Below are 288,358 nucleotides of genomic sequence, written 5' to 3'. Positions count from 1 at the left end.
GGGAAGAATCCCAACTCTGTCAGAAAACACACAACACAACAGCACATGTGCATCTTCTGGAGGAGTAGTCCACATGGATGTGGAAATCACAACACACAAGAGGGATAGCACGTACAACACTCAACGGAGTAGTCCATGCGAGTGTGATGGTCGTTATAGCAATTTTATGGAAATGTTCTGTCTGATGTCTGGTGAGGCAGCCCACGTGGGCAAGACAGCGTTAACAACTTATACAACACATTTTCATAAGTATATGTATTAGAGCAACTGAAGTAGTTCAATTGTTTTAACATGGGTTAAAGCAACATGCATTACAAGTGTTCCAAGATTAGTCTTACAAACAATTACAATACATGTGAGAAAATATGTTGGCCTATTATCAGGCTTCTGAATTAAGTTAAAGTTCCAAGACACATCGTTACACCATACATCACTAACCCCATAAAAGGGGCGTTGGAGCCACTGCTCACTCCTCAAAGAAAAGATTATAGACTCTCAAGGCTACGTGAGGGGAGCCAAGGTGAAAAAGTACGTTGCATGTACAAATGAGGGCTATTTATAGCCAAGGGTAAAACCGACCCTTGTGATTGTTTGACTTCCCTCATGACTGTTTGAAGTCCATGACTCTTCAACTTTACATGGCTCTTCAGATTACAAGTGAGTCTCTTAGACTTCCACGTTACATTACATTGATTGACAACAGTATGGCCCACAGTAGTGATGTGGCCAACATGACTCATGATACGACTCGACACGACAGTGCTGGTATGTTTATGTTGCTACTAGTGTGCATGTCGAGATGCAGTGCTGTTGAGTGATGGATGTCCTCTGGGTGTATCACAACTTCATCTCTGAATGACAAAGTGTGTGGAGTCCTCGATGGTCATTGGGTTCGCTTGATGTTGCATGTGCATATTTATCCTTTCTTGTACTTTGGCATGCTTTACATGTCTGTCCATTCACGAAAATATCTCCTCGCATGTTCGTTCATTTGTCCGTCTAAGAACACATCTTCACATGTTCGTCTATTCGTTCATTCGCGAACACATCTTCGCATGGTTGTCCGTTCATGAAAACATCTCCTCGCATGCATCGTTTGTTCTTCTGTTTCTGAACACATCCTTTTGCATGTACTCTCCTTGTTCATCCCAACCATTGTAGCGTCATGTCTATTCATGTACCTATATCTGCAATCACTCATAACAAGATGACATCAAATCCATAAACCTACCAGTATACCATGATGCATGATTGTTCACTTTTGGATGCAAGTGACTCGGAGGGAGGACAAGGCCGTGAAATTGCAAGGGGAAAGTTTCAAGCTAGGATGTGAGCTTCGGGCACTGCTGGTGAAAATTACGTTGAAGTCACTAGGAGGCTAAGATGGGAAATCTGGATCGGAAATGACTATCCACGAGATCTTGCTCGATTGGAGGAAAAATCTGCGCAATTTCTGGAGGGAAGCAATGCGTGCTGCGGGAAGGCTTGGTAGACAAAACTGTGCAATTTCTAGAAGGAGCTGGCAACGGACTGCAGAATAGTTTGGCAGCAAAAACTGTGCAGTTGTTGGAGGGAGCTGGCAGCGGGTTGTGGGAGTTGTTGGAGAGAAAAACTATGCAGTTGTAGGGAGGTTGACCTCCTGATCACCTCTGCACAGTTTCTGAGTTTAGTGGGCTGCTGGGCTATAGAGGGATTGCTCATGAAATCTTCATAGTTTTCTGGGTGAGCAGTCGGTCGGCTGATTGGGTGGCTGGCTGGGAAAACTACACAATTTTCTAATGGAGAGAGGGATGGGCACTGTGTGTCTGATTGGCCTATCTGTGCAATTTCCTCAGTCAGTGGAGTGGGCAAGGTCTACAGCTTCTATGCAATTTATTATGGGAGTGAGTCCCAGGGTCACTGCCCAGTCAAACTCTCAGGTTAACCAGTAGAAGGGTTGATTGATCAAATTGCAAGCAGCACAGCTTGAAATGGCTTGTTGGACACTTCTACCATGTTCTGGGTGACAGTCGGTCAAGTCGAAATTGGGTGGAGGTCCGGCTGTTAAAGGGTGATTCGGTAGTCAGAACTTCAACAAAATGACTAAGTGTGTGAGAGAGTGAATTTGTGCATACGTGACCTTGCAAACACACACTCAACATGACTTGTCGAAAAGACACCTCAAACCATCAAGACGACATATGTTCAACATGACTAACTAAAGGTGTGAGCGACAAGCGTGAAACTTGTGATAGATCGTTGAATGACCGCGACGATGCTTGTGCGACAGTGCATACAACTTCATGTGTGAGCGCGAAGGATGTTCAAATAGCGGATACAACATGCACACACGAAGCACAGACCTTGCACACGACCAGAACATGGTTACAAGCATGACATTGTGACTAACATGAAAAAAAATTGTTTGTTGAACGGTCAAGAAAAAAGGGTGCAAAGACTCAACACGAGCCCACGGGGTGAGCTTGCGTGTTTGCAAACAAAAGGAAAAAACTCAAGGGAGGCTCTGAAATTGGATGGGGGCCAAAATTTTGGAGGGTGTTGCAGCCGCTACAATAGAAGCCAAGGAGGAATACCTCTATGGTATTGTGGATTTATGGAGAGACCACATTACAACAGACCAGTGACTGTGTTTGTGAGGCTTGGTTTTTGTGACAAGTGTGTTGGTCAGAACCATGACACGTTGGACAAGTGAGAACATTCTCATATTCAAGCTTGGACAATCACTTGAAGACTTGGATAAATAAGTAAATACCTCAAGCTAAGACCTGAGTTTATCTGTGACAAGGGTGGATTATTGAAGCTCAAATTAGGCAGGACAGCCACAAGTCTAGGACCTGGACTAAAATATCAGATTTGTTGTTCTAACATGGATCTGTGCAATAATAGTTGCAAAGAAGGATCAGACTTGTTGTAGTTGGAATCTAAACTTGAGAAAGTTGATGTGATTATACCCACAAACCTGTGAAAATATCTCGGACTATTGATGATGGAGCTTAGACTTAACTTTAGTCCTATACTTTGAATTTATTATAGAAGCATCAAAAATTGGACTTGGGAAATTCGTGTGTGTCTACTTGGAGTCTTGATAATAGTCACTTGTTAGAGCTTGAACTGTGATAAACTTCGGTCTAAACAAGGATGAAGGAGCATTGGTTTTTAGGATCTTGGAGCATCATTTATGAGCAGTCCTATAGCAGCATCCTGAAGTAGCATACTAGGCATAGTTTGGAGAAGTTTTTTTGAGACAATCTTTTGAGCATTCTATAGACATCTTGGAGCTGCCTCTTGAGTATTTTTTATCACACTTAACCATCTTTGAAGCAGACTTGAAGTGGAAAGATCTTGTTGTTGAGGACATCTTGTATACTTTTAGAAGTAGAACTTAAAGACCTTGATTATGATTGAACCCCTCATGATGTGACCTTGGAGAAAGTGTTTGGGTGACATGAAAAGCAGTGGTGACACCTTTTGAGAAGACAAGGTTTTCATTGATGAAGTGATTTGGATAAGGTATTGTTGAAGATATTGATAGGGCTCATTGAAGAAGATAATAGGATATGTGAATAATAATCAAACACATATTTATGAATTGAAATTGAGTGTTGGAGCCCTAGATCTTGGATCCTCATAGAGACAAGGTTGGTGCCTTGGAAGATAGGGTTGGAGCCCTAGAGGATAGGAGTCCTCAAGAGATCAGGTTGGAGCATGTGACAGAGAGAGGGTTGGAGCCCTAGAGGTTGGTGCCTCAAAGTGACAAGGTTGGAGAATTAGGAAGATAGGATTGGAGCCCTGGAGGTTGGAGCCTCGTGAAGTCCAAGTCGGTGCTTGGAAAATAGGTTGGAGCCTGATGGATTGGAAATTAGTTTCTTCATCTAGTATTGGAGCCCTAATTTTTATTGTACTTTATTCATATCAAAGAGGATTGGATTCCTCATCATTGATTAATAAACTTATTATTCTATCATTTTTATAAAAAAAATCTTACTATAAGTGATCTTAACCGGTAAAAATAAAAATTTAAAAGAAATACTAATCCCCCCGCCCAGTATTTCCAACAATTGGTATCAGAGTTAGTACCTTCACTCATAAGCCTAATAGCTTGAAGGTAGATCCTTAGAACACAAATGGAAAATCCAAGGAAGAAAGCCTCCAATCCTTCTAAAGATGTCTCTTCTTCAACCATGAAAGTAGAAGATAATCAAATTAGTGAAGCTCCATTGTTCAATGCAAATTTTGAAATATGGAAGGCACGAATGAAGAATTTCTTAATGGCTCAATATTTTGAGGTTTGGGATCCAGTTATTACTGAAATCACGATGGAAGGAGAATCCAGGGAATATAATGCAAGAGCGATGAATAAAATCTTGAGTGGGCTACCAAATTTTATAAAGACCAAAGTGGAGAAATATTCATTGGCAAAAGGAATGTGGAACAAACTTCAAGATCTTCACTCAAAAGGAGAATTGACCATGACTTATATTCATGAAGATGGTGGAAAGCAAGAAGGAAATATATAACCCATAAAGGATGATGAACACAAGAATGAAAACATCAAGACCAAGGAGGACCTAGAAGATGAATAAATTGAAGATGATCCCAAAGAAGATATCAAGACAAAACTTGTATCTGCCCTAGAAGAGATAAGTTGTTTGAAAAAGGAAAATGAGGAGTTCACCAAGCTTAAGGAGGATTTTCATCAAAACAAGAAAAATAATCATGAAGAAGTCATATCCATGACAAATCAATTAGATAAAGTAAATAAAAGGGAATACATTTTGTCAAGCCATCTCGAACAAAGACAAGAGGACTTGAACAAACTTGAAGTGAAAATTGGTCAATACAAGGAAGATGTATCATCCCTTAAATATCAACTAGAAGATGAAAAGAAACAAGAACAAGGAGTTGAAAAGGTGATGGAAGTTTTGACCCTCCTATAAGGACAAGTCAATGAAGCTGGAAAAAGAAAGAAATGACATGGCATGCCAACTAGAAGAAAAAGATGAAGACATAACCAAATTAAAATCAGAAATCATCTCACTTAAGGCCCAATCATGTCAAGAAACCAAGATGAAGGAATAAATGGAGAAAAAGCTATCAAATAAGGATGAATAATGCAATATGATGAAAGAAAAATTGATCTCCTAAAGAAAGAAGTTGATCATCTAAACAAGAGTCTTTGTTGAAACCAACTTCACAAAAAGATAGAAAAGATAGATGAACACCTTAGAATTCAGCCTCTTCGAGGGGGAAACCTCCTTTACATTACATAAATGAACAATTCTTGGATGATTCAAATGACAAAACCTCCTTTTTATATATAGGAGTCTAAGGAGTCACAATATAACCCAGCCGACCTAACAATAATAATATAAAGCCACAAAAATAACAATAGAGGGATTCTATGGGACACAGTAATAACAATATGGGGACAATAGGGGCACAACAATATTAATAAGGGATACAACTATAATAGTAATGGGGTAATCACTAGTATTATAGGGACCTAACATGCCCCTCTCCTTCAAAAAAGTGTTGTCCTCAATGCTTGAGTAGTTCTAGATGCTTCTGTATAAAAGTATCATCCTCCCATGTGGAATCTTCAGTGGATAAGTTCTTCCACTTGATGAGATACTCCGAAATTGATCGATTTCGTAGCTATCAAGTTCTTGTTTCTGTGACTGCTTCCAGTTCCAATATAATTTTTCCTTCCTTGTCAAGTTCTAGCAATATTGTTTGAACTGGGAGCTTGTCACCTATAACCTTCTTTAAACATGAAACATGGAAAACTAGGTGCACTCGAGAAGCTACAGGAAGCTCCAATTTGTATGCTATATTACCAATCTTTTACAACACCTTGTACGGACCATAATACTTTGGTGATAATTTATTATCCTTCTTAGCTTGCTTGAGGGACATTTGTTTATATGTTTGTAGCCGTAGGAATATCCAATCACCTACATCAAAACTTCTTTCGCTGCAATGTTGATCTGCCTGTTGTTTCATTCTATTCTATGCCAACACGAGGTTATCCTTTAAGAGTTGGAGGACTTGTTGTTGATGTTCGATGTGATGTTCCACTGCTTGAACCTTAAAATTTTCTCTTAAATATGATGTGATGGATGGTGGCTGATATCCATAAAGTGCCATAAATGGGGTCATTTTTGTTGTTGTATGGAAGGAAGTGTTATACCACCATTCAGCTAGAGGCAACCATTTGACCCATTGTGTTTGTTTATCAGATACAAAGCAACGAAGATATCCTTCCAAACATTTGTTTACTATCTCAGTTTGCCCATCAGATTGAGGATGATAAGATGAGCTATGAGCTAACTGAGTACCAAGACAATAAAATAACTATGTCCAAAAATTTCCAGTGAAAATGGGATCTCTGTCACTTACAATAATCTTTGGGTTTCCATGTAGCTTTTGAATTGTTTCCATAAATGCACTAGAAATTTTACTAGCTTTAAATGGATGTGATAATGCACAAAAGTGTGCATACTTGGTAAGTCTGTCAACTACCACCATGATGACACTCTTTCCCTCAGACTTGGGTAAACCTGTGATAAAATCCATTGAAACCTCCTCCCAACGTTGGCTTGGAATGGATAAAGGTTGTAATAGACCCGGGTCTTAATTGTTTCAAATTTATTTTGTTGGCAAACCAAACATTCCGCCACAAACTTTTGAATATCCGATTTAAGGCCATCCCAAAAAAATTCCTTCTTAACCCTGTGGTAATTTTTAAAAAATCCTGAGTGCCCTCCTAAGGGAGAAGTGTGCAATTCCATAAGAATCTTTTGTTTGAGTTGGGAATTCTTACAGAGGTATAAGCGATCTTTGTACCATAACGAATCATTTTGCCAGCTAAATGTATCAGATGTACTGGAATCTTGTTGTAACTTTCGAATAAGTGCCCACACTTCTTCATCATTCTTCCATTCCTCCCTTGCTTCATTTATCCAATCTGGTTGGATAATAGAAATGGCACACAACAATGCTTCCACATCCTCATCCTTTCTTGAGAGTGCATCTATTACCACATTTTGCTTCCCTTTTTTGTAGATGATTTCAAAGTCATAACCCAACATCTTTGTGACCCACTTTTGTTGCTCTTCAGAGGATAATCTTTGTTCTAAAAAGTATTTAAGGCTATCATGATCCGTTTTTACCTTGAAGTGTCTTCCCATTAGGTAGGGTCGCCATTTCTTAAGTGCATGGAGTATTGCCAACATTTCCTTCTCATAAATAGCTTTGTGTAAAAACTTTCCCTTGATTGGATGACTTTCAAAAGCAATGGGTCTTTCATCTTGCATTAAAACAACACCAATTCCATTTCCTGAAGCATCACATTCCACAATAAAGGTTTTTGTGAAGTCCGGTGTAGCTAAGACCGATGCTTGGCACATTGCCTCTTTAAGATGTTCGAAGGCCTTTGTTGCTTCTAGAGTCCATGAAAATGCATCTTTCTTCAATAATGTTGTTAGAGGCGTTGCTATTCTCCCATAATTCTTAACAAACTTGCGATAATACCCTGTCAACCCGAGAAATCCTCGCAAATGCTTTATGGATGTGGGGATTTTCCATTCTTAATGGCTTTAATTTTGCTAGGGTCTACCTTAACTCCTTCATGAGATACAATATGACCCAGATATTCCACCTCTTGTACTCCAAAGAAACATTTGGATCTTTTTGCATATAATTGTTTCTCCTCCAATAGTTGTAGCACCCTGTCAACATGTTCAACATGATCCTTCCAAGACTTGCTGTAGATTAGTATATCATCAAAAAATACTAACACAAATTTTCTAAGGGTTTGAAAATGGAATTCATCAAACCTTGAAATGTAGAAGGTGCATTGGTAAGGCCAAAAGGCATGACCAAAAATTCATAATGACCCTCATGAGTTCTAAATGTTGTTTTAGGAATGTCTTCAGTCTTCATTCTGATTTGATGATATCCTGAATGAAGATCCAACTTGGTGAAGTAAATTGATCCATGCAATTCATCCAGTAATTCATCAATGACAGGAATGGGAAACTTATCTTTAATAGTGAGCTTGTTGAGCTCCCTATAATCCGGACACATGCGCCATGATCCATCCTTCTTGTGCACCAATACTACTGGAGCAGAGAAAGAACTTTGACTAGGTTGAATTATACCAGCCTCTAGCATTTCTGCAACCATACGTTCAATTTCACTCTTTTGGGCATAGGGATATCTGTACAGCCTGATGTTTGGAGGAACACTTCCTGGAATCAGATGAATAGCATGATCATGATCACGAATAGGTGGGAGACCTTTGGGAGTCTCAAATACCTTGGAATGATTGTCCAACTTTTTGGAGATCTGGAGAAATAGATGATTCCGATGTGGAAACATCTAGCGAACATAATTGTGCAATTACACCTCTTTGTTCCTTTTTTAGAAGCTTTGTCATACTGTTAGAGCTGATTATCTTTCCCAGTTTCCCTGCAATACCCCTTAATTCAACTTCCTTTCCTTCCGTAGAAAATTTCATGAAAAGTTCTTGAAAATTAAAAGCTATTGTACCCAAGGATTGTAGCCATTGGACTCCTAGTACAACATCAGCACCTCCCATTGGAATGGAAAGCATTGGGCTAGTCAATACATATTCTCCCATGGATAGCTTGATATTATGGCACTTTCCAGAGCAATTTATTGTTCCTCCATTTGCAACCATCACTTGACACTCTGGTGCTAGATATAGGAAGCAATTCAATTCTTTTGCTACCTTACAATGAATAAAATTGTGGGTACTTCCTAATCAATCAACACTATTACCTTTTTCTTCTTGATTTGTCCTTCTATCTTGATGGTTTGAGGAGTGGTAATTCCAGCCAATGCATTACAAGATATGGTCGGATTCATTTCTTCTTTATCTAGGCTTTGTTCCTGGAGTATAACTCTTCTTTTGACCTTTCTTGCTCCTTTTCTTCTTCCTCTTCACAATCTATGTAGAATAATTTCTTCTCAGCACACTTATGACCTTTAGTGTATTTTCTATCACAACTGTAACAAAGCCCTTTTGCTCTTTTTTCTTCCAATTGTTGTGGTGTCAACCTTATAGGTTGTGGAAGACTAGGGGCAACAACACTTCCATCTTTATAGTTGTGAGTGGTATGCTTCCTGGTTGCCATAATTTTGCTTTCCATTTTTCTTGCTAACCTGAATGCCTTCTCTAATGAATCAGGTTCCCAAAGGTGAACATCATGTTGGATATTATCCTTTAAAGTCCCTATGAACACATCAATCCTATGCTGCTCTAGAATATTTTTTACCCTTATGTTCAATTTTTGGAACTCCTCAATGTGCTCCATTATTGAACCCTTTTGTTTGAGACTTATCAATTGGCTAAAAAAAGTGTTGCTTTTGTATCCTCATAATGTGCTATCATTTCTTCCGTAAAAATTGCCCAAGTGATAATTTGTTTACGAGAGCAAAGCCATTGATACCATACAAACTGATTTGGTTCCAAATATAAAGTTGTAATACGTACCTTTTGTGTTTTTTGCACATTATTGAGATCGAAAACTTGCTCCATCTATAATATCCATGTTGCGGGATCCTTGCCATCTAACTTCCTCATATCAATTTTTGGAGTATAGTGGGTCTTCGGTCCAACATTAGAGTCTATGAAATCATGATTAACATTTCTTTTGTTCTCATCATGAGTTTCCTTTACTACCCTTTCACCATTAGTAAGCATTTCTTGTAGAAACTTTGTCAAATATGTCTTCAAATCTTCCATGTATATCTTCAAATCTATCTTCAAATCGTCCATCTTAGCTACCACGTCATTCATCTTAGCTTCTATGCCTTTCTTTAAACAATCCATCTTAGCTTCTATGCCTTTCTTTAAACCATCCATCTTAGCTTCTACATCTTTCTTTAAGCCATTCATCGTAGATTCTGTTACTTTTTGTGCAAGTGACACCTATTGCATTTGGTCTCGTAATTTTGATATATCATGTTGCATTTCTTCCTCTTATTCATGACTCATGCTAGAGCTTTCAGGTTGCTTACTAGGTGTTTGCATTTTCTTTCCTCAGGGCATCAATTACCGATAATAATGCTTTACTATGCCCTTTGAATTCCTTCAAACTAATTTTTCAAACCAAGCTTATGAAAAAATTCAAAAAAAGTACACACCTTTTTTCACTTTGTAGGAGCTTGATATTGAATCTGATGTATCTCTGTAATTTCGGATCATCCAGTTCTAAAATTGTGACCTACAGTAGCCCTCTACGTCCTCTTTCCAATGCCAGCAGTCTAATCCAAATTGGATTCTCCAAGGAAGAGTTATGTCAAATCTCCCACAGTGACCTGATTATAGACTAGTTCAGTAGTGCGAACTTGTACGACATGCCACGAGTCACTGTTTCGACCTTTGGCTCTGAAAAATATATACAAGAAACTACACTCCATCCTCTTTTTGTGCCTTCTTACGAAATTTCAATCCGATGCTCAAAAAGAAAGTTATGACAATTTTCCCCAGGTCACCTGTTTGGAATGTAATTCAAGAGTCTGGAAAAATACCAACTTCCTCAAATCATAACTGTGCAAATATAGTGCGAAAAGCTCTGAAATTCGAACCCGAGGTTTAGTGTGAATTCATCTTAAACGGGTTTTGTTTTTAGCTTCTGAAACGTCGCAGAAAAAAAGTTATAGTGAAAATGCCATGATGACCTATTTGGAATAGCGAAACCCTAGAATCCAAAGCTCTGATACCAAATGTTATGAAACCAACTTCACAAAAAGATAGGAAAGATAGATCAACGCCTTAGAATTCAGCCTCTTTGAGGGGGAAACCCTTTACATTACATAAATGAACAATTCTTAGATGATTCAAATGACAAAACCTCCTTTCTATATATAGAAGTCCATGGAGTCACAATATAACCCAGCTGACCTAACAATAATAATATAAAGCCACAAAAATAACAATATAGGGATTCCATGGGGCACAGTAATAATAATATGGGGAGAATAGGGGCACAACAATATTAATCAGGGATACAACTACAATAGTAATGGTGTAATCACTAGTATTATAGGGACCTAACAGTCTTAAGAGCTCTGAAACCCTAGAGGACATCCTTAATCATCAAATATCTCCTCTTGATAAATCAGATCTTGTTTATGCAGGTGAACCCTCAAATATTAATGAAGCAAACCCTAATACTTCAAACAAAAAGGATGTGGAGAAGCTTGGAAGAAATATTGATGCCACCAATTCTAGCAAAGGCAAGGAGAAGAGTCAAGATGACATTGGAAGAAACCCTACTCCAGAAGATATGTAGATGGTGTCAATAATGGAAGAGGAAATAAATTTGATCAAAGGATCCCAAGACAGAATGTGTTTAGAAGTACATCAAGGAAATCTCCATCCTCCAGATACCAAATTATATTTTTTGGTTATTGTTATTCCTATACAAATTTTGCGTACATGGAAAAAGAATGTAGGGCATACCACAAGGACAAATATAATGGTCCACATCAACACCCTAGAAGCAACTTTGCAAGAAGAAGTCATGATTCCTCATTCATGAACAAGATGGAATGTTTAAAATGCCATAACATTGGACATATGGCTGATGATTTTAACTTGACTTGGGTCCCTAACCAAGATAAAAACATGACTACCAAGCAAGAAAATAAAGTCACACAAGTTTTGAGAAGAAAGCAAATTGGATCAAAAAATGTATTGAACACTCAAAGCATCAACCCGTGATGTTGATCCAATAAGTACATATTTGGTGTATATATTCCAAGTTTTGATGGTGAAATTCTGCCAAAAAGGAGACCATTCATATATTTAGGGGGATCTTGTGATTCTTGATCATTATTGTAGAATATATTCGTGAAAGGTACCTATGAAACCATTGATGAGTCACACATGGACAATCATCTTTTGATAGATAATCTCTCGAAAGAAACTCCATTAAAGAACATAATCCTTTACTCATCCGATGTACCATTGTTGAAGATGTCTTCCATTTGATCACAAGGCAACTAATATTTCTTGAGCTAGAGGAATTAATTCAGGCAAGGGGAGTTAGTTCATCACATGAAGAAATGCAAACACATCTATCATGGACCACATTACTAGAAGGAAAATCACCTTGACAGGGGGAGAAACATATCTGTCATGGAGAACTCATTAATGAACAAAATATGATGGGAGCAAGAATATCAAGAAGCATCTTGATAGGAGGAGTACTTGGGAACCCTGTTTTCCATTATTGTCAAATTGGGAGAGAATGTTGAAGGGAAATAATATTGCCATCAATGACAAAGGGGGAGATTGTTGGTCAAGGTTGTCATTGATATCAATATGGCATTATTAGAGATGGAAAACATTCTTGTGATACATGATCCTAATGAAAACCCTAGGTGTTAAAGATGCCCATAATTCCCTAAACATGAGAACTTATGTATAATCCCTAAGTGCCAATTAGGTGCCTAATATGCATTCCCTTTCCCTAATAATATGATGTCCTTTCTCTTTATGAATATATAGCCCTCATATATAAGATTACAATCCCTCCTTGATTGATGCTCATAGAAACCTAGCTTTTAATAAAACAAGGATGCCTAATTCTAATGAAGAAGCATGAAGCCCTGATCCTAATGAAGAAGCCCTTGCCCTAATGTCAATGAAAATCTTTAAATCATTGATGATGAAGCATTAAATGAAGATTCCCATGAAGAAATATTGAAAATGCACCCTAGTCTTGTTAATTCCCATGATACCTTAAAGAATCCCTAATCCTAATCAGCTTGATGGCCTAATTCTATAAAGAAGGAGCCCTAAACATTGAATGCCTAAAACTAAAATCCTAATGGCTTCCATAAACAAAATAATAATGGAAGTCTCACAAAAATAAGTTTATTGGTGGTAAAATGACCCTATTTAAGGATGGGATTGGCATAGGAGTGTAGAGGATTTTTTTCCTCTTTCTAACAAGCTATTACACACCTCCAAACTCCCTATCGTTGAAAAGAAAATGAATTTTAAAGTTAAAAAATAATATTTTTTAATGCAAGCCGACTCATGCAAGTTGGCCTCTCATTCAAGTGACATGTCTCCTCACCTTAACGCAAAACCAATATAAATATAAATCTATCTCCTCATTCTAGCCATCAGATTTCAGTGATCTCTTCTGAAATTGAGCACAGAATTCGGACAAGAATTACAGGAGAAAATAAGAGGTCGAGGAGGACATTGGAGTCTACTATTTGGGAAATTTTTTGAGGAAACCAAGGAGGAATACCTCTATGGTATTGTGTATCTATGGATAGACTGCATTACAGTTGTCCAGTGACTGTGTTTGTGAGGCTTGGTTTTCGTGACAAGCGTGTTGGTAAGAACTGTGATACGTTGGATAAGTGAGAACATTCTCATATTCAAGCTTGGATAGTCACTTGAAGACTCGATTAAAGAAGTAAATACATTAGGCTCGGATCTGAGTTTATCTGCGACAAGGGTGGATTGTTGAAGCTCGGATTAGGAAGGATAGCCACAAGTCTAGGACTCGGACTAACATCTCAAACTTATTGTTCCAACTCGGATTTGTGGAATAATAGTTGCAAAGAAAGCTTGAACTTGATGTAGTTAGAATCTAAACTTGAGAAAGGTGTTGTGATTATATCTAAAAACCTGTGACAGTATATCAGACTATTGATGATTGATCTTACACTTAACTTTAGTCCTATACATTGAAGTTATTATAGAAGCATCAAAAATTGGACTTGGGCAATTCATGTGTGGCTACTTGGAGTCTTGAGAACAGACACTTGTTAAAGCTTGAATAGTGATAAACTTCAGCCTAAAAAACGTTAAAGGAACATTTTTTTTTTAAGATCTTGGAGCATCATTTATGAGTAGTCCTATAGAAGCATCCTGAAGCACCATACTAGGCATAGTTTGGAGAAGTTGTTTTGAGACAATCTTTTGAGCATTCTATAGACATCTTGGAGCTGCCTCTTGAGTATTTTTTAGCACACTAAATCATCTTTGAAGCAGACTTGAAGTGGATAGATCTTGTTGTTGAGGACATCTTGAAGACTTTAAAAAGTAGTACTTGAAGACCTTGATCATGATTGAACCCCTCAGTATGTGACCTTGGAGAAAGTGTTTGGGTGACATGAAGAGTAGTGGTGACACCTTCTGAGAAGACAAGGTTTTCATTGATGAATTCATTTGGATAAGTCATTGTTGAAGATATTGACAAGGCTCATTGAAGAAGATATTGGGAGCTATGAAGAATAATCAAAGGCATCTTTATGAATTGAAGCTAACGGTTAGATCCCTAGAGGATGGAGCCTCATAGAGACAAGGTCGGTGCCTTGGAAGATAGGGTTGGAGCCCTAGAGGATAGGAGTCTTCAAGATACCATGTTGGAGCCTGTACTAGAGATAGGGGTGGAGCCCTAGAGGTTGGTGCCTCAAAGTTACAAGGTTGGAGCATATGGAAGATAGGGTGGGAGCCCTGGAGGTTGGAGCCTCGTGAGGTCCAAGTCGTTGCTTGGAAAATATGTTGGAGCCTGGTGGATTGGAGATTAGTGTCTTCATCTAGGGTTGGAGCCCTAATTATTATTGTACTTGATTCATTGTAAAGAGGATTAGAGTCCTTGTCATTGATTAATAAAATTATTATTCTATCATTTTTCATTTTGTGTTCTCATTATAAGTGATCTTAACTGGTAAAAATAACAATTGAAAAGAAATATTGATTCACCCCCCTCTCAGTATTTCCAACAAGTCATTGCATGTGTTTTCTTTAAGTGTTTTGGTCTCATTTGTGAGAAGCTCAAAGTGTCATCTTATAAGATGTTAAGTGTTGCACATTGTATACAAGCTAGTTTTGGTGTGTTTAAGGAGTATTTTTTGTGCAAATGAGTTATTTTTATCATGAAAACGTCTATAGCACTCATCTCTAAAGTTTCAACCACTGTCGCAGAAGGGTTGTCACGATCATCACAATGTGTATCTTTGGTGTCACTCTTGGTGTTAGCCGTCGCAATTTTTTTGCATTGAGGAAAGTATGTTATTCATGTGTCATGAGTGTTCCTCATTGTGCCATCAAGTAATCTAAGTGTTTGATCATGTTTAAGTCTTGATTTTGTTCAATCTCATCTCACTGATCAAACACTTAGTCAAAACTGGGAAAACTCCCTGATTGGGCTACTCAGCCTCATTTAGCCCTCCTAGACTATGCACTATGAAGTCTTAGTCCTCAAGTAGTAGCCTTGTCTCTTAGCACTGCACAATGCACAGTTTCTTCCTCCCAATACTGTGCAATATCAATGCTTAAGCCCAACCCCATAGCTCCCAAACTGTGCAATCTTTCCCTCCATCCAGGCCTGAACTTCACATTGCGTAGTCTCATTCCTCAAGCCTCGGTATTGAGCTTTTGAACTGCACAATTTGGAAATCACCTAGCCTCCTATCCTTCTAAAATTATGCAATAGGAAAGGTCAGTGCTCAAGCCCTCAACCCAGCTTCTTGAACCCTCAATTGTATAGTTGTCAATGTCAATCCATCTTGAACTAGGCATTGCACAGTCTCAAGGCTCAATATTGACCCTTGACTATCTAAGTTGCACAATTGCATAGTCCAATAGTCTCTCCCTTGGCCTGCCACCCAATTCCAGCCCAGTCAGTCGATTATCATGTAGCATCTTAGACTAATGTCATCTTGTCATGATTGAGTTGCAAGTACAGGAACTCTATCATGCTATGATAGGATGATGAAGAAGGAGATGGAGAAGGAGACCATGTGAGTATACACCTATGTAGCTACAAGTACAATTTGTTCAATCAAGAGGAAGCAAGGGGACATTAGATTGCGACGACAATTCAACATCTAATAACACTAAATACTCCTCATTTCTAATCCATATGGAGGTGGAAGAAGACATCATGTTCTATCTTCAAGAAGACATAAAGCAAGTAAGAGAAAAGAGTGGCTTGACATTTCCATGTCATCAATGTCATGTCATGCCATGTCATGAGTCATCATGTGCCACATTAGTTTGTGGATTATGTAAATTCTTATTCAAAAATGTAATGTAAAGTGGAAGTCCAAAGGACATGAACAAAATGTAAAGAGTCATGTAAGAGTCAAAAAGTCATAAGGAAGTAAAACAGTCGTGAGGGTAGTCTAAGAGTCACAAGGAAGGTGAAGGATCACCCCATTTGTTATATATACACCCTCATTATACAAGCAAATGACTTTTCACCTTGGCTTCTCCCATAAGGCATCATAGAGACAAAGTTAGTACTGTTGGGGAGCAAGTAGTGGCTCCAACGCTTCAATATTAGAAAAAGTGATGTTCGTTGTATTCATGCATCTTGGGACGTTTACTTAGTATTTTAAGCCTAATGGCCAACACATTTTTCATGCATGGATTATGAATATTTGTAAGACTCTTTATCAAATGTTTATGATTTATGTTTATTTTTTCCTATACTAAAGTAGTTGAACTATTTCGTGTATTTTAATGCTTATCATATTAAGAATGTGTTGTAGTGGTTGCAATGATCATCACATCCTTGTGGACTATTTTGTTGGATGTTAGATGAATATTTCATGTTGGTGTGTGTTTATGCTAGGGTGGTATTATTACCTCTCTCTAAGAGGCTCACTTCTTTTCCTCCTTCCGCAATAGAAGAACCTTGATGCACCTGCAACTGAACATTCACCATGAACACTTGCTTTTTGAAGGCACATATGTGATTCTATCTCTCACTGACAGCTAAAGCCAAGGAAAATATTTATTTAGACGACAGTCGTGCCATATTCCAGATGGGGCTCCTACACTAAACGGTGTGAGTTCTAGTTGGGACCACATATCAGGGAGACCACTTTGAATGTTGGTAGGTCCAACACTATCAACACTTGGAAAAAGGGAGATTATGGGATAGACTTAAAAAATAATAATAATAATAATAACTTAATTTAACTCAATTAAGTGTTTGTTTCATCTTAAAACACGTGGAAAGAATATTCTAAATTTATAAATAACGGTAATAAAAGGTTGACTTGATTCTAGCATTAAAAGGAGGTGGTGTGTTTGAAATAAAAGAAAACAAAAATTATGTTCATGAGAACTCTCCTTTTCAAAGAAGCATAGAATTTGAATCTTTAACTAAAAATTGAAAAAATAATAATAATAAAATAAGGAAGATATAGAAAAATAATAAAATAAGGGAAGTTAGAAAATAATAATAATAATAATAATATAAAGGAAGTTAAAAAAATGGGATAAATTTGGCATGAGAGTCAAATTACATTGTAAATCTCCCATAAAAGAAGACTAATCTATGAAAGTCTTATCTTATGAACTCTAATGTCGGAATTATTTTTTATGTGACTAAGTTGAGCCTTGTTGTTAGTTTTGTGTGGGGCGGGGGGGGTGGTTTATTTTTATTTGAATGGCAACCTATTGTGTTTGATAGCTCATATATACATTGATGGTGTATTCATCTCACTTACAACCCCCTTGCAAATCGGGGGGTCTAAGGGGAAGAATAGTACCCAAGGAGCAGGCACTGAGGTTACCGGTGAGTTGGTGGTATTAGGCAAGAATATGAGGAATCAAGGTTGGGTATCATTTAGTTGGCATTGGACTACATCAAAAAATTACCTAAAGTGATCTCTAAAATACTTGGAAGCAGGATCAAGTAGTGAATGGTATTTCGTTAGTTATTTTCATATGTATTTAATTATATAAAGAGATAACCATTAGATAAGCAACTGATGAAATTCGAATTGTAATACTAAAAACAAATATTTAATAATTGATGAAGGTTAGATTGTATATATAATATAATTTAGTTATGACATTCTAAAAATTATATTAATAGTGGGTAAATGTCAACTATAAGTGTTAATGAGATTAACCAATGGTAATTTCATGGTAGTGTGAATTATGGTTATAATTGCAATTGTTTATCAAAAATTAATATGTTCAATATTTTGTTGTTATATTGATTCTAGTAACTGATATTTGTACAGAGTTAATTTATTCTTAAATACACCTCATCCTAATTCCCATGTTGACATCCATGTGAGAAAGATGAATCACTCTATATCCTTAAATTGGGTTCATTATAGTAATTGTAATTCCTCCAATCGAAAATACCAGAATTAGTACCTTTATCCATATAGTTAAACTTAATATACACCCATTGCTTGGGTCCATGCAAAATAAGGCTACCAAGTGTGATTGATAAGTTCAAGAGGTTGTCTCCATCTCTTACCCAGTGAAAATTTATAAAAGAAAATAATAAATAATACCCTTCTGCCTAGGTTCTCTGTGAAATTTACCTCGTCTTAGAAGCCTTGATAATTTGGCATAATATGTATGAGTACAAGTAACCTTACTTTATGCATATAACCAGGTGTGTATGATATACATCCCTATAATCATAATCCACTTTGTGGCATGATAAAAGCTCTATGCAAATCCTTATGAGAATCCTACAATTAACTTGTATAATAAACTAGTGACAGTTCTAGACCTAACCACTTACGCTTGGTGACGGTTCCAAACTTCCTTTGTCCCTTTTCCCTTCCCTAGCAACGAAAGGTCACTCAGTCACTTAACTTTCCATTCTGCAACATGGAGAACTAACACTAAATATGTAAAACTAGCTAGAGGTTCGAACCTTTAGCACCCTATGTATACACCCTCAAGCACCCAAAACTAAGCATCATGTCTAAGCGCTACCCATATCAACATATAATCTAACTGGGGATTTCAATGATTAGCCCTTTCATATTGGGTCAATGTCAAAAATAGCATTTAATGGTTAGTTTCTAACGCTTGATAGCAACAACACTAAAGGGTCAACCCACCAAGGTATCAGTGGTCAACTGATATCAAGATATTGGTGTATTACCCTACACCCGAAATTTGGATATGAGATCATTTTGGTAGATAAAACATTACTTGATGACAAAGAATTTGTCACGATTTTATGATAGATAGCATTCGCGAGCTCAGCATATCAGGGCCTCGATCAAAAGGAATACAAAGGAAAACCTTGACATAACGTCAAGACCTAAGGTGGAACCTTATAGTGGAACCAAGTGAAGGATGATGCCATGATGACTCCAGATGATGACATGGAAACACCACATGTATGACACGTGTCATCTGGATTTAGTGAATTGGTATTCTAGGTAAGCATAGTTGAGTGAAACATGGTTCACATTATCGAAGGATGGCATTATGATGATGTTAATTGACAACATGGAAACACATGTATGACATGTGTCACCTAGATTTGTTGATTTGACATGATCAGTAGGCAAAGGTGAGTGACATGTGCCACGCGTTAGTAGCACCATGTGGTCAGGCACACTTCATCACTCACCACATTTTAAGTGGTGATTAGGGGAAGGAGAATGATGCGGTATGCCATGTTGGCCTATTGGCATATTGGCATATTAGGATTTTCTAAATTTTAAACCTTCAAAAATTCTTGATATTTCCATTACCAGTATACATATTAGCATTGCCACATGGGAAAGGACGTGTCAACATCATACACATGCTATAGGATGGTTGTAGGAAAAGTTATGAGGTGGTAAGTTGAGGTGGTCACTAGCCCACTCGTTTACAGGGAAATTAGAGTTTTCCAATTATTGGAATTTCTCAATATTTTGATACCCTAGTATGATATATTATCATATTCAAGAATAGTTTCCATGGTTGTTTGATATATTGGTGGTATGGAAGTATAGTCATATTGGTATATCTGGGTGAGTGCAAGGGTTACCGATATCAGCATAGTGCCATATCGATGTGTCAACATATTGGAGCCCAGAAAGTTGGGAGGGGCATGATGCTTGAAATTTTCTAATATAGTGGTAGTCAAATATTACAGCTAGGTAGTAGAAGTGGACAAATTTGGGGGTGACGTGTGGCCAAGGATAGCCATGTGTCAAGCCTAGTGGATTGTACAAATTAATGATATGGCTTTAAAAGGCATAAAACTTTGAAAGGGCATAACTTTGTGCTTAGATCTCGAAATTAAGTGAAATGTATATCACTAGAAAGCTCTTGATGACAAAAAGATGGTAACAATGTCAAAATTGGGATTCAATGTGAGGAAAGAAAGAGGAATTTTGATTACCCATTTGTAAATTGAACCTTAAGGGTTAGTCTAGTTGCACCCTACATCATTAATCAAGGTTAAAGGATTGGGTATGCTTAGTAAGCTAGAGGTTGAGTGGCTAGAAAAATATCATATTATGATTATGAGATCTTGTTCCCCTGATAAGTTACACCCTTAATTCAATATTGCATAACAGCACTAAGGTGATGATTAATAATAACCTAAGATTATAACAACACCTAAACTAATAATGAGACAAACTATTAATTTAACCTTAATGGCACCCTTATCCTAAAGGTAAAAACCCTATGGTGGTTATTCTACATATAGCTTTGGAACTTAGGATGATAATTTGCTCAATTTAACCATCCAAAAGGGAATTTCCAATCCTTACAGACTACCATAATAACACTTAGGTTAAGTGTATACAGATGAAAATAGACATGCAAAAACCATGCTCAAGATTTAATTAATTACATAAATAAGAGAGATTAGAATACCTTAAAGTTGGGAGCAATCAAATTGTATTCAGAACCCTATTCTTGAGTTGTTGGTTGTATGTTAATCTCTTGATAAAGCTAAGTATATGACTAACCTAGATCAAAGTTATATTACCTAGAAGCTATAAATTAATTCATTGCTTGAATAAATTAATGGTATAGACATGTCATCAGCTTAAAATTAACAAATAATTAACATTGCATCTCTATATACAAATAAATTATTACATTGGTGTAGTGTACAATTGTGTAACATCCTTATTATCAATAATAAATATCCAAAAACTTAAAACAAAATAATAATAATATAAATATAAATATAGTTAAATAAATAAATTGTAATATAATTTCATTAATAGATTTCTTTATTTTATTTTAAATAACTACCCCTATTTAAAATTAATAAATAAATATTATAATTATAAAAAAAATATCTATACCACTATTTATAATTATGTAATTGAATAAGTAGCCAACGCTCATCTCCATACATGTAATTAAATAGTTAAAAAATATTAAACTTCATAGCAACAATGACATTTATATAGTAAAATAATTTATCAAAAATTTTAGATAAGCTTGATTGCTTAACTAACCCTTTCTTAAAGCTATTAAAAAATAACATAATTACTCAACTTAACGTACAGGGGCTAATGTAAAAAGGCGAGTAAATGAGTTTGAGGAAGGAGAGCTTGCGTTAGCGCAATTGAAGTATGAATGGTTTTCAAATTATGCTTACAATAAGTTAAGTATGAATGGTTTTTAAATTATGCTTATAATAAATTAGAAATTAAAAGGATAATTTTTTTTAAGATTTTGAAAAAGATTTTAAATAATGTTTGTGTACTTGAAACACCCAAGGTTTTGGATATCTCACCAACTTCTAGTATCATTGATTTATAATATCTCACCAACTTCCAATACCATTGATTTATATAAGTTTCATAAAGACATGGAGGACGAGTACTAGCACATAATTTTCGATATCTCATCAAATTTTTCATAAAAACATAGGATGAGATAAATATATCAATTATTGGAAAGAGAAAATTTTAAAGAATAAAAGGAGGAGATTCTAGAAATTGAAGAAATTAAGGAATAATAATTAAAAAAATAAAATAAGAGATGATTTTGGAGGAAAAAACAAAAAAGTATTTTTTTAATTGTATTTTTGGCTTATCTTCTTATAGCCTACTCAAATTTTAAATGTAGACATTCATTGGATGCGGAATTAAATTCCACATCCTACAAGTACACATTATGCATGTTTTTGAGAAGACCCACATTGATAAAAATTGAAGATGTTGTTATCACTCCATAATTTCCCAAGGGTGTGAGAAAAACCCAGAGGTAACCACACAACCACTTTGGGCACTGGGATCTAGCCCTTCCATCTTCAGAGAGTGATCTTTCTATATGATTTGGATTTGTTGATTTAAAATATTAGGCTAGTTATGAGTTCTGAGTTTGGTTTTTTCAAAGATTTGGTTGAAACTGCAAGGACAGTTCATTGGGCAATGGAGCCATAAGTCTTAGGGTGATCAAATACAAAAATTTCATAACATATATAACAGGGAAAGGTAGGCAGGCTTTTGGATCTTTAGAGAATTTATGGAATGAATAGGATGAAAAGATTTATATTCAATTAAATATAGAGCATACTAGGATGAATTCTATATTTAATATCAGAGTGAAAACATAGATATTGTTTATAAGCCAGAGCATAGTGTATTCAAACAAATGCAACCCTTAATTTTCTTTAAACAATAAAGACAGGAAAACATATGGAAAAAAGGGGAAAATAACAATTTCACAAGAGAAAAAACATCACCAATTACCTAACACAGGAATCCTGGAACAACTTTCTGTATTAATGAAAATGATCACTCAGTACATGCACAGCTTTACATCAAGGATTTGCTTTCTTCATAAGAGTTCCAACCCTTTGTACTTCGAATTATGAAGTATTTATACAAATTCATCAAAATATCTTGATTTAAAATATCAAGATTTTCCTACAAAATATCCTAAAAATTGATTACAAAAATAGTACAGGAATATAGGAAAACTAGAATTGTTGAAGCTCTGGCACTGACTTCGATGATTGCTAGTGATGACTCAGCCTAAGAAAATTGTTTCTTTATTGTTGAACATGAATACCTATTTTACTCAAGAATTTGACAAAGTTTATCCCATCTGTCTTCATCTAGGGTGGAGAATTCAATTAACTTTTTGTAGGCTTCATCCACCTCAGTATATTTCTGGAAAGTAGGCTTGATTATAAATAGATTCTTTATTTCATGTTTGATCAATAAGTCAAATTTCACACCTTCCATGAAAGCTTTACTTGTAATGGTTCCGTTTATGATGAAAAATTTTGATTTATCTCTTGCTATGGAATATAACTTTTGTTGATAATCCTCTAACTGAACTAAATTATCTCCAATTCCCTTCAAACCTGGAAGGCCCTTTTGGTGAAGTATGTTGAACTTCTTATATAATTTCTAAATGCTAGACTCCAGATTGTGACATTTATTCTCTAACTGTAGCATTAAATTCCTTTTTGTAAGAATTCTTCTTACCTCAAGTATTGTTTCAGTTTTGTCAGTGATCTCATATTCCTCCATCTCTTCCTTGGTCTTTGAGTTCAGAATTCTTATTAAGGAAGTGGCTTCACCAGGTTTCTGACCCAATTTTTCCTTTATCTCTTCTATGACCTCTTTAGATCTCTATACCAATTCCTCCTGCTCGAAAATTATTTTGATGGAAGGCCAAATTTCAGTCATAGATTCATTGATTTCCACCCAAATGTTCTCCTTTGCATGTGCAATTGTCTGGGCCATGGAAAATTCATTCTCTAACTGTTCAATTTTCTGAGTTAACATGTGAGTCTTTTGAAGCTCTGCCACATACACATTGTCAATTTTTAATTTCTGCTCTTTGAGGTTTTTAAGCTGAGCTTTTAGATTTTCAATCTCTTGGCCTCATATAGACAAGTCTTCCATAGCTTTGATTAATTCTCCTGATTTATCTATAGACTGTATCTTTGTTGTAGTAACTGCTGAAGTAGAAGCCCCTGTGGTTGATGTACCTGCAACTTGGATTGCTATGAGAGGAATAACTATTAAGTTAGTTGATTGTTCTTTCTCTTTTAGCAACTTCTCAATTTCAGTCTCCATCAGTTTAATATGTCCATTCTATTCAATGATAATTTTAAACATGTCTTCTTTCTCCTTCTCTAGTTGGCCAACTTCCTTTGCCTAGGGATCTTCGGTGGATGGAAGTTTGAGCTGCTTCTTAAGGGCTTCAATGTCAGCATTTTTTCTTTTAACAATTTCGTTAACTGCATTTACATTACTGGGATCATATCCCAGTTTGATTGCTAAATCCTCTAAGGACTTTATCTTAGTGTGTTTAGCCAAGGAATATATTTTTTCTAATTTCAATTGAGACTGGATGATGTTGACTGGTGCCTAAAGTCTGGAGGTAGCCATTGTTGAGTTTGTCAATGTGGAATGCAACATCTCACATGTTTTCTTGTGCAAATCCATTTGATCAATGGGATGGATTTGATCAATGTTGAAAGAAAAAATGGACTTCTTGTATTCATCAGCAGTTTTAGGAAAAGGAACCTGAGCTTCTAAGCAAGATATATGCATTTTCCATTCCTCAATGTCAAAAATGGAGAGAAGTATGTGTTGAGATGAAGTTGTTTTCTTCCAGAAATGAGAATAGGTTGTTGCTTTCAAGAGTTCATTTTTCTTCTTTATCTCCTTATACCGAGCAAATATACTTTGTTTATCTTGACCATGAACCAATTCTCCTTATTGAGATGTTTCTAGCGGTTCCTGAGAAGCTGAAGATGATGGTGACCCAATGAAAATGTCTTCAATGTGAGGGAAAGTAGAAGTATAAGGGCCTGTCAAAACTATTGTAGATTGTACATTTTCTTCCTGTGAAAACTCTTCTACTGGATTGGTTTTCTGCCTCTTCTTATATATTTGAAATTATTTCCCTTGAATTTATGTGACTAAAGGGGAAACATCCTCCCTTGGCCTTTTATCCTTCTTTTCCTGGGGCACTAGTGTATGTGATTTCATTGTAGAGAGTACATGTTCTTATGCCTCCTGCAATGTGTTTTCCTACCATTGATCTTGATTCCTATATTACTTAATTTCAAGTCTGGGAGTATGAGTGTAGGGAGTAGTTTTATGCTCTACTCTCAACTTTGATATTATTCCCAAAGGATCATACGACCAAGTGAAACTAAATTTAAACTTCATTTGTTTGAGCAAAAGATCTACTTATTTTGTTTTTATCTTGGTATTGCAAATGAAAGGCCCAACTTGTGCTTTTATTATGAACTGAGATTTCCTCTTAGCTGTTACAAGGTGTAGATCATCCATATTGATCACTTTCCTAATATACTCTAATGAAAATATTATAATAGGAACAGATCTAGGCAACTTATATGGAGGTAATTCACATCCATACACCCTTATCTCAAGGTATTTTTGATACATGTACCATTCACTTGTATTTGTTTGATCACTGATATGTAAAATTATCTTTAACTTAGGTCCAATTCTAGGTTCAACATCATTGTTAAGTAGGTAGGAAATTGTATACAAAAACTAGTCTACATAATCACTGAAGGTGAATTCATTGCTCTGCTTCCTTACCAAGGACGTCCAATGAATCACAGATTGTGCATTTCCCCATTCATCCAGCTTTTGTAATGGAAATTGAAATTTGTTTGCCTGATGGAATAGGAACAAGTACACTAAAACTGAAGCATGTTTGAAGACTCCTTCTCTAGAAAACTTAAGGAACTGCTCATGGATGACATCTACTAAGAATTCACTGTAATTAAAAATGATTGACGCCTTTTCTTATGTTGAAAACACTGATAGGAAACCCATGATGGCTTCATCTACCCATTGATCTATTTTATAGCCTAGTAAACAAGAAACTATAGAGATAATTTGGCTTCTCATTTGAGGGAACATAGAGGATGGATAACGAGGGTTTGTCTTTGGCAATTGCACATCCTCGGGTAGAAATGTCTCTAATATTTTGGCTCTATGAGGGAAAGTGAGATTTGTATAGAGTTTCATGAGGGAATCTACTCAAAAAGGTTTCAGAAAGGTTGAATTCTAGATCTGTAGCATTTGGCAAATGGAGTCGGGGGTAATTGTAAAAATGATGTCATTGTTCTGGGCTATAATTGCTCTTTGGCTGGGTATGTACCGAAAATGGCACCATGAAACAAATTTAGGAAAATGATGGGTTTAAGGAAAGATGAATTAAGGGAGGAAGGAGTCCCACAAGCCCAATTCATCACTAATATCAACATCTTTTTGTTTTAGCCAATTGTGGAGTTCGAAGAGATCGAACTCACAATTGGTTTCAATGATTTTGTATTCTTAATCCACTAAAGGATGGTGGTCTAAGTCAATTACAGGGGGCGGCATGGGGTTTTTGACTATGGATTTGGATTTACCTTTTGGAGACATGTTAGAAAGGAAAAGGAATAAAATTGTGTGATTACCAGGGAATTTGGTCGGATGAGACTGGTGGCTTGATGATTGATTGCAGTAACAGGTTGGCTTGCTGACTGGTTGCAGTAACAGGTTTGCTGAATGGTTGCAGTAACAATAGCAGGTTCAGTCATTCAATGTCGTGGAATAGTAGAGGAAAGAGTAATTGAACAGGGTTATGCTTTATTTATGAGCGAGATCATTTACCGTTGGAGGTTGTCTGTTTAAAGGAGTGAATCCATTAATTAGGAAACGACTACATGTTAAACGGTTTCTTAACGATTGAATGATAGGTGGATAGGGATGTGCCACTTGGTAGGATCGGGCTAGAAGAGAAGTGACACTTTGTGGGAGTGGAGGGGGTGGGGTTAATAGATTTTTATTAGGCAGGAAGGAGAAAGTTGGATTTCAGGGGGGGCGGGGGTGGGTCGTGGTGTTGTAAGTGGTTTAGGGGGGTCCGAAGTTGATGAGGGGATGACACGTTACAAAAGAAGGATTGTGAGAACTCTCTTTTCGGACCCCCCCCCCCAATTAAACGTCGGAGGGGCAAGGGGGGTCTGAAACTATTAGGAGTCGTTGATCTAGGCGGGATAGATCGCGGCCCTTGATTGTAGCATGATTTTTATTGCATAACGACAAAAGCAGTCACGTCAAATAACTTTATTGAAAACTATGCTAATCGCGATTAAATTGTGTGATTAACCAATTAGACACATTTATTCAACCTTTAATGCGACATTTGGACTAGCAATCGCATATTTCATCTTTTTAAGGGTTTTTTCATCATTTTTTTTTTAATATTTATCTATTTTTTCTTTTAATTTTCAATACATATATCATTTTTTTATATCCCCTTTTGATTTTATTTTTTCTTTTATTTTCTTTTTCCTATATTTCTTTTTTTTCTATTTTTTTCTTTTGAAATAATTTGCAGAATAAAATATTATTTACAACCACTCATAACATGAAAATCAACATATAATCATCAGATGATCCTATAAATTATAGGACCCTAATATTAGCTCCAATGGGGATGGCATCCTCCTATGAGGTGCCAAGAACGTCGTAGATCACTAGACTTTGTCCATTGGGTATCATGTTCTTATTCTGCAACTGAAATGATTCCCTGTTTTTATTTTAAATACTGGTAGCAACTCACCATAAGCTTAGGGCCTTCTCTTCAGGCTTCAATTCCTGATGTTAGCCACCCTCTCTTGCAGTAAAATGATAAAATTATATTTACAATGACTTAAATGACAAACATATCTATTCTGGAAGAAAATAGTGCTTGATTAGTCTGTCATTGACAGGTCCTGCTAGCCGTCCTTCTCCAGTCAATTCTTTTAGAAAAAATTCATTGTTACCTCGTAAAGCTTCAATTTTATAGGGTCCTTTCCACAAGCTATCAAAATTATCATGCTTACATTTCTATTCATTTCTTGATTCCCATCTCAACACAAGATCATCTAGTTGGAAGTCATCTACTTTGGTTCTTTTGTCATGGATCTTTTTTATTTTGTCCTGAATTATCTGAGTTTTGTTGTAGACTTTCTCCCTAGTTTGCTACAACTATATTGTTTGATTTATCCTTCTCCATACATCATTTGGCTTGACTTGTGATTCCTATAATAATTTTAGCATGGGGATTCCTAGGGAAGTAGGAAAAATTGAATCTATTCCATATACTAAATTGAAAGAATACATTCCAATATACTTCTTAGTGCTAATTTTGTCAGCCCACAGAGCATTAACCAACTTCTTGTGTCAGGATTTTTTATTTTCCTATAACAGTTTCTTAATAATGTTAACTAAACTCTTATTAGAAGACTCAGATAACCCATTCCCTTGTGGGTAATAAGCAGTTGGGTGTCCTAACTTGATTTGATAATTGTGACAAAAATCAATCATTCTCTGACTTGAAAGCAGCAGCATTGTTTGTAATGATTTTATGTGGACATCCAAATCTAGCAAGAATATTACCTTCTAAAAACTGAATTATTATAGTGTTTGTAGCTTGTCTAATTGGAATGGCCTCAATCCACTTAGTGAAGTAGTCAGTGGCTGTCAAAATCCATTTATGTTGAGTTGAGGAGCTTGGATAGATTTCTCCAATGAAATCAAAACTCCATTGTTGGAAAGGAACCTCAACTGAAATGGGCTTTAAATGTAATGGAAAAAAATTTCTCTTGCCTTCAAATATTTGGCACTAATGGCATGTCAAAACTCTCTTATAAACATCTGCAAACAAGGTAGGCCAGTAGAAACCAACTCTTAGGATTTTGTTAGTTATGTTCTTCCAGTATAAATTTCCCCACAACCTCCTTGATGAAATTCTTCCATAGCCTTGTCTACTTCATCCTTCAATAAATAATTTAGCAAAATACCCCCAACATCTTTCCAATACACATTCTGATCTAAAATGTCGAATTTTATAGCTTTTAGCTTGAGAAATCTAGGTTTTGTTTTCGTTAAACCAGGAGGAGCTTGTAAATTTTGTAAAACAAACATAATATTTGCATACCAAGGAGAGGTAGCAAATGCTTCTAATACCTGTGGAGTCGCCATTTCTTCTTGTTCATCAAGTGTAGCTATAAAATGTATGTCTAGTGCATGGAAATTTGACTCAGCCATTAGCTTAATGAATCCATGACCTTTGATGAGGTTAGTAGGTCTTACTTAAATGTCATATTCTAGGATTACGACAATCCATTTGCCTTCTTCCCATCTGGATCAGTTTGAGTGAGGATATCTTTCACTACAGCACTTGGAACAAATGCAATTATATCAGAATGGAGAATGTACACCCTAAAGTATTTCAGTGCCTTTACTAGAGCAAAGGCTTGTTTTTCCATGATAATATACTTTAAGGAGACATCTCTTAAAGCTCTGTTGAAAAAGGATATAGGTTGTTCAATTCCTCCATTGTTTTTCTGCAAGAGCACTATTGCAATGGTGTGTTCAGATGCAAAAGAGAAAATCATGAAATCTTTAGTAAAATCAAGGCTAATCAAAATAGGAGCAATTGCCAAAACTACCTTTACTTAACTAAAATATTTCTTAGCTTCACTATTCCATTTTATTTCAGTATCTTGCTTCAGCATATTTTTTATTTCTCTTAAGATCTCGGCCAGGTTTAGAATGAATCTTATTAGGAAATTGATCCTACCGATAAAAGACTGAACTTATTTTTTGCTCCTGTGAGGATCAATCTTCATTATCGCTTCAACTTTGTTGGGGTCTATTATGATACCTTATTTTGAAATAATGTGGCCAAGTAGATTTCCTTCCTTTAAACCAGAAAGATATTTTTTGGGGTTTAAGGAAATACCATATTTCTTGCATTTTTCAAAAACCCTCCTCAAGTGTAGGACGTGATCTTCCTCTATTTTGGAAAATACAGTAATGTCATCTAGGTAAATTACAATGAACCTGACCTTATCATATGTGAATGCAATATCCGTGGCCCTCTGAAAAGTGGCCCCTTCATTCATAAGGCCAAAGGGAATTTTTACATACATAAAGTTTCCCCAAGGTGTAGTAAAAGTTGTTTTATGTTGATCATCAGGATATACCAAAATTTGGTTATATCCTGAGAAACCATCCAGAAAAGAAATTATGTTGGAACCAACTACTTTCTATAAGATATGATCCATTTAGGTAGGGGGTAGTTGTCCTTTAGAGAAACTTTGTTCAGATTCCTAAAATCAACACAAAGCCTTATTTCTCCTATCTTCTTTTTTGTTGGCACTATATTAGACACCCATTTTGAAAATCTTAAGGGTACAATGATTTTTACATCAAACTGTCTTTTAAATTCCTTTTCTATCAAAGGTAACATAACTTTATTTACCCTCCTTAATTTATGCTTAAAGGGTTTTTGGTCTTCTCTGATGGGAATTGTATGTTGTATGATACTGGTATCATATGATTTTAGATCTTCATAACTCCAAGCAAACACATCAGAAAATTCTTTTAATAGCTTAATGTATTCATGTTTTTCTTTAGGAGGCAAGGATTTGGACTTTCCTCGGTACCTATATTACAGTCCTCAACCTCATCTCCTACAGGTTCTGATTTTGGCTTTTTGGCTACATCGTTAAAATCAAATAGCTCTTCTAATGGAACCAATCCTTGTGGCAACACATCGTCTTTCAATTGCAGAACCTCTAGTGCCTCTAAATTTTCATTGGTTTCATTCAACATTATTTCATTCATATTCTCATCTACATCATTATTTGCATCAATATGTACACACTCAAATTCTTCTTTCAACTTAAAAAAAATAATAATAATAATAAAATAAAAATAAAATTAAAATTAAAATTAAAAATAAAAAAATTAAAATTAAAATTAAAAAATTAAAATAAAATTAAAATAAAATAAAATAAAATTCTACTTGCATATCACTATCAAAAACCTACCAATATCTCACATTAGCTAGAACAGTTGGCCTGTGTTTCACTTCCACCTCATATTTTCTATTGGGGTGGAATGGAATTTTATAAGTATTGGTTGAAGTAGCCAAAGCATCAGCTAAGATATTTTTCCCTCAAGGGATAATAGACAATTGATATTCAGGAAAACATTACAGAATGTTGAGAATGCAACAAGATGATGGAGCTTAGTGGAAAGAAGTCGCCTTCACTAAGTGGGCCCACAGGCTATTTTTGGCGCAAAGTCTATTTTTAGACATATGGATCATGGTCTATGAGTTGTAGGATGCTTTTTGTGGATGATTGGTCATGTTGGTAAAAATAGATGGACTTCTATTTTTAGACATATGGGCGGTTTCTATTTTTAGACTTCCAGGCTAAAAATAGAACAATCGAATATTATTAGCTCATAATAATATTTGGACTATAAACATTATCTTATCCTCTTGGAGCACTTCAGTTTGAGCTACAGATGTGGCACATGCAGCTGTCAGAAGGAAATACGCTTTTCTTATGGGTCAGTTGAGCTATTGCATGGTGGACTTCAGTTATAACTCATGTGGTTGAGTTTGGTGGAGTTGATGGAGTTGTGTTCAGTTTGATTTGGTTAAACTAGTTGTATTTAGTCTAACTGCAGAATACACTAGTGATGAGTGATGTGAATTAATTGTTAATTAATTCACTAATTATTAACTCATAAAGCAACTAAAGAATACATCAGTTAACTCAGTGTCTGGACAGTTCAGTGGAGACAAGTGTTAGAGGTTGAGATTGCTATCAGTTGTGACTATAGTTGTGCTTGAGATTTGCACATGCATTGATTGAGTATTGCCAATGAGGATTGTATGGTTTAGCCAAGAAAATACGAGTTTGGATCAGCCATACTCATCTATTCTCATTCAGGATTGCGCAGTGGAGGCAGGTAGACAGTGGAGGAGATTTGAACCTGTGATTGATTCAGATCTGAGCTATTTTTTTTGTGTAACAGGTGGAGATAGTACTGAGTACTTGTGGGGAGTATTGTACTATGTATTGTTACATGTTCTCAATCAATATAATATACAGATAGTGTGGGGTTTTCAGCTGTATGCATTCCCCGGGTTACATACTGTGTTAATGTGCACATGCAATTGATGTTTCATTGTTTTTAATTCCGCAAAATTGATGATCAACGTAGAGGAGGTTATGTATTATGCATGTATTCCGCAATAGTGTATAATCGGGATAATCTCTGTGAATAAGTGTCATATTATTCAAAATTTCTACATGGTATCAGAGCAGAAGTTGATCATCAGGTCTATTATTCAGAAAGTGATTACATTTTATTTCTTCAAGCAGAGTCTGTAATCGGGCTAGGTAGCCTCTGGATTCATCCTTCTTTTGGAAGGTGAGATATCCAGTAAAAGCCCATATAGTCAATATCTGTACGAGAAATAATTTGTTCTCACGAATTTTAGATCAGAAGCGGTTAAGTTTTGAGCTGGTGGAATTCGAATTTGCAGCAGTGTTTTCTTGGTGTCGAAGTTGAAATGTCTTTCAACGGATTGCGATTGGAGTATGTCCTTGAAGGCAGCTCGAATTATATTGCATGGAAGGACAGGATGGAGGCGGTGTTAGATGACAATGGGCTGAAGGAGTTCATAGAGGCTGAGGTCCCAAAGCCTACTGATGCTGCTCACATTGAGGTTTGGCAAAAGAAGACAGCAAAGTGTCGAAGGATTATGTTGGAGGGCATGAAGGATCACATTGTATCCAGCCTGCATGGAAAGGCTTCTCCATACTTGATGTGGAAAGCATTGATAGATCTATTCCAAAGCAAGAGCGACCAGAGGAATTTGGCGCTGAAGGATAAACTCAGAAACATTAAGTGTGAGAAAGGAGACAGCATGCCCAAGTATCTCATGAAGTTCACTCAGTGCAGGGATGAGCTGGGAAGTGTGGGGGTGACTATCGATGATGAGGACTTGGTGAGCTTAGCTCTCCTTGGTCTTCCAAAGAGTTGGCATTCCTATCAGGACTCTGTCAATGGTCGGGAGAAATTGCCAGGATGGGAGAGACTTTGGTCAGATCTTGTGCAGGAGGAGATCAAGCGGAATACCAGGGATGGATCTTCATCAAAGGCACCTGATGAAGAAAATTGCACTTTGGCTGCCAAAGCAAAGAAGGGGAAGAACAAGAAAGCTTCTTATTCTGGTGCGAAAGGTAAGAAGCAGGACATGTCCAAGGTGAAGTGCTTTCACTATCACCAGCACGGACATTATGCCACAAATTGTCCGCAGAAGAAGAAAAATAAGCAAGCTGCTGGATCTGCAACAGGAGAGGCCTTAGCCTCGCAGTTTGAGCTTGATTTTTCATTGATCGCATGCTTGGTATCAAGTGTGATGGGATCGGTATGGTTCTTGGATAGTGGTGCGTCTTTTCACATGATAGGAGATCGAGATTTGTTTTCTGATCTGGAGGAGAAAGATATTGGAGTGCACATCGAGATGGGCGATGATGGTAGATACAGTGCGACTGGTATTGGTACCATTTCCTTTGAGAGAGAGTCTGGTAAACCCTTCATATTGAAGGAAGTGATGCATGTTCCAGGATTGAAGAAGAATCTTATCTCTGTGGCGATGTTAGAAGACAAGGGATATGATGTTGCTTTTAGCGAGGGAAAGGATTTCCTGCGCAGTAAGACAACTAGAGAAACCGGGAAGATAGGGGTTCGAGTCAGGAACCTTTATCAGTTGCATGTAGATGGCTGCACAGCAATGGCATGCAAGGCAGAAGGATTGGTGAGCCAGGATGATGGTGAGTTGTGGCACAGGAGATTGGGCCACCTTCACCATGGAGCCTTGAAGATACTGCAGCAGATCACTACTGGGCTTCCTAAAGGCACTCTTGTGCAGTCAGATCAGTGCAAGGAGTGTACTTTGGGAAAATTTGTGAAAGCCACCTTTCACGAGAAGGATAGTCGCGCCACGACGATCCTTGAGAGAATTCACATAGACATGTGTGGACCTTTCTCAGTAGCTTCGACAGCAAAGCACGGGTACTATGTGATCTTTGTCGATGATTTCTCTTGAAAGTGCTGGATCTTCTTCATGCAGAAGAAGAGCAAGACATACTCAAAGTTCTGTGAGTTCAAAGCACTGGTCGAGAAGGAGTCGGGGAAGAAGGTGAAGGCTCTTAGGAGCGACAATGGTGGTGAATTCATCTCTAGTGAGTTCAAGGACTTCTGCAGTGTAGAAGGGATTCAAAGAGAGCTCATAGCTCCCCATAACCCACAGCAGAACGGGGTTGCTGAGCGGAAGAACAGAACGATCGTGGGTACTGCACGAGCGATGTTGCATGATCAGGGCCTACCCCTTCACTTGTGGGCGGAAGCATGCAATACTGCAGTATATGTGCAGAACGGTTGTTCTCACAAGATACTTGGCATGAGTACACCTGAGGAGGCTTATTCTAGTAAGAGACCTGATATTTCTCATTTTAGGATTTTTGGTTCTAACGTTTACATGCATGTGACAAAGGATGCCAGGAAGAAGCTGGAGCCGACCGCAGAGGTTGGGATATTTGTGGGGTACACTGATACGCCCCACAACTATCATGTGTATTTGTCAGACAATGCCAAGATTGTTGTGCGACGGGATATAAAATTTCAGGAGGAGAAAGCCATGAAGTGTTCGCTTGAGAGGGAGCCACACTTGCATGCAGATGAGGAGCTATTAGTTCCTAAGGATGAGCTTCAGGACGTGGATCAGCCACAGGACGAAGTTCATGGAGTGGAAGAGACCACTCATGCAGCGCCAACCATCAGAGGGCGAAAGCGCATTACAGAAGCTGAGCGACTGGCTCAAGATGCAGAGAAGGTTGTAGGACCACCTACAGCTCAACGTAGACAGAGACAGTCACCTGATTGGTACACTGGATACATGGCTCTTGTGAGCAAATGTGTTGTGACTGAGCCATCCTCTTTCGAGGAAGTTGTGGAGGATCCCACATGGGTAGATGCCATGGTGGAAGAGTATGATTCGATTGTCAAAAACAGTGCATGGGAGATTGTCCCGAGACCAGAAGGGAAATCAGTGGTGGGTTCGAGATGGATCTACAAAGTGAAGCAGGCAGCTGAAGGGAGTGTGGAGAAGTACAAGGCAAGATTTGTTGCCCGAGGCTTCTCACAGATAGAGGGGATCGATTATGAGGAGACCTTTGCACCTATCGCAAGGTATTCTTCCATATGGACGATTCTTGCTCTCTCAGCGCAGATGGGGTGGTACATTCATCAGATGGATGTGAAGACTACGTTCCTCAACGGAGTCATTGAGGAGGAGGTGTACATAGAGCAGCCCGAAGGTTTTGAGATCTTCAACAGCGAGTTGCATGTGTGCAGGCTCAAGAGAGCGTTGTATGGGTTGAAACAAGCACCACGTGCTTGGTACACACGGATAGACAGTTATTTCACAGGACTTGGATTCTCCAAGAGTGAGGCGGATCCTAACCTATACCGGATTGTGGTGGAGGGTAAGTTTCTTATCATTGTGCTTTATGTAGATGATTTGATTCTAACAGGTGATGAGCTGTTGATACTTTCATGCAAGGATGGTCTTGCTAAGGAGTTTGAGATGAAGGACTTGGGCCTCCTTCATTATTTCCTGGGATTGGAAATTTGGCAGCGCAGTGATGGACTATTTGTTTCTCAGGGTAAGTATGCTCGGGAGATACTGGAGAAGTTCAACATGCATGGCTGCAAGCTTGTTGATACTCCTCTTCCTGGAGGTTGGAGAAAGGAGGATGCTACTTCAGCAGAAGTAGTGGATGCCACTGTTTATCGACAGTTGGTGGGGTCGCTTATGTATCTGGTCAATACACGACCCGATATATGTTACGCTATTAACCAGCTTTCACAAGCTATGGTTAAGCCAACCAAGCTCTTCTGGAAGGCAGGCAAGCATGTATTGCATTATCTCAAAGGCACATCGGGATATGGATTGTGGTACAGACAGAGGATGAGGTGAAGCTATGTGGCTTCACGGATGCAGATTGGGCAGGGAGCCCAACGGATAGAAAGAGCACATCTGGAGGGATTTTCGTATCGGGTCGACAGCAGTTTCTTGGTACAGCAGGAAGTGGAGATCCGTGTCACTCAGTTCAGCAAAGACCGAGTATATGGCAGCAAGTTTGGCTGCATGTGAGGCTATATGGATGAGGAAGATCCTGGTCGGGTTGTTCGGTTCTCACTTGGAGCCTACAGTGATTTATTGTGATAACTAGAGTTGCATTAAACTCTCAGCTAATCCAGTATTTCATGATAGATCCAAGCACATCGACATCAGGTACCATCATATCAGAGATTGTGTGCAGTGGAGAATCATGTTACTTTCATACATTCCAACGGAGGATCAGGATGTTGATATCTTGACGAAGGCGCTCACCAGGAGCAAATTCGAATACCACCAAGGCAGGATAAGGGTTGCTGATAATCCATATCTTGTTGAGAGGGAGTGTTGATAATGCAACAAGATGATGGAGCTTAGTGGAAAGAAGTCGCCTTCACTAAGTGGGCCCGCATGTTATTTTTGGCGCAAAGTCTATTTTTAGGCTATGTCTATTTTTAGACATATGGATCATGGTCTATGAGTTGCAGGATGCTATTTGTGGATGATTGGTCATGTTGGTAAAAATAGATGGACTTCTATTTTTAGACATATGGGCGGTTTCTATTTTTAGACTTCCAGGCTAAAAATAGAACAGTCGAATATTATTATCTCATAATAATATGTGGACTATAAACATTATCTTATCCTCTTGGAGCTCTTCAGTTTGAGCTACAGATGTGGCACATGCAACTTTCAGAAGGAAATACGCTTTTCTTATGGGTCAGTTGAGCTATTGCATGGTGGACTTCAGTTAGAACTCATGTGGTTGAGTTTGGTGGAGTTGATTGAGGAGTTTATGGAGTTGTGTTCAGTTTGACTTGGTTAAACTAGTTGTATTTAGTCTAACTGCATAATACACTAGTGATGAGTGATTTTAATTAATTGTTAATTAATTCACTAATTATTAACTCATAAAGCAACTAAAGAATACATCGGTTAACTCAGTGCATGGACAGTTCAGTGGAGACAGGTGTTAGAGGTTGAGATTGCTATCAGTTGTGACTATAGTTGTGCATGAGATTTGCACATGCATTGATTGAGTATCGCCAATGAGGATTGTGTGGTTCAGCCAAGGAAATACGAGTTTAGATCAGCCATACTCATCTATTCTCATGCAGGATTGCACAGTGGAGGCAGGCAGACAGTGGAGGAGATTTGAACCTGTGATTGATTCAGATCTGAGCTAGTTTTGTGTGTAACAAGTGGAGATAGTACTGAGTACTTGTGAGGAATATTGTACTATGTATTGTTACATGTTCTCAATCAATATAATATATAGATAGTGTGGGGTTTTCAGCTGTATGCTTTCCCCGGGTTACATACTGTGTTAATGTGCACAAGCGATTGATGTTTCATTGTTTTTAATTCCGCAAAATTGATTATCAACGTAGAGGAGGTTATGTATTATGCATGTTGTTGGTATCATCCCAAGACCCTTTTTCCTTCCCAAAAACATATCATTTATCCATACATTTTCATCATATATCCCTCAAAATCCTTGAATATTGATTATTAATCGTTTTATAGTTATTAAATTGCATAGAAATTAATTTAGGGGTTTTATGTTCAAGAATTGGAAGTTTTTGATGACATGGTTACAGGAAGTACCCACATCCTGTAATGAGCTTATCGTTTGACATGTGGCGCAGCAGATGAGCTAGAACGAAAGGCATGGGCGAAAAGCAGAATGTCCAAGCATGGACAAACACCTATCTCCCAGCCAAATCGAACCTCCTATGTATGCGGTCAACTCAAGTCAAAGCAGGGCACTCTGGCAGATAAAAGCAGCAACAACATCGTTCCATTTTCATTTTATTTTTTGTTCTTTTTGAAACACTTAGCATGGAAACATTTTGAAAAGGCTTATGTAATAAAAGCGGCAACAGCCGAATGTACATTCATTGTATCGATGACATGGTTGTGCGTACGCATATGTAAATACAGTCAGGTTAATGTTTGAAGGGTTAATCGTTGAATCGTTTTCTCAGAACAGAGTTTTAAGTTAATACAAAGACCTATTCACAGTCACGACGTGTGTATACCTCTTGCATTGATTTGATAGCTGATCGGTTATAGCCAGTGTACCCTTAGGACGCGGACGGGCCCTGCGTTCTTCGATTGGTATACTGTTCATTTGTTTTGTTACATTTCGGTTATCACATGTTCGCACAGTGTTTATATTGGATTCGATTTATATAGCATATGGTTTGCATCACAGTTACGATTACATAGCTTTCGATTTACACAGCCTATGGTTTGCATAGCAGTCACATAGCTTTCGATTTCCATAGCCTTTGATTTTCATTGCATGTATATGGTGTGCGCTTATGAATGGTTTATGGTTATGTTGAATGGTCAGCACTAGGATCTGGAAGGGAGTCTTGTAAGGGATTCGATCCCTGTGTGACTTATAGAGACATTATCATAAACTCTGTTTTGTTTCACAGTTCATTTATGTTCTCTTTATATAGTTTGATAGTGTAAATATCTTTGCATGCTGTGTGTGTTTACCAAACAAGTGTTTTCTGGGTGATATCTCTGTAAGGAGGTTAAAATCATTGTTACAGTCATACACAGTACTTAGGTTCATGGTTTGATTTGATAGATGCATCTCATAACAAGCACTGTAATCAAGCATATCAGTAGGGTAATCTAGGTGTGTGAATGATAGGCTACATATTCCGATCTTCCGTAAAGAAGCCTTGTAACCTACATCATAATCACTTGGCCAGAGATTCTTTATGTCTATATATTTTAGACCACGCCTCTAAGCTTACGCACCTCGGTCGATATTAAATATAGAGTCTAGTCTAGTACCCTAGCTGGAACCACTACATTTTGGCGCCGTTGCCGGGGAGGCGTACGTAAAGGATTCAAACAAAAAGAAAAAAATTTCAATACACAAAAACAAACAAAAACACAGTTAGAAATCATGTTCATTTATGCCTAGACTTAGGGACAATCAAGGGAGATTTGTAAGAACCCCCCACCATCTCAAAACTAACCCATCATCATCAGGAGCAGACTCTCCAGGGAATACAACACCATCTGAGGAGGATATTCAAACATTGGCAGAAAGATTTTATTCAGGACAGCACATTACTCTTGCTGAGAGGGAAACTCTATTTGCACATAAATCACAGCAGCAACCCTTTCCTAAATCTTCTACACAAGGGAAAAGTAGTACCATTACCAAGCAATCTTCCTTTCTCTCTTTTCCACCAAGAGACACCAAGAGACCAATTAGAATGGCTGAGGAGGGATCTGGATCAGTTCCCCATCAAGAGGAGGAGGAATCAACTTTTAAATTCCCTATACAAGAACCACAGGAGGATGAGGAGATCAAAATGAAAAATATACCCCCATCCGTGCTACCCAATTTCTATGGTATGGCTTCAGAGGATCCGGACTCATTCTTATTTGAGTTTGACATTGTATGTCGAACTTATGGCTATACGGATGATGCTCATAGACTCAGATTGTTTCTAGCCACATTAAAGGAAGCAGCCTTGAAATGGTTTATGGGGCTAGGTGAGCATGCCATAGTAGATTGGGATGGCATGAGGAGAATATTTCTGAGGAAATATCAGCCTTATTGCAGATCCAAAGACTCTAAAGATGACATCTTTAGAATGAGTCAACAGGAGGATGAAACCTTAGAAGAATATCTAGAACGGTTTGTCTATAACTTGCAAAAATCTAAACACCGAACAATGCCTCCTGATCTAGTCCGCACAATATTCTTGAAAGGTATCCGGGAAGAATACATGGATGATCTCAACTTAATGGGCAAAGGTGACATCTCTGCCTTACCCTTTGAAGAAATAGCTGAACTATGTGAAAAATATTCAAGAAGTAAAGCCAAAATGGGAAAGAGAACCTTGTCATCTAGGGTCACAAAAACTGCCTCTGCTAGTGTCACCCGGGCTGCAATTGGTAATCTTTTAGAAGAGTTCAAAACAGATTTGTTGAGCACTCTAGGAAACCAAATTGATACCATAAAAGCCAAAAAGAAACAGGAGGAAGAAGACAATATCATGGCTATTTTCTACCCCAAGTGTCGCAAGAAACATGCATTAAAAGACTGCCCTCTAGAGAATATCCAAGTATGTGCTTTCTGTACTGAGCATCATGATATGTTTAACTGTCCTAAAGTTAAAATTTTGCAGAACTGTAACATGGCAGCCAGCACAGAGATGGAGAACGTGTACTACATGGGTGCAAAGCGACCATGGCAGCCAAGGCAAGCACCCCAAGGTATGTTTCCTAATCAAAATATGCAATTTCCTATGAATGATCAGATGTATGCACAAAACTCATGGAATATACCTATGCCATGGCAGCATGGAAACCAACAACAAAATCAATGGAGACCGTCTCAACAGTATTCCCAATCCTACCATCCATATCCTCAATCATACCCACCTTACTCACAGTCATATCAGCAGTACCAACAGCCATATCCATCACATTCACAGCCATATCAGCAGCACCCTCAGCAAGTTGTTTATCAGCCCCAACCTGCTCAACAAACACTGCCTGCTCCTCCACAAATAAATGTACCACAACTTCAATTTCCAACTAACCCACAACCTCCCAGACCCACACAAATACCTGCTCAAACTGTCCCAAATCCGAACAATAGAGCAGAGAGGCCAGCCTATAATGTAGAGGAAGGAACGTCCTACTCCACACTGCCTTTGCAAAACATTAATCTGAGGTCTGGTAGGGTGCTTCAAAAGGATTCTCCAATAACAGATCAGCAAGAAGAAAACTTAGAAAAAGAAAATGAAATGACAACTCAAACAAAACCAAGCAGTGAAACCAAGGACAAACAGATGCAATCACTGCACCCACCTTTTCCAGACCGTTTGGTCCAAGTAAAACCACCACTGCCTCCACCACAATTTGATGTCTTGGATGAACTTAAAAATGTCTACATAAAAATCCCTTTGCTGCAAGCTATAAAGGACATTCCTATCTACACCAAAGCCATCAAAGACATGTGTCTCAAGAAACCTGCTAGAAAGAGGATTGATCCTCAGACCATTCATGTTTTAGGAAATTTAGCAGGCCTTATGACCAATACCATCTCCATGGAGAAGTATGTTGATCCGGGCATTCCAAAAGTGACCACCATCATTAACAACATACGGATTCCAAACACCTTGATAGATCTAGGAGCCACAATCAATGTCATGACCCTTGAAACCATGAGAACACTCCAGCTTATGAATTTGCAACATACCACGATTGTTCTTGAACTAGCTGATAGGTCCAAAGTCATTCCTGAGGGGATTTTGGAAGATATCATTGTCTCACTGGACTCTTGGGAGTATCCAGTGGATTTCCTAGTCCTTCAACCCAAATCCAATCTAGGAGGACATCCTATCATTCTAGGTAGACCATGGTTAGCGACTGCTGATGCATTTATTGGATGCCGATCAGGTAACATGATTATCTCTAGAGGGACCGAAAGGAAACAACTCACCCTCTATCCATCGGCACAATCACCTGCAGTAACACATAACTTGTGGCTTGATGATAAATTTAATGACAAAGAGGAAGTACAATCTGTTTTTAGCATTGACCAGATCTATGATTTCCACGAAGACAATAATGATTTGGTAGAACTATTTCTTTCTCAACCTGATGTATCTGAAAATTTGAGAAATGAACAATATAATGCTGCAGATGTACTTCTGGCTCAAAAATTTCAAGAAACATGCACTATCCACTCCTTGCAATCTACATTTCATGACATCTTTCCAGTTCAATCCATCACCAATACACAGAGTCAAGTCATAGAGATCAGCCCAGGGAAAACTTTGAACATAGGCAACCACCTAGACTCATCTCAACAAGAGAAATTGATTAGACTCTTGACGAAGTACCAAAAAGCCTTCGCTTGGGATTACACTGACATGCATGGGATTCACCCCGACACATGCACTCACCACATCTACACAGATAGCACCATTAAACCGGTGAGGCAACCACAAAGAAGAATGAACCCCATGCTCCAAGACATTGTCAGAGAGGAGTTGCAAAAACTTTTGAGAGTCAACTTTATATATCCTATTTCTGACAGTCAGTGGGTATCCCCATTGGTTATTGTGCCCAAGAAAAATGGCAAGTGGCGCATCTGTGTTGATTACAGACAGCTGAACAAAGCAACGCTCAAAGACTACTTCCCACTGCCATTCATTGATCAAGTGTTAGACACCCTAGCCGGCAAATCATCATTTTCCTTTCTTGACGGTTTCAGTGGCTACAACCAGATCCGGATTGCCTCTGAAGACCAGGACAAAACCACCTTCACCTGTCCTTGGGGCACCTATGCCTACAATGTTTTGCCATTTGGACTTTGTAACGCTCCAGCTACATTTCAGCGAGCTGTGTTAGCTATTTTTGCTGATTTGATTCATGATTGTGTTGAAGTGTATATGGATGATTTTTCAGTATATGGCAATTCTTTTGAACATGCATTAGAAAATCTAGAGAGAGTTTTGAAAAGGTGTATTGAAGCTAACCTGTCCCTCAGCAACGAAAAGTGCTTCATGATGTTAAATGAAGGGATAGTGTTGGGCCATTATATCTCTTTTCAAGGCATCCAGGTTGACCCAGCCAAGATCCAGATTATTGCCGATTTGCCTATTCCACAGAATCAGAGAGAGGTAAGAAGTTTTCTTGGGTATGCTAGTTATTACCGCAGATTCATTGAACATTTTAGCAAGATAGCCTTACCTTTGTTTAAACTTCTAGCCAAAGATGTACTTTTCAATTGGACTGAGAACTGCCAACATGCATTTGAACAACTCAAAAAGAAACTATCTACCGCACCAGTCCTGAGAGGGCCTAATTGGAGTTTACCATTTCATATTTTTACCGATGCATCTGACACTGCAATAGGTGCATCCTTAGGCCAAAAAGAAGAATCTTGTACATATGCAATTTATTTCATTAGTAAAAATCTCACACCTGCCGAGCTAAACTATACAGTTACAGAAAAGGAAACACTTGCCATCATTTATGCTGTGAATAAATTCCGCCATTACATAACTAGTTATGAAGTCTTTGTACATACTGATCATTCTGCCATTCGACATCTCATGAATAAACCAATAACTAGTGGCAGAGTTACCAGATGGTTACTATTGTTACAGGAATTTAACATCACAGTGTTAGATAGACTAGGCAAAGAAAACCAGGTGGCAGATTTTCTGTCTAGACTGCAAAATCCAGGTGAGATTGTTCCTGTTGAGGATTCTCTTCCGGATGAGCACTTATTTGCAATTTCCATAGTAACTCCTTGGTTTGCTGATTTAGCTAATTACTTGTCTACAGGTAGAACACCTCCACATTTCACTGCAAAGGAAAGGAAAAGACTGATCAAACAAAGTGCTAGATATTCATGGCTTAATGGCGATCTCTTTTACACTGGTTTTGATATGATCATTAGGAGATGTGTACGAAATGATGAGGTAATTGACATTTTAAAATCTTGCCATGATGAACCATGTGGTGGGCATTTTGCAGCGAAGCGGACAGCCTTCAAAGTTCTTACTCTTGGATACTACTGGCCATCCATTTTCAAGGATGCCAAGAAGTATGTAAAGAGTTGTGACAGCTGCCAAAGAATGGGCAGACCAACAGCTACCGATCAGATGCCCCTTCAGCCCCAAGTTCACTTAGAACCATTTGATAAGTGGGCTCTGGACTTCATAGGACCTATCAACCCAGCCTCTAATGGTAAGAAGTACATCCTAGTATGTACTGATTACGTCACAAAGTGGGCAGAAGCAAAAGCACTGGTAAGAGCAACCGAACACACAGTAGTCAATTTCCTTTTTGAGGAGATCTTTGTGAGGTATGGAGTGCCAAGAGAAATTGTCACTGATCAAGGTACTCAATTCACCTCAAAGCTCATGAAGGACATCACAGACAAGTACCAAATAAAGCATAGGAAAAGTACCCCCTACCATCCACAGGCCAATGGGCAGGTGGAATCAACCAACAAGACTTTGGAGGGGATCATTACCAAAACTGTTGCAATGAACCGGAAAAACTGGGAAGAAAAGCTCAAAGAGGCACTCTGGGCTTACCGGATTACTTGGAAAGATACCACCGGATTTACACCATACCAATTGGTGTACGGTAAGGATGTCATGCTTCCTATTGAATTCCAAATTCACACTTTTAAATTAGCTGCAGATTTACTAATTGATTTGGATCAAGCACAAAAAGAGAGAATCCAGCAGTTGAACCAGCTGGATGAGATGAGGCAGCAAGCAGAACAAACCACCATCCTCATGCAAAAGCACAGGAAGCAATGGCATGATTCACACATTAAGAAGAAGCACTTCAAGGAAGGTGACTGGGCTCTGCTTTTTGATTCAAAATTCAAGGATCATAAAGCTAAGTTCACCACCCATTGGATGGGCCCCTATGAAATTGTTCAGGCTTATGACAATGGTTCAGTAAAGCTCCAAACTATTGATGGCGGAGGTCATTCCTTCACAGTCAATGGTCATCGCCTGAAGCTGTACAACAAGCCCATCAGCAAGCAAGATTTTCTCCATACACTATCTCAGCAAGAAGAGGTTGAGATACTGCAGCCCTCAGCTGCAGTATCACTGCCTTAGTTTCATTTCCTTTCAATTTCAAAATCAAGAAGAAAAATAAAAAGAAAAAAGAACCAAAATAAAAAAAATAAAAAAATAATAAATAAAACAAAAACTAAAAAAATAATAATGGGTTAGATGTGAAAACCAGTATCTGGCACAATCTAACCCCGAATTCCTACCTGAAAACCAATTTATTGGCGGGTATGAATTCTCTTTCTTTTGTTCATTGTTTCATTTCTCAGTTGAATCATGACTTGAGGACAAGTCAAACTTTAAGTCGGGGAGAGAGGCATCTGTTCTGTTACTTTTATCTCTCCCTTGTAAATTCTTCAGATTTCTTATTCTATATTTCACTGTAAATTTCCAACAGCAGCTTGTTACCAGCAGTAATTCCAGACTTTAACAAATAAGTTGTTCTGTCATGATTTTATTTCAGAGGGACCTGGTTATAAATATTTTGCAGGGGGACCTGTTCTGTTCAGACATCTATGCTACCAACACCAGTAGTCCAACACCAGCAGTCATGGGACCTGTTTAAGATTTTCAGAAGGGACCTGTTAAAGCAATTGACACCTGTTAAGACATTCCAACCAGCAGTAATGGGACCTGTTTAAAACATTCAGTTGGGACCTGTTAAAAAATTTTTTGACACCAAAGGCTACTTCAACAGACTTCCACCAAGCTTTTACAAGGATTTGGGCACCAACACTTCAGCAAATGGCAAGCTCAGTGAACCTATAACAATACAAAGAGCTGCATGAACATCTTCAGTTTTCTCAAAGGACCTGTTACATTCAGTCTTCTCAAGGGACCTGTACATTCAAATTTTCTTAAGGGACCTATTACATCTTCAGTTCTCTAAGGGACCTATACATTCAAATTTTTCAAAGGGACCTGTTACATCTTCAAAAAAATTTCTCAAAAGACCTGTGCATTCAATCTCCCTCAGAGGACCTGTCAAAAAGAACAGTCAAAAAGGATTAGCAACTCAGCATGTCAAATGATCAACAAAGGAGTAATGTATTTCTGTTCTTAAACATTTAATTTCCTAGATTGGTTTTTAATGTAACTTTGGTGACTATAAGCTGTTGTAATTGATTTCAAGGACACCTATATACATCAATCTATCACCCTTATCCCACCAATTCTCATCATTCCCCTACATTAACCTATTCATATCCCTAAAACCCATTACCAACACATCCACCTTGTCATATACCCTACAGGCATACCAACATTCTCTATATGACCGAATACTAATTGAAAAGGGCACGTGGTGAGCTGTGTATTTTTAAATACAAAGGATGAGATAGATGTGGAAGCGGCCTATATATATATTTCACTCCATACAGTCAAATCATAATAAGCGGCCTATATATATTTTACTCCACACACAGCCGAATCATAACTTCGCCACCCAGCATTATAGCCCAGCACTATGGGTACGCTCTCAGCGTTCTTGTGGTAACATGCATGCAAGTGTACAGCACTCTGTTTTTAAAAGAATGATTACATTGTGAAGTGAGTACAGGGTTATTTCACCATTCTTTCCACCCTCGATTCCCATAACTTCCAAGGTGAGAATCAGAAGCAAGGAGCGCGAGGGGATTAGCACCGTTTGGGGTCGGTTTACACAGTGAAACCAGTGAGCGCCGAAAAGGGAAAGCATCACCATTCTATTTCTAACTCCCATCACAGTCATATCGACCGGCCAAGTACCATATTGAAGACTGAAGGAAGCGATATATACCAGGTAACCAACTCGACATTTCTGTGTTTAAATTTTAAAGAGTATAGACAGAGAAGGGTTAGAGGCACAACCCTCTGCCATCACCATGACTAATAGGGTCGAACCCAGTATATTCGACAGCTCACAATACCATGAGGATTGCATTGAGATTCTTAGAGAAACACAGTGGTTACCTTTTCTGGAAAAATTCCATGGGAGTAATGAGGAAATCACCAAGCAATTTGCCTTCACCTTTAATGGAGAAAAGGCCCTAATAGGCAACTTCTCCTTCAGAATCTCAGAGGATACTATAGCTCAGGCAATTGGAATTAGTCCTGAAGGAGAGAAGTACTTTAAAACCAAACAATTTAAGGAGAAATCATGGACACAGTTCATGTCCAGATCTAGAGTTTCCTCAGTAAACTGGAAGAAGGGTGTTCCAAGAAGCTGGTTAGTTCATCCTTGGGATGAAATGGTTTACATTCTTCAAAAGTTCATAACCTGTGAAGGTAGGTATAGTATTGTTTATCTATACCACATCAAGCTACTCCTCCATTTAAAGAAACAATGTGTAATCAGTGTGCCATATTTTCTGCTGCAAAGTTTAACAAAGATGGCCAAAACTATCCAGAAGAAAAAGGGGAATGAAGACAAAAGCCTGTACCATTTTGGCCTAATTAAAATCCTCATTGAACATGAGTTGCAGAAGCGAGGGAAGCCATGGAAAGAATTCTTAGCTGTCAATCAAATCAGAGATGAGGAGGAAAAAGAGGAAGTGCAAGAAGATTCAGGGTTTATGAAGGACATTGATGAGGAAATTCCAGTGTCCAAAGCCAGCAGAGCACCTCTACCTGTGGGCAGCATAAGGACCAGGAACATGCAAAAAGAGGATGCCAAGAGGGCTGAGAAAGACAAAAATTTTACCACCTACTCACGAAGAACAAGGAGGACACCAAAAACTCAGTTGCAAGAAGACCAGTTTGAATCTCATGCACCTGCACAAATGGATGTTGAGAGTGGTGACCATTCACTACCAGCACCAGAAGTTGACATGGAGGTAGAGAGCCATAACAAACAGGAAAAATGTTCACCACCTCCCACCAAAAGACAGAAGAAATTAGAAAAACAAATTGAAGAATTGAAGGAAGAGCTCATGGAAGCTAACATGTTGGAAAAAGTTATTAAAAAGGAAAATGAAATGCTCAGGGCGCAAAGCAAAGAAACACAGAAAACAAATGAAAAGCTAAAGGAAAGAATCAGTGAGTTGGAGACTGAGCAAACTGAGATTTCCAACTGGGCCACTAAGTGGTACAATCAGAAGAAGGCTCTTAAAGAAAAATATAAAAATTTAAAGCAGGAGCTCAAGGGACAGAAAGATCACCAGGTGAAGAAGAATGTAGATACCTTGCTCAAGGCAGCAGAGATCCATGCAGGGACAGAGTTCAAGGGGAGTACTTCTAGGGTAGCATGAGGACATGCTAAGTCCTTAAGTCGGGGAGAGATGTTGGTATCATCCCAAGACCCTTTTTCCTTCCCAAAAACATATCATTTATCCATACATTTTCATCATATATCCCTCAAAATCCTTGAATATTGATTATTAATCGTTTTATAGTTATTAAATTGCATAGAAATTAATTTAGGGGTTTTATGTTCAAGAATTGGAAGTTTTTGATGACATGGTTACAGGAAGTACCCACATCCTGTAATGAGCTTATTGTTTGACATGTGGCGCAGCAGATGAGCTAGAACGAAAGGCATGGGCGAAAAGCAGAATGTCCAAGCATGGACAAACACCTATCTCCCAGCCAAATCGAACCTCCTATGTATGCGGTCAACTCAAGTCAAAGCACGGCACTCTGGCAGATAAAAGCAGCAACAGCATCGTTCCATTTTCATTTTAGTTTTTGTTCTTTTTGAAACACTTAGCATGGAAACATTTTGAAAAGGCTTATGTAATAAAAGCGGCAACAGCCGAATGTACATTCATTGTATCGATGACATGGTTGTGCGTACGCATATGTAAATACAGTCAGGTTAATGTTTGAAGGGTTAATCGTTGAATCGTTTTCTCATAACAGAGTTTTAAGTTAATACAAAGACCTATTCACAGTCACGACGTGTGTATACCTCTTGCATTGATTTGATAGCTGATCGGTTATAGCCAGTGTACCCTTAGGACGCGGACAGGCCCTGCGTTCTTCGATTGGTATACTGTTCATTTGTTTTGTTACATTTCGGTTATCACATGTTCGCACAGTGTTTATATTGGATTCGATTTATATAGCATATGGTTTGCATCACAGTTACGATTACATAGCTTTCGATTTACATAGCCTATGGTTTGCATAGCAGTCACATAGCTTTCGATTTCCATAGCCTTTGATTTTCATTGCATGTATATGGTGTGCGCTTATGAATGGTTTATGGTTATGTTGAATGGTCAGCACTAAGATCTGGAAGGGAGTCTTGTAAGGGATTCGATCCCTGTGTGACTTATAGAGACATTATCATAAACTCTGTTTTGTTTCACAGTTCATTTATGTTCTCTTTATATAGTTTGATAGTGTAAATATCTTTGCATGCTGTGTGTGTTTACCAAACAAGGGTTTTCTGGGTGATATCTCTGTAAGGAGGTTAAAATCATTGTTACAGTCATACACAGTACTTAGGTTCATGGTTTGATTTGATAGATGCATCTCATAACAAGCACTGTAATCAAGCATATCAGTAGGGTAATCTAGGTGTGTGAATGATAGGCTACATATTCTGGTCTTCCGTAAAGAAGCCTTGTAACCTACATCATAATCACTTGGCCAGAGATTCTTTATGTCTATATATTTTAGACCACGCCTCTAAGCTTACGCACCTCGGTCGATATTAAATATAGAGTCTAGTCTAGTACCCTAGCTGGAACCACTACACATGTATTCCGCAATAGTGTATAATCGGGATAATCTCTATGAATAAGTGTCATATTATTCAAAATTTCTACACAAAAAGTCTAATACTGTGTTTCTATAGGCCCTTAGTCTAGGGTGTTTAGCTGAGTACTCACCTTTAATTTGGTTAATGATGAGTTCAAAATCCCCATGTACAGAAATCCTTTTAGCTCCCAACTTCTTCAAAATTTGCAGTCCTAAAATCAGTGCTTCATATTCAACAATATTATTTGTACATTGGAAATTAAGCTTATAAGCATGTCCCTTTGCTATATTTGTTTGTGTGCTTGAGATGAAAACACCTACCCCTGATCTTTCCTTGCTCACAAGCCCATAAAAATCCATGTTCCAAAGGGTTTCTCCCTCTTCATCTTGTTTCTCAGTATCTAATTTGATATCCTATGTCTTACTCAATTCAGCTTCCAAGTGTGACACTTCCTCCTCTACACATTCATCATTATACAAAATAAAGGAGTCCATATCTGAATGCACAGAATACAAGGGGTAATTATTTGGCTTGTCTTGACTACTCACCATATATTTCATTAACGTTTCCCTATATAACCTTCTCTATTGACCAAAAACGGGAATGGTAGAATAGGTCATGTCCATCTGTAAAATACCCTGTAATTTTGCTAACCATGATCTTGGTAGCAACATTCCATACTTGGAAGGTATGTCTACCACTACAATATCCATTACCAAACTCTTTTCTCGTATTTGGACCAATGTAGCACATAAATATTTGATAAGACCTAAGCATCTTACTTTTCTGGAGTCAAAAGACTATAAATCTTTGTAGCATCTTGTTATGTCTAATCCTAGCTTCTCCATGATGGCTCTAGGCATAAGATTGTGGGAAGCACTAGAATCAAGCATAGAATTGTGCATAATTTTGTCATGAATGTTAAAACTGATATAGAAAGGTAGCACACTACCATACTGAGACTTCCCTTCAACTTCATACCCAAACAATAACTCAAGTTGGTCATCAGTTAAGTTGACTGTGTTTATCCATTCTTCTATATTCACTACCTTCATGACTTTAGAACTGTATGCATTTTTTTTAATTAATTTTGTCAGAGGAATAGAAATTTTTACTTTGTCCAATTCATTTCCAATACTGAAAGATGTCTTAGGTTTTTCTATTTCTTTAATATTTACATCCTGTTTTTTAGAAGTTTTCTTCTGAGAATCATCCTTTGGCTGGCTAGTAGAAGGGGTGTCACTCTGAATCTTCTTGGGAGGATTTTCAGCAGCCTTTTTACTCCTCAAATTGTATTGTCTATGCACCTCCATGATAGCATTTTGGTATCCTTGTTTATAATCATCTGACTCTAAAGGGAGGACTTTTGGTTGTGATAGCAAGAATAGATCTTGCTCCTCTTTAGTTAAGAAAATGTGGTCAATTTCACTTTCCTCAAATAAGTTTATTTGATTTTCTTCAGGATCCTCTAGTATCTCAGCTTCTTCATCTACATAATTCTCTTGGAAAGGAGGTCTAATTTGCTGCTAATCAGTTTGGCCTCTTTGTTCTCTCTGTTTGATTTCAGGTGGGTTTTTTCTAAAATTAGGATTTCTAATTGGAGGACTGCCTTGATTATCCCTTAGAGGACCCCTATTAGTTAAAATTATCATTTCCATCATTCTTTCCATGGTTTTAACTAAGGTATCCAATTTAACATTTGATGAAGAAGAAGCAGGTTCTTCTTTAATAGTGACTCTCCTCTCAGCCTTTAACCTAGCTCTCTTTGCCAACAAATTTTCTTCCACACTAACTACATTCCTCTTCATTTCCTTAAGGGTAACAGGATTCCTCTCCCTTAGTTGGTAAGACATGTCTGGATCAAAACCATCTAGAAATTTTATCAGAGCTAGTCTTGGTGGGGGTTGTATAGCAGCTGGGATAGAATTGTAAATGTTATTGAATCTAGTGCAATAGTCTTGGACTGTTTCACCAGGGGCTCTCTTTATACTCTCATATTCAGCCAAGATTTAGAGATTTACTTCCCATCTTCTAAGGAAAGTTTGGTGAAATTGTGCGAGGTCTGGGATAGAGGCAAATGGCAATGCTTTAAACCATTTCTTAACTTCTCCTATGAGACTTTGGGAAAATAGTCTCATCTTCACATCATCATCATCAATTTCTTGCAAATCTAAATAATAATTCATTTTCTATATGTTTTCGAGCAGTGATTGGCCTTGTGCCATCAAATTAAGGTATTCGACTCTGATAATATTGTGGCATGCCATTAAGTTGTCCATGTAGGACCAGGGGGGCATAATGAGCTACCATGATTGGTAATTGGGAATGAGAAGATGATGAAACTACAGTAGGTGTGGATATGGGAGGTATTAAAGAGGGTGGGATTGTACTTTTTTGAGTTGATGTAGTGGTGGAAGGGATAGTAGATGAAATGGGTACAATAGTAATAGGGGGAATTACTAGTGGGTCAGTAGTAATAGGGAGAATCACTGGTGGGGTTGGTGATGAGGCAGTAGAAGAAGAAGGTGAAGATTTAGATGATTGATGAATAAGAGCTTTCTGCACAACCTGATCTAATTCAGTCACCAAAACTTCAAGCTTATTAAATTGTTTTATAACATCTTCATCAGAGTCTGGATTAATAGGTTGATGCTTTGAGATATAAGGTTTCAAAATACTTTCATCAAAAATTGTCTCAGGTACAAAGTTGTTTGACTTAGTACGAAAAATGTTATGCTCAAAAGGTAAATCAAATTCAATATCCTCTACAGTTACAAAACTTTTAGGGAGAGAATTAAGTCTGGGCAGTGGATTATTACTTGCTTGGCTCTCAGTAAAATTCTTCTTTCTGACAAGTTTTTCAGGATTATCTACAATTTCTAGTGGTTTAGGATCTAGATTAGCTCTAGTGTATATCTTTCTAGGAGCCAGATCTACAATAAATTATTTACATATAGAAATATGTACAAAATTTAGGTGGAAAACACCCTTAATAACATCTATTTCATAGCCACGAACTTGAAATAGCCTTTAAGCTTTGAAAAAAAAATACCAGGGTAAAATTCAACTTTATATCAAATTTGTTTGAAGTCCCTAGTATGGTCACCAGAATGTTATCACTCTGTAATTTCCCAAGGGTGTGAGAGAAACCCAGAGGTAACCAAAAAACCACTTTGGAATCTGGGATCTAGCCCTTCCAGCTTCAGAGAGGGATCTCTCTATATGATTTAGATTTGTTGATTTAAAATATTAGGCTAGTTATGAGTTCTAAGTTTGGTTTTTTCAAAGATTTGGTTGAAACCGCAACGAAAACTCATTGGGTAATGGATTCATAATTCTTAGGGTGATCAAATACAAGAATTGCATAACAGATGTAACAGGGAAAGGTATGCAGGATTATGGATCTTTGGAGCATTTATGGAATGAATGGGATGAAAAGATTTAGATTCAATTAAACATAGAGCATACTAGGATGAATTCTATATTTAATATCAGAGTGAAAACCTAGATATTGTTTATAAGCCAGAGCAAAGTGTATTCAAACAAATGCAACCCTTAATTTTCTTTAAACAATAAAGACAGGAAAACATATGGAAAAATAGGGAAAATAACAATTTCACAAGAGAAGAAACATCACCAATTACCTGACACAGGAATCTTGGAACAACTTTCTGTATTAATGAAAATGATCACTCAATACATGCACATATTTACATCAAGGATTTTATTTCTTCATAAGAGTTCCAATCCTTTGTACTTCGAATTATGAAGTATTTATACAAATTCATCAAAATATATTGATTTAAAATATCGTGAAGCTTTAACTGTAATGGTTCCCTTTATGATGGAAAATTTTGATTTATCTCTTGCTATGGAATATAACTTTTGTTGATAATCCTCTAACTGAACTAACTTATCTCCAAGTCCCTTCAAACCTGGAATCCCATTCTGGTGAAGTATGTTGAACTTCTTATATAATTTATGAATGCTAGACTCCATATTGTGACACTTATTCTCTAACTGTAGCATTAAATATCTTTTTGTAAGAATTCTTCTTACCTCAAGTATTGTTTCAGTTCTGTCAGCGATCTCATCTTCCTCTATCTCTTCCTTGGTCTTTGAGTTCAGAATTCTTATTAAGGCAGTCGCTTCACCAGGTTTCTGACCCAAGTTTTCCTTTATCTTCTATGACCTCTTTAAATCTTTGTACCAATTCCTCCTACTCGAAAATTATTACGATGGAAGGCCAAATTTCAGTCATAGCTTCATTGGTTTCCACCCAAATGTTCTCCTTTACCTGTGCAATTGTCTGGGCCATGGCAGATTCATTCTCTAACTGTTCAATTTTCTGAGTTAACATATGATTCTTTGAAACTCTACCACACACACATTGTAAATTTTTAATTTTTTCTCTTGGAGGTTTTTAAGCTGATTTTTCAACTTTTCAATCTCTTGGCCTCTGATAGACAAGTCTTCCATAACTTTGATTAATTCTCCTGATGTATCTGTACATTGTATCTTTGTTGTAGTAACTAGTGAAGTAGAAGCCCCTGCGATTGATGTACCTACAACTAGGATTGTTGTGAGAGGAATGACTGCTAAGTTAGTTGATTGTTCTTTCTATTTTAGTAGCTTCTCAATTTCAGTCTCCATTTTTTTAATATGTCCATTTTGTTCAATGATAATTTTAAACATATATTCTTTCTCCTTCTCTAGTTGGCCAACTTCCTTTGCCTGGGGATACTCAGTGGATGGAAGTTTGAGATTCTTCTTCAGGGTTGAAATGTCAGCATTTTTTCTTTTAACAATTTCCTCAACTTCTTTTACATCACTGGGATCATATCCCAGTTTGATTACTATATCCTCTAAGGATTTCTCTTAGTGTCTTTAGCCAAGGAATATATTTTTTATAATTTCAATTGAGACTGAATGTTTTTGACTGATGCCTGAAGTCTGGAGGCATTCATTGTTGAGTTTGTCAAGGTGGAATACAACATCTCACCTGTTTTCTTAATCAATACGATGGATTTGATCAATGTTGAAAGAAAAAATGGACTTCTTGTATTCATCAATAGTTTTAGGAAAAGGAACTTGGGCTTCTAAGAAAGTTATTTTCATTTTCCCTTCCTTAGTTTCAAAATCAAACAGAAGTTTGTACTAAGATGAAGTTGTTTCCTTCCAAAAGTGAGAATAGGTGGTTGCTTTCAGGAGTTCATTTTTCTTCTTTATCTCCTTATACCTAGAAAATATAGTTGGTTCAGTTTAATCATGAACCAATTCTCCTGATTGAGATGTTTCCATAGGTTCCTAAGAAGCTGAAGATGGTGGTGATCCTATGAAAATTTCTTCAATGCGAGGGAAATTACAACTATAAGGGCCTGTCAAAACTATTGTAGGTTGTACATTTTCTTCCTATGAAAACACTTCCACTTGATTGGTTTTCTACCTCTTCTTATATATTTGAATCTTTCCCATGAATTCCTGTGACTGAAGGGGAAATATTCCTCCCTTGGCCTTTTATCTTGCTTTTCCTTGGGTATTGGTGTCTGTGATGTCGTTGTAGAGAGTATCGGTTCTTCTGCCTCCTGCAATGTGTTTTCCTACCATTGATCTTGATTCTTATATTGCTTAATTTCAGGTCTAGGAGTATGAGTGTAGGGAGAAGTTTTCTGCTCTACTCTCAACTTTGATATTATTCCCAAATGATCATATGACCAAGTGAAACTAAGTTTAAACTTCATCTGTTTGAGCAAAAGATCTGCTTCTTTTGTTGTTGTCCTGGTATTGCAAATGAAAGGCCCAACCTGTGCTTTTATTTTGAACTTAAATTTCCTCTTGGTTGTTACAAAGTGTAGATCATCCATATTGATCATTTTCCTAATATACTCCAATGTAAATATTCTAATAGGAACAAATTATGCAATTTATATGGAGACAATTCACATCCATACACCTTGATCTCAGTGTAGTTTTGATACAGGTACCAGTCACTTGTCTTTCTTTGATCACAGACATGCAAAATTCTCTTTATCTCTGGTCCAATTTGTTGGGTGTGAAGCCTGATTATCTTCTATATTCAAAGGTATCGCCACATAGGACCCCAGTTCGCAATGGGGGCGGCAACGCTGCCCGTAAAATATTCGCTGCAGGGGGGGTCCAGGGGGGGGCGGCTGTAAAATTGCCTTGTAAAAGTATAGTAATTTCTAGTCAATATGGGCCGTTCATTAGGCGGATGATCTGACGGTAGAACTTATGTTTAGTTTAGGGTTTTTTCCCTAGAAGGCAACCCCTCTCTTTGTATGAGGGTATTGTATTTGAGGCTGTGTGATAGATGTGTATTCCGTGAGCGAGAAACGGAGAGGTGAGACTGTGAGAGAAAACAGAGGATATTACAGTGGATTTGCTGTAGGTTGTGTCTCTTCATTTTGTTGGATAATAGAAAGGAAGGACTGGCTGTTCGGGGTGGACATAGCCCAAACTGGGTGAACAACGTATATTTGTGTCTCTCTTGTTTTGTGTGTTTTCTGTGTTTATATTTCTGCAATATTTTATGTGTTCCATTGCTCCGTAATATATAATTTTCTAACACAATTCTAGGTTCAGCATAACTATTAAACAGGAAAGAAACTGTATACGAAAATTGGTCTACATAATCACTGAAGGTGAATTCATTGTTTTTCTTCCTTACGAAAAAAGTCCAATGAATCACAGAATTTGCATTTCCTTGTTCATCCATCTTTTGTAATGGAAATTGAAATTTGTCTGCCTGATGGAATAGGAACAAGTACACTAAAACTAAAGCATGTCTGAAGACTCCTTCAGTAGAAAACTTAAGGAACTTCTCATGAATGAACTCTGCTAAGAATTCACTACAATTAAAAATGATTGAAAGCTTTTCTTTTGTTGAAAACACTAATAGGAAACCTATGATGGCTTCATCTACCATTGATCAGTTTGATAACCTAGTAAACAAGAAACTATAGAGATAATTTGTTTTGTCATTTCAAGGAACATGGAGGATGGATAAGGAGGGTTTGTCTTTGGCAATTGGACATCCTCAAGCATAAATGTCTCAAAGATTTTGGCTATGTGAGGGAAAGTGAGGTTTTTTGTAGATTTCCATGAGGGAAACTACTAAAAAAGGTTTCAGAGAGGTTGAATTCTGATCTGCAACATTTTCCAAATGGAGTCGGGAGTAATTTCAAACGGATGTCATTCTTCTAGGCTATAATTTCTCTTTGGTTGGGTATGTACCAGAAATGGCACCATGAAACAAATTCAGCAAAATGATGAATCTAAGGAAAGATGAATTGAGGGAGGAAGGAATCCCACAAGCCCAATTCATCACTTAGATCAACATATTTTCTTTTTAGCCAATTGTGGAGTTCGTAGAGATCGAACTCACAATTGTTTTCAATGATTTTGTATTGGTTATCCACTAAAGACTGGTGGTCTAAGTCAATTACAGGGGGAAGCATGGGGTTTTCGGCTGTGGATTTGGATTTACCTTTTGCAAACATGTTGGAAAGAAAAAGGAATAAAATTGTGTGATTACCTAGGAATTTGGTCGGATGAGACTAATGGCTTGATGACTAGTTGCAGTAATAGGTTGGCTTGTTGACTAGTTGCAGTAACACGTTGGCTTGCTGACTGGTTGCAGTAACAGGTTGCCTTGTTGACTGGTTGCGGTAACAGTAGCAAGTTCAGGTGTTCAATGTCATGGAATAGCAAAAGAAAGAGTAATTGAACGAGGTTATTCTTTATTTATGAGCGAGATCATTTACCGTTGGAGGTTTCCCATTTAATGGAGCGGATCCATTAATTAGGCAACAACTACATGTTAAACAATTTCTTACAGGTTGAATGATAGGTGGACAGGGATGTGCCACTTGGTAAGAGCAGGTTGGAAGGGTGACACTTGGCGGGAGCAGAGCGGAGTGGAGGGGGCAGGGTTAATAGTTTTCTATTAGGAAAGAAGGAGAAAGGTGGATTTCGGAGGGGAGGAGGGTTGTAAGTGGTTTAGGCGGGGGGGTCTGAAGTTGAAGAGGGGCTAACACATCGCAAAAGAGGGATTCTTAGAACCCGCTTTTTGGAAACCCCTCCTCCTTTGATTAAACTCGGAGGGGAAAGGGGGGTTTGAAATGATTAGGAATCGTCGATCTAGGTGGGATAGATCGTGGCCCTCGATTGTATCATGATTTTTATTGCATAGCGACAAAAGTGGTAGCGTCAAATAACTTTATTGAAAACTATGCTAATCGCATTTAAATTGTGGTATTAACCAATTAAACACATTTATTCAACCTTTAATGTGGCATTTAGACTAGCAATCGCATATTTCATTTTTCTAAGGGTTTTTTCATCATATTTTTTTATTTTTTGAATATTTATCTATTTTTCTTTTATTTTTTCATACATATATCATTTTTTATATCCCCTTTTCATTTTATTTTTTCTTTTCTTTTCTTTTTCTTTTTCCTATATTTCTTCTTTTCTATTTTTTTTCTTTGGAAATAATTTGCAGAATAAAATATTATTTACAACCACTCATAACATGAAAACAAACAAATAATCATCAGATGATCCTATAAATTATAGGGCCCTAATAGATGTATTAAAAAAACATGTTCAACACACTTTTTTAATGTATCTTCAAATTTTATCAATGCGGGTCTTCTCAAAAGTATGCATAATAGGTACTTGTTGATTGTGGAAATTAATTATGCATCCAACAAGTGTCTACACTTGAAATTTGAGTAAACTTATAAAGAGATAAACCAAAAATACAATTAGAAAAAAGAAATAGCTTTTTTATTTTCCCTCCAAAATATTTACATGTACCTCTTTTTAAATTTAAAGGATTTTGATTGATTTGCATATTATGACATGGAAATTTCATGGTACTTTTAGGTTGAAATTTCCTCTAAAGAGAAATGTTTATTTGAAGAACCAAGACTAAAGAGAAAAAGAATATTTGGTTCATTGGAAAATTAAAGGCTTAGAGGAAGCCATTTAGATCTCGAAAGAAATGTTGGAATGAACCACTCAACCTTTTCATGATTGTTCTATCAAACATGGAATCAAGAGCTCACTTACTTCTTTACTTGTGGAGCCTAATATAGAGACAACCAATTGAATGACTACAAAGATCTCAATGGTCAACCAAATCCCCATTAGGTAGCCCAAAATCTATTGAAATGATTGTTTTGTTTAGTTGTTTTATTTGGTTTCCATCCAACAACCTCAAAGCTATTGTTGTGGGTTCCTAAGCTTTTGGACAAAGGGATTCATAATGAATCATCGACCACTCTATCATTTCTCATGCAACAATGCACGTTTATTCCAAGTGTTTATATTCACATTTAATAGTTTATGGAACCCCGCGATAAAAAACACTTGATGTTTAACAACAAATTAAATGTGGATGAAACTATTTTTCCATTTTGTCCTTAACGAAATTTATTAGATGCTAGGTTGGACAAGGCACACCCAACATTTTCTTGTAGGCAATACTTCACTTCTTTTAAGATAAATCATTGAGATGTTTTAATATCGAATTTGTGAAGTTTAATGGAGATGGAACTTTAGATGTTTCCAAAGCTTCGGAGGGGGAAGGGGGACTTTTATTCTTCCTCACAATAGAGAAGAGGCAACTAGAATAAGAGGAGCAAAACAAAGGAAAAATAAATAAATGAGAAGCTTATATAACCAAGCAATACAAAGTGTGAGAAATAGGGCACTTTTTAGGGGGAAAATTTTCACCAATTGGTTATATATATACACCATTTCTACTTTAAATACTTGTTTGTTTTTATATTAAAACATATATATATTTAATTTTATTCCCAAAAAATAATGGTTCTTTAGCATCCTATACTTAGGTATAATATTGAGTCTTTAAAAGTATATCCTGGTGAGAAAGCCAAGTGTGATTAACCTTTATTTTAGAATCCTTTAGGGTATTACGAGTCTTGTTGATACTTAGACTAACAAGGCATCATGATTTAGTCATTTAAGGTTTTACGTTTTAAAAATTAGAAGCCTAATGAAACATACACTTGTAATTTCATATATCTAAAATTTACAGATATAAAATGTTGGTTTGGAAATTTTGAATTTTTGTCCTTTCTGGTTGAGACTTAGACTAGCAAGACATCCTTATTCAATTATTAAAGGGTATATCATTTTAAAAAAATACAAAGCATACACTCATAATTTCATAAATCAAAAGTTTATATATATAAAGTGTTCGCTTAGCAAGTTGAACTTTTTTCCATGTGTGTATTTGAGTCTTTAAATTTTGTACTTTCAATTGTTCATTATGTACTCTTCAAAATAGATTTGCAATCCTTTTTAATGCTTTTGGAAACTCCAATGTAAGTTGCATAAATCGTTTAATTTATGTAGAATTAAGTGCTCTGTATTTTTTAAAATTTAAGTAGTAAAATAAAATTTGTAAAACTAGATCCTCTTCTAACTAATTACCTTCATTATGGTATAACCAGCGTAAATACATCTTAAATATGAATCTAGCAAGCGCTAAGATGGACCAAATCTCTCAATATACAAACCTCATTTTGAATGTGAAACTTAAGAAAATGTTTACACCTCAACAGATTTGACTCCTCTAAGTGTCTAATAGATCTGAAGTTAAGATAGATCTATGATTGTTCTTAGTAATATATATATATATATATATATATATATATATATATTCTTATTTTTTATTTTATTAAAACCCCCCTACATATGTGTTTGACATTTTTCATTGACATGTTTTACGATTTTTTTAATTTAATCTTTGAAGGTGATATACATAGCATTGATTCTACATATAGAAAGAGAGCTTAAAAAAACGTTTATTATAAATATCAATTTTTTATATGTTTTTAATTAAATTTAAACATAAAGTTCTGAAACATAATAGTAAGGAACATAATTATAAATATTAATTTTTTATATGTTTTTAATTAAATTTAAACATAAAGTTCTGAAACATAATAGTAAGGAACATAAATCATTAGTTTAAATGTTATATGTGTGTGTGTGCGCGCTTTCTAATTAAATTTATTAAGTTTTTAAATGTTTATTAACTATATGTTCTAAAATATCATGGTTACTAATATGAAATATTAATATTTAAATTTATTTTAATGTAATATGCATATTATGATATATGTGTGTGTATTAATAAAAATAGAATTACAATGTTAATTGGGGTTATCATAAGTGGTTGGGAGGAAGGAATAGAATCTTTCCCACCAAAATTCAATTCCCATAAGTGACATGACAAATCTTAACAGTTTTAACATTATACATATTTTCTTCATATAAAATAAAAGACAAAAACAAAAAAGATAAAATACAATATTACAAATATTGACATTATACATGTGTTCTTCATATAGAATAAATACAAAAACAAAAAAGATAAGATACAATATTACAAATTGAATGGATCGATTTATTATTTATATTACTTTTTATTTTTTATTACTTTTTTAATTGAATCTACATTATATTTTATTATTATTAATTTTTTATCTAATGTTCTATTTTAAGAGTATTGTACAAAACATTTTTCTACCAATTACACAAATTTATTTTCATGTCTTTTTGCCTTCTTATTTGGTTGAAATTTCATCAAATAACATTTTTTAAATGACTCTCCCTACTTTAACTTGTTTAAAACATATAACCACTAGGTTTTAAAAATTTCATTCATAAGATTTTATGTATTTTAACTTGTTTACTGTTGAGAAATCTATGGCAGCTACATTAGGATGATTTCTCTTACTTTGATAATTGTTTGTGATGTTATTTTACTTCAACTTGTAGAATTTATAATTATCTTTTTCTTCCCTTGATTATTATTGTGTTCTTATCATCAAATAGCTACCAAAACATGAAGATCAAATAGTACAAGTGGACACAAAATGCAGGCCGCAAGCCAAGGCCAAAACCTTTCCAAGAGAGGAAAACCCACAAAATCATTCTCTTCCTATAGAATCTTCAATGATGAATTCCAAGACCTTTAGACCCAAGGCAAAGACCCCTCCAAGACCAAGTCTACCTTCCTTTAGATGAGTTCTTTTTTCACTAAAGTCAACACTAGTCAAACAGCTTCAAAACTTCAAATTTTGGCCTCTATTTCAGAATTTTGGCTACTTCTTCATGTCTGCAACTTTTCAGCCTCTACAACAATTCTGGTTTTCGCATGTGAGTGGTTTTAGGGCAGCATAAGGTCCTTTTGGTCCCTCGCTTGGATTGCTTCTTTCTCCTTAGTAATTCAGCGTCCTAACTTAATCCTTTGATACTAAGTTTTGGCTCCTTTATATGACTGCAATTTGGTCCATGCTACAACAAAGTTTTCCTTAATTTCTTTGCACATGTGGGATAATGTGGACCAAAATCAGACTTCAAATCTTTGATCTTTCTTCCTTTAGTTCTCCTCTTCTTCACTAGATTTTACGCTTCTTTTCCTATCTCCTTTTTTGAGCTTCATTGATGCTTCTCAAATGAGGTCAAGTATCTTGTATATATACACTTTATGTGAGTACGAATTGCCATTATAACGCTGACTTCATCCTTTTGTAGGCCGACTTGTTATCTTGCAGGCTGACTTGGTCTTGGAGGGACTTTTGACACAATTTGACTTAAATAAATTCTTTTGACTTGATACAAAATGCCCAATAGGGTCTATTACATGTAACAATGACTCTTTTCACTCCTAGACTCTATGACATAAATCTAGAATGCTCAATGGGCACTTTGATCTTAAACAAATTGACATAGAGCATGAAACCCATGCTTCAAATAACAATACTAAAATTTATTTCTCTTTTACAACAAATACATAAAATTAATAATACATGAGATATTATGAAAAATGGAACTAGTTACATATTTCAACACTCCTTAACTAAGGAGGTATTCATAGAAGGTACATGGACATTCTCATACTGAAGAATTTTCATAAGAAGAGAGAGATTGGCAAGCCATTACATAAGCTATTTTTTTAGCTTAAATCAGTGCATCTCATCACATCAGCTAGCATTGTCATATAGCAAGGCCTTGACTAACAGCTCTATCTCTCCACTAGATTAGAGCTCAATGCTAGGGAGACAATGATTTATAGACACCTCATCATTATCTCTCAAGGCACATACCCCATCTAGATGTTCGCATGGTACATCCTTTTAGGACCATTCCTCTCTTGGATTTACACATCCTCAAGGAATCTTCTCTTCGACTACTCTTACATATTGGATGCCCTACCTCATCCTCAAAGGGTATCAGCATTGGTCTCATATGCTTACCCAATCCTCCATTCTTTCTTCATGATATGAAAACAAGAATAATGTGCCTATCCCTCCCTCTCAACTAGGGAGGATCTGTTCATTCCTTCACATGAAAGGAACATACCCAAGCTCCCTCTTAACTAGGGACTTGTTTTCAACAACAACTATTTATTCTTTTGTGGAGATCATGGTACTATCAGCTGCTTGTAGGGCTCTCTTTTTGCATCATCAGGTCATGAACAAACTTCAACTTCTACATCATGGAGCCATCTTCTTTCATAACTTCTATGTAGGGCTTCAACCATCTTCTACACCACTTCCCTTCAACGAAATATAGTGTTGAACCAATTAATTCTAGTCATGTCATCTTTTCTTTTCATCGGAAAGTGATCTTTGTCATCATTTGGTTATCCTTCATACTACTACCTCTTCCAAGTCATGTTCCTTTTAGTATCATTCATTCAATTCTAATTGTAGGTGACTTTCAACAACCTTTTTGACAGGAGCCTTGTTCCAATCCAAACAGATGCTTTCTTTCAAAAAATCAAAAGTGAACATCAAAACATAATTACCTCTTTATGATGGCCCTTTGTCATGACATCTTCTTCTGCAACATCAACATCTTTTCTTTACAAATTTATCTCCAAAGCTTTCATTAATGAGGTTATTCTTCATCATACTTATCAGGGTCTTCATAAATTTTTCATGGAGATGTCATAGCCAATTCCTCTCAGATGTTGATTACCCAAACTATCTATGTAGTTGAAGACACATCTTCATGAACTCTCCACTAAACTTATTCACATATGCTTCCTCGAGATCTTTATACATAGCTTCTTTTGTATAGGAACAGTTGATGCCCATCACCTCACATTTTTCATGAGGTCATATGATATTGATTCTATCATGTCATAATGTAGTAGAGTTCAAGGCATATTGTTTTATACCTTCATGTATCATTCAAAAGGAAGAGTTCCCTCTTCTTCAATCATGCTCTTCCTTCATGTGGTCATCTAGTCTTCCTTTAGCAACTTCCTTTTTCCTTGCTTGAAGATGAAAATACTTCAACTAAATTTCCATGGTGCATTTCTCTGTCACCATACCTTCATCGTTCCAAACTGTGGATCCCTTGCTAGGTGGAATGTAGGCTATCTATGCAACACTTGCTTCTTCTAAGTAGATGTGAACCTTTCAAACAAAGATTCTAATGGAGGATCTTGATGATCCCTTTTCTGCAAATGCTCCATTCTAATGATGATGAGGTGTGATTGTCTCTTATCCACCTATCTTAGTAGATGACTTGCTTCAACCATGTAAATTGTTGATTCTGCTATCCTTTCATGCTTCTAGAATGATGTCATTTCAATTATTGCTACAATGCATCCTATCAAAATTGTAATGCTTCCTACCATAACTTGTTTTAAAATAAACTCAATGTATGAGAGACCTTTAATGGTAGAGGTATTTCACTCCCTTCTTCGATTTATTTTCTTCTAGTTTTTTCTACTTCTTCGATCACATGGGCTTCACTTCTTTCTTCCCTTTTCTTGTTGTCCTTCTTGAGTTTAGGACAATTTCTTTTGAAGTGTCCATATTCATTACATTCATTGCACTGAATCTTAGACAAGTCAATTTTATTTTGAAACTTCTTTCGAGGTTCAAATTTTCCAAACTTTCCTTTATTTCTTGTCATAACTGTAAATTCTTGTGTTTGCTCATTTGATCCAACGTCATTCTTTTCTTTTAATTTGGTTTCTGCATTCTTACATAATGCTCATAGATCACTGAATGGGGTAGCTTCCTTCTTTCCATAGATGCTTGATACAAATTTGCCCCATTCATCTGGTAGTGCATTGAAGTACACAAGTGGTCATCTTTGAATCTGATATTGTTTCTCCTAACTCTTGTAGTTGATCTCTAATTTGAGATACCTTCATGAGATATGAATTTATCCCTTCTTCTTTTGATACTTTCATCTTGTATAATTCATTTCTCACAGATATTATTTCCCCAATTGTACTTACAGATTACAACTCTACCAACTTGTCATAAATTTCTTGTGGTGTCTTCAATTTTATTACAAAGGGAATGATAGAATCCTTGATAGATTCAATGAGGATTCTTTAAGCCCTTATTTCTTCTTGCATATACTTTGGCAATGCTTGAAATTGTTCTTGAGGAGGCTTTGTGATGGAGCCCTTGACATACTCAAAAACTTCATTTTCTATGAGAATCAAATCTATTCTCTTCTTCCATGCAAGGTAGTTTGATGTACCAACAAGTTTATTGTTCTCCTTGCAGAAAGTAGTCATTTGATTTGTAGATTGAGACATAAATATAAAGTACTTACTTGATAAATGAAGATGCCTCCTGGAATATTATGTCTTCCACTAGATGCTTCCTTGATGATGATGTATTTTTTGTGAGCTTTATAAGGAGGGATGATCTCGTTCTTCAAAATGACAAAGCTTCTTCTTCTAAATGAGAAGAGATGTTCTCTTTCCTTGAAAAATGCTCGAGTTGTGCCTTGCAATATGAGGGAGATCACCTTGATTCCTTTGATGATGAAGTGTTCTTCTTCCTTCTTTTGGGTGATGATGTAGAATGTGTAAGCTTCCCAAAATACTTCAAATGTGTAGGGTCCATGAGGTCTTGTTTTCTTCTTCCAAAAGTTCTTCCTTCAAGATGATAGGGTCTTTGTGTATGATGACTAGATCTTCTTGATGCTCTTCCTCTTATATTTGGTCCTTATGTATCCGTTTCCCAATTGAGTGATCTTCAAGCCGCCTTTCCTTGTCACCGTAGCTCTAATACCATGTTGAGAAATCTAGGGCAGCTAGATTAGGGTGTTATATTTTAAGCTTATGTGGCTGTCTTTTGGAAAATTGTGATGCAGATTATCCACAGTATTGAGTGTATTTTGTTGACATTTTGAATCCCAAAGGGGATCTATCTTCAAGACATAAATTTGATGATAGATTGAAGGAGTTTACCAACCAGAATCAAATAAATACCAATGCATAAACAAAAAGCTGACTAATATTAATAAACCTAAGCCTACATGAAATAATTAATAAATTAAAATTTTTATAATTATATGTAGTTATTTAATTAATTATTAATAATAAATTTTATTATTATTAGTGAATTAATATTAATATACTAGTTTATTTATTTATAAGAAATTTTTAGAAATACATGACTATTAATATCTATGAAATCCTAACTAAAAGAATTAATTTAATAAATTATATTTTATTTTACTTTATTTTAGAATTGAAATATATAATTATTTAAATTTTGATTCGAATATTATTAATAAATTAATACTAATATCTATTAATAATAAGAAATCAATGTGTTAAAGACATTTTTAATAGAAATAATAATAAGAATCCTTATTTACTATAAATAAATATAATTTGTATTATTAATAATTATTTAGTTAATAATAAGTTATTTACTCTTAATGAATAAATAAAATATTATGAATAAATAATTTAATCAATTTAATGGATGTAAGTTAAAAATGTTATTTCATAAATCTTAAGATATAATTATTAATTAATAATTTAATCAATTTTTATTAATGTAGTTTCAAGGTTTCAAGGTAAGGAGAGAGGAATCATACCTAGAATACTATACCTCATAAGCCTTGGAAGCATTGATATGCCTAATCAAGGGGAGCCAATTTCCATTGATCTCATTCCCACCATCCCTATTGAGGTTATTCGAATATTTCCTAATCTCAAGCATTTCTCTTATTTCCCCTTTGGATAATGATCTTCCCTAGCGATAATTTTGGCTTTCTCCAAACAAACATATTGTTTGGTTTTTGAAGAGTGTTCTGCAAGAGTTGAGGTGCACGATCTCCCATTCTTGATATCTGCTATGTGTTCTTTAAGTCTTGTCTTTAAGGAACGTCCTGTCTCTCCAATGTAACTTCTGCCGCAAGAACAATCAATCTTGTAGACTTCAAGAAAGGATAACCCACAAGATTTCTTCTCTTCTTATAGAATCTTCAAATGATGAATTCCAAAACATTTAGACCCAACCAAGACAAATACCCCTCCAAGACCAAGTCTACCTTCCTTTAGATGAGCCCTTTTTTCACTATAGTCAACCCTAGTCAAATAACTTTAAAACTTCAGATTTCGACCTCTATTTTAGAATTTCGGCTATTGCTTTAGGTCTGCAACTTTTCAGCCTCTACTGTAGTTCTGGTTTTCACACATGTGCGTGCTTTTAAGGCAGAATAAGGTATTTTTGGTCCCTCACTTGGATTTCTTATTTCTCTATAGTAATTTTGGTTCCTAACTTAATCCTTTTGATACCAAACTTCGGCTGCTTTAGATGGTCTGTGTCTTCATCTGGTCCCGATGATGAACCACACTTGTTGGTTCGAAACGCGTTGGCCGAAAATTTCTCTTATGTGATTTCTACTGAAAGGCTTTGCTTAATTTGGTCCTTGTTGCGACAAAGATTGCCCTAATTTCTTCACACATGTATTGGGATAATGTGGCCCAAAATCGGACTTCAAAACTTCGATCTCTCTTCCTTTAGTTGTCCTCTTCTTCGCTAGCTTTTAGCCTTCTTTTATTATCTCATTTTATGAGTTTGATTGATGCTTCTCAAACGAGGTCGAGTATCTTGTGTATATACACTTTCTAGGAGTATGAATTGTCATTATGAGGCTGACATCATTCTTTGTAGGCCAACTTGGTCTTGGAGGGACTTTTGACACAATTTGACTTAAATAAATTCTTTTGGCTTGATACAAAATGCCCAATAGGGTCTATTACATGTAACAATGACTCTTTTGACTCCTAGACTCTATGACATAAACCTAGAAGCACTCAATGGATGTTTTGACCTAAGACAAATTGACCTAGAGTATGAAACCCATGCTATAAATAACAATAATAACTTTTCTTTCTACTTACATCAAACATGAGATATTGTGAAGACGGAACCTAGTTACATATTTCAACATTTACAGCAAATAATAGGTTTTACAAATTTCATTCATAACATTTTATCTACAATGATTTACAAAACAACATTGCAAATGTCTCTCCACATTTATTACAGTCACAAGATAAAGTCTTGAAAGAAAAAATTTTACTGGTCAGTAGACATACCTGGTTATAAGGTTGAATTTATGCTTATAAAGTTTGAAATTATAATTAATGGAAGGCTCATTTCTCTTCCAAAACTAGAAACACTTACACTTATCATCATTTCTTGAAATGTAGTTGATTGAATCACTGCTCCACTTAATATTAAATGTACATTTATGTTAGTTTTAATAACATGGTAAGTGAACAATATTTAACATAAATATCATGTTAGAGGTTACTGTTAGACCATCATAAAGGGTTCATACTATTATTAATCATTATAGTCATCATTATAGTCTAATGATGAGATGTTTCTATTTATTTTTTCTCAGTATTTGACAATATAATTTTTTATTTTACTGTAAATATTAATTGTTTAAAATGTATTTTTAATGTATAAATGGCTTACTCATCTCTGCAAGAGCAAAACAAACGGGGAAAAATGTAAAAAAAAAAAAAAAAAAAAAAGACAGACAAAAATGTCTGACAATTAGGCTACTGCTTAATAAATTATAATTTATCCAAACATGAGTAATCAACAGTGTGTGATTCGTGAGTCTGTATATAGGCAGCCTATGTTGAGGTAGCCTTCTTGTATAAATCCTGCACATTAATATAAAGTGTCATGCTCTCTCCGCGCTCTCCTGTATTAATGATGAATATGGGTGTACTCTAAAATTAACTCAATCAAAATTAGAAAATACCATCGATTGGAAAAGCGAATGAGGTAACCGCACTACCTAAAATTTTGTGTGCGCTCGATAGAGTGAAATACAACCCAAGAATGCAATATATCGAATAGTGCGCAAAATTACAATCACTAGAGACTATAAATTCGTGGCCGTGTGTATCAGAAACCTTTTCGTAGATAAGATGGCACTCAAAACTACAAGTCGTTATTTGCAGACTTTAAATGTCTTATGCAATAATAACGTCTTCAGGGTTAATTAAAGTGAATATTCTGCAATAAAACTTTGTAACAAATTGAATGCAGAAATTGTCTAACTAGCCATCCACACTGTTATGGCTAGTTCATCAACATTGAAATCACACGAAATTCTCTCTATGATACTTCCACTGGATCGACATGTTAAGAACGGATACTAGGCCTAAGCTTCCTTCTAAACTCTATATCTGGAGGAAAAACATCTCACTTAATCATGGGTTATTTACCAGTCAAAAAAAGCAGGGCCAGCCCTTTCTTTGAGCTCTTTTCCTGCATCTACACCCATGGAAACCATATCCTCATATGTATATGCACCTTTCCTCGAAGTCTCTAGCACTGCAAATTGAACAAAAAGCATGAAAGTTACACCTGAGTCCTTAACACCAGATATTTAAAAGAAAAAGTTTAAAAACAATAAAGATATTAAAAACAACCCTTGAAGTTAACCTACATTCTCAAAGATGTTTCAATTTTATCTACAAGAGAAATCAGTGACACAGCCATTTGTAGAAAATACAAGATATCATATAAGTGTAATAGGTTTTTCTGCTTAAAAGAGGTTTTTGCATCAATAGTGAGGTGCATCCACAGCCCAGATAGATGTGTCATCTATGTAACATTAATAACTTAATTTTAGAGGGGGAAAACAGAATTGGAGTAAAAATGGAAAATTAAAAATAGCTAAATTATTATAAAAACTAAATAAAAATAAAATTACAATAATTTATAAATCTACAAAATATAAACCAGCGTAGACCCATCTTAAGCTGGGATCTTTTAAGCATCAAGAGAATCATGTCTCTGTTTCTTTAGATCCCTTTTGGCACTTATGAATCATGTCTCTGTTTCTTTAGATCCCTTTTGGCACTTATGAGATCTGGAGTTAATATTGATCTATAACAGTGTATTACAATACAGAAAAATTATGAATTGCCTCTAATACATGTAAGAAGGAAATTCCAAAGCAGTAGGTATACAAAAATCCCACAAAATTGCTTCAGAGCTCAAAATCTACAGCATGTTAAGCTTTCCCGTAATTTAAACTTCCCTGCAGAAAACTAGGCATTGCAAAAATAAGAGAGATTCAAAGGAAATCAGTGTACCAAAAGGAAATCCAGGGTAACTGCAATTGTGGGTCTTGTCATCAACGCTGGAGATGAATAAAGTTTAAAATTTGAATGAACCTTAGGAAAGATCAACAATCAGGCAAAAGCACATGCCATTCTTAAAGGGATTGAATTGGCTCTTGAAAAGGGTGTTCACAATATCTAATGCATGGCAACTAAGCAATAATAATTATGTTTTTTGGAATAGAGATTACACCGACTCCGTAAATTTAAAATTTCAGTAGGTCATGTGCTATGTACGGGTCGAGGAGGGTTTTGATTCAATATTCTTTTCACATATTACAAGAAATTTACATTCAAAGGTACACAATCTAGACAATTCAACAGCTACAATGGACACCAGCACCCTACAAATATATCACTATTATCAACACATTCTCCTCTCCCGATAACTTTGCACTCCTGATATCACTGTTCCCCAAGCAACTTATTTTGTTGTTCTCTATTTTATGCATAACTTTCATTCGCATGCATGCACTATTAGCAGTATATATACAAATCCAAAAATCTAATAAAATTGTAATAGTGTAGAATTTCATAATTTTTATATAATATTATCAAATCTGTTGTGATGAACTGTCCAGTGGAATATCCACAAGAGTTTACAAATCAATCATATGTTTGAAGGTGGGCCATCCAATCCTAAAGGTATGATTTTTCATTATGTAATTGGGTGTTAATCCTTACTTTTCTTGGGCACACTTAGGCATGGAGTACTGAGGGGATTAGAAGCAAAGAAAGGGTTTGGGATGTACTCTTGTTTCCTTACCTCAACTTGAGCAGTTAATCCTGTACCCTAGTCCCGTGGGCTCTCCTTTATTCACTACTAGCTTTAAGAGTGACACTACATGGGAAACCCTGAATTTGGTTGCATGGTCCCGCTACCCAATACCATATATTTCACTCTCCTCCACTCATTACAAACCTTTTTCACATTCTCCCCATCTGGGTCCACATTTGTCCATTGGGTCTGCAAGGTGTTAGCCTCCCCCTCCCCTTGTCCACACTTTGGGTCGGGCCTAGAACGACGCCCCAGAGGTGGATGCAACTAAGAAGAATGATAAGCATAATATGCCCACATACAACAAGAAATCTACCACAAAATGCAAAAGATGCTCGAGACAATAAAATTTGGCACATGGCAAAAAGCCAAGCATGAGATCTACCCCCTATCCATATGGCCATCACCGTGGTTCCTAAGGCCCCTATGATTGGCCCTTGCATCATTAAGGAACCCATGTATGTCCCAACTCTTGGAGGGTGATGAACTACCCTAGCTTAAGGGGGTAATAACTGCTACATCTTACACATCATGTTGTCATCTCTTTCAACCCCAAGCAATAAAATGAAGAAAAATCAATAAAAGGCAAAAGGAAAATAAATAAGGGTGGAAAAACAAAGGTCGGGGTAACTCATGTACCACCATTGCTCCCTCTTTACATTTATTACACCCAAATTGTGGACCTCCTTCATCATAGCTACCCTTGTACCATGGCATGTGGCTTGGAGCCTTCCCTATGTTCATATTTCGTTCCATCATCATTTCACATGACACCTACCACTTGATGCGTGTACCTTGGACTTGTTATTCCCTTAGAGGTTGAAACCACCTAATAGGGTCCTTCATTAACCCCTCTCGCTAAGGAAGGTAATATCAATACACGCTCAAAGCCCAAATTTGGAAGGGAAAACCATTATGAAGTGTCCACTTTTGCGCTTGATTAGCAAGCTTATTTACCCAATTTCACTAATGAATCATTGTATTGGAAGGTGAGGAGACGCATTGGATCTTATACAGGATTGTAGGTGGGTTTTCATCTTGGACTTGGCCTTACTATACGAGATCCAAGCCCTCCAAAGGATCATAATGGCATTTGTAAGATGAGTGTTAAGAGCCATGGGCCTTCATCCATGTAGAGCATTGAGTGCCACATCATGGGTTTCTTTAGCACCAACATTTGCTTGCACATGCCCCAGTTATTTAGAGACAATGATACACTTCGACCACATTGCCCAATTGGCTACCCATTGCACTCGACACTTGGCAATTGATCCAGGGCCCAGAGGATGTTATGTCTTTCCTAGGGAGACATGGGAGGGCATGTGTCATCTAGCCCTCATTGATGGAGCATCGACTTGATCTTCAGCCAGTTGGAGACCCATGAGACCCATTTGGAGCCCACATAGACCAAATAGGGGTTTGGAGATGTTTTGTAGCATATGGAGGGCATCCCCCTCTTCCTCCTCATTTTTGAGGCCCTCACTCTCATCCTTAGCACATGAGGCCTCAACGCTACCCTTCTAGGCCTCCACGTCATTCTTGTGTGGGCTTAAGAGGGCTTATTTGATTTATTTCTTGAGCTATCATGGTTGGCTTGTAACCATGGGTGGGTTACTAGACATTTTAGACATTGGAGGTGCTTTGTCTTTTAATTTTTGAACTCTTAGCACATGTATAAATAGATGAGACCTAACCTCATTCTAGGATGATACTTTGGATTTTCAGCTAGCTCATTAGAGATTTTTCGCCTGCAATTTGTGGAGTGATTCAGAAATTTCCGCTATCTCTATTGGAGCTTCTCTTTGGCATTATGATGGATGGATATATTCCTCATTGTCTTGTAAGTGTTATTTAAATGCTATATTTTTTATTTTGATTAATGTCTAATGCATGGAATATTGTCTCATGGTTTTAATGTGCCCTAATTAATGAAATTATGTTTAAACATCGAATCTATTGGCAATTTTGCATGTGTTACTCATGAATGAATGGATGAATGAATGTTCCTAGGGGATTCACTGCATGTGCATCCTTGAAAGTCCATTAAGAATTGTCAACAAAGTGTAAATATCTAGAAGTCTGCCAACTTGGCCTTGAAGGGTAGTTTCACACTTTTAATGACAAAAATAATTTTCTTTACAAGTTACAATGTGCCTGATGGGGTCTTCGATTTATGACAATGACTCTTGACTTCTTGACCCAAGCCAAATCCTAAGAGCACTCAATGGGTGTTTGACCTCTAAAATAAATGACCTTGAGCATGAAACCCATACTCCAAAAATAATAATAATAATTTTTCTTTCATTTTACAATATACAAGAATCAAAAGTACATTTCATATTTATGAAGACCGAACCTAGTTACACATTTTTCAACAATTTGTCTAAAAACAACAGTGCCATATTTTTATGTGTGTGCGCATCATTCTCTCAGTTCTGCATGTTATATTCAGAAGCGTTTTTTATTTTTGAAGATTACAATAGTGATTTAATCGTTATTTGTCGAATTAATAACAGAGGAAACAAATAATCTCCAATAGATAGAAGATTAAATTATAGTTTATTGCAACGTGGAAATTTCACATTTTCTTGGCCTTGCATTTGAGTATCTACTTGATTTTTCCAAACTTGTAAATGATGACTTGCCGAATTTATTTTTTTGTTCAATTAATTTCATTGCAAGTCTAGCATCCTCAATCGTTTCAGGGTTCCATAGATTGATTCCACTACAGATTTAAATTGTAATCCTTCAACCCACAGATGTACATTTTAAGAAATTGTTCATCTGTGAACCATTTTTTCTTGTTGTAGAACTTCCCATTTGTGTGTGTAGTCATTTATGTTTCCTTTCTTTTTTAAATGTACAAATTTGTTGTACATGTCATCGTCTTCTTCGTCATGAAACCTTTTTAATAAGGCAATTGTGAAACTTCACCAATAAAAATAATGAACATCACATTTCATTTGTCCACCATAGCAATTGTTGCCGCAAAATCTAGCAAGCCTTGTGAGGGGTCCACGCGATGATGGCCAGACCTAGTAGCAACAATAAGGGAGATTACCATTGTCACCTCAGCAATCTTCCTCTTGTTGTTTAATGGAGTTTCAACTCAAGAAAGGCTTCCTTATAGTCACCTATAAAGATAATCTAGTTATAAGGCTCCAGATGATGCAAATAGGCTAGGTCAAGATACCTTATGTTGGACAAGGCTCAATTCTTCTTGATAAATGAGAGCAATGTATCATACACCTAAACAAGATAAAGACCTCTACACAGTAGGGTTTATTGAAAAGCAATGACAAAGGAATACCTCACACGTCGAAGTTATGAAAAGAGTTTACTTGAAGATTATATCAACAAAGCAATAATGTGAACCCTCAAATGGGCTTCAAGTTGAAGCTCGGGGCTGGGGTTTAAGGTTTCCAAAGCACAAAATTGATAAAGGAAGGATGCATCAGTCCCATTAAGGGAATTTTACCACAATTAAAGCTAGATTTTGCGTTTTAAAGGTATACGATAATAAGCCCTAGGTTCATATCCACAAACATGCATCCATAATAACCCTACAAGCAATTCGGCCCTAGAAAAAGCCTTAGCAGCTTGCCTTAAAAAGCCTAGGAGATATAAAAAGAGAAAATATTTTAGTTTTTGAAGATTTTTTATCAACACAAATTTACTAATGCCTAAACCTACTTGGGTTGATGACGTTCTAGGAAAAATTCTGGAGAAAAAAGACGATTGGAGTAGGGGGGAAACATATGTTTTTCCACTTGTGAAACCCTAACTATTTTTTTTGTGAGGGGAGAAATTAAATAGAAGATGCACACTAGGAGTTCTTCTATGGATTTCAAGAAAGAATATATTTAACATGCAAAATTTAACCAAGATTTCCAATAAATATAATGCTTTTAGTCATGGAACATAGAGAAACCCTAGCATTAATTCATTCACATGCAAAATAATGAAAAATCAGCAATAAACTTACAAATTCTTCCAAGAAAAGAACTTTCAATCCCAAAAAGACATCTCTAATACAATAGCCAATCTCCAATAGCAAATGCTCCATGAAATCACATCTCTACCAAGCACTCTTCTAAGAGTGCCTAAAATCTCAGATGTGATGATAAAAAAGAGTAAGTGAGGGATCCTCTACTTATATGAGGTCTATCCATATACTTTACAAAATAATATTACCCTACAAACTCTCAAACAAGTTTGACTTTAAGTGTTTGACAAGACAAAGGGTTAAAATCCAACCTCATAGCTCAAAACAACAAAGTAATGCCATAAAATCTCACACATGTGGATCGATATCCTCCAAAAGCATAAATTCATGCCTGCTTTGGGCTATTAATGATACAAAAATGCATCGAATGGGCTAGTGAGATGTCATGTCATCGTAATCAACTTCGAGTCTCGAGGGAAACCTCAAGAAATGCCTCCATGTATTAAAACCATGCTCTAGGTGCCCTACATCACCTTCTCAAGGGTTCGATGGGTGGTGTGGCATCATCTCTCTCCAACACTAGGTCTCCAAGTGTGAGTACAAGCCCTCCCTTATCATCCTAGGAATGACCATCATCATCTAGACTTCATATCAAGCAATGCTCACCACGTAAGGTGAAGGCCAGCTGGGGGTGTCTTGGGTCTGCTAGGTACAACATCAATAAAATCCAACACCAACCAAGAGGAGCTCGATGTTTCAACATCTAGCGGTGCCCTTAGGTGTCAATCATCATCTTGAATCATCAAAGTGGCCAAAACTATGCTCTGGAGGGGCATTGCTGCATCTGCAAGGTCAACATTGCTCTCTCATGTTAGAAAATGTAAAGTGGCAACTTATTAAACTTATTTTCTTCTTGTCAATCTTAGTTATCTTCTTTATGTTCCTTTAGCTAGATTTTTTCATCAAACAATTTCAAGAAGCAATAACAACAAAAGGGGGCGCAGATGTAGGCTCTCAAATAGGGGAAAACCCGAAGACTCTTCTCTTCTTAGAATCTTCTTCAAATGAGATACAAAGACCCAATCCCTAGATCAAGTCCTTCTCCCAGTACCAAGTCAGCCCTTCTTCAAGTCCTTGAATCTACACCAAACTACTACATATTGCAACTTCGACCTGCAAGCTACAACACTGCTACTTGACCCGCAACTTCGACCCTCCAGCTCGTGAAGAAACCTAATTTGACCTCCTTCTAGAACCTTCCAAGAGCAAGACGACTCTTCCTAAGGTTAGTGAGGTCTAGATATAGTTTCCTTCCAACTACTAGTTTCTGCACTTCATCCTACCGTAACTCGTCCCTACAACTTCGGCCTCTTCTTGTAACCCAGAAACCCTAGAATTTTGGACGTGGGAGAGAGAGATAGAGCCCAAAAACCAAGAAATTTCATCCTTCTTCCTTCTTCTTGACCTTCGCTCTCCTTCTTGCAGCTACCCAGCTATAGATCAAACTCTTTCTTGTAGATCGAACTTGTGAGTGAGTGTGTCTCCAAATGAAGTTGAACTACTCTTTATATAGCCTTCTCAAGGGGTCGAATTCCCTCCTTTAGGTTGACTTGAGGATCCCATGGCCGACTTGTACTCTTGGAGATTCCAGGACTTTCTAGACTCAAAAATAATTCTTTTTACAATTACAAATTGCTCGGAAGGGTCTTATAAACATGATGTTGACTCCTTTGACTCATGACAATAAATCCTAAGACCTAACAAACCCTAGAAGCACGAAGAACATGCTTTTACCTAAAAGATCATCAATAATGAGCATGAAACCCATGATTTAATAATAATAATTTTTCTTTTATTTTTCTTGTTTGTTACATAAGATACATATTGAAATGAGTACAACAATTATGAAGATCGAAACTAGTTACATTTCTCAACACTCCCTCTTAACTAGGGAGGTACTCATAATTGTACAACTAGTACAACATCATATCTCAAACAGAAGAGTTTTCAAGAAAAGTTGGATTGATAAACCATAATGTAAGCATCATCATCATGACCAGCACAGTCCCTGAGGCCTAATAGGACAAACTCTTCTTTATTCAAGAGCATTATGCTGGGAGGCTTTATGTGTGATACCGCACTACCTCTCTAAGGTACATAACCATCTGGATGTCCACAAGGTATGTCCTTTTAGGACTATTCTTATCTTGGATCTCCATACCTGAGTCCTCAAAGAATATCGGTCCTCTTCGACCACTCTTCTCTTGGATTCTTGTCCTATCCTCAAAGAGTGTCAATACCTTTCCTTTCTTGGATGTTATATCCTCAAGGAAACCACAGATGCTTATCCAATCCTCTGTTATTCTTTCTTCACCACCTGAAGAAGAGAATGCACATGTGATGTTCACCATCACTCCCTCTCAACCAGAGAGTACATCCCTATTCTCCCTTAATCTTGAGAATAGAATCTTGCTCCTTATTCACAGAGACTCCTTTTGCTTCCTCTCATAATAGAGGAGATTCCTTCCTTCCAATAATGTTGAAATTTGATGACTAAAAAGTTTCCTGCAATCCCAACCCAGTTTTAATTTCACCTTATCACTCCCATTCAGTGAAATGCCCTTTCCCATAAACATACATTCAACATATAGAATTCTAGAAATGAAATTTCCAGATTAAAACACATTGGACTGTCTGTTAAAAATAGCAACAAGAAATGATATAGAATCCAGTATATTCCAATTTTAATTTGTCCTTGAATTAAAATTGAGAATTCAAATTCAAATTTAATCTCACCAGCTGCTTGAAAAATAATTAATTAATTCATCTTGGGTTAATTAGTTGGAGAAATTCAAGCTAGAAGTCTTTGTGAAGTCATGCAACAGTTATCCCTTAAATTAAGGAGATTAACCCTTAATTAAGAAGATAAGATTGAGTTATATTTGAATTGTAATTAGTTAACTCAGTTTACTAAGTTAAGTCCAGTTAAATTAGTTCCAAACAGTGTGAGGAACTAATTGTGAGTTCAGTCAGTTAATGCATGCATGCATCAAATTAGTGTACTCCAGATAACTGAAGATTCTCTCATCATTAACTCATGCATGTCTATTCTAAGAAAGACCCAGTTGAGATTACAGATAGGGACATTGTACTATCAGTTGTATGAGTTTTCCTATAAAGGAAACTCATCCATGCAAAAGGAGAAGGTTCCTTGAGGATTACGCAGTTTTACAGGGTGTGAGATCAGTGCGAGTGATCAGTGTTACACTTTGTAACAATAGGATCACCCAGGGGAAACAGCGCAAGGAAAAAGGAGACTTGGAGGGCAGAGGAGAAGGTTTGTGAGAAGCCTTGTTTGTCTGTGAGCATCCAAGAGGATTGTACTGAGAGCTGGCTAGCTGTGAGAGCTAAGGCTTTGTGTAATCTTGATGTATTTCCACCTTGTATGATAATACAAATAATGGGGTTTTTAGCTGAGGCTTTCCCCTAAGTATTTTTTGTGTTTCATGTGTATTGATTCTTCTTCTTATGGTTATATGTGTTCGGCTCTGATTCTGCTCGATCTTTAAGCTTCCTCAAGTTTGATAGTAGAAGTAGATTATAGTATTTTGCTTTGGTATATTGCGTTATCGAGTTAATCTACAGTCAGATTTTCTACATAGATCTCAGAGGTAGATTTGTAGAGAATTTGCAGGGAATTCTACATGGTATCGAAGCCAAGTTTATCGGAGATGTGAACAGTATACAGAGAAGATAATTTCGAAGTTTTGAGTTTTGGGCCGAGAGTTTGCAGAGCAGATCTGACAATTTTTGTGCAAAATTTTTAGAAACAAATAGCATATTTGGATTCCTTGCAAAAAAATACCCAAATTAATAAAAAAAATAAAAAAAATATCGGCCGAATCGAAGTTTGGATGAGGGAGATATCGCTCATTTAAAATCAGCGCTTTTTCTAGAAAATTTCGTGACGGCAGGACAAATGAAACAGATTGGTGTGCTAGCCAAGAACCTGTATGCTCTTGAGGTTCAAGATGCATGCAAAGCCTTGAGGAGCAAGGCAAATGTTAGAGACTTGGTGGTTGAGAGGGAGAGTAAATTACCTCTCACCATGCAGCTCCAAAAGAAGTCTCAAACAATTGTGGAGGAGCCACAATTGGAGATGCTGAGAGGAGACCGAGTGGAGGCATCCATTCATGCAGAGACCTCCAGTAGGGGGAAATTTCGAGCCAAGTGAGCAAAGGGATCACATGCAACCATACCTCCAAGTGTGAGGTGGGGCAATGTGAAGTAATAGTCACAAGAAGGCTGAAATTGGGCAAGGTCCATTGAGAGGTTTTATCTCATGGATCGTACCTTGCTACGAGAGCCCAAAGTACATAGTAGCAGGAGGAATCAGTAGGATTGATCCAGTCAGAGATCAAAGTGACAAAGGCTAGAGTAGTCAGATACTGAAGAGCGCAGAGAAGGACTGACAACAGTGCAGAAAGACAGAGTCAGCAGAAACACAGAGTTTTCAGTTGATATAGGCAGTAGCAGTCAGAGACTTTGATGACAGATGTATCATACTGATTCAGGTTGGATGTTTTTTTTGTTTCTGGAGTTGCTAGAGCATCAACACTAAAGAGAAGTGTTGCATGAAGAACATTCCAAAGGTTCAGGATCGAGATAGAGTTGAATTCCTTTCTTGTTGAGAGGGAGTGTTAAAAATAGCAACAAGAAATGATAAAAATAGAATCCAGTATATTCCAATTTTAATTTGTCCTTGAATTAAAATTGAGAATTAAAATTCGAATTTAGTCTCACCCACTGCTTGAAAAACAATTAATTAATTCATCTTGGATTAATTAGTTGGAGAAATTCAAACTAGAAGTCTTTGTGAAGTCATGCAACAGTTATCCCTTAAATTAAGGAGATTATCCCTTAATTAAGGAGATAAGATTGAGTTATATTTGAGTTGTAATTAGTTAGCTCGATTTACTGAGTTAAGTCCAGTTAAATTGGTTCCAAACAGTTTGAGGAACTAATTGTGAGTTCAGTCAGTTAATCCATGCATGCATCAAACTAGTGTACTCCAGATAGTTGAAGATTCTCTCATCATTAACTCATGCATGTCTATTCTGAGAAAGACCTAGTTGAGATTAAAGATAGGGACATTGTACTATTAGTTGTATGAGTTTTCCTATATAGGAAACTCATCCATGCAAAAGGAAAAGGTTCCTTGAGGCTTGCACAGTTTTACAAGGTCTTAGATCAGTGTGAGTGATCAGTGTTACACTTGGTAACAGTAAGATCACCCAAGAGAAACAATGCAAGGAAATAGGAGGCTTGGAGGGCAGAAGAGAAGGCTTGTGAGAAGCCTTGTTTGCCTGTGAGCATCCAAGAGGATTGTACTGAGAGCTAGCTAGCTGTGAGAGCTAAGGCTTTGTGTAATCTTGATGTATTTCCACCTTGTATGATAATACAGATAGTGGGGTTTTTAGTTGAGGCTTTCCCCTGAGTATTTTCTGTGTTTCATGTGTATTGATTCTTCTTCTTATGGTTATATGTGTTCAGCTCTAATTCAGCTCAATCTTTAAGCTTCTGCAAGTTTTATAGTAGAAGTAACTTATAGTATTTTGCTTTGGTATATTGCATTATCGAGTTAATCTACAGTCAGATTTTCTACATAGATCTCAGAGGTAGATTTGTAGAGAATTTGCAGGAAATGCTACACTGTCAACACACGCTGAAAATAAATATGGACATAAACAAACCAGCGACACACATAAAAATACACACAGATTTTTGGTCAACTTAGACCCACGAAAACCCCTTCAATCTTCTCTGGGGAAAACCTGTTAGAAAACTCTTCAAATTTATTTATCTTTCAATTTCAGGAAAAATACATTTGCCGACAAAACAAAACAGCAAAATACAGCTTATCTCTTCAGCCCAAAACTCCTTGAAAATCATGCCCACTTTGCCTTGATTTTTGTGCCCACTTGAAGCTGAAAATATGTACTATACGGATACGGATTGTACTGTATGGATTTTTTTCCAAAAAAAATCAAAAACTTCTCTCGAACGGCATGCAGCTCACAACATTAAATGTTGTTCATACTATACCTTTTGTTGTCTTCTATGCCTTGATTTCCGTGCCCAGCTTTGCCCAGAAATCACTCCTTCAGCTTGCTGCAACAAATTTCTCCTTCAAAACTTTTCTCCAACTCTCAGCCTCCTTTCTCCAATCTGCTCACGAAAAATGAATGCAGTCTCTCTTTTCTTTTCCCCTTTTTGTTTCCCTAAATGACTTTTGGGCAACCCTAAGATCTAATGGCTCAAATTTATTTAGATCAAGGTATGAGAATAAATGTGAATTTAACTCTCACTTTCTATTTTTTAACTCACCCATTAAATAAAGTACCCACATTGTACTTTATGTTTAAAGTCACTTTTCACTTTATAATTTAACATTGACTTTACCACTTATAAAGTCACTTTCACTTTATAAAGTCACACTTAGGAAAAACATTATTTTGGACACTTTTCCGTAGGTAGGGACTAACCCATGGGAAACCACTTGTCTAAGGTACATTAAAAATCAACACTCCCTCTTACCGAGGAAAGTGTTTCTCACCACACCCATCTTGTCCCTGAAATGGACATGCTTGCCTCTTGGCAAGGACTTCATGAGAACATCGGCCACTTGCTCATCTATTGATATATACTCCAGCTTCCCTGCCCCCTTCTAAACATAGTCCCTGACGAAATGATATCTAATGTCAATGTGTTTTGACCTGTCATGAAACACTGGATTCTCCGTGAGTTTAATGCAACTCTGATTATCACAATGAATAACCATCGATCTCAACTCCTGATCAAATAGGCCATACACCAACTTGCGAAGCCAAATGGCCTCACAACTAGCTTGGCTAATAGCCATATACTCAGCCTCAGAAGAGCTCAAAGCAACTGACTTTTGCTTTCGACTGAACCACAACACAACTGTCAAACCCAATCCAAAGCAACACCCTGAAGAGTTTTTCCTGTCAGAAGCACACCCTGCCCAATCTGAATCTGAGTAACCTGCCAACCTCACTCCATCTCCCCACCTATAGTCCAGACCATAATCAACAATACCTTTCACATAGCGAAGAATGTGCTTTGCAGCAACCCAGTGCACCCCCCTGGGCTCAACCATGAACTGGCTAAGTGTGTTCACTGCAAAGCATATATCTGGCCTAGTGTTGACCAGATACATCAAGGACCCAATAAGTTGCTTATACAATGTGGGATCCACCAAACTAAAATCTGAAGCATGAAGCTTCTTCCAGTTCGTGATCATAGGTGTAGACATGGCTCTACAGTCTTCCATGTGAAATTTGCTCAACGCATCCACAGCATACTACCCCTACCCCAGAAAGATATGCCCCTCCTCCTGCCACACCTCAAGCCCCAAAAAGTAATGCATTAGCCTCAGATCTGCATCACTCTTCATGAAACTCATCTGATGCAAGTAAGTATCAATCCTCGAATACCGAGCTGTTGGAGCTTGCTTAATTCCGTAGAGTGCTCGCCTCAACCAGCATACATTGGTCTCCCGCCCAAGTACCTCAAAGCCTTGTGGTTGCTCAACATACACCTCCTCCTCTATAACTCCATTCAGAAATGCGGTCTTCACATCCATCTGATGGATCTGCCAACCCATTTCTGCAATAATAGAAATAAGGGACCGGATAGAAGTGTACTGAGCTACAAGAGCGAAGGTCGCATCATAGTCAACTCCCTTTATCTGTGAGAACCCTCTAGCCACAAACCTCGCCTGGAACTTCTCAATGTTGCGATCTGCAGCACGCTTAATCATGTAGAGCCACCTAGAAGTCACAACTAACTTTCCCTCAGGCCTAGGCACCACTTCCCAGACATTGTTCTTAATGATAGAGGCATACTCCACCATAGCCTCTCTCCATACCTCCTGGCTGGCAGCCTGCTCATATCTAGTAGGCTCAGAGTCAATAATACTGATAGCCTTGGCTACATAACTGCAAAACCTCTCAGGTGGCTCCCTCTCCATGTTCACCCTCTTCGGAAGGCCAACGGACTCCGCTTCCTTCAAGGTGTCTTGAAGCCACTTGGGCCTCCTCTTCCCCTAGTCTGGTGAACTTGAAAGTCTACCAACTGACCCTGGTGTGCCTGTACCAGCACCTATCTTTGAAGAACATGTACTGGCACCTGTGTCTGTGTCAGCTGAAGTGCCATGTGAACTTTGTACCAGTGGACTCCCTAAAGAAGTGCTTGGTGAACTCGCCACTAGTGCCCCAGATGTCACTGACACTGAAGTACCTCCTATACCAGTAGATCCAGAACCCTGAGGTCCAACTCCCTGTACCTGACCTCCCTGCTGAGGAGAAGTCTGTGACTCTCTCTCATCATACTCCCGTGATCTTCGATAGGCCCTCTCCTCCTCGAACTTCACATCCCTCCTAATCACCACGCTCTATTTAGAAGGAATGAAGATCCGATAGGCCTTCGAAGTCTCGTTATAACCCATAAAGATACCCTTCTCTGCCATGGGTTCCAGCTTCATCCTCTGCTCCATGGGGATATAAGAATATGTGAGACATCCAAAGATACGAAGATGTCCCACATGAGACTTCTCTCCAGTGAAAGCCTCTTCCGAAGTCATATTCACCAATACTCTATGACGACTCCTGTTCTGAAGATAAACAGCAATATTGCAGGCCTCAACCCACAAAAATAAAGACAACCCCTGATCATTAATCATCGCTCTAGCAACCCCAACAATAGATCTGTTCTTCCTTTCAGACACCCCATTTTGTTGGGGGTTGTAAGGAACCGTGAACTCTCTCCTAATGCCCTCTTGTGCACAAAAGTCAGACAACCCACCATCGGTGTACTCACCACCATTGTCTGACCTCAAGACCCAAATCTTCCTACTTGTCTTCTTTTCCACAAGAGCTTTGAACTCTTTAAAGCAATTGAAGACCTCACCCTTGGTCTTCAGGAAATATATCCAAGTCCTCTTAGAGTAGTCATCAATGAATATAACATAATATTCATAACCACCCAAAGATGCATGAGACATATGACCACTAACATTAGTATGAATCTGTTGACACCTAATCCGAAACGGATGAGGTGAAGCCGGACAGTCATCTAGAAGATGAACTGATCCGTTTTTGTATATGTATAAATAATAATAGTTGAATGAATAATATCACTCAGTTGTTTTGCGCTCATTAATTTCTGAGCTAACCTGGCCTAACATGGTATCAGAGCACAGGTCCCAGGTTCCAGAAATAGCGTAACTCCTCTGCTGCCTCATGAAACCTCTGCTCCCTGGCGCACCAGCGCTGCATACGCTCTCTGCTATTCTGAATAGCCTGACATCCCTTCTGACATCGCTGCATACGCCCTCCCTTTCCGCTGGTCTTTTTTTGAAACACTAATTGCTCATAACGCTGCATTGAGGTCCGTTCCCTATGCGTTTGAGATGGGCGTTAATTTCAGGCTTGTTTACTGACAGAGCAATTATTTGTGAACGCTGCGTTGAATGCTGAGACCGTGTTGAACCGTTGAATGTCATGAAGAGAACGAAGGTCTCCGCCCGGTTACCAATACTATCAAGGAAGAGAACGGTAAGATGACTGAGTTTTATTGTAAGATGACTGCCGTTTTTATTGAAGCTGCTTTAATGTATTGAAGACCTGCGTTTAACGTATTGAAGACCTGCCTTTTAATATTATGGTATTGAAGACCTGCGTTTAACGTATTGAAGACCTGCCTTTTAATATTATGGTATTGAAGACCTGCGTTTAACGTATTGAAGACCTGCCTTTTAATGTTATGGTATTGAAGCCTGCGTTTAAACGTATTGAAGACCTGCGTTTAACGGTGGTGAGAATCCTTTGCTAGTGCGTGATGCATTGGTGAATCCTGCATTGATATATCTGCTAGTGCGGTGTGAGCGTGGATGGTTTGTTCGTTGTCTCATGGTCGATGATTGTTCGTTGTATTGCTGCATCCGAAGTGTAAAATTCAAAGTGCCAAAGTTGAATGCCAAGAATGAGTCATGGGTGGATCAGTAGATAAAGGAGGCATTGAGTGACTGCGTTTTCCTTTATAGACTGCGTTGATGCATTGAGTAACTGCGTTTTCCTTTATTGAAAATGACTGCCTTACGTTGTATTGATATATATTGAGTTTAATGCAGAGATATATATTGAGACCTGCGTGTGCTATTGAGACCTGCGTTTAATGCAGTGATATATATTGAGACCTGCGTGTGCAAATATATATTGAGTTTAATGCAGTGATATATATTGAGACCTGCAGTGATATATATTGAGACCTTAATGCTATTGGTAACTGCATTTTTTAAACAGTAATATATATTGATATATGGAAAAGCAGTGAGCGCCCTCATTTTTTTTTTTTCGTTAAACAGTGATATAGTGATATATGTGAGCAGTATTTGAGCAGTGAACACTATTTGAGCGCCCTTTGATTTTTAAACAGTGGTGTATTTGAGCAGTGAACAGTGTATTGAGCGCTCTTTGATTTTTGAACAATGATATATATATGTGAACAGTGATATATATAATGCATAAGGCAATCATATAAGGATATTTTTACAGAAGTTTTTGGCAGAGATATTTTGTTACAGTATGCATTCAAGAGAAAGAAGAAGATACTTCAGAGGCAGGGGGGGCAGACACCCTCAAGAAGAAAAGGCAGACTTACATTGCATTCGCTGCAAACAAAAAGGATCTCATGATGCTTCTACATGCAAGCTACCATGGGAAAAGATTGAGCAGAGAAGAAATCAGCAGAAAGGTAAAACTGATGACTCAGACAAAGGTAAAGCACCTGAATCCGCTCACTATATTGAGGCACAATGTAACATTGGAGTAAATGAAGATCTGTTTAATGCTTCACTTACTTCTTCAAAAAATGACTGGTTGCTTGATTCAGGAGCAACCTGTCATATGACTCATAGGAAAGATTTTTTTGAAGATTTCACTGATAATGTTGATGGAGCAGTATACTTTGCAGATCAGTCAAAAATCAATCCATCAGGGCTTGGCACAGTCAGGCTTAAACTGCCTGGTCTTCCAGACTTTCTTCTGGATCATGTTCTATATCTCCCACAGCTCAAGAGAAACTTGTTGTCCCTGGTCCACATCCGCCAGCAAGGTCACTCCATTCATATGTTTGATGGAAAGCTTGAGGTAAGAAAGGCATCTGACCATTCACTTGTCATGAGGGGTATAGAAGAAGAAAGACTTCTTAAACTGCAAGGAACCTCTGCTCATGCACAGCATTTTTCATATATTTCTCATCATGATGAAGGTACACTTCCATCAGGTTTATTATGGCATGCTAGATTTGGACATTTAAACTATGATAGTATCTGCTTGTTGAAGAAAAATGGTGTTGCTGGTTTGCCTACAATTCCTAGAAAACATAAACAATGTGATGCTTGCATTCTAGGAAAGCATAGCAAACAGTCTTTTCATGATTCACATTCAAGAGCACATAGGAAGCTTGAACTTATTCATTCAGAGTTATGTGGTCCAATGCCTGTTCCTTCTGCAAATGGAAATAAGTATATCATGACATTTATTGATGATTACACCAGAATGTGTTGGGTTTATTTTTTGAAGAACAAATCTGATGCTTTTCAAACATTCAAGAATTTTCATAAGTGGATTGAAAATGATGCACAATCTCATATTGGGTCTATTCGCACTGATAATGGAAAAGAATATACATCAAATGAATTTGAACACTATCTTCGCCAACATGGGATTAAACATCAAACAACTGTGCCTTATAATCCTCAACAGAATGGTGTAGCTAAAAGAATGAACAGAACAATTTTGAATATGGTACGATCCATGCTTTTCTTCAAAAATGTAAAGACAATGTTTTGGGCTGATGTTGTTCTATGTGCTGCATATATAAAGAATAGATGTCCATCTAGTGCTATAAGAAACAAGACTCCTTATGAATTGTGGTATGGACATGTTCCTTCGGTAAAACATCTCAGGATATTTGGTTCCACCTGTTATGCTTTAATACCAAAGGTACATAGAAACAAACTTGGTGCTAGAAGTCGTAAGTGTATCTTCCTGGGGTATTCAAACACATCTAAAGCATACCGCCTTTATGATGAAGTAAATAAAAAGTTTGTTTTATCTAGAGATGTCATTTTTCTTGAATCATCCAAATCTGACAGTGTTGTTGAGCGGCAACTTGATCGCTTGGATAGATTCACAAAACCAAAATCATTTCAAGAGTTTGATAATCAGATTCCACATCTTGAAGGGGGGATTCCTATACTAGATCAACATGTGGAATCTTCTTCTGAAGAACAATCTCCCCTACATGACACTCCAACAACGGATGATGCTTTAAGTGATGTAATTGATAGAATTGGGAGACTCAATCTTGATTCAGACCCAACTCCATCAACAGAACAGCCTGGACCATCTCAGAAAGGTCCTCCAAAGTGGCTGACAAAGACACTTGAAAGTGTTCATCCTGATGAAATTGGAAAAACAGGAACCAGAAATTCAAACCGACAAGATGGAGGTGATGTAGATAACTCTAATTCACCTGTTGATATGGATGTTACTTATGATTGTGAATTGAACTTGTCTACAGATTTTGAACCAACTTCCTTCAAAGAAGCTGCTTCTCATGATGAATGGAAAGAAGTGATGCAGAAGGAGTATGATGCCCTCATAAAGAATGGCACTTGGAAGCTGGTTGATCCTCCATTTGGAACCAAACCAATTGGCTGCAAGTGGGTCTACAAGAACAAGTACAAAGCTGATGGCTCACTTGACAAGCACAAAGCTAGGCTTGTGGCAAAAGGTTTTGCACAGAAGGAAGGGGTCGATTATGAGGAAACTTTTGCTCCCACAGCAAAATGGGCCACCATCCGGACACTCTTTGCACTAGCTGCTCAGAACGGTTGGAAAGTCCATCAAATGGATGTAAAAACTGCATTCTTGAATGGAGATCTAAAAGAGAATGTTTTTATGTCCCAGCCTGAAGGATTTGCTGTGAAAGGACATGAACACAAAGTATGCAAACTTGTGAAGTCCTTGTATGGCCTCAAACAAGCACCACGAGCCTGGTATGAAAAACTAACTGAGCATCTTCTGAAACTCAACTTCAAACATTTTGATCTTGATGATGCAACTTTATTTGTCAAGAAAGTTGGCAAAACAGTTGTATATCTTGTGGTATATGTAGATGATCTTTTAATGACAGGGAACAATGAAAGCTATATTGCATCCATAAAGAAAGAATTAGGAAAATTTTTTGAAATGACTGATTTGGGCTATGTTCATTACTATCTTGGCATTGAAGTAACCCAACATCCAAAGTCCATATTTCTTTCTCAAAAGAAATACATTGGAGATTTGTTATACAGATTTGGCATGACAGAGTGCAATCCCCTTTCTACTCCAATGGAACAAAACTTGAAGCTCACATCTACTGAAGGAAAAGAATTTGAGGATGCAACAAAGTATAAACAGCTTGTAGGAAGTCTCATCTACCTCACTACTACCAGACCAGACATTTCATTTGCTGTTGGAATCCTCTCCAGGTTTATGCAAAAGCCTTGTGAGGGACATTGGTCTGCTGCAAAAAAAGTTCTAAGGTACTTGAAGGGAACTCAAGACCTTGGAATCAAGTATACACAGGTGGACGACTTCAACTTGATTGGATACTCTGATTCAGACTTCGATGGAGACAAAGAAACTGGGGTATCTACTTCAGGATATGCTATGAGTCTTGGATCAGGAGCTGTCTCCTGGAGATCACGCAAACAATCAGTACCAGCAGATTCCACAACAGAAGCAGAATACGTGGCAGCAGCTGAAGCAACGAAAGAAATTGTGTGGCTCAGGAAAATTCTTGAAGATTTGCAAGTAAAAAAAATACAATCTACTCCACTTATGATTGATAACACATCTGCAATAAAGTTGGCCAAGAATCCAAAGTTCCATGATCGTACTAAGCACATCAATACTAAATATCATCTGATCCGACATCATGTTGAGGCCAAAACAATCCATCTCCGTCATTGTTCCACAAACGAGCAAATTGCAGACATCTTCACCAAAGCGCTTGGAAGAGAAAAGCTTGAAAGATTCAGAAAGATGCTTGGACTCACCAACATCCCTTCAGATTAAGGGGGGGAATGTTGACACCTAATCCGAAACGGATGAGGTGAAGCCGGACAGTCATCTAGAAGATGAACTGATCCGTTTTTGTATATGTATAAATAATAATAATTGAATGAATAATATCACTCAGTTGTTTTGCGCTCATTAATTTCTGAGCTAACCTGGCCTGACAGAATCAAGTCTAGTTTACCTGCAGATCTGTTGTCACTCGTTGGGAATGGTAACTTGGTGTACTTGCCCAAAGCACACCTTCTGTAGACCTCATAATGCTTGACACAGAAATCAGGAACTCCAATAGTGATCTCCCTCAGTACTCTCAAAGCTCCATGATGCATATGCGCCATCCTCTGGTGCCATAACTCACACAAGTCTTTACTTTTGGTGGTACTAATGTGAGTGCTACCAAATGTGCTACTCACCAATGCTCCTACCTATCGAAAACTGAACCTATATAGTTTCCCAAAGCGGACTCCAATCACTATGGCCGAAGTGATGGAAGCTCCCCTAGGATGCATCAATACCATGTCCTCCTGAGAAAGTGACGTCAAACCCCTTCTCCTCCATAGCAGACACTGAAATCAAGTTCTTCTTCATCCCCAGAACATACAAAACATCCATGACCTCCAAAGGAGGCAAAGGCTCCCTCTCAAAGGTCACAGTCCCCACACCAACAGCTCTCACAATGCGGTCATCTCCTAGTAAAATCTCAATATCAAGTGCTCTCTCTGCAAGCTCTAAAAAGAACTCCCTTGCACCTATCATATGGCGGGAAACCCCACTGTCTATGTACCACACATTGGATGATGAACTCCTACTAGATGTAGAAGTAATAAATGCAAAGTCCTGGTCAAACTGTGAAGCAAACTGCTCCACCTCCTTTGAAGCTATAGTACCCTTCTTCCCCTTGCTCTTCCTCTCAACGCACGTAGCAGCATAGTGTCTCATCTTCTAACATGCCCAACATTTGACTTTGGACATATCTGTATCTTTCTTCTTCTTCTTCTCCTTTCCCTTAGCCCCGTCTAATCAGGCCCCTTTCTTGGCCTTCCCTTTGTTCTTCCCCCTGGCTGTCAAGGCTACATCCTCCTCATCTGCTATCTTCACCCCACCATTGCCAGTCTTCCGTATCTCAGGCTACACACAATCATCCCAGAATCTTTCCCAATTGGGATGATTCTCCCTAGAGATAACAGCGTCTCCAAATACCTCCCAAGACTTAGGAAGTCCTGCTACAGCGATCCTGACTAACTCTGTGGGTGCAACTGCCTCACCAATAGCAGTCAAATCATCACTTACCTATTTGACCCTGCCAAGATAATGAACTACACTTTCAGCGTTTGTCATCCCAATGTTCTTCAATTGTTCTTTGAGTACCATCTTCCTGCTCTCATTGGTACTCTGATAGAGAGTGCTTAGAGCTGTCTACATTGTTGAAATTTGGTACCAGAGAACAGGTGGTTCCCTAAGGCTTTGATCTTTGGCCTAGGGAAAAGTGTCCAGAAGAATTTAATTTTTCTCCTAAAAGTGACTTTATAATTTTTATAAAGTCAAATCTAATTTATAAGTGACTTTAAGTGATAAAGTTACTAAAGTCTAATTTTAAAATGACTTTAATAAAGTCAATGTAAAATTAGAAAGGAAAAGTGACTTTGGAAATAAATGACGAAGTGGGTCTTTATTAAAGTGGGGTGAATTAAAAAATAGAAAGTGAGATTTAAATGAGCATTTAATCTCAGCCCTAGATCTCAATCTATTTCAGCCATTGGATTTAGGGATCACCCAAAAGTCACTTAAGGTTAGATTAAGGGAGGAAAAGGAGGAAAAGGTCATTCATTCTTTCATGAGCAGATTGAGAGAAGGAGAGCAAGAGAGCAAGGGAGATTTCTGAACAGTCGGAGTTTCAGCAAGTCGGAGTTTCAACAAGTTCGTACAGCGGAGTTTCAGGCTCAGCAAGTCGAAGTTTCAGCAAGTCAGAGTTTCAGCAAGTCTGTACAGCGGAGTTTCAGCAAGGTGGAGTTTCAGCGAGTCAAGGGCAGAAATCCGTACAGTTGTACTGCTATTTTTTTCGAGGAGGCCGTACAGCATTTATTGCTGTTCTGTTTTGCTGTTTGCAAGTTTTCCCAGTTGGCTGTGAGGCACGGAAAACGAGATAAGTTGTAAAAGTTTGCTTGCTGATTTTTGCTGAATATTTCCCACTGTAAAAAGCATTTTCCAGAAATAAGAAAGAACTCTCGAACTGGTTTTCCCCAAGAGTTGTAGGGGGTTTTTCCAGGGTCACTTTGACCAAAAATAACTGTGTTTAAATGAGTTAAATGGCTGTTTGTATGTGCTGACTTTTATATTTTTACATTTTCCAGCATTCTGTAAAATTTCCAGAATTTGTGTTTTCAGCAAAATTCATTTTCCAGTTGTTGAATGTATGGATATGGGAAAAGGCATTTAACTATTTTGGAGAAATAAGGTGAAACTGAAAACCGGGGTGAGAAATGAGAAATTTTTACATGGTATCAGAGCTTGAGTGCTGAAGTGCAGTTTGGGACAGCAAGGAAGAAAATTATACCCTGCTGATTTTTCACTCAGAAAATTCCAGCAAGCTGATTTTTCACAAATAGCAATTTTATCTTTACTACAGCAGTGCTATTTTTCAGTTTTAGGACAGCAAGATGTCATTGGAATTGAGGGTGGAGGATAGGTTGGATGGGCATAGCAATTACAGCATTTGGAAGGAGAGAATGCAAAGTATCTTTGAGGAGGCAGAAGTCTGGGACATCATGGTGCATACCACACAGAACCCTGTTGTTGTGCCTACTGATGCTACTCAGTTGGCTGAATATAATAAAAAGAACAACAAGGGTAAGAGACTGATTCTAGATGGAGTCAAAGACCATTGCATTCCTCATGTGAGAGGAAAGAGAAATGCCCATGAGATGTGGACAGCATTGTCCAATCTCTACCAGAGTACCAATGAGAACCGGAAATTGGTCCTGAAGGAGAAGCTGAAGACTATTAAGATGGGTAATGATAGTGCAGCTGGATATCTCACCAAGATTACTAATTTGAGAGATGAGTTGGCAACAGTTGGAGAGGTCATTCCACCCACTGAGTTGGTGCAGATTGTAGTGAATGGCCTCCCCCATTCATGGATGAACTTTGCAGATGGGGTTTGTGCACGTGAGACCCTTCCCACATGGGAGAGGTTTTGGGATGATTGCATTCAGACAAAGATCAGGAAAAGTCAGCTTGGGGCAGCCAAGCCAGCTGAGCAGGATGAGGATGTAGCACTGGTGGCAGGAGGCAAGAAAGGCAAAGGGAAGAAGCAGGCTTCCACAAGCAATGGTGGGGGCAAAGGCAAAGGTAAAGGTAAACAGGATAACACACAGAAGGACTATTCCAAAGTGAAGTGTTGGAATTGTCAAAAGATGGGACACTATGCAGTTGTGTGTCCGAAGAAGAAGAAGAAGGAGGGGAAGAACCAGAGCATGGCAGCTTCAGCAGAGGTTGAGGACTTTGCAGATCGTTTTGACCGGGAGTTTGCGTTCACTACGTGTAAGTCCTCTAGTGCAGAATCACCTGCCACACAGGTTCAGAGGGAGCATGCTTTTCCCTTGATTGACGGAGCATCTTCGGGTATCTGGTATGTGGACAGTGGGGCTTCACGTCACATGACAGGAGGCCGTGAATACTTCTCAGAGCTTTCAGAGAGTGGCACTGATATAGAGGTAGTACTCAGTGATGACAGAATTGTTAGAGCAGTCGGTGTAGGGACACTGACATTTCAGAGGGAGTCCAAACCTCCCTTGAAGGTGTCAGATGTTCTTTATGTGCCAGGGATGAGGAAGAACCTCATATCCGTCTCAACTTTGGAGGACAGAGGATATGAGGTACTGTTCAGGGGAGGACAGGTATTGATGTATCCCAGGGGCACTCCAGCTGATTCAGCGAGAGTGATAGGTGTACACCATGCAAAGGTGTACAAGTTTGCATTCCAGCCCCTTTTGGCATTGAGCAGTAGTACCGACAGCAGAGCTAGCAGTTCTGAGCTGTGTGAGATTTGGCACCACAAGATGGGGCATATGTATCATGGAGCCTTGAGGACATTGCGGGAGATCACTACAGGTTTGCCAAATTTCAGTACTAATCACTTTGATACTTGCAGAGGATGTGCGATGGGCAAATTTGCCAAATCCCCTTTTCCCCGCAGTGACAGCAGAGCGACTGGGATACTTGATTTGATTCATTCCGATGTGAGCGGTCGGATGTCTCATGTTTCCTTGAGTGGATATGAGTACTATGTTTTATTCATTGATGATCACTCCAGGAGGACCTGGATTTATTTCTTGAAGACCAAGAGTGAAGTCTTCAAGCGGTTTCAGGAGTTTAGAGCTCTTGTGGAGACACAGACAAGTCGGAAGATCAAGTCCCTGAGGTCGGACAATGGGGGAGAGTACACCCTTGGAGAGTTTGTTGACTATTGTGCGGAGGCAGGCATTAGGAGGGAGTTCACTGTTCCTTACAACCCCCAGTAGAACGGGGTTGTGGAGAGGAAGAACAGATCCATCGTAGGGGCTGCCAAAGCCATGTTACATGATCAGGGGTTGCCATTGTTCTTGTGGGTAGAGACCTACAACACAGTTGTTTATTTGCAGAACAGGAGTCCGCATCGTGCCTTGGGGCACATGACTCCGGAGGAGACTTTTTCTGGGAAGAAGCCTAATATTGGCCATCTTCGTATCTTTGGGTGTATTACATACTCCTACATACCCAAGGAGAAGAGGACCAAACTAGAGCCCACCGCAGAGAAGGGTATCTTTGTGGGCTACAGTGAGACCTCAAAGGCCTTTCGGATTTACATTCCTACACAGAGGAAAGTTGTTGTCAGGCGGGATGTGATGTTCGAGGAGGACAGGGCCTTTAGGAGGTCATGGGAGTTAGAGTATCTGGATCAGCTAGACCCTCAGCAGCAGTTGAGTCAGTCGCAGGGATCCAGTGGGCAGGGATCAGGAGAAACCGGAGGTACATCTATGAGGATGTCAGATCCGTCCGTGAGCAGTGGCTCACCGAGCCAGAGGGGTGGTGCTCCGGGCAGCATGCAGAGCAGTTCACTAGGGAGTCCACTGATGGACAGTTCACACGGTACCTCAGCTTCTACAGGTTCAGGTGTAGGCAGGAGGACAGCAGACAGACAGTCAAGAGTTCAGGCTCCTGATGATGATGAGGAGGAGTTTCATTCTCCTATGGGAGAAGTGCGCTCAGGGAAGAGGAAGCCCAAGTGGCTTCAGGACACCTTGAGAGATGCCACATCTGTTGCTGAGCCTAAGAGGCCGGTCAGAGAGAGTAGACCACCTGAGAGGTTTTGTAGTTATATGGCAATGACTACCAGCATCCTTGACTCTGAGCCTTCTAGCTATGAGGAGGCAGCTAGCCAGCAGGTCTGGAGAGAGGCCATGCAGGAGGAGTATTCTTCTATCATGAAGAATGATGTTTGGGAGGTGGTGTCGAGGCCTGAGGGCAAATCCGTGGTTACTTCCAGATGGCTTTACAAGGTAAAGCATGCTGCAGATGGCAGCATTGAGAAATTCAAAGCGAGGTTTGTGGCTAGAGGGTTCTCCCAGGTAGACGGAGTTGATTATGAGGAGACCTTCGCTCCCGTGGCTCGATATACATCGATCTGCTCCATTATATCGACAACAGCAGAGATGGGTTGGAAGATCCACCAGATGGATGTGAAGACTGCATTTCTCAATGGCTTCATATAGGAGGAGGTGTACATTGAGCAGCCACAAGGCTTTGAAGTGCATGGGAAGGAATCCCATGTGTGCAGACTGAAGAAGGCCCTTCATGGCCTAAAGCAAGCTCCCAGAGCTTGGTACTCCAGGATAGATACATACTTGCAGGGGATGGGTTTCATAAAGAGTGAGGCAGATCCGAACCTTTACTTTATTGTGATAGGTGAGGAGCCTCTCATTCTGGTGTTGTATGTGGATGACTTGGTCATTACAGGTGCAAAGAGACTCATAGAGCACTGCAAGAGAGATCTTGCGGCGGAGTTTGAGATGAAGGACATTAGCTTGATGCATTACATTTTGGGTTTGGAGGTGTGGCAGGAGGAGGGGCATTTCTTCCTGGGGCAGAGGAAGTATATTGTGGACATCCTTGGCAGATTCCACATGGAGGATTGTAAACCCATGTCGACACCGATGACTACCAACTAGAAGAAGCTTCATGCTTTGGATTCCGAGTTGGTAGATCCCACATTGTACAGGCAACTGATTGGTTCCTTGATGTATTTGGTCAACACTAGACCAGATATTTGTTTTGCAGTCAACACGATGAGTCAGTTTATGTGTGAGCCTAGGAAGGTTCAATGGGTGGCTGCAAAACACATTTTGCATACTTGCAGGGGATAGTGGATTATGGTCTGGACTACAGGCAGGGGGATGGAGTGAGATTGGCAGGTTATACTGATTCTGATTGGGCAGGTTGTGCTTCTGATAGGAAGAGCACTTCAGGGTGCTGTTTTGGGTTGGGTTCGGCAGTAGTGTCATGGTTCAGCCCGAAGCAGCAGTCAGTAGCATTGAGTTCAGCAGAAGTAGAGTATATGGCAGCCAGTCTAGCTAGTTGTGAGGCCATCTGTCTTCGCAAGATGTTGTTTGGCTTATTTGGTCAGTCGTTGAGACCTTTAGTGATTTACTGTGATAATCAGAGTTGCATTAAACTCACGGAGAATCCAGTATTTCATGACAGGTCAAAGCATATCGGGATCAAATATCATTTCATCAGAAACTATGTTCAGAAGGGAGCTGTGAAGCTTGAGTATATTCCCACTGATGAGCAGGTTGCAGATATTCTTACCAAAGCCTTACCACGGGGCAAGCATGACTACTTCAGAGACAAGATGGGTGTGGTGAGGAACACCTTCCTCGATAAGAGGGAGTGTTGAAATTTGGTACCAGAGGACAAGTGGTTCCCTAAGGCTTTGATCTTTGGCTAGGAAAAAGTGTCCAAAAGAATTTAATTTTTCTCCTAAAAGTGACTTTATAATTTTTATAAAGTCAAATCTAATTTAAAAGTGACTTTAAGTGATAAAGTTACTAAAGTCTAATTTTAAAGTGACTTTAATAAAGTCAATGTAAAATTAGAAAGGGAAACTGACTTTGGAAATAAATGACTAAGTGGGTCTTTATTAAAGTGGGGTGAATTAAAAAATAGAAAGTGAGATTTAAATGAGCATTTAATCTCAGCCCTAGATCTCAATCTATTTCAGCCATTGGATTTAGGGATCACCCAAAAGTCACTTAGGGTTAGACTAAGGGAGGAAAAGGAGGAAAAGGTCATTCATTCTTTCATGAGCAGATTGAGAGACGGAGAGCAAGAGAGCAAGGGAGATTTCTGGACAGTCGGAGTTTTAGCAAGTCCGTGCAACGGAGTTTCAGCAAGTCGGAATTTCAACAAGTCCGTGCAGCGGAGTTTCAACAAGGCGGAGTTTCAGCAAGTCGGAGTTTCAACAAGTAAGAGTTTCAGCAAGTCCGTACAGCGGAGTTTCAGCAAGGTGGAGTTTCAACAAGGCAGAGTTTCAGCAAGTCGGAGTTTCAACAAGTCCGTACAGCGGAGTTTCAGCAAGGCGGAGTTTCAGCAAGTCGGAGTTTCAGCGAGTCGAAGTTTCAGCAAGTCCGTACAGCGGAGTTTCAGCAAGTCTGTACAGCTGAGTTTCAACAAGTCGAGGGCAGAAATCCGTACAGTTGTACTGCTATTTTTTCGAGGAGGCCGTACAGCATTTATTGTTGTTCTGTTTTGTTGTTTGCAAGCTTTCCCAGTTGGCTGTGAGGCACGGAAAACGAGATAAGTTGTAAAAGTTTGCTTGCTGATTTTTGTTGAATATTTCTCACTGTAAAAAGCATTTTCCAGAAATAAGAAAGAGCTCTCGAACTGGTTTTCCCCAAGAGTTGTAGGTGGTTTTTTCCAGGGTCACTTTGACCAAAAATCACTGTGTTTAAATGAGTTAAATGGTTGTTTGTATGTGCTGATTTTTATATTTCTGCATTTTCCAGCATTCTGTAAAATTTCCAGAATTTGTACAGCAAAATTTATTTTCCAGTTGTTGAATGTATGGATATGGGAAAGGGCATTTAACTATTTTGGAGAAATAAGGTGAAACTGAAAACCGAGGTGGGAAATGAGAAATTTTTACATACATTTGATATGCATATGTGTTTCCTCTCACCTGAGGAACCACATGATCCTTCAGATTGTCCATCAAAATCATTTTTTCCTTTGCATTATTTTTTTTGAATTCGGTGAGTTCATCTGCAGCAGTAGGAGGTACAACCACTTGCCGCACTATGTCCCAAATTGTTGCCTCCTCAAACACTGTCTAAATTCTGTCCTTCCAAATGGCATAGTTGGATATCCCATCCAGTCTGTCCTATATCCTTAAGAACATGGCCATGACTGCTATCCAAAATTTACAGAACCAAGTAAATGGAGAAATGAACTTTCCAGCACACCTTGTTGTCCCAAATGTTTAGTCTGTGTGAAATTTCACCTTGTTGTCCCCAAAATATCAGTTTGTTGTCAAAACTGAGTTTCTTGTCCAAACCACTGTTTTTTCCCCAAACTACTATATGTTGTTCAAATTGCAATTTTCAGTCTGTAGCTCTGATACCATGTTGAAATTTGATGACTAAAAAGTTTCCTGCAATCCCAACCCGATTTTAATTTCAACTTATCACTCCCATTAAATTAAGTGTCGTTTCCCATAAACAAACATTCAACATATAGAATTCTAAAAATATAATTTTCAGATTAAAACACATGGGACCGTCAAAACATGCTGAAAATAAATATGGACATAAACAGACCAGCAACACACATAAAAATACACAGATTTTTGGTCAACTTAGACCTAGGCAAAACCCCTTCAATCTTCTCCAGGAAACCTTGTAAGAGAGCTCTTCAAATTTATCTATCTTTCAAGTTCGGGAAAAATACATTTGCAGACAAAACAAAACATCAAAATACAACTTATCTCTTCAGCGCAAAACTCCTTGAAAACCGTGACCACTTTGCCTCGATTTGCATGCCCACTTGAAGCTGAAAATATGTACTATAGAGATACAGACTATACTGTATGGAATTATTTTTTTCAAAAACTTCTCTCGAATGGCGTGCAGCTCATAGCATTAAATGTTGTTCGTACAGTACCTTCTGTTGTCTTCTATGCCTTGATTTTCGTGCCCAGCTTTGCCCAGAAATCACTCTTTCAACTTGCTACAATAAATTTCTCCTTCAAAACTTTTCTCTAGCTCACAGCGTCCTTTCTCCAATCTGCTCATGAAGAATGAAAGCAATCTTTCTTTTCTTTTCCCCCTTTTGTTTCCCTAAATGACTTTTGGGCAACCTTAAGATCTAATGGCTCAGATTCATTTAGATCAAGGGATAAGAATAAATGTGCATTTAATTCTCACTTTCTATTTTTTAACTCACCCATTAAATAAAGCACCCATATTGTACTTTATGTCTAAAGTCATTTTTCGCTTTATAACTTAACATTGACTTTACCACTTATAAAATCACTTTCACTTTACAAAGTCACACTTAGGAAAAGAATTATTTTGGACACTTTTCCCTAGGTAGAGACTAACCCATGGGAAACCACTTGTCCAAGATACATTAAAAATCAACAAATCATGGAAGACAACGTCACAAGCCTCACTGCATGTCTTCGTGAGAGTATCAGCTACTTGATCTTCATAACTACATGGCTCCCTCTTTTCTTTTGCATCACTTGTTTTCTTTCGAGGTATCATGGAGCCATTTCCACTCTTGCGTTCTTGTGACAGGATCCAAGTCATCTTACTTGCTCGTCAGTTTCTTCTTCAATCATGAAGGCGTTGCATTGAACCTTCTCAATCTTCAATCTGATCATGACAGTGATCTTCCTAGACCTTCAGGTTATCTTCTTGTACAGCTACCCTTCCAATCCCAAGATGGACTCATCTTGACTTTACATTTGCCAGGTACTAGAGATATGAGTTCTCAACATTCTTCATCCATACAGTTGAACTTGTCCCAACTGTCATCACATATTCCTGCAATATTATTTTCCCGGTAGCAAAAAACAATATGTTAGCTAGATAACCAAACCATAAATGAAATAGACTTACCTCATCATGGTGACCTTCTCGTATCACCAACATCCTCAGTGACCATCTCCACTTGATACTTCCTTCATGCATCAGAGTGTCCATGGATCGAACTTGATTACCAAGTTACAACTTTTCTTCCCGAGATTATACTTGGATGTTTAATTATCATCTTACATATTCTAGAGAAAGTCCTAATCTTCTATACATTCATAAGTAAGTCAAATTATATTCTTTCCCAACATCATAAATACTTGAGCATGTCTTTTATAACCAACTTTATTCTACAAGATTCTTGTACATGAGAATCTTATCCAAAGTTTTATATTCAAAATACATTCCTATTCATCCAATCATCTAGATAGCCACATATTTCACAAAAAAATTGTATCCTGACCCATTGCAACCTATCATCCCTTTTTACTAGTATGTTTCCACATTACATAGAATAAATACTATACCTGTCATAATGCTCTTCCCAAGGACTTTTCAAGATGATGGTCCTTCACTGATCATAATGATCCATTTAAGCAAGATGATAATCTCTAACACAATGTTAGATAATATCTCGATGAACATTATGCAAAATGGTCTAACATTCTATCCTAGATCATCTCTACTAAGCAACTTAATCATGTAGATTTCAAACATGCCACTATCATATGCTTTTGTCCTATGATGCTTATGTATAATATGTCAACTAAAAGAAAAACATTCATAGAGAACCTAGAAGTTAGTGAACCTTCTTTCACTAGTAAAGATTCTTCACTTCTTCCTTCTTTTCCTTCTTCTCAGGTTCTCCCACTGCTTCAGCGACATGAGCTTCACTTCTATCCTTTCTCTTATTGTTCTATTGATTTGGACAATCCCTATTGTAATGTCCGAACTCATTGCACTGGAATCATTTCACCTTGGACATATCTTTCTTCTTGGACTTTCCAAACTTTCCTTTCTTCATCTTCTTGACTCGGGCTAAAAAGGCTTGAGATTGCTCATCTAATCCAATGTCATCCTTGACCTTGATCCTTGATTCTTCCAATATGCATTGTGCCCATAATTCATCAAAGGGAGTTGAATCCTCCTTGGAGTAGACACTTGTTGCAAAGTTGCTCCATTCTGGTGGCAATGCATTTAGAACAGATATTGTTATCTCATAATCAGTGATTGGTTCCCCAAGTCCTTGCAAATAGTCTCTTAGCTAAGAGACTCTCACGTGTTAGGATGCCATATCCTCATCCTTCAATTTCTTCATTCTATATGGATTGTTCCGTAATGATATCTTTTGATCTGTTGTACTTACAGAGTACAAATTCACTAGCTTGTCGTACATGGCCTTGGAAGTATTCAGATTTGCAACAAATGGAACAAGAGAATCCTTAATTGATTCAACTATGATCCTTTGAGCTCTTACTTCCCCTTTTTTGTACCTTGTTATTTCTTTTGCTTTATCATTCTGGGGCTCAGTAACTTCTCCAGTAACATATCCCATTACATCTTGCTCTGTGAGTATCAAGTCAATCCTTTTCTTCCATGCTAGATAATTTGAAGTCCCAATGAGCTTATTGCTCTCCTTCTAGAAAGAACCTACATGACTTGAAGATTCAACCATTATGAGATAGTGTGATACTTACTTGAATAATATTTCCAACCTTCTTAATGTCTTCAAGAGCCTTGAGGAGATTTTTCTTGAAGGATGTTTCCTAGAATAGCTTCCAAGATTGATGCTTTCCAAGTAGACTTCTTCTTTGCGAGATCAATGCCCTATTTGCGAGATTGATGTACTAGAAACCCTAGATTAATAGGTCTTCTATCAATGAGTTTTTAACGAAATCCTTTCAAGAGACAATCTTCTTCTTTCAGGCCTTGAGAGCTTCCTACCCCTTGATCAACAATTATTTCTAGTGTCCTTTCACCTTACCTCTAATAACATGTTAGAAAATGTAAAGTGGCAGCTTATTAAACTTATTTTCTTTGACCTTGATACTTGCTTGTGAATCTTAGTTATCTTCTTTATGTTCCTTTAGTTAGATTTTTTCATCAAACAATATCAAGAAGCAATAACAACAAAAGAGGACACAGATGTAGGCTCTCAGCTAGGAAAAAACCCTTCCAAGGGGAAACCCAAAAATTCTTCTCTTCTTAGAATCTGCTTCAAATGAGATACAAAGACCTAATCCCTAGACCAAGTCCTCCCAGTACAAAGACAGCGCTTCCTCAATTCCTTCTTGAATCTGCACCAAACTGCTACACACTGCAACTTCGACCCACCAGCTACAGCATTGCTACCCGATCTGCAACTTCAACCCTGTGGCTCTTGAAGAAACCCTAATTTGACCTCCTTCTGGGAACTTCCAAGAGCAAGACAGCTCTTCCTCAGGTCAGTGCAGTCTAGACAGAGTTTCCTTCCTTCCAACTACCTATTTCTGCACTTCGTTCCACTGCAACTTGGCCCTGCAACTTCGGCCTATTCCTGCAACCCAGAAACCCTAGAATTTCGCACGTGAGAGAGAAATAGAGCCCAAGAACGAAGATTTTGTCCTTCTTGACCTTCGCTCTCCTTCTTTTAGCTACCCAGCTATAGATCAAACACTTTCTTGTAGATCAAACTTGTGAGTGAGTGTGTCTCCAAATGAAGTCGAACTACCCTTTATATAGCCTTCTCAAGGGGGGAATTCCCTCCTTTAGGCCAGAACTTGAGGAACCCAAGACCGACTTGTACTCTTGGAGATTCCGGGACTTTCTAGACTCAAAAATAATTCCTTTTACAATTACAAATTGCCCGGAAGGGTCTTATAAACATGATGTTGACTCCTTTGACTCATGACAATAAATCCTAAGACCTAACAAACCCTAGAAGCTTGAAGAACATGCTTTTACCTAAAAGACCATCAATAATGACCATGAAACCCATGCTTTATTAATAATAATTTTCTTTTCTTTTTCTTGATTGTTACATAGGATACATATTGAAATGAGTACAACCATTATGAAGACCAAAACTAGTTACATTTCTCAACATCTGAAAGGAGCAAAATGGCCTAGGCAAGTTGTGTAGTGGAGAGATGTGGTGTGCCCTCAAAGGCCTCTGCTATTGTGTGAAGAACCACCTAACAAAACCATCTCAAGATCAAGTGAAAGCCACAAATCATTAGGGGCAACGACCATAGATGCATCATAGTGGACCATACTTAATTGTTAAAGGGCATAATGACACTTCAAACTGAGATCACCTTCAAATATCTAACTAGACCAAGTCCCGTGAAAGTGTTTCATTCCTGTGTTAAGGATGGCTAGATGCTCAAGCCTATTAGGTGCTTCCAGCCCCTAAGGGGAGGAGGCATGTCCTAGATCAACCCTTCAATCCATAGGTGCTTGTGATAATAGTTGCAATGGAGGGGAAGGACTTCAAAGCAGGGTGATAGAGGTCCATCATTCTAAGTGTAGAGATGTAAAGATGGAGCAATCGTGGAGGCATGAATTACCCCTTTACTTGGCCTACTTTTTCCACCCCTCTGGAGCATCTTTTACTTCCTTTTAATAATGCTTTGATTGGGAGCTTAGCTTAGGAGCCCAAGCTTGCTTTTAATGATTTAGCATTTATTAACCCCTTAATGATGAATCAATTTATCACTCATTAGGGTTGGGACATGCAAGAGCTCCTTTATTATGTGATGGAGCATCAAGTGCTCAAGGAACTGGGTGATGGCTAATGAGGGGGATAGAGCTCATGCTAGTCTTATGCCCACATGTTAATTAATGTCCCAACCATCTTTTGCGTTTTTACTTTTCTTTTTCTTTCATTGTAGCCATTTTATGTTTTTATTATTGTTTTAGCTATGTTGACTTCCGGGGCAAAGTTTCTAGCCCATACTCAAGGATGAGGATAAGAGGATGTCAATCCCAATGAACCCATGACCACAAGGCCGAAGAGTGGAGATGAAATCTGGGGGATGGTGAAAACTGGTATGGAAAAATCATGGACACACTACTTCAATCCAATTTTCCAAAGTAGTGCCCCTCCTTCAAGAGGAATTTCAGATGGTGAGAGGTGTCTGACCAATGCGAATGGTGGAGGATCATAACATGTGTACTGAGCAAATGTAGGGCTACAAGCAGGATGAATGTCCAAAAGAGGACAAAATTTTCTCCTATGGGATTATGTTAAATTTGACAACTAGGGCCAAACTCCACCTTGGACAACTCATATGATGCAGCTAATATTTTTATTGGATTCCTCTTTCCGAGACGTGTAGGATTGATCTAAAGCTCATCTCATTCTGACATGTACAAATGGAATTATGAATTTATTTCTTTTATGGACAAATTGTCAAGGTCAGCCAGCGAACTAATGTAGGCTCAAAAAGAAGCCCAAAAGTCATGTCTTTTCATCCTCACCATTGCATATAAATAGAAGGAGCATCTACCTCATTTGGATGCTCATCATCACTCACATATCTCTCTCTCTCTCCTCATCTAATTGGGTGTACAGATTTTTGGGCAGCTTCTCTCCTCCACACATGCGAAGGACAAGTGTGTGAATTTTTGTTTTATGCGTTGACCAAATTGCGGAAGGGCTAACCAACGTTGACTAGGCAACAGTTGACCTTGTTTGACTGCGATTTTTCTTGGAGAAATTTTGTTTGGGCAGGCAGCATTTTTGGGCACAGAAATCAAGGCATTCTGAGTTGTTTGACCAACGTTCACCACAGGGAAGTTGACCACAGGTTTGACTCTGCATTGACCGAGTTTGACTGATATTTTCAGGACTGTTTTGGGTTGATTCGGACTATCCTTGGAGGTTGAATTGACTAGGTTTGACCGAGTTGATTTGGGGGAAGATTTCTGCAAAGTTGACCAGCGTTGACTTTCGAGTTAGGGCATCTTGTTGACTACAATTTGACTGGACAAATTTGACTGTGTTTGGGCAAGTGAATTTTGTATATTGTACTCTCTCTGCTGAACTTTTGAAGAATAATAAGAAGGCTTGATCAAAGGGTTTCCCCACATTGGGGTTTTTCCCTGGCATTCGCCAACTATTGTGTCCTATTGTCTTGGCTTGTCTTCTGCTTTTTATTTATGTTTTATCTGCATTTACTGTCATGTTAATGTGACTGCTAATCTGGAAATTGATATTGGGCTAATAAGAAAAACTTGAAGTAAATTTCTCTTAAGCATAGAACATACCATTGTTATCTAAAATTAAAATGGAATCAAAGCTGAGGTGAAGACAAAACCCAAGCAAGAGTGAAAAGAGAAATCACTGAGACTTGTTGGACAAGAACAAGATTCAATGGCCTCCACATCTTACTTCAAACCTGATGACAATCTCAATGATAAGTCTGATTATCATGCATGGAAGATGTCTTTTGATTTGACTTTGGAAGAGCAATATGTTATGGACTATATGTAGGGAAAGATTATTGAACCTCCTTCAAGTGCACCGACTGCCGCTAAGACAAAGTACAAGAAAGGTGAAGTCAAAGCTAAGAAGATCATCAAAGATTCTATTAACAAGCATTTGGTTGCATACATCTCCGATTTGAACACATCTAAGGAGATGTATGACAGGTTGGTTGGCATGTTCAAAGTTAGCAATGCAAACCAAGTTCTCTTCCTCAAGAACAAGTTGAAGGACATAAAGAAGGGAAGAGGTGAAGATATCCAATCCTACTTCATGAGGATTACCGAGATCAAAATTGATCTTCTTTCAATTGGATAAGTTATTGTTGATAGGGAGCTCACTCTCATTGCCCTTGGAGGTCTCCCTCGTGAATGGCATGTGTTCAACACTACTATCCTCAACAATGATAAGATTCCAGGTTTTGATGAATTGTTGACTAGATGTACTCAAAAAGAAACAAGGATGATGAAGAGAGACATGCCTTCAAATACGAATGATCCTATTGCATTCTCCGCCCATGCTAAAAAGAAAAAAACAATGCAGGTTCAAAGACACAATGTCAAGTAAGACTGGGATTCAAAGATGGAAGGAAGGGAAGATGCTTTATTTGTAACAGGTTTGGCCACTATGCTAACGAGTGTCCTAATAGAAGGGGTACACCTCGGGATGATGACAACAAAAACCACAACAATTTCAGGGGCAACAACAATCAAAGGAATGGCAGATTCAACAACAAAGGAAAAAGGAATGCTCCCGCTACTCAACATGGAAATGGTAGACCTCCCAAAAGATCAAGAAACTCCAGGTATGATGAATCTAATGTTGTAGATAACAAGCAAATAGAATTTTATCTTATATCTGCCCTCTCTATTGCCTCTCCACCGGATACCTTGGGAAATTGGTTGATTGATAGTGGTGCCTAAAGGCACTTCACTAGGTATAACGAAGTTCTTTCAAATGTGATAGAAAAATATACAAATTTGGAAATCATTCTTGGAGACAATGCCACCTATCCCGTGAATGGAGTTGGGAATGTTACTCTTCAATTGAATCAAGGTAACACCATTCATCTACAAGAAGTACTATATGTACCTGATTTAAAGAAGAACCCGATATTTATCTCGGTGATGGAGGACAAAGGATTCAAGGTGACATTCATTGATGGAAAGGTACGTGTTTGGAAATGAAATTTCAAAGAAGCATTTACCTTGGATTCATGGTTGATAGCCTATATCAAGTTGGAGGAAGCCCATTAGGAGCTGTCTTGCAACACATCTCTTCAATCTGAATTATGGCACCGGAGGTTTGCTCATCTATATTATAAGGCTCTACCCGATGTGAGGAAGATGGTGACAAGTATGCCCAAATTTAAAGTAGAACATGAAGGTGTTTGTCGAGGATGTGCTGAAGGAAAACATACAAGGGGACCATTCCCCTCAAGTGATAGCAAGACTACCAACATTTTGCAGTTGGTTCATTCTGATCTATCTGGTATGATACCTGTGACATCTTTGGGAGGACATTTATATTGTGCTATCTTTGTGGATGATTTCTCTCGCAAAACTTGGATATATTTCTTGAAGAAGAAGGATGAAGTATTATCATGGTTCCGTTCTTGCAAAGCCTTGGTCGAAAATCAAACAGGGAAGAAGATCAAAATATTGAGGACCGATAATGGAACCGAATATGAATCAAATGAGTTCAATGACAATTGTAAAGAAGTTGGCATTAAGAGGGAGACTACTACCGCATATAGTCCTGAGCAAAATGGAGTTGCCGAAAGAAAGAATCGTTACATTATAGAAGCCACTCGCACCACGCTTCATGATCAAAGCCTTCCAAAGTTCTTATGGGCAGAAGCTGCCAACACTGTCGTGTATGTTCAAAGTAGATGCCCTCATCAAGCATTGGACTCCAAAACTCCCGAAGAAGTTTTCACCGGGAAGAAACCTGATGTTTCTCATTTTAGAATTTTGGGTAGCCCCGTATATTTTCATGTGCCGAAAGAAAAGAGAAGCAAATTGGATGCATCTAGGAAGAAAGGAACATTTGTGGGCTACAGTGAAACTTCTAAAGCATATAGAATCTTTGTGCCTAGTCAAAGAGAAGTGGAGACAAGTCATGATGTCACCTTCGATGAAGATGTTTCCCTTGGGAAGATTAGTAACCTTCCTATTCCAAGGAAGGACAAAGAAGCAGATACAGGAAAGCAGGGAGAATAGCAGGATGAGTCGATGCCCGATGTTGAAGGACCAATGGATCCCATTGATCCACCTCCTCATGAGCCCTCCTCCTCAAAAAGGAGACCCTCATGGCTTAGGAAAACTCTCGAAGATGTCGAGAATCATATTGCTCCAAGGGGAACTTTCGTGAAAGTAAGAAGCCGAATATGTACCAAGGGTACTTAGCTACCATGAACACTATTGTTCAATCTGAGCCTTGCACATTTGAAGAAGTTGTGAAGCACCAAGTTTGGAAGGATGCTATGAACGAAGAGTATGAGTCGATTATGAAGAATGATGTCTGGGATGTGGTCCCTAGACCCAAGACAAATCCATTGTCACCTCGAAATGGATCTACAAAATCAAGCATGGCGTTGATGGAAGTGTTGAAAAGTTCAAGGCCAAGTTTGTTGCTCAAGGCTTCTCTCAAAAGCAAGGTGTAGACTATGATGAGATATTTGCACCCGTTGCCAGATATACCACCATCCGTTCAATTATAGCCCTTACTGCCTCATAAGGATGGAACCTACACCAGATGGATGTCAAAATCGCTTTCTTGCATGGTTCAATTAAGGAGGAAGTCTATGTAGAACAACCCGAGGGGTAAGAAGTTCAAGATCGTCAGACACATGTATGCAGGTTGAAGAAAGCCCTCTATGGGTTGAAGCAAGTTCCCCGAGCTTGGTATGAGAGTATCAACAGTTATCTGATAAAGTTGGGATTTTCAAGAAGTGAAGTTGATCTGAACCTTTACTTTAAGGTTGAGAATGATAGACCTCTCATCTTGGTACTTTATGTGGACGATCTCTTTCTGATAGGTGCAAACCCTCTCATTCATCAATGCAAGAGGGAGTTGGCTTCTGAGTTTGAAATGAAGGAGTTGGCTTCCGAGATTTTCCTTTCTCAAGGAAAATACATTTTGAGGCTACTTGAAAGATTTGGGATGGTAGACTGCAAGTCCGTGACTACTTCGATGGAACTTAACTTCAAGAAGTTATGCAGAAGTGTTGTTGGGCCCGATTTGGGGAATCCTTCCGAGTATCGTCAACTCGTGGGAGCCCTAGTGTTCTTAGTGAACTCTCGTCCGGACATATGCTTTGCAGTTAAACAAATTGAGTCAGTTTATGGTCGAGCCTCATCACATACATTGGATTGCTACCAAGAATCCTTTGAGATATCTCTGGGGCACAATCACCTATGGAGTGAGATACACTGTCGAGAATGTGAGGCTCCATGGTTATTCTGATGCTAACTAGGCTGGTAGTTTGGTGGATCGTAAGAGCACATATGGATGTCGTTTCTCTCTAGGTTCCGCTTCGATATCTTGGATGAGCAAGAAGCAAAAATTAGTTGCTTTGAGCACCGTTGAGGCCGAATATATTGCTACTAGTATGGCCTCCTGTGAAGTTGTTTGGTTGAGGAAACTCTTTAGTGAGTTGTTTGGACATGTGCTAGGATACCACCATGATCTTCTGCGACAACCAAAGTGGGATTCGTCTTTCTGAGAATCTCGTGTTTCATGACCGCTCCAAGCATATTGATATCAAGTACCACTTTATCCGGGATATGGTACAACGGGAAGCAATAAGGCTCTGCCATATTGGGACTAATGATCAAGTCGCAGATATTCTTATAAAGCCCCTGGGGAAGGTCAAATTCTTAACCTTCCGTGAACAACTTGGAGTCGTGGAGAGACCCTCTTATAAGGGTCCTGTTTGAGTTGGATATTGAGCTCTGGGAGCTCTGAGGGGCTTGGGGTACTACTTCTTGGAGCAATGAGTGACCATAGGGTGAGTGGTTCACCTTCCCCTAGTGGTGCAAGATGTACAAGGTGAGTGGTTCACCTTCCCCTATGATACCCCATGATGGTTGATATATGCATAAGATGAGTGGTTCACCTTCTCCTATGGCATACGAGCAAGATGAGTGGTTCACCTTCTCCTATGGCATACGAGCAAGATGAGTGGTTCACCTTCTCCTATCAATACATCCTACCCATGTAGTCCGGGACTCATGGGAAGTACCTCCCATCTGGCCAATGAGTTGGGAAATGAGGATAGGGACCATAGTATTACCAATGGACACATCGTGTACTATCGTACTCCCTATGCTAGAATGTTTGATATTGATCTGGGATCAATGGAGACTGACTTTAGGTCAGTGGAGAGTGGCATGATACACTCTCGATCATTGGAGACTGACTTCGGGTCAATGGAGAGTGGTATGACACAATCTCGATCATTTCTTCTTCATTATATCTTCATAGTTTAGCAGGGCAGAGCAGGGATGTCAGAAATGGTATAGATTGACAGATGATTTGGCAAGTGGAGTTCTCCCTAGTTGAGAGGGAGTGTTAACTTTGGCAACTAGGGCCAAACTCCACCTTGGACAGCTCATATGATGCAGCTGATATTTTTATTGGATTCCTGTTTCCGAGAGGTGTAGGATTAATCTAAATATCATCTCATTCTAACATGTACAAATGGAATTATGAATTTATTTCTTTTATGGACAAATTGTCAAGGTCGGCCAGCGAGCTAATGTAGGCTCAGAAGCCCAAAAGTCATGTCTTTTCATCCTCAACGTTGCACATAAATAGGAGCATCTACCTCATTTGGACACTCATCATCACTCACAGATCTCTCTCTCTCCTCATTTCATTGGGTGTACGGATTTCTAGGCAACCTCTCTCCTCCACACATGCGAAGGACAAGTCTGTGATTTTTTATTTTATGCGTTGACCGAATTGCAGAAGGGTTGACCAGCTTTGACCGAGTAGCAATTGACCTTGTTTGACTGTGATTTTTCTTGAAGAAATTCTATTTGGGCAGGCCGCATTTCTAGGCATAAAAATCGAGGTATTCTAAGTTGTTTGACTAGCATTGACCACAGGTTTGACTCTGCGTTGACAGAGTTTGACTAATATTTCCGGCACTGTTTTGGGCTAATTTGGACTGTCCTTGGAGGCCAAATTATTGGGTTTGACCAAGCTGATTTGGAGGAAGATTTCTGCTAAATTGACCAGCATTGACTTTTTGGATGGGACATCCTATTGACTGCAATTTGACTGGACAGATTTGACTATGTTTGGGCAAGTGAACTTTGTATATTGTACTCTCTCTCCACTGAACTTTTGAAGAATAATAAGAAGACTTGATCATAGGGTTTCCCCACATTGGGTTTTTCCCTGGCATCCGCCAATATTGTGTCCTCTTGTCTTGGCTTGTCTTCTGCATTTTATTTATGTTCTATCTGCATTTACTATCATGTTAATGTGATTGCTAATCTGGAAATTGATATTGGGCTAATAATAAAAATTGAAGTAAATTTCTCTTAAGCATAGAACATACGATTGTTATCTAAAATTAACAGGTTAACCAATTTTTGGTGGGTAACAGGAACCAATTGTACGCTTCCTACTTAACTAATTAACTATATTTATTATGTTTACAACAGATGATATCTTAATATACAGTAAAGCATGGGAATCACACATAGAGCATGTTGATAAGTCCATAAAAAAATTGAGAAACAACCAATTATTCGTGAAGCACTCCAAATGTGCTTTTGGAGCTCTGGGGTGGAATATTTGGGTCGCATTGTAGGTCAAGAGGGAGTACAAGTTGATCCATGAAAGTGGCAACTATGCAATGTTGGCATTATGATGCATGTGTTGTACTTGATGGCAACCCACTTGTAGCAGAACAACTCACTTGTACATGGTAACTAGATGAATCTACAGAAGAGATATCAGATGTGACAGAATGCATGGCAGTAGTATTCATAGATGTGATGAAATGCAGGGAAACTTCAAGGAATCACTTCAGAAGGCAACTCACTCAGATGAAAGATCACAGTGTAGCAAGTAAACAGCAAAGAATTACAGATCAGTGTTCACAGAATGAAGAAATAGAGGTATACGTAGGTTCACCATTGACCAAGCTGCATATACACGCAGATTCACTGTATACAAGTCGCGTATATGTACACACGCACTTTCACAGAAGGAAAAGTGCGTATACCTTGGAAAACTAAGTTTCTGGTCCGAAGTATTTGGTCCATGGTATTTTGATCCATGGTATTGGTCCATGGTATTTGGTCTAAGGTATTGACCCTAGGTATTTGATCCAAGGTATTGATCATAAATGGTTTTGGTCCATGGTATCGAGAAAAGCCTAAAACTATATAAGGAGGAGGAGATCATTAGGCCAACGGAGACATGCATCGAATATTTGATAAAGTGTGAGATCCAGTATGCAGGTTATGGGTTTATGATGCTCTACTTGATTTGAGCCAAGGAGGAACCTTAGCAGTTGATGGAGGACAAGATCTAATGATGGATCGGGATCTTAAGGCTTGGAATGAATTATCTTTATATGGTTTGATCATGTTTATTCTAGATCTGTATACTGATGCATGTGTCGTTCTGTAAATATTATGATCTGGGTATTACTGAAGTCTGGAATAGCTGCAAAATTATGAATGAATATTTACAGATGTATACGCTGGTTGACTTTGGTAAAAGCGCGTATACACACAGGTTCGACACATTGAAATAGCATATACCTTGTGAACTATGATGTTTGAAGTTACAATTGGTTCTAGTTGTTGATGCAGAGTTTTGGGTTTTGCTTTATGTTCTGGTGACTGCATTCTGGTAACAGTGTTCAGATTGAATGATTGTGATTTGCTTCAGTGATGATGGATGTGATCTAATAATGGATCAGGATCATAATGACTTATCATTATGTGATCTGATGGGCTAGATCTGGTTGCTAACACATGTATTATCCTTTATATGTGATGATCTAGGTATGTCTGAAGTCGGGAAGTGCAGCGAAGTTTTAAGTATTTGCAGATCTATACGCTGGTTCGCTTTGATGAAGTTGCGTATACACACTGGTTCGGTTGTTCCAAGTTGCGTATACACTCTGATGCATGTTTTTGAGGTCACAGCTGGTTCTGAATGATGATGCAGTATTCTGGGTTCAGATCTGTGTACTGGTTACAGTGATCTATCTATTCCAGTAGATTTGTTGAAGTTGATTAAGTATGAATGAATGGTTGATTCAGTTGTGTTAGAGGTTCAGAGGTTGTCAGTGATTGATTGAGTTTGGTTGATTCAAAAAGTAATGATTGAGTTTCAGTGATTGGTTGATGCAAATATAGTTGATGGTTGTATTGCAGTGGTGATTGATTTTGAGCTTCAATGTTGTTGATGGGTCCAGTATGAAAATTGGATGAAACGTGGCCTTCATATTATGGTGTTGTGTTCCAGGAGTATCCAGTCTGAAAATTTATGAAACGTGATCCCTGAAGAAAGAAGGAAGGTCGTAGTCTTCTGTAGGTCGGCACCTACGTACTAGTAAACATATCAGCTAGTACAAGAGCTAAGGGGTTGTAGCTCCCTTCCAGTAGAAGCTGGAGAACGAGAGAAGGTTGTAGCCATCTGCAGATAGAAGCCTGTGTACTGGTATAAGACTGCACCAGTACAAAAATTGTAAACAGATTTTCTTATTATTAAAAGAAGACAGAGACGACAGCAACAGGTGGTTTTCACCCACATTGGGTTTCCACCATAAATCTTGGTGTTCATATGTGTTGCTTATGTGTGATGGTTCACTCTGTTATTAACTACATATGGTTACTGTTTAATGTTTAATAAAGTACTGATGCACAGATTAAAGATCAACATATGATGAATTAACTGAATCATTAGTTTGCTGGATATACGCTTGTTTCCTTAAACACAGTTGCGTGTACACGCAAGTTACCCACATGGAAGTAGCGTATACAATTTTGAGTATGAAAAGAAAAAGATTATTGACTTGACTAATACTGATTCACCTCCCCCCCCCTCTCAGTATTATTTCCAACATGCAAGATTGACCCCATCCCAAAACGTTGAAAACCTTGAGGTCCAAGTTAAGGAAAATTCCAAGTCAAGAAAGAAAATGTCGGACCAAAGGAGGATTTCTTCAACATCAAATCACCTCAAGTCAAGCAAAGATCACTCAAAGCAAGTTAGATACCAATCTTCAAGCAAGTTTCAACCTCAAGTAAAGGAAGTCATCCACTCTACTAGCCATTGGGAAGATGTCAAGTGTCTAAAGGAAGAACGTTGGAGCATTTTTTGGAGAATGTTGGAACGGAGGGTTTCTAAAATTATTTCAAGCATACTTCAAGTGGAATGTTACCTCTAAAGGCCAAATCGGCCTCTTCTTTTGTAATTACGGCACCCTTTGTTGGGAGGTCTACATCCTAAGTGAGGCTTTCGAGCAATATAATCTCAACAACAATTTTTGACTTAGTCTCCAAATATTTTGTGGATGACAAGTCACCCTATTTTGTGGAGCTAAAGAAGGATGGATGTTGAGAACTTCATTTATAAATTTAAAACTCTCCCTCCTTAAGAAACCATGTTGTGAAAATGTGAGAGCATTGATACCAAAATAATACTTCATTTGGTGCAAACGTTTTTTTTACACTTCGTAGATTGGCTTTTCTATTCTTTCTCTTCTTGGCTCTTGTAAAGATTATTGTGCTTTCATAAGATATTTTGCGGGTTTTCTTCTAAATTACACAAAGTTATTAGGTCAATCCACTGAAGGGTTACATAATCATGGGGAGAAGGGTTAGGACACTAGGCCTCACCTTCTTGTTGAACTAGGATTATCAAAATCTAAGTTTTGAAAAAGCCCTTATCAGGGGTTCATCCTCAAAGGATTAGATCTCTCCTAGCTTCATAGTCAATCCATTGGCCGAAGGTATTCCAAAGGGAATCGCTTCTAGTTGAATTTGAGTGTCGGTTGAAGTCTTAGACAAGAGTGGGGGCGACTAGTGCAAGCACTCCAAACTCACTACTTGTCCAAATAACAAGGGGTCGATTTAGGAAGCATTGTGATTACAACCTGGCATTGGAAGAGGTAATTAGAAGGGCACAAGGTAAGTCCCATCTTCACCTCATCAATATTTCAAAATTCAAAATCGTTTTTCAAATTTCCTTTTATATTATTATTTGAAAATAAAAAATCAAAAGAGACAAAAGATAATAAATATTTTATTAACCTGTGCTTAAATTCTCATCTTTAAGCTAGTTTGGCACTTGGATTTTGCTTCAGAGACACAGCTAATTGGCCAAAGAAAGATATAGTGACTTGTGTGTAGAAAAGGCTGAAATTTATCAAAACAAGTTGTTGTCTGAGGGTTTTGCAAATCTATAACAACAAATTACAACCACCATTTCACGTGGTAAGTCAAGCCCTTTGGAAAGTGGTTGCATATAAAGGTATATCTCGTCAATCCTCTTTTTTTTCCACTTTAGATCTTATTTGAATATTATTTGAAGTAACTAATCCATCCCAAGCTTGGTGGCACAAAAATCTACATAAAATTAAAAATTTGGGTTTTGACCCTAGTGGGGATTCAACCCCAAAGTTGAATAGTAAATTCCAGAACTGAATATCTTTCTCAATACTCCATTTTTAAGTGCTAGTGGGATCATTTGATTCATAATTTAGTAAACTAACACTTACAACCCATAGCCATAGGTTTCTTGAGAATTTTTAGGCTTGTGGGAGGACCCAAAGTGGGCTATAGCTTGTTGGTTTCTGCATTTTGTTGCAGAATTGTTGGTTTGTATGTTCAGAACAGGAACCTAAATCGACATTTCCAACCTCATACCAAAGGTAAAATCGAGGTCATTCATATTAAGATTGATAAAGGTGAATAAACTCAATTTTGTGCTTTTTTCCAAGTCTTATTCACCATTTTATTGATTGTTTTGATTGTTGGTTTGTGTTTTTCTGCAGTAAGATATCAATTTCAAATTAGCAATTCTCTAAATTAACTCCTACACCCCATGTTAAATCTCCTAATACCAACCCAGATTTATTTTCTCATAACAATTATTTATTCCCATAAATTTATTTTTTACCCAAATAAATTCTGAATTGTTGAAAAAATAAAATCATTGGTATTTTAACTTCTGGAAACTTATATATACAAAGAAAATAAAATTGGAGAGAGATCAATCACACATTACAATAGATAAGCACCCACAACAATTCTCCTTCATTAATTAATCTCATGAAAAAACAGGGTTTCAACCCATACAAAAATTACAATGAAATATCAATTGACTGAAACCTGTAACTTGGCCCCACTGGAAGAATTTCAGCCCACTGGAAATTAACCTCCAAAATATTCGACCTAGAGATTTTCAACTCACCTCTCACCAACAACCCATCCTAGCATCTTCCTCTCAAACAGCCTCTGCACCTTAGCAAATTCAGCCCTAGCAAATTGGCCTCTCCAACAATTCAACCTCCTCCTCGCTTCAACAATTCAACCCTTGCAATCTCCAGCAATTCAACCACCTGGAAATGCTCTCGAATCCACCTACACTCTTCCTCCTTTGTGCTACAATCTAGCTAAGCCTCTCACTTTAGAGAAAACCAATTTCTCCACTTGTGTATCTTCACCTCTCCCTAAGCTCATTTTATAATTTCATCAAGCCCAAATCCCTATAACCCTAATCTCCCTTCTAGAAAAGCCAGGAGATCAATGGTTGAGATAATTTCTAATTCATTTAAATAATTTAATTATGTATCCTTATAAATTGACTTGATAGTCCAAAATAATTAATTGACTTTAATTATTGTACTAGAAGACATAAATTACTTACTCCACCAAGCAAGCACCTATGGAGGAAATAAATCATCTTCTACATGATAGGACACCAAGCCTATGCAAAAGACCTTCCAAAGCTACCACAAGCTTCAACACTCCCTCCTAGCAAGGAAGGAATTCTCCACTACCCCCAACTTGTCTTTGTACTTCACAAACTTCCCTTTCACTAGAGGCTTGGTGAAGATATCTGCCACCTGCTCCTTTGTGGAAATGTACCGCAATCTCATAGCATCTCTATGCAACTCTAATTGTCTTTGTGAATAATTGTTCGCCCCATCTCCAGACCAAATAATCCTACAAGCATCTTGCGAAGCCATACTGCCTCACAACTCACCATACTCGTTGCCATGTACTCTACCTCTACTGAACTAAGTGCCCTTGATTATTGCTTTCTATTGTACCACGAGATCATGATTGATCCCAAGCTGAAACAACATCCAAACGTGGATTTTCTGTCCACAACACTCCCAACCCAATCAGAATATGTGTACCCCTACAACTCTACTCCACCAACTCCAACATATTTGAGTCCAAAGTCCATTATACCTCATCGGTATCTCAACACAAAGACAAGAAAATATCGCCAACATAAAGTACCATGATGAGCAGCTCACCCTCAACAAGTACATACTGCAAGTTGGAGTCCACCTCACTCTTGGTGAATCCCAAACAAAAAAGATATCCATTGATCTTGGGGTGCCATGCACGCGGAGCCTGCTTCAACCCATAAAGGGCCTTCTTCAATCTGACTCTCTCCCATGCACCTCAAAGCCCTAAAGATGCTCAATATACCCATCCTCCTCAATCACCCTGTTCAAGAAAGCAGTCTTCGCATCCATCTGATGTATCCTCCACCCCATCTCTGAAGCAATGGACATGACTGCTCTAATGGATGCATATCTGGCGATAAGTGTGAATATATCCTCGTAGTCCACTCCCTCCTGCTGAGAGAACCCTCTCGTCGTGAACCTCACTTTGTACTTCTCAACATTGCCATCAGTTACGTGTTTGATCTTATAGATCCATCGAGAAGTGACCACAAACTTTCCCTCTGATCTTGGCACTATGTCCCACCTAAGTCACCTGACACGGGGATTCGGGACACGTAGGATTCGGGATTCGTGGTGTCGGATTTGGGACACGCTGACCCCCGGAACATGACACGTTATATATTATTTTATTAAAAAAAAAAAATATATATATATATATATATATAATATATTTAAAATATATATATATATATATTAAAAATTAGATATTAGCATATTTCTTACACAAATTTTAATTAATGATACAAATTTATTGATTTCAAACATAGATCTTGATTCTTCATCTATAGCTATTACTATTAGCATGCATAGTACATACAAAATTCAAATAAATGTCAGTGGTACTGGTCACATAAACATAAATGATAAACACACTAACAACTGTAGTTTTCTCATTAAGTCATCAAATCAAAATCTGTTACATAGGTAGTGTTGGTGCAATGCCAATGGCAAATAGAAATAGAAAATATAAAACAACTATAGGTATACAAGCCTCAAGGCATCAATCAGCATCAGAATCAGCATCACTGTCCCCATCATCATGGTCCCCACTGCTCTCCTCTGCATCCTCCTCCTCCCCTGTATCCATAGTCGCCTCTGCATCTGCTGGTATGGAGGTTGACCCCTCTAAGTCATCAAATCTAACAGGCCCAAGCACTGGATCACTGAGATCCATGTTGGCCAATGCCAACTCAACAGTGGTGTCCAGACCCATATCATCAGGAAAGACATCCCACATCTTTGTCTTTCCCCTCAACCACTCTTCCCTCTGCCTGTAAATAAGATGAAGGTTGGTGTGCACATACACCATTGTCTCTGCCCTGGACTGCTCAAGCCTGCTCTTCTTCACAGTATGCAAATTCCCATATGTGCTCCAATTCCTCTCGCAACAAGAGGATGAAGTCACCTGAGAGAGGAGCCTCATGGCTAACTACTGAAGAGGAGGGCTTGTTGCCCCATGATTTGCCCACCAAGAATAGGGCTTCTTAAGCCCCCTGTCTCTAATCACATCATAACCTCCAAATCGACCAGTGCCAGTGGAAAACTCTGCAAAGGCATCCTCCACCTCAGCAAGCAATGCACTATCCTGATAAATCCGCCTCAATGCCTCTTTCCTCCCCTGTGAGATTTCACCATCCATGTGAGGAGGGAATCTGCGGGAAGGTCCACCATTCAGCCACTCATGGCTGTAGTATTTGGGGTTCAATGAGTGAGCCAAACAATGTAAAGGTGTACAATTCTTGTCCCATCTGTGGACAAGAATATCATGTATGGTATCGCAGAAGGCCTCTGGTGATGTCTCATACTGGGGGCACTCACTCTGTAGAATAATGCTCCTCACAGACTCAATCATGGAATCCCATCCCTCATAAACCTCTCCTAGGATGGGTTTGTCTGTATCTGCAACTCGAAGCAAAGAGATGATAGGGTCCATGATCCGAATAATTAGATCTACCCTCTCCCACCAAGCATCATCTAGTACCGTGTCCTTCACTCTTTTAGAGGCTGCCTGATCTGTCTTTCTCCAAAAAGACCAAAACTCATAAATAACCATGGACCCAAGAGCAGTCTTGACCTCCCTCAACCTCTTCAACATCATGAATGAAGATGCAAACCGTGTATCAGCAATCTTCAACAATGATAGATTGTTGTACTCATTGTAGATAGTGAGGGCATTTGTATGATTTTGCACAAAGTTACGGATATGTCTTGCATCCTCAATAATGCTTCCAATCCAAAGCACATCAGAAGCAATGGATTTCAGTGCTAAGTTCAATGAATGGACAATGCAAGGTGTCCAAAACACTTGTGGATATTTAGCTTCCACAATCATGCCAGCCGCCTTGCAAACAGGTGCATTATCTGTAATGATTTGCACACAAGATTCAACACCTACCTCTTCAACAACTCTAATAAATAACTCACCCATAAATTGTGCATCCTTGTATTCGCCAATTGTATCCACTGCTTTCAGGAAAACTGGACCATTCAAGGAAAACACCATGAAATTGATGATTGGGTGTCGTGCTGGATCTGTCCATCCATCAGAAACAATGCTAACCCCAGATGTTGGCCATGATGCCATAATAGGCTCAAGCATTTTTTTCACCTCTTTTTTTTGCCTTCGTCAACAATGTGGTTCTCAGCTTCTCTGACCCAGGAGACACATACCCTGCTGGAGCCCCTTGAGTTAGAGCTCGGCACATCTCAACAAATAAAGGTGAACGTGCAACATTAAATGATATGAAGTTTTGATAGAAGAAGAAGGCAATGGTGAGATCAAGCTCTTCCCATCTCTCTTTTTGGAAAATCTTGTCCATTGGACCAAGTGATCTTCTTTTTAATGCTTGTCCCCCAGTAGAAGTAGAACTCTCAAATGGAAATTTGGTGGTGGCTTTCCTCAAAAATGGAAGGGGGTCTTCATTCTTGCCCTTGGGTGCTTTTGATTTTGAAGCCAGTGCCACATGTTCCATACCAACATTGGGCTCCTTTTCCAATTCTTTTCTCTTTTGTGAAGTAATAGTTTTACAAGATCCAATCCCACAACCAGGTATAGCCAACAAATGTGATTTCACACGGTAATATGTGCTTTTGAAAGAAATGTTACAAAAGTTGCATTTCCATTGCACATTGCCTCCTCCTTTTCCCTTGTTGTTTGGCCCATCCTCTCTTGTGACATATTTCCACAATGGATATTTATCATTGTCTTTAAGTCCTCTTCCCTCAACATTACTTGCAGCAGACTCTGATGATATTGGGGGAGGAAGGGCATCTCTACCCATGACATTCTTGCCCTTCCTTGCTGCCTTTGATTGAGCCATGTTACCTCAACCTGTAAAAAAAATGAACAAACTGCTGTAAAAATTTAAAAATGCAAAAGAAATGAACAAGAATCAACACTAATTTGAATTGTAATTTGTTACCATTACCAATTTATTGCATAGATGATGTGCAACTGAGGAAAGAGCGCCTACAGGCTACAGCAGTGTGTTTATAAGTTATTTTAATAGATTTTATAATTTTCAAGCAGGTGAACTTATGGCTTGTACAAACATCTGTCATTCAATAAAATTGCAATCTCATTGGAATTTTGTAGTTGGTGCTGTTCCTGCACGGCTACTTTTTCGTCATAGTGGTCAAGCCTTTCTCGAACTTGCCTTCTAGCTAGCAGGCTGCTCAGCATTTTTATTTTTGTGCAATGTGCAGTTATCAGTATCACTATAATGATACAGGGCCCAAGTAAACTCATAAACTTGCGATTTTGCTTCTCAAGTAAACTCAGAGATGACCACGGCACTAATATATATATCACTTATTAAGTTATTAAGTTATTAATTACACACACACATGTATATATACCGAGAGTCCGAGACCTGTTGTAACTTGTGATATCAGTGATACACTGATATACATATTAAATTATTAATATAGCAAGGAGGTAGATCCATATACTGCGAGATAAGCTCTATACACAGACAATGCTGAGATTGATATCACGGAAATAATGACTATGTCAAGAATCAATTTAACCCAGAATTCATATTAATACAGAAGTTATTATTAATGAGTGATAGCAAGTACGACAGATGTTTTTAGTAAAATTCTGGAGAATTAAATAGAGAGGGTTCTAAAGCTACATTACTGACAAGAGCCAACTATTTTTGCCATGCCAAAGCGTTTACGGTTTAGCATTTGTGAGGGGTTTGAGATTTTTTTTAACAGTAATGAGAATCTCTATTTCAGATTTCTCTATACTTGGCATAAGTTTCCTTTCATTTCTGGTACTCGGTCTCATAACGATGCCTGTGCTAAACAAGTTGTGGTATGCTTTTACTTCCACATATTCAATGACAATAACCTTTTGCTTCTCGGATGGACTTCATATGCTTTACGCTGGAGGAACTTCATATTTGGATTAACCGATTAAGATGAATCCCTTTATAAAACTTGGACTTTGGATTGTTAATTTGTTATCATAACCTTAGATCATAACCGGCATCGCTGATACAAAGAAATGCGTTATCTGGTGGACCGTGGACTACTTACCTCAGAACTTGAAGTTAAAACTGGTGGACTGTGGACGTTGGGTGGACTGTGGACGTTGGGCGGTCCTCTCCTCGCTGCAACAGAGCAATCCTGTGCCAACTGACTTGCAAAATGAGCCGTCAACTAAGCAGACACGCCCCCTTTAACCTAGCAGCAGTTCTGAGCCCTGGAAACGAGTCCGCAAACCAGGACACGTCATAAAAATCGAGACACGCTTGGAAATTCATGACATGTTACTAGACACGACGTGTCATGAAATCTGGACACGAATCCGCAGAGAATCGTGTCGGATTCGAGCGATTCGCGATTCGTCAAGGGTTTTGGACGAATCCGGTATCATAGTAAATTATTAATATAGCAAGGAGGTAGATCCATATACTGTGAGATAAGCTCTATACACAGACAATGCTGAGATTGATATCACGGAAATAATGACTATGTCAAGAATCAATTTAACCCAGAATTCATATTAATACAGAAGTTATTATTAATGAGTGATAGCAAGTACGACAGATGTTTTTAGTAAAATTCTGGAGAATTAGATAGAGAGGGTTCTAAAGCTACATTACTGACAAGAGCCAACTATTTTTGCCATGCCAAAGCGTTTACGGTTTAGCATTTGTGAGGGGTTTGAGATATTCTTTTAACAGTAATGAGAATCTCTATTTCAGATTTCTCTATACTTGGCATAAGTTTCCTTTCACTTCTGGTACTCGGTCTCATAACGATGCCTGTGCTAAACAAGTTGTGGTATGCTTTTACTTCCACATATTCAATGACAATAACCTTTTGCTTCTCGGATGGACTTCATATGCTTTACGCTGGAGGAACTTCATATTTGGATTAACCGATTAAGATGAATCCCTTTATAAAACTTGGACTTTGGATTGTTAATTTGTTATCATAACCTTAGATCATAACCGGCACCGCTGATACAAAGAAATGCGTTATTTGGTGGACCGTGGACTACTTACCTCAGAACTTGAAGTTAAAACTGGTGGACTGTGGACGTTGGGTGGACTGTGGACGTTGGGCGGTCCTCTCCTGGCTGCAACAGAGCAATCCTTTGCCAACTGACTTGCAGAATGAGCCGTCAACTAAGCAGACACGCCCCCTTTAACCTAGCAGCAGTTCCGAACCCTGGAAACGAGTCCGCAAACCAGAACACGTCATAAAAATCGAGACACGCTTGGAAATTCATGACACGTTACCAGACACGACGTGTCATAAAAGGACACGACGTGTCATGAAATCTGGACACGAATCCGCAGAGAATCGTGTCGGATTCGAGCGATTCGCGATTCGTCAAGGGTTTTGGACGAATCCGGTATCATAGTGTCCCACACATCATTCCTCATGATGGAGCTATACTTCTTCACCATTGCATCCCTCCAGACTTGCACATCTACAGCCTCCTCAAAAGTGGAAGGCTCAAACTCACTAATGTTGCCCGACAAGGCCAACTAACTAGACAATCTCCTTGGTGGTCTACTCTACCTAAAAGTGTTGCTAGGAGCCTACACATGCTCCTCTTCACCCCTCAAGATCTATTCAGCCCATCTCCAGACCAAATAATCCTACAAGCATCTTGTGAAGCCATACTTCCTCACAACTCGCCATACTCGCTGCCATATAATCTACCTCTACTGAACTAAGTTCCCTTGATTGTTGCTTTCTGTTGTACCACAAGATCATGATTGATCCCAAGCTGAAACAACATTCACACGTGGATTTTTTGTCCACAACACTCCCAACCCAATCAGAATATGTGTACCCCTTCAACTCTACTCCACCAACTCCAACATATTTGAGTCCAAAGTCCATTATACATCATCGGTATCTCAACAAAAAGACAAGAAAATATCGTCAACATAAATTACTACGATGAGAAACTCACCCTCAACAAGTGCATAGTGCAAGTTGGAGTCTACCTCAATCTTGGTGAATCCCAAACCAAAAAGATATCCATTGATCTTGGGGTCCCATGCACGTACAGCCTGCTTCAACCCATAAAGGGCCTTCTTCAATCTGACTCTCTCCCATGCACCTCAAAGCCATAAATATGCTCAATATACCCCTCCTCCTCAATCACCTTGTTCAAGAAAGCAGTCTTCACATCCATCTGATGTATCCTCCACCCCAACTCTGAAGCAATGGACATGACTTCTCTAATGGATGCATATTTGGCGATAAGTGTGAATATATCCTCGTAGTCCACTCCCTCTAGCTGAGAAAACCCTCTCGCCATTAATCTCGCTTTGTACTTCTCAACACTGCCATCAGCTACATGTTTGATCTTATAGATCCATCGAGAAGTGACCACAAACTTTCCCTCTAATCTTGACACTATGTCCCACACATCATTCCTCGTGATGGAGCTATACTCCTTCACCATTGCATACCTCCAGACTTGCACATCTACAACCTCCTCAAAAGTGGAAGGCTCAAACTCACTAATGTTGCTTGACAAGGCCAACTAACTAGACAATCTCCTTGGTGGTCTACTCTACCTAAAAGTGTTGCTAGGAGCCTACACATGCTCCTCTTCATCCCTCAAGATCTATTCAGCCCATCTCGGCCTCCTCTTGGTAGAGCTCGAAGGAACATCTAGCTCCTCCTCCAAATCTATAGGTTGTGTCCCTGTTGTTGATTCTACTGATCTGTGATCAACCTTAGGAGCCTCTTGCTCCTTATCCTCTACCCCTGCTAACTCTTTCTCATGAGACCTCTTAAAGTTCTAGCCCTCCTCAAATCTGACATCCCGACTAATGATAACTCTCCTCTGTCCTAGAATGTAGACTCAATAGGCCTTTGAGACCTCACTCTAGCCCACAAATATGCCCTATTCTAACAATGACTCTAGCTTAGTCCTTTTTTCTATAAGAGTGTGAACATAAACTGGACTACCAAAGATGTGCAAATGACTTACCTCTAGCTTCACTCCTGTGAACATCCCCTCAGGAGTCACATCCTCCACCACTCTGTGAGGACTCCTATTATCTAGATACACAATTGTATTGCAGGCTTCCACCTACAAACACATAGGAAATTCCTAATCATGCATCATTGCCCTTGCTACCTCCATTATGGTCATGTTTTTCTTCTCAACAACCCCATTATGTTGAGGGTTGTAAGGTACCATGAGTTCCTTCTTAATCCCTACTACAGTACAAAAATCCTAGAACTCATTGGAGGTGTGCTCACCCCCATTATTCAATATCAACACCTTAATCCTCTTCCCGGTCAGGTTCTCCACATGAGCTTTAAACTCTTAAAACTGACCAAAGACCTCACCTTTGGTCTTCAGGAATTAGACCCAAGTCTTCCTAGAAAAATCATTTATGAATGTCACAAAGTATAATGACCCTATATTGATTCCACTAACATAGGACCACAAATGTCTAAATGCACCAAGACCAACACTCCCTTGGACCCGGTCTCATTGTGAGGAAATGCAACCTTAGCCTAGTTGCCAAGTGCACACCCCTTGCACACTCCCTCTTGCTCCACCCTGATCTCTGAAAAACTTGTAACTGTAGGTTTTAACCCTGAACAGAAATTACATGTATACGAATTCTAAAAAAAAATAAACAATGGCGAGAGCATAACACATAAAACAAATATACACAGAGATTTTCCCCTGGATCCCAAAACCGAGACTACCAGATTGATTTTTCGTTATGTTCCTTTCAATGTTACAATACATATATATACATGTCGAAGCATCCATAAACCCCAATCCATTAACCCTGGATTAGAACATAACCGTAGTTCCCTTGACCGAATCTACAAAATACCATGGACGGAAAACCATCGTGCCCAAAACCATGTGCGAAATCCATGCACGAAACCATAGGTAGGTCCGCCCACCTAATATAGTGTCCAAAAACAAAAATCTTGGGGCTCTACCCCCGACCTCATAGAGGGGGGCTACCGCCCCCCTCTAACCCCCCGGCTTCCCTATTGGGGCTAGTCGTGGAAAGAATATAACACAACCCAACAGTAACCATCTTCCATAACATAAGAATTGCCCTATAGTAGAGGTGTCCCATCCTCATGTGCCAAAGCTCACTCTAGTTGTCACCCTCATGTACGAGAGCCTTCACTGGTTGTGTTCTCAACAAATAGAGATTCTTCTCCCTTCTCCCAATTACTCACCTCTTGTTGGGACCAGCCCAAGAGCACTTCAGCTCCCATGAAGTTGACTTCTAGTCCTCTATCTTCCATAGCCAAAATTGATAAGAGAGTCTTCTCCAAACCCGATACAAATAACACTTCATTCACCTCCATGATACCCGTAAGTGTGAAAATTTCATCTGCCACAGCAACTATAAATTATTTTTCTAATTGTTAATTTATTTAACAATTTATCTTTTGTCTGTTATGGCAAATATCAGATAACTCACACTGTAATTTTCACAAATAAATTGTGGAAGAAAATAGCACTCGAAACTGAGAAAATCTAGCACACACACACATAAAATTTACACAGTTATTTTTGGACAAATGTTCCTGGAAAAACCCAACTTGGGAAAACCAATGCAGCAGTTGAGGGTTTTATTATTATGCAGCAGTGAAATCTGAGTACAATCTATGGATGCCCAACTGGCAATCCAAACAGCAAGAAAATCTGGCCAAAATTATCTAAGGGAATTTCCCTTCCTCCACAACCAATCTTGGAATAACTTAGCTTCAGAAACTCGTCCTCCTAGACCCCTCACGTTGGCTTATGCGCAATGCTCGCACAGACCTTGGACATCTAGCCTGGAACTGCCTCTGATCAAGTCGTTTTGTCTGTCTTTGCTAAGAAAAATGATTCTCCGACCTTTTGGAAGACTTTCCAGGCCTCTAGAAGCTTAAACAATTTTTCCTCCAGCTAAATTGAATTGCCCTCTGAAGCTGACTCACAATCCTCTACGCTACCTCACTAGGAATAACTTAGCCTCTTGTTGCTGGCTATCTGGATCTGGGAAACTTCCTCTGGATCACTCTCCCTGCGCCTCACTGTGTCTACTACGATCTCTGGCTCTCCGGACCCCACTGCTCCTCTCTGGAAATTGATCTGCCAAGGAAAACGAATTGCTTAAGTGTTTCTCACAGGTGTCCATCAACTTCTTATAATCTTTTGTTGGGGCACCAATGGCCAAGATTAAAACTTAGTCAAGGGCCAAGATCATATCTGAGTCGATCCATGTGAGTTTCTAGAGAATTCTTACCTTGACTTAATTAATTCTTATTAATTAACCAATTTTCCTAAGTTTAGACTTAAGAAACATTAAAAAATAGGTTAATAATCTAATTAAGTCATCTTTAGGTGGAATTTCCATAAACAATTTATGGGTTATGGAGATCTCATGTATTCTAGCCCCTCCACCAAATTTTATGACTAGAACACATCCGATGCTACAAAAACTAACACTCCCTCTTAGCGAGGATTGTGTTCTAGTATTGGACACCTTGTCTCTATACCATCTTTTGTCACATTGTTGATGTTTGGTTGTTGTTGCCCACCAACCACTGCGCAACTCTGACGTTGCATCTGTGTTGCTGGTGACACTGCCATACTGCTACCAAATCTACATCTACACTGCAACTCCATCTCATATGTTGTTGTTGCAATTGCAACTAAGAATCATCTGAAACATTGAATCAAATGTTTTCAGTATGATGCATCTATCTCCCGAATCTTGACTGCTACTAGCTACTGCAATGTTAATTGAAGAATTTGCATTGTTGCTGACTCTGCCACTCTGCACTACTACTAGTCTGCAACTGTCACTCCAGAATTTGACTGCATCAACTGTCATTGATCCATCCTGCTATTGAATACTACGGGCCCACGTAGCTAGGTGATGATCCATGAGGTGGACTCCTTAGTGGACCCTGCCCAAATCTGTAGCTCTCTAAGGCTACAACACTAAATCACCTCACCTCATTCCTGGAGGTATATCTGCAAACATAGCAAACTCTTCCTCTAGCCTAGAGGAAAGCTTGTCTATTTCTGTGGATGCTGCCTATTGGTCCTGCTTCTCCTACTTGTCCTTCTTCCTGAGAGGACACTGCGTGCTGTAGTGACCGAACTCACCACACCTGAAGCACTTGACCTTTGACAGGTCCTTCTTCTTCTTCTTTTGTTCCCCCTGTCCCTAGCTAGGACCCTTAGATGCTAGGGCCACATTCTCCTCTTCCTTCTCACTCTTCACGGCCTTGTTGCTGCTACCACTGATGGTGCTCTTTACTAGAGCTCGCCTCAACTCCTCCTACTACAGATTGGCCCACATTTTGTCCCAACTGGGCAAAGTATCTCTGCCCAATATCGACAAACACTTTCTAGTCCTCTAAGACACTGTTTAGCGCCAATCGTATAAGCTCTGTGGGTTGGTGTGCCTCCCCAATGGCTCCTAGCTGATCTCGGACCTCCTGAATCCGAGTGAGGAAGGGATCTATGCCTTCACCCTTCTGCATCCTAATGGTTCTCAGTTTCTCCTGGAGAAACATCTTCCGCTGCTCTAGAGAACTTTGATACAGCGTAGAAAGAACTACCCACATTTCCTTGGCAGCAGCAAAAGAACTCTGATATAGTATGGAAAGAGCTACCAACATTTCCTTGGCAGTATTCTTGCCAGAAATATGTGAGACTATATGATCTCGAACTCCATCCAAGATCATTTACTTCACCTTCGGCATTTCCTTTCTGTACTCCTTCAGTTGCTCTTCATTCTGGGGTACTGCTACAATATTGTCCACATAGGCTTTCAGGCCATATTCATCTAGAAGGAAGGGCATCATAGCCTTCCAAATGACATAGTTGGAGGTTCCCTCCAACCTATCTTGATCTCTAAGCCCAGTTGTGACCATCTTTGAAACTGATCAAGAAACCCCCTCTTCCTCTACTCGGTTGTTGCTCTACTACTTGCACTCCCTCGTGGAATGCGCAGTTCTACTAATTACTACTACCACTTGCAAACTGGGAAAATCGGATTTCTTGGCTAGAAACCCTCTGAGAGAAATCTCCCTTTGTGTGTGCAATTTCTCTTCCACCCGACGTTGATTCTGCTATTACAAAACCCTTTACATCCAACAAGAAATCTGCTCAGCGAAAATCTGAGTTGCAGCTGCTTCCTCTAACTACTGGAATCATCGTCCTGGGCAAATCGAATTTTTCTGCCAACATGCACTGAAAAATCAAACTCCTACCCTGGTAATTCGTACTTCCCTGTTTGGATACTGCACAGCCTCTGAGAATTTTGGCCTACTGCTCCCTCTGAACAACGAAATTACCTTCTTCGCTTCTAAGCTTCCCGGTTCAAACTCCTACCCCGACAATTCGTACTTCCTGTTTGGGTACTGCACAGCGTCTGAGAATTCTGACCTACTGCTCCCTTTGAACAATGAAATTACCTTCTCCGCTTCTAAGCTTCCCGGCTGATCACTCACGCTTTGATACCATGTGAAAATCTCATCTATCACAACAACTCGAAATTATTTTTCTAATTGTTAATTTATTTAACAATTTATCTATTGTCTGCTACAACAAATATCAAATAACCTACACTTCGATTTTCATACATAAACTGCGGAAGAAAACAGCACTCGAAACTAAAAAAATCTAGCATGCACACACACACACACACATAAAATTTACAAAGCTATTTTTGGACAAATGTCCCCGAAAAACCCACCTTGGGAAAATCAGTGCAGCAGTCGAGGGTTTTATTATTGTGCAACAGCGAAATCTGAGTACAATCTATGGATGCCCAATTGGCAATCCAAACAACAAGAAAATCTAGCCAAAATTATCTAAGGGAATTTCCCTTCCTCCACAACCAATCCAGGCACAACTTAGCTTCTGAAACTCGTCCTCCTAGGCCCCTCACGTTGGCTTATGCATAGTGCTTGCGCAGACCCTTGGACATCTAGCCCAAAACTGCCTTTGATCAAGCCATTATGCCTGTCTCTACTGAGGAAATGATTCTCCGACCTTCTGGAAAACTTTCCAAGCCTCTGGAATCGTAATCGATATTTCCTCCAGCTAAATCGAATTGCCCTCTGAATTTGACTACATAGTGCTCTGTGTTGCCTCATTGGGAATAACTCGGCCTCTTGCTATTGCCTCTTTGGATCTAGAAAACTTCCTCCAGATCATTGTCCCCGCCCCTCACTGTCTCTGCTTCGATCTCTGGCTCTTCGGCAACTGTTGCTGCCCTCTAGAAATCGATCGACCAAGGAAATCGAACTGCTCAAGTGTTTCTCACAAGTGTCCATCGACTTATTCTTATAATCTTTTGTTGGAGCACAAACGGCCAAGATCATATCAGAGCTGATCCATGTGAGTTTCTAGAGAATTCTCACCTTGACTTAATTAATTCGGATTAATTAACCATTTTTCCTAAGTTTAGAGTTGGGAAACATTAAAAAATAGGTTAATAATCTAATTAAGTCATCTCTAGGTGAAATTTCCATAAACGATTTCTGGGTTATGGAGATCTATGTATTCTAGCCCCTCCTCCACGTTTCGTGACTAGAACACATCCGATGCTACAAAAAACTAACACTAAGTCCATCTGAAACTCAATGTTGCCAATGCCCTCTACTACATACTTGGTATTATCACTAAGCTCTACATGTATATCTCTAAGCTCCTTGGTCATGTTGGTGAAAATGTCTCAAGATCCATTGATGTGATGAGATGCTCCACTATCGACAAACGAAACACCTCTCTTGACGATTATAGAAAAGCTTAATACCAAGGTGAAGTTCCTCTCAAACTTCTCAACCAACTCGTCCATCTGTGTAGTGGCTATCGTGGTTGTTTTTCCCTTGCCCTTCTTCCTGTTTGGACACTTGCTAGCAATATGCCTGAACTTGTGACATGCAAAACACTTGACTTTGCTCATGTCCTTCTCCATTTACCCTGTGAAGATCCACCTCGACTCTGGTTTTGCTTCCCTTTGCTCTTTTTTGCTTGTGCAACAAGAGCAAGCTCCTCTTTCTCCTCACCACTCCTTCCCTGTCCTCCAAAAAATAAATTCTCCCAGATCTCCTTTTGGATGAAATCATCCCACAACCGGCCCTAATCATGAAGTTGTTGCCTAGCCAGGATCCCATCAACAAAGGTGGTCCAATGGTTGGTGCATCCTTTCAGAGCTACTTTCACAATCTACGAATCAATCACAGCCTCCCCAATAGTTTCTAGCTCATCACGAACCTGTTGGATCCTTGTGAGGTAAGATGTTAATGTCTCTGATTTGTTAATCCTAATGTTGCTTAATTTCTCTCGCAACACCTTTCAACTGTTGACAGAGGCAGCCACTAGTAAGTACGCTTGAGGGAGCCACTAGCAAGGTTGTCTAACTCAGCCACTAATGGAAACTACTAAAACTAAGTAACAAGACACGTCCTACCCAGGGTTGTGGGGGAGTGCCCCTCACCTGCTCCCAAAGCGCGCTCCAAACGGAAGCGCTTAGGGAGCAACCTAGGGAGCATGTTCCCGAATCGCTCCCATTTGGAGCGATTTTCAGGAGCGTGCTCCCACCAAAAAAAATTCACTCCCTCCCTAGTACTTTCACAAGTGGTTAAGATTCTCAACTCTAGCAATGTTGGTAATCAATGGTAATGTTAAATTCTTAAAGTAAAAGTGACATTTCCTTTATCTTTCATTTTCATCATTTTACTTAAATTTTTAACATTACCATGAAATGACTTAAGATGTTTGAGAGTGGTTTTGACCTCATTGGATTTCATATGGAGAAACTAGATTTTTAGATATCACTCAAAATCCAACAAACTTAATGGTTTTCAAGATTTCAAGATTTAGGGGATTGCAATGTTTCCAATTGATTTTGTCATGCATGACAGTATAAGGTTGGCAATTGATCAAGAGCATGAAGCCCTTTAAGTACCTTGATTTTGGTGTCATTGACTGTTGAACTTTGTTGATGTTGGTGGTATTGCTTGTTGAAATCCTCTACCATGGCCTTAACTACAATGTACCCTTCACTCAAAGTAAAATAATCGATTAGGCATGCTAAGTTTTTTCTGCCATATTATAAAGTTGAGGAGATGAACCCTTCACTCAAACCAAAATCATTGGTTAGGCATGTTAAACTTTTTCAATTTCTACCATATTATAAGGTTGAGCAATCCAAGTCTGAAGACTTTGAGCTAAATGATGTTTATGTAGCTCTTGTTGATGATCCCATTTCTAGTAGTGTTGAATCAATGATGAGTTTCATGAGTGATCATGTTGATCAGTGATTTGTAGTTTTGATGTCTAGTTTTGTTTCTACTACTACTACTACTACTACTGAGGTTGCAGAGGAGTCTGAGGAGTCCTTAGACTCTGAGCCAGATGATGTTTATGTAGCTCATGTTGATGATCCCATGTAGTGGGATCCCATGTTGATGATCCCATGTCTACTAGATGATTGATGTTATATGGTTTAATCCATGTTTTTATGCTTTTTAATACTAATTCATCATTCTACATGTTTTTGTTGACAATATGCATTAAAATATATAAAAATACATATTATATAAAATCCGCTCTCGATTCCTACCGCCCCCCCCCCCTTTGAGTCAGGTATTTCACATGTTGGACACGACAGGTGTTCAACACGAGTTTGACTCATATCATGTTTGAAGGACACGAGATTCACTGGCGTCGGACGCGAGCTCTACTAGTGTACCAAAATTTGGACACATGTCAAGTGAAAAAGCATCATCAAATTGAATTATTGCATCATCCTCATGCAATTTAGTCACAGGTTTGGAGCTCTCAAAGGTTTTGGAATGCAGCTAAGGGAAATTAAGCAATGTTAGAAGGGATTCCAAGTGTTGGCAAGTGGATTTGTCTATGCAATTAATCCTTTTACTTAAATTTTTAACATTACCATTAATTGACTCAGGATGTTTGAGAGTGTTTCCGACCTCATTGGATTTCATATGGAGAAAGTAAAATTTTAGATCCCACTCAAAATCCAGCAGACTTAACAATTTTTAAGATTTCAAGATTGGGGGGATTGCAACATTTCCATTGGAGTCTGTCATGTGTGAGGGTATGGAACTAGCATTTAATTAATAAGACCAAGCCCTCTATGTATCTTGATGTTGGTGGTATTGATTGTTGAACTCCTTTGTCATAACCCTAGTAAAAATGTACCCATCACTCAAACAAAATCTCGATTTGACATGTTAAGTTTTTTCTATGTTATTTAATGCTTAGATGGTGATATTGATGATGAGGATCCCAATATAGGCAATGATTTTGATGATATGTAGTACTAGTTATTTGTTGTAGCATGATTTTTTTTGGACTCTACAAGCCATTTAGGGCCTCTTTGTTGATGTATTTTTGGTTTAGAGATGGATTGCACTCAGTGCTATTTTGGTTATATGCATTAGTTTTATGATTGAATTGGTAACATCATGATGTAAATGTTTCATATATTTCATATGTTATGTGTAATTCACTAATTTGTTATATTTTCTAGTATATGATATACAACATGTCTTGCGTGTCATGTTCCAAAGGGTTGTCATGTCATGTGATGGATACTCGTATTTTCATGTGCTCCAAGTCCCATGTCCTCGTCCCATGTGACTTTAGTATTAAAATAATCACCGACAGGAACTACTAAACAATTATGTATTGGGAATGTGTAACAACCCATTAATAAAATTTTAGACTTTAAACTTTATAAATATATATATATATATGTATTAAATTTTATAAAGTATATGGTTAGACTTTATAATATGAATTTATAAAACATATCATTAAACTTATATAACATATATAAAGAAATGTTATAAAATATATTACTTAACTTTATATCATATATAATTTAAATGTTATAATATATATCACTTAAAACTTTATAGCATTTATAATGAAAACGTTATAAAATGTGTCATTTAAACTTTATAACATTATAATGTAAGTTATAAAAGATATCAGTTATAAAACTTTATAACGTATGCAGGAAATGTTTATAATCGTAAATATCAGCTGCCCTAAAAGAATCTATATATATACCAGTCCATTAATAAAGTCGGTCGAACCAGCTGAATACTTATTACAGAGCGCAGAGGACAGTGAGAAATATCTAAGAGCCTTCAATGCGTGGAAGGCGGTGGCTGCAAGTGGGAGGGCGGCCACCGCCAGGCCGGTAAATAAATAGCAGAGGCCTGAACCGAGGGAAGGGGGGAAAAATGGAGCAGTGAAACCAGAGGAGGTGGAGCAGAATTTAGCAGTGACAGAGATTTACTATTGGATGAGCTTTAATCCGACTGAGGTTCTGGGCACGGGGGACAGTGGGCTTCTGTGAGAAGCTTGCTGGATTGAGCAGCCAGCCTCTGCTCAATCAGGTTGGGTGGAATTGGTCTCCCCGGTTAATTGGAGCAAACGCAGCAGAACAAAACAGCAACAGTATCGACAGCTTCACAGGATCAGCTAGCAGTTCAGGTAAGTGCAAAAATTAAGTTTTAAGCTTCCTATTTTCCAGTTTATGAATATCTACATGTTTTCTGTTTTCCAATTTATGGGTACTACAAAATGATTGAAACAATTGTTGATGAGGCCTTCTGAAGTGGTTGTCTGGGGTTATGACATCATCAATCTCCACTTTGTCAATCATTGGATGTTGTCTTCATATCTTCATTTTCCAGTATTCATTCCTGTCTTGCCTGACATTCTGGTATTATCCTTTATTCCGGTTGTTTTTAATATTCATATGTCCTGGTATTTGATTGTCATCGCCGTTCCTTCCTCACATTCGATGTCTTTCACTGTCATTCAAGGCTATGAACTGTCAACACTGAACAGATAGCCATTTTATGCTTGAATGGAATTTTTGAATTTGATAGATGGATGACAATATTGGATAAATTTTACAATTTACTTGAAAAAAAATGATCCTGTTTCTAGAAATTGTTTCCTTGCATTTCCTACAGTTTCCTAACTAGTATACCCGGAAGTTTTCTATACTTATGGAATCTTGCCATACACATTCCAAACGTTTATTTTATATAATTATCCATTTCCGATTTCCCATACTTGGGGACACAAAAATAATGCCATCAATTGATGGTTTCTAGCAGAAGATTTTGAATGAAAACCCTACAACAATAAAGAAAGCAATTTAAAAAGTTCAATACCACTATTGTTAGTCACATCAAGTGTTTTGTCCTCTGATATGCTCTCTGCAAGATAGATAAAAGGTTCTACCATTGCTAAAGGAAGTTGACATAGGCTTCCAGTAATTTGGAGAGACTCCAGGTAAAAGATATCACTAAACACTTTAGGGCAAAAAGGGCAACGGCCATTATGCTCATTACACACAACCTGCTCTACAAGGAGTTCAAAATTCCCCTATTGAATTGCATATATGTCAAGGAAAAATGGAAAAGATAAAACAGATGGCACTACATCCGCTAGAGCCAAAACAAGATCCCAACTTAAATCTACATATCATTCAAGAATGGATCCATAAAGCTGACTCCGATCTAATTGACATTGTGCCTGCACTTACGATATGGGAAATACATATAGAGGGTACCAATGATATTATTAACTTCATTTCCCATATAGCATGTTTCGAATGGGAGGTGCCTCTGTAAATGTTTTAACATATAAATCAATTCAACAAGATATTTGTGGAATTCCTCGAGCAATTCCACGAGCGAGGAACTTTCTACTTCTCCCATAGCTTCGGACAAATTTGTCAGATACATTAAAAGGTATGCCTCCAATTTCACCTTCATGCAAGCATCACAATAAAGGTTGTGTGAAGTGTAGCCAGCGAAACTATTTGCATCAATATAATTATGAGGAAAACTGTGTTCCTTTTACTAATTGAAAACAATGAATTCTTTATTGCTCTGTTCACATAAAAGCAAGGTGAACTTTATGTTTAGTCACTTTAATCTGAATAGGCAATATTGTAGACTTTGGACTGTCATTGTTTTTTTAAGTTATTAGAAACGGGGATTAATGTAATAAAATCATACTGAAAACTGCTAATACATACCCCTAGTTCCATCTGGTGATGCAATTAAGCCTCTAAATGAACAGAAACCATCCTTGTCACGAAATGCATAGCCAGCAATTGGAGTTCTACAGGAACCATCCAGTGTCTCAAGAAATGCCCTTTCACATGACACTGCTAACCTTGTTTCCTCGTGATTAAGGGCAGCAAGATAGCCAGCCTGCATGGACATTCCAAAGAGTATCAATAGCCCACTGAATACATCTTTGGTGGTATTTTTGTAAAAATATTCCAATTTCTAAGGATTTTATATAATTTCTAGAATTTTTTGCAATTTTTAAAACAAAATATTTTTATCCTATAGAATTTGGGCAAATCATATTAAAAAAAAAATGGAAATTGGCAAATATTTTTTTGAAAAAAAATGGAAAATTAGCCCATGTGTGAAATTTAGCCCCAAAAATATTCCCCTGCTTAAAGTCAATATCAGCAGAAATTAAATGACACTATATTAATGTTCACAAATGACCAAAATAGGTCAACGGGACTAGAAAGAAAAAAAAATGACAACAGCAACAAGGAGTGCGTAGAGCATTTCCTGAGCAGAGATTTAATTTATGCTTAATATCTGGGATTCAGGATGATAAATGTTAGAAAAAATGTCTAGAATGAGACAGGCAATAGATTTTTACAGTTGATATGTCTTTGCTTTAAATATAAATTATGACAAATCATGAAGTTTCATAAGGTCATTATTGAATATGAGTAAATATATTTGCAGAAGTGCAAATTCCATATCATGATGATATGGTCAATGGTCAGAGATACAAAATCATTTACATGAGTTGAGAAAATTAAAAGCAATCCATAGACTCAAACTACAAAAGCCTCCATCAAGCATATGGGAAAAGACAGCCTTGCATCATAAAGCTGTCCAACTATACTTGACAAATATGATACAGAACAGTTATCCCTGTGGGCTAGCTTGAGTGATTGAGTGCTTTCAGCTTCAAGCAGGTCTTGGGATCAATTACCCATGCTGGCTGCCTCTCTTGTGTGCCTCACTCAATGCATCTACCAGACCAGGCACCTTAATCAGGGCTGACAGGTTTACAATGGGAGCCATCCATGAAATGCAGGGAAATACCCAAGGGTTTCCCAACAAGGTATTCCTTGGGAAAAAAAAAAAAAGAGAACAGGAAAACGAAGATTACAAACTGCAGAGCTCTAGTGATTAAGATCCTACTGATTAAATCCATGGCTAATGCATGGATAGATCAGTTTTTCAAGCCTCATCTGCCCCCAGCATTATATAACTATAATCGTCAAATACTATCCATCCTTTTTATTGAGATCTCGTCTGGTTTTAATTTTTGAAGACATTATCACCATACTGGGTGACAAGGAGGAAAAAAGATAAGATTGCGGTGTGTCAATTGGAGGTTCTAGTCACCTTTCAATGGTTCTCTCACTGAGAGTTATCAAAAAGGCTGATCCCCAAAAATGTGGTACACAGAGGGGACACATGGCATGACTGTACATGTGGAGTAGATAGACGAGACGGTTCAAAAGGCTTGAAGCCATCATGGCTTAGCCACTTTGCACAGACCTTGACTCCAGATATTTCCAACCCAGGACAAACCTTAAACATGGACATCATGACTTGCAAGGAAATTAGCACAGAAGTATTCATGGAGCTTTTTGAAGGGACAATGGACATTCAAGAGTGGAGGTATGAGTAGTCAAATGATAAATCCAGACTCCAGAGTAAGGACTATATGATATGAAGATTACGTTTTTTGATTAATCTGCTGGGCAAAGAGGGTGAAAGTCAGTCTCTGCCATGTTGGAACTTTAGTCTCATTCAGGCAATCTCTACGACCAGCCAGTCCCCTTTGAATCCAGGTCTCACTCTGCCTGTAAGCCAGGCTCAAGCTCAGCTTGTGCAGACCTGTGGATGATGGAATTTCTGCTTGGTTTGGAAGGAATCCGGGATGGAGAGAGATAGGGAATTAGGGCTTGTGGATTCTAGACCAGGGTTGTACCGGGGAAAGCCGAGAAGATGCAAGGCAGCTGCCAACCTGGGTTTGAAACTTTGAGGCACCCAAGGAATGAGGTAATGTCCTTGGTACTGACAGCGGCAGCAGAATACAACAGCAGATTCTCTACAGCAGTCAAACAAGAAGTGGAGGAAATAGAAATCAGGTTAGGGAGAAACATGGTAGGACATCCAGTGACAAGGTAGATGAGGATGCCATTGGTTCCAGACACAGATTCTTCAAGAACCAGAGATGCAAAATATCTCAAGCTGGTGGACATGTACTGGCATAAGAAGACTTTCACAGCCACAACTGTGGAACTAAGGGGCACTCAGGATAAGCAAATCCTTAACAAACTCGACCAATTGGACCAGAAATATGAGAGTTTACCAGTGCTCTCCGCAGGTATGAGGCAAAAAGTGAGAATCCAAAAGAGGATGATTGAATTGCTATGGCCAAGGAAGAGAAGCAGGGCAAGACAGGACTGGCAGGAGCCCTAAATGAGGAACCTGCAGGAGGAGGTACCCCCTCAACCTTCATCAACATTGCTTCAAGCTCAGATTCTGATGATTAGCCTACGCTATTTCAGGTTAATTGGACTATGTTCTCTTTTTGATACGTTAATATTACTAGTAAATCCTCTAGTTGGTCCTTGACTTGAACTTGATAGTCATGCTACTTTTGTTTGGGTCTATAAGTACTGTGTTAAAATCCCTATATGGGAGAAGACAGACCTGCGAACAGCTTCATTATTTTTTTAATCACTGTATCTCTGTTTCATTTGGAAGAATGTTACAGGATGGACTGCTTGCAACAACTCTTGTATATTTTTAATAGACACTTCAGCTGATTCGCAAAAGAAAAATCTGAACACATTATTATCTATATATATATATATTGGTAATTTTGATCAGACTTTGTCAATCTATTTGGCTGCCTTCATTCTAATTTAAATCATTGAACATTTTTAGCTAAACAGTTTTTCATGTTAAGATTTTGAATACACAGTGGTCATGTTCCTCGATGCAATGCAACAAGCAATATTGTATGATGCATTCAAATGTTTAAAAGTTCCATGCTATGTTACTATGCTTATTACAACCCTGAATATTTCAAAGCCTGTTAGATTATTCCAATACATACCATCTTATCATCATTGCTTCTGCAAGCTATTCCTATTGCCCCTTGAGCAATTGCAGGGAGCATTTCATCTGTTGACAGGAGACAAGTAACATGTTCAATCATGCCCAGGCGTTTGAGCCCTGCAAATGCCAGCAGTGTAGCATGAACCTCCCCTTCTTTGAGTTTTCTTAACCTTGTTTGAACATTGCCCCTGAAATTGATAACCTGCAATTTAAAATATTTAAAAATGCTGAATAAACATCATTCTCATGATTTAAATCAGTGTTGCAAACATCGGCATCAGTAAAAAAACATTAAGGGTCTTGACCTTAAGGCATTGGAAACATCAGCGGAAAGGACAGCAAACCATGGCAAGCATTAAAAAATACAAAAAAAAACATTTTTTTAAATATAAACTAACAATATCAACAAATAATCATATTTCCACATATATATTAAAAGAAGACCACATATTTTAGATGTACAAGATGTCAAATGATACATCAAACATTGATTGTCAATATTGATAGTTGTCTAGTCAAGACTCAAAACTGAATACACAATATAAAATTCCATAAACTATATAATAAATGTATCTCATCATCATGAATCATCTACAATGATCAATCTAGCAGCTACCTATATGTTCCCTCTGCCCCTCTTATGAGAAAAGGCAATAGCTCATCCTCTTGAATGAGGTCTTGTGGCTGGAGTTGTATGGTTACTCGTGGTGTCTTCATCTGTATAAAAGGTGGTGTCAAGGCTGGCACATCAGCAACCTCACTCTCAGCCTCTTCCCACCTTAACATCTCTATCCCATCCTCCCTTGCCCCCTACTCCTTTTACTCCTCCTTGTTAACCATAGTAATGCTTCATGCTACTGAAGGGTTAAGATCCAGCAAGACTCTATCGCACTGATCTCTTTTTAGATACTCCTAGGCATTATTATCAATTGAAGGTCTTCACATATTCAGTTTCTAGGAAACTACTATTTTGGGTACTTCCATTTTTTCTGAAATCTAGACATAAGGGCGGCGCACAACAAACTTGACTACAGTTTCTTGATCCTTGTGAAAAAGCAAGTCCACTATGACTATTTTCACTTGAATCCAAGATGGTACATTTTCCTCTGCTTTTCACTTTTTGTTTTCTGTAATTATGGGCCAATACTTCATTCGGCCAAAGTCTGTACTTTCATGCTTTTTGCTTTTTTGGAAAGTCTGTCTTTTAAGGCGCATCTATAATTAGTAACTTTAAGTATTTGGCATGTACAGATCCTAGTCGTGCTTCCGAATAAGCAATGAAGGCGCGGTTTGAGTTTCATCAGTTTGAAAAAGTGAAGGGTTAAAAAGCACTCTTGTGTACTTTGATTGAGTCTTGAAATGACAGCTGGCATGGATTAGAATCATGTCTCCGGGTAGATTCCTATGTATTTTGACCTATAAATCATAAGTTATGAGGTGGTTGATTTATTAAAGCCTTCATTTAATTTATTTAATCAGTAATAAGATATAAAGAAGGTCAAACTACTTTAACGTGAGCGGAAGCTTTGCTAGAAATTAACCATGAGTAAAGTTGGTGCAAAGCATGATGTTTCCATTAAGTGTATGAGAAAAGAAACGCATATTTTCTGTTGTTGCCAAACAACTGAGCTGCATAACTCATTCGACTTCATTCTTTCAGGATTTTCTCAATCTTTAGATGAAATAATTCTCATCAGTGAGTAGAGGAGAGGAGCACACAGCTGAAGAAGAAAATACAGCTCATCTAAACCATATTTCAGCCATGGGAAAGAGGACAGAAGCAAAGGAGAGTTATAATCTGTATTCTCTACAGAAATCAGCAAGTTAAGTATGAAAATGGTGGCTGCAAGTTAATAAAAATCAGAGCTGGGAGGTTTTGATGAGGTTTCTTAGACAAAAGAGACAAGAAGCTGCATTTAAAAAGAGGATAGTATTGCTGCCTGAAGGTTATACCTCTAGTATTGAGCTCCGGTTTGTGCCATGATTAAACAAGCAGCTTGACCCACTCTTATGACAGTCAACAGCAGCATATATAGGTCAGATCTGATTTCCATGATGGATAAGGGAGAAATGAACATATTAAATATTATTTTTATGTATAAGCACAACCTTCGTTCAGATGAATTTTATATCAAGGTCTGATCATTACAGGCATTGGGTTTCTTTTATATTGCTGCACCTGAATTCATGATTTAAAAGGACATTGGAAATATTTCAGAAGCCACCTTGTCTTCAAGTGCTGATACACACATTAAGATGCAAGCATTGTGCAACTTATATTACTATATTGTTGACACAAGAGGAGCAAATGAGGTTACATGATTCTAGTAACTGTGATCAATATAATAACCAGGCTGGTTATGCAGTAGCTGTTGCTGTTGAACTGGTAATACCAACATCTGCGGAGGAAATAATCCAGTTGCATTGGAATAACTTGAAGGAAAGTGAAGCAAAGTTTTTGATGCTGGTGTGGAGAAAGGACAAAATGAATTCGCTGACCTTTCCTTTTCTGTTCATCTCCCCCAACTCTGGAAAGCAAGAGGCCTCAAAAAACACAGAATTCAAGCTGCCAGAGATGGTGCTTCAGGTACAGTACAAAGGATGAATGTTACTTTGTTGCTGTTTCCAATTGAGAATGGCTGTTTTAGAGAACCATACATGCAGAATACAAAGCTATTTGCTGAGCACACTTTCAGCCTTTGACAATTGCTGAGTGGGTAGCCCTATCTAGGCATATATACACCTGTCCAAGCTAAGGAACAAAGGAGAAGGGGTCCAAATGGAAACCTGTGAAGCATAGAGTTATCATCTCAAGGAGAATAAGTCCAGGAGTTTGGGAGTGGACCCAGACTTTGAATTGGAGAAGGCTGTTACAGGCTTCCAAGAGAATCCAAATATTGGGCCTGTATTGCTGTTACAACGCAATGAAGATAGGCATCTTTATGTAAGAGAAAGAATAATCCAATCGGCTTGCTGAAATTATAAGTAAAGGTGTTCTGAATAATGTAATTTACAGAGATATTGTGCCCAAAACAATAAGCAGCAGCTACGGGGTAAAGTGATGACTTACCCAGCAATTTGCTCTCAAACAAACACAATTTCCAGCCTGTTCAAGTAAACCAAAAAAGGAGTAAGGAGAAGGGGATAATAAAGAGAATCTAGACAAGAGATAGCCTTGCTAATTCTGATAGAGCAAAAGGCTGATTGTGGGTTTTATAAAACAGTAGTGAAAGAGAAAAAAAAATAATGGAAAAAGATATATGACAGCAAATGCATCAATGAATCAAGCTCATAAGATAAGCAGCAGTGCTTGCAGGATGTGTCTTCTTAGAAGAATCAATCAAGAGGGAAAGGACAAATCAGCCAAAGGAGAATCAATCAGTATAGGAGGAGGATGGTCGACTTGTGGAAAAGGATGAAAAGCATTACTAAAGCAGAAAAAGGTGAAAGGCTTGTTACCCATCCAGATACATGGGTAACCCTAAGAGAAAATTTCCTCCTACATTGCAGCTTTCCAGCCAACAGCCCTACCATGATCCAAGGATAGCCAGCCTTGGATGTCTCCAATCCATGATCCAGTCAATATATTCACTGATCTAGCCTACTCATTCAATGAAGGTGGGTCATCTATTGTGAGGTACTTTAACCATTTTTGCATTCAAGTGCTTTCATTTAATGTTTAAGGCATTCTAGTATGGATCACAGGTTAAAATTGGATTATTGACCGCTATTGGCTGTGTACTCATTTCCTACTTCACCTTGGAGGCTATCATGTGAACCTAATCCACTATGACCATCCCTAGGGTCTTTTCTTTCACTGTCTTAGGAAGGGCAAAAATAGGAGGCTTTGATGATGGTAGTGCTCCATGTTATCCAAAGTTAACACTTGTCATCACTCCCATATGCCTGTTATCCCATTAATTGATTGGTTGCTCTCAGTGGCTCGTACTGGTTCACTGTTGGCTATGTCCTATGAGAAGAAGGGGTTGAATATACCAGAGGTTGATGCAGCTATAAGAAAAGAAAGAGCATGAGCCAAATGTTAAAATGCCAAAGAATTGCAAGGGATGAAAAGCAAGTAAAATCCAATTTTAGCTTGAGTTTTACCCCTCTTATATAATCACTCATCTCAAAGAGTATCCATGTATATCACGCCTATCAAAGTAAAAGGAACTCTTTGTAAACATCCCAACTTAGATGAAGCAATAAACTACCCATCATTAAAGGGGGATTTTATGATTACTATTGATAAATCCATAAAACTTGTTAGGCAAGTTGTGTCAAAGCAAGAAAGAGAAAAGAAAATATTGGGGGCCTGGAAAAACAAAAGCGAAGGAAGGCGACGCAAGCAACTAAGCACTCCCTCTACAAAGGCACTCGTGGACAATGGGTTTTGCATAACCTAGTATAAGACTATGACACCTTTCATAATGTAAACCCCAAGCCATAGCACCTATCAGTTACACTTATAATCTGAAAGGGTCAGTCGAGGAACTGTTTTTCCCCTTAGGCTTGGAAGCACTAATAAGGTCATATAATAACCCTTCCATACTTAAGTGAGATAACTTGTACACATTCATAAGCTAGTTGGGCATTTAAAGATGATGCTCGTGTGAAGTACTTTGATAGCTTTGGCATTGAGTGTGGTCCAGCTTCATGCTTTTATGGTTCTTCTATTAATTTCTTGAACCTAGCACCCCGCACTTTATTAACTTAGCAGACTACAAATCTACTAAATAATTGCACAACTAGATTCTTAACACATTTATTCAATGGAAGCAAAATATCAACAACCAATCTCAATCACATGTGACACATACAAATTCTGCCCAGTCAAAGTAGTTCTTTATTAAATCAAAACCTGCTTGGGCTCTCATCCTCGGATACGGCCCAACTGAGAAATATACAGTTACAACATACCCTAGATCTAATCTAGTTGATCAGGCCTAGATCCATCCTTGATCTCCTTAGTTGATCTAGATCTCCTATGCTACACTTTTGCACCTTCTTTGGACCCGGCACACTAGAATGGGAATCTTTCTCCACTTACCTCTGAGATGCCTCTCTCAATGTCTTATGTTGTTGTATGGTGTGTTGTTCTCCTCTCCTTAACCTTGCTTTTATAAGTTTATATTGAGTCAAATCCTTGTTACCCACCAAAATGTCGGTAACCCCATAGGAGAAAAAAATTCTCCTTCTTTGGACAGTCAGCCAGCAATGCTACATTGCTAAGTACATGATATTATGCCATGATCATCCAGCATTTGCACCAGTCAAACACATCTCACAATCCAGCATTACTCTTGAAGGAAGGTGCGTCATCATTCAAGAGGTATTTTAACCATTTTTGCAATACTATGCTTTTACTTAATGTTTTGGGCATTCTAACATGGATTAATGGGTAATCTAGATGATTGACTGATCTTGACTGTAAACCTATTCACTCACTTTACCAAGGAGGTTAGTTTTTTACCGCAGTCCGGTGGGGCCTCCTCTAAGGCCTTAGGGTTCTAGGAGAGGCACTACTTAGGGAGACTTGGAATGAAGAACCATGTCCATGATATTCCATACTTACCACCTCCCATCATTCCCCAAATTTCATCTCTATTCTTTAAGTTGTGGTCATTGGTTCATTGGGATTGGCACCCTCTTATCCTCATCCTTGAGTTTGGGCTGAAAACTATGCCCCAGAGGTCGATGCAGCTAAAAGAATGTTAAAAGCATAAAATGGCCACAATAAACAAAAAAAAAAAAAAATTATAATGCAAAAGATGGTCGAGACATTAATTAGCACATGGGAAAAAGCCTAGCATGAGCTCTACCCTCTTCATTAGCCATCACCCAATTCCTTGAGCACTTGATGCTCCATCACATAAAAAAAGGAACTCTTGTGTGTTCCAACCCCAACTAGCAAGAAACTGACTCATCATTAAGGGGTAAGGAAATGCTAAATCATTAAAAGCAAGCTCGGGCTCCTAAGTTATGCTCCCATCCAAAGCATTATCAAAAAAGAAGTAAAAAGCGCATTAGAGGGGTGGAAAAAGCAAGCCAAGGAAAGGGGTAACTCATGCCTCCACGATTGTTCCCTCCTTGCATCTATACACTCAAGATGATGGACCTCCATCAGCTAAGACCTATTAACCCCATAGGAGAAAAAATTTCTCCCTCTTTGAACCAGCCAAAACCCTTATATTGCTCAGTACATGATGATATGCCATATTCCTCTGCCATTTGCATTGGTCAGACACCTCTTACCATCCAACATTCCTCTTAAAGGACGATGTGTCATCATTTGGCAAGTACTTTAACCATATTGCAATCATGTGTTTTACTTAATGTTTTGGGCCATTCTAACATGGATTAAGGGGTGATCTGGATACTTGATCGATCTTCACTGTAAATCTATTTTCTCACTTTACCATGGAAATTAGTTTTTGACCCTGGTCCCGTCGGACCTCCTCTAAGGTCTTAGGGTTATAGGGGGCACTACTTGGGAAACTTGGATTGAAATAGTGTGTCAATGATGTTCCATACTTACCATTTTCCATGAATCCCTAAATTCCATCTCCATTCTTTGAGCTTGTTCTTCATTGGTTCATTGGGATTGGCACCCTCATATCCTCGTCTTTGAGTCGAGGCTCAAAACTTTGCCCTAGAGGTTGATGCAACTAAAAGAATGATAAAAGCATAGAATGGACACAATGGAACAAAAGGAAACATTAAAATACAAAAGATGGTTGAGACATTAATTAGTGCGTGGGAAAAATCCTAGCATGAGCTCTACACCCCTCATTAGCCATCCTTTGAATCCTAAGCACTTGATGCTTCAACACATGATAAAGGAACCCTTGCATGTCCCAACCGTGATGAGTGATAAACTAACTCATCATTAAGGGGTAAGTAAAGGCTACATCATTAAAAGCAAGCTTGGGCTCCTAAGCTATGCTCCCTATAAAAGCATTATCAAAAAGAAGTAAAAGGCACATCGAAGGGTCGAAAAAGCCATCGAGGAAACGGGTAACTCGTGCCCCCGCGATTGCTCCCTCCTTACATCTATACACTCAGGATGATGGACATCCATAAGTTGGTCCCATTACCCACCACCTATGGGTAGTATGCATAGGAGAAAAAAAATCTTCCAAATGGTCCTCAGTTGGAAGCCACCAAATAGCTCGATGTGCCATTATCTTCGCCACCTGAGTCGGCCATGTGGTCCCTCGCCCATCTGTTATGATCGTATGTTTGAAGGTGGGCCTCTCGACCCTGAAGGAATAGCTTTTCATTGGTATAGTTGAGTAATTTCCCTTACTTATCATGGACACTTTTGGGCATTGATTGGTGGGGGATTTTGGAGGAAATAGTGGGTTGGGTCTGTGCTCTTGTCTCCTCTACCTGATTCGGTGGTTACCCTTGTATCCTAGTCTCGTGGGATCACCTTTACTGGCCATTAGCTTTAGGGTTGGCACCAATGGGAAGTCCCGATTATGGTTGCGTGGTCCCGCTTCCAGACACCATATAAATCACTCCCCTTGGCTCATTTTAGCCCAATTCATTTCCTTTCCCATCCGGGTCCACATACGATTAGCCTCCCCCTCCCCTTGTCCACGCCTTGGGTCAGGCCTAGAACGATGCCCCAAAGGTTGATGCAGCTAAAAAAAAAAAAGAGCATATTTTGGCCACTCCCAACAAGAAATATACCACAAAATGCAAAAGATGGTCGGGACATACAAATTTAGCACGTGGGCAAAAGCTAAACATGAGCTCTACCCCTTATTTATGGTCATCACCCTGGTTCCTATGGGCCCTAGATGAGCCCCCTCCACATTAAGGAACCCATGATTGTCCCAACCCTTGGTGGGCAATGAAATGACCCACCTTAAAAGGGGGTATCCACTACTATATCCTACGCATCATGTTCTCATCCCCTAGAACCCCGAGCAGTTATGATGAAAAATCAATCAAAGGAAAAAGGCATATGAAAAGGGTGTAACAAAAAAAAAAGGTCAAGGTAACTCATGTACCATGATTTGCTCCCTCCTACACTAATATACCCAAGTGTGGGCTTCCCTCATCATAGCTACCCTTGTACCATGACATGTGGCTTGCAACATTCCCCTAATCCCCACTCTGTTGCATCACTATATCACATGCCACATACAACCTGATGAATGTACCATGGACATGTCACCCCCTTTAAATGCTGACACCACCTAAAAGCGTCCTTGGTTAACTCCCTTATTGAGCTTGGAGGCACTTGTACATGCCAAATCCCACTACGGAAGGCCGTGCCACTATGAAGTGCCCCATTGATTCCATGATTTGTAAGCTCTTTTACTTGATTATTCTAATGATTTGTTGTATTGGAGTGCAAGGGGATGCATTGGATCTTATGCAGGATTGCAGGTGGGCTCCATTTGGGGTTTGGTCTCCCTATATGGGCTCCAAGCCCTTCAGAGGGCCACATTGGCTGAGAGCCATGGGCCTCCACCATAGCAGAGAGTACTTCATGGATCCCCAACACCACTCAATGACGGATCGTGCTCCACCTTTTGGATGAGGATGATGCACCTGGTTCACCATGCCCAGTCGGCTCCACACTTGCACCATACACTTGGCAGATGTTCCAGGGTCCAGATGAGCATGTGTCTCACACCAGGAGACAAAGGGAAGGCTTATGTCATCATCCTAGCCCTTACAGATGGTTTGCAGACATGACCTATCCACTTAAAGACCCATGAGGATGTCCCTGTGCCCCCACACCCACTAGGAAGCACCACATGCGACTTACTTGGGAAACAAGGGGCCAACGCCTTGTCCAATATGTCTGGAGTCCATTCTCTAATCATGGCACACTTTGGACTTCATTAGACCTTCTCAATGGCCCAACGACTCATTATATTGATTATTCTTCCCTCTTGAGAGGCTATTCTTTGTATTATTGAGCTATCTTAGTGGGCTTGTCACCAAGTCATGTCATTATTATGTATTATTTTATTATTTGGGGCTAAATTAGGCCAATTAGGCAAATCAAATCACCTTTAGAGTTGTACAAATATGAGAGAGGCTCATTCTAAACTCTCATCATCACTTGGATTGGATTAGTATCTCTTGAGAGATTTCCGCACCTCTTGTGGGGATAACATTTGCAGCTTTCTTGATGCACTATGATGTTTGGATTTTCGCTATTGTTTTTGGAGCTTCTTTCTAACGTGAAATTGTTGAATGGATATGCTCTCTCTCTCTCTCATGTAAGTCAAAATTTTGATGTTATTCTTGTTATCTTGTCAAATGCTTGAATCTTGTTATCATTGCTCTTATATAGGTTGATGTAATGTGAAATTCTTTTGGGACCTTGAACAAGTGATTAAATGCATGTGTTGAGCTTTGAGGGATTGGGTGAATGTTCCTAGAGGCGCCTCTTAGGTTGAAGACCTTGAAACTTTGTCTCCTTCGCAAATTTGAAGTATAAATCCCTATTGACCTAGTTGTTGCCCTTGGAGAGGCTAGCAAAGATCAATTAGGGCTCCTTAGCTCACGAAAATTCTCAATCTATGTGTATCTTGACTCCATTTCGCCCAAGCAATAAGGCACTGATCCTCATATCCCTTTGGCGGTCAAATTTACCTCTTTTCTTCAGTTTGACAAATTCTAGGCCTAACCCTAGACGGTCACCTAGTGCATCCAACAAATTTTATTGTAGCCATTCAAACCCCTTGATTTTGGTCCACTACTGCACTAGGGTTTTGTCTAGGGGTCCTCCATGTTTGAAGAAAATCTAACAGTCAAATCCCAAGATATAGCAAGCCCTAGCCACAGCGCCAATTCTTTCCCTAGATTGATTTGGGTTAGTGTCCTTATTGGGATCATTGCATTCAAATCTAAAAAGAAAATTAGTCCTTTGATCTTATTTCTTACCCTAATTAGGTCAAGCCCCACATTAGTTGATCAACTCCATACCCTTGACCTAGTTTTGGGTCCACTTGGTTCTTCGTGGTCCCGCAACTTTGCAACTCCAATTCCACAAGGATTACATAGAAGCCTCTTATGCATAAGGATCCTTAGGTATAGGAAGTCCCTTGGTAAGACACATCCTCCAATCATAGGCTCAAAAATCCTCGTAGCCCTTCTTAGAGAGCCTATCACCTTGCTTTTGAAGCAAGCCAGCTATCTAATTGAGCCTCTCTTGTGAATAGGCCTTCGGAATCACTTTCTATGCATTCTTAGATCCATCATTCCTAGTGATTCCCCCTATACCAGGTCTCCTCCCATCGGTGAAAGTTCGTAAAGAGCAGGGACCCTTAAGTGAGGTGGCAGTGGACTATCACTCCATTGTTGCCCCTTGTCCTAGTAGTTTCTCTATAGAACCCCACCCTAGGACCCCTGCTAGTTTCAGCGGTAACATTTTGGCGTCGTTGTTGGGGACACGAAACGTGTGTCTTGTTTCCCATACGACATTATCAACATATTATTCTTGACGACTCCATTGGAAGAACAAAGACCTAGTTCTTCATTGAACTTCAAAGTTAATGCTTGTAGGGTGAAGCAAGCATCTATCGAGGCATTTTAATTCACCCTGGCAACTCCATTTTGGCATTATATGCAAAATCATGAAAAATGGTTGAAGAAAGTATACATGACATTAGCCCCAGAGAAGTCCAAGACTTGTCGAAAAGATTGGATTTGTAGGTGATCCAGATTTAAAGAGGAATGCAACAAATTACAGAGATAACCAGAAAGACAGAGATGCAGCAGAAATAATACTTCATTTCATTACTGTAAAACACTGAAATATTCTTACAAAGAGAAATGGAAATAAACCAACTAGGGCGATGGTAGCTTATCTCTGAGAAGAGATGTTGCGGCTACATTCCTCTAAACTGTGTTACAATGAGGCTCAAAGGCCTATTTATTGTTGAGAAACAATGGGGAACCCTAAACATCCAAAAACCTAACCCTAGAAGATGAAACGCCAAACTATGGGCCCCGTTTGGGTAAATTGGTACATCAACTTCCCGAGGTCGTAACTTTGGCATACGATCTTCATTTGACGCGCACAATATGTCGTTAGAAAGATCTATCCGAGAACTACAACTTTGGGAAGAGCAACATCGGTTCATGGACCCATGTTGCTCCCAGTTTTCCCAAAAAACGTCGTTTAGGGCCTCAAAACGGCTCCGAAAATTCAGGACCCGAAAGCTGCTAAAAATAGTAAAGTGTGCTACAATTAAGGAAACTGAAAAGCTGTAAGAAACAATGGTGGGGGTCCAAGTGGACTTGGCGGGTGGCCACCAATATCCACCTAGATCATTCCTCCCCCTTTAGGAAGCAATGGTCCCCATTGCGTTGAGTTCCTCCATGAGATGAGGAAAGTTCCGTTGAACTTGGTCCCTAGTGAGCCACTTGCCCTGGTGAAGGAGTTGGCCTGCTTTGACAATTCAATACAGTTGGATATTCTGCAGGTGAGTGTGCTCGATCTGTGTGTCCATGATCCGATCAGTTGCAGCTTGTTCCTTGCAATCTGGATTTAACTCTGTGGGTGTGAGTTGTTCTACAATGTCGGATGTGTCTAGTAATGGTGGAAACTATGGCCGAAGGCTGTCCACATTGAACACTGGGTGCAGGCCAAGGAATGGGGGAACGCTGAGCTCAAATGCATTGTCTCCCACAGCCTTGGTAATGGTGTAAGGACCATATCAGAGTGGTCTGAGTTTCTGATAGGTTCCGATAAGGCGTTCCTTTTGCAAATGCAACCACACTTTGTCGCCCACCTGAAACTTGTGTGGCACTCGATGTTGATCATGTCGCTGCTTGTACCTGGCATTTGATTTCTCCATAATATCGTGGACCTACTGGCGAATATGTTAGATGTGCTCAATGAAGTCATTTGCCTTATCTGTTTCGGACTGGACATGAGCCGAATCTGCATAAGTAGCTGCAATTGGCATGGCCACATCAATGGTACATAGTGGCTGGAATCCCAAGCCCACCTGAAAAGGGTTGCGGCCAATCGAGCTGTGGAGAGCCCAGTTGTAGCTGTGTTGAACATAGGGGAGGCTCTTGTCCCATGTGCGTGGATGCTTTGAGTTGTACATGCGCAGAATGTGTACGATCATCCTGTTCACAACCTCTGTCTGGCCATTAATTTGAGGATGGAAGGCTGTGGACTTAGTGAGTTTGGTGTCCAGCATCGACTAGAGACTGGACCAAAATGTGCTGAGGAACCTGTTGTCCCGATCTGAGATGATAGACTGTGGGATCCCAAAGTGTACCCACACTCGTTCAAAGAAGAGTTTAGCAGTGGCTTTTGTTGTGATATTCTTCTTGCAAGCCGCCATAATGGCCATCTTCGAGAACCTGTCGACGACCACAAAAACATAGTCGTTTCCATGCTTAGTAGAAGGAAGGCCCGACATGTAATCCATGGAGATGGATTCCCAAGGTCGACTAGGGGTAGGCAGCGGGGTATAGAGGCCTTGCTTCTTGATGGTCGGTTTGGCAATGGCGCAGGCAGTGCATGATCTGATGTACTTCCCAACATCCTATTGAAGATTCAGCCAATAGAAATACTTCTACAGTACTGCCACCATTTTCTCGACCCCGAAATGCCTAGCAGCCCGACTGTAGTGTGCTTCCCAAATCATCTTGGCACGCTCGCTTGAAGGAACACAAAGGTGACCCAGGTGGCATAACAGGGCATCCTGGAGGTGAAAATCTGGAACATGCTGACCCTCCAAGAGTGTCTGGTATGTGTGGCTGAATTCTGGGTCGCTTTTGTAGAGAAGTGGCCAATCAAAAGTCTCGTGCCCACAAGAGTTGAGCATGGTGGTTAACGCCATGATCGGTGGTCGACTGAGGAATCTGCAACATTATTGGTGATGCCCTTCTTATACTTGATATTCAAATGGAACTGTTGTAGGTATGTGGACCACTTCTGATGGCGATCATTCTGCAATTTCCCTTGGGTCTGTATGAACTGCACGGGTCGGTGATCTGTGTGGATGACTGTTTCCTTCCCCAAAATGTAATGCTTTCATTGTCAGTAGGCCTGTACAATGGAATACATCTCTTTGTCATAAGTGGGATACTTTCGGACTGTGTCTGAAAGTGTCTCACTGGGATATGCCACTGGATGCTCATGTTGAGTAAGGACTGCCCCAATAGCATAGTTAGAGGCATCTGCCCCGACTTCAAATGGTTGTTGGAAGTCTAGTAATATGAGCACTGGTGCCAAGCAGAGGCGATCTTTCAACTCTGTGAATGCCTTCTGTTGAGATTCAAACCAAAAGAATTTTGCTTTCGCTCCTCCCTTGGTGACTTGACTCAAGGGCCAAGTGATATGAGAAAATCCCAACACGAACCTGCGGTAGAAGTTGGCAAGACCTAGAAAGCTACGGAGCTCTGTCAGAGTGGTTAGAGATGGCCAATCCCAAATGACTTGGATTTTCGCTGGATCCACATGCACCCCCCATTCATCAATAATGTATCCCAGATACTAACTCTGGGTCATGCCAAAAGTGCATTTCTCCAAATTGGCACATAACTTGTGTTGTCGCAGTGTTTGGAGAACCTGCCGGATGTGGTGGAGGTGCTCTTTCCAACTCTGGCTGAAGATCAAGATGTCATCAAAGTATACCACTACAAATGAGTTGGTGAATGGCCGCAAGATGTCATCCATTAGCCTCATGAAGGTTGCAGGAGCATTCTTCAATCCGAAAGGCATAACCAACCATTCGAAAAGGCCCTCCTTGGCTTTGAAGGCAGTCTTCCACACATCGGAGGGTTCGATTGGTACCTGGTGATATCCTAACTTCAAATCGATCTTGCTGAAATATTTTGCCCCCTTTAATTGGTCCAGGAGGTCATCAATCTATAGGATCGGGCACCTATTACGGACAGTGATCTTGTTCAGCGCCCGATAGTCAATACAAAGTCTCCAAGTCCCGTCCTTCTTCTCTACCAACACGATCGGGCTCCCACAAGGCAATGAACTCGAACGGATGTGACCTTTCTAAACAGCTCCTGAATCTGCCTCTTGATTTCATCGTTCTCTAGCACAGAGCACCGATAGATTGATCCATTGGGAAGCGGCGCACCTAGGGTCAGATCGATGGAGTGCTTGACCTAACAGTGCAGAGGAACCCCTGCGGGGGAGGTGAATATGTCCTCGTACTCCTCCACGACCTTGTCCATCTGTAGTTGTCGTGTGGAGGGGCCCTGTCTGGAGGTTGTGCCCACCGTATTTTTCTTTCCTTGAGGGCGTATCATCAGGAAAACAAATTTCCCGGTTTTGGAAATGAGCTTACTGTATTGTTTTGAAGTAACCAAAGAAATGGCAGTAAGCAGTGCTACCTTCAGTATCCTATACAACTTATTTCTCAAAGTAACAATAACAACACAGGGCTTGATTCATACACAGCATGTCGCTTCCACAAGTATGGTTGTCCTAATAATACATCACAAACATCAAGGAGAGCAACGTCACACAATACCTCATCCGTGAAGGGTTTGATGTTGTAATTAAGGCGACACTGCTGGCTTACGCAAAGATCCCGTCCTTGGTGAAGCCACCCGATGGTGTACAATTGTGGATGTGTTGTGGTCGGTAAGCCCAGCCGCTTCACGACCTCTGCTGAAATGAGGTTCTTTTGGCTCCCGCTGTCGACAATGAACTGTAGCGAGGAGCCCTTTACCCACATCTGGGAGTGGAAGAGACGCTCCTCCTCCTCTGGATCTTCGGGGTCCTCCTTCTGGATCTTTGTGGTGGAAACGGTGGCGTTGGTCTCCGCATTGATAATCTGCTTCCCTTTGTCATTCCCCTTCTCGGGTTCTGACTCAAAGTCGGAACATGCATCTGATTCTGAAACCCTTAGCTCAGCCACCAGTGACTGCTTGGCCCAACACTCACTTGTGTTGTGAGTGGAGCTCTTATGGAACTCACACCACTTTCCCGTGTCCTTTTTCGACTTCGCGACGCTGTTCTTTTCTTGCAGCTTTGGCGGCTTGTCTTGGACCGCCCCACCTTGGCTTTGTCCTTTGTTCTACGATTTGGGGCACCTTTCCCTTGCTTCGAATTCGCAGATCCAAAGTCTCGCTTCTTCTGTTTAAACTTTTGCTCGATCTTGACGTCATATCGATATGTCGTGCCAAGCGAGGAGATGTTCAGGAATTCGATTTCTTCCTGGATGTACTTGTGCAAGCAGCCGCGGTATTTGAGTACCAAATGCTGCTCTGAATCCTTGATACCCAACTTTGTGCGAAGGGTATGGAAAATATTGGTAAACTCCGGCACGTCTTGGTCCCTTCCCTGTCGCAGCGTGGTCCACTTTATGTATTGATCCTCATAACTTCCGACAGGGTAGTACTGCTCCTTGATGGCAGTCCAGAATGAATCACAAGTGGGTGCAGCTGAAAACAGTCATTCCTTCTACTCACAGTAGGTTTCCCACCAGTCCTTGAAGTGGGGGGCGGCTTTGAGAAAAGCGAAAGTAATCTTTTCCCGGCCGAAAAAATTATGAACAGAAAAATACCCTTCTAGCATATTTAACCATTTATCTACGGCGTCTGCATCTATCCGACCCTCAAATATGGGAATGTCAAAGTTAACTTGTACCTTAAAGGGTGTGGCGCTTCCAAAGTAGCTGTTGGAAGTAGATGTGTCGCCCCTGGGTAGCTGCTGGAAGTAGATGTGTCGCCCCTGGGTAGCCGCTGAAGGATCTGGGCAAAGTTGTCCATCATCGCGTTCCTTTGTCGCTCGAGGGCCTCTTCAAGCAAGATTTTGATAGGATCCCCTGCCCCCTCGTCTTTCTTTTCATCCGCCATGGGAGACCGTCGAGATTTGCGAGGCTGGTCTTGCAAAGGTTCGACCTGTTCAAGTCCTAACTCCTTATATCCCGACTTCATTGGGGACATGCAAGGAAAGACAGAGAAAGAGCAAAGGCCTCTGATACCACTGATCCGGATTTAAACAAGGACGCAACAAATTACAGAGATACCCAGAAAGACAGAGATGCAACGGAAATAATACTTCATTTCATTACTGTAAAATACTGAAATATGCTTACAAACAAAAATGGAAATAAACCAGCTAGGGCGATGGTAGCTTATCTCTGAGAAGAGATGTTGCAGCTACATGCCTCTAAACTGTGTTACAATGAGACTCGAAGGCCTATTTATTGTTGAGAAATAATGGAGAACCCTAAACATCCAAAAACTTAACCCTAGAAGATGAAACGCCAAACTGTGGGCCCCGTTTGGGTAAATTGGTATATCAATTTCCCAGGTTTGTAACTTTGGCATACGATCTTCGTTTGACACGCACTATATCTCATTAGAAAGTTCTATCCGAGAACTACAACTTTGGGAAGAGCAACATCGGTTCATTGACCCATGTTGCTCCCAGTTTTCCCAAAAAACATCGTTTAGGGCCTCAAAATGGCTCCGGAAGTTCAGGACCCAAAAAACTGCTAAAAATAGTAAATTGTGCTACAATTAAGGAAACTGAAACGCTAAAAGAAACAATGGTGGGGGTCCAAGTGGACTTGGCAGGTGGCCACCAATATCCACCTGGATCAGTAGTCTAAGCTTTGTGATCATTCGATAGAGTATGAGAGCAAAGACTTCATACTCGATTTCTATAACAAGAGCAAGTTAGACCTCCACAACATAAGGCAGGAGTATGAAGAAAGCCCCACAGATTACCTCTTGTCTTAGCTTGCCTATTATACTGGTGCATTCAATTCCTTGTCTCACAAGATCAAAGAAAAATATGGCTCATTACCAGATGAGGATTTGGATGACCAAGATGATCAAGAAAGCAAGGATGATGAGCAAATATCAGTGGTAGAATTGGAGGCCAATAGCAATGAGGTGGGAAACATCTCTGACGATGACGAAGAGTTTGATCCTGAAAGCCACCAGATCCTACAAGAAAGAATGGACGAATATAGTAGGTCATGCAGGGGGCTAGTAAGGGAATATAATGCTAAGGAATTATTCTTCCATTTATATGAGCAAGAGGAGAAGCTCTATAAAATGAAATGTGAATATAACAAGAACCCTATTAATGCTCTCCTCCTAGAAGCATTATACCAAACTCATGTAACAAATACCTTAGCTATTGTTCTCCAAAAGAAAAGGAAAGAAGAGAAGTCCTGCTTTCCGGGTAATGAGGATGATTTTGAGGAAAATCAAGATAGCCAAGCAAGTGAAGAATTTTTTAGAAATCTTGATTTGGGAATTGGGTATGATTATAAAAGTGAAGGCCCCATAGCATCTTGAATCCATAAGAATGAGCCCTATTACCCACCAGCAAACCCTAACTCTGCCATAACAATACCAAGATTCTAAACATTATAATAATAGACTTTCTTTATTGGTTCTTTACTAACAACCCTACGAAGACTAGGGTTTCAACATTATGGTTAACATATCCTAAGCAAGGATTTCATTGTACAAACCCTAAGTAGATTAGGGTTTCATCAACATACCCTTAGGTTAGGGTTTTACAGTGAACCCTAAAGGTTAGGGTTTCATAAATGACGTGGATAATATTATGATGGTATCAATGAATAGATTAATCACCCAATAAGAATCCTTATGATTCAAAAACCTAGACATGAGAGAGTTAGCAATACCAGGGAAAAATGAAAAAGATTAGCTACAAATTTGTGGTTTTGAACATACCTAAAGTTGCTCCTTTTTACAAACCTTGTAGGGTTATTATTATTGAGGGGTTTCCTCTAAATTATGATAGCGTCTTCATGATTCATGAGTCATCTTGTGCCCAAGGATCCCACTTGATTTATCAAGTTACCAATCCTGCAATATTAATTTACAAACACAACCAAAATATACAAGTATAATAGCATAGAGACCATCCAGGGGTTTCATTTGTTTGAATGGATTTCAGGGGCTTTTGAGTACTAACCCTGACTAGTTCTAGGGGCAATCTCAAATCTATTTTTATAAATAATTTTCATACCCTAGATAACCTAAGTTAGAAACAAGAGTATTGGGGTAAGTGTTTCTATATATATTCAATCTTTATCTCAAAGAGAAACTTGCAAACCTTATAATCTTTTCATACTAGACAATGAACATGAAGGACATACCTTAGACTTTTGGTGTTCCATAGGGCTTGATGCTTTTCTTGGAGACAAAAAACATATTAGTAGATGACTAAAACACAAAATAACAATACTTACTTGATCTTCAAGGCTTCTTGTAATTAGATGGCTTCCTTCCTTGAGACGAGTTCTTCCCTTTTTCAATGATTTGTTATGCATTGGTCTTATAGTAGAGATTTTCTGATCGACTTTTCTGCCACTTATGTGTCACAGTCTTCATGTATATATATATATATATCACTTCAGTCCTTAAATATTTTGTTTATGAGGTTATGGAGTTAATACCGATAATTTATTTAATCACTGTGGATCTTGAGGAGACTGAAGTATTTGGTAAGTTTTTCTTAATGAGATTATGGTCAAGTAAATTCTTTGCGGGCTTCAAGAGCCATCTCCAAACTTCAAACATATAACTCGGTTACTCATAATTCTTGGACAGGCCTCTAAAATTTTGGATCTCACAGAAGGTTTGGATTTCTTAGAAGTAATTTCAGACCTTAACATTTGAGCACAGTACTTCGCTTTCTCCTTCAAAAGAGTCGGCCTTGAATGGACTATTTTCTTAGCCTCTCGGATTTCTGAAGCAGAGCTTTAATGCTCTTCAAAACCCCTCACTCTTTCTTGCTCAACCTTGTGACCTAGTTACTGTGGCAAGGGCTAATGTAGTGTGCCCAAAATCCGTTCTCCTTTCTCCTAGGAACTCAGTCTTAGAGATCTAGTGTTTCTTCTTTGTTTTGAAGCCTGTGTGATCTTCTTACTTCCCTTATGTCATCAAACCAAGCTCTGATACCATGTTGAGAAATCTAGGGCATCATGTATTTAACTTGATTTCTCTTCTATTATGACATTATCTTATGATGTTTCACTTGTTATATCTTCTTTCAATTTGTGATGTTCTTATCATTAAGACTAATAACAATCCATGAAGATCACAAAAAAAGGAACACAAGATATAGGCACACAGCCAAGGAAAAACCCCTAAGTAGGGGAAAACCATGTCAACAGCTCTTCCTTCAATGGATTCAAATCACAGTGAGACAACCAAGACTCTTGACACCTAGACCAAGAAACAACCTTCCATCCATCAAGTCAACCTAGCACACATCTGTTGGTCCATTTCTTCATATGTTAATGACATGTAGCTCATCTTGGCTTTCTTATACTTCGATCCTGCAATAGTAGTCTTCTTAATCTTATGGAACCTCAGTCTTGTAGTCATAGATATAAGTCTCAGTCAAATATTTTCGATCCTCAAGCTTTAGTCCTGTAGTCTTGTATAGTCTCGGTCCTTTAATTGGATAAGGTCTTGTTCCTGTAATTAGATAGAGTCTCGGTCCTCATGAAGGCACAGTTCTCATACTTCGTTTTGTAGTTACCTCTTGTAGCCTCGAACCTGTAGTCGTACTTTAGTCTTATAATGAAGTGATACCTCAGTCAATCCTTTTGTTGTCTATAGATGATCTAAAATATATTATTAGCCCAAACTTCGCTTGTTTGCAATGCTCTTTTCTTCGTTGTTCTGTAATCCTTTGAGTTACTTGACTTGTTCTCCATTTGGTCGAGTTCAATAGGCTATATATAGTTGTTTATGTCTATAGTTGAGGCTGACATGAATAATTTGAGGAGTCGACTTGCAGAGGATTAATTTTGAGGCCGACTTGCAAGGAGACCAAGGCTGACTTGATGGAGGAGAGGTAGGACTTTAATTTGACACTCAAATATTTTTTTATCATGTTCCCGAGAAGGGTTTCTTACATCAAACTTTGACTTTGACTCAACAAAAAATCCTAGAGGCCTACAATGGAGGCTTGACCTATGACCATTGACCCAAGCATGAAATCCATGCTTTAATAAGTCAAATTAATAATAATAATAAATTATTTTCACAAATATATTACATCTTGACTCAAGTACAATTATGAAGACCAACACTAGTTACATTTTTCAACACGTATTGTGTTAAAGGTTGTGATTATCTAGGATTGTAAAACCTAGATAGTATATATATGAAAACCTCATTCGTTTCTCATAATGTCTAGGGCTTGCAAGTAGTACAAGGTATGTGATAGTCTCTTGCAAAAATAGAATTAAATGATGTTTAGTTTTTGACACATTTCTTTTTAGTTTGGGTTTTTACTCAAAATTCCTTGGATATCATTCTTTAAAAGGTATTGGAAACCCTAGATAATCATTACACTATTGTACTTGTATATTTAGTTGTGCTTGTCAATAAACATTGCAAGTATATTCTAAAAGGAAAGATTGTAACAAATTCAGAGGGATCCCTTTAATAAGGAAACCCTACAAGGTCTATAAAAGAAGTAACTCGAGGTATGTCTAAAGACTAATAGCAAGTTCGATCATTTTATCTTTTAATACTCAATATTACTAACTCTTTCATGTCTAATGTTTGCTATAGAATCTTTAAAATTTTATGTTGTCAGGGTGATGAATCTCTAGATTGAATCTACCCTTATTATACTATCTTTTGTTTACTTTGGTAAAACCCTAACCTTTAGGGTTTACTACAAATAACCTTAGCCTTTGGATGCTTAGAATATGTTGTTGTTAATGATGAAACCCTAGATCTTCATTGTTTGATGAGATAGGGTTCATGACAAAACCCTTCTAATAGAAAAATCCTAGGAATGAAACCCTAGATGTATGTGCTTCTGCATGATTGAAATCCTAAATTGGTCAAAATTGTTGAGTATCTAAACCTTGAAGTTTTGATGTTTGTATCTAGGGTTTACGACAAAACAGCAGTAGAAATTGATATAAGGTTCTAGGACATAATTAATGAAACCCTACATATAAAATGTTTCCATTATAATTACTAATGTCTAAAGTTTAGTTTTGATGGTGGAGTCTAGGGTTTGTAACAAAACCCTAGCATAGATTGTTGTGAAAGTCTAGGGCATGTAAAATGTAACCCTTGTTGATTGTAAACTAGGTTTCGATTTTGATATCTAAAGCCTAATTTCTAATGCTCCCATTATGTCCACATGTTAACCCTATATTGATAAAGTTGACTTCATGCTCTATATTTGTGCTTGGTTGAACTTCTTTTTGAAGATTTGCAAGTACAGAGTCTTCAAGATGTTAAAGACGCTTACCTACCTCATACTTGTTGATGACTTGATGATGATATTAAGCATGATGGAAAGAGGGCATTGTAAAAATCTTGGTAACATTGAAGTATATATTGTTGATGACCTTGTTGCCAAGTAATGATAGAAGGAATGATGTTCCGAAAGGTTGAGGTTTTTCGATGAAATAATGATGTGAAAGAAAGAACTTGTGAAGAAGCTTGAATAAAGATGTATATCTCCCCAGTTCAGAGGATATGTTGTGAGTCGTGACAACTATAATGAAGACTATAAAGAAAGAATGAAGATCGAAGATAGGTTAAAGAACTACAGATGGTTGTCTGTGATTAATAAAGTTGTATTTGTGATTTATGAAGTTGTGAACAAGAATTAAATATTTTGAAAAGTGTTGAGGCTACATTTAGTGTACATAGAGAAGTTGAAGAAGAAAACTTCCGTGAAAATAAGTTTGGATATTGTGATGACATAAGCAGCATCAAAATAAGTTGAAGACCCCAAATATTGTGTTAGCACACAGAATCATATACTTCAAAAGAATACTAGTTGGGGTCGTGAAGCTACAATACGGTCCAATAGATGAACAGGTAATTGATGTGTTGATAAAATTTCTTCCCCACAAGAGGTTAGTTTTAGGAGCATGCTCGGGTTGGTGGATGTGTTGATCTCTTCCTAAAAGGTTGGTAAATGTTTCTTTTGACAATTTCTTTTATTTGATTTGATTGAGAGGGAGAGATGAAGTACCATAAAACTGCATGTATGATAATGGTACTTGGGAGGACATCATGGCCTGGTTAGTAATGAGATCTCAGTTGATGTCTAGATCCCAGAGGCGTATCGGTTAGAGCTCCGATCTAGTGTTGATAGCTATATCCCTGTAAGGGTTGGTGTTAGGGCATGGAGGCCTAGATAGTATCCTATTGGATGGATACCGGGGCTATAGCTTGATGGTACTTGTTGACCACTACGTGTCAACGACCCACAGCAGTACACCCCCTTTTTTCACAAAAGGAATAGCGCATAATCGATGTATTTGTGCCATCCAGCTATCATCATCAACCTGATTTCCAAAATATTCTGTAAACCCATTCTGCATGTATATGATGTAAATAATCTCAGCAGAACCGTGTCATGTATGTAACAACCTAAGTAAACTTATCTTTTTGGTGATGATCTCCATTCTGGGAGGTTTTTTGTTTCACCGGTCTATTCTCGGATGGACAGCAGAGTTTTCCCCCCCAGTCTTACCCCAAAGCTGGAATAGATTTTGTCGCTAGAATCTTAAGCGAGTCCTAGTGTTCTAGATCGAGTTTATGTAAAAGTGATTTGGGAATAATCCTAACTATTTGGTTAGGTTATTTTATTACAAATTGCTTGGTCTGTTGGATTATATTTGTGTCGCAAAAATGGGTAGTTTGTGAGGGTCTATTACAAACGGGTTTTCCCCCTCATGATGTAAAAAATATGAAAATCATGATGTAAAGTGACTTGAGGGTTGGAAAAATATTTTACCCCTCATAGGTTAATTAATTAAATTTTCTAACCCAAAATTAATTAAAATCCTAAGCCAGAAATTTAATTAATTCTAGGTCCTAGGTAAATTTAAATTCTCCATAAAGCAAAATTCGTCAGTCCTAAAAAATTAAATTTTAAAAAGTCCCAGGACTAAGGTAAATTATTTTGCTAAATTTTAAACCTTTGATCCCTAGGGGTTAAGTGAAAGTCAAATTTTTGGGGAAATTAACTCAAAAAAAATATTTTTGAGTTAATTAAAATGAATTTAATTAAAAATTTCGAATTTCCCCAAATATTTAAATATTTCGACGAATGAGATTAAAAGAAATTTTAATCTTGCAAACTATCGAGATTGCTTTGATGAGGATCAATCGAACTAGCCGTTGGAGGATTTATCTTTAAATGGGAGGTCATTTGTCAGTCGATTCATGCGATCTCTGAGTCGTGTGCTAAGCAAAAGCTCTTGTGTAATCTTTTTCTAGATAATAAAAAAAGACTTTGGGGTTAATTTTTGTTGGTGTTACTCTTCATGGGAATACTGTAAGATGTTTTATCTTCATGCATAATTTTTTCTAAAGTCATTGATGATAGCTTCTGAAGAGTGATTTGAGTACAGGTATAATGCTCAATTGTTGGGTTTTGAATAATAATTTAAATTTTAAACGTAATAGCAGATATCTCTATTTGTCAAAGTTTTATTATTATTTTATCGCTCTATTTTTAATGGTTGGATCGAGTTTTGAAGGGCAATCTTGAGTTAGATCATCGGGCGTTAGGGGAAGTTTCGAGTTGGACCAGCCAACTCCCGATCTGTGTTTCCTGAGGAGCCCAACGAAATAAGCTTCGGACTTATCACAAGATTTTCGTTTTTGTAGTGCAAAAGGGTTTTAAGCTAGTACCTCCATTCAAAATTTTAAAAAATCTAATTTATTTGCAGCATAATGACAAATCTTGCTACTTAGAGCCTTCGATTTGTAAATATTGTATACTTCTGACATGGGTTTTCTGGGGTTTTAATTTCATCATTGTATATATTGTTTGGGTGTTTTCTTGTTGTCATGCAACTGCAGATCTGAAAGAGAATTTTTATTTGAAGCCAGATCTAGGTTCTAGAGGGTAAGATCTGGCCTCAATACCATTTCGCATGGGCATTATTCCAAATTCTTTTCAGTTTGTGGATTTCAGAGTTTAGATCTAAGGTTTTTTTACAAGAGTTTCGACAACAAATTTTAAGCAGAAGAATATATCATTTTAATCAAAAAATTCTGGGAAATTTTCAAGGTTTTTGGCTACCATTTTTCTCCTGTTTGCTATCGTATTGAGCCTCTGTTTTCTGTTGCATTTTTCCCTCTGGAAGAATTTGAAACGTTTTCAGTTCCTCCTTCTACCACTGCTTAAATTTTCAATTTCTTTTCTTGCCTGCATTTTTGGGTTTATTCCTTTCTTTCTGCTGCGTTTTTTTCTTGTTGCCTGCGTGTTCCTTCATCTCCAGCAAACCCTCATCGTTTTTCCCTAGCTGCTGGACATCCCTGCCTACATTTTTTTTGTTGCTTGCAAATAACGTGCCCTATAGCATCTCCCTCATCCTGCCAATCATTGCTCTCCCTCTCATCCGCAACTCGCTCCTATCCGCGTCCCTTTCCCGTTGTTCTTCTCTCCATCGAGCTTGTCATTGCTCCTTCAAACTACATCGATCCAACTCTCTTCCCTGCGTCTCTCATTTCTTCTCCGCGTCCATTACTTGCCTCATTGCCCAAACTCCCTCGAGCTCTCTCCCTTACTGCTCACCACCTACGCGTGGATCCATCCCTCATCCTCTCTCAACTCTCCGCCATCGACTTGCAGCTCCTCGCTCCTTCGCCTTGCATTGCTGACATCGACCCAAACCTGCAAGCAAACTCAAAAAATCGATTTCCCTTTGTTATATTGTTTTTTGTTTTGCTTTGATTTTATTTAGGCTAGGATTTTTGTTTACATAGTTCAATTTATTTATTTTACATGAGTTTGCCTTTTCGTTTTTTTTATTTGTTTTGATTTTTATTTAAAGGTCTACAAAAAAAAATTACTTCTTTCAATTTTCGACTTTGATTTTTTTTTGTATTTTCAAATTTCATTTTAATTTGTTTTTCTTTTTTTATTTTGATTTTGATTTTTTTTTTGCTTAAAATAAAAAATAAAACCAAAACCCTAAAAAAAATCATTTTATGTGACTAGGAATTAAATCAAAAAAAGACTTTGCGCTTTTTCATTTTAAATTTTTATGTGGCCTTTGGCACATTAAAAATACTTTTTAAATCCTTTTGATTTGTTTTACTTTGGTCACATTAAAAAATCTTAATTAACCATTGGCCACATTAACTTGCTTCATAAAACTTAGCGCATCAAAGAAGTTTTCCTAAGGAATAATTAAATTTTAATCTAAATGTTCCTTCTTGGTGTCTTTTTGTGTTAAGGATAAAATCTAAGAGAAACTTTTGTGGTATTAAACATTTTAACTTCTCCATTGTCAAGCACACTTAATTTTTAATTGTATCTAAATATTGACTATAGGAAAGTGACAAATTTTCCTAGATTTGGGTCACTAAGGAAAAATCATTTTAATTCTAGGATTGTGAATTGTTTAGCATTTAAATTTCATGGCTCTTTAAAGTATTTAGATCTCTAGAAATTTAATTGCTAGAATATTTTGCATCTATTGAGATTGATAGTCAAATTAATTGCTTGAATTAATTGATGTTCATTGCATATTAAACATTTTCCGAATATTTCGAGTAATTATTAAAGTACTCTGTAGTGGAATTGTAATGAATTGCATATCTTTTGCTTCCTAAGCTGAGTATTTTTTGAGCATCTGTTGGCATTGATATTAAATTGTAAAGAAGTTTTTGTTCTCTTTAAGCTATAATTGTATCAAAAAGATTTGAAGTAAGCTTGTGGTTTAATTGTGATATTTTAAGGGGTTTAACTTTAAGTCTTTACCTGGTAAAGTAAACATTTCATTTTGGTGATTAAGGGCTTTTGCAACACAAACATTTCTAATCCTCAAATCTAACTTCATCTCATATCTCGTGCACTTGCATTTTAAGTTATGCCTGCATAACTAAAATTTACTTCCAAGCATAAGCTTGATCGATAGAGAGATAGGTATCCATCCATCTTTGCTTGAGAAGCCTACTTTTAATAGTACTTAAAACGGTGACCTTGTAGTCGTCAAAGCCACAACTCTTTGCAACGTCGGAAGTACCGAGTATGTTAGATTTTCAGGAGAGGTATCATTAATCACACCTTAGTGTGCTTCACCTTATCTTCTCTCTGCCAATTACCACGAAATCAGGCTCAGCACAGAAAGGATCGAAAGATTAAAAATCAGACAGGCATTTAACTAAAATTAACCAAGAGTCTTGCATCTCACATTAGTTGTAGGATTTGCGTTTCATATAAGATAGTCATTCATCTAAGCAGCATTTGCTAATCGATTACTTGGTCTTAATTTCCCTAGCAAGATCGTTGACTCCATAAGGCACTGGTATCAATCATTTAAATCAAGTCCTACAAGTCTTGTTAAATCTTAATCAAGTACTTGGTCGCTTCATTGTGTCTCCCGAACTGGTTTGTTCCCAACTAGTTCTCCTTCATTCCATTTCCATAGGGTCTACCCCCATTAGCCTGCTATAGGGAGACAGCTTAAACGGAGAGATTGGGGATCAGGGTGACAGCCCCCGATCTTAGCCATTGTCGTGGTGCCTAGACATTCTATGCCACAACATTTTTTGGCGCCGTTGTCGGGGACCAATTATTGAACTTTGGCTTTACGATATCCGACATTCATCTCATTTCATTCTTCTCATCCTTTCGTCTCTGGCCAGGATAAGTTCCTTGTCCTTTGTTCCTTTTATTAACTTTCTTCCTTGCATTCGGGTTATTTGAAGTTAGATTTTTGTCCGAGTGGCGACTCCACTTCCTTCATCTTCTACAAGAGTGTGTACTAGAAGACATCCAAGTAGCTTGGTTAATCCTACTCCTGATCCTGAAAGGGCTCTCAGAGTACGATTACACAAGCTCTCTTCTCGTACCCTTCTTGTTAATCTCGGACAAGAAGCTCTCTCTGATATCCATTTGCTTTTTCCTAACCTGATTGAGCACGACATCATGGACGTGTTCGCCCCTTGTAACTTTGCTAACATTCAAGGTTATCCCAATGATCTTCCAGACAATGGGATGGATAAATTGCCTTCTTTTCAGGGCAATAATGCAATTAGTGTTAATGCTCATCTGAAAGCTTTTGGTTCTTGGCTAGGTAAGTATGCGAGGGTTGCTGATTATAATCATGAAGATGTAAAAATGAGCCTTTTTGTTCTTACCTTGGAGGGAGATGCTTTGGTTTACAGAAAAGCCTGATAATTCATTTGATTCTTTGCAATCGATTATTAATGCCTTTAAGGAAAAGTATGGAGATAAGAGAGAAGAGAGGCATCTCGTAAAAGCTATCAGTGTCATTAAAAAGAAAGAAAATGAGACCGTAGAAGAATTTAATAAGAGGTTTAATGATATTATTAAGGAATTACCTCAAGATTATAAACCTCCTGATAAATCTCTTCGGGACTTCTATATTGATGCTTTTAACGCTGATACCTCTTATGAATTAAGACGTGCTAAACTTCCTAATTATAAGGATTGTCAAGCTTTAGCGGTAGAGCTTGAAAAAGATAAGAAGGCATCTGGGAAGTCTGAAATCCCAGGTTTTGATAGGGCTTCAACAAAATTGAAAGAACGTAAAGGAAAAGAGTTTAAAGAATCTGATGACGACCCTATTCAAAAATTACTGCAAAAAATTGAAAGCATGGAGCTTAACCAAGCCAAATTAATCTCTAACCATGCTAAGGAAATTACTACTTTGCAATCTACGTTGGTTCAAATGGAAAGAGCTCAAACACAGAATTTTCAACCTAGAAATAATAATAATAATTGAAATAATAATACTTGGCAGAAGAAAGGTCAATCTAGTGAGCAGAGACTGCCTAATCCGCTTGAATCTACAAATTTGGTCGATGAAGCTCTGCATTATTGTCGGGCTTGTGATGCTCTTCATGAGGAAGCTACTTGCCCCACAGTTAAAAGGATTTTGGATAGTGGAATGTTTGGGGCAAGTAATCAAATAAATGTAGTGGGTAAAGAGTTTTCTTTGTCTATGGAAGATTGGATGGAGGTTAAGGAAAACAATCAAGATGTTAGGCCTTCCACATCATCTTTTAGTATAAATAATTTTGATCATGAAAAGGATGTGATGGTTAAATTATTTGGTGAAAAGCCTTCTCCAGAGCAAGTCATGGAAATTGCTAAAGATAAGGGTTTAACTTATCAAAGAAGGGATAAGGATCAAAGTGGGAATCAAATTCCCCCTCGAAGTTTTAACCCGGGTTCAAACTCTGGATTAGATATCGATTTGGGAAGTTGGTTTAATAATGCAAAAATTTGGGTTCTTGTCACCGAGATTGCAAAGATTCCTTCCCAAAGAGCTAAGTTACTAAAAGCTATTGAAGCTCCTCAAGTGAATGTTTCTCAATAGAAGGCACTTGAAGCTGACTATCAAGATGCTCCTATATATTTGCAATGTTTGGATTCAGATAACAAGGATCATCAGCCATTCTTTATTACTTTTATGGTTAATGGATATAAATTGAATAATTGTATGTTGGATTCTAGTGCATCAACTTGTGTCATGACCTAGAGGATCATGGAACAACTTACTTTAAGAGGTTCTAGGCCTTACTACAATATATGTGCCTTGGATTCTAAGAATATTGAAGTTCATGGGTTAATCAAGGATTTACAAGTTCATTTATCGGTTTACACTAACATTATGATTGTTATGGACATTGTTGTTGTTGATATGCCTGATGCTTGGGGTATGCTATTATCTAGAAAATGGGCCTCTGATCTATGAGGGAGTATTCAAATTAATTGGTCATATGCTACGATTCCTTCTCCTAGAGGTGATGGGTTTGTAAGACTTAACAAAGAGCCCGAGAGAAGATTCCATGTTGAAGATCCTAAGAGACCTCATAATGAGATAATTAAAGAACAATCTGACATTGGGAATTATGCTATTCTTTCTAATTCCATAGTTCTTCTTGATGATAAGGTTGATGAAAAGATTGGGGATCTCAAGGATAAAGTTTGGTACATGTATTTTGATGGTGCATCGTCTAGTCATGGTAAAGGTGCAGGAATAGTATTAAAATCTTCCCTTGGTCATGTTTTCAAATTTGCCTATCGATTGGAATTTGACACAACCAACAACGTTGCTGAATATGAATGTGATCCAGGTGGATATTGGTGGCCACCCGCCTATTCCACTTGGACCCTCACCATTGTTTGTTTTAGTTTTTCAGTTTCCTTAATTGTAGCACAGTTTACTATTTTTGGCAGTTTTTCGGATCTAAACTTTTGGAGCCGTTTTGAGGCCCTAAACGATGTTTTTTTGGCAAAACTCCTTTGGCATTTACGCGGGTAATCGCGTCGACCACTGTAGTCCTTGGAGAGATATTTCCAACGAGATATCATACGCGTCAAACAGAGATAATATGGCCAAGTTACGACCCCGAGAAGTTGGCTGCCCAACTAACCCCAACGGGGCCCATAAACTCTTGGTGTTACATCTCCTTGGGTTAGGGTTTTGGTTGTTTAGGTTTTTTCTCTTATTGTTCAATAATAAAAAGGCCCTTGAGCCTCATTGTAACTCAATTCAGAGGCATGTAGCCACCACATCTCTTCTCAGAGATAAGCTACCATCGCCCGAGCTATCTTATTTCCATTATGTTTGTAAGCATAGTTCAGTTTTTTCTATTAATGAAATGAAATGTTTTTCTGTTGCATCTCTGTGTTTATGAATATATCTGTAAGTTGTTGCGTTCTTGTTTAAGTTCAAATCATAAGCTTTGTTGTTGGGTCTTGAGTTGGCAAAGGCTTTAAGAGTTAAGTTGCTTAGTATCAAGGGAGATTCTAACTTAGTTATCATGCAAATTAAAAACAAATTTACATGTAAAAATCAAAGGTTAAGGAATTATCGAAATGTTGTATGGGATACTATGGAATACTTTGATTCCCTTGACCTTGAAGCTATCCCAAGAGAACAAAATAGTTTGGTAGATGAGCTTGTCGTAGTTGCTTCTACTTTGCAGTTATCTGATGGGTTGATCAAGGATAAGATAAAAATGGAAGTTATATTTAGACCTTCTGTTCCAGATAATTCAGAGCATTGGCAAGTTTTTGATGATGAGAAACAAGTGATTCGTATTCTTGATAATTTGGATGAGTTTGAAAAATTTCGGATAGATTTTAAGGAGGATGGATCTAATGATCATGAAGATATTATAAATCCTACTCCTAGGAATGTTGTTTCTTTAGAACAACACTTTGATCGGCATGATGCCACAAAGATGAAAGAGGAAAATAAAATGGATCTAGGTGAATTCATCAAAGTAAACATTGGTACCTCTAGTGATCCCAAGATTGTCAAAATTGGTAAGGGTACTAATGATGAAGAAAGGAAAAAGTTAACCAATTTACTTTGTGAATATCAGGATGTTTTAGCATTTTCTTATGATGAATTAAAAGGTTATAGGGAAGATGTCATGGAACACACTATCCCTTTGAAAGATGAAAATGCTAAACCCTTTCGTCAAAAGCTTAGGCAAATAAATCCTAAGTTAGCCCCTTTAGTTCAAAAAGAGCTTTCAAAGATGCTTGCAGCGGGGATTATTGTTCAAACTAGGCATTCAACATGGTAGGAAAGAGAATGGTACAATAAGACTTTGTGTCAATTTTCGAAACCTTATTCTACCATGTCAAAAAGATAATTACCCTTTGCCAAACATGGAGACTATGTTGCAAAGAGTAAATGGTTCTGGAATGATGTCATTGCTAGATGGTTTTTTTGGATAATCAGGTATGGGTTAAAAGGGAGGATCATCACAAAACTACATTCACCACACCATGGGGTACTTTTGAATATATTAGAATGTCGTTTGGATTAACCAATGTTGGGGCTACTTTTCAAAGGGCTATGGATTATGCATTCAAGGGTTTAATTGGGAAAATTATCGAAATTTATCAGGATGATCTTACTATTTTTTCTAAGAATGGTATTAGTCATATAGGTCATCTTAGGCAAGTTTTTGATAAATGTAGAGAGTATGGGATTTCCTTAAATCCGGTTAAGTCTGTTTTTGGAGTAACTGAAGGGAAATTACTTGGTCACATTATTTCTAAAGATGGAATCAAGATTGATCCTGAAAGAGTTGAGGCAATCCAAAATATTCCTCCTCCGTAATCTTAAATCCCTTCAGTCTTTTCTTGGAAAAACAAATTTTCTTAGAAGATTTATTTCAAATTACGCAGAAGTAGCTAAGACTATTCAAAATTTTTTGAAAAAGGATGTAAAATTTTTATGGAAAGAAAATGGCAAAAAGGATTTTCAAGAAATCAAAGGTGTTATTGACAAGCTCCTGTTTTAGTTAGTCTCGATTACTCGAAGGATTTCATGATTTTCTCTTTTGCTTCTGAAGATACCATTGTTGGTATCTTATTGCAAAAAAATAAGGATGGTCACCAGTAGCCTGTTGCTTTCATGAGTAGAGCGCTACAAAATTATGAATTAAATTACACTACCATGGAAAAGCAAGCCTATGCCTTAGTCAAATCTCTTAAGCATTTCAGAACTTATGTGGGTTATTCTAAAATCATTGCTTTTTTCCCACATTCTACGGTTAAAGATATATTAACTCAAACTGATTGCTTAACGACTAGTGCTAGGTGGGTTACTAAAATTCAAGAATATGATTTAGATATTAGACCCACCACGCTAGTCAAAGGTCAAGGCTTGGTTGAAATGATGATCGAAGGTAATTAAAAAGCTCTTGGTTTGATTTGTCTTAACGATTCATCTTCACCTGAGCTGCAAAGATTAGGAGAGCATGAGTGGTACAAGGAGATTATGTATTACTTGTTAAATCTTACATGTCCTAACCATTTAGTTGTTCATAAGAGAAGGGCTCTTCGATTAAAAGCCAGTATTGCCTCATGAAGGATGGCCTTGGATGGAGAAATCCTGAGGGCATAGTACTTAGGTGTGTTGATGAAATTGAGTCCAAGAAGTTAATTTTTGAGTTTCATTCGGGATTTCTGAGTTAATTTCTGCTAGAACTACTGCCAATTTTTTAGTTTCATTCGGGATTTCTGAGTTAATTTCTGCTAGAACTACTGGCCACAAAATTCTGAGAGCTCGTTAGTGTTGATTTGGGGTAGCATCGGATGTGCTCTAGCCACGAAATTTCGTGGAGAGGTTGGGGCACATGAGATCTCCAATACCCATAAAGGGTTTGGGCAGATTCTAAACAGTTCAGGAGATATTAAAATAATTAATATTTTTAATGGAGTCCCTAAGTCTAAACTTAGGGAAATTAAAATATTAATGTGACTTAATATAAAACTGTGTTAGAATGCTCCAAAAGACATGGATCAAGCCAGAGCTAATCTTAGTCGTTGATTAGGGACTTAATCTCGGCCGTTGATATGTCAACGAGAAAAGTATAAGAAGAGGTTTGAGGGTCACATGGAGAGTACACTAGATGATCAGTCATTCTATTCTCTAGAGCGAGGTTTGCTAAGAGAGATAGAATCAGTGATCGGAGTTGCAGCTGAGGGGCATTGAGTACAGAGAGACAGAGAGGCAGAAATAGTGTCGGGAGAGCAGCGCAGGAGCCAAAGAGAGTGACGCAGTAGCAGCCAAGAGCTGCGCAGTGCTTCAGAGAGGCCAGCGTTGCTGACGGAGAGGGCCAGAAGGCTAACGCAAGGCCTCTTGAGGCTGACGCAGGGCCAGCGCTGGGCAGAGAGAGGCTGACACAGTCCAGAAAGGCAGACGCTAGGGTTTATGGAGAAGATTGAAGCTGAGGAGCTGCCGAAAGGTTTATCTGGGGTTTCAACCGGGACATTTGTCTCAGACTGAAAGGTACTACTGCCAAGGAAATTCTCTGTTGGGTAAGCCGGATTTGGCACCCAGATTGTACTCTGAAATTTCTTAATAAAAAAACCCTCAAATAGCTGCATTGGTTTTCCCGCATTGGATTTTTCCGAAGACATTGGTCCAAGTATCATTTGGTGTGATTGTTTATGTTTCCTTCAATTGCTGATCTGTAATATGTTGAGCATGCACTAGTGTTTATTTTCAGTATTTACATTGTAGATAACTTGTTAAGTAACAAAACAAGTAGGTAGGAATAAATCAGTAAAGTGCATGGAGGGTTTCTAACTGGTAGACTTAGAAACTTCAACATGGTATCAGGGCAAGGTTGCAAATCACAGGAGAACTCAGGACATCAACTGAGCGGAGCAATAGCAGCAGAAAACAGTTGTCCTGAGTGACAGAAGTTGTTTCTAGCAGAGCAGCAACAAGGGAAGGGTGACGCAGTGCCTGTGTCATCAAGGGCGAGCCCGGAAGAGGCAGCACAGAGGCTAAGGGAGGCAAAGGGAGACTAACGCAGAGCCATGCAAAATCTAGGAGGGTTGACGCAGTTGGCTAAGGAGGCTGGGTTGCTGGTGTCGGGATTGCACAGAGCCTAGGAGCTCTCACCTTCAGGTTGTTGGGGTTTAGAAAGTTGTGAGAACATTGCAGAGTGGAGTTGGTGAGGTACTGTAGTCAGAACAGTACCTGACAAGACAAGGCCAAGAGGAGGGAGTTGCTACCAAGGGTTTCTAGCCGAGAAATCCGGATCAGTGGTGCGGTTGCACAGACAATCAGAGTAGGGGGCATCTCGACATCGACAGAAGGATTTCCAGGAGGGAAATCGAGACTCAAAGGGAGTCACATCGAGAACTTCCAGGAGGGAAGTAGAAGAGCATCATGACACTACACGGAGTAAGAGACCAGGATAGGTTGAACGGAGCATTGAACTTCGTAGTCTGGAAGGCTAGAATCTTATCCGTACTTGACAAAAATCGTGTCAAGCACTTCGCCTTGAAGACGATAGCTATCCCAGTCAACCCAGCTGAGAACGACAAGTACGAGGAGGCAATGGCGAGGGCCAAGAGCATCATCCTTGACAGGGTCAAGGACCATGTAGTACCACACATTGCCGAGAAGGAAATGGCAAATGAGATGTGGGAGGCCCTAAAGAAATTGTACCAGCATACTTCTGTGTAGAGAAGAATGTTACTAGAAAATCAACTGAGGTCATATCAGATGAAGAAGGGAGAACAGATTGACACCTTCCTCAGAGGACTAAATGAAATCCGAGATCAGTTGACTGCTATAGAAGCCACGCTGGATCAGGAATTGATGGTGAGGACAACCCTGAATATTGTCTCAGAAGACTGGGAGGTATTTGTCCAGAGTATACTGGGCAGAGGGACACTTCCACCTTGGGATGAGATGTGTGCGGCTCTTCCCTAAGAATAGATCAGACGACAATCAAAGGTGGGACGCAGTGGCAAGGGGATCAGAGTCAAGCAAGAGGAGGAGGATGTTGCCCTAGTATTTGAAGGAAAGCAAGAAAAGCAGAAGAAGAAGGATCTCTCCAAGATCAAGTGCTTCCACCGTGGGGAGTTGGGTCATTATGCGACCTAGTGTCCAAGGAAGAAGAGTAAGGGGGAGTCTTCCGAGACTAAGGCAACGCCAGCAAGGGCAGAGAAGGAAGTGGAGACAGACGATGACTGTGCCATGAGTGCACACGCACCACTTGAGCGGAAGTGGGGAGACATTGAGTTGTAGTCAGGCGGACTACAAGAGATGAGGGGCAGGATCCTCGAGGTACCCAGCAAATCTGGGTAGAGACGGATGTGGATGAAGCGGCAGAAAGAGCTACAGTGCAGGATTCCCAGGACAGCGCGAGGCTAACAAGTTGTAGCAGTGCGAGAGGCACGGGAGTGTTGCACCAGTGCAAGATGGCACAGAGATGGGTGCAACGGTGCGAAATGTGGGCAATTGTTGCAGCAGGGCAGAGGTCAGAGAGGGAGCCCTTGTCAGCCGCAGAGGGAGCTTCAGCATCAGGAGGGTCTCTAGCCCAACAGAGAGGTTAGAGTTGGGAGATCAGTTATTTACTTCTCAAAAACTCAGTTGCAGTGAAGCAGTGGGCAACACGATGTAGCATGATGAGAGGAGTTGCAGTGCGGATGCAGTGTTGGGAGAAAGGACCAACAACAGCACAGATGCAGAGGGAGCTGTCGTACAGATGCAGCAGTGGCAGTGGCAGAGCCATGGGTAGCAGTACAGGATGCAGCGGTGCAGAGGATGATGGCCAGCAGGCCTAGCATCAGCACAGGGACCAATACTGAATGATCAGGGTGATACTCAGTGAGTATTACTAGAGCACACTCCTCGCTAAGAGGGATTGTTGATTTGGGGCAGCACCGGATGTGCTCTACCCACGAAATTTGGTGGAGAGGTTGGGGCACATGAGATCTCCAATACCCATAAAGGGTTTGGGCAGATTCTAAATAGTTCAGGAGATATTAAAATAATTAATATTTTTAATGGAGTCCCTAAGTCTAAACTTAGGGAAATTAAAATATTAATGTGGATTAATATAAAGCTGTGTTAGAATGGTCCAAAAGACATGGATCAAGCCAGATCTAATCTTAGATGTTGATTAGGGACTTAATCTCAGCCGTTGATATGTCAACGAAGAAAGTATAAGAGGAGGCTTGAGGGTCACTTGGAGAGTACACCAGATGATCAATCATTCTATTCTCTAGAGCGGGGTTTGCTAAGAGAGATAGAATCAGTGATCGGAGTTGCAGCTGAGGGGCATTGAGTACAGAGAGACAGAGAGGCAGAGATAGTACCGGGAGAGAAGCATAGGAGCCAGAGAGAATGACGCAGTAGCAACCAGGGCTCGCAGGGCCACGTAGAGGCAACCAAGAGTTGTGCAGTGCTTCAGAGAGGCCAGCGTTGCTGACGCAGAGGACCAGAAGGCTGACGCAGGGCCTCTTGAGGCTAACGCAGACCCATTCAGGGTGACGCAGGGCCAGCGCTGGGTAGAGAGAGGCTGACGCAGTCCAGAAAGGCAGACGTTCGGGTTTCTGGGGCAGATTGGAGTTCAGGAGCTGCCGAAAGGTTTATCCAGGGTTTCAACCAGGACATTTGTCTCGGACTGAGAGGTACTACTGCCAAGGAAATTCTCTGTTGGGTAAGCCAGATTTGGCACACAGATTGTACTTTAAAATTGCTTAATAAGAAAACCCTCAGATAGCTACACCGATTTTCCCGCATTGGGTTTTTCCGGGGACATTGGTCCAAAAATAACAGTGTCATTTGGTGTGATTATTTCTTTTTCCTTCATTTGATGATCTGTAATATGTTGAGCAAGCACTAGTGTTTATTTTCAGTGTTTACATTGTAAATAACTTGTTAAGTAACAAAACAAGTAGGTAGGAATAAATCAGTAAACTGCATGGAGGGTTTCTAACTGGTAGACTTAGAAACTTCAACAGTTATTATTGGCCTTCGATTTTTTCTAATGTGCATAAGTTTGTTAGAAGTTGTCAAGCCTGCCAACTGTTCACTGCGAAACAGAAGCTTGTTTCCCTGGCCTTACAACCTGTGGTTGTGGAGGCACCTTTTCATCATTGGGGTCTGGACTTCACTGCGAAGTTTCATGAAAATTCTAGCAATGGCTACTCATGGATTCTAACTGCTATTGATTATTTCACTAAATGGGTAGAAGCCATCCCTGCTAAGAATGCCACTGAAAAGGTCATTATGGATTTCATTGAAAATAATATCATTACTAGATTTGGTATCCCTACAAAGATCACTACTGATAATGCGAAGGCTTTTAGTTCTTCAAAGTTTTCATCTTTTTGTTTCAAGTATGGCATTGTCTTATCTCATTCATCTAATTACTATCCTCAGGGTAATGGCCTTGCTGAATCAAGTAATAAAAATCTTATAACCATTATCAAGAAGATAGTAGGAGATAATAAGCGATCTTGGGACAGTGAAATCAAGTATGTTTTATGGGCTTGATAGGATTACTAAAAAGAAAGCTATTGGTAAAATTCCCTTTGAAATAGTTTATGGCTTGGATGTAACTTTTCCTATGCACCTTAAATTGCCAGCTTATCAACTCCTTCGGCATTTTTCTATTGATAAAAATGTTGTTCAAAATAGAATTGATCGGATCGTGGAGTTGGATAAAAGTTTGATAATATGTGTAAAAGTCAGTCTAACATTAAGAAAAGCTTTGATAAATCATCTCGATCTAGATCTTTGCAGGTTGGAGATATGGTACTCCTTTGGGATCGCAAGAATGAAAAACCAGGGAAACATAAAAAATTGGCAATTTGTCGCTAGGACCATACATTATCCAAGACATTGCTAGCCAAATTCATTCCACTTGAGCAGATTGGATGGCGAACCACTTGCCTTACCTGCAAATGGCCAAATCCTCAAGCTATTCTTCAAAGATGACATTTGATGCCATGGGGCATCCTTTGTATTGTATTTCTAACCCTACACCTTGTCATTTCAGCATTTCATTTATGTTTTAGGAATAAATTTACTTTTCATGTTAATAAAATTATTGATGAGCTTTTATTTCATGTGCTTAATGTTACATGATAATATTTGGATGGACACTACTTATGTAATTTTTTGTGTTGCTTGGATGCAGATTCTGGATTCTCACATTCTTTCGATGCAGCATAGTGTCCCCAAGTAGAGCTAGATGTTGACCACTACGTGTCAATGACCCATAGTGGCACACCCTCTTTTTTCGCAAAAGGGATAGCGCCTAATCGATGTCCCTGTGCCGTCCAGCTTTCATCATCAACGTGATTTCCAAGATGTTATGTAAACCCATTCTGCATGTATATGATGTAAATAATCTCAGCCGAACCGTGTCATGTATGTAAAAATCTAGGTAAACTTATCTTTCTAGTGACGATCTCCATTCTGGGAGGTTTTTTGTCTCACCGATCCATTCTTGGATGGTCGGCAAAGATTTCCCCTCCAGTCTTACCCCAAAGTTGTAATGGATTTTGTCACTAGAATCTTAGGGGAGTCCTAATGTTATGGATCGAGCCTATGTAAAAGTGATTTGGGAATAATCCTAACTATTTGGTTAGGTTGTTTTACTACAAATTGCTTGGTCTACTGGATTATAACTGTGTCGCAGAAATGGGTACTCTGTGAGGGTCTATTACAAATAGGCTTTCCCCCTTATGATGTAAAAAATATGAAAATCATGATATAAAGTGTCTTGAGGGTTGGAAAAATAATTTATCCCCTCATACGTTAATTAATTAAATTTTCTGGCACAAATTTAATTAAAATCCTAAGTTAGAAATCTAATTAATTCTAGATCCTAGGTAAATTTAAATTCTCAACAGGGAAATTCGTCAGTCCTAAAAAATAAAATTTTAAAAGGTCCCGGGACTAAGGTAATTAATTATTTTGCTAAATTTTAAACATTTGATCGTTGGGGGTTAAGTCAAAGTCAATTTTTGGGGGAAATTAACTCAAAAAAATTATTTTTGAGATAATTAAAATGCATTTAATTAAAAATTTCAAATTTCCCCAAATATTTAAATATTTCGACAAATGAGATTAAAAGAAATTTTAATCTTCATCAACGGTCGAGATTGCTTTGACGAGGATTACTTGAACTAGCTGTTGGAGGATTTATCTTTAAATAGGAGGTCATTTGTCCGTCGATTCATGCGATCTCTGAGTCGAGTGCTAAGCAAAAAGCTCTTATGTAATCTTTTTTCAGAATAATAAAGAAATACTTTGGGCTTAATGTCTGTTGTTGTTACACTTCATGGGAATACTGTAAGATGTTTTATCTTCATACATATTTTTTTCTAGAGTCATTGATGATAGTTTCTGAAGAGTGATTTGAGTACAGGTATCTTGCTCGGTTGCTGGGGTTTGAATAATAATTTAAATTTTGAACGTAATAGCAGGTATCTCTATTTGTCAAAGTTTTATTATTATTTTCTCGCACTATTTTTAATAGTTGGATCGAGTTTTGCAAGGAGATCTTGAGTTAGATCGTTGGGCGTTAGGGGAAGTTTTCAGTTGGACCAGCGAACTCCCAATCTGTATTTCCTGAGGAGCCCAGCTAATTAAGCTTCGGGCTTATCATATGATTTTCGCTTTTGTGATGTAAGAAGGCTTTAAGCTAGTACCTCCATTCAAAACTTAAAAAAATCTAATTTATGTGCAGCATAATGACAAATCTGGCTACTTAGAGCCTTCAGTTTGTAAATATTGTATTTTTCTAACGTGGGATTTTCTGGGGTTTAAGTTTCATCATTGTATATATCATTTGAGTGTTTTCTTATTGTCATGCACCTGCAGATCTGAAGGAGAATTTTTATTTGAAACCAGATCTAGGCCCTGGAGGGTAAGATCTCGCCTCAATACCATTTCGCAAGGGCATTATTCCAAAATATTTTCAGTTTGAGGATTTCAAAGTTTAGAGCTGAGGTTTTTTTACAAGAGTTTCGACGGCAAATTTTAAGCAAAAGAATATATCATTTTAATCAAAAAAAATTGGGATTTTTTCTTAGGTTTTTGGCTACCATTTTTCTCCTGTCTACTGTCGTATTGAGCCTCTCTTTTTTGTTGCATTTTTCCCTCTGGAAGAATTTGAAATCGTTTTCAGTTCCTCCTCCTACAGCTGCTTAAATTTTCGATTTCTTTTCTTGCCTGTGTTTTTGAGTTTATTCCTTTCTTTCTGCTGCGTTTTTTCTTGTTGCATGCCTGTCCCTTCATCTCTAGCAAACCCTCATCGTTTTTCCCTTGCTGCTCAACATCCTTGCCCGCTGCTTGCAAAAAGCACGCCCTGTAGCATCTCCCTCATCCTACCAATCGTTGCTCTCCCTCTCATCCGCAACTCGCTCCTATCCGCGTCGCTTTCTCGTTGTTTTTTTCTCCATCGAGCTTGTCCTTGCTCCTTCAAACTACATCGATCCAACTCTCTTCTCCGCGTCCATTACTTGTCTCGCTGCCCAAGCTCCCTCGAGCTCTCTCCCTTACTTCTCACCATGTGCGCGCAGATCCATCCCTCATCCCCTCTCAACTCTCTGTCGTCGACTTGCAACTCCTCGCTCCTTTGCCCTGTGTTGTTGTCATCGACCCAAACCTGCAAGCAAACTCAAAAAATTGATTTCCCTCTGTTTTATTCTTTTTTGTTTTGCTTTGATTTTATTTAGGTTAGGTTTTCTGTTTACATAGTTCGATTTTTTTTTTTTACATGAGTTTGCCTTTTTATATTTGTTTTGATTTTTATTTAAAGGTCTAAAGCAAAAAACAAAAACAAAAAAAATTACTTCTTTCAATTTTTGACTTTGATTTTTTTTTTTTGTATTTTCCAATTTCATTTTAATTTGTTTTTCTTTTTTTATTTTGATTTTGATTGTTTTTTTTTGCTTGAAAATTAAAAAATAAAACCAAAATCCTAAAAAAATCATGTTATGTGACTAGGACTTAAATCAAAAGAAGACTTTGCGCTTTTTCATTTTAAATTTTTATGTGGCCTTTGGCCCATTAAAAAATCTTTTTAAATCCTTTTGATTTGTTTTACTTTGGTCACATTAAAAAATCTTAATTAATCATTGGCCACATTAACTTGCTTCATAAAACTTAGCACATCGAAAAAGTTTTCCTAAGGAATAATTAAATTTTAATCTAAATGTTCCTTCTTGGTGTCTTTTTGTGTTAAGGGTAAAATCTAAGAAAAACTTTTGTGGTATTAAACATTTTAACTTCTCCATAGTCAAACACACTTAATTTTTAATCGTATCTAAAGATTGACTATAGGAAAGTGACAAATTTTCCTAGATTTGGGTCACTAAGGACAAATCATTTTAATTCTAGGATTGTGAATTGTTTAGCATTTAAATTTCATGGTTCTTTAAAGTATTTAGATCTCTAGAAATTTAATTGCTAGAATATTTTGCATCTATTGAGATTGATCGTCATATTAATTGCTTGAATTATTTGATGTTCATTGCATGTTAAATATTTTGCGAATATTTAGAGTAATTATTAAAGTACTCTGTCGTGGAATTGTAATGAATTGCATATCTTTTGTTTCCTAAGTTGAGTATTTTTTTAGCATCTGTTGGCATTGATATTAAAATCTAAAGAAGTTTTTGTTCTCTTTGACCTATAATTGTATCAAAAAGATTTGAAGTAAGCTTGTGGTTTAATTGTGATATCTTAAGGGGTTTATCTTTAAGTCTTTACCTGGTAAAGTGAACATTTCATTTTGGTGATTAAGGGCTTTTGCAACACAAATGTTTCTAATCCTCAAGTCTAACTTCATCTCATCATCTCGTGCACTTGCATTTTAAGTTAGTTCTGCATAACTAAAATTTACTTCCAAGCATAAGCTTGGTCGATAGAGAGATAGGTATCCATCCATCTTTGCTTGAGAAGCCTACTTTTAATAGTACTTAAAACGGTGACCTTGTAGTCGTCAAAGCCACAACTCTCTACAGCACCGGAGACACCGAGTATGTTAGATTTTCAGGAGAGGTATCGTTAATCACACCTTACTGTGCTTCACCTTATCTTCTCTGCAGCGTCGGAGGTAACCAAGTATGTTAATTTTCAAGAGAGGTATCGTTAATCACACCTTAGTATGCTTCACCTTATCTTCTCTCTGCCAATTACTACAAAATCAGGCTCAACACAGAAAGGATCAAAGGATTAAAACTCAGATAGGCATTTCGCTAAAATTAACCAAGATTTTTGCATCTCACATTAGTGTTAGGATCTGCATTTCATATAAGATAGGCATTCATCTAAGCAGCAGTTACTAATCGATTACTTGGTCTTAATTTCCCTAGCAAGATCGTTGACTCCATAAGGAATTGGTATCAATCATTTAAATCAAATCCTATAAGTCTTGCTAAATCTTAATCAAGTACTTGGTTGCTTCATTGTGTCTCCCGAACTAGTTGGTTCCCAGCTAGTTCTCCTTCATTCCATTTCCATAGGGTCTACCCCCCTTCACCTACTATAAGGAGACAACTTAAACGGAGATATTGGAGATCAGGGTGACAGCCCCTTATCTGAGCCGTTGTCGTTGTGCTTAGACATTTTGTGACAACAGTACCTATGGTGAAAAATGCCTAGATAACACCTTAGTCCCTGTTGGGAGGATACGTTGGCAATGAGGGTATTCCAAGCATTGCGTACGTTGTTGTATTCTTCTTTGTATTTTTCTTGGAACATTCCAAATTGAGGTCAACCTTGTACCAGTTGAACAATTATGAATCCATCCCTAGTTAAGAGGGAGTGTTGAAAAATGTAACTAGTATCGATCTTCAATATTGTACTTGTCAAAAGAATGAAAAAATATTGTAAAAGAAAAAATATTTAAGTATGAGTTGCATGCTTCTTTTTTTTCTAGGTCAAAAGCACCCATTGTGTGCTCTAAGATTTATGTCTTGAGTCAAAGTCAAAGTCAGGATGTAATAGACCCTTATTGGGCTTCATAAGTCAAGAAAGAATTATTATTTTGTCATGTAAACCCCTCCTCCATCAAGTCGGCTTCAAGCACCTCATGTACTTCAAGTCGCCCTGCTCTTCATCAAGTCGGCCCCATTAAGAAAGCTACATCGACTACATCTATATAAACAATGCAACTCAACTATCCAAGAATGGCATTCGATCTGCAACTTATTAGAAGATCTCGATCTGAAGTTTCTAATGAAAAAGGAGAAGTATAAGGAGCCTATTCCATTTGGAAGATCAAGAATATGTATAGCGAAGAAAGGAGAGACTCTTATGAAGCAAAAGAAAGCAAGTTTTTACTTGTTCTTATGTCACACATGCAAAGATAGGGTTATTGCAGGACGAAACTGCTACAGGCTGAGAATATCTGAAATAAAAGGAAGGATGAGACCTCAATCATGAAGACTTTGACTTTGATTTTTGTTGATGTTAACAAAAGTTTGAAGAGGTTGACTTGATGGATTGGAGGAAGTCATTGTCTTGGTCTAAAGGTCTTGATTGTCTCATTTGATTTGATTCTAAAGAAGAGAAGAAGAATTTATGGGTTTCCCCCTAGAAGAGGGGTTTTTCCCTAGTTGAGCGCCTACAGCTTGTGTTCATCTTGTAAGGTTGTGATCTTCTTGTTTTTGGCATTTATCTTGATGATAAAAAGAACACCATAATAATGAAGAAGAACTAATAAAAGAACACATCACAAGAACTTGTCAAGTAAGAGAAATCAAGTAAAATAACCCTAATTCAGACTGCCCTAGATTTCTCAACAAACGCTACATCTACAAGGTCATCACTGCTCTCTAGAACTGTAGTACGGCTTGGGCATCATGTGGAGTGAAAGCATGGAATGTGTGCCCATGAAGCCTCTACTGATTTGTGGAGGACCACCTAGGAAAACCATCTCAAACGCTAGTGAAATTTATCATTCGTTACAGACAATCACCATAGATGCATCATTATTAACCATGCTTAATAGTTATTGCCATGGTAAAACTTCAAACCAATTTCCCCTTCAAATATCTAACTAGACCAAGTCCGTAAAAGTGTTCCCAATCTTCTTAGGGGTGGCTAGATGGTCAACCCTATTAGGTGCTTCCAGCCCTAAGGGGAGGTGACATGACCAATATCAACCCTTCAATTCAGAGGCGTTTGTGGTAGTGGTGGGAACAGTGGGGAAATGCTTCATGGTTATGTGCCATGTTCATGGGGCCAACTAATGGAGATCCATCATCCAAAGTGTATAGATATATGGAGGGAGAAATCATGGAGGCATTAGTTATCTCTTTCCTCAACCTACTTTTTCCACCCCTCTAGTGCTCCTTTTACTTCTTCTCGATAATGCTTTGATAAGGAGCATAGCCTAGGTGCCAAGCTTTCTTTTGATGATGCAGCATTGATTTAACCCTTAATGATCAGTCAATTTTCTCCCTCATCAAGGTTGGGACATGTAAGGCTTCCTTTATTATGTGATGGAGCATCTAGTGCTCAGAACCCGTGTGATGGCTAATGAGGGGGGTAGAGCTCATGCTAAGCTTTTGTCGACAGGTTAATCAATGTCCCAACCATATTTTGCATTTTAACTTTGTTTTTTCTTTTATTATGGTCATCTTATGCTTTTACCTTTCTTTTAGCTGCATGAACCTTCGCAGCATAGTTTTTCGGTTCTAACTCAAGGAGGTGCAATGGTCATGGGACCTGCTGATGGAGATCCATCATCCAGAGTGTATAGATATATGGAGGGAGAAATCAAGGAGGCATCAGTTATCTCTTTCCTCGAGCTACTTTTCCCACCCCTCTAGTGATCCTTTTACTTCTTCTTGATAATGCTTTGATAAGGAGCATAGCCTAGGTGCCAAGCTTGCTTTTAATGATGTAGCATTGATTTAACCCTTAATGATCAGTCAATTTTCTCCCTCGTCAAGGTGGGACATGCAAGGCCTTTATTATGTGATGGAGCATCTAGTGCTCAAAACCCGTGTGATGGCTAATGAGGGGGGATAGAGCTCATGCTAGGCTTTTGTCGACAGGTTAATCAATGTCCCAACCATCTTTTGCATTTTGACTTTTTCTTTTATTATGGCCATCTTATGCTTTTACCTTTCTTTTACCTGCATGAACCTTCGCGGCATAGTTTTTCGGTTCTGACTCAAGGATGTGAATATGAGGGTGTCAAATTCCAATGAACTAATGGCAGCAAACCGAAGGATTAATGTGAAATCAAGGGAATGGTGAAGATTGGTAAGTATGGAATAGTTATGGACACGCTACTTCAATCCAATTTTCCCAAGTAGTGCCCCTCCTCTAAAACTAAGGCCTCAGAAGAGGTCCCATTGCACTGGGACCAAAGACTAACCCCTTAGTAAGGTGAGAGAACAAGTTTATAGTCAAGATCAATCAATTATCAAGATCACCCCTTTATCCATGTTAAAATGTCGAAAATATTAAGCAGAAGCACTTGATTGCAAAATGGTTGAAGTGTTGAGAAATCCATTAGAGCAACGTTAGGGTTTCTTATTACGTTGATTTCTCATTTTACTTGACAATTTCTTATGATTAGAACTTCTTTATTATTAAGTTTTTCCTCAAGACAATTGCCAATACTTCAAAGACAATATAAGAACAAAAGGTGTAGGCACTCAATCAGGGCAAAACCCCTATGGAGGGGAAAACCCAATCAAACTCTTCCTTAGTAGAATCAAAATCAAATTCAAATTGAAACATATCCAAGACCCTCTAGCCTAAGACCATCCTCCAACCATCAAGTCAACTTCCTCGGCCCTGCAACTTTGATTTCTTCTCAACAAACTCGGCTTCTTTCTACAACTGTAATTTTGTCTTTTAATACTTCACCCTCGCCCTTCCCCTGCAATTGTAGCTTCAGCCCTGTAGTGTTGTACTTTCCGCTCTTTTTCTTGCAACAAAAGTTTGGTCATGTAGTGCATTACCTATAAGCCTTAACAATAACTTCGGTCTCTTCCTATAATGTGGATTCCCTCTTTTGGCAACTTCACATCCTTTCGCAAATCGAACTTTTTTTTCGCTACTTCAACTAGGTCGAGTTTACTTCGCTATATATAGTTGTTTTTGCTGTTCTATTGGGGCCAACATAAATGGTAGGAGAGGCCGACTTGATAGAGGACACAGTGGACTTGACGAAGGAGGATAAGACATAATTTTTATATAGAAATTTTATTTCTTGACTTTAAGGAGCCCAAGAAGGGTCTCTTACAAAAATTGACTTTTACTTTGACTCAAAAATCCTAGAAGCCTACAATGGAGGCCTGACCTATTGACTATTGACCCAAGCATGAAACCCATGCTTTAATAAGTCAATTTCCTTTAATAATAAAAAAAATAAACTTTCTTTTGACCAATAGAATTATGAAGACTAACACTAGTTACATTCTTCAACATAAAGTACATGTTGAATGGTAACCCACCTTCTTTTAAAAGGAATGTCAAAAGGTGAGAGGTGTATGACTGTGCAAATCGAAGAGGAATGTGGCATATCATCATAATTGAGCAATGTATCAGGCTATTGGTTGGTGCTTGTCCAAGATAGGAGAAAAAATTTCTCCTATGGGGTTACCCACTTTTGGTGGGTAGCAGTCCCAATCCTTATAAGCAATAACCTGCTTCATTTTAAAGGGGTAATGAAAATTTCAAAAGCAAGCTTGGGCTCCTGAGCTATGCACCCAAATAAAGGTAAATCATAAAAAGTAAAAGGTGCACCAAAGGGGTAGAAAAAGCAATTGGAGGAAAGGGGTAACTCATGCTTCCACGACTACTCCCTCCTTACATCTACACTCAAGATGTTGAACCTCCATTAACTAGTCACATGGCTATGGAAACTTGCCCTGAAGTCATCCCCAATCTGCACCCACCATCTTTCACACACACCTATGGATTGATGGACTAACTTGGTGCTGAGAAATCTAGGGCAGCTAGATTAGGCTGATTTCTCTTGCTTTGATAATTGCTTGTGATGTTCTTCTACTTAACTTGATATACTTGTAGTTAGCTTCTTCTTTACTTGATTATTATAGTGTTCTTTTACCATCAAACAGCTATCAAACTATGAAGATCAAAGAGACAAGAGGACACAAAATATAGGTTGTTAGCCAAGGCCAAAACCTCTCATCTTGAGAAGAAAACCCACAAGAATTCTTCTCTTCTTATAGAATCTTCAAATGACGAATTCCAAGACCCAAGACCCTTGACAAAAACCCCTCCAAGACCAAGTCAAACCTCTTCTAGATGGAATTGCTTCTCACAAAGTCAACCCAAGTCAACTGCTCCAAACTTCAGATTTCGGCCTCTTCCTCAGAATTTCGGCTTGATACTTCAGGACTACAATTCTTGGTCTGCCTGTACTTTTTGCAATTTTGTACGAGTGGGGAGATTGATGGTTGAGATGACCTTCTCTCTCCTTCATTTGATGTGCGTCCTCTTCCTTAAGATTTCGGCCTGCAAACTTGATTGTGTTGACACCATATTTCGCCCTCCAAAGTTGACTGCAATGATGCCCTAACTTTTTGCATGTGGGAGAGATGTAACCCTAACAGTCCCAAAAATTTCTATATTTCTCCTTTATGTTGTCCTCCTTTTTCGTTGGCTATAAAGCTTCCTTTTTCCCTTGTGATCGAACTCGTCTTTTGCTTCAACGAACTTGAATTGATGAGTCACAAATGAGGTCGAGTACTTCTTATATATATGTTGCTTGGAGGTCCTCAATAGGGAATTGTTATCTCTTGGAAGTCGACTTCACTACTTTATAGGCCGACTTCTCTTTTATACGTTGATTAGGTCTTGGAGGGTCTTTATTGTTGAATTTCCATGATCTTGGGTCTAGGATAAAATCTTAAAATCTTTGATGCTACCAAACCAAGAATCTCAACGATACTACTTTGCACAGCGGAATTTAAACAACAGTAAATCACACATGCACAGAATATAGGCAACTTTTTAACCCAAAAATTGTCATATTAAATAACATATAATACAACAGTCTAGGGCTCCTGTACCAGGGATAATGGCCCTCATACACCCACCAGTATAAGATACAAAATTGGGGCTTGGTGTCAGTCCATCGACAACCAATCTTCCCTCAACAAGATACTCTGACCATCTGGCTCATGAATTCGACTCTCTCAGCTCCCCTCGGTCGTACCCTATACCTAATCGGTCCTTCGGCTCCCGATCTGTAGCTCCTGCCTCTAACAATGCTCCAAGTCCATCAGGCCACTGAATCTTGCCTATCAACATGCTCACTATTTATGCCTTAGTCCATCAAGGGCACAACACATCAAAACTCCTATCGAGTTGTTCACAACACCACTTGTGAACAACTCTCAATCTGCACACTGTTGCTCCTTAGCTACTCAGGGACTTCAACCCACTATGGTCTTCCTGTGTTGCACCAATGAAGACCAAAATAGGGCACGGAGGGCTAACACCTATCAATGCAAGATGTCCATCTCCTACAATGAACACGGGCTAGGAGGACTGCCCATCATCTAATGTAGAATTCCTTCTCCACACACTAGTCTTGGGCTCCACAAATTGCTCCTGGTTGATCAGACCCTTGAGCTCAACAACTGCCTCTCTCGCAACTACCTTTGTCCGTCAAGGTGTTGCTCATCAAGCTCTAACTTGGACACTATCACATTGTCCTCCAGCAGACCATAAGTGTCCAATCCACATTCACACTTGGTCCACTCTGACCCTCTAACAATGCACGAGTGACCAAGTCCACGTTGTAGCATCTACACCTAGTTAGGGCATCCTCACACTTAAGAGACCCTTACACACAGCTACCCACAGACTTCTCCACATCTTCCCTTTGCTCTGCAATAGAGGAGCTATTGCACAAATCTAGGCTCCAAACTTCACTGTGAAACTACCCATTGGTTAGGGCTTCTAACATGCCACGTCAGCCCTACCTCCTTGGCTTCCACAGGCTGTAATAACTCTGTCCACACTAGGACACCTACATCACTCCATAGTGGGATCTGCTCCTAGATGGAGTCCCTTCAAGCCCAAGGCAACTCCAACAAATGGCTCCCAACAATCTGCAATGTAGATTGATCCAAACTGATCCAAGAACGTGGATCCAACGCACATTCCCACGTTGCTGCAATATTGTTGTACTGTTGTCCTGGTTAGGGAAAGTGCATGTTGCAACTTCCCTTCATAAACTGACTCGACAGCCCTCTCTTTGTTGTGGCTTAGGCGGGGAGATACACCTTCTTTGTGGGTTGTTGTTCTGGGCAATTGGCAACGCTTAACAACCCAACTTTAGGCCTATTTTGGAAGGCTAGGCCTGCGGCCTACCTCAGTTGGCTACGGCTCTCCTACAGCCCACCAAAACAGCCCCCATACTGGCCCTAAAACAGTCTACAATACTCCCAGCAGTCTCGGCCTTCCTCCAAGGGACCTCGAACCCTCTACCAGCAACTCAGACCCCCAAAACAGCAAGCTCGGACCCTTAAGACAGTCCCTGCTTCCATGTTGTTCCTTCCTACTTATTGTTGCGGCTAGGGCACAAGAGAATCCTCCTCTGATCCAGGAGGATCTCGGCAGATCAGTTACACAAGTTCAGTGTTGTCGTTAGCATTCAGTCCGGTGTCGTTCAGTTTTGACAGTGTTGTTTATGGTTCAAGTTGTTCAGGGGATGTCAATGGTTTTCATGGTGATATGGTTTTGTACCTAGCTGTCGACATGTGGTTGTCGTTAGTTCCGCCAAGATTTGGTCGTTGACATGTGTTTGTCGTCCGCCTCGCAGTGTCAACGTGGGTTTGTCATCCATTTTGTAGGGTTTAGTTGTCGTCATCATGTTACGATTGTTGCAAATGTCACTTTGTGACAATTTGATGTAAATGGGTTTTTTAGATCAAAATGATTTAAGGAATAAAACCTAGCTTTAAATGCTATGGTGAGAAACATGTAATGACAAAACCTAACCTAAAGACCTAAAACCCTAATACATTAATCCTCAAGTCTAAACTATACATTAAAACCTAATGCATTACCTTTATACATTAAAACATGTATTGAACATTACAAAAATGTTAAAACAATACATAAAACCTATGTATTAACTCTCAGCCATATAATAAACAATGCAAAAACATAATAAATTGCATAACATTCTCTAAATGCAGAGGAGACCGCAGTGGGACCGCATGCCATATGAACAAACAGAGGTAAGCCGTCAGGGTTATGTTAACCACCGGGCTTAGAAACCGTGTGGGGATAGTAGTTCATGTGAGTAATCAGGCAGTCAGGGTTATAAACGACGAAGTTAATCGAGTGGGAGTCCACCTAACCGCAAATGCCTCGGGATAGGCATGTGAACGGAGTGGAGGGTAACCGTAGCATCTCACCGACAGTCATCAGTATGGAACCGCCGCCTGGATAACCGCGTCAGAGTTATACCTGTTCACATGGCAAACCGCAACCGTCAGGATTGACTTGCAAGGTGGCGGCTTGTGACAAGACCGCAGCCGAACCACCTGTTCACATGCAGGCAATCAACCTCCTCCGCCCGGTCAGCAAGCCACCAACGATCTTGTTTTAATACAAAGTTTATTTTTGGGTTTTGTGGTGTTTTGGCATTAAAAACTAATGCGATGACCATGTGACTAGGCACTAAGGTGTTCCCTAGTGATTCGACTGAGACCATCATGCTGCATTCATGCCAATCTTGGCTAAGAAGCCCTCAAATGTATCTGCAAACCTTTAAATGCACCTTTTTGTTCATGAGGAAGATATTGGTGATTTTGAGTTTTAGAGTGCAGATTCTGGAGGATATAGTCGATTTTGTTTTCAGTGTAACAGGGGCATCGGGAGTCGGAATTGGAAACCGAGACAGGCGTTGGAAAGCTGGTTCAGAGAGCTTTCTGAAGATAGTGACCAGAAGTGCCTGCGTGCACATTCAGATTGATCAAATTGCTATGTAATCGACCTCTTCAATTTCAATCCTAATAAAGCGGTCGCCCATCTTGAAAGCGGACCCGAAGACATAGTCCATCAAGGACAAACTCCGTAATCAATCTCGTTGTTTGGTATCACTGTATATTTGTTGTTTTCACTACTATTTTGCATCTTATTTATGTTTTCTCATCTGTCGTAAAGTCTTCTTCTCAAGCAGTTCTCACGCTTTCAGCACTTTCAGTTATTATTCTATTCATTAATGGCATAATCAATTCTACTTCAGTTTTAACATATGATCATTTCAGATCATCCTCCAACGAGTTTTCCTTTTGAGAATGCGTTGCACAAATGGATGCACTTTAAGGCTCTACATCACCCTCTATTTATACTAAAGAGAGGGGCTCCAAAACGTCATGATCTAGGGGCTTCCACAACTTGTCACATGCCTAAAAATCCTTAGGCTAACCTTGACATACAAGTGCAAACCCATCATTAACCTTCAAAAATTCATATCTCCTCAACGACAACTCGGAATCAGATGATTTTCGTTGCATTAGAATCATCTCGCCGAGAGCTATCATCCTCATCCATCACATGTCGAAAACTCGTCACGGTTTTGGCCCAAACATCTATGGGTGCAAAACCCCAAGCTTCGGTTCCAAGCCCACAAGCCTACTTGTGGTGCTTTTCCCTCCAAACCCCGAACCCTAGGGTTTCGAGTACCTCCCAAGCTACACAAAAATCAACATTTATGACTCAAATAAATTTCTTGACATGATATAATATGCCCTAATAGGGTCTTTACATATGACAATGACTTCTTTAAATTCTTGACTCAATGACAAAACCTAGATGCACACAATGGGTGCTTAACCTACAAATAAAAAATGACCTTGAGCATGAAGCCCATGCTACGAAATAATAATAATATATTCTTTTTCTCTTTACATCAAATACATAAAATCATGATTACATTAGACATTATGAAGACCGAACCTAGTTACACATTTCAACACTCCCTCTTAACTAGGGAGGTATTCATAATCCATACAAGGTACTTGGACATTCTCATATTGAAGAATTCTCATAAGAAGAGTTGGATTGGTAAGCCATCTCATAAGCTATTTATTCAACTTATATCAATGCATCTCATCATATCAACCAGCATTGTCATATAGCAAGGCCTTGACTAACAACTCTATCTCTCCACAAGAATAGAGCACAATGTTGGGGAGACAAAGATTAATAGACACCTTCATCATTGTCTCTCAAGGCACATACCCCATTTGGATGTTCACAAGGTATGTCCTTCTAGGACCATTCCCATCTTGGATTAACACATCCTCATGGAATTTCCTCTTCGACTACTCTTACAGTTTACCTATTGGATGCCCTACCTCGTCCTCAAAGAGTATCAAAATCAATCTCAAATACTTACCCAATCCTCCATTCTTTCCTCATAGCGTGAAGACAAGAATGATGTGTCTATCTCTCCCTCTCAACTAGGGAGGATCTACTCATTCCTATAAAAGGAATATACCCAAGCTCCCTCTTAACAAGGGACTTGTTACCAAAAACAACTTTCTTTGGTGGAGATCATGATACTATCAACCGCCTGTAGGGCTCATTATTTTCGCATCATCATGTCATGGATGAACTTTAACTTCTTCATCATGGAGCCATCTTCATTGTAGAGCATCGGCCATCTTCTCCATCACTTCCCTTCAACGAAACATCGTGTTGAACCAATAGTCATGTCATCCTTCTCTTCATCAGGAAGTGACCTTGTCCATATCTAGCTATTCTTTACACAACTACCTCTTCCAAGTCATGTTTCTTTTAGGATTTTCCATCCAATCTTGTGAGTACTAGTTGTAGGTGACTTCTACAAGCCTCTTTCGGTCACCCTATTTCAACCCAACCAAATGTTTTCTCAAAAATTAAAATGAACATTAAATCAAAGTTACCTTTTTATGATGGCCTTTAGTCATGACATCCGCTTCTTGCAACATCAACATCCTTTTGTATACTGTATGAATCCATCTCCAAGATATACATTACCAAGGTTCTCTAGCATACATATCAAGGTCTTCATAACTTCTCCACGGAGATATTATAGTTAATCCTTTTTGTTATCGAATGTTGATCATTTATCTTCTCTCACGTGACTCTAGATGCATCTTTCACGAACTCTTCATTCACTTTCCTCACATGTTGCTTTCTCAGGATCTTCTATACATAGTTCCTTCATTATAGAACCATGATTGCCAATCACCTCATATTCTTCATGAGGTCATATTATGTTGATTTCATCTTTGTTAATATGTAGAAGGGTTCGAGGCATATTGTCTACGTGCCTTCATGCAACATTCTAATGGAAGAGTTTCTTCTTCTTTCATCATGCTCATGTGATAGAGCATTTTGACCATTTCATCTGTAACCATATGATGACATGATTTTATCTATCTATTATCAAATACATACCTCTTCCTTCATGTGGTCATCTAGACTTCCTTTCCTTATTTGAAGATGAAAATACTTCAACCAACTTGACATGCTGCACATATTTGTCATCATACCTTCATCCTTCTAACTAGTGGATCCCACACAAGGTGGAATGTACACTATAAGAAAGACACTTGCTTCTTCAAAGTAGAGGTGAACATTCTAATAAAGATTCCAACAGAGGATTTTGATGATCCTCATTCAGAAAATGCTTCTTTCTAATGATGATGATGTAATATGATCTCTTTTGCTAGATGACTTTCTCCAACCAAATAGACTGCTACTTTGGTTGTCCTTATATGCTTCTAATGAAGATGCCACGAGCTACTTCCTCTCTATGATGACAGTTTCAACTAGATGAACTTCTACTTCATCTAAGCTTTCATTCTTCTACGATGATGTCATCACTATCTCAGCTATAATTAAACTATTATATTAATTTTGACCCTTGTCCTTAAGTCAAACTAGCCGTTAGATATGCTAGCTGTTGGAGGCTCTGCTCAGACTATTTAACATGAGGAGCTAGATCTGTTTCTTCATCTTGTCCTGACGATGAACCACACTAGTTGGTTCGAAACGCGTCGACAAATGAGATTCCATGTGATTTTCGCCGAAATCTTTCTCTAACTATAATGCATCCTATCATACTTGTGATGCTTTCCATCATGACTGTTATCTTCTATAAACTAAGTGAAGGAGGTTATTTCAGTCATAATAAAGGTCTTTCACTTCTTCCTCCTTTGATTTCTTCTTTTCGAGTTCTTCTACTTCTTCGGTGATATGGGCTTCATTTCTTTCCTTTCTCTTCTTGTTGTCCTTCTTGAGTTTAGGACAATTCCTTTTGAAATGCCCATATTCATTACACTCATAGCATTGAATCTTAGACATATCAATTCTCTTTTGAAACTTCTTTCGAGGCTCAAACTTCCCAAATTTTCCTTTCTTCCTTGTCGATGTTGCATATGCTTGAGTTGGTTCAGTTGATCCAACATCGTTCTTTGCTTTTAATCTAGATTCTTCAATTTTGCATAATGACCACAGATCGCTGAATGGAGTGGTTTCCTTCTTCCCATAGATGCTTGATACAAAATTCCCCCATTCATCAGGTAGTGCATTGAGCACAATGGTGGTCATCTCTTGATCAGACATTACTTCTCCAAGTTCTTGTAATTGGTCTTTAATTTCAGATACCTTCATGAAATATGAAGCTATCCCTTCTTCCCTTGATACCTTCATCTTGTATAGTTCAGTTCTAAAGATATGATTTCACCTGCAGTGTTACAAAAAACAGCTCCACCAATTTGTCATAGATCTCTTTCGATGTCTTCAACTTTGTTGCATTAGGGATGAGAGAATCCTTAATTGAATTTATGAGGATCCTTTGTGCCCTTATTTCTCCTTTCATGTATTTTGAAAGTGCTTGAAATTTCTCTTGAGATGGTTTGGTGATTGAGCCCTTAAAATATTCAATAATTTCATTCTCCATGAGAATTAAATCAATTCTCTTCTTCCATAAAAGGTAGTTCGAGGTCCCAACCAATTTATTGTTCTCCTTGCAAAATGAAGTCATTTGGTTTGTACATTGAGACATAAAAATATAGAATAGTCAAGTGAAGATGTTCCTTTGAAGATGATATCTTCAACTTGATGCCTTCTTGATGATGATTGCTTCCTTGATGATGTCTTCCTTCTTCAAAGATGACAATACTTCTTTTTCTAGATGATAAAAGATGTCTTTCTTCAAGTATGCTTGAGATGAGATCCTTTCTTCAATGAGAGGGAGATTACCTTGATTTCTTTCATGATGATGGAAATGCTTCTTCTTGCTTCCTTTCTATGTAGACTTCAAGATGCTTTAAATGAGTTAAGTCCTTGAATGGAGCTAGGGTCTTTGAGGTCTTCTTCTTCTTCCAAGAGTTGTGATGATGTGATCCTTGTGACATGATGGATAGTCCTCCTTGATGCCTTTTGTTTCTCCTTGATGATGTCCTTGTGCTCAGCCCTTATGTATCCTTCTTCAATTGGATGATCTTCAAGTTGCCTCTTCTTCTTGATGTTGTCACCTTATCTCTTATTCCATGTTGAGAAATCTAGGATTAGGGTGATTTCTCTTGCTTTGATCATTGCTTGTGATGTTCTTTTACTTAACTTGAAATACTTGTACTTAGCTTCCTCTTTACTTGATTGTTATAGTGTTCTTTTATCATGAAATAGCAACCAAACTATGAAGATTAAAGAGACAAGAGGACACAAAATATAGGCTGCTAGCAAGGGCCAAAACCTCTCCTCTCGAGAGGAAAACCCACAAGAATTCTTCTCTTCTTATAGAATCTTCAAATGATGAATTCTAAGACCTAAGACCCTTGACAAAGATTCCTCCAAGACCAAGTCAAACCTATTCTAGAGGAACTTGCTTCTCACAAAGTCAACCCAAGTCAACCTGCTCCAAACTTCAGATTTCGACCTCTTCCTTAGAATTTCGGCTTGCTGCTTAAGCACTGCAATTCTCAGCCTACCTATACTTTCTGCAATTTCGCGCAAGTGGATAGATTGATGGTTTAGATGAACTTCTCTCTCCTTCGTTTGACTTGCTTCCTCTTCCTTAAGATTTTGGCCTGCAAACTTGATTTTGTTGACACCAGATTTCATCTTCCAAAGTTCACTGCAATGATTCCCTAACTTTTTCACACGTGTGGGAGATGTAGCCCTAAAAACAGTCCCAGAAATTTTGGTCATTCTCCTTTGATGTTGTCCTCCTTTTTCGCTAGCTATAAAGTTCCCTTTTTCCCTTATGATCAAACTTGTCTTCTGCTTCAACGAACTTGGATTGATGAGTCACAAATGAGGTCGAGTACCTCTTATATATAGGCTGCTTCGAGGCCATCAATAGGCAGACTTGTTATCTCTTGGAGGCCAACTTCACTGCTTTATAGGTCGACTTGTCTTTTGTAGGTTGACTAGGTCTTGGAGGGTCTTTATGACACTTTTATGACTCAAAAAAATTTCTTAACATGATACAATATGCCCTAATAGGGTCTTTACATATGACAATGACTTCTTTGACTTCTTGACTCAATGACAAAACCTAGATGCACACAACAGGTGCTTAACCTACAAATAAAAAATGACCTTGAGCATGAAACCCATGCTACAAATAATAATAATATATTTTCTTTTTCTCTTTACATCAAATACATAAAATCATGATTACATTAGACATTATGAAGACCGAACCTAGTTACACATTTCAACACTTGGGACATGTCGCATCCCCTTGGGGGCTAGAAACACATAATAAGGTTGTTGACCTAACTATCCTTAATATAAGATGGAAACTTGTTTGCGGGACTTGATTCAGTTAGACAATTGAAGGTGAGCTTTGTGTGAAGTATGTTTTACCCCTATAATTAGCTATGGTCCACTATGATGCATTTAGATTTATTGTCCCTAATGACTGGTGATTTCACTTGATTTTGAGTAAGGTTTTGTAAAGTGGTGATATCACAATAGCAAAGGCCTCTTGAGGGACAATTCTCATCCTATTCAGCGGCATTCCAAAGGCCATTTCACTCGGTCTATAGAGCTTTTCTAACCTTGATAATGCAACATTGCCCCTCCAAAGCAAGGTGATTGGCTATGAGTTGGTTCCAAAGGGTACTTGACTTACTTGAGTACCACCAAAAGTTGAAATGTTGAGCCACTAAGACTTGGTGTTGGATTTATTGATGATGTACCTAAATGGACCCAAGACGCCCCAAGGCTAGCCTTGACATTGTTTGATGGGTGTTGCTTGTTCTGGAGCCTAGATGATTATGGTTATCCTTGAAATGACATGGGAGGGCTTGCACATCACTAATGGACCCCAATGCTTGAGCATAATGGTGCCACGTCACTCCTTTGGCCCTCAAAAGGGTGATGTAGGACACCTTAGTGATGACATCATGGTTTTGGAGGCCTACCCATGTACTTTGAGCTATTTTTTGGAGTATGGAACACTCATGACCCATTTATCACTCACTTATGGCATTTTGAGCATTTATGGAGGATGACATCATAGTGGAGCCTCTTTTCCCACACGCGTGGGCTATTTTGGCATTATTTAATATATTTTTGAGCTATAATGAGGTTGGCTTGTAACCTCACACTTGTATTAGGGCTTTTCTTGTAAAATAATGGAAATAAGGATGGTTAAGCATCATATAAATAGAGGCTCCCTTATTTCATTTTGATCATTGTTAACCACCAAAAGTGGTTAACCCCATAGGAGAAAATTTGTCTCCTATCTTGAATAGTCAACCATCCAACAGCTCTAGACATTACTCATTATATGATGATATGCCACACCTCTTTGCCATTTCCACTTGTCAAACACCTCTCACCATCCAGCATTCCTCTTGAAGGAAAGTGGGTCACCACTCAGTGGGTCCCTTAAGCATTTTGCAATGATGTGCTTAAACTTAATGTTTTGGGCATTCTAACATGGATAAAGGGGCAATCTGGATGATTGGCCCAACTTGACAATAAACTTCTCCTCTCACCTTACCAGGGGGTCACTCTTTGGCCCTACTCCAGTGAGAGCCCTCTAAGGCCTTAGGGTTATAAGAGGGACACTACTAGAGAAACATGGATTGAAGTAGCATGTCTATAACCATTTCATACTTACCACTCTTCATAGTCCCCTTCATTTCACATCCATTCTTCAGGTGTGTTGTCATTGGTTCATTGGGATTAGCACCCTCACATCCTCATCCTTGAGTCACAACCAGAAAACTATGCCCCAGAAGTTGATGCAGCTAAAAGAAATGTAAAAGCATAAGATGGCCACAATAAACGAAAAGGAAAATTTAAAACACAAAGGATTGTCGAGACATTGATTAGCGTGTGGGCAAAGAGTAGCATGAGCTCTACCCCCCTTGTTAGTCATCACCTGGTTCCTAAACACTAGATGCTCCATCACATAATAAAGGAACCTTTGCATGTCCCAACCCTAACGAGCGAGAAGCCAACTCATCATTAAGGGGTAAATCAATGCTACATTTAAAAGCAAGCTTAGACACCTAAGCTATGCTCTTTATCAAGGCATTGTCAAAAAGAAGTAAAAGGCGCACTAGAGGGGTGGAAAAAGCAAGCCGAAGAAACAAGTAACTCATGCCTCCACGACTGCTCCCTCCATACATCTATACACTCAGGATGATGGACCTCCATCAGCTATGGTACCTAGCCATGAAGTATTTCCCCTCTGCTACTACCACCATCACAAACACCTGTGAATTGAAGGGTTGACATTGGACATGTCACATCATGGCTAGAAGCGCCTAATGGGGTTGACCATCCAACCACCTCTAACAAGGTAGGGAACACTTTTATGATACTTGGTCTAGTTAGATATTTGAAGGAGATCCCAGTGTGAAGTCTTACCATGCCCTTAACAATTAGGTATGGTCCACAATGATGCATCTATGGCCATTGTGTCTAATGAATGGTTACTTTCACTTGAGTTTGAGATGGTTTTGCAAGGTCGCCCTTCACGGAGTAGTAGAGGTCTTGAGGGCACACACTACATGGCTTTACCACATGATGCCCAAGCCATACCCCACATCCAAACAGCAGTGATGACCTTGCAGATGCAGTGTTTCCCCTCTGTAGCAAAGCAATGGGGACTTTGTTCATTCCAACAATTGATTGACACCTCAAAGCACCCCCAGATGTTGAAATGTTGAGCTCACTTTGCTTAGTGTTGGAGATTCTTGATGATGTACCAAGCAACATGCCCCCAAGCTGGCCTTGACCCTGTTTGATGGGCATAAGTTGATTCGAAGTCCAAATGATAATGATCATCCCCAAGATGACAAGGGAGGGCTTGTACCACCTCATGGAGCCCCAACATTTGAGACAGATTACACCACGTCGTCTTTATATCCCCTTTGGGGTTGACGCAAGGCACCCAAAGTGGGATTTTGGAACATGGGGACATCTTGAGGCATAACTTGAGGGCTTCCCCTCAATCATTTGGTTGATTATGATGATTGGAGATGCATATTGGCCATACCACGCAATTTTGGAGTTTTATCAGCCCAAAGGGGCATGACGTCATGCTAGAGAGGAATTTCAACCCACACATCTGGGATTTTAGTGGTTTATTTTATTGTATTGAGCTATTGGGTTGGCTTGTAACCCATTTTCTTCATGTACACTCAAAATTAAACTTGTCATAGGGCTTTTAGGCTAATTATTGAGAGTGATTGACCTCATATAAATAGAGGATCACTCCATTGTCATCTTTTCATCATCACTCATGGATTTCAGCCTCCTTTAGAGAGCTCAACTTAGCCTTGTCTAAACTCGCTACTTGTGGAGATGTGATTCTTTTGGAGCTATTGCTATTGGAGATTGAATTTTGTCTTAGAGATGTCTTTTTGTAATTGAAAGAAGGCAACTTCATGGAAGAATTGTAAGTTAAATTGAGGACTTTTATGGTTTTTCATGTAATTAATTATGGCTAGGGTTTTTCTTGTTCCATGTCTAAATGCATATAAATTATGGAAAATATTGGTTGATTGTTGCAATTTAAATTTATCTTCCTTGAAATACATAGGGGAACTCCTAAAGAGCTTCCCCTATTTAATTTCTCCCCTCACAAAATAGATAGCTAGAGTTTGTACAAGTGAAAACTAGACTTTCCCCCCTACTCCAAGCAATAATTCATTATCTCTTAAATTTAGCACTTAAGAGTCCATCACCAAAGTAGGGATAGGCATTGGTATCCTTGGTGTTGGTCAAAAACTACAAAAAGTTCAATATTTTCCTTCCTTTTATTTTTCTAAGTCCTTAAAGGCAAGTCACTAGGGCTATTTCGTAGGGTCGAATTCAATTAGACCATCCTCTAGGAGCACATTAGAGCTAAGGAGGCTTGAATTTAACCTTGGTGAGTCATATCACTCAAAATCTAGCCTTTTGCATGGTTAAATTTTCCCTAAAAGGGTTCACATTATCTTCTCTAAGTAATGTGTGCCCTAGAAAAACCCTAACCCTAGCTAGGGCTTCAACTTAAGGCTTAATTTAAGGGTTTGCTCTCTCCTTTGTTGATTATATCATTTGTAAAACCTTTCTTTGGAAGTAGCATGCCTAGAAAGTTCTTTTGTTGATTATATCATTTGTAAAACCTTTCTTTGGAACTAGTATGCCTATAAAGTTCCTTTGTTGATATATATCTTGAAACCCTATGTCACACGTACCTCTTTTAGGGCTTGGTATATGGTATGTTGTTCCTATACAAAAATAATTTGGTGTCATTGTCCACTAAAGAGTATCTTTACCTACCCTATATTTACATCACCTCGAGCCATATAACCAATAATACCCTTTAGGTGATTATTGGGAAGCCTCCCTTGTGCAAGTCCACTAAAGAGCAAGAAGGAAGATTGTTGAGGTGATAATGGAAATCTCCCTCATTGTTGCAACAAGGTTTGGACTTTGCCTTGTGGGGCCTCTCACAAGGCCTACTAGATTTTGAGGCAATAATCATCACACGTTTTATCACTCTTCTCTTGTAAAAGAGTGTGAATTAGTCCATGTTTGCTACTAGAGCAAGATGTGACTTTTCCATGGTATGAATTCTCTTTGAGAAGGAATTTTGTGTGAATATGTTTTCGTGGGATTGAATGAAGTGTTTCTTTGGAGAATTTGTAAGTTTCATGCTTTATCTTCTATATTTTGCATATTGTATTTGTGAAGTAGGGTTTCTATTTTATGCCATGACTAAATGCTAAATCTATGTTGAAATCTTGCTCCATTATAGCATGCAAAATTGTTCTCTTTGAAACCTATAAGGAAACTCTAATTATGCATTCCTTATATTTAAATTCTCTACTCTCAAGGATAATAATTTTAAAAGTGGATTCCCTAGTCACCCCCCCTTACTCCATCAAAACCATTCTCATTGAATTTAGCCCTAGAAGACTCCATTAAGCCCATTTAGGATAAGGCACTAATCATAAGTTGTGTTGATCATCCATCAAATTAATTAGTTTCCTTCTCCTTTATCTTTCCCTAGACGTCTAAGGTTAGTGGCTAGGGTTCATGTGGAAATTGTATAAAAGTGAATTTGTGTTTGATGTTTGTGGTTCATAAAGTAGGAATTGCATCAATAAATTATATAAAAGCAAAATATAGCATTGTTGCATGGTATATCCTTCCTGTTTAGGGCTGATGTCATCCTTGTTTGTTGTTTACGCATATTTTCATCCATAAAACTCCAATAATAAACCCTAACCCTTGGTGTCTATTTGAAGGCCTTACTTCCCTTTGTTGATTATCCATCAGAGGCCTTTTCTACGGCTTCTATATGACATTGTATTCCCTATAACTGCAAATCAACAAAACCCTAACTTATAACAGCCATCTATTTGGTCTAGGAATAGAGTATTGAAACTTGACATAGAACATCTAGGTCTTATAGGCTTCATCGATACTTTGTCCCATCTTATAGACCTCTTATACATCACCTTGAGACATAGTAATTGAATATCCTTTAGGTGATTTTGGGAAGCCTCCCTTGTGGTCAAATACCACTAACGATCAGGAGAAAGGTTGTTGAGGTGACACTAGCAACCCTTTCTCCTGTTACCAGAAGGTTTGATTCTGCCTAAAGGGGCTTTGCACTAGGCCTGCTAGATTTTGCGGCAAGAGGTCTACTTGCTTTATTCATAAAGGGGTCGCTAGTGTGGTCAACTAAGTTCGAACTTCCCTTTCTCTCATACCTATCATCTTTAGCTTCTTGATCTTTGATCATCTTCTCCTAGCTAATCATGTTCATTTTGCCTTTATATTGTCCACCCTTGATGGGTCCCACACACCCACTCCCCTCTTCCCTTTCCCCTTGCATAACAATTACTTACAACTACTCTTTTGTCCTTACTTATGAAACCTAATCGCTTTATCAACTACTTCCATATTTCTTCACTCTCCCCACAACTTCTCTAAAATCCGACTTCCTCACTCATGTACTTTAGAAAGTTGCCCAAGACTCCTTCCCTCATACCCTTCATCCACTACAACTCAACCACCTCCTAGGCTCTTTTCCTATGAACAAATGGCACAATGATACTTATAAAGTAATGCATAGAAAGATTGAATGTGACCTAGCTCATTAGCTTGCCATAGCCACAACCATACAGATGGAATGTCATCACCTTCTCAAATGGGAAAAACACAATTCTTAGTTGTTAGGGGGGACAATATTCCTTTCTCACCTTCACACATATCCCAAAATCTTTTGGCATAACCTCGTCCCTCAAAAAAAACCACTAGCCAACAATAACCCCCACACATGGTGGACCCATGCCTCCTCCCTCTACTATGTTCACAATCATTCACCCCTTAAAGTATCCTCCCCTCTACTTATCATTACCCCCCCCAACCCTTATCCAAAAGCCATCTATATGCTTAACAATAGCAAATTTGTTGACATTGAAGGTCTTCAACCTAAATTTCTCAAACATGAGCTTGGACCCTTATATTACCTCTTAGGTACCCTCTTCAATGAGGTTTTTTGTCTTGGATTTCCACCTTCTTCATCCAAACACATACACAACTATGGTCATGCTTTAGATCCCAACCACTACAACACCATCATGATTGGCCATGCCTTTGCTAAAACATTAAGCCATAGCTCTTGAACTTTACTTGTCCCACTAGTTCGAGAGGCATGAATGGAGAGTTGGGGGCAGACCAGCTTCAAGAGAGACTACCAAATAGTGGATCAGATATTCATTCTTTAAGCTATCATTTAGGTGATTAAGCATGGTTCCTCAAAGGTCTATTGTTGCTTTGTTGACTTTTGAAAGGCTTTTAACACTATACCAAGCCATTTATTTATTGAGCAAGACATTTGTTCATTGAACAACTTTAGAACCTAAGGGTACCTAACCTTATAGTGCCTACTGTACTACATCTTTACAATAATATGGTAGGAAAATTTTGCACATCTTGCGGATTTCTTGAGAGTATCAAGAGTATGAATGGTGCCAACCAATGGTGTCCTCCCACCCTCTCTTTCTTTCGGGGCTACATTAATAAGCTAGAATGTTTCATAAAGAATTTTCCTCAAGAAGAGGGTACTTATTTACTTCACTATGTCTTATCCATCCTAATTTTTGATGATGTTAGTTTGTTGACCTCCACAATAGAGGGGTTACAGAGTCACAGACGCATATTAATTATTTGGGTCAATTTTGTGATCTTCAAATCTAGTAGGCAATATTGGTAAAACTAAGATCATAGACTTTAATACAACTAGGAAGGCGCTTTCTAAATAGCAATCTCTTTCAAGCACAACCTATGGAGATTACCACTTCTTATACTTACTTATCGATCATTTTCATAGGTCCCACTTTCAATATGAAATCAGCTTCCCAACAATGAGTTTGTAAAGGTTTTGTCTCACTAGCCTTGCTTGAGAGAGAATGATTTCAGATTTGTTTCCACAACATACTATTAAGATGAAGATCATCGATGCCCTCACCAAGCCCACTATCTTATGTCAATAGAAGATTCGAGATCCGTACTCAATTACACATGAGGGTCCAAACCATCATGTTGTGGCATCTATTCGATATAAACAAATACTCCCCAAGTACATTGTACAGGTAAAGAGTGTCACATATGGAGGACTCCTCACCTAGAAGCAAGAGATACCTCTTCCTACCACTCTACTATTCTAAGATACTTTCATTCCTTGGGCATTCGAGCTCACATTCTCGTTGGTTTTCTAAGGTAATGTCATTCATTGAGACAAGAGCTATTTTGATTCATTGCCATCCTCCCCCAAAGGATATTAATGATAAGATTGAGGGGAATAATTGCAAGAGCTTCATCTAAGATTTTTTAACTAGCCCATTCAAGCCTCTAAGTCCCAAGTTGGTCTCTTACTCTAAGCACCTCCTCAATATCCTTAATGATCCTATTGTTTCATCATGATATCTTCAATTCCATCTACTACATGGGCTATACTTTCCTCTTGGCTAGCTTTAAGTGAGTTCACACTTGTTAAGGGTTGAGATAGATCATTATCTTCCTAGTGCAGAAGTTGGAATAGACCTATTGACTTTACTCTTTGCTCGAGGTTAAGACTAAGGAGCACTTTTCTTTAATGTCCTATCCATTATGAAATAAAAGGGATATTTCATAGTTTCTACAAGGACTCAAAACCATCAATCTTTATCGACATTCTTCAAGTACTCTAATTAGTGTTTCCTTGACTTATATATTAGGAAGGCAACTTCTCTCAAATAATGTCTAGTTTAGAGTTCTTATGCAACAATTACCCATGTTACCTTTTGTCTTCTAGTTTTGGGCATGATGGGCAAAGTGCCACAAAACCACCTAGTTGGACAAGATTAAGACCATCCGCAATTTCCCCTAGCCCACACAACCAGAGCTCCAAGCATGGCACATCAAGGGCTCACAGGAGGATCAAAGTTACTTGGGAGATCCACCCCTCAACACACCCACTCAAAGATGCAATACTGGTCCATTTCCTTTTACAAGGAATTCTTTCACCTTAGATGTTGAGAGTCATCCTACTTCTTTTGCATCCCCTATGACCTATAACCACCAAAAGTAGGGTGATGCCAACCAAGATTACTACCCAGGGCCCATCAGTCCAGGCCACTCCCCAAAGGACATCATATAGTAAGCACTTCTTGTTGGCATCTTCATGGACAAAGACCAGGGAAAACTCTCTCATCCCCTTAGGGTAGTTGAATCTTTGTTTGAGTTATGCTTCTTTATTCACTCTAGTTCACTTTATAGAGTTTTACGTCTTGGGATAACCTACTATCTATGGTTATGTCCATTCATCTCTTGCTAACTCTTAGCCTCATTTTTCATTTCATTTCATCACATTTTAGGGGGTGTCTTTTGCACCCCTCTTTTTTGCTTTAACTATTATTGTAATTGTAGTCACTAGTCCCTTTGAGTTATTTTGGTCTTTAGTGGACATTAATATGTGTTTCAATTTCATTCTTTTTCTAACAGATCTGACCCTATAACTAAAGTCTCCACTAAAACATACCTCCTAGGTTTGCTTGTGAATGTAGCCAGTGGCAACGTTGCATAAAAATGGTGAAATCTTGCTTTAAATCTAACCAAACATTTTTGTTGAATAGACCATATATACTAACCCCATGCTTCAAAGGATTTATATTTAAAGTTGATGTCTCATATCCTCAAAATAGACTTCAATGTATCCAACTTTCCTTTTGAAGGCCCAAGAATACCTCTCTTCCCCAATTCTACCATCATCCAGTTAAAACATATTAAAATCACCATCAATGATCCATTCAGCAATTGGAAGAGATTGGGACATCCATTCCAACTAATGAATTCTTCCAATATGATCATTTGGAGTGTACATAGAGCAAAAGCCACACTTTTTCAACAAGCAAAATTATCATCTAGTTACATCTGATTAGTGGATCATATTATCATCAATAAAGAGAAAATCCAACCACAGGAACACCCCACATATCATGCTTATCCACCCCTCCGAGTGAGTGGTATGTCTAGACTCATCTTTTCAACACCTACCCATTAGAGGACTAAATATAGTGATTTTTAACATTTCAAGACAATCGGTTGAAGTTCATGGACCCTCCTCATCAAGTCCTTGCTCAGGGACTGTGAGTGCTCAAAGTTTTTCTCCATTTTAGCATTAATTAAAAATTAAAATGTAAGATATATGAGATAAGTCAGCACATACAATTAAGGTTTTAGAAGTGTTTAGTTAGCATGTGCTATCATGGAGATGTGAGTCTTGATGATATACCATGTTGCTTGTCATCTAGACATTTTATGCATACTATTAGCCTTTACGAATTTGGTGCATCACATTAATCTTTATTTTGAGTTTTGGATCACTTTATTTACCTACAGAAATATTGGAAATGTTGATTTTTTGTAGCATCGGGAGGTATTCCCACATGACAAGAGGCCTCCTAAGTCGGCTTAAGAAAATTATGAAAATAAAAAATAAAAATAAAAATTTCTTTTCTTTGGGGCTTCATGTAGGCTCAAAATGGACAAGTCGTTCCCACCATGAAAGGGTGTGTCCCTTGGCCAAATTCACCCATTTGACCTATTTAAATACAAGATGTGCTACTCCACTTTGAGAATCATCATCAAAACATCTCTCTAAGAGCACTCGCACGTGCAAAGAAAGAAGAATTGACTTATTTGACTGCGCTGATTTCTTGACTATTTGACCAAGCTTTCACTGAGTCAACAGAGTTGTTATTTGACTGAATTTAACTTGTTTGACTGAGATATTTGGCAAAGTTTGACTATAGAATAGGCCAAGTTTGAATGCAGAAGAGGTCGAGTTTCACTACAGAAAAGGACAAGTTGACCATAGGTTTAACTACAAATTTGACCACAAGAGTCAACTGCAGGTCTAAGTTGACTGCAAGGGCTAAGTTGACCAAGTTGAAAACTTGACCAAATTTGACTTACTGAGTGGTTTGACCGGTTTTGACTGGTTGGAATTTTGACCAGGTTTGATTGGTATGAAATGTATTCCTTGTTGAAGAATAATTTCTCCTAGAAGAAAAGTTGTTGGGTTTTCTCCCAAGTTTGGGTTTCCCAAGGTAAATTTGTTGTCTCGATCGTGCATGGTTGTCTCTTTACGATCTTACTATTTTCGTTGCATTATTGTTTAGATTTTCTATGTATAATTGCTCAATGATATCAATGGCATAAGATAAACTGGTTGAAGATCATTAGGAAGTAATTATCAGATCATAAAATTGGTTTCTACTATTCATATTGTAGAAAATTCAATATGGTATCAGAGCTTGTTAAACAACAGCCATTGAAGTCAGCCTACGAGACAAGTGTGATAGACTTCACTTTGTGAAGATTAGCCCTAGAAGGAGAATCGCAACCTAAGAAGAGAAGGATATCTAAGGAAGCCGAGCTTGGAAGATTAGTTGTTCTAGAGAAACCGAGTTTTATATGTCTGAGGAAAGTTGAGTTTTGTGACTTGTGAAGAGTTGATTTAAAGCGTTGAAAGGACTGTGACTTGTGAAGAGTTGATTTAAAGGGCTGAAAGGATTGTGACCTGTGAAGAGTTGATTTAAAGGGTCGAAAGGATTGTTTGTCTAAATAAGAAGGAGCCGCAGTTGTGGAGGGTTTGTTTTGTGGTGTAGAAGCAGTCGAAGGGCATCTAGGGCTGGCCACAGTCATCCTGAGATATGTTATGTTCAAGGGAAGAGATTCGTAGTCCTAGGAGCAGGGCCGAGTTTCCTCAAGGACAAGGGAAAAACAGTCCGTGAGCAGTATGAGGAGGATTGAATATCCTTAGGCCTGTGGAAAGGCCTAGACAAAACTTGGGAAGAAGGTCGAGGGTCCTCTGTGGGGACTGAATGCTCTATAGCCAGTAAAAACGTTGTTATAGCAAGTTGAGTGGGACATCTAGATAAAGGGTTGAAGGAAGGGCTGAGAAGGGAAGTATGCAAGGCAAAGGAAGGGGCTAACAGCTAGGTGATCAATGGTTGTTATGATCAGGGAATTGAGGAATCTTTATTGATGTATTCGCCATGGAGATTTTATGCTTGCACGGTATAAGAGTTGGAAGACTTAGGGTTTGTAAACCCTAAAGAAGACTTGGAGGTGATAACTTGTATTTAAGTCTTGGTAGAGAAAGTCTTAGGGTTTGTGAGATGAAACCCTAGAGCAAGACTTGGAGTATTGCATGCAAGTAGAGTTTGTGTGATGCACATTTGGTTCATCTCCTTGATATGGAATGACTTGGTGTTGATGTCAGCTTGTTATTAATTCTTTCGTGTGGCTAGATAGCTCAATGAATCCACAAGATGAAGAAACCATAGCTCTTACAATTCATGCAAGAAATGGGAAAGGAAAGCAACATGCATCAGCAGTTGATGTTGAGGATGAGGATGAACATCCACCTCAAAGAAGAAAAATGAATCCAAGCTTGATGAGATTGCAGATGGAAATCATTAATTTCTACAAGGAGGCAAAGATCAAGAGGGAGTTGATAATTTCCTACAACTATCAGCAGTTTCTTTCTTAATCAAGAGATAAGTACATCATTTTTTTCTCCCTTGATTATTATTATTATTTGTATTCATTGGTCAGCCTCTTGTCTTGATATTTTTGCTTGGTTATGATTGTTTCTTCCATGGCCTCCTAAAAGAGGTTTGCAAGTACATCATGAAGGTTGCTAAGGTAATGACTCTGGCATTAGATGGAAGCATCAGGAATAACAGAGCAAGGTTTGTGACAAGAGGGTTCTCCCAGTAAGATGGAGTGAACTACAAGGACAGTTTTGCTCCAGACACCATATGATCAGTTTTTTGCATGACCTAAGGGCTCGAGCACAGACTCAGTAGAGTGATTGGTGTTTGAAAGGAAGAAATTGTACAGATGTTAGGACATTTAGGATCATGCCAGATGACAAGAAGAACTTCCAATTATAAGGGAGCAAATCGTCAAGCAGAGAGGAAGGAGCAACTTTCCTAGAGGATGTCATGGGTTGAGATTGTCAAGATGCTCAGAGACAAAAGGTCTTTAGGAGTAGTATGCCTTCTTTGAGGAGACCATGTCAAATAGCAGAAGGACTTGCTTACATGACAGAGGGAGCAACAATAGCAGAAGGACTTGCTTACATGACAGAGGGAGCAACAATAGCAGAAGGACTTGCTTACATGACAAAGGTAACAGCAACAATAAGACTTGTGTACGTGACAAAGGGAGCAGTAATGGCAGGAGGATTTGCTTCCGTGACAGAGGGAGCAACCAAGACTGCCATAGGAAGACCTACTTCAATGTCAAAGGGAGTTGGCCTCAGAGATTGAAATGAAGGATTCTGGCTAGATACACTATTTCTTGGGATTGGAGATTCAGATTTGGTGGATCTCACGATGTACAGGCAATTGATTGGATCCTTGATGTACCTGGTTAACACCAGGCCTGATATTTGTTGTGTAGTGAACACCCTAAGCTAATATATGGTTGAGTTGAGCCAGATACACTAGGTTGCAATATTTACACAATACAGTTGGATATGGCTTGAGATATGTCTCAAGTGGTGAAGTGAAGTTGCAAGGATATATAGATTCAGATTGGGTCGAGAATGCAGAGGACAGAAAGAGCACATCTAGGCATTGCTTCAGCTTGGGATCAGCTATGATATCCTAGTTTAGTAGGAAGCAAACTTCTGTCGCACTCAGTACGACAGAGGCAAAGTACATTGCAGCAAGTGCCATGATCCAGGTGGATGTCGGTGGCCACCCACCTATCCCACTTGGACCCCCACAACTATCTCTTTCAGTTTTTCAGTTTCCGTATTTGTTGCACAATTTACTATTTATAGCAGTTTTTCGGGTCCTAAACTTCTGGAACCGTTTTGAGGCCCTAAACGACGTTTTTTGGGAAATCTGGGAGCAACATGGGTCCATGGACCAATTTTTCTCTTCCCAAAGTTGTAGTGCTCAGATAGATCTTTCTAACGAGCTATTGTACGTGTCAAACGAAGATCGGGTGCCAAAGTTACGACCCTGGGAAGTTGATGTACCAACTTACCCAAAACGGGGCCCACAATTTGGCGTTTCATCTTCTAGGGTTAGGTTTTGGGATGTTAAGGGTTTTCCATTGTTTCTCAACAATAAATAGGCCTTCGAGCCTCATTATAACACAGTTCAGAGGCATGTAGCCACCACATCTCTTCTCAGAGATAAGCTACCATCGCCCTAGCTAGTTTATTTCCATTTCTGTTTGTAAGCATATTTCAGTATTTTACATTAATGAAATGAAGTATTACTTCCGTTGCATCTCTGTGTTTATGGTATCTCTGTATTTAAATTCGAATCATGCCACAAGCCAAAAAGTTGTGTGGTTTCGAAAGCTACTTGCAGAGCTATTTGATCAGGAACTTGAGCAGACCATAATATTTTGTGATAATCAAAGTTGTGTCAAGCTTTCAGAAAATCCAGTTTTTCATGAGAGGCCAAAGTATATTGAGATCAAATCTGACACGGTGCAAAGAGGAGCAATGGAGCTCCAATACATATCCAAATATGAGCAAATTCCTCACCAAGCCTTTGTCTAGGGCGAAGCTTGTATACTTCAAAGACAAGCTTGGCGTGATGTAGAATTTTTCCCTCATTAGGAGGGAGTGATGATGTCTTTGCAGGATTGCGCAAACCATCCCCTAAAGCCAAAAAGGACTTTGGCTAGGTCATAAAGGACTTTGACCAAGGGAGATGGATACATTCACCTGAGAAGTCAGAAGGACTTGGCTTAGTCATAAAGGGCTTTGACCAAAGTGAATGGCCCAAGGCAATTACAGGATTGGACAGATCTTCTCCTAAGAAGCTAGAAGGACTTGGTTGCGTCATAAAGAACTTTGACTAGAGGAGATAGATGTAATTCACCTGAGAAGCCATAACGGATTTAGGTTGAAGGTGAAGGGTCTGAGGGCAAATTCTCTCCTAAAAAGCTAGAAGGACTTGGCTGTCAGAAGGACTTGGTAGGGTCATAGAGGACTTTGACAAAAGGAGACTAATACATTTGCCTAAGGAGCCACATAGGATTTTGGCCAGATGTAAAAGGCCATGGATACTCTGCCTACTCTGAAATGGAGTTATCTATAGACATGCATTCACATGGAAAGCTCATGAACAGTCCTAATGGAGGAGAAATTTCAGCTAAGGGGAAATTTATTACAGCCAAGGAGAATACCTCCCTCGCTAAGCGGGAGTGTTTATTTTTTGTAGCATCAGGAGATATTCCCGCAAGACAAGAGGCCTCCTAAGTCGGCTTAAGAAAATTATGAAACTAGAAAATTAAAATTTATTTTTTTTGGGCTTCATGTAGGATCAAGGTGGACAAGTCAGCCCCACCATGAAAGGGTGTGTCCCTTGGTCAAATTCACCCATTTGACCTATATAAATACATGATGTGCTACTCCACTTTGACAATCATCATTAAAACAACATCTTATCTCTCTAAGAGCACTCGCACGTGTGGTGAAAGAAGGAAGAATTGACCAAGGCTGCGGGGGAGAGTCCCTCCCCCCTCGAATCCACTCTCGAAGAGCACTCCGAGCAGGACCACATTGGGAGCGACCCTAGGAACGCACTCCCTAAAAAAATTTGCACTCCCTACCACTTCAGAAGCAATAGAGGGAGCTATTGAAGATTGGAAACAAGAATTTTTGAGTGGGCAGCCTAATATTCAACCCTATGGCCCTAGTATTGATATGCAATTCATGGTAATGTTAAATCCTTGAAGTAAAAGTGAAATTCTCCTTTATCTTTCATTTCCATCCTTTTACTTAATTTTTAATATTACCATGAAATGACTCAGGATGTTTGAGAGTGGTTCCGACCTCATTGGATTTCATATGGAGAAAGTAGAATTTAAGATCTCACTCAAAATCTAGTAGACTTATTAGTTTTTCAGGATTTCAAGATTGGGGGGATTGCAATGTTTCCATTGGATTTTGTCATGTACTAGGGTATGGAACTCATATTTAATCAAGAGCACCAAGCCCTCTATGTACCTTGATGTTAGTGACATTGGTTGTCGAACTCCTCTATCATGACCCTACTAAAAATGTACCCATCACTCAAACAAAATCTTGACTTGACATGCTATGTTTTTTCTATCTTATGTTAATGCTTAGAGGGTGATATTAATGACAAAGATCCCAAGATAGGCAATGATTTTGATGATATGTAGGTATTTGTTGTAGCATGATTTTTTTGGATGCTAGAGGTCATCTAGAGCCTATTTGTTGATGTATTTTCAGTTCAAAGATGGATTGCACTCGATGTTATTTTGGTTATGTGCACCCTTACATGCTATATAAATGAGAACTTGTAATTTGTGGAACTGTCGTTGATAAAGATTATAACTACTAGATGAATGATGTTATATAGTTTAATGCATGTTTTTATGTTTTTAATCACTAATTCATCATTCTACATGCTTTTGCTGACATATATGCATCAAAATATATAAAAATATATATTATATAAAAATTGCTCCCAAAATCGCTCCCACCCGGAAGCTTTTAACAATGTCACTCCCTGCTCCCACTTCCCACTTCTGCTCCCCCTCCCAAGTGTGAAAATTTCTGATACGAAATTCTACTACAATAATTGATTTATTTTTCCTACTTACTTCTCACAATAAGTTCTTTACAAAACCCTTCAGCAAACATTAAAATAAATTAAACTGCAGTTATCACATAATAGCATAGAGAAAAAATAACTATGGTATACAAGCACAAGAATCAATCACATCAACACAATTATTTTTGGATAATTGTCCCCAGAAAAAACCCAATGCAAGAAAACCGATGCAGCATATGAGGGTTTATTTATTATTCTTCAGCAACAATCTCTTTACAAGGAATAATTCTGCAGTACATAAAGAAACCTTCAAGAAAACACCTGAGATAATTTTCCTCCTCAACTAGGAGAAATTCTGACACCACAAAGACCCTTTATCCTTCACTACGTCACCCCTGCATCATCTGCGTGAGGACTACGTGAGATCTCATCCTTGCCTACGCTGTCTCTTAGAGCTCTCCCTCTGCGTTGTCTCTCAAAGGCACTGCGTCACCTCCTCCTCAGTCTCTGACTAATGTTAAAACCTTCGTCTTCCTTCACCCTGCAACTATCCCTCTGAAATCAAACTCCCTCCTTGAGAATCGATTTCCCTCCAGTTACTGAGTATTTGCTTGATGTGTCTCCAAATGACTCTCAAGTCTTCTCTTATACTTTTCCTGTTGATGAATCAACGGTCGAGATTAAGTCTCTAATCAACGGCTAAGATTAAAACAAACTTGATCCTCGTCTCTTAGAAGCTTCTCACCCATATCTTTATTAATACCCATTAATATTTTTATTTTCCTAAGTTTAGACGTAGGAACCCATTAAAAATATTAATTATTTTAATAACTCCTCATTCGGGTGGAATTTCTCCAAACAATTTATGGGTCTTGGAGATCTCATGTGTTCTAGCCCCTCCACAAAATTTTGGAGCTAGAGCACATCCGATGCTACCCAAAATCAACACTCCCTCTTAGAGAGGAATGTGCTCTAGCAATACTTCCCAATAAAAGCATCACATTGATCCACGACATCGGTCCTCTGCGTTGTTGATGCTCGGCCTACTGCACTGTTGCAACCTATACTATTGCCCATGACACTGCAACTGTCACTGCTACATCTATACTACAGCTCCCTCTGAATGTGTTGCATCATGTTGCCCATAGCACTACCACTGCTAATTGTTGCACTACAACTCCTTATACTATCCGCTTCTGCTACTAAAACGGATTCTTTACCATCCCCATCTTCTCCCTGAAATAAACAAACTTTGTTCTTCCTAGAGCCTTGGTGAGGATGTCTGCCACCTGTTCTCCTGTTGGGGTGTACCTCAACTATATTGCCCCTCGTTGGAAATAGTTTCTGACGAAGTGACACTTGATATCAATGTGCTTCGACCAATCATGAAAGACTGGATTCTCAGAGAGCTTGATGCAACTTTGATTATCACACAAAATATTGGTCGCTTCCATCTTTCTCCTGAATAGATTCACAAGCAATTTCCTAAGCCATATGGCTTCACACGAAGCTGTGCTAGCTGCCATATATTCAGCTTCAGCTAAGCTCAGAGCCACAGATTTTTGTTTCCTACTACACCAGGAGGTCATTCCTAATCCAATGTTGAAACAGTACCCAGTGGTACTTTTCCGATCTACTGAACTTCCAACCCAATCTGCATCAGTGAACCCACTCAACCTGATGTCATTGCCTTGGGTGTACATTAGTCCATGCTCGACTATTCCTCGTATATATCTGAGAACATGCTTGGTTGCTGCCCAGTGCGCCCTCTTTGGTTCCACCATGAACTGACTGAGGGTGTTGACAGCGTAACAAATGTTTGGCTTGGTATTGACCAAATACATCAGGGACCCTATGAGCTGCCTGTACAAGGTGGGATCGACTTCTTTATCTTCGGATGCATCAATCTTCTTCTAGTTGGTGATCATTGGAGTAGCCGTAGGTCTACAGTGCTGCATGCTGAACCTTTTCAAAATCTCTGTAGCGTATCTCCCTTGTCCAAGGAAAATTTCACCCTTCTGTTGCCAAACTTCCAACCCCTGGAAATAATGCATCCGTCCCAAATCCTTAATGTCGAATTTTGTGGCTAGGTTCTCCTTGCAATCTTTCATGAACCTGGATGAGCCTGTCAGGAAAAGATCATCCACATATAACACTAGGATTAGAGGCTCATTCTCTACAACAAGATAGTAGAGATTAGGATCTGCGTCACTCTTGACGAGTCCCATCTTCTGCATGAGATTTCTTCTCATGTGTCTCAAAACCCTCTGGTTGTTCAATGTATACTTCTTCTATCACCCTGTTCAAGAACGTCGTCTTGACATCCATCTAGTGAATCTCCCACCCCATCTAAGCTGCAAGGGATATCACGGATCTAATAGAAGTATACCTGGCTACTGGGGCGAAGGTTTCTTCGTAGTCCATCCCTTCCTTCTGAGCATACCCCTTAGCCAGAAACCTGGTTTTGTATTTTTCCACATTGCCATCTGCAGCGTATTTGACTTTGTAGAGCCATCTCCAACCTACAACTGACCTGTCCTGAGGCCTAGGTACCACTTCCCAACCATCATTGACCATTATGGAACTGTATTCCTCCACCATAGCATCTACCCATACTTGATGTTGAGCGGCCTCCTGAAAACTAGAGGGTTCCCCAACCACCAAAGCTTGGTATCTGTCTGGTTGTCTACGCTCCCTTTTCTCGTTCCTAGGCGCACCAATGAAATTCTCTGCATCTCGTAGTATCTGTGGAAGTTCCTGACTCATTCTACCACTAATAGTGGGTATATCTATTTGCTCCTCCTCTTCCTAAGACTCCACCTCTGGAGTGTTTCCTTTAGGAGAAATACTGGTGCTAGTTTCTGCTAGACGAAGTGGCTGGACCAACGGATCATCCTTTGACCACTCTTCGGAAGGCATTTCTCGGGATTTCCTGAAAGCTCTGTCCTCCATGAACTTTACATCTCGTCGAATAATGATCTTCCTATTCCCCGGAAGATAGACTCTATATGCCTTAGCATTCTCACTATATCCCACAAGATATCCTTTGTCCGCAGTCTGATCCAATTTCTTCCTCTTTTCTTTGGGTACATGGCAGTGTTGATTTTTGGTAGCATCGGATGTGCTCTAGCCATGAAAATTGGTGGAGAGGCTAAGGCACATGAGATCTTCAAGACCCATAAATCGTTTGGGGAAATTCCACACGGATGGAGAGATATTAAAATAGTTAATATTTTTAATGGGTTCCTAAGTCTAAACTTAGGAAAATTAAAATATTAATGTGTATTAATATAAAATGGGTGAGAAAGTTTTAAATGACGAGGATCAAGCCAAATCTAATCTTAGTCGTTCATTAGGGACTTAATCTCAGTCGTTGAATCGTCAACAGGAAAGTATAAGAGGAGGCTTGAGGGTTAGTTGGAGACACACCAAGTTTATCAAGAATTCGATTTTTTGGGCATGGTTTGCTAAGAAATCGAGTTAGTGATATGTTGCAGCGAGGGGCAGTTCGGCAGAAGGCCGAGAATACATATCAAAGAGGTAGAGAAAGTGTCAGAGAGACAGCGCAGAGCCTAGGAAGGTTGACGTAGAGGCAGCCAGGACTGAAGCAGAGGTTGAGGAGGCCAGCGCAAAAGGCACAGGGGGCAAAAAGGCTAACGCAGAAGTCCAAGAGGTTGACGCAGAGGCTAGCAAAGCTGACGTTGGGCTGAAGAGGCAGCACTGAGGAATTTTCATGGGGCAAACTGGGCGCTGAGAGGCAGACGCAGAGCTATAGAGGGTGATGCAGTCCCTGGAGGGTGACATGGTTCCAGACGGAAGCTTGGAGCAAGTTTTGCTATCCAGCTAAGGAACAATCTAAGTTGTTCTGGGATCAATAATCCGGTGGCTGATCAGCGAAAATATCTGTCTCTGAGGAGAGGTACTTTTGCTTAGGAAAATCTCTGAAGGGTGAGCCATTTCCGGCACCCTAGTTGTATTCAGAAACTACACAATAATAAAACCATCAAATCTGTTACACCAGTTTTCCCGCATTAGGTTTTTCCGGGGACGATTGTCCAAAAATAACAGTGTCCCTTGTGTGATTGTCTCAGTTATTTCAGTTGTTGATCTGTATATGTGTGAAGGCTGCATTTGTGTTTATTTCGGTATTTATATTAATAAATAACTTGTTAATGGAATGAACAAGTAGGAGATAATAAACCAGATAATGCAGTAGGGATTTCTAATGTGTCAGACTTAGAAATTTCCACATGGTATCAAAGCATTGCAGATCACAAGAGGACTGAAGGCACCAGCAGAAATCTGAAATTTGCAACAGTAGCAGCTATCCCGAGAGACAGCGTTGTTCTAGAGCAGAAGCGCAAGAGAGGAAGTGATGCAAAACCTGCGTCATCATTTCGAGCTAAGAGAAGGGTCAGCGCAGAGGCAGAGGGGCAGATCAGACCTACGCATTGCCCGATCATCTTTCTCAGCCAATAAGGATCGAAGTTGTTGCCAGGAGGTGCAGATTCACCCTTTGTCGGGATTGCACAGAGCCTGAAAGGCTCAAATTCTTCGGTTGCCGAGGCTTGGGGCGCTGTGGGCAGATTGTGATTTGAGGAGCTGGTTGGACATTGTTTCTGTCGAAGAAGAACAGTGTCTAAGGAGGTGGGACCAAGGTAGAGGGAGTCACTACCTCGATGGATTTCTAGCCAAGGAATCCCCGAGTTACAGTTGCAAGGAGGATTGGAGAGGAGCGATTCGACAATTGGCCAGAGGATTTCCAGAAAGGAAATCAGGACTTAGAGGGAGATTTCCAGGAGGGGAGTCGAAACTCAGAGGGAGTTGAAATGGCAATGAACGGACTAAGGGATCAGGACAGGTTGGATGGGGCTTCCAACTTTGTCATCTGGAAGGCCAAGATCCTGGCAGTCCTAAATCGACATTGCATCAAGAACTTTGCCTTGAAAATCGTGGCTATCCCAGTTGACCCAATTGTGAACGAGAAGTATGAGGATGCAATGGCAAGGGCGAAGTGCATGATCCTAGATGGAGTCAAAGATCATGTCATACCACATATTGTTGAGAAGAACACAACAAAGGAGATGCGGGACACCCTGACCACCTTATACCAGGGCTCTTCCGTGCAGCAGAAGATGCTATTGGAGAATCAGCTGCAGTGATATCAAATGCAGAAGGGAGAGCAAATAGATCCATTCCTTCTCAGGTTGCAGGAGATTCGTGACCAGCTTACTTCCGTGGGTCTACACCGGATCCAAAATGTATGGTCAGGACTGCCCTGAATGCAGTCTCCGAGGAGTGGGAGACATTTGTCCAAAGTATTTTGGGCAAGGCTACTCTTCTCGATTGGGAGGAGATGTGGGCAGCTCTTCGCCGAGAAGAGATAAGGAGGATGACCAAGGCGGGGAGAAGTGGTAAGGGAAGCCGAATCAAGAAAGAGGAGGAGGATGCGGCTTTAGCATCTGCGAGACAGCAAGGGAAGAGGAAGAAGAAGGACATCTCCAATGTTAAGTGCTTCCATTGTGGGGAGCTAGGACATTATGCATCCTAGTGTCCCAGGAAGAAAAACAAGGGAGAGGCTTTCGATCCGAAGGCAGCTCCAGCTAAGGCAAAGAAAGAGGTCGAGACTGATGACGATTGTGCCATGAGTGCTCATGCACCTCTAGAGAAGTGGTGGGGAGACATCGAGTTGTAGTCAAGAGGACTACATACTAAGGGAAGGATCCTTGAGGTGCCCAAACTCTTGGATCACATCCAGCTACAGGAGCCCTTAACGACAGTAGCATGATGATAGATGTCGGGTGGAGCAAAGTGTGGTGGAGTAGCAAGGCAAGGCTAGTGTGCAGAAGTCTATAGCAGCGCAGCAAAGGTTGCAGCAGTGCGAGAGGCACAGAGGTGTTTGCAGCAGCGCAGTGGCAGCAGAGGGAGCACGAGTTAGCAGCAGAGGCAGTTTCAGCATCACGATGCTTCTAAACTGACTGGGATGTCAATATTTGGGAGAAATTAGTTACTAACTTCTCAATAATTGAGTTGCAGTGAAACAGTTAGCAGTGGCAGTGCTAAGGGCAGCATGGGCAGCATATTGAGAGGGAGCTGCAGTACAGATGTAGGAGTGGCAGTGGCAATATCATGGGCAGCAGTACAAGAGGTAGCAGTGCAGATGATGTGAGGAAGCAGGGCAAGCATCAACACAGGTACTGATGCAAAGGATCAGTGTGATGTTTCTATGATGAAGCATTACTAGAGGACATTCCTCGCTAAGAGGGAGTGTTGATTTTTGGTAGCGTTGGATGTGCTCTAGCCATAAAAATTGGTGGAGAGGCTAAGGCACATGAGATCTTCAAGACCCAGAAATCGTTTGGGGAAATTCCACCCAGATGGAGAGATATTAAAATAATTAATATTTTTAATAGGTTCCTAAGTCTAAACATAGGAAAATTAAAATATTAATGTGTATTAATATAAAACGGGTGAGAAAGTTCTAAATGATGAGGATCAAGCCAAATCTAATCTTAGTCGTTGATTAGGGACTTAATCTTGGCCGTTGAAACGTCAATAGGAAAAGTATAAGAGGAGGCTTGAGGTTTAGTTGGAGACACACCAAGTTGTCAAGAATTCGATTTTCTGGGGCAGAGTTTGTTGAGAAATTGAGTTAGTGATTTGTTGCAGCGAGGAGCAGTTCGGCAAAAGGCCGAGAATACATATCAGAGAGGCAGAGAAAGTGCCAAAGAGACGACACAGAGCCTAGGAAGGTTGACACAAAGGCTGAGGAGGCCAGCGCAGAAGACGCAGAGAACCAAGAGGCTGATGCAGAAGGCCAAGAGGCTGACGCAGAGGTAGCAGAGGCTAGCAGAGCTGACGCTGGGCTAAAGAGGCAACACTGAGGAATTTTCGTGGGGCAAACTAGGAGCTAAGAGGCAGACGCAGAGCCGTAGAGGGTGACGCAGTTCCGGAAGGAAGCTTGGAGTAGCTTTCATTGTCCAGCTAAGGAACTGTTTAAGTTGTTGTGGGATCAATCATCCAGTTGTTGATCAGCCATAATATCTGTCTCCGATGAGAGGTACTTCTACCAAGGAAAATCTCTGAAGGGTGATCCATTTCTGGCACCCTAGTTGTATTCAAAAACTGCATAATAATAAAACCCTCATATCTATTGCACCGGTTTTCCTGCATTGGGTTTTTCCGGGGACGATTGTTCAAAAATAACAGTGTCCCTTGTGTGATTGTCTCAGTTATTTCAGTTGTTGATCTGTATATGTGTGAAGGTTGTATTTGTGTTTATTTCAGTATTTATCTTAATAAATAACTTGTTAATGGAATGAACAAGTAGGAGATAATAAACCAGATAATGCAGTAGGGATTTCTAATGTGTCAGACTTAGAAATTTCCACAAGCAGTATGCCAAACTCCCAAATATTCTGAAATGACTCACCTCAAGCTTCTTACCGGTGAAGACACTCTCCGAAGTAATCTTACCTAATGCCCTATGAGGAGTCCTGTTCTGGACATACACTGTCGTGTTGCATGCTTCTGCCATAGAAACTTGCGCATATCCTGAACATAAAGCATCGCTCTGGTTGCTTCAACAATAGTCATGTTCTTCCTTTCTGCTACTCCATTCTGCTCCGGATTATAGGGAGTTGTCCTCTCTCTTCTGATGCCTTCCCTTGCGCAAAAATCAGTGAAATCCTTGTCGATGTATTCTCCACTATTGTCTGAGCGCAATATCTTTATCTTCTTTCCTATCAGATTCTCAAGTAGAGCCTTGAACTCTTTGAATCAACCAAAAACCTCATCCTTGGTTTTTAGAAATTAGATCCAAGTCTTTCTGGAACGGTCATCAATGAAGGTGACAAAGTACTCGGCACCACTAAGAGCTCTTGTGGACATGGGTCCACAGATATCTAAGTGTATCAATCCCAAAATACTCTTAGCCCTATTGTTGCTTCTGGAAAATGCAGCTTTGGCGTACTTGCCTAGTGCGCATCCTCTGCATACATCATCTCTCGGTACTCAACTCTGGAATTCCTTATACTGTTCTCCCGAGAATTCTTATAGCCCCATGGTTTAAGTGTCCCATCCTCCTATGCCATAGTTCATTCAAATATTTTTCCCCACTGCTGCCTATCAGTGCCATTGGAGATTCTAGTTGTAATCTATACAGCCTGTTACTTCTGACTCCAATCTGGGCCTTCTTTTTCCAACTCGGGTGTTTGACATATACTTTCTCCTTAATGAAGAAAACATCATAGCCCTTGTTTTGAAGCTGAGATACAGAGAGTAAGTTCATCCCCAATCTCGACACATGCAACACATTGGTTGCTCGAAGTCAATCCCCTACTTCTGTTTGAAATACTACGGTACCTCTTCCTATGGGGGTACATTTTGACTTATTTCCCATGGTGATCTAAAAGTTCATCCTTTCTTCCTGATAATTTGAAAAACATTTTGTATTCATGTCATGTGCTAGGAAGCTCCACTATCTATATACCAAACCTCAGAGGAGGCAGAACTCGCTAAGCAAGCGACTTCTTCTTCCAGTCTGGAAGCTAACATAGAATAATCATGATCCATGTTCCTCGTGCTCTCTTCTCCCTCTGGAGATCTGCGTGGGTCCTTCTGAGTTGATGCCCCGACATCATGCTCCTGACTCATAGCAGATTCTTTACTCATGTTGCCTAATCTCTGCTCTGATACCATGTGAAAATTTCTGATACAAAATTCTACTGGAATAACTGATTTATTTCTCCTACTTATTTCTCACAATAAGTTGTTTACAAAACCCTTCAGCAAACATTAAAATAAATTCTACTATAGTTATCACATAATAACAGAGAGAAAAAATAACAGTGATATACAAGCACAAGAATCAATCACATCAACACAGTTAATTGTCCCGGAAAAACCCAATGCGGGAAAACTGTTGCAACATAAGAGGGTTTATTTATTATTCTCCAGCAACAATCTCTTTACAAGGATAATTTTGCAGTACATAGAGAAACCTTCAAGAAAACACCTAAGATAATTTTCCTCCTTAGCGAGGAGAGACTCTGACACCACAGAGACCCTTTATCCTTCACTATGTCACCCCTGCATCATCTGCGTGAGATCTCGTCCCTGCCTGTGATGTCTCTCTGAGGCACTGCATCACCTCCTCAGTGTCTGACTGATGTTGAAACCCTCCTCTTCCTTCACCCTGCAACTCTCCCTCTGAAATCAAACTCCTTCTCCTTGAGAATCGATTTCCCTCGGGTTACTGAGTATTTGCTTGATGTGTCTCCAAATGACTCTCAAGTCTTCTCTTATACTTTTCCTGTTGATGAATCAACGGTCGAGATTAAGTCTCTAATCAACGGCTAAGATTAAAACAGACTTGATCTTCGTCTCTTAGAAGCTTCTCACCCATATCTTTATTAATACCCATTAATATTTTTATTTTCCTAAGTTTAGACTTAGGAACCCATCAAAAATATTAATTATCTTAATAACTCCTCATCTGGGTGGAATTTCTCCAAACGATTTTTGGGTCTTCAAGATCTCATGTGTTCTAGCCCCTCCACAAAATTTCGGAGCTAGTGCACATCTGATGCTACCCAAAATCAACACCAAGTAGCCTAGGAATTGACTGATTTGACCGAGCTGATTTCTTGACTGTTGGACCAAGTTTGACCAAGTCAACAAAGCCGTTATTTAACCGAGTTTGACATGTTATTTGACCAAGATATCTGGCCGAGTATGACCACAGAAGAGGCTGAGTTTGACCACAGAAAAGGATGAGTTGACCACAAATTTGACCACAAGAGTCAACCGTTGGTCTGAGTTGACTGCAGGGGCTAAGGTGACCAGACCAAAAACTTGACCAAATTTGACTTATTGAGTGGTTTTACCATCAATTACTGGCTGGAATTTTGACCAGGTTTGACTGGTATTTGGACTTGGATTTTGACACAGATTTCTAGACAATTTTTGGAATTGTAAACCTCGCTGAAGAATAATTTCTCCTAGACGAAAAGTTGCTGGGCTTTTCTCCCAAGTTTGCGTTTCCTAGGTAAATTTGTTGTCTCTATTGTGCATGGTTGTCTCGTTATGATCTTACTGTTTTTTCTGCATTACTCTTGAGATTTTTTGTATACAATTGCTCAATGATATCAGTGGCATAAGATAAACTGGTTGGAGATCATTAGGAAGTAATTATCAGATCAGAAAATTGGTTTCTACTGTTCATCTTGTAGAAAATTCAATAGGAAACACCCTAAGCACCTCCAGACAATGTCATATTTATAATGGTTTTAAGTTACGACTGTGTAGCTGCCAATAGTTTCCATTATTTCTGCATTACACTTGAAAAATATAATAGAACAATGAATCAACAAAACACTTTTTCTTGATCCCATATAGTCCAAAGGAAAGTGCTCCAGTTCATCCTTATTCTTCAATGACCAAATCCTTTCCATTGTTCCTTTCTCTTGATGAAGTTAAAACAGATATTTTTAGCATCAGAAATCCTAGGATTTTGCTAGATAAATATGGAATCTGAGAAGCTAATAGGATAACTCTCCATTCCAAACCTTTTAGTCTTTAGAGTTATTCCAAACTAATACAAAGCTACAACTAATACTGGGAATTGGATCATCTACTCTCAGTTCCCAGTCCCTTATCAGAGTCATATCCTCATTCCTTTGTTAATGTTGTGTCACAGTACAAAATGATGCTTGAAAGAATGTAAAGTATATGTAGATATAGGACTGCGATCTTAGGCTACTTTCAACAATTACATCTATACCAGAAAATGTCATATATGGGAAACATTATCTATGAGGTACGTACTACAAAGAATCAATAATCCAGTGTGTCCTTTAAGTAAAACTGTCTAAAACATAACACAAGAACTAATGGCTAATATAACAAATTAGTTGTCTGACCTCTTGAAAAGATAAAAGCCATCTTTAGAACCAATTAGAAATCGAATAACTTGAATGACATGTAGTAACTATTTAGGCAATGCAATATTTAGCAGTGAAAAAAATATCAATCAATGCCAGGTAAAAACTTTGAAAGAACTTGCTTCTTACTTTCAAGGACGGATATCTGTAAAGTATTTGAGACTGCCTTCGAAGAGAAGCACTGCCAACAATGCTTCCAGCTTGAAGCTCTGCCAAGGAACCTGCAGTTGGGCAAATAAATACATCTCGAACATCTTCACGAGGAAGATTGCATGGTAGAATTGTCCCGCTAGGCAAATATGTAGGCACGTCCTTCATCGAGTGCACGGCAATGTCAATCTTACCATCTAAAAGAGCATCATCTATTTCCTTGGTAAATAATCCTTTACCACCTATATCTGCAAGTGGCTGATTTAATATTTTGTCACCTGTTGTCTTTATAATTATGATCTCCACGGCACCCTCTTCTGCAAGGTCGGGATGTGCTGACTTTAGCTTGTCCCGTGTCTCATAGGCCTGTGCAAGTGCCAAAGGACTGTCCTACATAAACAGCAGTACGTATTATAATACAATGGAACACAGGGAAAACTATGGTGCCTAAACTTTCTCAAGGTAAATAAACCAAGGTTTCCAAATATGTTAGATGTATTAATTCCTAAAAATCAACTACTACAATTCATTTATTTTTTCAAGTTTTAACCAAATAACAGCAAAGCCATCTCAACGAAAGAAGCAGTGGTTTCTGCACTTTTATATCCTATTTCCCGCAGAGGCTTATGACAGTATTTCAAACATTGATGTAAAAATCTCATTCATTTTCAGCAACTACTGAAGGGCCACAATCGCAAATTCCAATCTAGGCAGGACTTAAAAACTAGTTGAAACTTGAAAATTAAAAAAAAAAACACCAAACCTTAGTACTAAGTAAAATATCAAATATTTAAACAAAAAGATCAACACTGGGCTTTCGAAAGTTATAGAGACCTAAATTCCCTGTGACAGGGTTATTCCTCCACAGATTTAGGACCTACAACATATTTATCACAGAACTGCTGCTTTCACAAAAATGGAACTTCTGACCAACAAAGGCAAGCATCTACATTAACATAAAGTTTGACCCATTTTTTGGATAATATTCATTGGTCAATTTAACAAAACATGGACATAAAAGAAACAGTTTAGCACCCATAGCATGGCCATAACCAAAGAATACATCATCACATAAATCCTTTCTTCATTTGCCTGTTCATAATTGGAGATCCCTAACATGATAGCTCAAGCACAATGACGAACTCAATCAAGCAAGCTTGATGAAAACAAATGCACCAAAAATGAATGCTCGTGAATTAAGTCCTCCAGTGAGAAAAGATAACATCACATATTCAAAGCTTATCAGAATTTCCTTATGATAAAATTGTATTACATCAATACATTCTTGCTAGTGCAACTCTATCATGTTTAGAGTATTTCCTTCACTGCCAAATTTGGAGACGCATTGAAGTGGCTCATAGAGTTTTGATCAAACTGTTAATTGGGTTTATCTCAGGTAGTTGGGAAAAATTATTATCCTCCCCACCAAGGTTCAATTTGAACAAGTGACATGTTCAGCTCATAAAAAGTTCATTATTGTAAGGGCTTCAAGCCCTGTTGTTGACTGGCCTTGTGCCATGAACAACCTAGGGTACCATCCTCAAAATGAGTGGAAGTACTTGGGGGTTTTCCCAAGGCATGTGACCTGGGAAAAGAAAAGAGTATTGATCAAGCTGCCATCTATAATTTTTTCAAGAGTTTTATCCCATGATGAGGTATATGAGTATGTGAATAGTAGCTTGAAATGAAAACTTATGACCATGTGTACATGGTGTCATAAGATATCTAAATAATCATTGTTAGAAATATTTAGCTTAGTTATATTTTTTTGTGTATTGTTTTGTATTGTTTGAAAGCCATGAGAAGAAGTTTATATATGCAAACCATGCATCCATGTCTTAAAAACACATATGGCCAGCAATGTAATGTTTCGCACAAAGCGAGGGTTAAGTGTGATATCGATGCTTATAGAGTCTTCCATGTGAGTAGTAAATACAAGTTGCTAGCTTAAATATGTCAAGCCAAGCACATGTGATTGAATGCACATTTCCAAGTATGTGGAATTGCTTGGAAGGTGCATGAAACAAATCCATGCAGATAAGATGGAGACTTTCTAGATTCTAAAGGCAATGTGTTTGATTCATAAAGGATCGTATTTTATTGTTATCTTAATCAATGGACTGAATCCAATGCCCGTTGCCATTACAACAGATGCTTGTTGCACGACAAAACCACCTAATTGGTTTGACTAGATCATAAGATTAGTTGCATTAGGGGAGTAACAACTAAAGCACAAGATAAGAAGGCCAACTCAAAGCCACAATAACAATGCAAACTTATAAACACAAATACCACTCAAAAAAAATGAAAAAGTTTCATATGTTACCTCAAAGAACAAATGAGTACATCAGGATTCAGACTAGTTACATCATGCAAAGAACAGGGATACCAGGAAAGTTTCAGTCAATAAAAGCTAAAAAAACCATCATATGAATCCAGACCCCACAGGGAGGGATTCAGCACCATGACAGAACGCACATTGGTAAACTAGTAGGAGTAGAGCCAAATCTTGCTTAAATCTCCGCAAATCCCCAAGAAAAGGGGGATGAGGAACTTCATTTAATGTAACTTTACAATGATGTTCCCAAAAAGCCAATTGCAGCCAAATGAACTGAAAGGCAAAGTAATTTGCAGCTGCCCCTGCCCATCAAGGTGGTCCCCCAAGGTATTTGAGAGGCTAAACATCAAGAGATAGGTCTAGGCTACCTAACCTATCAATTTAGCGGGCATCCACTCAAATTTCATCCATAAAATCTCTTGCCCTAGGTGTTGCTCCAAGAGGGAAACCCTAGTCCCTTTTCCTCTCAACTTGAGGACTTTCTTGAGGGTTTCATGAGCCTTGGCTTAGTTGAATATCATTGTGAGAAACTCTTTCCCTCAAGCCTTGACCTTGTGAATACCTATCACCATCGAAAAACCTCAAAAACCTAGGTCTTGAACCTTAATTTCTAGGGTTTTTAAGTTTTCTTAGAGAGCATTTTGCTTCCTTGAAGCCTTGAGCTATTATTGAGCCTCTCTCTCAAATGAGCCCTCACTTGATCACTTTGTGCCTTAAACCTAGCATATCTATTTTGAGTAATCATCATTCTTCTAGGACTCCTCCCATCGGTGAAAGTCCATAAAGAGCAAGGGGTCTTGGCTAAGGTAGCATTGGGCTTCTACCCCATTGTTACCAATTTGTCTAGCTCTTCTCTTGTAGGGTTTCCCTCCCCAAGGCTTGCTAGATTTTGTGGTAATGGTGCTCACATATTTTGTTAAGGGATATGCAACATTCTTCAAAGTTTCCACCTTCACTAACAACACCTTTTCTTCAACCATATCTCTCACAAAGTTATATTGAACATCAACATGCTTTGTCTTGATATGATACCTTGTGTTCTTCACTGGGAAGATTACACTCTCACTGTCACAATCTATCATCATAGCTCGTTGTACCAACCCAATACCTTAGCACAATCCCTACAACCATACTACCTGTTTGAATGAGTGGCTACCATATATTCAACTTGAGTATTTGAGAGTGTCACTATAGACTCTCTTGCTCATCCAACTGATTGCTCCCCCAAATAGATTAAACATATACCCACTTGTAAATCTTATACAATTCAAATCTCTAATGATGCATGCATCAACAAAGACATCTATGTCCAACACTTTGTCAAAACCTGGTCTTCCTTGGTAGCACAATCCATAACCAGTAGTGCCACATAAATCCCTAAAAACCCTCTTTATTGTTGTCCAATGCTCCTTCCCTTGTTTTGACATATACTTGCTCAACACTCCCACTGCATGTGTAATGTCCAATCTAGTACAAACCATTGCATACATCAAAGCTCCAACCACACTAGAATATGGAACATGGGACATGTCCTCTTCCTTTTCCTATGTCTTATGACACTCTTCTACAAATAACTTTACACCTACAGGAATAGGGACCTTTATCGATTTGCATTCCAGCAAATTAAACCTCTAGAAAATTGTCTCGACATATTTCCTATGATTTCAGCAAAGTTTCCTCTTTGCCCGATCTCTTTCAATTTCGATTCCCAAAATAAAATTTGCGACACCAAGATCCTTCATGTTAACAACTGAGTTTTCACTACGTAAATGATTTCCCTATCATTTCCTATCAACAACATATCATCCACATTCAACACCAAATTAATAAGAAGATCACCAACTAATTTGAAATACACACTATCTAATGCTTCGCTCCTGGGTAACTCGTTGTACCTTCGGAACCTCTTCCGGCACTAGCACACGCACAACTGACCCTAAAACACACACTGGCTCAACTAGTAGTACGATCTGGCAATTTGCACTGCCTCAACTCAGCCTCTATTGTTGGAAATTTCGGCCTTCCTTCTTGACACTGGAAACCCTCTGAGAATTTACCTGGAAATTACTTCTCTGAAAACTTTGGGTACTTTCTCTTCCTTGCCCTACACAGATCTACTACTGCAAAACCCTTATGCTGCAAATCTTTGTGCTAGATCTGCTCTACGAATCTCTAATCTGCTCATTGGAAACCCTTTCCGGCAATCTCACTGCCCACTACTACTGCCCTGAGACGATTCACACTTTTCCTCCAGACTGGACTGGAAATCAAACTTCTACCTCTTTGCAATTCACATTGCCTCGCTGGCCTACACAAACTTGGTTCTCTTTCCTTCAGATCTCCCTCTGAATTGCTCAACCCTCGTTGCCTTCCCTCTAGACCCTCTAATCCGATCTTTACTTCTCTTATACCATGTGAAATTTCCACGATTGCAACAAACTGGATATTTATCTTCTAACTATTATAGTTTATTTGTCTACTGTAATTAACTTTACGACAAATAATGATAAATTCATTGTTACAATATTCACAATATAAAAATTGCAGAATATAAAACACGAACTGAGAAAATATGCACACACACAAAAATTGACAGTTATTTTTGGACAATTGTCCCTAGAAAATCCCCGAAGGGAAAACAAGTGGAGCAGATGAGGGTTTTATTACTATCTTCAGCAAATTCAAGAGTACAATGATCTACTTACCTTTCTTGCAAAGCTTCGGCAACCTCTACTGGAAAAATATACTAGAAACACCCTATCTCCCTCTGCAATCAATTTGGCCCTCTCTCCCAGCAACTCGCAGTTCTTGGCTATTCGCACTGCCTAGTTGGAAATGTGTATGGTTGCCTCCAGAAAATTCATACAGCCCCGAAATCACCTTCCTCCAAGTCTTCCTGCCTTCATCTGCCTCTGAAACCCACACGCTTTGACTCTGGGACATTGATCCGGTAACTGGCAACTAAAACGTCGCTCATCTGGCAACACGTACTGGGAAATTTGGCTACTCGTAGTAGTTGTAGGAGCCTCGTCTGCAAATGAATTCGGCCTCCTCTTCCTATCTCCCAGACACTGTAAAATACTAAGGAAAATTCCTTCGAACTCCCGCTTTCAAATCTCTATTAATCACTTGTCTCTGATGCTTCCCTAGCTTCAATTGCGCCCCTGCTGGATACCTGCAACTGGGTAGTCGAATTGCTCACATTACAACTAATACATTGATGCCTTCTCCAAATCCTTTGACCTGCTCTTATAATCTCTCGTTGGAGTCCAAATGGCCATGATTACATCTCCACCAATGGTTTAGATTATCTTGACCTCATCAATAGAAGTCTCTAAAGCAAAATCGAGCTACCTTAATTAATTCAATTTAATTAACCAATTTTCCTAAGTTAAACTTAAGAACTTTTTAATTATTGGCTAATTAATTTAATTAAGGCGTCTCCAAGTCTTTTCTCGCAAAACCTTTTCTAGGTTTTGGAGATCTCGTGTTCCTTAGCCTTTTAGACATCATAGAGACTAGAACACCTGTCTGCTGCTACCCCAAACTCAAAAACTAACAGTCTCTAACTAGACTAGCACATAAACACACTAGCAGTGCTCAACAATGAACAACTTTGCACGGCAGAATATACAACAATGAAATCAATCAATAGTACACAAGATATATGGCCCAGAACATTCCTTATCAATCCATCAATAAGAAATTCATAGGGCTCATGTACCAGGGATCATGGCCCTTTAGAAACTCTAATTAAAATGCTATAGTACAACAAAATACAAGTATGTCCTTTGACTATTCAACTTGGGTTGAGGTCTTATCCTTTAGACCCCCATTTTTTCACAAAACAAAGACAAACTCACTTGTTGTTTGTAGTCCTTACAAACAACCACTTCAATTATTTTGGTACATTATTCTTTGTTGTCCTTTGCCTCCTTTCGTTCACAAAAAGATCAGCACCTTATAACCTCTGTCAAACTGTTGCTCACTGGTGAGCTTCTCCTTTAGCCCTCTGTACTAAACCAGCGCTATAACACATTGTTGTTAGCCCCTCCTTTGGCTAACAAACTTCCTCATTCAACACTTGATTAGCCCTCTTTCTTGTTGTCTACAAAACCTCTGCTTGTTGTAACTACCTGTGGCCTCCTTCCTGAGGCTCTGTGGTCTTCTTTCCTACAAGTTCGAACCTCCTACCTGAGGCTCTACCTGCGGCCTACCCTTGGCCCTTTCCTGGAAGTCTCGATGTACCATAAATGCCCCTTGGTCAGGTTTGTTTACTTGGTCCAACCTTGGTCCAAGCTTCTTCATGGCTACGGCCTAGACTAGGGCACAGACCAACCCTGCGGCCCTCACAAACAAACAAACTTACTTGAACATGGCCTTAATCAGGTCCTAATAAGCCTCAACCTTGTTCCTAGGGCTTCTCCTTACACAAAACGAACCCAACACTATTTCATACGACTTAGACAAAAACTTCGACCTCTTCCACACAGATAATTATTTTTTTTCCACGACCTTGGTGTATGGGATAGAATCTTAGAATCTCAAACAATACCAAACCAAGAATCACAACGATACTACTTTGCACAACGAAATATAAATAGCAGTAAATCTACTAGTGCACAAAATATGGACAAATTTTTACAATTTTCAACCCAACTACGTTATATTAATCAACATATAATACAACAGTGTAGGGCTCCTGTAACAGGGATAATGGCCCTCAAATATCCACTAGTACAAGAATATAAAATTGGGGCTTGGTCTCAGTCCATCAACAACCAATCTACCCTCAACAAGATACTTTGACCATCTAGTTGTCGCATGCTCTCCCAACTCCTCTCGGTCGTACCATGTACCTGCACAGTCCTTCGGCTCCCAATCTGCAGCTCCTGCCTCTATCAATGCTCCAAGTACATCTAACCATTGAACCTCAACTATCAATCTGCTCACTAGTTGTGCCTTAGTCCATCAAGGTCACAACACATTGAGACTCCTGTCGAGTTGTTCACAGCTCCACTTGTGAACAACTCTCAATTTGCCCACTATTGCTCCTCAGCTACTCAAGGACTTCAGCCCACTATGGTCTTCCTGCACTACTCCAATGAAGACCAACATAGGGCACGGAGGGTTGCCACCTATCACTGCAAGATGTCCATCTCCCACAATGAACACGAGCTAGGAGGACTGCCCATCATCTGTTGTAGAAGTCCTTCTCCACACACAAGTCTAGGGCTGCTCAACTGCTCCTTTGGTTTGTCAACCTTGAGCTCAACAACTGCCACTCTAGCAACCACCTAAGTCCATGAAGATGGTGCACATCGGGCTCCAACTTGGACACTATCACGTTGTCCTCCAACAGACCATAAATGTCCAATCCACGTTCACACTTGGTCCACTCTCACGCTACCCTCCAACAGACCACAAGTGACCAATCCTTGTTGTAGCATCTGCTCCTAGTTAGGGAATCCAACCACCTAGGAAACCCTTCCTCTTTGTTGCTAACAAACTTCCAAACTGTCTTCTCCTAGGACACCATCCACTAGCATCAATTCAACCTTAACACATCAATACAATACATACCTAGCCCTGCGCAACTTCTGCGTCACCCTAGTGCAGTCTGTTACATGCTCAACCCTCACTCGCGCTACCTGCACTCGCGTTCCTACACTCGCGCGTTCCTGCACTCGCATGTTCCTGCACTCATGCTTCACTACACTCGTACATTCATGCACTCGCATTCCTACACTCGCGCTACCCACGCTCGAGCTGTCTGCAGTCACATTGCCTTTCTTGATGTGTAGACTATGAAAGATGCTTCTTGGATGTCTCTAAATGCCTCACACTTGACCTATATTTATAGGCATCAAGTGGCTCCAACGAATTTGTCTTTGGGCACTACTTTAACCTCAAGCCGACCTGCCCAACTAGACAAATTTACCCATCTTAACTTCAAAAATTCATTTCTCTTCAACCACAACTCGAAATCGGATGATTTTCGATGCGTCAAATTCGTCTCGACGAGTACTATCATCCTCATCCATCACATGTTGAAATCTCTCCATAGTTTTGTCCCCAACATCGATGGGTGCAAAACCCCAAGCTTGGGTTTCAAGCCCACAAGGCCATTTGTGGAGCTCCTTCCTCCAAACCCTTGATCCTCAAGGCTTGGAGTACCTCCCAAGCTACAAAAATCAACACTCCCTCTTAGCTAGGGAGGTACTTGCAACACTAGGAAGTAACCATCATGATCGGCAACACTAACCCATATGGTGTCCATCACTGCAGCATACCATGTAGAATGAACCCAACAACCTCAGTAGTGCCTCTGCCTCATCATATATGAACCTGAAGATCCCAAACCTCCATAAGGATGCTCCCTCTGAGGCTAGACTCCCACTGAGCCTACACAATCTCCATTGGTTCAGTCCTACAAGCACTCATCCTCCTGGATCAAATACTACTCGTGAAAATCCCTCCAATCTCAAATATGTAACATCATGATCCGATGAAGACTCTAGCATGCCAACTTGTAGTCCATCACAAGAAGCCATCTCGATCAACCTAATCTCGTCCAAACCAAAGAAACTCTCGAGCTGTCCTAACCATCCATGAAAAATCAACGGAAGTCCATGATCAGCAATCTGTCCTACAACAAACTATTGTTCACCGGGCTCACCACCAATCCACAAGAACTCCCAGCCAATCTTGTTACCAAGTCAGTCAAGACCACATCTCCATGTCTTCAACTGAGCCCTCTGCTCCATGATCTAGACACCCACAACTCCCTCTGAGTTGCTTCGTTGTGCACACTCTAATTCACTGTCCCTCAAAGTAGCTCAGATTCGCTCTGATACCATGTTGTTTTTCCATGACCTTGGTGTCTAGGATAGAATCTTAGAATCTTTGACGCTACTAAACCAAGAATTACAACAATACTACATTGAACAGCGGAATATAAATAACAGTAAATCTACTAGTGCACAAAATATGGACAATTTTTACAATTTTCAACCCAACTTCATTATAATAATCACCATATAATACAACAGTCTAGGGCTCCCATACCAGGGATGATGGCCCTCAAATATCCACTAGTACAAGAATACAAAATCAAGGCTTGGTGTCAGTCCATCGACAACCAATCTACCCTCAATAAGATACTCTGACCATCTAGCTGTCGTATGCTCTCTCAGCTCCTCTCAGTTGTACCCTGTACCTGCCCAGTCCTTCAGCGCCTGATCTGCAGCTCTTGCCTCTATCAATGTTCCAAGTCCATCTGACCACTGAATCTCGATTATCAATCTGTTCACTAGTTGTGCCTTAGTCCATCAAGGTCACAACACATCGAGACTCCTATCGAGTTGTTCACAGCTCCACCTGTGAACAACTCTCGATCTTCCCACTGCTACTCCTCAACTACTCAGGGACTTCAGCCCACTATGGTCTCCTTGCACTGCTCCAATGTAGACCAACATAGGGCATAGGGGTTGCCACCTATCTCTACAAGATGTCCATCTCCCACAATGAACACGGGTTAGGAGGAATTCCCATCATCTGTTGTAGAAGTCCTTCTCCACACACAAGTCTAGGGTTGCTCATCTACTCCTTTGGTTCGTCAACCCTTGAGCTCAACAACTGCCATTGTATGTAGGAAATTACAAGGTAAGTTCCTTAGATTGAACACCAAAGGACACCACTCACAAACAGATCACAGATCAGTACACCAATTTTCTTGACGTGGTTAAAACCCTCAAAGAGGGAAACAGTCCACGGCCTGAACCAATGTGGCCATTTCAGGCAATATTATTAATAAAAAGAAAGAAAATTTACATAAGCTTCTCTCATAAACGGTCACCGGAAAAATCACCCTCCATGCTCTTTAAATAGAGATCATGGACCAATCGGGTGTTAAGCCACGGACCAAGTATCGGTAATACCAAGGAGAGAATGAATCGTCGGATCACTTCATGTCTAAAACATATCGTGACCGTCAGATTGTAAGTTACAAAAAGTACATACTAAAGAAACACACTTTACCTAACTATACACTAGACCAAGTTATACTTAATTATTTCCTATGTGTCGGAGTATCTTAACACTCTAGCAACCACCTAAGTCCATGAAGATTGTGCACACCGGGTTCCAACTTGGAGACTATCACGTTGTCCTCCAGCAAACCATAATGTCCAATCTACGTTCACACTTGGTCCACTCTCGAGCTGTCCTCCAATAGACCACGACTGACCAATCCTTTTTGTAGCATCTGCTCCTAGTTAGGGCATCCAACCACCTAGGAAACCCTTCCTCTTGGTTGCTAACATACTTCCAAACTGTCCACTCCTAGGACACCATCCGCTAGCATGCTAACATCAATTCAACCTTAACACATCAATACAATACATACCTAGCCTTGCGCAACTTCTGCGTCACCCTGGTGCAGTCTGTTGCATGCTCAGCCCTCACTTGCGTTCCTACACTCACGCGTTCCTACACTCGCGCGTCCCTAACTTGTGTGTTCCTGCACTTGTGTCCTTGCACTCACGTTCCTACACTCGTGCTACCCACACTCGAGTTGTCTGCACTCGCACTGCCTTTCTTGATGTGTAGATTATGAAAGATGCTTCTTGGATGTGTCTAAATTCCTCACACTTGACCTATATTTATAGGCATCAAGTGGCTCCAACGAATTTGTCTTTGGGCACTACTTTAACCTCAATCCGACCTACCCAACTAGACAAATTTACCCATCTTAACTTCAAAATTCATTTCTCTTCAACCACAACTCAGAATCGGATGATTTTCGATGCGTCGAATTCATCTCAACGAATACTATCATCCTCATCCATCACATGTCGAAATATCTCCATAGTTTTGTCCCCAACATCGATGGGTGCAAAACCCCAAGCTTGGGTTTCAAGCCCACAAGGCCATTTGTGGAGCTCCTTCCTCCAAACCCTCGATCCTCAAGGCTTGGAGTACCTCCAAAGCTACAAAAATCAACAATAATATCTTGTTGTGGTTCCTTTCCCTTGCATAACAGAACAGATATCCTTACGGCTCTCTCTCTAAGGTTGTAGCTTCTTTAGGGCTCTTATTCTCCACAAGATGTGTCCTTCCACTTGTGATTTGGCCTTTCCATTGGCCTCCAATATATAGCTCTCTAAAAGATGCCTTAGGAGCCCTCTTACTCCATTAAGAGCCTCCTCAACATCTAAATAGAATATAATAATAATTAACTTGGGTTCTTCCCCTCGTGGGATGGCAAGGTGGTTGGTTCATTGGGATGTTATCCCCTCCACCCAATTTCAAATCCCACGGGGAGACACCTTTGCCTATTATGATAAGGCTCAAGGAGTAGGCTCCCCCTTATCCATGGAGTCTCGACTCTTGCTAACTCATAATTTTTTGGTATATCCAGCTTGTCGACTATTGGATATACTCTTGGTGTTATAGTGGCAGCCGCTAGGTTTGATCCTGGGCCTCACCTAGATTAGTCCAACGAGTTACTAATTCACCATGGCTAAAAAAAAATAACTTGAGTTCTAAGCCCACAACTTTGGGTCTAAAACCCCAAACTTGGGTACTTCGCCTACAAACACTCCATTTGGTGAGTTTTCTCCTCGCAAACCTAGCACCCAAGGTTTGTGGGAGTACCTCCCAAGCTACACAATTTTCAACACAAAGTGCAAGCACTCTATCCTTAGACCACTTACATAATTTACAAAGTTTTTACAAGTTAGGGTTTGATAGATTTTCGATGATATGGTATGCAATATCATATAACAACTAGAAGAAATAGCCTTACAATGATTGAGCAATAAAGGAGCAAAACTATCAATTAGATATGCAAGGTTTAGGGTTTGAAATTGAGCTTTTATGGCTGAAACATGCATAAAACAACAATATAATTGATGAAATCATCCCTAGAACTAGGGTTTTATGATGCAATTAATGCTAGATTGTACTTTCTATCAATTATCAAATACGATCCCTACTAAAAGGGCAATGACACATCAAGTAAAATTAGTTTTTAGCAATATTTCAAACAAACCCTAACCCTAACTCTAGATCTCTACAATTTTAGAGGAGAGAGAAAATAGTTATAGAAGAGAGATTGATCACCACCTCCTAGACTAGTGCCTTGATCTAAATGGGCAATGGAGTTACTTATCGCAAATTTAATAGAGACAACATTGATGAAGAGGGTGAGAGGACAGTAGCCTCTTCTTAAAAACTCTAGCGGCTTCCTTAAGAGGGAGATTTTAAGTTCAAGAGATACACAATTCAAAGTTCTCTTGGAGGATTCCAAGAAAACAACTTTGCAAGGCATAAGGAATTAAGATTTCAAGATAAATATAGCAATTTTAACCATGGCACACATAGAAACCCTAATTAGCATAAGATAACATGCAAAATATAGAAGATAAACAATAAACTTACCAAATTTCCACAAGAATCCCTTCAATCAATCCCAAGTAACCTTCCTCAAGCAAAATCCTTCTCCAAGACAAATTTGCACCATAGAATCACAGAGCAGTCAAGTAGAGTAGAGACAAGAGCTAGTGTGCATTTCTAAAGAAGAAGAAGTCTAATGAATACAGATGATGAAAATGAAAAGTGACTCCCCACTATTTATATGAAGGTAACCAAGTCACTTTTTCATAACTTTACAAACAAAGTCCTAAAACAAGTTTCCTTGAGCATTCAACTAAGTCAAAGGTCACAAACCAACCTTGAAATAGCTTTAAAACATAACAAAAAGCCAAAAATAACCACAACCCGACTGGGCGAAAAATGGTTTCCACCGGGACATCATCCTCCAAAATAGGCAATAATGCATCAAGGAACTGACGCAAGGTCCAGTAATGCTCCTCACTCCAAGAAAACCCCAAAGTGCATGTGTACATCTCCAAAAGGTACCCCCTCCACTATGATGTCATCCAAAAGACCTTTTCATGCATGTGGGAGGGACATGGCCCTTCTTAGGGCAAGTGTTGGCATCAAAGAGGGGTGTGCTAGCCCTCCCAAGTCATCTCAGCGAAAAATGTCTTCATCTAGGCTCTGGAATAAGGCATCGTCCATCAAACAAGGTCAAGGCCAGCCTAGGGACATCCCGAGTCCATCTAGGCACATCATCAAATAGTCCAACGCCCAAGCTTTCAAGCTCAACATTTCAACATCTGAAGGCTCATCAAGAGGTGTAGAAGCATGTGGAAGTTGCTCAAGGCCAAATGCTTATCTCTAGAGAAGCAATGTTGTGGCCACAAAGTCAAGTCTAATCTCATAATGGAGCAAAGTAACCCCTAGAAGGTGTTGAAAATGGGTCAACCTATCCCTCAAGAGATCTTTATTGCATGTATGATACCACCTAAACAAAACCTCTTAAGATCAAGAGAAATCAACTGCATTAGGGACATAAAACCATTAGAGAATCATAAAGGACCATATTTAATGTTAAGGGCACAAAAATACTTCACACAAAACTCACCTTCAAATGCCTACCAAATCAAGACCTATAAACAAGGTGTCACTTATGTTAAGGATAATTAAGTAAACAACCTTATTAAGTGTTTCCAACCCCCAAGGGGAGTGATATGTCCCAGGTTGACCCATCAATCCATAGGTGTGTGTGATATGGTGGTCATGGAGTGGGGAAATACTTCAAGGAAGATGCCACAACTATGAGACTAGCTAATGGGGGTCCAACATCCTGAGTTTAATGACGCAAGGAAAAAGCAATCATGGTGGCATGAGTTACCCCTTTCCTCAGCCTCCTTTTTCAACCCCTACAGTGCCCCCTTTCCTTTAATGATTTGTCTTTATTTGGTGCATAGCTTAGGAGCCCAAGCTTGCCTTGTGCTTTTCTAATATCCCTTTAAGATGTAGCAATTTCTCGCTCATTGAGGTTAGGAGTCAAGACATTCAAGCATTCTCGTTATTTGAGATGACGCATTGAATGCTTGAGGAATTGGGTGATGGCTAATGAGGAGAGTAGAGATCATGTTAGGCTTTTTCCCTAGTCATCTTTTGCATTTTACATTTTCTTTCATTGTGGCTTTATATGCTTTTATCGTCCTTTCAGTTGCATCAACCTAGTGGCCAGAGTTCCGGGCCCTTACTCAATGATGTGGATAAAAGATGCCAATCAAAATGACCGGTGACTATCAACCCAAAGAATGGAGATGGATAATTGGGAGATATGGAAAGTGGTAAGTATGGATTACATTGGACACATTATATCAATCAATGCCTCCCCAGTAGTGCCTTTCCTAATCCATAAGGCCTCAAAAGAGATCCCACTGGACTAGAGTCAAAGACTAATCTCCCCAGTGAAGTGTGGGAACCAAGATACAATCAGAATCGTTTAATCATCCAGTTTTCCCCATGATCCATATTGATATGCCCATAACATTAAATGAAATCATATGATTGCTAGAATGGTTAGAGTACCTGTCGAGAGATGACCCACCTTCCTATAAGAAGAATGTTAAACGAGTGAGAGATCTGACCGGAGAATTATGGCATGATGTTGTCTAATAACCATCATAGAGCAACTAATTGGCTGGCTATCAAATGAGGAGAAAAAAATTCTCCTATGAGTTACCCACTATTGGTTGGTAACAGGGCCTTTATTAGGGTCAAGCTCAATAATATGTTCCATACCCCGACTAGGTGGACTTTTTGTGGGGTATCTCCTAGAAGACCATTTTATATCTCTACAGTTGGGTAGAGAGAGTTGGGATATTAATTTGATAAGATGTAACTACCTTCAAACAGTGAAAGCAAGCCATGAAGCCAAAGTGGCCCTTCTTTAGAAGTTTGGACATGTGCCTGCACTCAATGATGCAAATGCTTTTAGGTGGAAAGCCTTTCATGATGTATTCACAACCAGCCTGTAAAAGGAGAGGAGCTTATCCCAATGGATAATGGAGTAGGTTGCTAAGGACATATGCCATTGAATACCCAAAGCAACATCCACTCCTCCAAAATGTGTGACATAAAAAGTCATCCTTGAGGGTATAGTCATCTACAATAAGTTCCACCTTGTCAGCATTTAGAAGGTATCAAGATTGAAGCCCAATTGCATAACTCATTTCTTATTAAGAATGCTTAATGCACTACCAAGATCAACCAATACAAGGAGGCTTTTTTTGTGTAGGAACAAAACTTGAAGGTATCAAGACTACCCAACCTATTCACTGCAGAAAGGGAGACCAAGGGTTCCCATGTTTCTCGTGGTGGAATGGACTGGTCTTGTGGACTAGAGTCATTATCCAGTTGTTCAACAAGAGTAGCCGCCTCAAGTTTAGATTCAGATTTAGCGTGATGTCGATCTTCAACCACAACATTTTTTAGAGTTTCCTGTATTTCCATTGAACCACTACTAAGAGAATTTGCAAGAGAGGCTCGAGGTTGAGAATTAAGATTTTGGACATCCCAATAATAGGGATCTTAATTTGTGGCATTCAAACTTTCCCTCTTCTTTAGTTCTATTATATGCATGGTCCATTTCACTAAAGCCAAGGACCTTACTCCAAATAGCTTCAATGTGATCGTCTACTCTTATAGCTATAGCAATGGCTTTTTCCAAAAAATCCAATTCAAACATTCTTAGCTCAATCTAATTTTTTGTCCTTAGATTTGGGATATGGATCTTCAGCACCAAATTTGTAGGAGTTTGGCCTTTGAGTTAAAGACTTGGAACTTCCTTGTGTATTCTTCAATTAGCAAATCCTTTTGGAGCAAGTGCGTGACTTGAACATCACAAGGCTCATCCTCATTCAACTTGCTCTTTGAGTTAATGCATTTTCAAAATCACCAAAGTTCCTTCTAGGGTTTGTAGCAAATCCATCTCTCACCCAAACCCAACTATGGGTTGCCCCATCCAAATGTGGTAGGGATCCATTTAACTTATCCTACTAGTTGTGGATGTGTTGCACCTTGAATGCTAAGTTGATCTTGCTTCAACATGATACACTTCCACTATACCTCCAAATTTGTAATTTTCTTCATTTAAAAGTTGAAGTGGGTTTACAAAAGTATTGCGCAACATACTAGCTTGAATGGGTGTTACCTCTTATTTTCCAAGGGATTACATCCTCCTCTTCCTCCTCAAAACTCTTAGGGTTGTGGATTGAGGTGTTTGGATGAGTGTCCATGTTCCCTTTGGCTAAGGTTTACATTACATTCGTTGCCTCATTTCCTTTACAAACTAGCTAAAGCTTTCATCCAAATTTGCCTCCATCACACAACATGCCTCTAAATTATTTTTTGTTTTCCTTTAAGCCACACAACAAAAGCAAAAATTGGCTGAAGCTTTAATACCAAGTTGCAATGTTCCTATACCCAAAATGGAACTACTACTACAACTATTGATGTAAATGCAGCATAAAATTAAGAGTATTAGAAATAAAGAGATGGGGTGGCAAGCGCGCGGTGTTCCTCTTTGATCTTTAAGGCAACATAGAGACTAATTACGCCTAGGGTATAGGTATTGCCACAAATAATGAAATAGAAGATTTGGCTATATATCAAGAACTGAAAAGAACGAGGTGAGTAGGATGAGGCATATCACAATTTTTGAGGATTTTACTCTCTCTCTCTCTCTCTCTCTCTAGATATATATATATACATAGATATATAGTGTAGCATTGAAGAAAAAGATATATAAATATAGCGTCTAAGAAGAAATATATATATATAGATAGATAGATATATATATATATATATATATATATATTCCTTCTTCAACACTCCACTCATCATTCTCCTACTCTACAAAGGATACTTCAAAGAATTTTGGGCCTAGCTAAGCAATTTGATTCCATACCCTCTTATGAGGTTATGAGGATGCAAAATGGGAAAGCAAATTGCCTGGTCAATTTTAGAACTCAACGCAAAGAAGGATGCCTTAGTGTGAAAGGGGGGCACCAATCACCATGCCCCTACATTATATTGATTGAGCTCTTAACAACTATGAATGTAACCAACATGTCGACTCCTTTGCATGGTAATTTGAATAGGGAATTATGGCCACCCTCCTTGCCCTCCTTTCTATATGTCATATAGGTGGCAACTTGGCTTAAATGGAATTGGGTATGTAGCTTTTTGACATTATCATTCTTTGGAGGTTTCTTCATTTTCATTTTCAATCTCCCCTATCCAAGTTCAAGATTGCAAAGGAGAGATCTATAGCCTAGAGGGGAGAATTGTTGCCTAGGAAAAGTGGCATGTTGCTTTTAGTGCATTCGGGTTCTAAAGCAAGTATGGCTAGTTGTCAACCAAAAAAGTGCAACATAAGAGTTGGAGAAACTTAGGAGGAAAATGAAAATTCTTGAATAGGGTGTCACTAAAGCAAAGCAAGAGATGTTGAAAGCGACCTTGCAATGGACTTAGTGGCTTCAAATGTGGTAGGAACAATTATTAGTGGAAGCTTAGAAGCGATTGAGGCATGTGATCCAAATGGCGAGGCAAATTCAAACTTTGCATGCTATGGAGGAACACATGCAAGATTGCATGCAATCTCAAGGAGCAAAACATTTGGCAATGGAAGCAAATTTGGACATGGTGATTGCTAGGATTAATGGTATAATATGTTTTCTAAATATCCAATAGGAGGGTACTCTATGCTTTCTCGAATTCCAACTAGACAAGAGATTTGGTTAGTCTCTAGAGAGATCAAGAAGGAAAGGATCCTAGATGAAAGGGCAACAAAAACACATACACTAGTTCATCTAGGGAAAGAGAAAAATAAGAACAACCCAATCAAAGATTTCCAAGAGCAAGGTGAGGTTCTCCTTGGGTCAACCTTTTAAATTTCTTGTTAATAGGTAATGTATTGCAAATTTCTATTGATTTTGGGTCAATAAGCAAGACGTTCACTTGACGCCCACGGGGGGCAGCTCAATTGGCGATTGCCATGATATGAAGTAGTATGTAAACAATGAGATTCAAGGTTCAAATCCCGCGGATCATGCCAACAAAAGAAAAGTAAGACATTCACTTGACATAATAGAACAACTAGCAGTTGGTTGGACAGCTTAGAGGTTTTTGGTTTTGTTAATCTAGACTTGGAATTTTGGCACACTGAAATCTGCGTCATCCATTTTTTTGTTACATGACAACTAGTTAGGCAGTGGCCTTTTCTAATGGAAATATACCCATTGTTAAAATAAATAAATAAAGAGCTCAAAGAAAAGTAAATAGTGTGGCCACTTGCACACCCAAGGTGGATTGTAGCTACAAATTTGAGTAACGTGGGAAGATTTCTTCGATAAACTAGTTGATTGTATTGATAAAAAATGATAAGAGTTACCAATTGAGTTTACTCTAGGTAGTTGGGCAAAATAGTTGTTATTCTACCCAACAAGGTTAAAGCCTTGTAAGTTGACATGTTTACGTCTGGAATAGAGTAACTATGTTGTGCTTTTAAGTGCGTATATATTGAGGGCTAGCCTAGTACCAACAACCTCTCTCTTGCCTTTGGGCTAAGAGGGAGGCCAACTTTCTTCCTCATGCAGTACCCAATGCCCAAATTTTTTTGTCAATTGAGTTTAGCTTGGGTGGTTGGGCAGAGTATTTGTTATCCCCCCCACCCAGGTTCAAGTCTCGTAAGTTGACATGTTTATGCTCTGGAATAGAGTAACTATGTTGCGCTCTTAAGTGAGTCTATATTGAGGGTTGGCCTAGTACCAGCAACCTCTCTCTTACCTTCGAACTAAGAGGGAGGCCGACTTTCTTCCACAGACGGTACCCAATACCCAAAAATCTAAGTCGATTGAGTTTAGCTTGGGTGGTTGGGCAAAATAATTGTTATCCTCTGTTGATTTGGGGTGGCATCGGATGTGCCCTAGCCATGAAAATTGGTGGAGAGGCTAAAGCACATGAGATCTCCAAGACCCAGAAATGGTTTGGACAGATTGTACCCGGTTTGGGAGATATTAAAATAATTAATTTTTTAATGGAGTTCCTAAGTCTAAACTTAGGAAAAATAAAATATTAATGGGTATTAACATAAAACTGGGTTAGAAGGTTCCAAAAATCATGGATCAAGCCAAATCTAATCTTAGCCGTTGATTAGAGATTTAATCTCGGCCGTTGAAGGACCAATGAGAAAAGTATAAGAGGAGGCTTAAGGGTCAGTTGGAGAATACACCAAAGTGATCAGTCATTCATTTTGCTAGAGCAGGGTTGCTAAGAAAAGTTGAATCAATGATCAGCAGCAAGGGGCAGTGAGTACGAGGCAGAGACAATACTGAGAGACCAGCGCAGAAGCAGAGAGAGCGAGAGCAGTAGCCAGTCCAGGCTACACAGAGCCTAGCAGAGACAGCGCAGAGACCAGAGGAACTGAGTCATCTACGCCGAGGCTGCTGGAGTGACGCAGAGGGTCCCAAAGGTTGCACAGTGCCTCAGAGGGCTAACGCAAAGGGTCCTGGGGTTGATGCAGGTCAGCAGAAGGCTGACACAGAGGCCAGAAGAGCCAGTGCTGAGTTTCAGTTATGTCGGAGAGGGTTTCGTGGGACAGGTTTTCCGAATACCTATTTCCGAATATAGAGGTATTGTTGCCATGTATTTTTCTTTGTCGGGTGAGCAGTTAGGCACCCAGTTGTGCTCAGATAGACTGCATAATAATATAACCCTCAAAATCACTACACTAGTTTTCCCGCATTGGGTTTTTCCGAGGACATTTGTCCAAAAATAACAGTGTCACTTGTGTGCTTGTTTTCTTTCAGTTGATGATCTGTAGATTTTGTGACTGTATGTGTTTATTTCGGTATCTAAATGTATTAAATAACTTGTTCGTATTTAAACAAGTAGAAGAAATAAACCAGCAAAACACAGATTAATTTTCTAACGGATAGACTTAGAAAATTCAACATGGTATTAGAGGGTGGTTGCAGATCACAGGAAAACTGAAGGCATCAGCTTAGCAGAGCATTTGCAGCAGATTCAGCTGTCCCAAGTGAGAGAGTTGATCCTTGGAGAAAGCGACAGAGGAAGGAGTGACGCAGAGGGATTGCATCATCAGTCTGGGCCAAAGAGAGGCAGCGCAGAGGTTGAGGAGGACAGAAACAGGCTCACGCAGAGGCCAGGTGGGCTGACGCAGTTGGCTGAGGGAGCTGTTTTCCGATGTTCGGGTTGCGCAGAGCCAAGAGGCTCAATCCTTCATTTGCTAGGGCATAGGAGGTTGTGGGTAGTTTCCAGAGCGAAGTTGGTGGGGTACTGTGGTTAGAACAGTACCTAACAGGGCAAGACCAAGGTAGAAGGAGTTGTTGTTGAGGCAGATTTCTAGCCAAGGAATCCAGATCAGTGTTGCAGTTGCACAGACGATCAGAGAGGGGCAACTTGTCGGTTGGAAAAAGGATTTCCAGGAGGGAAATCAGGACTCAGAGGGAGTCCAGAAGAGAACTTCCAGATGGGAAGTAGAGAGACTCGGAGGAGTCGAACTGAGAACTTCCAGACGGGAAGTAGAGAGACTCAGCAGGAGTCGAACCAAGAACTTCCAAGCAGGAAGTAGAGAGACTCGGACGAGTCGACAAAGAAGAGCAGCGAGATGACCGTGAACGAGCTGAGAGATCACGACAGGCTGGATGGAGCATCCAACTTTGTGGTCTGGAAGGCCAGGATCTTGTCCATTCTAGACAGACATCGTATCAAGGGCTTCGCCTTGAGAGTGATGGCTATCCCAATTGACCCGGTAGCTAATGAAAGGTACGAGGAGGCAATGGCTAAGGCAAAGTGCATCATCCTTGATGGGGTCAAGGATCATGTGGTACCACATATTGCCGAGAAGGAAACGGCAAAGGAGATGTGGGACACTTTGAAGACATTTTGCCGAGAAGGAAACGGCAAAGGAGATGTGGGACACTTTGAAGACATTGTACCAGCATACTTTCGTGCAGAGGAAGATGCTCCTAGAGAATCAGCTAAGGTCATACCAGATGCAGAAGGGAGAGCAGATAGATGTCTTCCTTGGTCGGTTGAAGGAGATCCGTGACCAGCTAACTTCCATAGGGGCCACCGGATCAGGAATTGATGGTGAGGACCACACTTAACGCAGTCTCCGAGGATTGGGAGACATTTGTCCAGAGCATACTGGGCAGGACGAGTCTTCCGGATTGGGAAGAACTGTGGGCGGCTCTTCGTCAAGAAGAGATCAGACGACTAACCAAGGCGGGGAGTAGCGGCAAAGGGGTCAGGATCAAGAAGGAAGAGGATGCAGCTCTAGCATTTGCGGGAAAGCAGGAGAAGAGGAAGAAGGACCTCTCCAAGGTCAAGTGCTTCCATTGTGGGGAACTGGGTCACTATGCGAACCAGTGTCCAAGGAAGAAGAGTAAGGGAGAGGCTTCTGACTTGAAGGCAGCACCAACGAAGGCGGAGAAAGAAGTCGAGGAGGATGACGATTGTGCCATGAGTGCTCATGTGCCACTTGAGAAGAAGTGGGGAGACATCAAGTTGTAGTCAAGAGGACTACAGGCGATGAGGGGCAGGATTCTTGAGGTACCCAACCTCTTGGATTATACCTTGCTACGAGAGCCCCAAAGAGTAGTAGTAGGACTGGCGGATGTCGGTAGAGACGAATGTGGATGAAGCGGCAGAAAGTGCTACAGTGCAGGAGTCCCCAGTCAGTGGGAGGCTAGCAGGCTGCAACAATGCGAGAGGCACAAGAGTGTTGTAATGGTGCAGGATGGCATAGAGAGGTGTGCAATGGTGCAAGATGCAGGGAGTTGTTGCAGCAGCACAAAGGTCAGTAGAGGGAGCACTTGTGAGCGGCGGAGGGAGCTTCAACATCGGGAGTGCTTCTAGCTTGACAGGGATGTCAGAAGTTGGGTGGATCAGTTACTTACTTCTCAGTAACTGAGTTGCAGTGCAGTAGCATGATGCAGCATGATGAGAGGGGATGCAATGTTGGGAGGATGGACCAGCAGCAGCACAGATGCAGAGGGAGCTGCCGTACGGATGCAGCAGTGGCAGTGGCAAGGCCATAGGCAGCAGTACAGGATGCAGCAGTGCAGAGGATGTTGGGCAGGGAGGCCTAGCATCAGCATAGGTATCGGCGCCAGATAATCAGGGTGATGCTCAATGAGGAGTATTACTAGAGCACAATCCTCGCTAAGAGGGAGTGTTGATTTGGGGTAGCATCGGATGTGCTCTAGCCATGAAAATTGGTGGAGAGGCTAAATCACATGAGATCTCCAAGACCCAGAAATGGTTTGGACAAATTGTACCTGATTTGAGAGATATTAAAATAATTAATATTTTTAATGGAGTTCCTAAGTCTAAACTTAGGAAAAATAAAATAGTAATGGGTATTAATATAAAACTGGGTTAGAAGGTTCCAAAAGTCATGGATCAAGCCAAATCTAATCTTAGCCATTGATTAGAGATTTAATCTCGACCGTTGAAGGACCAACGAGAAAAGTATAAGAGGAGGCTTGAGGGTCAGTTGGAGAATACACCAGAGTGATCAGCCATTCATTTTGCTAAAGCGGGGTTGCTAAGCAAAGTTGAAACAGTGATCAGCAACGAGGGGCAGTGAGTACGAGGCAGAGACAATACTAAGAGACCAGCGCAAAAGCAGAGAGAGCGAGAGCAGCAACCAGTCCAAGCTACGCAGAGCCCAACAGAGACAGCACAGAGGCCAGAGGGACTGCGTCATCCACGCAGAGGCTGCTGGAGTGACGCAGAGGGTCCTAGAGGCTGCGCAGTGCCTCAGAGGGCTGACGCAGAGGGTCTTGGGGTTGACGCAGGTCCGCAGAAGGCTGACACACATGGGACAGGTTTTCTGAATACCTATTTCTGAATATAGAGGTATTGTTGCCGTGTATTTTTCTCTGTTGGGTGAGCTGGTTAGGCACCCAATTGTACTCAGATAGACTGCATAATAATATAACCCTCAGAATAGTTGCATTGGTTTTCCCGCATTGGGTTTTTCCGGGGACATTTGTCCAAAAACAACAGTGTCGCTTGTGTGCTTGTTTTCTTTCAGTTGATGATCTGTAGATGTTGTGACTATATTGTGTTTATTTCGGCATTTAAATGTACTAAATAACTTGTTCGTATTTAAACAAGTAGAAGAAATAAGCCGGCAGAATACAGATTACTTTTTTAACGGATAGACTTAGAAAATTCAACATCCTCTCCACCCAAGTTCAAGTCTCATAAGTTGACATGTTTATGCTCTGGAATAGAGTAACTATATTGCACTCTTAAGTGAGTCTACATTGAGGGTTGGCCTAGTACCAACAACCTCTCTCTTGCCTTTGGGTTGAGAGGGAGGCCAACTTTCTTCCCCAGACAATACCTAATGCCCAAAATTTTTTGTGGGAAAAATGATAAGAGTTATGAAAGAGAAGGGGGAGATCTATTTATACTAGAGTGAGGCACAAACCCTAACTTAAGCTAACGTCACTAATAAAAGTAATAAGACCCTTATTACATAAAAGTGGCCCTTTACAAATATTAAAATATGATACTTTAAAATCCTAGAACTAGAACATTATTACAAAATCATGAACATACATATAAAATAGCTCATGTATATAGAGTTTAACGCCCAAGAGAGATGTTGTGGTTAGGTACATGACATTGTCTCAAACCAAGTTCAATTACAACACCTCCAATTAGAAGTTCTACACACTGGTCCAAACAATCAAACAATGGTGACACCACACCCTTAGTAAAGGAGTTACTCTTATACTAAAGTGAGGAAAATACCCTAACTTATAGCTAACGTCACTAATAAAAGTAATAAGACCCTTACTACATAGAAGTGGCCCTTTACAAATATTAAAATATGATACTTTAAAATCCTAGTACTAGAACATTATTACAAAATCATGAACGTACATACAAAATAGCTCATGTATATGAGTTTAATACCCAAGAAAGATGTTGTGGTTAGGTACACAACATTGTCTCGCACCAAGCTCAATTACAACACCTCCAATTAGGAGTTCTACACACTGGTCCAAACAATCAAACAATGGTGACACTACATCCTTGGTAAAGGAGTTACCCTCCACATTAATCATCTACCCCTTCAATTTCTAAATTCCAGATCTAAAATTCAGAAGCAACACTACTTAACAATGGGCTTCCTACATACGACAAATCCATTTGAATTTTGGTTATTAAGTATAAAAAAAAGGGCAACTCCAACAAGGTGGTTGATTCACTTGTTAAACTGTGTGCTAGGGTTCTTCACATACTTGATGTGAGGTGTGCAGCATATGAAGATTGGAAAGACATATTTCATTGATCCATATTTTGGTCCTACTAAAATCTATCCACAAGTCTATGGTGGTTCATCAGACCTCAAACCTAGACTACACTCTGAGATGGCTTGCACAAGCTAAATCAGCTTTATGTTCCAGCAAGGCCAACACAACTCCTTCTCAAAGAAGCTCACTCTTCATCCTATACAGGACACTTTAGTGTACAAAAAACACCTCATTTACTATGCAACAGTACTTCTTTTGGCCTTCCATGAGGATACAAGAGGGAAACTATACCAGGAGATGCTCACTTTGCAATCAAACCAAGCCTTCCCACCAGAACCTTGGGTTGTACCATCTCTTGCCAATAACCTCTATGGGAATCCATTTCCATGGACTTTATCAGCAGTTTTCGTACCACTCAATAGAAACATGATTGTATCTTCGTTGTTTAATACAAAGTTTCCAAAATGACATCCTTAATTCCTTGCAATAACTCTATTGATGCACCTAAAGCTGCAGATTTGTTTTTCCATCATGTTTGGGGTCATCTTGGCCTAGAGTTGACCATCATATCAGATTGTGAATAGATTTTTTAGTAAGTTTTAGCAATCCTTGTGGAAGCCTCTAGGTTGTCAGATGAGATTTTCCACCACAATTCATCCTCACACTAACGAACAGACAGAGATAGTTGACAAAATCTTTGTCCATTCTCTCTGCATTTACCATCAGCTTCACTTCCATATTTTGCAGCACAGCTAAAACAAGGCAACTTACATCTCCACAGTACACTCCCCTTTGAGGTATGTTACGGTTTTAAGCCTCTTGTCCTTTCTGAGCTCTCAGTTTGTCCATCCTTCTAAATCCACATCCCACCAACAGAAGAAGCAAGATTAAGTTTCTTCCTTTGTGAATAATTGACCAAAATTCACTCCAGAGTCCATGATATATCCAGTAAATGTAGGCCAAGTACACAGCACAACATGATCAACATTGATTGCCCCCACATTTTCAGGCTGGTCACAGAGTTTCAACCCATTTGGACAAGCACAAGTTCAAAAACCATCAGCATCACAAGCTCAAAGCAATCCGGTTTGGGCCATATACCATGTTACAAGAAGCGGGTTCCAATGCCTTCAAATTAACTACACATTATATGGCAAATGTCAGTCAAATCAAGTTGTACAAGCCTCCCCAGTCCCACTTGTAGGAATCAGTTCAAGTCACACTCTAAAGTTAGCTATATCTCTCCTTTGCCTGGCAATGCTCTACTTGATGTCAACACCAGATCCATAGACAGCTTCAATCACCACGTCTTTGGTTGACTGCAAAAGCACTTTACCCACAAAAGCCAAGTAGTTGTCCCAATCAGACTTCGAGCAAGAATTCCCTTGCTGAAATTGAGGACAATTTCCTCTAAACATGGAAAAAATTATGAGACATAGTTTAGTGCGTCCAATATTGCAGTGCATTTGTATTTTGTCATTGTGTACTTCAGATTTTGTATTCACATAATACTCCACCTAACTCTTGATCAGCCACCAACTACCACAATTTTGTACACTTATCTATCTAAAGGATTATAGATTGTACATGTATAGTTCCAACAATTTCCTTTGTTCTTCCATCCTTTCTTTCTTTTGTGTGACTATCCGCATTACTGTCTAATTGCACTCATATCAAGAAGGAAGCCTATTGTATTAATTCTCGATCCAATAAATTTCATTGAGAAATCACAACGTAGATTGATATTAATATTCTCTTCTCCTTGATTTAACCATGAATAGAACCAGAAGCTTTTGTCAATAATAATAACTCCATCTTGACTTGGATTCACTTCTCCTAGGCATTTCAACTTCTTTGGTCATTGTCAACGCTTGAGATCATTCTCGCATTATAATGAAATGTTTTTCCTGTAAAAGATTGTTTCTTTATGAGTAATATACTCAAATAGATAGTTTTTATAGTTTTACTACTTTTCTCCTAGAGAGCTCTTGGATTCTTGCAGATCCTCAAGCGTGATTGTTTACCAATTCTTTATCAGACATCTAAGATTTCGTGTTAATAGAATTATTTAAAGGTTAATTTTTTCTCCTCCGTGTCTTGTCTTATCAGGACCCTATATGGGATGTTTTCCCAAAGTTCACTACCCATTAGCCCTAGGAACCTTTATTAAGTCCATATTTTCATGCTAAATATACGTTTTCCACTTCCTTTTCTTTGTCTCTTTGCATTTTCATGTCTGTGGGACAATCAATAGACTGCCAACCTTCAAGTGGCTGAATATCATTTACACCACCCTTAAGAATTGAACCATTAGGGTTTTATTTTCTTAAGAATCAGCCACAACTAATACATAGTTCTCCCAATAAATTCTCCTTGGATATTACTTTGGAGTGCATCCTATATATGTATTTTATGTTTCGTTTGGGAATCAATACAATAATCACCAATCTAGACGACCATTTGCCAATAAGCATCAAAATATCCAATCAAGAAAGAAGGTACAAATCTAAACAGGAACTTTAGGAAGCAGCTTCTTGTTCAGACTATTGCTTTCTTGTATTTTCTTATTGTGCCGAGAGGCACTCTACAGCCCAGTATGGGGGAGATGTTGTCACGTAACATTACATTTAAAAATAATAAAATAACACTTACATTAACAAATTAAAAAACAGTAATAGCAACAAAAAAATATGTAGGCCACCGTAATTTCACTTTCAATTTCACCAAAATTTTACATCAACTTTATAAAGAGAGATAAAGTAATTGAAAGTAAAAACAAATTAATTTATGTTTTAGTATAGGCAGATATGTAATTTCTTCACTACTTAAAATGGAGTTGGCAAAAATTAATACTATTGATATTACATGATGCGTAATTCATTCTATGTTCAGTTTATATATAATATTTAGAACAAAAATATGTTAAAACAAAAAATATTTTATTGTCAGCCAGAAGTAAAATATTTCAATGTCCATATTAAACAAGTGTTGCAGAAATTATGTTCTGCAAAAAATTGCGTAAAAAATTATAACCTACATTGGTCAACGCTAAATTAAAAATAGTCAATAGGAAAATCAAATCCTATAGGCTTGCTTGGCAGGAACTAATCAATTGAGAAGTGAAGTGAATAAATTAATTGCTTCTCAGGAACAAGGACTTGCATAAATTTTGGTGGGTAGTAACCACAAGTAAAACTACACATTATGGCTTTACTCCTACACAAGTGTTGAGGAAAACATAAATAATGGTGGGAGGTAACTCTTGGTAGGTATATTTAATTACATTTTATTCATATTCATTTTTCATACAAAGACTTGCTTAAAATATGGTGGAAAATAAATGATAGTAAATATGTTATTTACCTAAGTATGAGTTATTTTCAAGGATTTTATTTTTGGATGGTTTTCTTTCGAAGCTTAAGAATAAAAGATCATGCATGAATACATATGTGTGTGCGCACCTATATATATATATATATAAAGAGAGAAGATTAATAACAATTTATTTATTTTTTATTTAACATATTTTAGTGTTGCTCAAAACTAGCATAGATCCATCTAACTCCAGATCAACCAGCCGAGAGGAATCAAATCTCTCGAGGTGAAAACTCTTCCTCAATTTTTGCACTCAAAAAGAGATTTGCATCTTGGGAGATTTGATCCCTCTCGGCGCTTGGTAGAGCCAGAGATAGATGGATCTATGCTGCTTGATAAAATATATAAAATATTAAGTCAGGAATATGCTTCCATCACATTCAAATTTCAAATAGAAGGATTTCCACACGGTCATTCGAAAGGTGCACAACCATGCAGTTGACGTCAAGGATTGCTTAACACGTCCAACCAGTATTACAAAGAATATGCATGCTCTTCCATGTACAGATGTTAATTGCTAGAGATACATTAGCTCTAAGAAAGTGGGCACAATGATGATGTAGGGTTTTGAGTGAAGCTTTATTAACTTCGCAAATCATACAAACAAGGAATCAGCTTATATACAAGGCCAGTGTTGAAGTTACCAGATATAAAATTGAGTCTAATTTGGATGTCCATTATCTAAGCAAGTTCCTATAATCTAGGCAGAGTAACCAGAAACACATGCGACTTTCAAAATTCAAAATACTTCTAATATGCTTTGTTCCAAAGAATGTGAAATCAAATAGTTAGGTTTTGAAATAATAATGAATCTAAGTCAGTATCAGACAGGGTTTATGGATGAAGTTTAAGCAATTCTAATCCACTCGGAAAGTTCACAGAGATGTACAATATAGACATTAAGTTCAAATGCTGCTTACGTTTCGAGAGTTTAAATTTATACTAGCAACTCATTGCCCTACATCCTTTTATCATACCCGACTTTAAGGAGTCCTGAGTGTGGACCTCACGATCGAACATGGTATAATATTGAACTTTGATTTGGAGAATGACTTGGTCAGGCCGAAAAGTAAAAGTTGACTTGAACTCAGGAAACACAAGGAAGTTTACTCAGAAAATTAAAAGTTGAGAATATACTTTCATTCATGAAAGTTTACAATGTCCATATAATGTAGATCTTCAATACTAGCCCTTTTCAAAGTACACAGATAATACTAAATACCATAACGTGCCCTGGATTCTAGATAGTCGACAGGTCTGCTGTGAAATCGCATCAGAAAAGCAAACAAAAAGAGTGGTAGCCGTCTAATCGTGTGCCCTTTTCTGGTTTCTCTCTTTATTGAAGAGAAAACCGAGTCTGACTTGCAAGATTCATGAATCAGACTCGCCAAGCCAATCTGAAGTGCAAGTCTGCAACAAACCTGAGTGTTAAATTGAGTGTACGACCCAGGGCCAAGTCAGACTTGGAGAAGCTCGGCTTGGATTCTTCAAAAGAGTAGATCAAACACAGAATAATTTGGTAAAAATGCCACAGGGAACGAGTCAGAGTAGCCCGCCAGATGGAGGCAGCCCCTGGGTTCGATTCCTAGCATGCCCAAACACCATTTTTTTCTTAAATTGATAATATGTGTCCTGAATTTAGCCCAAGCGGCTAGCTCAACCAGAGATCATTAATGTTGCTCGACATTTGTCTACCTACATAGGTGCTTGATTTGAATCTCCTTTGGTGAGATGCATTAGTTGAGACTGACAGATTTAGGACCCACATGGGGAAGCATCCCTTGGTTTTACCACGAGGTTTTTTTTATTTTAACTTGATAATATGTGTCCTGAATTTAGCCCAAGCGGCTAGCTCAACCAGAGATCATTAATGTTTCTTGACATTTGTCTAGCTCCATTCTAACAGGTGCCTGATTTGAATCTCCTTCAGTGAGGTACATTAGTTCACACTGACACATTTACTGGGGATTCCATTCACCCACATGGGGAAGCATCCTTAGTTTTCCCACGAGATTTTCCTTGGGAAAAATAGTTATCCTGAATTCAGAACTAGACAAAGCTATTTGCTCTAGCTTGCTTTAGAAACGTATAATTGAATAATTGCAGTCTAGTGTTTTAGTCAATGGGTCTTCGTTTTTTAATGTCAATAAGGCCTTGCTTGGTTAGTAGGTAAAGCAGGGCCGTCTTGTTCTCCACCAAAGTTCAAATCATAAGTGACGGTTCAATATGTTGGTAGCCAAGTCCAGGGTTGTTTATTGTGATTGGGGCAAACTGCAAGTCACGGAAATTTCGACCCAGTAGATAGCCCCAGTTGCTGCTGCTTAGCCTAAAGAGAGCTTGCATGAAAGTGTTAGACGCAATTGCTTCATTGTAATACAGTGTCTGGTGCTTGTGTTGACCTGAAGCATTCCCCATCAAAAATTTCATTCTGTGACATTGTAGCCTTTAGGTCTAAGAGAATAAGATTTAAATTCAAAATCAGTCCGACGTCTCGGGCTCCATCCAAGTGAAATGAAGAAATATCAAATGAAATTACCGAAAAAACATACCTTCCACGAGTGCCGATGCGCACCAGAGAGACATGAGTTCGAGTCGCGCTCTCCACAGCAGTAGCAGCTGCCCTGACTGCCCCGATTCTTCTGCCACCGTTTTCATAATTTAATGGCAGAAACTTTAATCTGACGTCTATGTCAGCAATGAATTTAAATCTTCGATCTCCTAGTCCAATACCATTGCACTGGAACGATTGGAGATGGATGGTAGCTGCCATCTCCAAAGCAATAGCAATGGCAGATCCCTATAATAGAACTTCAAGTTGGCAATTGGCCCCTATCCATTATCCATACCATATATAGTCCACAAAAAACGACAACCCTTCAGTTGATAAGGCTTACCCCTGCGCCATCAACCAATTGATAAGGATACAGTGAAAAAAAATGATCTTCCCTGCGCTATCAAGCCTTGAAGTTGGCACAAAGTTAATAAATTTTACATAAACTTTTGAATTTTTTAAAAGGAGCCGCAATACTTGACATGTAACTTTTTAACATTTAACCTTTCAGCGCCATCGAAATAATTTTGTAATTTTCAATATATTATATTTTCCAATTTAAGCTTAACCTTCTTTTTTTTACATTTAAGTATTATATTTTTATTTTTATTTTTATTAGAATGAAATTTTTTCCAACTATTTCATTTATTTTTCAAAAGCTAAATACTTGAGTGGAACTTGATTACTTTGTTTATTTAACTTTGGTTACATTTAAGTTTTCAGTGCAACTTGATTGTGAAATAATTTTGTAATGTTAATATATTATATTTTTCAATCTGAGCCTAACCATTTTAACATGTAAGTCGTTAATATATTATAGTTTTCAATTTGAGTTGGATTTTTTTTAAGCTTCTCTATTTTATTTTTAAATTTTGTGGAAATTTATTGCATAATGTTAATATGTTATATTTTTTTATTTTACTAAATTTTATTTTAAAATAATGTTGATGATTAGAATTGGTTTATCTATTTTTTAAAAAATAAGATTATTTAGAACTTTTATAATTTATGTGTGTTTAAAAATAATAAGATAAATATTTTAAGATTATCATTATTTTGATAATTTATGAAGTTAGGAAGGTCGGTATTATAAATATTGTGAAATGTGATTTAATTCGGGTATATGTTGGGCACTCAAGGAAAAAGTGTTTTTCGTCTTCAACCCTCTAATGCAGAGAGATGACGAAAAAGATGACTCGGTTAATTTTCATCATCTTGGGCATGATGCATATCAAAACTCAAATATCTATTTTGAATGCATATCCCATTTTTTCACAACATGGTTATGAAAATCCCCGAGAAGTGATTGGAGGTATTGTATGTGCCAATTGTCACTTGGCAAAAAACCCTGTGGATATTGAGGTTCCACAGTCCATGCTTCCCAATACCATATTTGAAGTAGTTGTTAAGATTCAGTTTTCTTGTGATGTTTTGGGGATTATCCAATGCCCAATTTCACTATGCGACTCGTGGGAGTTAGTTGGAATTTTAACAATGTTGATTTTCTTTTTTGCACTAATCAAAATTGAGAAATATTTTTGATCTTCTAACTTTGGGTTGATCACTTCCCTTTGATATCTTAATTTCTCTTTATCCTCTAATTCTTTATCGCATCACAAGTTCTCCTTAAATTTAGATGTAACTATTTTTCCATAAAATGACAACTTCGTGTATTCCTCAATGATTTAGCCAAGACTTGGCATTTTTATCTCATCCCTAATTGAGTCATGGGTGGTTTTAGCTGAAGATTCAAGTAATATTAGGGAGCCTCTTGTCGTCCATGTTGTTTATATTGTTCTCGTACATTAAGTGTCTAATCATGGTTATGCTCTTAATAGGGGAAAGGCTCGTTTCTATGAGGAGGATAGGATAGTGTGTAATGCCTTTAATTTTGAGATTATAAGTTATGAAGTTCTTTTGGATTTGCTTTATTATTCTATGCATTTCTTTGGAAATATTGCATCCCCAAACTTGACATCCATGTAAGATAACATGAATGATGTGAGTATTGAATAGGAGTATTTTCTAATCCCATAGCCAAAAGTATGCTAATTTACACTTCTTTTCAAGCCCATAATAATCTTTCCAACCTTCATTTATCCTTTTCTCAATATCATTTCAATTGAGCTTGTGATGAATATCAATTTGGAGGTATTTGTATGCAGGTACTTCCTCCAATCTATTTTTGATATATACGAAAGTAACATAGGTGATCACTTTGGATTTAATTATCATAACCTTCAATTTATCAATGCTCATAGTCATGTCCATACCAGAGTAGGAGTCCTTAAGGATTCTTAGTTGCTTATCGTGGTCACAGGGATTCCTCGCCATAAGAACAATACCATTGGCATAAAGAAGAAGGGTTGTGACTATGTCAATGAGAATTAGGCCAATACAGTCAACATCTTCCAAATAATATTCTAACTTATTGATGTATGGGCCAAGGGACAACCTTGTTTGACTCCTATATTATAGTCTAGTCAATTTCTTTTGACCAACTCTCGGGTGTTACTAAACTTGGCAATAACATTCTCATATCACCATACTGCAGTAGCTCTTAACTCAGGAGGAATTTTTAGCTCATCTAACATATTCAAAAGGTTAGTCTGAGGCACTATGTTAAAGGCTTTTCTAAAATCAATGAAATAGCAAATGTGATTGTTTTATTATTACAGTACTCATTTGTGATGATATTAGGCATTACAAGATGGTCCACAATTGAATGATAGCCTCTAAAGTTGACATGGCCTTTAGCTCTTTTTATCGTTTTTAAACCATATGTTGATCTTCTTTTCCAAAATACTCTCATATAGCTTCTCTAAGATGAGGCTAATCATAGTGGCCATAAAATTAGAGGAATTGCTTTTATCCCCACTTATAAAATAGGAACAATGAAGCTTGGAGTCCAAGGTTTAGTGAAGCCTTGCTTAACTACTATATTAAAGAGCTTTTGCATGTGAGGGATTAGGATAGGCCCTCCAATTTGTAAGACTTTACCTTGTAGCATTTGATGTTCGTAGCTTTCCCTTTTGCAAGTTGCTTAACCCCAAACTTCATGTCTTATAGAAAACACTTCATCCTCTATGGAAACTTTGGAATATTGTCCAAGACAATAAGGGATTTGTAAATTCAAAAAGATTTATGAGATAGGAGTTTCAATACTTCAGGGGAATCATATTATTTTCTTTAGTTTTGTGACTCAAAATTTACCTCTAGAATCTTTTAGGATCTAGCTTAAATAGGTGCAAAAGATTTTCTTACTTTCTATTTATGTAATGCATATTTCTCTTCTAATTGGGCATTTGTATCTACTTATCTTATTGAATTTTAAGGATTCATTGGAGGCATTCCTAATGGATTTTCTATCAATTTTACACTTGTTGTCATACCAAGGGTTGGTTGTTCTATTTTTCTTTTTACATAACGCCTTGACAAAGAATTTGTTAATGAAAGTAGACAGGGTTATTGTAAAATTACGCATAGTCTAACTCTTCAACATTTTGGTTTTTTTTTCGAGCATTTTTCCAACCAAATTTGTCTGAACTCTAGCAAAGGTTTGTGTGTTTTGGATGTTTGAACTAGGTAGTCTACATGAACTAGGTTCCCCAAATATTTTTTAGGAATCCATTTATGCATTCAAAAATGTGATTTAACCAACAAGAAATTACAATCTCATAAAGAATTGGACCGTCGAATTCCAACAAAAAAATCCAAAACGTTGAATAATTAGATAACATCATAAAATTATGATAAAGATTTCCAATATTGTTTTTATATGATAGGTGATTAAGTTCACTATTTAAGTGTTTTGATCAACTTCTTTTTGTCAAAAAGAAAGTTCCTTTGGTTAGCGGAGTTTTCTAATGGAGGTTTTCTTCATGACAAAGTTCAAAGTTAGGGCTAAATGTTTATGATTGATATTAGGGTCATGGTCATTTAAAAGGCCAAATTTTACTATCTGGTTGTAACAAGAATATGTAACAGCCTTGGTGAAAATTCCATGTAATAAAAGTTAATAAAGGCAAAAATAATAACCACAGTTGATGGGACACTTATTCCAAGATCAACGTCGGGCAAAACATCCTAGTGTGGGTGTTCATTTAGTTTATTATGGGTAAGGAAATTGGCAAAGGCAATGGCTAAGGATTTGGAAAGGCAAAATGTCATTTTTGGCACATTTATTTATGAAAATAATGAAAATTAGGAGAAAAGGGAGGTGAAAGGTCACAATTTGCATGTGAGGAGGAAATTGAAGGGAAATAATGGAAAATGAAGAAAATAGAGGCCTAATTGATAAAAAGGCTTCTGAGGATCAATTTGTAACCTTTTGTCAGTTTAGTTTTTGAGCTCTTTCATTATTCTCTCTCTCTCTCACTCTTGGACACTTGGAGTTTTCTTGGAGCATTTTGGCATTGTATCAAGAAAGTCAAAGAAGGGAAGAGGAAGCAAATATCAAGCAAGGAAGAGCAGGATCAAGTAGCTACAACAGTATTCTTTGCAAGTATCGATTTGCATGTGTATTTCCCTTGCTAGATATGGCATGCATGGTATTTCATGTGGTTCTTTTGTTGTTATGGCGTGGGTTTTGCCAGGTGTGACAGTGTTTTTAGTCTAGCCTTTCCATTTCCAGATAGCCATGGTGTGATGGGGTTCTCATGTTTTGGTTGAGCTGGATTGTTGGATGGATTCAAAGTTGAGTGGGGTGGATCTTTTAATGATAGAGCACATGGCCTAGTGGTCCCTGAACCAGACTGTGGATCATGGTAAAGCCGTTGGCCTACTAACCCCTGAGCCAGACTGTGGGTTGCGGTAAAGTAGGGATTGCGTTGCCTTAATGGGTCTACAAATCCTTGTCGGTGAATGGTAGGATATATGGTAAAGCCAAGAGGTGGATTGCTCTCCATTGGGCCTAGTAATCCCGGGTTGGGGTATGCAGTAAATCCTAGAGAGTGGGTCTCAGTTTAGGGCTTAGTGATCCGGTGTGGATTACGATAAAGCCTGAGAGACTAGGAGACAGGAAAATTCCTCACGTGTAGGTGGAGAAATCTGGTGGCATCCATGCTTGTTTGGCCTAGTGATCGAGTGGAGATCATGGAAAATCCTGTTATTACATGTTCATTGTGTTGGGCTAGTGATCTTGGATGGATTACAGTAAAGCTTGGTTTCTATTGATGAGGGTGAGGTGGTTTAGCCTTAGGATGCCCTGGTTGGTTCTTTTGGTTTGAGTCTCACATTCATGCTTGGAATATGGCACATGGGTGAATGGCTGAAGAGAGATTTGGCTCAACCATTCTATGGTCGGGTGGAACATGGTAGTCCCATCCCGGATTTGGATTTGTATCATCAATATGAGGTTATTTCTTCTTGTATTTCTATGAGTATTATATTGGTTTATATGTGGATCATATCACTGTGATTTCACCAGTTGTTGCTATTATGTTGGTTATATATGTGTTTTATGACAATGGCTATGTATGGCTTTCATCATGTTTTTACTTGTAAACGAATGGACAATGTATCTACGACCTAATAGATGATAATGCAGCGAATGATATGAGGGAACAATAGTTCTTAGCAATTCTCAAATAAGTATGAGATCCCTATGCTTAAATTCGTGTTTACACCTGTAGATTACATATTTGTGATATGTTTGACGAAATGCCTATCATGGTTGATAGGGGTCTGGTTAAGGGCTTATTTGAGTATTTACTTTTGCATCATTGTTTCCCTATTATCTTATTGTTCTGAAGGTGTCATTCAATTCTGGGTAGTGACCTGGGCTCTGGACCTGAAATAGTGGCTCAAATCTTGGGGATGTTGCCACAGCACTAAGCAAAATAATCCCTAGACGATGGCATGCCTTGTCATGAGAGTATCCAGAGCCTCCTGGATGCTGGCAGGCATATAACATGGGAGCATCAAGAGGTCAAGTGGTCAAAAAAATCAGTGGGACCCAGGGGCTAGCTACCTGAATGGTTGGGATGGTTCCTAAGAGTCCTATAGCTGATGTGAAATGTTTGTATGTTGTGTTTCTATTGATTCCACTTCCTTAAGGTCACATAGGAGGTTGAATCTAATCATAGTAGCCTCTCGTCACATGTTTACCCTGGTTGATCGGTTACTTGGGTAGATGTGGGAGGAGGGTGTTACAGAGTGGTATCAGAGCATTATTCACCCCTCAGATTGGATGGGTGGTGTGTTGGTCATGCATTCATGTCGTTTGCATGTGTGTTAATCATCCTTGTGGTCTATGTGCTTGTTGCATACGCACGATGTTAGTTATGCTTGTAGTGATGTTGCCATGTAAAAGAGGTTGTTATTTGTTATGAAGTATGTCACCATAGTGTATGATTGATTACATGTTGTTTATGCTTGTGTATTGTCAGTGTATGTTGGTATGGTTGTTGTTGTCATGCATGAGGCCATGTTATGTGTAGTTGACACGGTCATGCATTGATGCTTGGACTTTAGCTAGACTAACGGTTACATGGTTATATGTTTATGTATTATATGTATATATTATGTTAAGATTATGTTATACATGTATCATGTTGATTCGATGATCTTGCAAATGAAATATCCTCACCAAATTATCCCAAGGTACGTTGGCTTTTTTGTAATTTGTTTTAGATGACATAGTATGCCTTGCAAGAAAGAGATCAAATGACTAGCAAGATGGTAAACAGCTACACAAACTCTCCCTATGAATCAGATGAGTAGCGTGGTGTTGGGCACTCTTCTGATTTGGAAAACACATTGAGAAGCTTGAAGGAAGAAATAAGGAGTTGTAAGGCAGACAATGACAAGATCATACAGGCATAAGAGAAACAAGCAGAGGTTAATGCAATATTTCATCAGAGTTTGTCAGAATTGCAACAACAAGGGCCACTTCAGATCAGCCATGGATAAGAGGAAAAAGCTAATGGGGCATATGGCAGTAGATTTTGGTTACAGGTCGGATAGAGATAACACTGTTAGAGATGGCAGCTTGTTGGATACTCCGGATAGGAGAGGTGATGGATAAAGGGTATTATTCTAGTTCTAGTTCTGACAGGCATCATGGTTGTCATCCTTATCATCCTTACAGGAGGAGTGATAGGGGATACTTTCCAGATGAGTTTAAGAAATCAAAGACACCTACTTTTGATGGAGATGTGAAGAAGTCAGAATATGCAGAGGCTTGGATACTTGGGATGAAGAAATTTTTGAGTTGCATGAGTACACAGATAATATGAAGGCTAGAATAGCTATCTTCATCTTAAGAGGTAAATCAAACATCTGATGGGAATATGTGAAGCGGGTTAGAGACATCAGGATAGATGGCTTGACTTGGCACAAATTCCATAGGTTTTTCGGGAAGAAGTACTTGTCATAAAGGTACTACGACACTAAGGTCAAAGAATTTTATGAGCTAAAGATGGGGTCAATGATAGATGAAGAGTACACAACGAAGTTCTTGGAGATATTGAGGTATGTATTGTATCTTAAATATGAGAAGGCTAAATTTCAATGATTTGTCAGTGGATTTCCATTACCATTCAGAGATCAAATTGAGTATGACGAGCCTCGGTCACTTGAGGAAGTCATTGGGAAATTGAAGCATTGCTATGAACAGTCAAAGTGTAAGAATGAATCTCAGCAAGGATGGAAAGGGAAAGACAAAGGTAAAGGTAAATGGAAGTTGAAAAGAACAAGGCCTCGGAATGTAGATGAGAAAGAAAATTTGGCATCACAAAAGAGGTTCAATGCAGCTAGACACGGACATGGGTTTAACACCCTCCTCCCACATCTACCCAAGCAACTGGCCAGCTGGGGTAAACATGCGACGAGAGGCCACTATGATAAGACTAAACCTCCTAGGTAACCTTAAGGAAATGGAGTCAACAAAACAAGACCTTACATACCTCCCTCAGGTGCTTCAAGACCCCCAGGAGCTAATCCACCACTCCAGGTGCCCAACCCCTGAGTTAACCTAGCATTTCAATGAATTAAACAAAAATTTGCTCCCATGACAAGGCATGCATGTGACTATAAACCTATAGTCACTCCCACACTACCTACAAGGGAGAGACTATAGTCCCTCTCAGCCAATTCTTTGCCAGAGACTGCGAGATTTAAGCCACTTTTTGAGGGCTAGTCTCCAAACCAATGCCTAAAACTTGATGAGACTTTCCAAGACATCAAATGACACCAAGGCAAAGCCTATAACACAAAACTTGATTAAGGGCTTGACCTAACCAAGCCTAACCATGACAGACATTATGTCAAACACTTAGTAAATATGCAACCTACAGGTGTAAATAACAGATTTGAACATAGGGGTCTCATACTTATCTGAGATTTTTTTATGAAGCATTGTCTCCTTATCACATTAGTTGTCATTTCATTCATTAGGTCATAAATACATTGATCATTTAATAACAAGTAAGAACATGATGAGAGTCATACATAACTTTTTTCATAAAATACATACATAACCAACATAATAGGGGCAGAAATACCAATGAAATCATAGCCATATAAACCACGTATAATCCACCATAACTCTCATAGAGATACAAGGAAAAATGACCTTTCATTAATGATGCAAAATCTGAACCCGGGATGGGACTTCCAGGTTCCACCCAACCATAGAATGGCTGAGACAAATCTCTCTTCAGCCATTCACCTCTGTGCCATATTCTGAGCATGAATGTGGGATCTCATAAAACACATCAATAAAAACTCATCCAAGGCTTCCAAAGGCCATCCACCTTAACCCATCAAATAGTGAATCCACCTCACGATTGGACATCACAAAACCAACATCAGGTCGGTCTCTATCCCAGCCTTCCAGGGTTCTAGAGTGTTTGTTCCAACATAGCTCCCAGGACTAGTAACTCAACCCACAACTTACACTGGGCTCCAGAGCGTTTGTCCAACCAAGGCTCCAGGACCAGTAACTCAACCCACAACTTTTACCAGGCTCCAGAGCGTGTGTCCAACTAAGACTACGTGACCAGTAACTCAACCCACCAAGGGCTCCAGAGCGTTTATCCAACCCAGGCTACGGGACTAGTAACTCAACACAATTTGTTCCAGGGCTCCATAGTGTTTGTCCAACCAAGGCTACGAGACTAGTAACTCAACCCAAGATGTTATAGGGCTCTAGAGCGTTTGTCCAACCAAGGCTTCGAGGAACAAATAGCTCCACCCAAGCTAAGGAAACATGAGAACCAACCAGAAACAAAGCAAATAAACCTGCAACACCATGCCTATCTAGAAAATGGCAAGACTAGGCAAGTGCATTGTCAATCTAGTCAATCCTCCATGCCAGTGACAAATCATGACCAAGAAACCACATGCATGTGCCATGCATGCCAAAACTAGTGAGGAAAACATACATGCAACTCGATACCTACAAGAAAAACCCATTGTAGTTGTTGATACCAATGCCCTCTTGCGCTTTCCTGCTCTTCCTTTACCTTCTTGGTCCAAAGCTCCAAGTATGCCACACCCTACAAGAGTGCTCCAAGAAAAATCTAAGTATCCAAGAGTATGATGGAGAGAGAGAGAGAATAATGAGAGAGCTCCAATACTGAACTGATCATGTCTTTCCCATTGATCCTTAGAAACCTTTTTATTAATGAGGCCTCTATTTTCTTCATTTTCCATTACTTTCCTTCATTTTCCTCCTCACATGCAACATGTGACCTTTCACCTCATTTTTCTCCTAATTTCCATTATTTTCATAAGTAAAATGCCAACTAATGCCTCATGCCTTTCCAAAGACTTAGCCATTGCCTTTGCAAATTTCCTTAGCCATAATAACCGAATCAACACCCATTAGGATGTTTCCCCCACCATACAGCTTGGAGTATGTGTCCCATCACCGTGGCCTTATATATTTTTACATGGTATTTTCACCGGGTTTGTTACAATGGGTCACAACAGCAGCAACATAGAGGTGAGGGTATTGATCAGTTAGAGTGTTGCACATGCGGAAAGGAGCACCTTAAGAGAGATTGTCCACAAAATCAAGGTGGTAGGCCTAAGATATATAGTGTGCAGGAGGCACAAACTTTTGGGGATGTTGGTCAGAGCGTTCCTCGTATTTATGCAACATTGGATAACAAACAAGTAGACTATCAGGCATCTATCATTGAGATTGATGTAAGCTTTATGATCAAGTTATTTCTATTTTGATCGATCTTGGATCTAATTATAGTTATGTTAGTCCTGACTTGGTGGATAAGTGTGGTTTGAGTAAGGAATTGCATGCATAATCTTGATTAGTGTAGTTGGCTACAAGTACAAAGAAGCAAGTTCACCATTGGGTAAGATCTTGTGCATTTGATTTGAATGGTATGCCTACCGCAACACATTTGAATGTATTACCATTGGGATCATACAATATGTTGTTGGGCATGGATTGGTTGTATCTTCATAGAACCAAGGTGGATTGTTATGACAAATCCATTGAGTGTGTTAATGGAAATGGGGAACCAAGAATCTTATAGGGAAACAAGAAAGCCACATCAATTAGGATGGTCATAGTTATGCAGGCAAAGTGCAGTCGCAGAAAAGAATCTGTGTTATTTGCAGTTCATATTTCTAGTGACAAAGGTCAGGAAGTTGAGGATGCAGATATTTTGAATAGATACCCAGTTCTACAGCAGTTTTAGGATGTATTTCCCAAAGAGATTTCGAAGTTTCCACCTCATAGGGAAGTAGAATTTTCTATTGAGTTAGTGCCAGGGGCAACGCTAGCATCAAAAGCACCTTACAAAATGAGCACACCTGAGTTGGTAGAATTGAAGTTGCAGCTGAAGGAAATGTTGGAAAAGGGATACAATAGGCCAAGTGTATCACCATGGGGCAGAACGTTATTGTTTGTAAAGAAGACGGATGGTACTCTCAAATTTTTCGATGACTACAAGCGTTTGAACAAAGTGACCATCAAGAATAGGTATATGTTATCGAGGATTGATGACTTGTTCGATCGGTTTAAGGGAGCGACAATGTTCTTGAAGATTGATTTGAGATCCAAATACCACCAGGTACACATCAAAGATGAGGACATTTACAAGATAACTTTCTGGACAAGGTATGGGCATTATGAGTTTGTTGTAGTTCCATTCGGTTTGACTAATGCTCTAGCTACATTTATGTGCTTGATGAATAGTGTGTTGCGTCTGTATTTGGATATGTTTGTTATTGTGTTCATTGATGACATATTAGTATATTATAAAAATGAGGAAGAGCATGTCAAGCATTTAACAACAATGTTAAGATTATTGAGAGAACATCAGTTGTATTCTAAGCTCAGAAAGTGCAGTTTCTTTCAGACTGAGGTACATTACTTGGGACATGTTGTCTCCAAGGAGGGCATTGCAGTAGATCCAGAAAAGATAAGGGCCATCATGGAGTGGGTAGCTCCTAGAAATATGGATGAGGTGAGATCTTTCATGGGGTTGGCAGGCTATTATAGGAGGTTCATCAGGAACTTCTCATAGATTGTTTATCCTATTACATCATTGCAGAGGAAAGGTAAGAAGTTTGACTGGACCGAGGAGTGTGAGGCCAGTTTTGAGCAGCTTAAGCAGTTGTTGACACATGCTCTAGTGTTAAAGATTGCAGATTCAGACAAGGAGTTTGTAGTATGTACAGATGCTTGCAAGAGAGGACTTGGTGGAGTCCTAATGCAGGATGGACAGGTGGTATGCTATGAGTCATGAAAACTAAACGAGCACGAGAAAAACTACCTGACACATGATCTTGAGTTAGGAATGATCATACATGCATTGAAGATGTGGAGGCACTATCTTCTTGGCAGGAGGTTTGTGCTGATGAGTGATCACATTGGGTTGGGGTATTTTTTTAACCAACTGAATCTGAATCCCGACAGGCTAGATGGTTGGCCACAATCAACGAGTTTGATTTTGAGATCAGGTACATCAAAGGAAAGAAGAATAGGGTGGTAGATGCTCTTAACAGACATGTACATGTAAATCACTTTGCAGTTATGAGCTCCTATGGGACAAACTTACATGATAGGATCATGCAGGCAGGTCAGCAGGATGTCAGGTATATGGAGATTGTGCAAAGGTTGCAGCAGGGTATAGGGACAGGTGGTAAGTACAGGTACATGTACAAGTAGTAGTACATGTACATGTACAGGTGCACAAGATGTGGAGTATTGTCTTACAGTAGACAGATTGGTTAGATTTAGAGACAAGATATATATGTCGGACAATAGTGAACTCAATAAGGTGATCTTGAGGGAGTTTCATGCGAAACCATATTCAGGTCACCTAGGCTACCAGAAGATGTTGACCGCAGTGAAGAAATTTTATTATTGGTGGAATATGAAAAGGGATTTAGTAGAGGTTGTGGCTAGGTGTTTCAATTGTTAGCGTATGAAGGTAGAGTGTAAGCATCCAAGTGGACTGCTACAACCGATTGCGATTCCAGAGTGGAAATGGGAGGTCATTTCCATGGAATTTATCATAGGGTTGCCCAGGACAATGAGACATCATGATTCCATCATGGTTTTTGTGGACAGATTGACAAAAGTTGCACACTTCATTCCAGTGAAGTCTGCATTCTCAGTTAGCGATGTAGCACAGGTATTCATCAGAGATGTTGTCAGATTTCATGGTGTTCCAAAGAATATTGTCTCAGATAGGGATGAAAAGTTCACTTCCAAGTCTTGGAAGGAGTTGTTTGCAAGTTTGGGCACAGAGTTGGCCTTCAGTACAACTTATCATCCACAAGCCAATGGACAGACAGAGAGGGTCAACATGATATTGAAGGACATGTTGAGGATGTATGTGATGCATCAGCATCAAAAGTGGGAAGAGTATCTTCCACTGGTAGAGTTCGCTTATAATAATGAGTATCGAGAATCTTTGAAGATGAGTCTGTTTAAGGCATTGTATGGGAGGAGTTGTGATACTCCCATCAGTTGGAGCGATCCAATTAACAGGGTGTTGATTGGACTGGACATGCTGGCGGACATGGAACATGAAATGTTGGTTATAAATAAGGATCTAAAGGCAACACAAGATAGGAAGAAGAGCTATGTATATTAGAACAAGTTGTTCTAGGAGTTCTAGGTTGGGGAATAGGTGTACTTGCACATCAAACCAAAGAAGGGATCCTTACAGATTGGATCATGTGCCAAGCTGGCACCACGGTTTTGTGGACCCTTCAGTATTATTAAGAGGATTGGGCAATAGCCTATCGACTTACACTGCCTCTGACAATGAAAGTTCATGATGTTTTCCATGTGTCATTGCTTAGGAAGTATGTTAAAGATGTTGATCATGTGATTCGCTGGTCTGTATTGTAGGTGGAACCAGATGGAGAATTCCAGTCGGAGCCTCGGTGTGTATTGTAGAAAAAGGTGCTCTTGCTCCAAAACCAAGCAATCGAGCAGGTTAAAGTGTAGTGGAAGCACTTTGGGCTTGATGAAGCTACATGGGAGATGACAGATTAGATGCGGGCCATGTATACTTCATTGTTTGTCGATTGAGGCAAAGCAGTTTTGGTATGGTGTTTTGGTACATGTTTGGTGATGTTTTGGTATATGTACATATGTATATGGATGTGAATACCACCATGATATATGTTATAAAGCTCCAATAAGCGGTATGGGTGTCATGTCATTATGATGTTGTGATTTTTATGTTGTCATGTTGGTTTGCTTCTCAGCAGGGTGATCATTGTAAATACTGCATCGAGCTATGTTATAAAGCTCCATGGGAAATATGTTTGCTTTTCAACAGTTTTGTTGAGGTATAGGTGTGGTTGAACACCAAGGACGGTGTACCCCAAGGGGGAGGGTTCTGTAACAACCTTCGTGAAAATTCCATGTAATAAAAGTTAATGAAGGAAAAAATAATAACCACGGTTGATGGGACACTTATTCCAAGCTGAATGTTGGGCAAAACATCCCAGTGTGGGTGTTCATTTGGTTTTTTATGGCTAAGGAAATTGGCAAAGGCAATGGCTAAGGCTTTGGAAAGGCAAAATGGCATTTTTGGCACATTTGTTTATGAAATAATGGAAGTTAGGAGAAAAGGGAGGTGAAAGGTCATAGGTTGCATGTGAGGAGTAAATTGAAGGAAAATAATGGAAAATGAAGAAAATAGAGGCCTAATTGATAAAAAGGCTTCTGAGGATTAGTTTGTAACATTTTGTCAGTTCAATTTTGGATCTCTCTCATTATTCTCTCTCTCTCTCTCACTCTTGGACACTTAGAGTTTTCTTGGAGAATTTTGGCATTGGATCAAGAAAGGCAAAGAAGGCAAGAAGAAGCAGAGATCAAGCAGCTACAACAACATTCTTTGCAGGTATGATTTGCATGTGTATTTTCCTTGCTATATTTGGCATGCATGGTATTGCATGTGGTTCTTTTGTTGTTATGGCATGGGTTTTTCCAGGTGTGACAGTGTTTTTAGCCTAGCCTTGCCATTTTCGGATAGCCATGGTGTGATGGGGTTCTCATGTTTTGGTTGAGTTGGATTTCCAAATGGATTCAAAGTTGAGTGAGGTGGATCTTTGAATGATAGAGCACATGGCCTAGTGGTCCCTGAACCAAAATTTGGATTACGGTAAAGCCACTAGCCTAGTAACCCCTAAGTTAGATTGTGGGTTGCGGTAAAGCCAGGATTGTGTTGCCTCGGTGGTCCTAGGAATCCTTGCCCGTGAATGGCAGAATATACAGTAAATCCAAGAAGTGGATTGCTCTCCATTGGGCCTAGTAATCCTGGGTTGGGATATGCGGTGAAGCCTGGATAGTGGGTATCGGTTTAGGGCCTAGTGATCTAGTGTGGATTGCAGTAAAGCCTGAGAGACTAGGAGGGAGGAAAATTCCTCACGGTGTAAGTGGAGAAATCCAGTGGAATCCATGCTTGTTTGGCCTAGTGATCGGGTGGAGATCATGGTAAATCATGTTATTACATGTTCATTGTGTTGGCCTAGTGATCTGGGATGGATGACAGTAAAGTCTAGTTTCTATTGATGAGGTTAAGGTGGTTTAGCCTCAGGATGCCCTGGTTGGTTCTTTTGGTTTGATCCCACATTCATGCTTGGAATATGGCACGGGGGTGAATGAATGTAGAGTGATTTGGTTCAACCATTCTATGGTTGGGTGGAACGTGGTAGTCCCATCCTGGGTTTGGATTTTGCATCATCAATATGAGGTTATTTCTCCTGGTATTTATATGAGTAGTATATTGGTTTATATGTGGACCATATGGATGTGTTTTCATTGGTATTTATGTTTCTATTATGCTGGTTATGTATGTGTTTTATGACAATGGCTATGTATGGCTCTCATCATGTTTTTACTTATAAATGAATGGACAATGTATCTATGACCTAATAGATGATAATGCAACAAATGATATGAGGGAACAATGGTTCTTAGCGATTCTCAGATAAGTATGAGATCCATATGCTTAAATCTGTTGTTTACACCTGTAGATTACATATTTGTGATATGTTTAACGAAATGACTGTCATGGCTAGTACGGGTCATGTTAAGGGATTATTCAAGTATTTACTTTTGCATCATTGTTTCCCTATTATCTTAATGTTCTCAAGGCGTCATTTAATTATGGGTAGTGACCTGGGCTCTGGGCCTAAAAAAGTGGCTCAAATCCCAGGGACGCTGGCACAACACTGAGAAAAATAGTCCCTAGGCGCTGGCATGCCTTGTCATGAGAATGTCCAGAGCCTACTAAACGCTAGCAGGCCTATAGCATGGTAACTTCTAGAGGCCAAGTGGTCAACAACTTCAGTGGGACCTAAGGGCTAGCTACCTGAATGGTTGGGATGGTTCTTAGGAGTCTTGTAGCAGATGTGGAAGGCTTGTATGTTGTGTTTATGTCGATTCCACTTCCTTAAGGTCACGTAGGAAGTTGAATCTAATCATAGTAGCCTCTCGTCACATGTTTACCTTGCTTGACCAGTTACTTAGGTAGATGTGGGAGGAGGGTGTTACATAATATATAATATCACATAATCCACGGTACCATTACCTAGCCCATGGATACAAGTCATCTAGTTGGAATTTGGTCACTTCATCAGACAATTGCAAATTAATTAGATCTTGAGAATTATAGAGCTTGATTAGCTTGATACCAAATCAATTCTTGGTCAAGTCTTCAAAGTTTCCTTTTTTCCATTTCCTTTCCTTCATTTTAAGTAATTAAAAGATAAAAATTAATTCATAACACATTTATATTGTCATATGCGTAAAAACAATATACATAATTTGTTATCAACAATGAAAGTAATTAATTAATTAATTAATTTTATTTATTTATTTTTCATATTTTTTTTAATAATATCCCTAATTGGGGTGTTGGAATCTATGCCAAAGGAGAAGGGGGAGTGTGCCACCCCGCAAACTCCCATTGCATTAAGAGGGTGGGATGGCATGGCTATCCTGCCCCATGCAACCACACATGTTAATCGTCATACACTCCATTCAAATTAAGATGGCATCCCCTATTCCATTTGTGAGCTCTCAATCTGTGTGTTGTGCCTCTATGTTCTTTTACAGTCTTTGTGACATTTCCCGACCACAAGTGAGATATTTCCCCAGTGGCATTGGCTTTCTAGAAACCTTATTCCTTTGTCATAGTTATGTGCTCTTCTAAGATCCATGTGGCACACTCCCACTATAAGTGGGATATCTCTCCCATGGTACTCGCTTTGTGAGAACTCAATTGCATGAAGGTATTGGTTTCTTGGAAGCGAACCTTCAATACACGTACCTGGTGTCGATGCTTCAAGCATGAAGCAAGGCGATAGCAGCTAAGGAGGCAACTTTTTGGATGTCCAAAGCGATGATAGCAAGGGACAAAGCTGGAATGAGAAGTGACTAGAAAGGATTCAAACTTCGTCTGCAACATTTCCATGCCTAGTGGGCAAATAATTGTGGGGTAATCTTTTCTATGTCCAATCCCTAAAGATTTTTCAGTTTGTTAGTCTTTGTATGGTGGACTGTGGTTCATGGTTTACAAGGTGTCTTGGTGGTGTGTGCTTTCATTTGGTGTGCCTGGGATTTTATGGCTATTGGACCTTGCCCAAATCTTCTCTTTATTTCTTCATCCTCTGTCACAACTTGCTAATCTAAATACTAAACCTTTTATGGTGATTAACTGTTAAATTTATGCTAATATTGTTATGGATACTATCAACTTGTTTCATTAGTTGGGGTACACATTTAATAGGATCTCTCTTATCTCTGAGTACCATGCCCCACCAGTAAATGCGATGTCGCCGAGGGTATAAAGGCAAAGGCACTTAGACTCAATCCTAGTCTGAGAACATTACGACCATATTTCATTCCTCCTATTAAATTTTAGACCACTATATGTTGTTTCAATTACTTTAGCCCAATTCAATTCTTCATTTAACAATCTTTCATCAATAATTAATATTTCCAATCATTAACATTAATTGAAGATAGAACAATAAACGCAATGACAAAGGAGATCATCAACACATCAATAAGAGACATTGGATTTTTGGTCAATGACCAGGGAAAACCCATTGCGGGAAACACCCTTTGTAATTTTTCTTCTATTAGATTGTCATAAAATGTTCAAAAAAGAGTACAATGAGCTCAATACGAAATCATCCAGCAAAATTAACCCAACAACATTCAAAAATATGTTTCCAGCATCAATATAGATCAGAGACAACTTTTCCTGTTTGTGGTCAACTACAGTCAGATGTCAAATTTTAGCCTTAGATCCCAACTGCATGGAGGAAGAGATATGCGTGCAATTGAGAGCTTCCAACCACACCGTTGAGCATGCAAGCCTGCAATTATAGCAAAAATTTGCATGTATCAAGCTTGCGGTCATAAACCAAAAACCCTAAAACACATGCGAGATTCGAACCCTGTAATCTCAGACCTGTACGAATTAAATTTCTCGACCCAACCTCAGACATGTGTGAACTAATCAATGAAGGAGAGAAGAAGAAGATGTTTGGTGATGTCCAAATGAGCTTAAGGTCACTTATATTTATAGGCTTCCAAGGTGTCTATTTTCCTGTTAGGGCCGACGTGATCAAATGTGACATTATGGACTACAATTTAAAAAACACACTTTCCCTTATCCAAATTGAGTGCTTCAATAATCAAAATTGGTCCTCGAAAAAAGAGGAATCTAGTCCCATGGTTGGAATTTGTCACTGAGCTGCCAAATTAACACCTCCACCCCTCCAAAAATCCAAGAGGAAATTTGCTAACTCGAAGCCTTAATTATGAATGAAACCTAAGCATACTAAGGGATAACAAAACTAGTATCTTAATTTCATTACCCTCCATTGGAAAATGAAGATGCTCTTGGGGAGGGTCCTAAAGGAAAATAATGAGGATTGCAATGACATTATCTCTTGTCTTAATGAAATTCAACGAGTTCAACGCCACCAATGCTCTTGTCTTGTCAGCCTAGATGCTTGTATGGCCCACATAGATGTCCATCTACAATGCGCCCTCAAACCTCTAGCTCCAGCAAGAAAAATCACCCAGGATTTGGCCCCAGTCACTTCATCGAATAATTGATGCTTCAACTAGCCTCTTAGCTTATGTTTTTTACTTTTAGTAGAATAACTTCTTTCATCAACTATGCATCTAGTAGTAATTGTTGTTTGAATTCAATATATCTAGACTATGACATGTTAGAAACTTGCATTGCAAGTCAAGTTATTTTAGGATGGTTTTGAGAGATAAAAAGTAGACCTTTGTCAGCGTTTATGTTTCCCTTGTGACAACTACAACATGGCCTAGTTTAAACATTGATCTCTAATTTTGTATGATGATATTTTAAGGTAATAAAAATCTTATATATATATATATATATAATTAAATTAATTTAATTTGATTTTTGTTTTTTTGTTTAACATGATTTATATTTGAAATAAGTTAAAATAATGAAAATAATTTTGAATAAATAATTATAATTACCTCAAGGGCAAATCGATTGACAATGGCTATGATATGCAATCTTATGTGAAGTATGTAGTTTGGGGTTCAAATCCCCTTGCTTAACCATTGTTAGTAGTGTGTGAGGGTGTGTTTGGGTTCACCTAGAAGTTCTAGTAATAGCAATTAGAATCAACCCCATATCACGCGATTATGAGCCCAACCTAATTGTTGATATATATATATAATATTAACTTGATTTATATTTAAAATAAGTTTATTTTTTTTAAAGAAATTTGCATAAATAATCATAATTATAATTATTTCAAGGACGGATTGATTGGCAATGGTTGTGATATAAAGTCTTATGTAAAATATGTAGTTTGAGTTTCAAATCTTCATAATTAAATTTATAAATTGTGTATGAAAATGTATATAGATTCACTTAAAAATTATACTAATAATGATTAGAATCAACCCATGATTATACACCCAACCTAGTTACCAATTCTTTTAAATACTAAAAATATATTACAATTAATTAGTTACTTATTTATATATATATATATATATATATATATATAATAATTATTTTGAATTACATCTTCACTTTTTCATTTCCAAGGGACTTTTATGTTTGAGAGAAGTCACCTCTTGAGATATGACACTCATAGAAGTTGCCTCTTGAGATATAACACGCTTAGGAGTGGCATTTGTTTGCTACTAGTTAGACATTAGAGTTCCATTACTGGTTAGGTATGAGAATAATGGTAGTTACTTATAAAATTATAAAGATGTTACTGATATTATTAAATTTTGTTAATTAGTATTAAATTATTATTTTTAAATATAAAATAAATGTAATTATTAAATTTATAAGTAAATTTAAAATTTATATATATATATATATATATATATATATATAATTTTATATTTTTAAATATTACGAAATTAATTTTTATTTATTTGTTTAAATTATTGCGATAAAAAAATATTTATCTTTTTTAGTAATAATGAGTAGTTATTTAGTATTTAGTAAACAACAAGAAAAAGGGAAAAAATAAAAATTGTGGCATTAAAACAATTATAAATTACAAGTGTGTAATGCTTATTTCCTTGTTTTATTGTGTGATATTAGGTTGTTGATTTACTTATTGTGAGATTTCTTAATGTGATAGACCTTATTAGTATTATTTGTAAACATGTGAGGTATGTGTATGCTAGCTACATACCCACACCTTACACAAATATGCTAGCATTCTAAAGCTTAGTATGTTAGATGATTAATTAATGGTTAAGCTTGATTAATAAATAAGCTATGACTAACCTTAAGCTCGATTAATGATCAAGTTTATGATTGGCCTTAAGCTTGATTAATGGCTCAACTTGATTAGTGATTAATTAACCCTTAATCTTGATTTATAATTAATGGATTATATTTTAAATATGGTTTATTTAATATTTAAATTAATAGGATTCTTATGAATCCATAGGTTTGACTAGCATTTGAAGGAAAATATTGTTTTATTACATTAATGATGGGTGGTTGGGGAATCAACCATCAAAAGTGTTAATTAAGGGACAAAGGGGTAGGTGGAGTGATAAGGTGTGCATGGCTCGAAGAGGGTGTGAGGGGGAAGCTTTGAATGGCGGGAAGGGGACAAGGGGGCTTGACATGGAGAAGAGATAGGGGATTTTTGTTTTGGCCTTCGAGGAAGAAGCGAGAGAGGGAGAGCCAAGAGATAGGGAAAAAAAAATAAACGGTGAGGACTTGGACCTAGACAGTGGAGTTTGAGGGTGTCAGATTGAGGACTTGAACACGCTAGAATTGTGGTCTAGACTTAGGCTCAAAGTGTTGAAGGTTCCCTAGGCTAGGAAGCTGAATAAGGTGTTCCTAGTTGGAGGGGTGGCATATTTAGTCGGGTGGTCCCGTGAGGAGCACCGAAATCGAGGCACTGTGAACATGCATTTTCTTGTTAAGTGTTATTGTCAAAATTCTTGTTTTTTTTTTGACAGAAACGAGTAGATTGTTGTATTAATTCTTGGCTGGAAAGCCGTAATTTGGTTTACATAGAGATGCACAATGATCAGGTTTCTCTTCTATCCGAATCCATTTGATTTCCCCTCCACTGAGCTTGCATTTTTTGCTAGCTGCAGTTCTTACAACTTTGTCTATCTTTCCTAGACTGCTAATACAGACAAACTGCTTCATTAAAAGACAGTAAAACATTTTAAACAAGCTGATTTAAGGTATGAGATCCCAGCTTTCCTCGCCATCTCTTAGGAGCGTTCCAGGAGGGAGAAACACCGCTTTGTTGGCTTCTGCATCGGCTTCTTTATTGTTTTCTCGCTTAACATGCAAGAACTCCAGATTCTGGAAAGTGTTAATCAGAACTCTAATTTTGCTGAGGAGTCTTGCTAGTCTTACATCTGAAGGAGTGGTTTTATCCACCATGAGCTTAATTATGGACTGAGAGTCTCCAAAGATGATTGCATCTTTGATGCCTAGATAGGTGAGAATCTTGAGTCCCTGAAGGAGAGCCAAGGCTTCAACTTGAATGTTGGAGTTGAAGCCCACTCCCCAGGCATATCTAGATTCGATTCTGCCATCTGCATTTTTAATGACCCCACCAGCTCCAGAATTGCCTGGATTGCCCTTTGCGGCTCTGTCAACGAACAGCTTTTTTCTTGCCTTTATTTTGCATAATTCATCTAGATCTTCAGTATTGAGGCAAATTTGCCATTGGTTTAGGGGAGAGGGGGACCTGATTTTTTCAATGAATTGAAGGCCCAACGAATTTCCCCAGGCTGCGTCTTGATCACTGAGGCCTTCTCTGTCTAACTGATCTCCCATACAGTCCTTCAGATGACTTTTGATTTTGATCCAGATCATTGCAGGATCACTCTTTTTGTCATTAAATATCCTGTTGTTTCGTTCCAACCAGATGTGCCAACAGATTTTTTTTGGCAGCGCGATCCAGGCTCTTTTAATCTGCTGGTTTTGAGTGCCACCAGGATACCTGTATGCCCAGTTAGCAAACAGATCTGAGCAGTGGTTGGGCGTGATGACTTCGGCGTTCAGAGGACTTAGCACTTCTTTCCAAAGAATCATAGCGAAATTGCATGACAGCATCAGATGGGCGGCTGTTTCCTCAGTGTTTCCACATAGAGAGCAGCGCGAGGGGCCATTGAATCCTCTTTTCCGTAATCTGTCTTCCGTCAGAATCCGGTGGTGACCAAGAAGCCAACAGAACACATCGATCTTGGGGATCGTAGGGTGAGACCAAATCCCCTGCCAGGGTCTCGGGTTAGGCGGCGCGTATGTTTTCTGAATGAGCTGCTTATAACCTTGAGAGATAGTATACTTGCCTGGGATCGATCCCCAACCTCGTTTATCTGCCTTGTTGATATTTAGAGGAGCTTTGCCATTAAGATGATTTAGAAGATTGGAGTAGTCTTTGGTCAGATGCGGAGGCACCTCAATGTTTCTCCAGCGCTGCCAATTATTATTTTCCCACAGTGATAAATCCCACAGTGTTTTGACTCCAGCGCTGTCCATCCAGTCTTTTAGTAGGGACAGAGAGCAGTCATCCACAATGGGGTCGCTTCCCATAATGCTGTCTTCCCATATTTTGATACGTTTCTCGTTCCCCGGGATCCAATGCAAGTGCTGTTTGTTAAAGCAGAGGCTCTGTCACACAGTTTTTGGATCATAGTTCCAGAGGTGGTTGTAGGATTATCAAGACAGCGAGTTCTCTGTCCACGGAAGTACTTCTTCCATAATACAAGTTGAGCCCAACCTAGCTTTGACGCGATTATCCTCCATATCATCTTTGCACCCAAGGCAATGTTTTGATTGTTAATGTTCTTGAATTGCAGACCCCCTTCCATTCTGGGCAGGGAGATTGTATCCCAGTTTATTAAGGGTATTCTCTTCTCATTGGCTTTCCCTCCTTTCCAGAAAAAATTCCTGATATACTCCTCAATTTTCCTTGTGATGCCAAGAGGAGCCATCATCACTGCAGCTTGATAGATAGGAAGACTATTTAGAACAGATTTTATTAGCACTGTTTTACCTGCTAGGTTGAGCTAGTTGTATCCCCAGGAACAGATTTTTGACTTGATTTTATCCAGCAAAGGAAACTAGTCTTTACTGAGGGCTCTTTTTTGGAAGATAGGGAGCCCCAGGTACTTGAAGGATGACCAGGCAGAGGAGGCTGCAAAACCAAAACAGTTAGAAATAGCTTGAATCATTCTGGCCTTTATATTCCAACAGTAGATGTGACATTTGCCTTTGTTGAGATTACTTCCTGAGTCCTCACAAAAGTCATCCAACACTTCCTTGAAATTTTTTGCTGAGGGAAGGGATGCAGCGCCCAGGAGTAGAGTATCATCTGCGAACAGGGCATGATTTATACTTTTGACACCTCTTGCAATGTTTATTCCCATTATTTCTTGATCCTCCTGCTTTTTGTTCAAGAGGAAGCTAAGGACGGAGGCTTGGATCACGAAGAGCAAGGGTGATAAAGGGCACCCTTGCCTCAGCCCTCTGGAGGCCTTGAAAAAGTCTGTGGCCCTTCCATTCACCAAAGGGGCGATCCAAGGTTCCCTGATGCAAGCCTTAATCCAATTGATGAACCTGGGACTAAACCCAAATTTGTGCATGACATCCAACAGAAACCTGTGCCTTACTCTATCAAATGCACTTTCAAGGTCTAATTTGACCACCATGCCTTTCTCTTTTCGGGTCAAGCTTGAGTGTATCGCCTCCTAGACCAGGATAAAGTTGTCCACAATCTGTCTGCCCTGGATGAAGCCTCCCTGGTTCTCTGGAATGATGGACGGAAGGATAGGTTTCAACCTCTTGGCGATCACTTTTGTTATCAGCTTGTAACCTATGTTGCAGAGGGAGATAGGGCGAAATCTGGAGAAAGTGTTGGCTCCTTTTTCCTTAGGTATAAGGGCTAAGAAAGCCGAGTTGGTACCTCCTCCTATTTTCTGGCAAGCTTGAGATTTTCGAACCATTCTGCCTAAATCTTTTTCCACTATCTGCCAGCAAGTTTGCAAGAATCTGGCAGTGAAACCATCTGGGCCCGGAGCCTTGTCGGGCTCCATGGCGAAGAGGGCGGCTTTAATTTCCTCATTAGTGACTTCTGCTTCCAATAATTGATTTTTTTCTGGCCGAAATCAGATTTGGAACCTCATCCATTAAGGATGACACCTGTCCCTGGTCCTCTTTTTCACTATACAGGCTTTTGAAATGACAGAAGGCGACATTTTTTATGCTTTGGATATCTCTATGGGTGTTATCCCCTTCCTTAATTTTAGAGATTGAGTTAAGGTTTTTCCGAGCCTGTGATTGCTTATGAAAGAAAGCAGAATTCCTATCTCCTGCCTTGAGCCAGAGTCTACGAGATTTGACCCTCCAATACTCTTCCTCGACAAAGCTTGCTTTTAGAAGCTTTTGCTGAAGCTCAGCTTCCTTATCCAAGACTTCCTTTGTGATCACTTCATTTTCCGCCTTCATCTGATGGATCTCTAGGCATTTTTGAATCTTTTTCCTTTCTATTGCTGGATTAGGTAGGAGTTTAGCCCATGTTTTCAGAGCAGCCTTCACTCTCCTGAGCTTTTCTTCCCAAACATAGAAGGCTGAGCCATTGACAGGCTGCTTCCATGTATTTTTTACTAACTGCATGAAGGTCTGTTCCTTGACCCACAGGGGGCTGAATTTAAAAGGAATGGGGCCTTGATCCATATGGGCCACGAGATCTAGCTTGATGGGTCTGTGATCAGACACACTGCATGGAAGAATGTGCATTCTAGTTTCTAAACCAAGAAGAAGAAAAGAACTTTGAACAAAAAATCTGTCTAACCTTGCAGCAATGTGACCCGGGCCGAGTCTTCTGTTGGACCAGGTATATTTTCCTGATGAGGGTTTGATGTCGATCATGTCCCAATCCTAAAGCAAGTCCTCCACCCATTCGCGCGCTGGATCCCTTACTATGCTTCCTCCGTGTTTTTCGGCCAAGGATAAGGTAAGGTTTAGATCTCCGGCAATGATGATGTTTTCCAGAATTTCAGAATCTGCCAGTCCTCTAATGGATTCCCAGCAGACCTTTTTCTCTCCAGTGTTGACTGGAGCATACACGTTAATAAGGCAAAGGATCTCATCTGATCCCACATGCTTCAGCTTTGTGAATAGCCAGTGAGAGGTGGCGATTTCATGAACCTTCATGAATTTGTTTGTGTTCCATAGAGTTCCCAGGCCTCCTGAGGCACCCCGGGCTGAGACTGCCTGCCCTTCACTTCTTTTCCATAGATTTTTGCCTATGTGGAGGAAGGCCTTATCCTCCATTTTAGTCTCCTGGATGAGGAGTATGTCAGGAGAATCAGATCTTATCAGACTTTTAATGGCTTCTTCTTTTATTTTTCTCCCCATACCCCTGCAGTTCCAGGAGACGATCTTCATTATTTGCTTTTGGAATGGGGAGCTCCTTTGGAGCTCTGGATCTAGTTTCTAGTCATCTTCAGACTCTTAGCCAGGAGTTTCTCAAGGGTGGGCTGACTTCCTTGCACTTTGTCTTTGTATGTTTCCTGCTCTCTCTTTTCTCGGGCGGATTTTCGACCTCTCATTGACCGTCTGGGCGAAGCTTGTGTACTTGCTATTTCTCCTTCCTCTTCTTAATCCTCCGAGCTTTGCCCATCCTCAGTCTCTTCTGAGGGTATCTCTTCCGTTATGACTGTATTTTTATCGGCTTGCTTTGACTCCGGTTGGGGCTCATTGTGCGATGGTCCTTCATTTTGTGTCTCTGTTCCCTGGGAGTTTTCTGTTGCTGAACTTAACTGATTAAATTTGTTCCCTTGATCCTCCATGTGAGGGGTTTGAAGCCCTGAGCCGGCCTGAGGGGCTTTGGTATTGTTATTGCCGGATCTTGGAGGTTTGTTTTTGGCTCTTTTAACCTGAGTCCATCCTTCCTCCTTACCCTTCTCTGCATCACTGTTCTTCGGACAGTCTCTAGCAAAATGGCTGTAGACGTGGCATTTCCTGCACTTAAACGAGAGCTTCTCATAGTCTAGTTTTTGGATATGCGACCAGCTGCCCACTTTAATCTTTATCGCCTCCGGCAGACCGATTTCCAGATCAACTTCAACACAAATTCTGGCGCAGTCAAATTGATCTTTGCTGTTGGCATGGTCAATGAATTTACCTAGAATATTTCCGATGTGCATGAGGGATTCCCAGTTCCAGCAATGCATTGGCAGATTAGGCAAACGAACCCGCACGGGGATGGCTGAGGGAACGTCTACAGTTGGGTCAAAATCAGGTGTCCATTTGTTCAGATACAGCCCTTGAGGGCCCATGAAGTAAGGGCCATTGCGGAATATCAGCTCCTTGTCTTCTTTTTCAGCGAATTCAAATAGGAAGAAACCCTTCCCCAGGAAATACGAGGTAACTCTGCTCTTGATGAGTGGCGCCCAGTTCCTTGCGACCCAACTCTCTGTGGATTTGGGGGAGGGCCAGAGCCCAGTGAACTGTCCAACTAATGCATGCTCAGCAAGAGAGAAGGCAACCTGGATCGACTTCTCGGGAGGAAGCGAGATCTCAGGGATGTCCTCCAAGCGTTTGACAAATTTCGCTGCCTCAGTCGTTTTCTTTTTGGGAAGAGATCTCAGCAGGCTGATGAAAGCCTCGGCTTCAGAGGGGGCCGCAGGAGGAGGCTCCATTGGATCAATATTTTGCTCGAACTAGCCGAGCTCAACCTTGAGCAGCGGGCATAGCCAACGCAGCTCAGATCGGACAAGGGTGGATCCAGATCACCAAAGGAGACTGCGTGCAGAGGGCCGAGGCGGCGGATCAACAGTCAGTCTTGTCAAAATTCTTGTTACTTGTCATCGTTAAATTATTTGAATTGCATTGTTATTAACAATGAAAATGAAAATGTCCATGGGATCTTAGATAGACATTGATCAAGTGCTATGTTAAGGCACTCCTTGATGTGAAGTCATTGGTTCAATTCCCCGCCCCAATCGGGGTGATATATTGGACATGATGAAGATGTAGTCCTACCAAGCTTACAAAAAAAAACTGTGAAAATGAAAATAAATTCACTGTGAAATGAATAGAATCAATAGTCGTCAAAATAAAAACATGTGTTTGCGTGTGTGTGTGAGCGCCTGTTGAGTAGTTTTTATACAAACTTGAGACCCTGAAGAAGGGGTTCTTATAAAGTGTGTAAAATCACAATGGAAAAAAAATAAAATGGTTGTGTACAAAAAAATATAGGGTATAAATATGTAAAAGTTAGTGACAAATTAATTGGTGAAGAAAATATTAAAAAAAGAAGAAAGTGTGTGTTTTGGACCATTTCATTTTATATTGCATGTTGTTATTAAAATTTAGACACAAGGAAAGGGTTCCAAATTTATAAAATTTAATTTAAAAATAAATACATAAAATTAAATTTTTAAATAATTTTTTTAGCATAAGCCATGATTTTCATTTAAGAATACAAATTTCACAAATTCCCCAAAGCTTATGTGACATTACAAACAACATTATAATTAGGACATGAAGCATTGCGACCATAATAAGGAGGCATATTATAATCACACCAAGAATGATGCCATGCAAAGTTGTTTCAACATAGACTTCACTTAAACAAATGCAAGTGCAACATACATTAGGCATATAAAACTCATCACCACCTAATGCAACTATGTGTCAAACGAAGGCACAAGAAGAAACATGCATGTAGTGCCTAGGCCATGTGCTCTTCCTTCAAGTAATAATAACTAAACTATACAAGGAAGCATCATTGATTTCCCTATCCTTTCTTGATTCATAATAATAATTATCTTGACATGAGCCTTGATGCCTCAAAATCTAGTAGGTCTTGTAAGAGGGCACACAAGACAAGAACTAGATTAAGTGACAACAATGATGTGGAGGCCCATTATCACTACAACACCACATATCCTTCTCTTTAGTGGAGTTTCACCACAAGGGAGACTTCCAAGTATTAGTCACCTAATAGGTACTCTAAGTATATGGCTTAGAGATGACAAATGGATAAGCTCAAGAAAGGCACTCAACTTAAGGACAAGGCCTAATCCAACAAAGATAAGGGAAAGTATGCACTTCAAGAGCACTATAAAGGGCACTTATGACCTAGGGTTTAATGAATAAGCAAGGATAAAGGCTTACCAAGGTACATAAGACCAAGGAAAGGCTTGTTAAAGATTGGTTTGATCAACAATTGGAGCAACAAGCCTTCAAAAAGCCCTAAGTTGAAGCCTAGGGTTAGGTTAGGGTTTCCCTAGGGCAAAATTGCCTAGGGCTTGTGACGTTAGCCCTAAAATGGAAAAATAAATCGTGGAAAAGGGTGGCTTTTGATGCAATGAGACTCAATCCATGTGTATAACCTCACCATAGGTCAACAAACTCCTCTTAGTTGAATTTGACCCTATGCCCTAGCCTAATAATTTCCCTTGAAGGGTTGAAATTGTAAGAGAAAGAGAGAAATAAGTTTTGAAAAGTTTTTATATGATGTTTGATCACCTATGTGGATGTCATTGCTTGATCCTTATGTGATGTAATCTAAGGGAAACCTATTGATTGAAATATAAAACCCTAGGATGGAGTAAGGGCAAGAAAAACGCTAGTTTTGAAAACCCTAGCTACCACTTTATGAGGGGATAAAGTCATGAGGAGAGCTTACATGAAGATTATTCAAGGTATGTCACATATTCTTTAGTTAAAACATGCAATAATTTGCTAAGATTTCATAGAAAACTATTCATATTAGTAAGAGCATAGAAACCCTAACGACAATTATTCCATGCAATAATCATTCAAAAATATGACCAACAATGAAAATACTTACAAGATATGCATGAACAAGTCCTTTATTATCCCAAAGTGATGTCTCCACAACAAGAGCTAGTATCGAAAAGCAAATTTATCCACAATAGATCACATCTCCACAAAAATACAACTTACTATAGTTAGGCTTAAATTTTCTAGGGAGATCAAAATACTCCGTAAGTAATGATGAGATACAACAATGAGGTGACCTATATTTATACGAGGTCTACCTACTTTGATTTTAGATAATGAAGCCCCCCTAAAAAAAGTCCGACAACAAATAATCTTTGGGTTACAAGCCAACCCAATAGCTCAATGTTAAAACATGCCATTAATACCCACACGTGTGAGCGGTAAGCCACATTAGTGTTGAAGTCATGCCCTTTTTGGGCTCCAAATTCCATGTCATGGTGTGATGGAGGCCAAAAAAATGTGTCTATGTGCCAAGATCATCCCACATTTGAGGAATGTTCCTCAAATCCACCTTGAATCATCCTCTGGGGTCCCAAATCCAGCTAGGGAGTCACCATGTCATCTCCATAGGTCTCCAATTTCTACAACAGTGCATCATCTCTCTAGTGTTAGGGCTCCATCAGGAGCAACACGTCATCTTAGATATCCCATGGAATACTATCCTCATCTGGGCTTTGAATCACGACTTTCCCATCAGATATTGTCAAGGCGAGCCTGGGAGCATGTTGTGTCCAGTAGTGTAATAATCAAGAATCCTATGTGCTATATTAAAGAAGATCAATTTCCTAGGTCCTAAGGGTGCTTTGGGATATGTATCATCTGCTCAAGTCATCATAAGGCCCAACACTCTCAACATTGCATCTGCTAAGTCATCTATCTCTCTAGATGGAATGGGTACCTATGGAGTGGGTGCCCTCAAGGCCTGGCTATGGTGGATAACTTGACAAGACCAACATGGACTCAAGTGAAAGTAACCATCCATCAAAGACTAAGATCATATGAGCATCTAAGTGGGACAAACTTGTATGTTAAGGGAATATTAATACTTTAAACTTGGATCACCTTTGGATATCTAACTAGACCAAGTCCCATAAAGGTGTTCCCTTCCTTGATAGAGATGGCTAATGTTCAACCCTATTAGGTGCTCCCAACCCTCAAGGGGAAATGGCATTTCTAAGGTCAACCCCTCAATCAATAAGTGTTAGTTTAAATGAGTGGCAATGTAGGGAAAGAGGCTTCATGACCAAGTGTCATGATCAAGGGGACCAGCTGATGTGGAGTCCACATCCTAAGTGTATAGATGTAAATGGAGGGAGAAATCATGGATGCACAAGTCACCCCACTCAACCTGCATTTTCCACCCCTCTAGTGTGTCTTTTACTTCGTCTTGATAATTCTTTGTATTATGGTGCATTGCTCAATGGGTTAGTGCTTACTCTTTATGATGTAGCGTTTAATATTACCCCTTAAGATGTGATATCTCATATCTCATCATGGTTGGGGCATGCAAGGGTTCCTTTTGATGTAATGGAGCATCATGAGCCTAAGAACTAGGTGATGTCCAAATGAAGAGGGTAGAGCTCACGCTAGGGCTTTTTGCACACATTATTTTATGTCTCGGCCATATTTTTCATTTTCATTTTCTTTTTATTCTTTCATTGTGGCCAAATTATGATTTTCCATTCTTATATATACACCAAACTCTAGGGAAATGTTTTCAGCCCTACTCAAGGAGTATCGACATGAGAGGGCACAAAATACCAATGAACCTTAGACAAGTTAGACCCGAAGAATGGATGTGGTATAAGGGGCTTGTAATGTGACATGGAAAGTGTTAAGTATGGTGCAAGGGATAATGAACACATTATCTCAATCCAAGTTTTCCAAGTAGTGCCCCTCCTATAACCTTAAGGCCTCAAGGGAGGTCCCACTAGACTAGGGCTAAATTTTAACCCCCTTGATAAGGTGAGAGAACATATTTATAGTCAAGATCAAACACTCTTCTTGATCACCTCTTTATCCATACTGAATCCCCAAAACAAACAAGTATAAGCACCTAATTGCAAAATTATCAAAGTACCTTTTGAATGGAAACCTGCTTTCATCTAAGTTGAAATACCATATGGTGAGAGGTATGTGGATGATGGACATGGTGGAGGAACATGGTATTTCATCATTAAGAAGTGACTATCAAGGATTGTCAGTTGTCTCGTTGGCTATAAAATGTAGGAGAAAATTTTCATCCTATGGGGTTACCCATTTTGGTGGGTAACATCTAGCTCCAACTTGGGGACATGAGCTCACCATAGAATGCATGATCCAGATGCCCGAACAAGGATTTCATGAGAATTACAACAATCCCTAGACTAGTTGTAACACCCCTTCCCGCATTTACCCACTTTTACAATCTCTGTAGGGTAAACATGAGTTGAGTGTCACTATGATATGACCCGACCTCCAAGTTCTAGTTATGGAAGTGGGGCCTATAAACCAGAAGTAAACTAACATCCATCAGAGATTACAAATCACTCAAGAGCCTATCAACCACCACAGGTGATCAATCCTTGAGCCAAAACTCTTTTTCACTAGGTTTACTCTCCAACTGCACCCTTGACACATTGTGCATGCAATTGGGAGGCTATAAACACATTCACAAGCCTGCTTACCAGCAGTTATGAGCCAATTTCCCCTATTTTGTGCATGCAGTCGTGAGATCTATGCCACGTTTTCAAGCTAACCTCTAGGCCACTGCCCAAAACTGCCTTTAACATTCCAGAATCATGACAATGATGATAACAATGCTAAACAAACAAAAAATGAGCCAAAACTTGACCAATGCATGCCTAAGGCAAGATAGGCATTTCATCAAATATATAGTAAACATATAAGCTACAGGTCATGAACGCATATCTGATCATAAACTTCTGAACTTCAAATGAAATTCACCAAGAAGGCTAATGCCCTCTTAAGCTAGCTACAATAACAATCCTTAGCACATGCATTCATCAACCATGTAGTAAGTTATCAAATCATGAACAAGAGTCATAGCGAGAGCACAACATAAAACCATGCATATAACGAACATATAACCAGAATAGAAACTATGAAAAATCAACCATAAGATCACCATAATAACCAGTACAAGTGCTCATAGATAACAATAGGAAAATAACTCATATTACCATTGGAAAACACCAACCAAGTAAGGGACTTCCATGTACCGCCCAGCCATAGATTGGGCTGAACCAAATCTCTCTTTCATCTAATCACCCCTGCGCCATAGTCCAAGCATGAATGTTAGATAATAATGGTTAAACCAAAATAGAACCAACTAGGGCTTCGATAGGCTAAACCACCTCAACCCTCAAGCATAATGATCTCACCTATACAATATATAAATCACTAACATCAACTAGATTGGTCTCTCCCCAAGCTGTCCAAGGATCCACTAACTAGTAACTCAACCTATCCACCTGCCTTGAAATCATGAAACTTTCATTTTGTCAGCCTTACATGAATTAAGTTGAAATTATCAGAGGTCTTGGAAAGTTTGGAAGCATCTTGAGTCTGTCCTTTGGCCAATTGAAGTGTATTTTTTCTCTATCGCTGCGTTTAAGGTGTTGCGCACAGGATGAGAAGCGAGACTAAGGTTTCTTGAAAAGGGAATTTTTTGAAAAATTTTGGTACTTACACGGCATGGATACCTTTATTACAGTCAGCAAGGCATCAACAAAGAGTTTTTTATCAGTATGCAACCATCTATGCAGTTAGAGAAAGAACACTCTTTTGTTGCACGCAAGTGTTGCGCATGCACACAGTCAACTTATTTTCACCATATCTCTTAAAACTGTACCTGTTTGCCATGAAATTTATACAGTAGATGCACGGGGATAAGATGAATAAACCCACTTAATTTCAGGTTAAAATACTTCATGGTTTTCAAGAAACGAGCCACCCTCATCTACAACCATTTTTGGATTTTCTTGAAATCCATGCATCGAATTTAGATCATTTTTTTTGCAGAGAATAATTATGATGATAGTAACTTTCTGTAAAAATTTCAGCTCAATCCGATTCACCATTTAGGATATATTCAAGAAATACAGTCGTTGCGCACTTGTTGCACTCAGAGTCAATCAACCTTTTTTTGGACATAATTTTTACCTCAAAGTTGGCAAAGAAAGGTTTTAATCATGTAATTATTTATGTTTTATCATATAAAACTTCTCTCATGATGTTTTGTACAAGTTCGATGTATTAGATGTGTAGGCAAGATTGTAATTAATGGGTCAAAGATAGTTTCCTAGTTTCCATAAAAGTGGTTTTCCTTTTGCTATTTTTATGTAATTAGTTACATCTATTAGGGTAATGTGTCAATTTATACCCCATTAGACTTAGGAACAATATTTTGTATATAGTGCATGATATTGAATGTAGAAAGGGTTGATAGTGGAGTAAAAAGAAGATCTTTGAGTTTGTAAGCTGTGGAGTTTCAATACAAGTAATCAATTCAGCAGTGCAAAGACAATTTTGTTCCAAGATTCTTGTGTCAGACAAATGGTGATGTTTCTCTCTTTGTAAATTTGTCTTTCCTTTCAGTTTTTACATGGATTCTTCTTATTAATTGTTTACAAGAAGATTAAAAGTGGAATTTACTCATAGTACTTTGCTATGAAATTAAATATAAAATTCATCTCTATATGCTTCATATTTAAAGAATCCTCATTCTCATTCATCTCTCCCATACTACAACAACTTTGTAAGATCCAAGAGATTGCCTACCTCACCCTATTTCAAGTTGTTCTGATTTTTGTGATTGATTGTTGAACATTATTATTACTCCATGCCCAACGGACTTCTCCTTTACCCTACAACCACAAATTGAAAACCTATCTTTTGATCTTTATAACTATCCTCAAATATGAAACATTTAGTCATCTAATTGACTGTAAATTCACATAGAGAGAGCGCTCTCCAAGCCTGAAGGGCTAGATTCTGGTCCAAAAGAGGTTTGTGGTTGCCTCTGCAATTTTCCTCCTCAGCTTAGGAAAACTACAGAATGCTAACAGAGATAACCAAAACTTAATTGACAAAAGCCACGAATTGTTTCTTTGATTCCTTTTTATCATTGGTGACTCCTTTTTCTTCATTTTCCTTCATATTTCCTCTAATTTCCCTTACATGCAAATTTGTGTCTCTTCACCTTCCTTTTCTCTTATTTTCCTTTATTTTCATAATTAAATGCCATTTATTGCCTCTTTTCCTTTGCCAATTTCCATAGCCATAAATAAACCACAAGTGATGCCCACTATAGTGTTTTCCCACCATTCACCTTGGAATACGTCTCCCATGACCTTGGTTTTATTTTATTTACATAGAAAATCAACCAGGGATTGTTACAAACCACTCCCCCTTGGGGGAACACCATCCTTGATGTTCAATGATGCTTATAACCAACAAAACACGTTCCCATGAAGATTTACAACACAACTCAATGCAACATTTACGTCATACCAAACTGCTGAAACCATGAACACCATACTACTTATTGGAGCTTTATAACACAAATCGATGTCTTATTTACAACATATAGCTTAATGGAGCTTTATAACACAACTCGATGCAATATTTAAAACATATTGATTATTGGAGATTTATAACATAGGTCATTGCATTATTTACAGTACACATATGCAAATATAAATATAAACCAAAACACGTAAACCAAACACATATGCTCAACCAACAAATAAAAAAGGATACAAAGCTCGCACATGATCAACCATCTCCCATGTCGCTTCATCGCACCCAAAGTAATCACACTGCACTTTAACTTTTTTTATTGCTCCGTTTCAGAGCATGAGTTGTTTTCGCTGCAAAATGCACTAAGGTTATGGATGGAAATGTCCCTCTGGTTCCACTTGCAATACAAACCAATCAATCACATGCTCAACATCCTGGACATAAGCAATGAAACATGGAAAACATCATGGACTTCGTTGTTGGTGACATTCCAAATCAGTAGGCCACTGGTCCAATCCTCTCAAGGATCTCAAAAGTCTCGCAATACAGAGGTGCAAGCTTGGCACATGATCCAATCCTCAATGAGATCCTCTTGGGCTTGATGTGCAAGTACACATGCTCCCAGTTTGAAACTCCTTGAATGCTCTATGTTGATTCACATAAATCTTCTGCCTGGCCTGTGTTGCCTTTAAAGTCCTCTTAATAGCATGCATCTCCTACTCCATCTCAGCCAACATATCTGGTCCAATCACTACCCTGTTCATTAGATCAATCCAACTAATAGGAGTATTGCAACTCCACCCATAAATAGCCTCAAATGGACTCATCTTTAAGGATTCTTGATACCCGTTATTATATGCAAACTCTACTAGTGGAAGATACTCCTCCCACTTGTGTTGTTGATGCATGACATTCATCCTCAACGTATCCTCAAGAATCTTGTTAACCCTCTCTATTTTTCCATCTGTATGTGGATGATAAGTTGTGTTGAAATCTAACTCTGTCCCCAAGCCTGCAAACAACTCCTTCCAAACCTGGAAGTGAACTTGGCATATTTGTTTGATATAATCTTCTTGGGAACACCACACAACCTCACTATATCCTTGACAAAGACCTGAGCTACTCACTAGTTGAATTTGTAGACTTCACTGCAATGAAGTGAGCTACCTTTCTCAACCTATCAACCACAACCATCATGGAATCATTCTGCTTTGACGTCCTCAATAAACTTGTAATGAAGTCCATGGAAATGAATTCCCACTTCCATTTTGGAATTGAAATAGGTTGCAATAAACCAGTTGAATGCTTACACTCTACTTTCACCTGCTGATAGTCCAAACATTTCACAACAAACTCAGCCACCTCTTTCTTCAATTTCGGCCAATGATAAAACTTATTGACTGCTTTCAAAGTCTTTTGATATCCTAGGTGGTCTGAATACAACTTAACATGAAACTCCCTCAGGATAAGCTTATTGAGCTCACTGTTATCTAGCACATAAATCTTGTTCTTGAATCTGAATAAGCCACCTGCTGTGAGGTGATACTCCTCATATTTATCACCTTCACCCTGCCGTTGCAACCTATGCTTCAGCTATTGGTACTTGTCATCATGTTGCCCTACATGCAAGATCTGGTCCTGCAAATCTGTCCCATAAGAGCTGACAACTGAAATATGATTCGCCTTCACTCTCTTACTAAGAGCATCTGCAATCCTATTCTCCTTGCCCTTAATGTATTAGGTCTCAAAGTCAAACTCACTAAGGGTAGCCAACCATCTAGTTTGCTTGGCATTTAGATGGGGTGGTCAAATAAGTACCTCATCCCACTATGATCACTCATCAAGACGAACCTACTTCCAAGAAGATAATGTCTCCACATCTTCAATGCATTAATGATAACTTCCAACTCAATATCATGAGTGACATAGTTCTTCTCATGCTCATTCAAATTCCTTGTCTCATAGCATACCACTTGTCCTTCTTGCATCAGGACTCCACCAAGTCCTTTATTACAACCATCTGTACAGACCACATACTCCTTATTAGGATATGCAATCTTCAAAACTATATCATTTGTAAGCAAATGCTTCAACGTCTCAAAACTTGTTGCACACTCGTCAGTGCATTCAAACTTCTTCCCTTTCCTTTGTAAATATGTAATAGGATAGCCAATCTGTGAGAAGTCCCTAATGATTTCCTATAATAACTTGCTAGTCCCATGAATGATCTGACCTCATCCACATTCTAGGAGTTTGCGACTCCACGATAACTTTAATATTTTTCTAGGTCCACTACTATCCCCTTAGAAACAACATGTCCTAAGTAATGAATTTGAGTTTGAAAGAAACTGCACATGTTGAGCTTGGCATACAACTAATGCTCTCTCAATAATCTCAACACTACTGCTAGGTGCTCTACATGCTCCTCCTCATTCTTTGAATATATCAATATATCATCAATAAACAATATTACAAACTTATCTAGATAAGGATGCAACACATTGTTCATAAAACACGTGAAAGTGGTTGGAGCATTGGGAAGACCAAAAGGAACCACCACAAACTCATAACGTCCATACCTAGTACGGAATACAGTCTTGTAGATGTCTTCTTCTTTGATGCGCACTTGATGATATCCTAATCTCAAATCAATCTTTGAGAATACTGTTGCTCCCTTCAATTGATCAAATTAGTCATCAATCCACGACAATGGATACCTGTTCTTGATAGTCATCTTGTTCAAATATGTGTAATCTATGCACAACTTGAGAGTATTGTCCTTCTTTTTTAGAAACAATGTTTGTGCACCCTAAGGCAACACACTTGGCCTTAAGTATCCCTTATCAAGCATTTCCTTAGGCTGCAACTTCAACTCCACCAACTCTGGAGTGCTCATCCTATAAGGTGCCTTAAATGCAGGTGTTGATCTTGCCATCAACTCAATAGAAAATTCCACCTCTCTATGAGGAGGCAACACTGAAATATCTGCAGGAAACACGTCCTGAAACTGCTGCAAAATAGGATATCTCTTCAGGAATTCCTTGTCCTCAACATCCTTCACTTTGTGACTGGAAATATGACCTGCAAAGAATATAGATCCTTTCCTACAATTGCACTTTCCGTACATAGCTTTAACCATTCTCACTAATATAGGCTTCTTCTTTCCCATGCAATATTCTCCTTTCTCTATCATCATCCAGGCAATCAATAGCCTTATCATAGCAGTGCACTTTAGTCCTATTAATGAACAACCAATCCATGCCCAAAAGCATTCTATATGAACCCAAAGGAAGCACATTTAGATGTGTTGTTGTAGGCATACCATTAAGCTCAAACACACAAGATCTTACCCAATGATGAACTCTTCTCTTGGTCCCCATAGCCAACTGCACCAACCAATATTTTGCA

The 288,358-nt window shown here is 39.1% G+C and overlaps 1 protein-coding gene across 1 annotated transcript; it reads right to left on the bottom strand.

The window, feature by feature from the left end:
- Positions 1-68,547: 68,547 nt before the first annotated feature.
- Positions 68,548-251,002, bottom strand: HEMC (hydroxymethylbilane synthase). Its single transcript, XM_089458525.1, has 5 exons — positions 250,654-251,002; positions 220,145-220,550; positions 137,205-137,408; positions 134,065-134,242; positions 68,548-68,757 (listed from the first exon to the last, which is right to left on the bottom strand). Exons 1-5 carry the CDS (start codon positions 250,872-250,874, stop codon positions 68,645-68,647), a joined length of 1,122 nt encoding a protein of 373 aa, XP_089314651.1. The 5' UTR covers positions 250,875-251,002; the 3' UTR covers positions 68,548-68,644.
- Positions 251,003-288,358: the final 37,356 nt, after the last annotated feature.

Source organism: Pinus tabuliformis, chromosome 7 (genome assembly GCF_031772625.1).
Source record: "Pinus tabuliformis cultivar Carrire ecotype Pingquan chromosome 7, CPIR1, whole genome shotgun sequence".
NCBI lineage: Eukaryota > Viridiplantae > Streptophyta > Pinopsida > Pinales > Pinaceae > Pinus > Pinus tabuliformis.
The sequence above is the reverse complement of the archived record's forward strand: the minus strand, read 5'-3'. Positions and strand labels throughout refer to the sequence as shown.

Bases quoted from the DNA above. Each gene is read 5' to 3' on its own strand.
- HEMC (XM_089458525.1), bottom strand. From the start codon at position 250,874: ATGGCAGCTACCATCCATCTCCAATCGTTCCAGTGCAATGGTATTGGA. The intron at 134,243-137,204 runs GTATGTATTGGA...ATGTCCATGCAG, and splicing joins GAAGCAATGATGATAAGATG to GCTGGCTATCTTGCTGCCCT. The intron at 68,758-134,064 runs GTATGTATTAGC...TTCAATTTGCAG, and splicing joins ATCACCAGATGGAACTAGGG to TGCTAGAGACTTCGAGGAAA.